Source organism: Spermophilus citellus (genome assembly GCF_964194105.1).
Source record: "Spermophilus citellus genome assembly, chromosome: 10".
NCBI lineage: Eukaryota > Metazoa > Chordata > Mammalia > Rodentia > Sciuridae > Spermophilus > Spermophilus citellus.
In genome coordinates, this window is record NC_138197.1 from 70,774,757 (window position 1) to 71,052,580 (window position 277,824).

The window sequence follows — 277,824 nt, forward strand, 5'->3', positions numbered from 1 at the left end:
CCCCAGTAAACTCTGAAATGGATACAGGGGCAATATACTCAGCCCTTAAGGCCCCATTGGGCCCTCTATCAACTAAAAGGTCTCTAGTTCAAGGGGCTAGCGGCAGTAAATATCGGGTTTGGACAACTAAGAGGACCATGGACCCCATGGACCTGGGGAAAGGAAAAGTCCATCACTCCTTCCTAGTGATCCCAGAATGCCCAGCCCCATTGATGGGCAGAGATCTGCTCACCAAACTCCGGGCCAGAATAACTTTTAACCCTGAAGGCCCCCAAATGAAATTTCTAAATCCTTCAGTAAAAACTCCTATAGTCATGGCTTTAACTATGTCAGTAGAAGATAAACATCAACTCTTCACACACATCCCCCCCCAAGACTGATCAAACAGGCAAGCTATCCCAGAAATGGATAACAGATTACCCAGATGCCTGAGCAGAAACTGCTGGGTTAGGCCTAGCCGTAAAACAACCTCCAATAACAGTGGAGTTAAAAACCTCAGCCTCCCCAATTAATATAAAACAATATCCTCTGAACAACAACAACAAAAAAAAAACTAAAGATGGGATAAGGCCCCATATTCAGAAATATCTGGCCTTAGGGGTCCTAAGGCCCTGTCAATCGGCCTGGAACATTCCCCTGCTACCAGTAAAAAAGCCAGGAACCGGGGACTATCGCCCCATTCAAGACCTAAGAGAGACCAACAACAAAGTGCAGGACATTCACCCCACAGTACCTAATCCGTACAATCTGCTTAGCACCCTTAACCCTGAGCGAAAATGGTATACTGTTCTGGACTTAAAAGATGCTTTCTTTTGCTTGCCTCTGCACAAAGATAGTCAGTTGCTGTTTGCTTTCAAATGGGTAAACCCAAAAACCGGAACGTCTGGTCAACTAACTTGGACCAGACTCCCACAGGGGTTCAAAAACTCCCCTACTCTCTTTGATAAAGCCCTCCACAGAGATCTCAACAACTTCAGAACTACACACCCTGAAGTCACCCTGCTTCAATATGTGGATGACCTGCTACTGGCAGCCGGTACCAAGGAAAACTGTGAGTCTGAGACCCAAGCACTATTATCTGAGCTTGCTCAACTCGGGTATAGAGCTTCTGCCAAAAAGGCCCAAATTTGCCAGCAAGAAGTAATCTTCCTGGACTATTCCCTTAGGGACGGTAAATGATGGCTCACTGAGCCCAGAAAACAAACTGTTGTGCAGACACCACCCCCATCGAATAAGAGGGCAAATAAAAAAACTAAATTGGCAGCCCTAAACGGAGTAACCATGTTAACACTTTCCACACCGGGGGAACGTAAGGACACAGACACTGAACTCCTCAACTTTACTGAGCCCAGCCTGCAATTTCAGAAAGCCTTACACTACATTAAAAATGTATATCAACTCACTCACCTTGGTTCAAAGAAATTGCAGGCATTCCTGAAGGATCAAGAACAGAGTTTTCCACTAACCAGTTCACAGCGAAAGGAAATAGCTGAACGGGTAACAAAAGCCTGTCGGGTCTATCGATTGGTTAATGCTTACCCTTCCAAGCTTCCTGCAGGAAGGCGCCTTCAAGGAACCAGACCAGGACAATTTTGAGAAGTGGACTTTACTAAAATTAAGCCAGCAAGGTATGGACTTAAATATCTCCTAATCTTTGTAGATACATTTTCAGGATGGATTGAAGCCTTCCCTGCAAAAAAAGAAATGGCGCAAATGGTGGTCAAAAAGATCCTGGAAGATATTTTTTCCAAGATATGGCCTACCTAAGGTAATAAGGTCTGATAATGGACCGGCATTCGTGGCCCAGGTAAGTCAGGGGTTAGCCAGGACCCTGGGGATTAATTAAAAGTTACATTGTGCTTATAGACCCCAGAGCTCAGGACAGATAAAAAATAAATAAATAGAACCATTAAAGAGACCTTAACGAAATTAAGCTTAGAGACCGACATAAAAGATTGGACTATGCTCCTGCCTTATACACTGTTTCATACAAGAAATACTCCCTCTGTTTCTTTGTGTAACCTCACCCCCTATGAAATTCTCTGTGGTGCCCCTCCTCCAGTAAGGGACCTAACCCCAACTCTAAGACCTAACAATTCCTTCCACACCCCCTTGCTTGACAGACTTAAAGCTTTAAAAAAAAACAACTCAGTGATACCTGTGGAAACAGCTGGCCACTGCCTACCAACATGGGGACAAAGGAACTCCACACCGATATCAAGTGGGAAACTTCATCTACGTACGTAAGACGACATCAGGTGTCATCCCTAGAACCCCGCTGGAAAGGACCATACCAGGTGCTACTTATAACACCTACAGTGGTAAAGGTAAATGGAATCACTTCCTGGATCCATGCCTCTCATCTCAAGCCTGCGCCCTGTCCAGACTCTGGCTGGAAATTAAAAAAGACTGGTAACCCTCTCAAATTGCATATTTGCCGTGTGGATAAGGCTATGGACTCTCCCCTTGACCACCAGTAGTCCTAACCCTCATCAGCCCGTACAACAACGATGGCTAATCACAAATCCTACTGGACAAAAAGTATGATCTATCTCACATACAGCCCCCTTAGGGACCTGGTGGCCATCTCTCCACCCAGACATTTGTCAGCTGGCTATAGGTCTTTTCTATTGGGTATCCCTGATAAAAAAGATCCCACTAAAATTCCATTAAATCCCTTCCGTACCATAGATAATAAAAACAAACATTATGGATGTAGGGACACGCGAGCCAGATGTAGGTTGGCTAACCTAGACTATTATGTTTGCCCGGCGGACTATCAAAGCCACAAACAGTCATGGCTGTGTGGGGGAAAAACTGACTTCTCCTGTAAGTCATAAGGATGTAAACATACAGGGGCTACCTGATGAAACCCAAACCTCCGCCGGTTCTCAGACCATGGCCCCCTTGCTGAAGTAAGAGATACTGAGGTATCTCTCCACCCATTCACTCCTCTCTTCTCCTGTCAGTGTCCACACCCGGTCCCACCAGGTCCTCTTACCAGCTAACCCAAAGCTCAAACCAGCTGAGGAGAGCCCTCAGACCCCTATCCAAGATGTAATAAAAATGGCCTTTAAAGTTGCTTTGTCATCACTAAAAACAGGTTACTAAAAATTTAAAGTCCCTCACAGGCTTTTTGGGATACTCACTCCAGTCTTCCCCTCTACTCTACCTGTTCTACCACTCAAGTTTTTGTTGCTAAGAAAATCCCAAACCCATTTCCCATTATTCTTTTACATCTATCCTTCCTCATTCTCAAATCCACGGAGCAGCACCCCCTTCCCCGTCCTCCCCCTCTGTACCAGGCCCACAGAAAAGTCTTAACTGACCTTCTCCAGAAGTCTTCACCATGGCTGACTTTAGGACTTTCAGCAAAAGAGTCCCTATGAAAGAGTTCAGTATAGATAAACTTCCTCTTTTCATGTTGCCCTGTTCTACTTGGCCACTGGCTAAAAAAGTCAGCACTCCTAAGCTAGACACCCCCTTACTAGTTTTTCACAAAATATGTGAACAGGGCCTCTGGCCTTGAGCTGGGGCTTCACAGAGATGGCTACATTTCTAAGATAAAAAAGTTATCAACTGGGCTCCATGGTAACAGCTGACAAAAAATAAATAAATAAATAAATAAAAGTTCTCCCCCTCCCAGGTGTCCTTAAAAAGTTAACTTGCCCAGAACAGAAAAAAACAAAAACAAAAACTGCTTTTTGTGAACCTCTGCAGACTGTAAACTTCTGAGCCCCTTCCCTTACATGTTGAGTACAAAATTCTAAAACTACCTAAACTTGGGGTTCAGGGGATTCATTGATTATAACAAAAAAAAATGCCTTCTGAATCCAGTTGCAACCAAATAGGACTGTTTCCCTGTCTTCAGTGCTATCTTAGGTGCCTTGCCTTGTCCGTCCCTACAACAGTATAATTCTATATACTTAAACATTATTTATGTTTTCATAAAATGGTCAACAGATGTAATCAATTGTATAATAGTGCAGATATTTCCCAGAGTGCTCTATCATGACGCAGGTTCATTTAAAGATCAAATAAGGGGACATACAACCCGGTTCCGCCGGGAACCTGTATCCCTCACTTTAGCCATCTTATTAGGAATGGGAATTGCTGCAGGGGTGGGCACAGGGACCACTGCCCTGATCCATGGGACACAACAAATGACCCAATTAGAAACAGCAATGGACCAAAACTTAAAGATATTAGAAACCTCCATCACAGCTTTGCAGAAATCTTTAACCTCTCTCTCTGAAGTTGTTTTACAGAACAGGCGAGGGTTAGACCTCCTCTTCATGAGAGAAGAGGGCCTTTGTGCTACATTGAGGGAAAAATGTTGTTTTTATACCGACCATACTGGAGTTATAAAAAAATCTATGAGTAAACTAAGAAGACGCCTTGAAGAGCATCAGAGAGAAAGAGAAACCCAAAAAGGGTGGTATGAGTCTTGGTTCACACAGTCCCCCTGGTTAACTACGCTTTTATCAGCCCTGGCCGGTCCTCTAATAATTCTTATATTGTTGCTAACTCTAGGACCCTGTTTGCTCAACCGTGTAGTTTCCTTTCTCCAAGCCCAAAATTAGACAAATCAAACTTATGGTAATCAGACAACAATATACCCCACTAACAGACATAAAATGTGACACCCCCCAATGATCACTTTTATGATTAAAAGTAACCAGAAAAAAAAGTGGGAAATAAAAAGTTAATAAAATAGGTACTTGTCACTCCGTTTTTCTATATGCTTAACAAAACACTGTTTGCTAATCTTGTTCCCAGGATGTGCAACTGTGAACTGTTTGCTAATCTTGTTCCCAGAATGAGCTGTCCCCAACTGCCAAACTACAAAATGTAACTTCTCTCCCTGCCCTCTCCAAAAAAAAATATATAAGCTCTGCTTAAGCTGTTCTCAGGGCTCTATCTCTCTTTGTTATAGAGAGCTCTGGGCCCTAGCATGCTGGTCTCCAAATAAACCCTCCCTTCTGCTGTTGCATAAGACAGTCTCTTGTGGTCTCTTCCTCCGACGTTTCGCCGGACCCTTACAATAAAAAGAATGGTGTGGGGCACACTTGTATTCTCAGTTATTTGGAAGGCTGAGGAAGGAGGATTTCTTCAGTCCATAAGTTCAAGAACAACATGGGCAACATAGTGAGACCCCCATCTTAAAAAAAAAAAAGAATAAATGGCATTATGTTAAGTCAACAAGAGTCTAGATCTTCTCACTCCTTATATTCTGCCCATCAAATGCCTTAGCTTTTTTTCCCAAAATATTTTATTCAAACCACAGATTCAGAAAGATGGTAATAATGACAATACTAGACAGCAGCGTTCCCTTTCTGCCTCAAACACACTCTAAGACATCACTCCTTTGTTTCCTTATTCCAAGCACAAGCAGATTTCAAAAGCACTGTCTTCCGCTCTCACCAGGCTAACATCTAATTTTCAATTCTAAAAAAGCATTAAAATGTCTTAGTCCAAAGCTAAAGAGCTAACTTTCTCACTCTCTCTTTCTTTCTCTACTGGGCATTGAACTCAGGGGCACTTAACCACTGAGCCACATTCCTAGTTCCCCCTTCTCAGGATTTTTTTTTTTTTTTAATTTGAGACAGGGTCTTACTAAGTAGGTGAGGTTGGCTTTGAACTTGTTTTTGAGCAAAACAGTCTAATTTGAGTTCAAATTTTTATTTGAACTCCTGACTCAGGCTTCTGAGTCATCATTTTAAATTTTGTGACAGGCCCCAGCTAAATTGCCCAGGGCAGTCTCGGATTCGCAATCCTCCTGCTTCCACCTTTCAAACAGTCGGTATTACAGGCATGCACCACCATGCCTTGCTTGAATAAATAAATTTATATACTGTCTGTACTTCAGCCAAATCTGGCCAGCATGTAAGCTGCAGTAAGTGGTGCTCCTTTTCATATTTAAAGTGTTTCATTTCGTGATTAGTTTCTAATAATGCTACATGTATAATAAATATCAGCTTTTTTGTAAAAGGAAAATTAGAAGACAAAACAATATTCCACTGGAGTCTCCCAGATAGCACCAAGACAGGATAAGAGTGATTTTAAAGCCCATACAAAGGGCATACATCTGTTCACAGACGTTTGGATATAAGTGCATGGTAAGGAGGCAATAAAGAAAGATGTCTCATTCAACAGCACCTACCCAACCTCTTAGCGCCGAATGTCAAACAGAAAGGATCCTATTTTGTGGATCCCATTCTCTAACCTTCGCTTCACTGAGTCAAAACTGAACCAATGCGGTTTAGTAGCTCTGTAGAAATAATTCCAAGTGACGACTGCTGATTTCCTAACAGAATGAGAGTCACATCGAGATGCCCTATTCCTTAAATCACAAGCACGTAACATCGCGCTAGGCAAGAATTTTATCTGTCCTCAGGCTTGCATCTGGCTGAGAGCTCCCAAATTCACGTGCGTTGTGGGTAGGAGCCGCGCGAACAGCAGCTGGGTGGGATGCGGCTCCCGCAAGGAGGAGAACCCAGGCTCAGCACTGCCTCCTCCCTCCCGCGCAGGCCCTGCCCCGGCCGGCGCTCTGGACGAGATCCGGGTGGACAGATCTTTGGCACTCGCTCTGCTGGCCAGCGGCACTGACAGCGGAGATTCGGCCAATAGGAATGTGCGAATGTCTTCCTGTCGGCCAATCGCGGTAGGGTAGGGGGTTGGCCCGCCTGGTGCTCTTTGGCCGGAGCCGGAGCCGCTGTGCTAGGGCTGTCAGGTGCTTGTGGGCTCCGGAGGCTAGAGGCGGGAGACCACCAGGCGCCCGGCTTTCCGCAGACGGGCGGGGGATGTGGAGCCTCGAGGGCCAGCTGGGGAAGGCTCAGGGGCCTTAACTGGTTAACTGTCTGGGTCTCCCGCAGCCCCACATCAGCAAAAACTCAAATTTGAGTCCCGCTGGCACCCATGGAGTGGGCTTGTGCAGGTCGCTGGTATTTGTGTGTTGATTGATTCTAGAACTTAGTGAAGCTCCCAGCGCCTCTCTGGACTCCAGTCTAAAGGAGAAGTGTATTTGTGTAGGGACATATTGCACATGATATCTAAGTGAGGTGGATGTTCTCCGATCCTTCGGATTCATGTGTCCCTACTTTTAAAGCTGTCGCTTACTTTTTTTTTTTTTTAATTTTAACACCTTTATTTTATGTATTTGTATGTGGTGCTAAGGATCGAACTCAGCACCTCGCACATGCTAGGCGAGCGCTCTACTGCTGAGCCACAATCTCAGTCTCTGTCACTTACTTTTTTAAAATATTTTTTTAGATGTTGATGGACCTTTGTTTTATTCATTTATTTACATGCAGAGCTTAGAATTAAACCCAGTGCCTCACACATGCTAGGCAAGCACTCTACCACTGAGCCACAACCCTTGCCCAGTGACTTACTTTTTGATATCCTTCTTTGAATTCCTTTTTCCTTTTGGCTCACCTGAATTCCCTGCCTCACATGTCAGATTATTTTGAAAAGCATCATTAGAGGAGAAGTTGAAGAATCCACACTTTTACTCCTCTGTGTAAAAATGAAATTCTCTCGTCCATTGGTTTCAGAGGAGTATTGTGGGCGAAAGAATGAGACATCTCTTAGAGGTGGAAAGCAAAAGCACACATATAGAAGCTGTGTTTACCTTGATTTCTGTGGACTGAAGCCTGACCAGTTTGTATCACTTCCTGACTGTAAATTTTGAGGAGTTGCTTAACTTCTTGTTTCTTTTGTTCCACGTACTTAAAAATGGGGATAAATGGGGGCTGGATTTGTAGCTCAGTGGTGGAGCTCTTGCCTCTCACATGTAAGGCCCTATGTTTGATCCTTAGCACCACATAAAAATGAAGGTATTGTATCCATCTACAATTAAAAAAAAACTTAAAAAGAATGGGGATAAATGATTTCAATATTGTAGGGTTGTTAGTGAGTATAAAATTAGTTAATAGATATATAAAGTGCTTGGAATAGTAACTTGCATGAAAGAGTTTTTGTTAATATTATTACCTACCTACATGTGCCTTCTTTCCCTGTGCAGATTCTAAAGCAAAGCATTCTGATCTTATTACTGCTTCACCAGGGCACCCCTTGCCTGGGAGGAATTGAAAACACCAGCCAGTGGACCAGTTCCACTGTCTCAGGTGTCCTCCTTCTAAGCCTAGTTTTCCTGCATCTCTCCTAGTTCTGCCTCACTTCTCCCCACACTTTATCCCTACCTACTCCAAAGCAATACCCTTCCATCCCCAAACTTTATTTCATACCCCAGAATCTTTCACTGAAGATGATTGTCCTACTGGTGAAGAGGAGAGAATAAATGGCCTGACAAATCACTCTGATTTTCTACAATGTCTTTTAGAACTACCAAAAAACATTCTGTTTACAGTATTAAAGATAACCAAGCTTAAAGAATAAAAATTTTTAAAAAGATAATCAAGCTTCTTTCTTTGTGTAAAAACTGGTAGGAGAAAACTAACTAATTATTAGTTAGTCAAAGAGTCCATGATATGAGAAAACTAACTAATTATTAGTTAGTCAAAGAGTCCATGATATGAGGAAAGGGAAGTGAACTGCAAAAAGAAAAACTCAAAGTGCAAAGTACAGAAAAACTCAAGGAACAAAAGAAAAAAAAATGTGGGCCAAGCACCATGTGCTTTCAGGCACAGGTTGGTTTCCATACAGAATTTCTCCTGGAGAAAAGAGAAAATGCACAAATTATTTCTGACAATCTTCCATGAATCTGTGAAGTTTGATTTGTTTGTTTGTTTGTTGGGTACTGGGAATTGAACCCAACATTGCTTTATCACAGAACTACATTCCCATCTCATTTAATTTTTTAATTTTGAGAAAGGGTCATGCCAAATTGCTCAGACTGGCCTCAGATTTGCAATCCTGTAGACTCAGCCTGTCGAATATCATCACAGGTGTGCACCACCAGGCCTACCAATGTGTGGAGTTTGAGAAAGGCTGACAGAGTCCCTCCGGATCAGAATCTCTCCTTTAGGAACCTCTGCTGCATCTAGAATGTAAAGGACTGGAGCTGTTCTTGTCACCCTTCCCTGGCTGCTCAGCTGGGCAGCTTCCCTGGGCTGCTGCAGACTTGCTGGCTACTTACTCAGCTCTCAGGCTGGAGCTGCTTCCTCCTTAAACTGCTTTTCTCCCCATGTTTCAGCAGTAGTTTGATTTTAGAGTACTCTGCCTTTGAACATGCAGACACTGACTTTGCTCCCCTTCCTATGTCACTAAGGACATTTGAGTCTTGAAGTTGCTCCAAGCAACATAGCATTGGTAAAGACTGGCAGGGAATTTCATGAAGCAAACCATCCCCTTGAAAGCAGGATTAATTTTTGGCTATTAGGATGCTTATTTCCCTTTTCAGTTATTTTTTTTTTCCTATTTTAGGCCATGTTGTATTTGTGATTTCTATAATTATAATCTTTTTTCTGGATATATAATATATATTTTGTGTCAGATGCAAAAGATGAAAGAAAATTACAACCCAGATCATGGGGGTGGAAACATTGAGATAACCAGGTATTACTTCCTTTTAAAAAATGCATTTTTCCCCAAAATTCATCTCCTAACCTCTGCTGGACCATATAACAGATCCCAGAAATTAGCTTTTCCAGCTGTGTGGGATTTTTTGGCCATTGGCACTTTTTTATGCTGCTTGGTCAACAAGGTAGGCTGTGAAGTTAAATATTCCTGAAGAAATTGCAATACTTTTTTTCAAGCATACACCAGATAGATAACTTCTCTTCTCACAAAGAGTTACAAACACAGGCAGCAGCCTTTTGGGGCCTGTAAGACAAGACATTGGTGCCTTGCCTTATAAAAGGGCTATTTTGGACTTTAGAAAACAAGCCATTATTCCCAACTTTGGTTAGGACAAATTCCATAATGTAAGTTGTCCTCTGGGGAAAGCCTCCAAGCCTTTCACTAATGATTCTTAAATTTGGAAGGAGCTTTTCAAGAATGGACACCAGCAGAAGTCAGGTCATCCTGTCAAAAATGCCACAGGCTCAAAAATTCCCCAGGCAGAACATAACTCCCCCAAATAAATGTGCCTATTCTTATTCAACCAATAAACAGCTTTCCCCCTCTCTCTTTCTATAAACTGTCCACCACCAGTTGATTGAGGAAGCAGTTTTGAACTACTAGCTCCTGAGTTTCTTGCTCATGAACTCTTCAATAAAGTGTTTTCTTTTTTTGCAAATACCAGGTGCCATAAATAAAACAAAACAAAACAAAAAAACAGGTTCCATAATATTGGCTCTTGTGCATGTCAGGAAGCTAGCCCTTGCTAGATAGCATGAACACCCTTAAAATAATTAAACTGCAATCATAAGGGTTTTATCTCAATATTTCTCTCTTCTGCCAACTTTTTGCTTATATTAAAGTAATTTTGTTATTCCAGGTAGCTTGAACATTTTATTTCAGCCATCCTAGCTAGACTACAAACATCTAAGAGTTAGACCCAAAAAAGTGAGGGAAAGATGAGAGGAGTAGGTAAAAGAAGCTTTTTAAAAATCCAGACTGCATGCAGGGCATGGGAGCACATACCTGTAATTTCTGTAATTTTAGCAACTCAGAATAATGAAGCAAGAGGATGGTAAATTCAAGGCCTACCTGTGCAATTTAGGGAGATCCTTTCTCAAAATAAAAAATAAAGGGCTGGGGTGGGGGTTGTGGTAGAGTATGCACTTAACACATGCAGGGCATTGGGTTCGATCCTCAGCAGCACATAAAAATAAAATAAACGTATGGTGTCCAACTACAACTAAAATATAATATTAAAAAATAAATAAATAAATAATAGGTAGGGCACCCCTGGGGTTTATCCTCTAGCACCAGCAAAATAATAAAGCAAAACAAACAAAAACTGCTCTGTAAACTGCTTCACCTAAAAAAAAATGTGGTCCACAGCCTACATAATTTTCACAAATGAAATTTTTCAAATTTAGCTATATTAGTAAGGGAACTTAATTTGATCCATTTGCCATTAATATAATTTAGATTATCTATATTGCTGCATTCCTATGTATCCTAAGTTTGTTAATAAAAATAAAGATAGTTCTTAAAAAATTAAGATTCTCCTGCCACCGCATTCACTGCAGCTCTCTGGTTGTCTAGCTGTCAGGACCTACCGCAGTCCAAGTTCAGTTCAGGTCAAGGAACCATGACAATCTTTGGCGACTCAAATAGAAAGCTGCAAATCCCCCTTGTTTCCTCCTTTTAATCTTTTCCCTTTTAACCTTTAACCTCCTATAGGGGTGCTCTGAGGATTCACAGGAGGTCTTTTCTCCTAATGCCTTTGGAGAAATTGAAATGTTTATTACTGGAGAACAAACTCTCTTAACAATCGGTGACTGGGAGCACTTTTTCTGATCTCAGCCTCATCAGTTTAGATCATCCTCTCCCTTGGAGTATTAAAACTGATAGATAGCAAATAGACATGAGTGGTTGGAACATTAACTGAAGGGGCAAATTCTGTAGACTGGGACTACGTGCTGGTCTGCCACATGCTTTCTCTTAAAAGCAATTATGGCCATTCTTACCCTGCTCTGGATGAAATCATTAGGATATGTCTCATTCCTCTGCAAACAACCTGTTATCTGTAAAGCTGTTATCTGTAGGGCCATAAAATCTGCAAAAACAAGTTCCAATTAGAACTGGTCAGCGTAAACCAAGGTGACCCAGAGTTGCTTCTGGATCTTTAACACATGAGTTTAATCTCATTATAAATAGCAAAATTATCCCCCCCAACACACAACCATGGGACTTAAAATCTGATGTAGACCTACAGCCAATCAAAAGCTGAGAGGTGGTACCCAGGCAAGACATTTAGAAACTACCCAAAGACCCCCAATAAAAATAGGGAACAAAGGCGTGCCTGACTTTCTGACAACCTACTCCTTCCCACCCTCTTGAGAATGCTTTCTTTTCTAATAAACTTTGCTCTACTTTTACCACCTTTCCTGTCTTGCCTGAAATTTTCTCCTGCAAGAACAGCTGAGAAACAATGCAACCACCATACCACTGCTGCTGACAAAACCCAGAAACTGTTTTATTTTATTTATTTATTTTTTTTAAAGAGAGAGTGAGAGAGAATTTTAATATTTATTTTTTTAGTTTTCAGCAGACACAACATCTTTGTTTGTATGTGGTGCTGAGGATCGAACCTGGGCTGTACACATGCCAGGTGAGCGTGCTACTACTTGAGCCACATCCCCAGCCCTTGGCAAATGTTTTAAATTAGGACTCTTCTACTCTCACTGCTTTGTGCTTGTCCCATCTACAATGATATATTTTTTCTTTTCTTTTTGGGTTTGTTTTCTCACAAACTCAATGCACACATTTCCTTCTCTCAACAGCCAGGAAATGTTTTGAATCTAGAACAGACTCTTCCTAACATGACTGAAACCCTGTGGTAAATTAAAACAGGAAAGAAAACCTTGAGAGTGCTCCAAAGAGGCATTCCCAGGTATTCTCTTGGGTTCGATGAGCAGAGAAAATGCCCCTTTGCTCTACTGGTTCGTTAAAGTGCTATATTTGATTAGAAAACTGGCTAGAAGGACTTATCAACTAGCTAGGTCTCCTGAGTGTGACTTTACACTTTACTTGGCAGTTTAAAAACTCTTTGTAAAAGAACCAAATGCAATTGTGCACGTCTGTAATCCCAGCTACTAGAGAGGCTGAGGCAGGAAGATTCCAAGTTGTAGGGCAACCTGGGCAACTTAGTGAGACCTTAAAAAAAATTGGTACCAGGGATTGAGCCTAGGGGCACTTAACCACTGAGTCACATCCCAGCCCTTTTCATTTTTTATTTAGAGACAGGTCTCACTAAGTTTCTAAGGACCTGGCTAAATTGCTGAGTCTGGCTTTGAGGTAGAGTGCTTGCCTAGTATGTGTGAGACCTTAGGTTTAATCCTCAGTGTATGGGGGGATTCTAATCCAAATCATGACTCCTGGTTATGTGGATGAGATCCAAGGCTTTCTTCCTTTAAAAGCCTCAAGTGCCTTTTCCCCCCAAATACATCCTAGCTCCATGGAAACTATAAAGTGATCTTTTGGCCCTGAACTTTGAATACTACTTGACAGTATATACAGGATGAAATTAAACATCCCTGAAGAAACTACTGTGAGAGACTTTCTTCAAGAAAGCACTACATAGACAACTTTTTCCTCCCATAGGAGGTAGAAACTCAGGTAAGCTTACTGGGGGCCTGAAAGACACCCCAAAATTAGCCATTACTCCTGACTTGTATCTGACCAAACATTCTCAGAATTAGGTAAATTTTCTGGAATGTATGCTCCACCTGGTTAACTCTCCGTAGCTTGACAAAGCATTGGCTTGACCAATCTTCTAAGAATGCAGTAACATACCATCTCAGTCCAATGGTCAACATTTCCCCACTTTGCCTTCACCTGCCTATGTAATACCCCGTAATATATTCAATTAACTATTAATTTACAATTTCCTTTGTTCCTTATCTACAGAAGCTTACAACTCCCTCCTTCTTTGGAAACACTTTTTCAAAGCAAGTTGAATAAGTGTTCCCAGGCCTACATCACGCATATTTGATTCAGAATAAATGACTTTCTTGTTTTCCTCTAGTGTCATTTTGCCAACACATTCCACGTGACAGACATATAGACCCATTTCTACACAGATGTTAATAGGTATGGGTATCAGGTGTTAACATGTATCTTCACCATAGCTATCTTTTATTTAAATAAGAGACTCTTCCTTCCATCCTGATCCTCTATCCACTCTCAAAGGGTTTTCTTTCATGCTATTGTTTTTTCTCAAACAACTAAGTGCCAGAAATTAACTCCTCCCACTCTTCCCCTTCTTTCCCTGGAAAACTCTCTTTAAAAATACCCACCTCTGGGTTGGGGTTGTGGCTCAATGGTAGAGCACATTTCTCACATGTGTGAGGCCCTGGGTTCAATCCTCAGCACCACATAAAAAATAAATAAATAGGGGGCTGGGGATGTGGCTCAAGCGGTAGCACGCTCGCCTGGCATGCGTGCGGCCCGGGTTCGATCCTCAGCACCACATACCAACAAAGATGTTGTGTCCGCCGAGAACTAAAAAATAAATATTAAAAATTCTCTCTCTCTCTCTCTCTCTCTCTCTCTCTCTCTCTCTCTCTCTCTCTCTCCCTCTCTCACTCTCTCTTTAAAAAATAAAAATAAATAAATAAATAAATAAATAAATAAATAAATAAATAAATAAATAAATTTTCAAAATACCCATCTCTGCAATCATTCCCTCACTCCCCCAGGCAATATTAATTCATCCTACATTCTGTCTGCTGCCCAAGCACTACTTCTCACTCTGCTCAAGCACTTCAACCCATTCTGTATATATTTACTGAGAACCTACTGTGTACCCAGCACAGGCTGGGGGCTGCAGATACAAACATAAATAAGATAAGCACAGATCCTATTGTTTTTGTGCTTTCTTTTTCTACTTAATTGTGAACTTCTCAATAGAGGAGAGTATCTTTTTCTTTGTATACTTGGTATTACCAAAGGCCAAGTATATAATGGTGTCCCCCAAAATGTATTATCTCATCTTTTTTTTTTGCATGTTAGGACTGTAAGGCAATAAAGTATGATAATTAGGACATTTCTGTCTAGGTATGTTTTTCCAAAGTTGTATCTTATCTTTGCCAAAAATATTCCTCTCTGACTCTGCTGGAAGTAAACAATTCCTGAGATGGACATTGGAATGCACTGCCCAGGTCCCCTCTGAGGATGCAGGACCTGTTTACCCCAGCTGTTTGGAGTAGGAGTGCTGCTGGCACATGGCCCTGGGCTCCATTCCCAGGCAGCCCTCATCCAGTGACTGATGTATGTGGGAGGGTAAGATTCATCCCTCAAACATCCCTCAACCTTCAGAGATCCCTCTGAAGGTTGGCTGAGCCTTTGTTGTGCATCATGGCTCAACTTCCCCTGCCTAGTCTTGCTTCCTTCCCTGCACTCAGTGTTGACCCCAAGATCACTTCCTAATAAACTTCCTGCCTGTCTCAGCATTAGCTTCCCTTCTTACTTGAGATAACCTGAAATCAAAGTTGCTAGAAAGTGATCTGCACTCACTCTATCTCCTCACCACCCATTTACTTCTCTACTTTTTTGGTCCATTCTGGAAATTACTTTGTCATTGGCTAAACTGTGATCATCACTGGCCACGGACAGTGAGAGCCAACTCTTCCCCTGTCTCCATATTGGAAATGCTGAAAGACTCCTCTTACAACTCTCTGGCTTTGCTGTTGGGTAGTTCTCTTCTTTGAATTGTTCCTTCTCTTTGGCCTTCATTTGCTATTTTTCTTCCTTCTCCTCCTTAAATGAAGGCATTCCTTAGCTTTAACCCTTAGCTCTTCTAATTCTTTATAATCTCTCTGCAGTTTCAGTATAGTAATAACTGGGGAGCCACCCAGCATTAGAGACAGTGATACTGCTGGTAATGGGTGATGAGTCCTGCTTCCCCACATGCTGAAGTTTGAACATTAGCGAAGCACGCCGAGGCAAGCATATAAAGCAGGGTTTATTTTAAAAAAGGGTAACATAGACTTCCATAGATTTCTCCTGGGAGGAAGAAGGGGACCATAGCTGGTATCCTGGTATCCCAAGAAGTGAGGTGTTCTGCCCTTTTTATATGTCCTAGGCTTCCTTTATTCTCCTGCCTTTCCCCCCTTATCTTTCTCCCTCCTGTGTACTTGACTAGGCCTAGGAATGCTCGGTGGAAAGACCCTAAGGTGAGAAATAGGTGGGCTGAAGGGGGAAAGGCAGGATGGAGCAGCCAAGGACACATTAACCACCTCATAGCTCCCTGTAGGGAGGGCAATTCCTGGGTTACCTTGGCAACAGGTTGGAGCAGGGGCAGGTTCTTGATAAGGATGGAGGAAGGGCTCTGAAGGAATTAACATTTCAATCCCTCAGGAGACAGTCTCCAACTTCCCAGACTCATCAGAATTGGCCTCCTTGATCCAACCTGACTTGATTTACCTCTCTAGACTGACTGCCTGTCTGATGCTAGCTTCAACAGGATGGAACAGTGGCAAGACAACCTCTCCCCGGCCACACGCACCAGGAATTGAACCCAGTGTTGCTTAACCACTGAGCACATTCCTAGCCCTATTTTTTTAAAAAAAAAAAATATTTATTTTTTTAGTTTTAGGTGGACACAATATATTTTTTTTTATTTTTATGTGGTATTGAGGATCGAACCCAACACCATGCCAGGCGAGCGCGATACCACTTGAGCCATATCCCCAACCTCCTAGCCCTATTTTTTAAAATATTTTTTTTAGTTGTAGATGGACACAATATCTTTATTTTTATTTTCTTATTTTTAAGTGGTGCTGAGGATCAAACTCAGGGCCTCATGCGTGCGAGGCAAGAACTCTACCTCTGAACTACAACACCAGCCTCCCAGCCCTATTTTCTTTTATATTAGAGACAGGATCTTGCTGAGATGCTTAGGGCCTCAGTATGTTGCTGAGGCTGACTTTGAACTCTCCATCCTCCTGCCTCAGCTCCTGAGCTGCTGGGATTACAGGCATGTCCACCATACCTGGCTAAGAACAACCACTTAATGTAAAATTGACCTGAACTTCAGGTCAATCCAGCTGGGAAAGAGGGCAAGCTTTAAATCCTATTTCATTTCTTCATGGTAAGTGAGCATGATAACAGAATCATGGGGATGTTTTTAGGTCCCCAAATGCAACAGTGTCCTCTTTTGACTCCTTGTCTTTTTATAGGTTGTACCTATGCCAGAATGATCTTGCTTTGGTCATTCTTCACCTGGCTCACTCCTCCTCAGACTTGTGAGGCTCTGTGGAAGAAGGAACATCTAAGTGGTCTTACTTTAGATGTTCCTTCTGTCAAAGAGCTCCCCTGACCCCAATGTTCTGACATTTCCCATAGCATCTGGCAGAGGGGCTGCTTGCCTCCTGCCTTAGCCTTCTGAGTAGCAAATTTATTGAGGATCTACTATGTGCCAGGTATTGTTCCAGGCTCTCATATATAGTAAAAATCAAGACATATAACATTTCTACTCTCAGAGAACTTACATTATTTGGAGGAGATAGATAATAAATAAGTCAATAAGTACATGTTAGGAAATGATAAATTCCATTTAAAAAACAAATTTAAAGCCAGGTAAGTGGTGCACACCTGTAATTCCAGCTAATCAAGAAGTGGAGGCAGGAGGATCTCAAAATAGAGGCCAGCCTTGGCAACTTATTGAGACTGTCTTAATATTTAAAAGGGGGGAGGGGTTGTAGATGTAGTTCATTGGTAGATTGTTCCTGGGCTCAATCCCGAATACAGAAAATAAAAAGGAGAAAAGTGAAAGAGTGGGAGGTGGGAGAGAAGGAGTTAGGAAGGAAGGAAGGAAGGAAAGAAGGAAGGAAGGAAGGAAGGAAGGAACTGGGGATACAGCAGTGATAAAGCACCCCTGGATTCAATCCTAATACTAAATAAAATTAAAAAATAAAATAAATTTAAAAAGCAAAATGAGGACCGGGCATAATGGTGCACGCCTGTAATCCCAGCTACTCAGAAGACTGAGGCAGGAGAATTGCAAGTTCAAGGCCAGACTAGTTAACTTAATAACCTATTTTAAAGAGGGCTGGGAATGTAGCTCAGTGGTAGAGTGCTTGCTTACCCTGTGTAAGGCTCCCAGTATCCACCCACCCACTCCAATAAAAAGAACAAGGAGCAGCAAGAACTAGAAGTGCAAGATAAGGACTATTTCAGAAGAAATGGTTAGGGGAGATCTTGTTCAATGATCATGAAGCACAAATCTGACTGCAAAAAAAAAATCACTAAAATAACAATCACAACACTTGAGGTCTTTCTAATATTAATTGAGCTAGGTAAGACACTCAGGAATCTTGCTGATTGCAAAGGCACCTAGCTTGGGAATACTTCAAGCAGCAGCTTCCTTTCTCCTGTAGGAACTGAAGTCAGGGGTAGCTCAATATACGGTGTTAGTAGAATAATGGGCCACGCACCACAGTGAATATCAGTATCAGATGACTAGCTAAATAGCACATGGGTCTGGAGAGGCTCCGATCTCTCCCTTCTCCCTTCTCCCTTCTCTCTTCTCTTCTCTTCTCCTCTTCTTCCTCTTCTTCTTCTTCTTCTTCTTCTTCTCTCTCTCTCTCTTTCTCTCTCTCTCTCTCTCTCTCTCTCTCTCTCTCTCTCTCTCTCCAGATTGAACCCAGAGGCACCCTACCAATAAGTCATATCCCTAGCCCTTTTTATTTTTTAGTTTGTGACAATGACTCACTAGGTTGCCCAGGCTTGCCTCAAACTTGGGATCCTCCTGTCTCAGCCTCCTGCTATAGCCCAGCTAGTTCCTATTTTCTGAGGCAGTCTGGTGACCCCTTATCACTTTTTTTTGTTGTTGTTGTCATTGTTGTTGTTGATAATGGGGATTGAACCCAGTGGCACTTTACCACTAAACTATCCCCAGCCCTTTTTAATTTTAAGATAGGTTCTCACTAAATTGCTGAGCCTGGCCTCAAACTTGCAATCCTTCTGCCTCAGCCTCCTGAGTCACTGGGATTACCGGTGTGTGCCATCATGCCCAGCTCCTTATCACTTTTTGGTCCAGATCCTTACAATGGTACCCTTAATCTGTTTTTTTTTGGTGGTGCTGGGGATTGAACCCAGGGCCTTGTGCATGTGAGGCAAGCACTCTACCAACTGAGCCATATCCCCAGCCCCTTAATCTGGTATCCTTAATCTCCACTTTCTTCCCACTCTAACCCATCCTGAACCTCACTTTAGACTAACTGTGTAAAACATCACTTTTATCTTATCATTCCCTTGAGCAAAATGCATTATGATTTCCTAATACCTAAAATCAAATCCAAAAATCCTTAATCTGCATACATATGACCCTCAAGCATCCTGCCTCACAAACATCATCTCTCAACCTTTTTGTCCCCCACCCCCTCTCTTCTTTATTTTATTTTGTTTTGTTTTGTTTGGTGTTAAGGATTGAACCCAAGGCTTTTTGAATGCTATACATGACCTCTAAGGCTGAGCTACAACCCCAGCCTTCTCAATCATTTCATAATGTAGTCTATGCTAGGTGTTCTGGAACAACTCAGTCCTAGTCTGTGAGTATTTGCCCCAAGGTATCTGGCCAAAAGGCAGACAGATCTAAGATTACATAGACTGCAATTTACTGGGGACTTATTGACAATGTGGTCATGGGAAGCAGCAAGACCAGCTGGATTCCTGAATTGGGTCAAAAGAGGGATGTACTCATGAGTTAGGACAAAAGTGACTTCATTCTGACTTGAAGATAGTATCAAACAGGTGCATCCCTGGAGCCAGGATCTGATTGTGAAGCCCCAGGCATGACTATAATGGTTTTATCTATTTATTGGAAACTATGCAGGAAAAAACAGCTGGGTTTACTCAAGGGCAATCATGAGGCTATGGCTCAAGATGACTGCAGTCATGTTGTTACCAAGGGAAAAAGAGCCACATTTGTTTGTCCCCAAACTAACAACCATATTCTTTTCCTGTATGCATAGTGCTTACTCATATATATTTTTTTCAGTAGTGGGGATTGAGCCCAGAGGAACTCTACTATTGAGCTACATCCTAAGTGCTTTTTTGAAACAGGGTCTAGGTAAGTTGCACAGGCAGGCCTTGAACTTGTAGTGTTCCTGACTCAACCTCCTAAGTTGCTGGGATCACGGGCATGCACTGCCCCATGGGCTCTAGCCATACTTTTTATATAAGAGAAACTTGCACAAGTGTGCTAACCACGCTTTTTGCCTCTAGAAATAAGGAAGTTGGCCAACTACCTACTCAGCCCCCAGGAATAGCACAGAAAAAAATGGAGCAGCCCTGCTTTAGCTGGAATGAAAGCCATGCAGGCCAATCCTTCACTTTTAGGTTCATCTTCTTAGTAAAATTCCTGCTCTCTCAATCACCATGAATTGATCAGAAGAGACGAAGAAGTAAAAAAAGGCTTTGTCCAATTTATTAAAAAATCTCCACCCATTCCTAAAAATGATACGAATATTCCTCCCTTCCTCAACCTATCCCTCCCCTTCATTTTGTTTAACTTATATTTACAGCATTCTGGACTTCCATAGAAAACCTATAACTATGACATTCTAGCTTCTCCTATTCTTTGGTTCAGAATAAAACTTTCCTTCAATGTTTGTTTGGGTACCGGGGATTGAACTCAGGGGCACTCAACCACGGAGCTACAACCCTATTTTGTATTTTATTTAGAGGCAGGGTCTCACTGAGTTGCTTAGTGCCCCACTTTTGCTGAGGCTGGCTTTGAACTCTCCATCTCCTGCCTCAGCCTCTGGAGCTGCTGTGCCTGGCTAGTTCTTAGTTTTTGTTTGTGGCCCTATGACTCCAAGAGGAAAAAGGACTCCGTTTGGGTCAAAACTGGTAATAATGTCAAAGGGTACCTATACATCCCACTCCTCACTTTTACAATCTTATGTGTCCTGCCCCTTCCACAACTGTGCCCTGAGGCTGTGAGAGGTTTTAGCTTTGTATAGGCAACACGGAGCAAGGCCATTTGTCTGACTTGTAAGCATAGTCCACAGCAATCAGAGACACAAGCATGAAAAGAGACAGATTTTCAAATGATAATAACAATAAACTTACCTGCTTAAGGTAAAGAAGTGACTTAGCATGTCTTCTATAGAAGGGCTAGGAACAGACAAAGTTATCAACTTGGGTCTGATAATAGCACAGGTTCCAGTGGAAATAATTTTAAAAAAGAAAGATAGGAAAAAATGTCTACTAGGGACTTATAAAAGTGTACTATCCAATAAATAAGACAATCCTGGGGGTATTATCTCTGTTAAACAGTAGGGTGACAGCAGCTGGAGGTAGTATGAAGGAACCTACCTCACATGCTAGCAGGCCAGCATGATGAGTGATTTGTAAAACTAACAGCAAAATGGCATACCAGACCAGGAAGCCAACTGCAGCACCGTGTGATATTTTCATCCTATTTTTGCAGATTTTTTATTTGTTCTTTTTAGTTATACATGACAGCAGAATGTATTTTGACATACCACACATACATGGAGTATAACTTCCCATTTTTGTGGTGGTACATGATGTAGAGTTAGACTGGTCATGTATTCATATAGGAACATAGGATTATGTCCAATTCATTCTACTGTCTTTCTGATTCCCATCCCCACTCCCCCTGTCCAATCCCATGAACCTCCACTCCTTCTTTCCCTCCCCATTGTGAGTCAGCATCCACATATCAGAGAGAACATTCAGCCTTTGTTTTTTAAAGATTGGCTTACTTCACTTAATGTGATAGTCTCCATTTCAAGCAAATGCCATTATTTCATTCTTCTTCATGGCTGAGTCATATTCCATTGTGTATATGTACTACATTTTCTTTATCCATTCATCTGTTGAAGAGTAACTAGGATGGTTCCATAGCTTAGCTATTGTGAATTGAGCTGTTATACACATTGATATGCCCATGTCACTATAGGATGCTTATTTTAAGTCCTTTGGGTATGTGCCAAGGAGTGGGATAAATGGGTCAAAGGGTAGTTCCATTCTGCAAGAGGGATAAAGATAAGGGGAAAAGGGCAGGAGAACAAAGAAAGCCTCGGACATATAAAAAGGGCAGAACACCTCACTTCTTGGGATACCAGGATACCAGCTATGCCCCCTTCTCCCTCCTGGGAGAAATCTAGGAACTCTATGTTACCCTTTTTAAAGTAAACCCTGCTTTATATGCTTGCCTCGGCATGCTTCTCTAATGTTCAAACTTCAACAAGTGAGGAAGCAGAACTTGTCACAGATACCCAGCAGTATCATTAGGGTAGACAGACCATTACTTTATGCATAGATGAGTGCAAGGTTGTTCTACTATGTCCTATAACAAAGTATAATCACGATATACCAGAACCAGAAAATATCAGTGGGAAATGTCCATTGCCTTACCTCCCACGTGAAGGTGAACTGGTCTTGCTGAGTCTAGTTTTAAATAAATGCTGAAAAAAGGCATTAGCCAAGTCCAGAAGAGCATGTACAGAGCAAAAGGAGGATGGGACTGACCTTCTCCAGTAGCTGTGTAATATCAGCATGGCAGCATAGATAGGAAGTATCACCTCATTTAACTTCCTACAGTCAATATCATTCTCCAAGTCCTAGTTGGCTTTTTCACTGGCCCGATAGGGCCATCTAAGGCACTGTGGGAAGGTCATAAAGTCCCAACCTGCTCTAATTCAACCTCTCAAGTAGCTGGGATTACAGGTGTGGGCCTCCGCTCCTGGTTTGCAATTTTAAAAGCCCTTTCCTACTCAGGAGGCTGAGGCAGGAATATCACAAGTTCAAGGCCAGCTAGGGCAATTTAGCTAGATCTTGACTCCAAATTAAAAAAATAAAATAAAAAGGCTGGGGATGTAGCTCTGTGGGAGAGTACCCCTGAGTTCAATATCCAGTGTCTCTGTGTGTGAGTGGGTGGGGGTTCTCTCTGGCTACATACAGCATGGAGAACTGGTTAGAGCAGGACAAAGCAAATGGCAATGAAATCTGCACAAGTGATTCCAACAAAGTGAGCAGAGACCCTCAGTGGTTTATTAAGACACCCTGGGAAGCAGGACTCTGTAGAAAATTGACATGTGTCACTGCTTGGTGTTTTCTTGTGGCAGTTACTAACTTTCAGATCTTCTAAATCAAAAGTGATCTAGGTAACGGTAAAGAAAGGACTAAAATTTACAGATGTTCTAAACAAAACAAAACAAAATAAAAAAAAACAAATAGCAATGAAACCAGCCAGGAGGCTGGTGCAGTAATCTGGACCAGAGGCTGGGAGCTTGGACTAGGGCAAAGGAAGAGAAGATAGAAGGAAGCTGACTGGTAGTTTCAAGGAAGAATCAACAAGGCTTGTGTGCATGTGTGTCAGTTTGAGATAGCATGAAGGGAGAAGCACTAAACACCAAATATTTAAGGAATGAATGAATTCCTGTGCTCCTGCCATATCTTTTTTTTTCTTTAAGTATTTTTTAGGTATAGATGAAGACAACACAATGCCTTCATTTTCATGTGGTGCTGAGGATTGAACCCGGGTCCTGCCGGTGCTAGGCGAGCACTCTCCTGCTGAGCCACAATCCCAGCCCTCCTGCCGTATTCTTTTACTGCATGAAATGTCTTCCCTCTACTTGATACTTCCTAGGATAGTTCCTTCCCATTTCTTCCACAACACTGCCTCTGATTTTGTCCCCCGTTTCCACTTCATGCCTTAGTCAAGTTTCTAATCCATTTACCTCTTTCACCCAACTTGTAGAGTATGGCCCACTCCAGGACCATGTTTTTATACTGCCTGAGTAGTATAATCATGAACAGCTGTGCCAACATAAACCTCTGTGACCAAGAAAACACTATATAGATGCTGGAGCTCTCAAAACCATTTTCTCACTCACAGAACTCTTGTTAAGATAGGTACTACTGTGGAGGAAATAAACTCAGAGCTAAAGTGACATGTATAAGGTTACACACTTTAAAGGAAATGGCAGTACTAACATTAATTTAGGTACCATGGTTTTATTAATTATTTGATACTGGGGATTGAACCCAGAGGTGCTGGTGCTGAGCAACATGCCAGTCTTTTTGTTTGTTTAAATTTGAGACAGCATCTTGCTAAGTTGCTGAAACTGGATTTGAACTTACCATCCTCCTGACTCAGTGTCACTAGTCACTAGAATTACAGACATACTTGATTCCATGGTTTTAAGTGGAATGCTCTCTTTACTACCCCTCATGGAGATTAAATACTCCTATGTACCCAAGAGAACTGTTAATGCTGGGAGTCAGTTAAATGCCACTTCTAGAAATCCTTTCAAGTATTAATTTATTCTAAAATATGTACTTGGCATATACAATATATACCAAATATGTCATTTAATGTTGAAGGTGCAGCAGCGAACAGGACAAATGGGTCTCCCTTCGACCTCCCAAGTAGCTGGGATTAGAATGCGTTACTGTGCCCTGCTAGACCACTTTTTCTTTTGGGCCATGCCAAGGGATAAATCACAGTTCAGGTTCACAAAGCTGATGAAACGAGGTTAATAAATATATAAACAACATAAATAAAGACTAAAGAGTGACATGGAGGAGAGTGTGTATCCTTTTTGTGGGCACTATTTCAAAGAGGGTTGTCAGAGAAAGCCTTTCAGAGAAGTAACATTTGAGATCGAGCTTGGACTTCTGCTGTACACACATAACGAATGACAATTTTCCACGAACCTAGTTCTGGAAATACTTAAAAAAAAAAAAAAAACACCAAGTGTCCTGAATGACTGACTGCAAGTGGACAGTTACGGCCTATTAGGCCGCCACCAGGAGAGGGCGCCGCGGGTCCTCTCACACCCAGGAGGCGCCGAGTTCCCCGGCACTGCCAAACTGACTTCTGACACCTAACCATCAAGGCCCCCGTCGCCCCGAGCGGAGGTCAAGGGCAGCGCGGGGAACCCCTAAGGCTCTAGGGAATTGCAGAGGGCACCAGGGCCCTCAAGGAGACGGCGACCTCTGGATCGCAAACCCCTCCAGAAGCAGCAGCCCTTGCTCCCTCGGGGAGAGACGGTTTCCGGCGTCACTACACCAGAGAAGAATGCTTGTCCAATCCGGGCTCCTCCTTCCGCTCTTGCCTTTTGAGACCTTCCTCAGACACACACGTGCTGGAGCCAAGCAGGCTGCGGCTACCAATCAGCATTCAGGAAAGGCGCGTGCGTAAAGGGTAGTGAACTTTGACTTGGAGTCGACCTCCTCTCTTTCCCCCCTCCCTCGCTGTGAAAATGGCGCTGTCCAGGGTGTGCTGGGCACGGACTGCGCTTTGGGGTTCGGTCGTCACCCCTGGACCCTTTGTCACTCGGAGACTGCAACTTGGTCGCTCTGGCTTTGCTTGGGGAGCCCCTTGGTGAGGGATCTGGAGAGAGAAAAGCACTTTTGACAGGCCTTTCCAGCGGCTCAAACTTGCTTTCTTATTCTCAGGGTTCTACTCCTTGGCCCCAGGATTTTTATTCTTCTTTGCAGGATTCGAACTCTGATCCCGGCCAGAGACCTGATTTCTGACCCTCTCGACTCTCAGTGTTTCATATTGGTTGATCCCCACAACCCGGGCTCATCTTTCAGCCTCTCTTTTTTGGCTTAGGTTTTACCGCCGCTATCTCCATCCACCCTCTCTCTGTCCTTAGCTTGCAGTTCAGATTGCCCCATAGCCCTGCACTCTGTCCAGGCTCATACCACTTCCAGACTTCTCTTCCCGCTTGACTTCTGCCTGATGTGTCCTTCTCAATCTGATTGCTTCTCTCTCCTTGACCCCAAGATCAAGTTTCTTGAACTTCAGGTTTCAAGTCTTTGACATACATTCTCTGAGACTTGTTTTTACATTAGGAATCCCAGGTGTGAGGGGTTTCTAGGACTGGTTCCCAGATAGTCTCTTTGATCTTCCTTGTAGGTCGTCAAAGCTTCACCTTTCTCCAAAGGCAGATGTGAAGAGTTTGATCTCTTATGTTGTGACCAAGACAAAAGCGATTAATGGGAAATACCATCGTTTCTTGAATCGTCATTTCCCCCGCTTCTATATCCTGTACACAATCTTCATGAAAGGTAAAAACAAAGCTAAAATAGAAATAACCGAATCAACTCTTGGGCAATGTCAGAGAGTTGGAGTAAGTAAAATCATTTACAAGTTCTGCTAAGGGGGTGTGAGCCGGGATATCTTCTGTTTCATAAATGTTTGAGCATTAAACTAATTCTTATAAATTAGCACTTCTTAAGAATATTTCTAGAGGGGCTAGGGTTTTGGCTCAATGGTAGAGCGCTCTCCTAGTGTGTGCCAGGCGCTGGGTTCAATCTTCAGCACCACATAAAAATAAATAAAATATATTGTGTCCAACTATAACTTAAAAAATATTTTTAAAAAAGAATGTTTCTAGAAAGATGTTTTGAGAGACAACCTCTGACAACACAGGAGGTAGAAGAATTAAAGTATATTCTTGTGCTTTTCTTAACCACAGTTTTTGCTATAGTAGAAATTCCTTGTCTCTCATAAGGACAGGGATTTATGGCTGTACAGACTTGCCCAATGATTTATCCCTTGTCATGGCCCATAAGAAAATGTGGCCTAACTGGGCATGGTATAGGATGCCTGTAATCCCGCTACTGGGGAGGCTGAGGTAGGAGCATCACAAGCTCAAGGCCAGCCTGGGAAATTTAGCAAGGCCCTATCTCAAAATAAAAAGGGCTGGGGATGTAATTCAGTGATAGAGCTCTTCTTGGTTTGATCCCCAAATTTCTTTCAAAATACTGCAAAAGTATGAAAGAAAAGAAAAAAGAAATTGTGATCTAATTCTTGTTAAATCTATAGGTAGCATGTTGCCTAGAAAAGGCACTATGTATACTTGGTTTCATCTTTTTTCCCCTTTATTTATTTATTTAATATTTTTGAGATGCAGTCTTGTGGTGTTGACCTGACTGGGCTTGAATTTGTGATCCTCTAGCTTCAGCCTCCCCAGGAGCTGGGATTACCATAGCCAGCCTTTACTTTTTTTTTTTTTTGGTGGTACTGGGGATTGAACCCAAGGGTATTTTACTACTGAGCTACATCCCTAGTCCTTTTTACTTTGTATTTTGAGACAGGGTCTTACTAAGTTGCTGGGCTGGGAGGTCTTGCTAAATTGTTGAAGCTCACCTTGAACTTGGATCTAGACATTCATCACTGTGCTTGTCTGATTTTTTTAATGCTAGTTACTAAGAAATTATATGTATGCATATATGCATACATATGCATATGTATATGTATGCATATGTATATAATTTCATATATATGTGTTTGTGTGTGTGTGTATGCTGAGTACACTGGCTCATGCGTGTAATCTCAGTGACTCAGGAGGCTGAGGTAGGATTGCAAGTTCAAGACCAATCTGGGATATATATATATTCAAAAGTCCAATCTTGAGCCAAATTGCCTTACTTAAATCCCTTGTCACTACTGGCCATAAGAGTAGACTAGTGATAGACTAGTGATTCAACTTCTCTGTCCCTTCTCATCTATAAAATGAGAATAATAGGACCTACTTATTGCCCATATAGTTGTGAAGATTAACTAAATCAACACAAATAAAGTACTTAGAACAGTTCTTAATCTCTAGAAAGAGCCCAGTATTAGCTATTAATATTATACTCTCTACTTTTATCATAATACCAATTATAAACTACCACATTGTTAGAACTGAATATTATCATAATTATTGCAGCTTCACAGACCTGAAAAATCACCTATCATTAGCTGGGTGTGATGGTTCACACCTGTAATTCCAGCTACTTGGGAGACTGAGGCATGAGGATTGCAAGTTCAAAGGCCAACTTGGGCAATTTAATGAGACCCTGTCTCAAAATAAAATTGTAAAAAAGGTTGGGAATATATCTTAGCTTGCCCACCATGTTCAAGGCCCTGGGTTCAATTCCCTAGTACTTGGGGGGGGGGGAGAAAAATGACCTATCCTTAACTATAAAGTGGAGATAAAAATGGCTGCCTTGTCTGATTGAAAAAAAGAGTCCGAGAGTATTTTGATTTGTTTTAAAACCTTCTATTATGGAAATCTTATGACATACTCAGAAGTAGAGAGAATAATATAATTAACTTCCCTGTACTCAACCTCACTTCGGCAATTACCTACTCATGGCTTGGTTGATAGTTGGTAATAAGATTTCTTATTGCTTTCTATATTATTTTGTAGCTAATAGAGATTTCATTTCAATTGTAAATATGAAACCATTTAAAAAAATTAGTCATATATAAATGTAAGAATTTTCATAGATTGAAGATATAAAATACAACCATAGAAATATGTTGAATTACATAACTTATCAAAGTGTTCCAGAGGGGCTGGGGTTGTGGCTCAATGGAAGAGCGCTCGCCTGGAATGTGTGGGGCCCTGGGTTCGATCCTCAGCACCACATAAAAATAAATAAACGAAATAGAGGTATTGGGTCCAACTACAACTAAAAAATAATAAAATATTTTTAAAAAAGTGTTCCAGAAAGGAGATAATAACTGGCAGGGAATACATAGGGTTAATTGAGGAAGACTTCCTGAGATAACTGAGCTAGATTTTTAAAAAGGAGCAAGTAATGAACCTAAAGAGGGAGAGCATTCCATAGCAGATCACATTAACCCAACCAACTTAGCTGGATGAGAGGTGGTGTACTGGGAGAAAAATGATGGGTTGGCCTCAAAAGAGTTTCAAGTTACCTAGTTTAAAGCTTTTATATAGAGTAGTGTTGGGTGGGCAATTGTATGTGCATGTGTGAATGAAAGTAGAGGGGGATGTGGTGGAAGATTCAATCTTGGATAACATCACACTTTGTCCTCTACTTTAATGAGGCAGGATTTCAGATGTTATGGGCTGATGCCAAAAAGGCTAGAAGAATAAAGACAAATATGTGGAAGCACAATATAAAGTTTCATCAACTTTCATACCGCGAGATGGAGCATTTGAGACAGGTATGGGCCAAGGGCAGATACCCAGAAATTCATGGTGAGGAAATTACAATTAACCAAGATCTCAAGTATTTTTTTTTTCTTTCCTTGTTCACCACTGATCAAGCCTCTCCCCTTTGCTGTGAAATCAGTATTCAACTCAATGAGAGTATCTGATGTTTCACCAGAATTGGGTTCTTTCAGAATTACACCTCTCCTTAACAGAGCTCCATAGAATGTCTGTCACACTTTTGAATAAAGTTTGTAGGCAATAAAATCCAGCTTGTTTCTAAATATATGAGAATCTTCAAGGATCCATAGGGAAGCAAGAAAGTATAAGTAGTAACTTGATGGGCAGTGTTGAAGCTGAGAGTAAGAATCTAGGACCCATTATGCAGATCAGGAAACATTCACTGAGGGATTTGATATAATGTACTAGATATTATTTGGTAAGCAGAAGTGAACAAATTAGAGGCTTTGTGCTCAAGGAATTTACCATCTAGAAGTAGATAAAAATAAACTTGGTAATTTTACTGGGCTGTAATAAAAGTTTATTGCACAAAAGGATGGAAGGGATTGTCCATTATATTAAAAACTTACTTGGGTTAAAACTACATCTGTTTATTTCTGTCTAGTTCCGCCGAGACATCGCCAAGTGTCTTTTCCTAGGTATCATTTCCATTCCACCCTTTGCCAACTACCTGGTCTTCTTGCTAATGTGAGTACATGCTTGTATATCCCCAGCATCTTGAAGATATATAGATTTTTTTAATTAAAAATTATTTTAGGAAGAACTTCATTTCAGAAGTTAGGCAGAGGTTATCCAGCTTTCTGCTCCAATCTTCTCATTATCCCAGGGTTCTTAAAAGTCACTTAGTAATACATTGGTTATCAGGATGCATCACAGTGGGTATAGGTGACTTAGCTGCCTTTCATCATGTGAAGTAAGATCATGATCTTCTCCATTATCCCTAAGAACAGTATCCCACTCCCTGAGAAGCATGTAAACTGGGCAAATTTTTTTTCTTCAGGAAAATAATGCATTTCATATTCTGATATCATTCTTTATTACTTTGTATCCTAAGATGATACTTCTAAACTGTTACCTTTCGTGTTGTTCTAATTACTGTTTCTGAATAGTAAACAACCTCAGAGCTTAATAGCTTAAAACCACCCCATTTTCATGATTTTGTGGGTCAAGAATTTGGGAAGGACTCGGGTAGGTGATTGACTTTTCCCATGCATGTGGTGTTGACATCATCTCCTCAGTGATTTTTAGCTACTGAATGTACTAGTTTGGAGGATCCAGGGTTATTCTTTTTTTAATGTGTGGGGAGGGAGGGGGTACCAGGGATTGAACCCAGTAGTGTTTAACCATCGAGCCATATCTTCAGCCCTTTTTATTTTTTATTTTGAGATGGGGTCTTGCTAAGTTGCTTAGGGCCTCACTAAGTTGCTGAGTCAGGCTTTGAACTCTGTATCCTCCTGGCTCAGCTTCCCGAACTGCTGGGATTATAGGTGTACACCACCATACTCGGTGGCTGCATGACGACCTTTAATAACCTGGTCTTGGAGTTCATAGACTCTTGCTCTATTTTGTTGGCTGAATCAGTTACCCAGATTGAATAAAGGCGACATAAACTTTACTTCTCCATAGAGAAATGCCAGAGAATTTGTGGCTATGTTTTAAAACTACCACACAGCTGGACATGGTGCCACATATCTGTAATCCCAGTGATTGTAGCTGCTGAGGCAGGAGGATAGCAAGTTCAAGGCCAGCCTCAGCAAGTTAGTGAGATCCTGCCTCAAAATAAAATTTTAAAAAGGGCTGGGGCTGTAACTCAGAGATAGGACACTCCTAGGTTTGATCCCTACTACTGCAAAATAAACAAATAAATAAAATTTTAAATACATAAATAAATCTACCACACATGTGGAAAAGTGAACTTATCCATAAATTTATTACCTTTTTCCATGTGATTAGTAGGTTGTCAACATTACATACAGTGTCCAGCTCTGTCTACAACTCTGTCCAAAACATGTTTGTTACATGTTTAGTTCAAAAGGAGTCATTTTATCTGATTGCTGCATGCTGGGCTATTCTACTACTGCTTCCTTTCATATCATATTTCAGTAATGTTGCTTGAAATTGTGCTTCAGTATATCTTTAAACTTTGAGCTTGAGACTCACTTAAGAACATTGAGGTAGATAGTGTCTCCAGTCTTCTTGTTAGCATCCATGTCTGACAAATGCTTTCTTAGCTTTCTTTGAAAGATGTTAGTGTCAGCAAGTAACTTTGTGATTCTTTTTCTTTTCAGGTACCTATTTCCAAGGCAACTACTGATTAAACATTTCTGGACCCCAAAACAACAAACTGATTTCTTAGATATCTATCATGGTCTCCGGAAGCAGTCCCACTCAGAAATCCTTAGTAATTTAGAGAGGGTCATTCCTCTCATTTCTGATCCAGGACTTCGGTGGCATTTGACAGACCTGTGCACCAAGGTATTCTTCCAATTAACCCTTCCTGCAAACTAGGAGTCTTGTTAGAGCCAGTGTACACTAAAATTAGGTATGGGCACTACTCAGGACCCTCTTAACATCTCCCAATCTTACCTCTCCCAAGATACAGAATGGTACCCACCCAGCCGTACATGAAATCCTGGCTCTCAGAGAGTGTTTCTGTAACCATCCTCTGGGCATGAACCAGCTCCAGACTTTGCAGATGGTAAGCACTTTAAAGACTTCTTTTTTCCCCTAGCCTCATGTCATTTCAGGTTTTTGAGTGATACTATTTGATTTTTTCCTCCTATCCTGCCGTATCACAGAAAGCCTTGAGCCGGGCCATGCTTCTCACACCTCACCTGCCTCCTCCCTTTTTGAAGCATCGTTTGAAGACTCATACCACTGTTATTCACCAGCTGGACAGGGCTTTGGCAAAGCTGGGGATTGGCCAGCTGACTGCTCAGGAAGTAAAATCGGTAAGGGCTTGATTGCAACATCAAGCAATATCCCATAGAAGGCTGGAAGCTTACAAGGACTCCTTGTCTTGCTAAGTCTTTATTCTCTCACCTTATTTCTGTGTCATTTTTCTCAATATACATAGCTATTAGGAAGGAACCACCCATAGTAGTTGTACTTCTGGTTCTTCAAACACCAAAGACACTATACTTTAGACCTTCTGTTTTAGATTATAGTTAATCACCTTTCTGTTACTGTAATATACCTGAAATAACTAGTTTAAAAATGAGGAAGGGTTTATTTTGGCTCATGGTTTGGGAGGTTTCAGTCCACACAGTCGGCCCATTGCTTTTGGGTCTGTGGTGAGGCTGCACATCAGGGCTGGGAGTGGATAGTGGAGCAAAGCTGCTCACCTCGTGGAATTGAAAGAGGTAGGAAGATGAAGGGGGGTAGTGTCCCACAATGCCAGTAGGCCCTACTTTTTGAAGTTTCACCACCTCCCCTTAGCACCAAATAGGGAACTAATCCTTTAATAGATGGGCCTTTGCAAGACATTTCAAATCCATACTACAGAATCGGCCTCTTTGCTTGTCCTCTATCACTAGTTCAATCTGCCATGGTGAAAGGTCTCTTATGGAATGAGGTTGTAACTTATTTAAAGAAGATTTAGGATTATTATTATTATTTTAAAAAATATTTATTTTTTAGTTGTAGTCGGACACAATACCTTTATTTATTTTTATGTGGTGCTGAGGATTGAACCCAGGGCCTCGCACATGCTAAGCGAGTGCTCTAACGTTGAGCCACAACCCCAGCCCCAGATTTAGGATTATTTGTGGATTTCATTTCCTTGGCATACTCATTGTGTGATTATTAAGGATGATTTCTCTTCTGAGTGGAATAGGCTTGTTATCTTCGTGGCCTGAATTCTACCCATATTGCAGAAGACAGGTGTCGAACTTGGCTGGGAGAATGGCTACAAATTTCCTGCAGCTTGAAAGGTAAAACAGCTTCCATGCTTATACCATTGAAATCCAAGTCATTTTTGTATTTAATTCTGAGATAATTTTGGATTTAATTATTAAATAATCTTAAGATCTTTATCCAACATTTATATCTAATTGAAAGGGCAGAAACTCACATGCCTACCCCATGCTTAGGCAGGTAACTAGACTGATGAGAGGGAGTGGTAGGACAAGAGGGAGTGCATGCTAATCTGAAGCAGAATTTATCAGCCTTGGCACTATTGATTTTTGAGGGGGTCTATGTGCATTAAAGGATGTTTACCAATATTGCTGACCTTTGTCCAGTAGATGCCAGTAGTACCCTTCATCACCAATTGTGACAACCAAAAATATCTCCAGACATTGCCAAATGTTTCTGGAGTTGGGGGTCCAGCAGAAAGGGGCAGAGTTGTCCCAGTTAAGAAGCACTGATCTAAAGGCATTGAATTGAAAACAATAGAAAAGTACTCTACTAGCTAAACAGAAAGTATCTGAGGGTGAGTATCAGGCGTATCAGTCTTCTGTTCAGAACTTTTGCACAGGTTTTGATGTTTTCTAGGCCTTTGCATGTCAGGGTAGGTATACTAATCTTGAAGCTGAGAAATGCCCTAGAGTGCCCATTTCTACCAGGAGAATCCCAAGGTAACAGTAGTGCTGAGTACCATTGCCACTTCTGAATTTTCTACTGTCATCACATGAATCAAGACATAGAAGATGAGTTAACATGAATATATAGTGGAAGCGAAGGAAAGCATTTGTACAGGGGCTGGAATGAAGCAAGAGAACTTTTGAGAACCATCACCTCTGATTCCCCTTACTTGGCTTCCTGCCTCCAGTTTCAAGTCCTATAAACTGAGGCAAGAAGGTAGATAGTCCTCTAGCCAAACCACTAACGTTGATGGTATTTCCAGAAGCTGAGCTGTCCCTCTTGCTGCACAACGTGGTCCTGCTTTCCACCAACTACCTTGGGACAAGGCGCTGAGAGAACTGTGGCGTGGATGGCAATGTCCTGCAGTCGCGTAGCATAGCAGTGTGGGACCAAACAACACTTGTCAGCAGAGTCTGTGCACTTCTCAGGTGTGTGGGAGGCAGAGGAGTGGGTGCAATGGGCTACACAGCACACTACCCATGAGGGAACTGCAGACATTCCCCTTACAGCTTGAACTAAAACAAACCCTCTTTTCAGGGATGGCCCATGTGAAGTGTCCTCCCATCTTCACAGTAAGCTGGAGCTGGCAGCAACCTCTTAACTAGTCTTTTCCTGTGTGTGTTATGGTCAGGTCCTATAAAGTCAGTTATTGCCCCCCGGTGGGAATCATTTGGCCTAAGATTCATCAACTGCCATGTTCTCTACAGTTGTATTCTAAAGAATTTCTGATTGGCACTTGGTGTGGTGGCATGCGCCTCCCCGTGGCTTGGGAGCTGAGGTAGGAGGATCACAAGTTCAAGGCCAGCCTCAACAAGTTAGCAAGAACTTGTCTCAAAAAATGAAAAGGGATGGGAATTTGGCTCAGTGGGTAAATGCCCCTGGGTTCAATCCCTGGTACCAAAAAAAAAAAAAAAAAAATTTCTGGCTGGCAAGAACAATACTGCTTAATCTGGAGCATTTACATAAATGTATATCCTTCAATGTGCTCTTCCATCCTGATATGACCCAAAAGAGGGATTTTTGTTTTTCTTTCTCACTGGCATGAGCTAACCACTTCCTTTCCTTTTAAAATCCTTTGAATACCTTAAAATTTTTTTTTCAAGTATTAACTTATGGGAACATTGTAAAGGAAAAGATTAAAAGGAAGTACCATCTAATCCCTTCCCTAGTGTTTACAGCCTTCATCCCCCGTTGTCTTAATTTCTGGGCTGTCATACAGCCCATAAAGATCTTAAATTCTTTGCTACCTCCACTGTGTTGCAGCAATCCAACTGTAACCAACAGTGGCTGCCTTCTTTGGGCCATGGGTCAAAACCCATAAGGTACTAATTACTGCCCAGCCCTGGGAGACCAGGAAGATCTGCATCAAGATAGTAAGTTGGGTTTAGCTTTTGTGTGTACATTCTTGACCTATAGTTCTGTAATAACTTATTGTAAATGCATGGAGCACTGTTTTAAACCCAAGTAAAGACTGCCTGAAATCAGTTGATGGAAATTACTTATGCACACTCTAATCATTTTGCTAAGGCTCCTTTTCCAAGACTGACATAACCTAACTAATGGGCATTTAATTGGTTGATATAGATCCTTCTGACAGAAGTTTTAAAGGAACTGATTTTAAGTTGATCTTTGGGTGGATACTTTAAGGTGGTAACCAGGAAAAGAGAAAATGGGAATACAGTCAGCGTGAAGGTCTAACAAGGCAGAAGCAAAGCCTGCTTCAGCTGAAGAGGTGCGTAAGAGCACCTGAGGCAAGACAGGCTGAAGAGAACATTCTACATTTCTATCACAAAGTGTTTCTTTTGTTAACCTTAATTCCTAACTGACCTAATTAGTTTCATATACAAAGCTGGAGAAGCATCTTTTTCTAACAAGTAACTAAATTGTGGCTGGCCAAGATAAAGAATAACACACCATTCTTTTGAATATTTCTTTAATATTACATTTAAATATTCTCTTTAAATACAGCATTATCACAATGTAAAGAACCTAAAGGGGGAAAATTGTTTTCAGAGAACCAGACGAGCTTTGGATTCACATTGAAAATACTACCTGTATACAGTATGTGAGAAAGGAAACTGGAAAATAAGAATTATGTTAATAAGAATATATTTTTTTTTAAATCAAGGCCAAGACTGTGGGATTGAAGCAATCTGCTTCTATGATCAGAGGCCTAGCTCTCCTAGCAACCATGAGCTATAATTTTGTCCAACTCGGGTAGCACCAGAAGTGAGATGGACTAGGCTGTAGAAAAGGCCCTTTGCTTGACAACGGTTAATGCTAAATGTTAATATTTAGCATTCAGAAGTTTGGGGTCAGCATAAATCAGAATTGTAGAGTTAATGAAGGGATGGACTTAGATTAAGAAACTAGAGTTTTGTAGAAATATCATGTATCTTACCTTATGGATTGGCAATGAGTTTAATAATAACAAATTTAAATTCATTTGATCCCAAAGGCTAATGTATTTCTTAGCGAGCTATTGGAATCCACTTCCTAAATTAAGCGGGAGGCTTCCTACGGAGGGAGTGTATAGAGCTCTCCCTCTCCTAACAAACTTGAGAAAATATTTTTTTCCATAGAACTAAAATCCCAAGTAAGCTTCAGTCTTGTGTTCCATGGTTCCAGTCTAAGGTGGGGGAGTGCAGCTCAGTTTGGAAAAGCATCTATTTCATATAGATTGAAGGTACTTAAGACTCAATTATTTTGTGAAGCTGGGTGATGGGGAGAGATATGGACCTATGTAACTTAAGACCTTCCCTCCAAACATAAAACCAAGCAAAAACAGGAATGAACAGGAAAGGCGGAATGGGTTAAAATATTTATCTGTATTAAATAAACAAGGCCTTCAGGCTTAGATTTTATAAGTGAAATGCTGCTGCCACATACCTGAAGGCTGCTTTAACGTACCAGGGCCTGGCTATCCCCCAAGAAAAGGCTTTATGAGCAAGATAAGTAAGAATAATTATCTCCTCCACTCTCCCTGCCCACCAGAAGTGTTTAACTGGTTAATAAATCATACCAGATGTGAAGTATGGTGTTAAAGATGCTAAAGAATAGTGTTTTGCTCCCTACCATTTTCATTTTAAAACAGAGGCAAAGGTCACTTTGCCTATAAAATAAATCAGTGTTGTTCATGGAGCAGATCTTGATTGAAACATAAACATAAAAGGAACAGGAACCATTGACAGAGGTAAGAACTGAATTTGAGTCCCATTTTATACATTTCAAAGGTTACAATCAGATCTTAATCCTTTGGAACCTGGAAATTCTACGTGGCATCTAAGAATTGGTAGATTCCAATTTTATATCTCATCAAGCAGCAATAAACATTTGCAATTCTTGGGATTGAACTGGAGTAGTATAAGAACTGTGTAACCCTGTATATCAAAGAAGGACCATGAGTGTGCATACACAAAAAAAGAACAAAAACTAGTCGGTGACCTTAAATTGCCACGTCTTACATTATACATTTAAAGCTCAGATCTCCCAAAGAGGGGGGAAAAAAACCTGTGTGAAAAAGTAAGCATGACACAAATAAAGTCATCTTTCCAGACAGCAGGTTGTTCCTGCAGCCTCCTTTGGATATAGTTAATGCTCCATATAGGCTTCCTAGGGGATGGGTGAGCCCAGCCAGAAGCTGCCCAACAGAGCTCATGTTAAGACGATGGCAGAAGCCTCAGGCTCTTTATACCACATCCCCAGCCAATCTCACTTTTTCTTCAAAGGAAAAAGGATGGAGGAAAAAAAGACAAGTTTAACTCTAGTATCTAAGAACATGTGAAAGAAACAATTCAAGTTACAGACCAAGAATCCCCAGTATGGGGAGCAGGTCAGGGAACACCAAACATGTCAAATATTAACTTATTTATCAAATAGGGGATCGGGGGAAGGTATGGTAAATTTTTAGAAATCCTGGAGGTTTTGTACAGAAACAGAGACCTTTCTGCCTCTCCTCACTAGATCCAACCAGGTGGCCTTTCCAATAGTATGATTGGATATACCAAAATGGGTATCAGAGCAACCACTGAGAAATAAGCTTTCACTTTGCCTGGAGCCCAGGAGAGCAGAGACTTTTTGCCCTGTGTACAGATTCTCGTGTTCTGGTCCCTACATAAATAGCTGCTTGAATTACCCAGATCCTCCTGTGAGGTCCTACGGCTTTGTTCCAATGGCCCAGAAAGCTCAGTGTTTAGCACTGTGCAGCTTCCTCTAACCTATCCCCACATCAAGCTGGGGCTGGTTTCCTTGGTACTGTTTCCCTTTCAAAAAATACTTGTACAAACAATCCTTTCCCACCCATTTCCCATAGACCCCAATAAAATAACATGGGAGCAGCAGCTGCTTCTACAGTTTTGTTTTGAAATGGCATTAGATAAAATAAGGGAATAAATAGAGAATGGGTGGGAGGCAGTATCTCCACCCCCACATCACACTGCTAGAGGGAGTTCTAGGGCAGACTCTTCAGGGGGTCGGTCCTCATTCTGCTGGGAGGTCTTCTCCACCCCACAGCCTTCTTCAGTGTCTGTGTGAAAAGGGAGGCTTGAGGGGGACCAAGAGGAGCGGAAGTCTTCATTCTCGGGCTCCTCAGAGTTACAATCTTCGGGCAATAGCGCTTCTAGAGTAGGTGTTTTCCCCACCTCTGATTTACAGAGGGCATCTGGGTCTGCGGGGCTGCAAGCCACCAGTGAGGTAACAGGGAGAGAGAAGACATTCAGATCCTTCTCCTTGGGGAAAGAAGCTGTGCCTTCTTCTGTACCAGGCTCTCCTTTCACTCCCAAGACTGGCCTCTGCTCCACCTGGTAGTAGACCAGGGGCCCGCTGTTCAAGTAGGATGGGCTGTTCACCGTGGAAGCAGACGGGTGGTCTGAATTCTCAGCAAAACACAGGACAGAGGAGCCTGGGGGCAGCTGAGCCTGAATGAGAATGGGGGCTGAGAGACCTGGGCACAGCTCTTCAGGAACGGCCAGGGGCTCCTCCAGGATGCACACACCCAGGCTCTCAATGCTCGAGTCCAGGCTGGCGCTGGAGCCGCTAGAGTCTTCCTCGGCCTTGAGCCGCTCCAGTTCCTCTGCGCTCTGCAGGTGCATCACTGCTGTTTCATTCTCCGCGATGAACTCTTGGAAGTCCTGTGTCTCAGAGCCCTGGGCTCCTGTCAGGCTGCAACTGGCAGTGGGTGAAGGCTCCTCCTCTGGGGCTGCCGGGCGGCTCACCTGCCGCTTGCTCTCTAGCTCCAGCTTCATGATGGTATGGAGGTAATGAGTCCGGACTCGGATTGGATTAAATTCAATGCGCCCAGCCATGTTCCCACAGCCATCCCTGGAGCAGCCACACGGAAAGGACATGCGATCCACCTGAGGGGGACACAAGGAGGGTGAGGCAAGAATCTAACAGTGAAGATAGGAGACATTAGCTGGCAAACACAGACAGTTGGGATTTGAGGTCTTCCTACGAGAAGCAAGCAATTCAAAACCTGCAGCACAAGCTGACAGCACTAGATGGCGGTTACCAGACCACTTGTGCTTGCATTCCAGCTCAGTTATTAATTAGTGGTATGACCTGAACTCATGTATCTCCCCCTAGGGCTTTGTTTCCTCTTCTGAATAAAAAGTGACAAAAATCATATCAAAGGCTCCTTTTGGTTAGAGAATGCAGAAATACCCGAGTGCTGACTGGTCTCAGTAGAAATTTATGTATCTAGGGACTTCCAGAATTTACCTGGTCTTCTGCAATGACAAGCATGGGAAAGTGAGTGGAAGATCTTACTAAAACAAAGTAATACCTTCTGGGAAACTAAACAAAGGTGCCTTAGTTTGCTAAGGTGCTAGAATGAAGGTTCAAGCAATGGCCAGCTGTTTATTATCATTTCACTCATTTTTCCTGGGGATTGACCAGTTTAGTTCTGAAGCATTAACCAAGATAATTTACTTACAGACTAGGGCTATCTGGAAAAGAGATGCTTTCTATTTCCAAATTTTTCCTTCATATCCAAAAAGAAAAAACAAAGACAAAAAATTGCCAAAAAAACAAAACTAGAAACATGAGTAAACAAATATTCAATGTCTTCCTAATGGTATCAACTTAAAGAAATCTGCATACCAGGTCTGTCATCAGGTGTGTAACAGACTGATTCATTATGGGACTTTAGTCTGAAAAACAATTTATTGGCCAGATCTGCTACAACTATTTGTTACCTAGTTAAAAATCAGAAAGAAAAGGTTGGTTGGGAAAACACAACCAAAACCACTCAGCATCCATATGCTCAGAATACAACTTCCAGACAAATTTTTTTCTCTGGGCTATTTCTGCTATTTTTCCATTGAAATATATCTTTGCAACTGTTCCTTGTCACTTAGCTGATGTTACTTTTTAAATTTTTTTTTTTTTGTTTTAGTTGTAGTTAGACACAATACCTTTATTTTATTTATTTTTATGCAGTGCTGAGGATCGAACCCAGCCCTTGCACGTGCTAGGCAAGTGCTCTACCACTAAGCCACAACCCCAGCCCGGCTGATGTTACTTTCTTACAGAAAACTAAGGATTTAAGCTCTACCAGCCTAGGCTTGATCCTGAATTAAAGGATCTCAAAGCCATTTTGGTTTTTACAAAATTGGAGTAGAGGTTCTACAAGTGTTTGCAGATAGCATCTCTAGGCCCATCTCATTTCTCTGCTTCCTTTTATCTCAAGGAATCAGTCAGGAACAGTTATTAAATGGTAACCATACTAACCTCTGTTCTTTCCTTTGCTAACAACTGCTTCTTATCACCTCTGAGGTATGAAACACAAAGATAATAGATACCTCCACAGCCTAAGAATCCTGTCATGCTTGTTTCCTTTGTTGGTGGAGGAGGGTTGTGGACTTGGAGTGTGTTCACAGCTAGGGGCTTCTATCCCTGGATGGGCAGCCACCCATCTTCCCTAGTACCCGCACCATACCCCATGACCTTGATAGATGCACTATCTCAGGCCAACTTTGACTGACCTGGCATTTAATCCCAGCCTGGCTACAGGCACATGCTTCTGGGTCACAATATAGTCGACAGTCACAACCACATTCTTCCCGAGATAGGCGGATGGCTCGAAGTTCTTGCTTCTCTTCAGCATCAATGCGGTGAACCCCAGAAGCCCTAAGCAGGGCCCGTCGCCTTTTGGTGGGAAGAGGCTGCAGGAAGAAGTAATCATCCACCTCCACATTTTCCACATCAATGTCTTCATCTGAAACATCATCCAGTGTCAAGCCATCAGCCTCTACAGACTCCACGGTCCCATTCTTGGTCAGCTGCAAGAGACAGGAAAGGTTAGCCTCTGAAGTATTAGCGACATAAGCCTCCTCACAGTAATCAGGATAGCAGTGTTCCCCTGAATTTCTGCACTGGGGGAAGATCTGTGTTATTCCACACAGCAGTCACTCTACAGGTGGCCTCTGAGCACTAGAAAAGTGGCAACTGACAAATCAAGTTTTTAATTTCAGTTAATTTTAAATTTAAATAGCCATATGTGGCTAGTAGGTACCATATTGAAAAGCAAAGGACAAGAGAATAAAACCAGAGCAGAAAGGCAGGAAATCTTTTGTGGCTCTAATATCACCCTGTCAACAAAAGGGACATCATCTTTCTGGGTTCAAGCTTCTCAAAAAACCACTGTCTCATCCTCCCTCCTAGAAGAAAATTTATTCCCAGAAACATTCCCTTCATTTCCATAATTCAGCTCACTTGCTTTTTTTTTTTTTTTTTTGGTATGGGGAATTAAAGCCAGAGGTGTTACCACTGAGCTCTATCCCCAGTCCTTTTTATTTTTTGAGACAGGGTATTGCTAAGTTGCTGAGGCTAGCCTTGAGTTTCCAATCTTCCTGCCTCAGCCTCCTGAGTCTCTGGGATTAGTGGTGTGTGTCACCACTTCCAGCTCAGCCCATTTGCCTTTTGACATGGGGAAAAAGGTATATCAATAGCTGGTTATTCCTGAGATTAACAAATAACCTTGTAAAACACCCTTCAATGTGCACCTCATAGAACCTAAGACCACCTTCATAGGAAAAGGGTACCTTAAAGTATTAAAGTGTAATAGCAGCTAAAAGGTGTTTGCCAATAAACCTGAATCCTCACAGCGTGAACCATTATTTGTGCATGCTCAAAAAAGCTTCATTTTATTGGTGGAAAATGAGCAAATTATCAACAGCTATCAAAGAAAGCCCTCCCAGCCCAGGGTGTAAAAGAAATGTATTCTTTTTCCTTTATAATCCTTTTTTATTTGACTTCAAAGAAGAATTCCATGTCAGGTAGGGTGGTATAAATAAAACCAAGTGTGCTATCTAAGGGCAGAAATCTGAGTTTTCTGGGCTAAGAGGATAGAAGCCAGGAAATGGAATCTGTGGAAGGACAGATTGAAGACAATCTGTGGCTGAATGAGTTCTGCAAACTCACTAGAGAATCCAAGTAAAGAAAATGAGGCCCCACAGTTCCTGGGGCTCTGGAAGCTGCTGGCAGAATGAAAGCTGAGTGACTGGAGTCTTTGGTTTATTTCATCAGACAACCAGAGAGAGTGCTGGGAAAGTATCAGCTCCTGGGAGAGATGTGATGCAACAAACCTGAGCAGTAAGCTACACAGTTTGTTTGCTTGTTTGGGGGAAAGGGGAAGTTGTCAGGAATGAGGAAAGTAAAGTGCAGGATCTTGGAGTTCCCAGCCTTATTTCTGAACCAGGCAGGCAACTACAAGGTGCCCTACTATAGACATTAGGATTGCTTTTTTCTGGATCACCCGTGTGGGCTTCCCTTCTACTATCCTCTCAAAGGAAAGAGATTAGAGATGCAGAGAAAGAAACCCATGTAGAATGTAGATAGGAGAGTTTATTCCGACAGAAGTGGCATTTCAAATCAGTGAAGAGTCTTCTAGTTATTAAGCGATATTGGGACACCTGAATATTCTTTGGGAAAGAAGGGCTATACTCCTGATCATACCATTCATGATAATGAATTCCATATGGACATAACAAAATACGAACTAAAATATTAGAAAAATTGTAGGTAACTAAAGCTGCAGAGCTCCAAAGAGTGACAGGAAAAACAGCTGAAAAGGAAAACAAATATTAGATGGCAAACATATTTTTGAGACCAACTGCATCCCTTATAGGATGCTAAAGACAGGAAAACTTTCTAAGAAAAAAGTAAACTAGACCTGAGAAAGGTCAAGCAAGGATTTTTCTTTGGACATTTAAAGACATATTAATGCCACATCTGCTGGTGCTCACTAAATAAATATCCTGCTAATAAGGAGGAATCTAGTATCTCAGTCCTGGATTTACCTGGCTTTGTCCTTGGAATTCCTATTGGGGGATGGGGCATAGAACTGGATTGGACGGTGTCCTGCTTTGATAGATTATTCCACTACCAGATTTAGAAGAAAGGCGTTTTCTTCTAGGGCAAAGGAAGAGCGCCTTCACTGCAATTAATGAGAAGAGTGTTTACTTGCCCAGCTGTTGCTATAGTAGCAGGAAGATGATAGGGCCAGTGATGGAATTCCTCAGACAGAAGAAAGGGACGCCTGGGTGTCATTCTAGTTAGAAAAACAGGTGTAAGGCTTTTAGGAGTAGGCTGAGGGAGGCAGACATAAAGCTTTCAAGGAGAGATAGGAATAAGATCTGGTCAGCCTATATCCCCTGTCACTAGTTTCCAATTCTACCACATTCTAGTGAGTCTACAACCTTGGAAAAATGCAACCACCTATTTTAACATGGGTCACCATGCTTTAGGCCCAAAAGAAACCTAGGGGAAATTTATTTTCTTTTGTGGTGCTGGGGATTGAACCCAGGGCCTTGTGAATAGTAGGCAAGTGCTCTACCCCTAAGCCACACATACAGCCATGGAAATTTTTGAGACCTGTGAAAACTACAGCCATAGAGTGCCAAAACAGTACTAAAGATAGCAAATGGGGGGCTATAAAGAGCCATCTGGGATGGGTCTTTTCCCAGCCCCTTTCTCCACCTAACCTAAAGAGCTGGTGCATATCAGATGATAAGATACAATAGTATATGACTCTTAAGTACCTTTGTGATAATGTAATGAGGTCATAGAAAGAGCAGAGAATATGAAAAGACCCCAAATCTGTACCACATATCTGGGCAAGGGAAAATCATTTGGTAAGAAATTGAACATTGTGTTCTCTTTGAGTTCTAGGGGGTGACAGACCTGAAAGCATTCAGGTATGCACATTTTAAATTAAAAAAAAAAAATTATTGGGTGGTTGGGGGTGAGGAAAGGGAATTCCAGAGAAGGGTTTTTGCTATTCTGGAAGATACCTCCAGAAACAAAAAGAAGGGAGGCTCAGAAAGATTTTTTTTTTAATATTTTTTAGTTGTTGATGTACTTTTATTTTTTATTTATTTATATGTGGAGCTGAGGATCAAACCCAGTGCCTCACACATGCTAGGCAAGTGCTCTGCCACTGAGCCACAACCCCAGCCCCTCAGAAAGATCTGATTGCAAAAATTGAGACTTCTTTTTAGAAAGCTCTGGAATCTCTATATGACAAGGACAACCATCAAATTTAAAAAAAATCAATGGAACTTCATGTCCCTATTCAGGCCAATAAAGAGAGAAACTTGACAATAATCCTAAAATCAACAGACCTAGATTGGTTCCCACATTTTCTTGGCATATGGGAAGTACCAGACCCCGGACCCCTTAGACACCTTCATTTTCTTGGCATGGAGTTTCTCTTCCTTCAGATGCTCACGAAGAATCTCTCGATGGTTCACCTCCTGCTCTTGTGCAAACTCACAGAGTGTATAGCTGCGTACAGAGTTGTGGCGCTGGGCCATGCCCAGAGAGCTACCACCCTGGCTGGGCACACTGGTGAAACCCTGGCGCCTGGCAAAGTAGTATACCGTCACCTGGTCAAAGCGGACATTCTTCCTCCGTAGCTGCTTCTGCCGCTTCAGGATGGATGTGGCTGAGAAGAGAGCACAGAAAGAGATTATTAACCCAGAGATGGCCTGTTTTGGGACCTTGCTCTTTCCCATTCATCTAGGCTCTTAACTTCTCTCCTCTAAATGCTCTCCTTGCATCTACAGAACTTTCTAAAATTTTCAAATCATAAATGCATAGTTAGAAAGGACCTTGAACCTCACTGGTTCATACTACTGCCTCTAGACTGACATCACCTAAACAGATTACCACAAAAATCTATTTTTAGACAGCAGCTGGGTAGAGGACTGCTAGGTGATCATTTTAAGATATAACAATCTATAACTTAACTGACCACATGTGGCAATTCAAGTTAGTTAAAATTTTAAAAATTTAAAGTCATAGCCTCAGTTACACTAATCACATTTCAAGTGCTCATGAGTCTTATGTGGCTAATGGCTACCACGGGACAATGCAAATATAGAACATTTCTATCATAATAGAAAATTCTTTTGGACAGAATTTACCTATAGCAGGGGGGAGGGCAAGACTTTTCCCCTAAAAGGCCAGTTAGTAAATATTTTAGGCTCTAAAGCCATGGTATCTGTTGCAACTATTCAACTCTTATCGTCATAGCATGAAAGCAATCACAGATATAAGTGTGTTCCAATAAAACTTTATTTACAAAATCAGGCAATGGGCTAGATGTGGCCCTTGATTTAGATGATCAGAAGTTCTTTCCAAGAACTAATTGAGCCATAAGAATTAAGAACTCTGGAGGGGTCCCAGTTGTCTAGGCAGCAAGCATGTATTATATCCTGGTACAGCTCTTAATTTCTTGAACCTCTGGGGGGATTCTGCTTGGGGAAGGATAGAGTCCTGAACTACTTCTTCGATCTAATTCAGGCCACTCTGGGGACCACAAACCACAACACAAATAAAATCTGTAAGAATAATTCAGATTTCATTCTACACTAACAGAGCAACAAGGTCCTCTGCAAAGCAAGGAAAAACTGTGATAAGGGCAAATCCTGAAATTGGACAGATGCTATCTGGAAAGCTGCAGTAGGCTCTATGCTTGGGGAATTTGGGCGCAGGCAGGCAGGGAGTGGCTTACTCACGTGTGAAGCTGGCAGTTGTAGGAGGATTGAGGCTGTCACAGCTGTCAGCACTGTCACTGCTGGAGATCTCATCATCTGAGTTGGAAACTGATGAGCCCACATCCACATCATCAAACTTCCTTTTGAGACTTGAGCCCGTGAATGCATCCATTGGTTTCAAAGGGTTTCCTTGGGGAGCCTACCAGGTTGGCCCCAAGCTTCTGCTCACCACCAGCTAACCCGCTGCATTAGGATTCTGCCCAGGGGAAAAGAGGAATCAGCATTCCTAAGACAGACCCCTCCTAAGTCTACATACACAGCTCTCTAACTGAAGAAAGAAAGTGCCTGACCTAGCACTAATGTCTGGTTCTCAAGATTAGGTCATTTCTCAACTGATTCTGGCCAGTTTGCGCCTACTTTTATTTTCTATCTGCTCCTCCAGGATCAGTCACTCTTAGAATAGTGAGAAGAGTTGCAGCAGCACCCTTCCCAATGGAGGGAATGCCTCTGATTCCAATCCAGCTGGGCTTAGGCTTCATTAGCCCAAGATAACAGTCACTGTTCTGATCACATAGGAGCGGTTCTCCAAGGAACCAGTGGGAGGGACTGGAGATCAGAGGTGGAATTAAGCTTTGCCTAAACCAAGACTAGACCCAATTATTTTTCCTAGTAATAACATAACAGCCTGGCACTTCTCAAAGTGTGTATCTTAAATATATTAATTTCATGGATATTAATAGTTTTTACATGGAAATAGCACTACTGTGTCAAAATTGTTTAGAAAACTGCTTATGGCAGAACCTCTTAGAGGCTTTTAATATATTAATATACACGGCAAAGGCCAGGAGTAAACAGAATGCAGTGTTTCACAAACCTGATTATGGAACCCAATGTTTCCAAAGTATGTTAGGGAACAGATAATCCTCAGAACACACCTTTGGAAATACTGCTCCAGGCTCTCAATTTTGAAGGATACTGGCAGTCATGAATACCCTTGACCCAGATCTTCACAAGTATAAAATGTCTCACCAACTTTTAAAAAGGTCAAATTTAATACTAAAGGTCCCAAGATTACAATCTGTACTGGCTTCAAAACCCAGAATCTGGGGCTGCAGATGTAGGTAAGTGGTAGAGAGCTTGCCTATCATACACAAAGCTCTGAGTTCAATCCCTATCACCACAACACAAAACAAAAGCAAAAACAACCAGAATCTTTCATAATCTCATACTGGTCTATCATCATCCTCTGTGCAAGGAGAATGTAGCTTTACAATCTTTGACCTCTAAAAAGAAATCAGCAAGGGGAAAACAAATAGCAAAAGAAGTGACAATTTTAATTCTGGTTACATCAATATGGCAGGCAGTGTTTTCAATATGCTGTCACACAACCAAGGAGTCCTAAAGTTCACTTCCCAGGTACAAATCTTTCTCCTTATCTGTCTTTGGACTTAAGTTCCAGAAGGACATGAATTTGTTCAGGAGAAATGCCGTCAGAGCCAAAGCCATGTGTGATGAGAAGCCTCTCTTGCTTTGCCTCTGTAATGCCAGAATCTCCCCAGACTATGATCTCACTAGTTGCTAATTATGCAGCAGGAATAACAACACTGCCCAGAACGACAAAGCTGCATTACTGCAGAGTAGCTACCCAGAATATATACCATGGAGGAAAAAGGTGCCTGTACAGAGCTATTTTTCTGGCCTGTGTCTCTTGGAAGTAATTTGGATCAGCTCTAGAAAATCACCAGACCTAATAAGTACTTTAGGAAATATATTTTTAGGAAATATCTTCTATTTCCTAATCTATTCAGATCATATCAAAAGTCTTAATTCAAGTTATAAGATGTACCTAAAAACCCTCAGCTGTCATAGGTCTCAGACAAACAGATTTTCAAATAAATTTGGGCAGGAAGGAAAAAAATAATTAAGTACTTCATAAGAATTGTAATTAAAAGTGAGCCCAAATTATCTTCTGTTCTTTAGGTTACTAATCAGAGGCTATATTCTTAGGACATGATGAGAATGGAGAACACTGAGGACTTTAGGGGTTAAGATTTTTGCTAGGCCAGGTGCGGTGGCACACGCCTGAGGTAGGAGGATTGTGAACCTCTGGAGCCTGAGGTAGGAGGATTGTGAGTTCAAAGCCAGCCTCAGAAACTTAGCGAGGACCTAAGCAACTCAGTGAGACTCTGTCTCTAAATAAAAAATCAAAGGGGTTGGGGATGTGGCTCAGTGGTTAAGTGCCCCTGAATTCAATCCCAGGTTCCAAAAAAAAAAGATTTTCTCTGGATGTAAAGATACCTAACAACTAACAAATTTCTCATTCCACTCTATTATTGGTCACAAGGGCATGAGGGGGACACCTTTATAATTGAATACTTATGTGAGTGTAAAAAAATAAATAATAATAATGCTGACTACTGAACTTAATTTTTCCTACTTAATAAATACCTTATTGCCCACATGAGATATCAGACTGAGCTGAAAAATCTGCTTTCTCAGAAAGGGCTCAAGTCCACTTTCAGTTTTAACTAGCTCCAGTTAATGCTAGTACTAGAGAAAAATGGTATTTTCCTTGGCCTGGAAACACTCAGGATTTATGATCAGAAGCAAATGTGCACTCCCGTTTTTTCCTCAGGTGTACCTTTGCTTCAAGTAGTTTGAGTGTCCTTTGAATATTTCTCTTTAAATCCCACACTAGTTTAGATCTGGTCCAAAATCATCTTTGTTACTAAAATTCTCCACTGTCTTAACTCAGTTGCCCTCTAGAGTATAATTTCCCTTAGGGTTACCTTTTGTACACTCAAGTGCAGCAAGGATTGCTGGCTGCTTTATCTAGTCCCTTCCTCCTTTTTTTCTATGTCTTCCCCACTTCTACTTCTGGAATAGTGGTTTCTGGGTAACAATGGAGGAAGGTAAGAAAGAAAAGGAGAAAAGAGAAAGAGAGACAGGAGGGGGGAAAGAGGTGTATGTGTGTATGTGAAATCTAAGAGAATCCTTCAGTTATCTGAGAATAACCAAAATCTATATGTATAAATAATGAGCCATGATCTAACTATCCCATTAATAAGATCTGGGAATGCAGTTCAGTGGTAGAACGCTTGCTTGAGGCCCTATGTTCAATCCCCAGCACCAGAAAAAACAATAAAATGACAACAAGCAACAAAACAAATAAAATTGCATCACTTGGATGGAACTCCAGAAAATCCTCAAGGAGACTGCATTGTTCTAGCTCTATTCACCTTTCCCAAGATTTATGAGCATCACTTTTTCTGTCATTAACTTCATTATTTAAATTTTTAAAATTCCAACTATCATGGCCTAATAATAAAAGTTTACATTTCAACACAACTCTCCTTGCTCAACTCTCTGATGTGAACTTGACAGATAAAGATGCTCATGAGCACCAAGAACAAACTTCCCAACCATGTTCACTGGGACCTGAAGAGATCTTTCTTTGCAAGGGAAACAACTAGAACAGGTTCTATACTTGCCTATTCACGAAACTAATCTTTCATACCAGAACTAAAAATGAGTCATTCCCACTTCTCTTAAATATCCACTGGTATAGAGGATCAATGCTTGTGTTCAAGAGATAATCTTATAAGTTACACTCCAAGCACTTAAACCTATATGGAAATAATCAAGGTGAGACTGGAAATGCAGTCATAACTGACAGTTAACTGTCAAAATGACCAACTCAAACAACAAATACTTTTGGACAAATAATGTATCCCTCTATAAAAGCTTTTAAATGCCGGTGAAATGAAGGTCAGCTGACACTTTTTGGCTATATGCCTTATGGTCTTTTCTCAAGTGTTGGTAGATGAACATTTCCAAAAGGAATATGAAATTGTTCAGATCTACAGTACGTAAAAGACTTTAGACTGGCACCAAATAAAACCAGAAGATGTATTTCAGTACTAAGATCTAAGTTTTTTCAGGCCCATAAGGTGTCCTATAAGCACCAAAACAAACCCAAAGTCCCTGCATATGTGAAACTAGCAAGAGGGTCAACCCAGTAAAAAGTTTTGTGGAAGAATATATATGCAAAGTTTAGATAATATCAGCCTCTTTCTTAAATGAATCCAAAATAATAAAACAGGGTATATCTTTCAGAAGAACATCTCCCCACTCAACTGGAACCCAATCTTCTGCTAAAGGTCAAGAGACCAAAATCTGTAGTAAGATCCTATGGTCTACCCATAACTGAGTTAAAGGAAGTAAGGCTTACTGCTAAAGTGTCAGGATAAACTTGACTGAGATAGTCTACCATGCTCCCCCTTTTATGAGATACTGTGATTGATTCTCAAATACTATGAATTTCATGAATCCATGTGTCCTTGTGATCACCAGGTTCACAAATTTAAAAAAGCACTCAAGTAAAAACCTCCTGTTTAAACAAGGTGTTTAGAGAAAGCTCCCTTCCCATACCCACTCGGGTTTTTACCCATTCACTAATACAAGGTTAGAACTGAACTTTCCATGTCTGAACTACCATCACAGGGAGGACACAAGATCTTTGTGGTAGAAATGGAACATGATGCTGCATTAGCTCTCAAGGATATCCCGTCATTTATAACTCTGGCACACACCAACATCCTGGCTTTGGATATTTGCAAGATGGAAAGCCAGTAAAGAAAAGGAAAATCTGAATTAACTACGGATTTACCATGAACTGAAAACTGCAGGACAAGGGTACAATGTTGTCTCTTGGGGATAACTTCTAACCTTTCATAATGAAGAATGGTTTGTGTGTCACATTGCCACTCTAAACCCCTTTAAAAGGCTGAATCAAGACTAAAAGGGATGGATGGCAGTCGGCTGCGTGTTTGGGCCTGTAAAAAAAAAAGATTAAGCTAGCAACCAGGGTAAGTGATGCTTTCATTTTCATACACAACGCCAGAAAAATGGGGGATATCAGGAACCAAGGCTTAAGGGTCATGTCAAGTCACCAGTTCCCTTTAATAAGCACCCCTGAGGAATCTTTCAGCTCTCGACCCATTTCTGATTCCTGCTAACCTTCCCGCTCAATCCAATCATTTGCAGCCCGTACTCAGCCTTCCTCATCCCTTCCTGCCTGCTACTCACAAATTCCCAACCACTCCTCCCACATTTTCCTCTACCGACACCCCCCCCGCCCCGCGCCTTCCCTCCATCCTACATCATTCTCCACTCCTTTCCGAACTCAACCTCATCCGCAATCCTGCCGGCTTCCAAGGCGCCCATCCGTCTCCCTCAAGCTACCCCCGCAGTCCGGGCCCGCATCCTCGGTGCCCCTCGCTCCCACGCCTCTCCCCGACTCCGTTCCTTCCCAGCGGCGCCCCAGCTCCCCGCCCCCCGACCGCTCCCGTCCGAGCTTCCCTCATTTCTGACCCCTCCATCCGCACGGCTCTGGGTTTGACCACTCCTCCACAGCCGCCCGAGGGCCGATCCCGAAAAAGGACGAGGCGGCACCCTCCGCCCCGCACCCCCAGGCCCATTACCAGCCCCGCCGCAGCTGCCTCCTCCCGTGATGGTCTCTGCCGCCCCCGCTGCCGCCGCCGCCGCCCTAGCCCGGGTGGGAAGGAGGGAGGAGTGAGCGAGTCCCGGGCCCCGCGGCGACGGTCGGGGAGCTCCTAGGGCGGCAGGGCGGGTGGGCAGGCCGGCCGGCCGGCAGGCAGGCGGCGGGGGGCGGGCGGCTCCGACAACTCAGGCACCCCTGGCAGCAGAAGCACAGAACCGCCCCGGCTCCGGCTAACAATAGGCTCCGGCCGCAGCGCTCCGGCTCTTATAGGCGCCGGCACGTCCTAGCCGAGCCCCGAGGCAGGCTGGGAAATGGAGTCTACGTACCGGCCCCATGCCCAGCTGCATGCTGGGAGTCGGAGGCGACGAGTGCTGCAAACCAGAAGCCGGCCGGCTAACAGGCTAAGGAGACGACGTCCGCTGCTGACCCTGGGAAGGCGGGTTTGGTGCCGCTGCAGTCTTTTGAAACGGAAGGCAGGAGCCCCCTCAGCTATACATCTTCAATGACTAAACGAATTCTCCCTTTTCTCTTTATCCAGTACCACACTCCCATGCCTAAGGAACATAATCCTCCTCACTCATGGGTCTTAGTCTTCAGCAATATGACTTGCTGCAGCCCGCCCAAGTTAGAAGAAAATACAAGCATTATTTTGAGTTATCTACATATATGATGGGCTGATTTAGGTGTTTTCTTTCAAAAAAATTTGACCATTGTCTTTGATATTCACAACTTTGCAACCCATCTTTAGGATGGGGAAAACAAAGACTAAGAAATCCAAAGTAACTTGAGACTTGCCAAGGACACAGAGCTTTTTTTCTTTTTCCCCCTAAATCTTGTTTCTCCCTTGACTTGTAAGGCTTTGCTGGATCTAGATACATCCTGTAGTGCTCCATCCTTAATCCATCATACTGTTGTGCTCCACCCCCAACCTGTCATCCAGTTTCCTTTTACTTTCACTGTCCCATACTTTGCTTCAATACAATAACAGTCCACTGGTATCCTTGGGCAATTATGCTTTTCTTATCTCAGGACCTTTTGTCTAGAACCTTTTCCACCAGCTGACCATAAGCTTACTCCTTCACTTAGTATCTGTTCAAATGTCCTCATATCAGAGTTTCCTTAGCCATATTCCTAGAAGTGCTTCTCCTTAGTCTCTATCCTTTTGCCATACATTTCTCCTAGCATTACCATCTGACATATTTATTGTTTTTCAGTCTTCTTTCACTTGACTGAATTCCACGAGTCACTGTATTCTTAGCACAAAACCTGATATTTGACATTTGGAAGCACAGTAGATATTTATTGGAGGGACTTTTTTTTTTCTGGGGGGGGGATTACTAGGATTTAACCCAGGGGCACTCTACCCAGTCTTTTAAAATTCTTTTAATTTTGAGACAGGGTCTCCCTAAATTGCCAGGGCTGGCCTTTAAGTGTAATCCTCCTGAGTCTCTGGGATTACAGGTATGGGTCACTGTGCTGGTGAATAGCAGGATTTTAACTCAAGTTAGGCTAGTTCCAAATGCTAGTGTATTTTTCACTGCAACCAAGAAATTAGGAAGCCAAATCTACTGGCTATCAAGCCATCTCACCTTTAGAATTGAGAGGATGAATGGCTTAGAAAATTGCCAACTATTTTCCAGATTTCTCCCTTAGGGAATGTCAGAAACTTTAAGCAGCTAGGACACCATAATGCAAAATGAAAAAACAACAGGATATCATTATAAAAAAAAAAAAGTCAATTTGGGAGGTACCAGGCACTAATCATCTACCTGTTGGAATTTAGAATGAATGACATGTGATCAAGAGCATGGATCCTAGAGCCAGACTGCTCCTATTCCTCCACTCACCTGTGTGGTGTGACCCTGGGCAAATTATATAACTTCTGTGCCTTAGCTTCTTCATCTGAAAAATGGGGATAACAGTATATATCTCACAGGATTTTATGAAGGTTGAACAGTTACTATATTACTAAATGTTTACAACACACTCAGTGCTATGTAAATATTATTTTAAATTATAAGTTATCTACTCTTTCTGGGCAAAGACAAAAAAGAAAAGGCCCCAGATCATTATGTGAATCAGTGGGCTAAGTAACCAAAAACAAAACAACAACAACAACAACAAAAAAAAACAGCCTAAAGGGGATGTTGAGCAGGCTAAAAAGGTATCTCATAGGCCTACACATCCAGAGTTCCAACAGTCATAGAAATTTGTGAACCCCAATGTCCAGGTTTATTGATTAATGCCATCAAACTAGAAAGTAGCAAAGGCTGGGTGCAGTGGAAAATGCCTGTAATATCATTACTGAGGAGGCTGAAGCAGGTAGATCACAAGTTCAAAGCCAGCCTGGCCAATTTAGTGAGATCCCGTCTCAAAACAAAAATTTTTAAAAAGGTAGCTCAGGGCTGGGGATGTGGCTCAAGCGGTAGCGCGCTCGCCTGGCATGCGTGCGGCCCGGGTTCGATCCTCAGCACCACATACCAACAAAGATGTTGTGTCCGCCAAGAACTAAAAAATAAATATTAAAAATTCTCTCTCTCTCTCTCTCTCTCCTCTCTCACTTTAAAAAAAAAAAAAAAGGTAGCTCAATGGTAGTACTCTTGCTTAGTATGCAGAAGGCCCTAGGTTCAATCCCAGTACTATAAAAACAAGAGGCCAGGCATGGTGGTGCAAGCCTGTTATGTTAGTGGCTCAGGAGGCTGAGACAGGATTGCAAGTTCTAAGCCAGCCTCAGCAACTTAGGTCCTAAGCAACTCATCAAGACCCCATCTCAAGTTAAAAATAAAAAGGGCTGGGGATCTGGCTCAGTGGTTAAGTGCCCCTGGGTTCAATCCCTAGTACAAAAAGAAAGAGGGGCTGGGGTTGTGCTCAGTGGTAGAGTGCTTGCCTGGCATGTGTGAGGCACTGGGTTCGATCCTCAGCACCACATAAAAATAAAGATATTGTGTCCACCTAAAAGAAAGAAAGAAAGAAAGAAAAACAAAACAAAAAACTAGAAGATAGTCAAATCATGAGTAGCACATTCTTTGAAAAAATAGCAGAATTCAATTTTGCAAGAAGCTCTAGATCGGTTAAAAGATCATCTGGACTTCTAGCAAATATCACAACTACTCATCATGAAGTTACTTATTCACTCTATTTAGCCCTTATGATACAATCACTAGGTTAAGTTACTACAGTTGTGCCAGTTAACCCATAATAACTGCATAATTACTGCTCCAGTAAGCAGGGCCTTTGGAAGGCAAAGGTCTGATGGCAGCTGCTAAGGAAGCTCAAGTGCATAAGAATAGGAAAAGAATTTCTATGTCTTTGAAATAGAATTACAAAGAAAAGTGAGAAAAATGCTAATATTATTATGTTAAGAATAACACTGGATGTGCCATTCTAAATATTACTGCTTTGTCCAGACCATGCTGGGGCTTATGTATGGACAGCTGGGAATGCACACAAATTACTAATAGCTAGTTTGTTTTAGGGGTTAAAAAAAAAATCAGAAGACCAAAAACAAGCACTGCAAACAGAAGCCACAAAACCCAGGCAAGGTAATGCATGCCTGTAATTAACAGCTACTCAGGAGGCTGAGGTGGGAGGATCGAAAGTTCAAGGCCAGCCTGAGCAACTAAGCAACTAACCCTGTCTCAAGATAAAAAATAAAAAGAGCTGGGAATGTAACTTAGTGGTAGAACATGGCTGGGTTCAATCCCCAGTACAGCAAATAAATGAATGAATTAATTAATTAATTAAAAACAGCAGCTGTGGATAAAATCCCCAAAGTCAGATTTCGTGTTCTAGGCAGTATTTATATATCCATCTTGCAGTTATATCTACATAGGAAGGCGATCTTATACTCAGGAGTATCTTTAGTTTACTGAGCAACTAAATAGATATATAAAGTACAAAATAAAATTGTTTTATACTCATTTTCCATTTGAATCTCTGAACAACCCCTATTATTAAACCCCTACTGTATGAATTATTATCTCCTTTCTTCTTCTTCTTCTTTTTTTTTTTTTGTAGTGCTAAGGATTGAATCCAGGGCCTTATGCATACTAGGCAAGTACTCTACCACTGAACTACAACCCTAGCACTAGAGAGTAAGCTTAATAAATTCAAGTAAGTGAATGAAAATCTGAAGCAAGATTATAAAGATGTCTAGGGAAAGATATTAACTAATCCTTTAAATGGAAAATTAGACAGAACTCAAAAATAAAACAGGAATCTGCAGTGATTAAAATGAGAAACATATACCTCATCTTAAAAAAAAAAAAAAACTAAGGAAAAAAAATACCTAAAAAACTTAGTTTTTTTTTAAGATGAGGTATATGTTCCTCATTTTAATAAACTAGTTATTATTCATGTCCCAAAAGATCACATACTCAGTACAAAATAATATAATTACAATATGATAGTATTATTTTAAAAAGCAAGTTTCCTTATAATTGAAATTAGTCATTGAAAAAAATTACATACAACTTTTAAATTTTTGAATTTGAGAATGCAAATACTTGTCTTACTTGCAGTTTCTCAGGTAACATTTTAGAATAGGTCTGTGTTCATAAGGAACAACATAAAATAAATGTGAAAATAAAGAGGGAAGATGTAGAAAGATTAAGGAAGTGGTTCAAGGTTGAAGGTAAAATACAAAGTCATTGAAAGAAGCAAGGAATCCGCAGAATAAAAGCAGTTGCTGGTAGCATTACTGTCATGTCACATAGGACATCTTTCCCAGATCATTCCATTTTGCAGTGGTAGTATATTCTTCCTCATTTAAGTCTTGGAATTAGTATAATGAAGGAAAAATGTAATCATAAACTAAAAATAAATATTCTAGCAGAAAAAGCTTTACCCCACAACTAAGAAAATAAGAGCATTTATGTGAAAAACAGTGCTCTTTTCACAGAGAGCTATTCTCTATGATACAGAATATAAATGATTCAGCTATGTGGGACATTTGTGCCATTCCTGTTAAGACTGGAGTTCTTGTGACAAACCAGTAGGGGCCATAACAAATCGGATACCTGTAGAAGAACCATCCATGGCCAAGGAAGCAGACTAATGATTTAGTAAAATAATAAAATGGTTCTACTTTAGCTTTCAGTGCCAAACTATCCAAAATTGTTGGTTCTGGCCAGGGAAAAAAGTTACAATGAGGGAGAAGTCAGTCCTGGCTTCAAATATTTACACTCTAAGTAGGTTACTTTCAAGACTGAATGATGAAGTTTCAGTCAGCCTTTCATGGTGATTTGCAAAACAGTTCAAATCTCTGCAGCAACCCTATACAAAAGACTATCTCAGAATATTTTGGTATATAAAGGGTTTTGAGAGCAGTCTTCCATTACACATAAATAAAAAATGGCTGGCTCCATTATCCCACAAACTTCCCATCCTTACTTACCAAACTTCCCATGTACCTCCAGCTCAGTGGTGAGATTATGCTGTGACTCTTGCAAGCAACCCAGTACCTCAAAGTGACTGACTTCCAGGAATGAGAACACTTGCCTCTCAAGTAGACCTTGCCTTTTTGGGTCGTTAGCTATTTCTATTTGTTATATTATAATCACTTTCCAGCCAATAAGACCATTTCAATTTCTCTTCCTTTTAAAGGACTTCTTAAATAAATCATTTATGTGGGCAAACATTCTTATTGGGCCATAATATTGGACAAAAAATCCTATTAGTTAATAGCACAATTCATTTAGTGACTAATAATCCTTAAGAGTCCTGCTACAACTCCTCCCCCTTTTATTTCCCAATTGAATTATCAAGTCTTTATACAGATTTTCCTACATGGAACCTACTGTTCTTCAAGGGATAGACAATAGTAAGTCAAATAGAATGCTTATTCCACTTCTCAGAAGGGTCTAAAATACAACCATTCTTCTTCTTATATGCCTTCAATATAATGGAAACACAAAACCATTTACTTTAAAATTTACTATCACAAAAAGATAAAATCCAGCAAATTTTGCTTCTAGAAATATATTTTAGAGATACGTGCAAAAAAAAAAACTCATAAAAATGAATGTTCAAATATATTTAACCTGAATGGCATCCATAGAGAATAGTTATTTTAAAAAATGAATACAACTATAAATTCTAATATAGAAAGATGTTCAATGTATGTTAAATACAAAAATGAAGTTGCAGATTATTAGTACAACATGAACCCTTCTGAGAGTATGTGTGTGTGTGTGTGTGTGTGTGTGTGTGAGTGTATGTGTGTGTTTGTGTGTGTATACTGGAAGGGGAAAATGCAATGATTACCTCTTTAGTGTGGAACTAAAAGATAAGGAGAAAGTTATGCCCTTCTTTATTGTTTTAATTTATAATTTTGTGTATTACTTTTAAAATGAAAAAGGTAGTTTAAAATTTACATTTAATTAAAAGGATCAATAGTGAACATATGCAATTTTGTAAAGCAAATAAAATAATTACAATGTTCTATTACTATACCAATTATTACCAATTATATCACACTGGCACAATAAATGTGTTGGTGGAGAGCTAAAGAAAGCCCAAGATATTTTCTGGTAAAATTAAAGATCTGTAATTACAATGCTGTATAAATTCATTTTCATAAATACTGTTCTAATAAAACCCTGACTTCAAGTAAAAATTAGTAATTATAATTTATAGTCAATATATTAATAGAATTCTATGCATCATTTGCAATACATAAGAATCATAGATTCACAGATTTGGAAGGAACCTTAAAAGTCACCTAGTCCAACCCTGCTATCCTAACATCAAAATAGGGGGGAAAAATCATAACCAATAGTAACCTGTTAAGGAAAGGAGAGCCAACTTCACTGAAGCAGAGAACCAATCATAGGAACACAAAACAACTAAAAATTTCTCCTCAAAATGGGGCATCAAGTAATCACTCTTTAAAAAAGCATTTTGGCTTAACATGTTGAGTTGCCCAAGTCAGTTTTAAAGAAGTCACTGACTTGGGGATGGGGGTTGTGGCTCAGCGGTAGAGCCCTTGCCTAGCACATGTGAGACCCTGGGTTCGATTATCAGCACCACATAAACATAAATTTAAAAATAAAAAGTCACTGACTTAATTTTCTGGTTTCAAGATTCTCATGTTGTTTCAAACCAAAAGAAATTAGACTGCATTGCAGGTTGATTTTTTTTTTAATATTTATTTTTTAGTTTTAGGTGGACACAATATCTTTATTTTACATTCACGTGGTGCTGAGGATCGAACCCAGTGCCTCGTGCATGTTAGGTGAGCGCTCTACCACTGAGCCACAACCCCAGCCCACAGGTTGATTTTAATAAACAAAAATATCTGTTTAAAAAAAGTTAAAACTCTGTCAAATACTTTAAACACACACACACACACACACACACACACACACACACACATCCAATACAGAATCTTAACATTGTCTTTGTTCACCTCAATATAAACTGTGGAGAGATTTCTAAAACTACAAGAGAAAAAAGAAGATCCATGATGATACACACACACACACAAACACACACACACATACACACTCTCTCTCTCACTCTCTCATTCTTAAGGAAGAACAAAAACTTATGGTAAGAGTGCAAATAGGACAGGAATGAATACCTTCTTTTTCTTTTTGATACTGGGGACTGAACCCAGAAGAGCTCTACCATTGAGCTACCTCCACAGCCCTTTTTACCTCCTGTCTCTGCCTCACAAGTCAGTGGACTTATGTATGTGTCACCATGTCCAACAGGAATTAATTTCTTGTAAAGTTTATATAAAATAATACTACATGAGTAAAAGTATTTCCTATACCAAGAGAAGATTCAGAGGTGAAAGCAGTAATGGCCTAACTCATATATAAATGGTTTAAGAATGTCGTTCAAGAACAATGAATTTTAGGAGTTACAGATAATCCTGAGTTTTTACCACCTCTAATTATGATTCTGATAGCAGATGTCACTTTAAAAGTATCTTTTGTAGGTCTTGATTTGTTCATTATTATTTAGGTGTGGTTTGTCTTTTTCAGTGGTTAATTCCTTAGTTCCTCAGAAAAGCCATGGTAAGAAACAATGGTGAGCATAGGCTATAAAGAAGGGTGGCACTGGTGGTACTGGATGGAAAATAATACCAGTTAGCCTAGGTTTGGATTTCAGCATCACTACTTGCTAGTTGCCTGTTATTTAGCAAGCTACTTAGCTACTATGTGTCTCCATTTCCCCATCTTTAGTTAGGGATCACTGTAGTGCCTACTTCATACAGGAAGTAAACAAGATAATCCATTTAGAAAATTTTCTGCCTGGCTCAATAAAAGTGAACCAGAAGAAATTCTTCGTGTATTTCCCCTCATTGATGAAGTTTTCAGGAACCAATTGTGGCAACAAAACAAAACAAAACAAAACAAAAACCTAAAACAAAACAAAAAATAGAGATGACAATATGGTTGATGCAAAAGTGATTGAGGACCTAGTCTTATGAATATAGATGTTCATTTTTATATTAGAAAAAAATTACATGACTCCATATCACAAAATTTAACATCTTTCCATTAAACATCACACAATTCCCATCATCACTATGCCCTACATGTAACCTAAATGATGTGGAGTTCCTACTGATATTCAATAACAGGGGCCAAAAGTTTAACTAAAAAAAAAATCTCTGCAGAACTGCATGTTGGGCAGTGATCTGTGTGTGACACAGAGCTTAGGCCAACACAGAGGGCTGGGATTCTGCCTCCAGGGTCTAGATTCCCCCCCACACACAGTCAGATGAGCCAGATTCCTGCAGACCTTCAAATCTCCATTCACATGCCAAGAGGGCAGTTTTCAAGAGGTGAGGAAAGCAGCAGCCACTGAGCATGGGATGCTCCACTCCTACTTCAGTATAATATGATAGCTATCATTGGTTTCTGCTGCAAAAAAAAGAGAGAGAGAAAGGGAGAATTTTTAGTCACCTTTAAAACAGTAGGAGAAAAAAAGTATGGTAAGGTTCTTGTGAGAGGGAATAAATCCAGCACAAGATAAGGGCTGCATACTAACTGGGCATGGTGACTCACACCTGTAATCCCCCAGTTTGGGGGGCTGAGGCAGGAGGACAGTTCAAACCCAGCCTCAGCAATTTAGTGAGACCTTGTCTTAAAATAAAAAACTGGCTGGGGATGCAGCTCAGTGGTTAACCACCACCACTGTGTTAAATCCCTGGTTTAAAAAAAAAAAAAAAAAAAAACATCATTTAGCATAGAATGCTTTGTACAGATGGAGCCTGACTTATGATAATTCCATTTATTATACTTAGGCTAACAAAAGGTGCAAAAGTGATATGCATTCAGTAGAAAATGTAATTTGAATTTTGATCTTTTCCTGGGCTAGGAATAAGTGGTATGAAACTCTATCATGATGCTTGGCAGTGGCAATGAGGCACAATTTGGGGTAAGCAGCAAGATCACCTGGGAAAACAACTTAGAATTCTACAATGTGCTGGGTTGTCAAGCTATAAGGTTGGATGGGTTAGGTGCATTAAATGCATTTTCAACTTTTGACATTTTCAGCTTAGGATGGGTTTATCAGGATGTGACCCTATCATAAGTCAAGGAGCATCCATAATAAATAGGTATTATAGGGGCTGAGGTTGTGGCTCAGAGGTAGAGTGCTCGCCTAGCACGGGCGGGATCCGGGTTCGATCCTCAGCACCACAAAATAAAGGCATTGTGTTGTGTCCATCTACACCTAAAAAATAAATGTTTAAAAAAAATAGGTATTATAAAAATAATGTGTCGTGATTTCCTCATTTGTCAGATGGAAGAGAATAGGGGCTGGGGCTGGGGCTCACTGGTAGAGCACCTGCTTTGCATGTGTGAGGCACTGGGTTCGATCCTCAGTACCACATAAAAATAAATAAATAAAGATTTCCTAATTAAAAAAAAAAAGATGGAAGAGAATGGTAGAGAGTTGTCAGTGTTCTTTCTTTGTTGATAATGGTAAAAAGGCCAACTCACACAAAGAAACAATCTCTGGTAATACCACTTTTTTATTGCATATATGATTTCTTCCATATTTCTCTTTAAAGAAGTCAAGTATGAAAAAAGCTTTATTTTCCTTTGGTTCTGGGGATTGAACCCAGGACCCACTGCATGCTAAGCACGTGCTCTACCACTGAACTGCACTCACAGCCTGAAAAGAGGTTTTGAAAGACTTAGAAACTAAAAGTTATTTCTCTTACAATTTTATTACCTTTCATTGTGTCCAGAATAAAACAGGCTTCTTCCTGAAAGTTCTGTATCATCTGAAAAAAGGCAAGAAAATTTTCTGATTATTAAAAACTTTGGTTTGCTATATTATTTTGACAATGTGGCTTTTCATAATGTTAGATTTAAGTAAAAAAACAAAAAAAAAGACCCTATTTCTGTGTTCCTAAGGTGGGGTTTATATGACAGGATTTATAGGTCACAAATAGAGTATACCTGAATTTCTATAGAATCATGTAAGTGTTTTCCTCCCAATTTTCAAAAGCCTGTTTCATGAGTCTGTTTGTTTTTAGGGGGGTCCTCCCCATGTTTGATTTTGAAATTTTAAAACAGAGGGGTTGGGGTTGTGGCTCAGTGGTAGAGCGCTCGCCTGCCATGCATGAGTCACTGGGTTTGATTCTCAGCGCCACATAAAAATAAAATAAAACGTATTGTTTCCACCTACATTAAAAAAGAAATAAATAAAACAGAGGCATCTAGAACAGTCATCTTAAAAGTGGAGTATGCATTTCTCTTGGTTAACCCCCAAATTTTCCAAGGGGAACAAAGACACTAATTGGCCCTTATGTGAGAACTAACATCCAGGTCTTCAACTTTCTTAAATCCTTTTTAGTTTTTCTTCCCCATTTCCCCATCTCAAATTCCCATCTCCCTTTTAACAAAATAATAGAATACTACTGAGAATACTAGAGTACTACAAAGGTGCTCTGGCCTTGGGTGTAAAAGCATCACGGTGCCAAAGCGGAACTACAAAAGTGAATTCTAGGGCTGGGGATGTGGCTCAAGCGGTAGTGCGCTCGCCTGGCATGCGTGCGGCCCGGGTTCGATCCTCAGCACCACATACCAACAAAGATGTTGTGTCCGCCGAGAACTAAAAAATAAATACTAAAAATTAAAAAAAAAAAAAAAAAAAGTGAATTCTAAAGACTGGGTAACACTCTTGTATGAGTCACATGGTTTCTAATTCTTTCCTTTCGTTAGAATTGAAGAGTGACCTAATCTCAAACTGTCAAATGATACATGACTCAAAATAATTTGTGATAACATCACTATATAATTTTTACTACATAACAAAAAAACCCAGTGTTGAGGTTGTAACAAAACTCTATCAGTTCCTATTTATTAATTTAGGTAAATTAGGCTCCACAGCACCTATATCTAGGGGGAAAATCAGGATAGAATTGATGCTGAATGCTGAGTCATTTTAGCAATTAATAGGCAGTATTCTTCAGAAACATTAATTGTGTGCTAGGGTGAGGGTAGGGAATGGAACTATTCCATTGACCTCATTAATAGATGCATGTATAATAAACTTATTTCTTTTTCTGGTGCTGGGGATTGAACCCACTAAGTATGTGCTCTATCATGGAGTTACATCTCTAGCACTTTTTCATGTTTAATTACTTATTAAACATGTAATATTTTTGTTATTTTTAAAAAGTTACATAATCGTGATAATTCTATTCAGAAGAAATAATTTTTGAACTTCTAATGAAAACAAAAGATTTCCTAAAACCTTTTTAGTTTTGGTTGAAACAAATTTTTGTTTCAGGAGCTGGGACTGTGGGTCAGCAATACAGCGCTCGCCTAGCATGTGCAGGGCCCTGGGTTCAATCCTCAGTACCACACAGATAAATAAAATGAAGATATTGTGTCCAACTACAACTAAAAAAATAAATATTTAATTTTTTTTTGTTTCAAAGGAATATGGCAGGATAATCAATAAAAGACATTTAAGTATTAAAATGTTATGGTCAGATACAAGTCTATGGGGATGTTGAGTGCAGTGGCTATAATCCCAGCTACTCAAGAGGGTCAGGCAGGAAGATCACTGAATTTGAGACCAGCCTGAGAAAATTAGAGAGACCCTGCCTCAAAGTAAAAAAAAAAAGGCGGGGGGCAGGCACAATACTGCAAGCCTGTAATCCCAGCAGCTCAGGAAGCTGAGGCAGGAGGATTCCAAGTTCAAAGCCAGCCTCAGCAACTTAATGAGTCTCTATCTCAAAATAAAAAATAAAAATATGTCTGGGGTTATAACTCAGCGGCAGAGCACTTGCCTTGCACGTATGAGGCATTGAGTTTGATCCTCAGCACCACATAAAAATAAATACATAAAATAAAGGTCCATCTACAATTAAAAATAATATTTAAAAAAAAGGACTGAGAACGTGGCTCAGTAGTTAAATGGTTCAATCCCCAGTACCAATCGATAGATAGATAGATAGATAGATAGATCAATTTAAAAAATGGGCTGGGGCACCCCTGGGTTCAATCCCTAGTATTATAGGAAAAAAAAATAAAAATGAAGTCTATGGGAGAGGCAAATGGAAATATGGGTTAAAGGAAACATAGGAATAATATAAAAATTCTAACTCATAAAGAAAATCATGGTTATGTATTTTTTTAAATGGTTGGTGTCTGTATTTAATCACTCTTATAATTCTGATCCTCTGTATGGGGGGTGGTGGATCACTGTTGTACTTAAATTACATGGAATGCAATTAGAATAGTAATGAAACCATTTCATTCTTTTTGGGGGGACAGCAGGGATTGAACACCAGGGGTGCTTACCCACTGAGCCACATCCTCAGCCCCCTCCCCTTTAAAAAAATATATTTTTATGACTTTAATTTATTTCCTTTTTATGTGGTGCTGAGGATCGAACCTAGTGCCTCACCCATGCTAGGCAAGTGCTCTACCAATCAGCTACAGCCCCAGCTTCCTGCCCCAGCCCTTTTATTTTTTATTTTGAGACAGGGTCTTACTATGTTGCTGAGGCTGTCTTTGAACCTGCAATCTTCCCCGAGTCTCTGGGATTATAGGCATGCACCCGCACCTGGCTAACCATTTCATTCTTAAATATCATGATGTGCCCAGGAATGACATCTTTTACAACTTCTTTTCTCCCAAATGGTAAATCTTTTACAACTATTTTAAAATTTTCAAATTAGGCTGAGTTTGGTGGGGCATGTTTGTAATCCTAGTGACTTGAGAGGTTGAGACAGGATGGTTACGAACTTGATATCAGCCTTGGCAACTTTTGAGACTCTGTCTGAAAATAAAAATATTAAAAGAAGGTTGGGGATGTAGCTCAGTGGTAAAGCATCCCTGGGTTCAATTCCCAGTACCAAAAAAAAAAAAAAGAAAAGAAAAGAAATTATGTTAGGAAGGAAGGAAGAAAGCAAAAACAGTCTTAGCCACAGACATAGTGGAACACAGTCCCAGTTCCTTAGGAGGCTGAGGTAGGAGGATTACTTGAGCTCAGAAGTTCATGGCCAAAACTTACATTACTAAAATTTGTGGTGAAAAAGAAAATATAACAACAGACACTACTGAAATACAGACAATAATTAGAAGCTATTTTGAAAATTTAGACTCTAATAAAATAGAAAATCTAGAAGACAATGACAAATTTCTAGAGACATTTAAACTACCCAAATGGAATCAGGAGGACATAGAAAATTTAAACAGATCAATTTTAAGCAAGGAAATTGAAGACACCATCAAAAGCCTACCAACAAAGAAAAGCCCAGGACCAGACAGATTCTCAGCCAAGTTCTACCAGACCTTCAAAGAAAAACTAACACCAATCCTCTTCAAATTATTCCATGAAATAGATAAGGAGGAACTCTTCCAAACTCATTCTATGAAGATAGTATCACCCTGATACCAAAACCAGATGAAGACACATTGAGGAAAGAAAACTTCAGACCAATATCCCTGATGAACATAGATACAAAAATTCTTAATAAAAAACTGGAAAATCACATACAAAAACATGCTAGGCAGTGCACCATGATCAAATGGAGTTCATTCCAGGGATGCAAAGTTGGTTCAACATACAGAAATCAATAAATATAATTCATCACACCAATAGACTTAAAGAAAAGAATCACATGATTGGGCTGGAGTTGTAGCTCAATGGTAGAGCATTTTCCTAGCATGTGTGACACTGGGTTCAATTCTCAACACTGCATATAAATAAGTACATTAATTAATTAATTAATTAATTAAAGGTACATCAACAACTAAAAAAAAACATGATTATCTCAATAGAAGCAGAAAAAGCATTTGACAAAATACAGCATCCATTCATGTTCAAAACACTAGAAAACCAGGCATAGTAGGAACATACCTCAACATTGTAAAACCAAAGCCAACATCATTCTATACAGAAAAATTGAAAGCATTCCCTGTATAAACCAGAGCAAGACAAGGATGCCCCTTTTACCACTTCTATTCAACATAGTCCTTGAAATTCCATCCAGAGCAATTAGAAGAAAGAAATTAAGGGATAAGAACAGGAAAAGAAGAACTCAAACTATCCTTATTTGCTGAGGACATGATTCTATATTTAGAAGAACCAAAAAACTTTTAGAAATCAGCCTGGCATGGTGGCATATGCCTGTAATCCCAGCAGTTCAGGAGGCTGAGACAAGAAGATCACAAGTTCAAAGCCAGCTTCAGTAAAAGTGAGGCACTAAGCAACTCAGTGAGACCCTGTCTCTAAATAAAATACAAAACAGGGTTTGGGATATGACTCAGTGGTCGAGTGCCCCTCAGTTCAATCCCCCGTACTAAAAAAAAAAATCTTTTAGAACTCATAAATGAATTCAGCAAAGTAGCAGGATATAAATTAACACCCATAAATCAATTGTGTTCCTATACATCAGTAATAAATCAATTGAAAGAAAAATTAGGAAAACTATCCCATTCATAATAGCCTTGAAAAAAATGAAATATTTGGGCATCAATCTAACAAAAGAGGTGAACAACCTCTACAATGAAAATTATAAAATACCAAAGAAAGAAATTAAAGACGACCTTGGAAGATGGAAAGAGCTCCCCTGTTCTTGGATAGGCAGAATTAACATTGTCAAAATGGCCACACTGCCAAAAATGCTATACAGATTTAATGCAATTCCTAGTAAAATGCCAATGACATTCTTTCTAGAAATAGAAAAAGCAATCATGAAATTCATTTGGAAAAATAAGGGCCCCAGAATTGCCAAAGCAATGCTCAGCAAGAAAAGTTAAAGCAGGAGGCATCCCAATATCAGACCTTAAATTTTATTACAGAGCTATAGTAACAAAAACGACATGATATTGGCACCAAAACAGACATGAAAACCAATGTCACAGAATAGAAGACACAAAGACAAACCCACATAAATACAGTTATCTCATACTAGACAAAGGCACCATAAACATATCTTGGAGAAAAGATAGCCCCTTCAACACATGGTGCTGGTAAACTGGAAATCCATATGTAGCAAAATGAAATTAAACCCCATCTCTCACCCTGCACAAAACTCAACTCAAAGTAGAACAAGGACCAAGGCATTAGACTAGAGACCCTACATCTACTAGGAGAAAAAGTAGGCCCCAAACTCCATAATGTTGGCTTAGGAACTGAATTCCTCAATAAGACTCCTAAAGCACAAGAAGTAAAATCAAGAAACAATAAATGGGATGGTACATAAAAAAAAATTCTTCACAGCTAAGGAGACAATCAAGAACATGAGCAGAAAGCCTTAGCAATGGGAGAAAATCTTTGCCACCTCAGAGCATTAATCTCCAAAATATATAAAGAACTCAAAAAACTTACCACCACAAAAACATATAACCCAATCAATAAATGGGCAAAGGAACTGAACAGATACTTCACAGAAGAAATATATTCAAGCAATAAATATATGAAAAAATGTTCAACATCTCTAGCAATAAGAGAAATGCAAATTGAAACTACACTGAGATTTCATCTCACTCTAGTCAGAATGGCAATTATCAAGACTATAAGGAATGATAGGGGTTGGGATTGTGGCTTAGTGGTAGAGTGCTTGCCAAGCACATGTGAGGCACTGGGTCCGATCCTCAACACCACATAAATAAATAAATAAACAGACCGATAGGTAAATAAATAAATAAAGGCATTGTGTCTATCTACAACTAAAAAAAAATATTTAAAAAAGAATATAAGTAATGATAAATGTTGGCAAGGATGTGGGGGAACAATTACACTCATACATTGCTGGTGGGACTGCAAATTGGTGCAACCATTTTGGAAAGCAGTATGGAGATTCCTCAGAAAACTTGGAATAGAAATACCACTTGACCCATTATCCCACTCCTCAATATATACCCAAAGGATTCAAAATCAGCATACTATAGTGATGTAGTCACATCAATGTTCACAGCAGTTCAATTCATAATAGATAAGCTATGGAACCAATCTAGGTGCCTTTCAACAGATGAATGGATAAAGAAATGTGTATATATATACAATGGAATATTACTCAGCCATAAAGAAGAATGGAATTGGGGCTGGGGCTGTAGCTCAGTGGCAAAGTGTTTGCCTAGCACATGTGAGGCACTGGGTTCAATCCTTAGCACCACATAAAAATAAATAAATAAAATAAAGTCATGCTGTCCATCTGCAAAAAAAAAAAAAAAAAAAAGAATAAGAATAGAATTATGGCATTTGCAGGCAAATGAATGGAACTGGAAATTATCATGCTCAGTGAAATAAGCCAATCCCAAAACACCAAAGGCTGAATGTTTTCTCGGACATGCATACTAACACACAATTGGGGATGGGGGGCAGAGAATAGAAGGTCATTGGATTAGACAAAGGGGAATGAAAGGAAGGGAGGAAGTTTGGGAATAGGAAAGACAGTAGAATGAATTGAACATAACTTTCCTATGTTCATATATGAATACCTGACCAGTGTAACTCCACATTATTTACAACCATAAGAATGGGAAGTTATGCTCCATGTATGTATAGTATGTCAAAATACATTCTACTGTCATGTATAACTAAAAAGAACAATTAAAAAAATTTTAAATAAAAAAGAAAGTTTAGAAAACTCCTGTCTAGAAAAACTGAACTCCTCTCCAGTGGAACTAATCTTGCTATTGTTACATGATGCCCTGACAAACTAATTATCATCTATACGAAATTCAACTGTACTAAAAAACCTACCTCATCACTGATGAGCACATGGATTCCTGTTGGCCCCTGCTTATAAATCTGGCTGATCTGGCGAGGAGAAATGCTGAAAAGCTGAGCAATTTTTTCTGTCAATTCAACAGCTGTCAGTTCTTCTAGATAGATGGCATGGTATACTGCAAAGGAGAAATAGCAACAGTAGTCAATACAAAGGTTCTCTGATTTTGCAGGTAATCTAATCATTAAGAATGCTCACTTTTCAGAAGGACTCACAAATCAATCCTAGTTGGTACTTGCTAGCTGTGTGACTTAGGGCAAGTTATTTAATATCCCTAGGCCTTATTTTCCTCATTTAAATGTTGGAGATAACAATAAAATTCACAACAAAGAGGAGATTATTAGTTGTAAAAATTAAAGTGTGTAAAAAGTGTTGGGAATAGTACCTGACATATGTTAGGAGCTCAATAAATGTGAGCAATTACCAACATGGTCATAAATCATCTCTTCACCTTTCTTCATCTATCCTGGTCTGCCCAGAACAACCTACCGAAGAAAGTACCATTTGAGTCTCCATCCTCATGCTTCTGTTGTGGTTGCTGCTGCTGTTGCTGCTGCTGTTCCCTCAACTGTAATGATTCCTGACAGACGTAAATGGTTAACCTTGGACGCACCATCCTAATCGGTAAAGAAAAGGGTTGTTAATCTTGCATATTTTATGGTAAGTTCATTTTAAAGAAAAACTTGTATTTCTACATTAATAGTATAGAGCAGGGATTGAAAACAGGCAAATCATGGGCTAAATACAACTCATTTGCCAGCTTTATTAGTTCACCTGTGGTGGCTTTTGTTTGTTTAAACTGAACTAGTTCCAACAGGAAGCATCAGATAAACCTGTGAATTTTGACTTTTCTTGAAAATTCACATCTAGCAGTCCAGGAACCCCAATCTCGCATGAAAGCAATCATGTTATCCTTACATGGTGTGTGCATTCTTTACTAAACCCTAAACTTTGACTGTCATTCCTTTACAATATCTATGTGGTCCCTGTAGTCATTTAAGTTTGTGATCTTTGGTGAAAAGATAAGAAATGTCCAAAATGTATGAATCACTGCTTTATGGATAAGGCTCAAGATAAACATTTCACTAAAAAATGCTAATATAGTAAACTGAAGAATCTTACCTTCTCCTAAGTATCCTAAGCCCTCTCTGGCCTCTTACTTCTTACTCTAAGGTATACATTTACCTCTTGATCTGATCATCTCATTCCTTTCTATTTCTAAACATTCTTTAGATAATACACTTAAAATGAAAGAGCCATTCTTTTTCCCCTAAGTTGCTGACAATTGAATTTCATCTCTTTCCTTAATATTTTCCAAGATTATAGCCAATCTGATTCAATATCCCTTGTGATATTATAAATATAAATTCTCCAAAATTTATTAGTTATTTGGGTCTATTGTCATTGACCTCTGTTTTTTCCATCAATATTACTACTATGTATTTAAAACTATTTTAAATCTCAAAAAAGAACTTCAAATTAGTCTTTATTACAAGTATAATTTGTAAACATACACTTAAATAATTCCAACCCAGGGCTGGGGGCAGGGGGTATAGTTCAGTGGTAGAGCACTTGCCTAGCATGCCTAAGACCCTACATTTGTTCTTCAGTACCACATTAAAAATAGATAAATCCTCCCCCAAAACTTTGGAATGATCTGTTCTCCAGTTAAAACTGATTCAGGGCTTTAGTACCTGCTGTTTCTTCTGCCTAGAATGTTCTTCCCTCATGACTCCATTGCTCCTTCATCTTTCTCATAACAGTTTAAATATCCCCTCCTAATAGACCTCTTTCCTGACCATCTTCTCTGTACTCTGTAGCCCATTCTCTTGTTTTTGCACATTTGTTTTATTTGCCTTTAAAGCCCTCACTATCCAAAAAATTTATTATTTATATATAGTTTTCTCCCTACTAGAAAGTAAACTCACCAGTTAAAAAAAAAAAAAGAGTAAACTCTGTAACAATGGGTACATGTCTGTTTTGTTCATGAATATGTCTCCAGAGCCTATAATAGTAACTGGCTCATGATAAAAGACAATACATATTTATTGGATGAAAAAAACTACCTGGAAATTGGGCTAGGGAAGTAGCTCAGTGGAACAGCACTTGCTTAGCATGTACAAGGCACTGGGTAAGCTCCCCACTACTGCAAAAAAATGGGGTATTATGGGGAATCAATTTTAAGTTTAAGAAAGGATTTTTTTATCTGTGTTTACTTGGTACATAGCTAGTATTTTCTTTTAAAAAAAGTTTTGACACAATGCATTTAATTGTGCAAAATATTGTGAAGAAACCCTGAATCCAAATTCACCTGAAATTCAACTTCATTGATATATATATATATATATATATATATATATATATATTTTTTAGTTGTAGATGGACATAATACCTTTTTTATTTTTATGTGGTACTAAGGATTGAACCCAGTGCCTAACAGCACAAGTCCTGCGCTCTACTACTGAGCCACAACCCCAGCCCCTTCATTGATATTTTAACACTAATTACATACCGGCCTTTTAATGCATTAAAAAGTCTGATTCCATCTGCAGGGCCACAAATTTGGATCACATCATCTCTAGTTAGTTTCAATAAATCTGCCCCTGGAATAAATGTAAGAAAATGGGTGATAAAGGCAAAGATTCTCTTTGTTAATACCTATTAAGATGGACTCTATTACAAGTATACCTCATCACCGGTAATGTTATAACCCATGATCTTTTGCATGGTACATAGGCTCTTTATTACCTGGTCCCTGCCTCATCTCCTAAGTCTCATCCAATCAATTTCTTCACTTAACCCTATGCTTTCATCATGCTGGTGGTGCTGAATGAGCAAGCTGTTCTTCCTGCCTGAAATATCCTTGACTGTCTGACCAATAGGTTCCTCTTCTCATCCCTCAAGATTCACTTCACATGTCACATATGCTCCTTAATATATCAGACTCTCCCTTGAACATCTCACTTCCTACAAATGTGTGTTGGAACATTATCTACTGGGATTTTATTTTGATTTGAGCTTTTTATATACTAGATGATGAATGAAGTCTTTGATCAGGAAGTATGCCTTATCAATTTGTGTATTCCTACTATAGAAGATGGTACATAGAAGATGCTAAATACTACAGTGACAGAGCCACATCTATGTTTAATGTTTATAACAGTTCAATTCATAATATCTAAACTTTGGAACCCACATAGATGTCCTTCAGTAGATAAATGGATAAAGAAAATGTAGTATATATATTCAATGGAATATTACTCAGCTTTAAGAAGAATGGAATTATGGCATTTGCCAGTAAATGGATGGAGTTGAAGAATATCATGCTAAGCAAAATAAGTCAATCCCCCAAAACCAAAGGTGGAATGTTTTTTCTAATATGTGGGTGCTAGTTCACAATGGTGGGGGCACTAGGGAAGAATAGAGTTAGGTAGTGAAGGGAGGGGAGGGGACGGGATATGAGAATAGGATGGACAGTAGAATGAAATATACATTATTACTTTTTATCTATATCTATATTTATATCTGTCTCTGTGTGTGTGTGTGTGTGTGTGTGTGTGTGTGTGTGTGTGTATATATATATATATATATATATATATATATATATATATATGACTAATGTAATTCTACAACATGTACAATCAGAAAAATGAAGGGGCTGGGATCAGAGCTCAGTGGTAGAATGCTTGCCTAGCCCGTGTAAAGCTCAGGGTTTGATTCTCAGCACCACATATAAATAAATTGATCACAATGGTATATAACCTTAGAAAAAAATTCTCATTTAAAAAAAAAAATGAGGGGCTGTGGCTGTGGCTCAGCAGTACAGCTCTTGCCTTGCACGTGCGAGACCCTGGGTTAGATCCTCAGCACCACATAAAAATAAATAAAAAATGATAAATCATACCCCATCTATGTATGATATATAAATGCATTTTATTGTGATGTATAACTAATTAAAACAAAAATTTAAAAAGAAGATACTAAATAAAAGCAGGCTATATAAATAAAATACAATATAGTGATATCAAACAGAAAATTTTTACCTACAAATGCCCCTTGATAAAATTATGTATGGAATATACATTTTTAGAAGTACTGCATGGAATAAGTATTTTAAAATTAAAGTGAATTCAAACCAAGAAGTGTTTCTTTTTAAGTCTCTCACAGCACAGCTCCAGATGGTGACAAAGTCTGAAAGATTTATGAAATTCATTTCAACAAAAAAATGCACTAAGCTGGGCACGGTGGCACATGCCTGAAATTCCAACAACTTGGGAGGCTAAGGCAGGAGAATTGCAAGTTCAAGACCTACCTCAGCTAATTAGTGAGGCTCTAAGCAGTTTAATAAGACCCTGTCTCAAAATAAAAAAAATAAAATGGCCTAGGATGTGGCTCAATGGTAAAGTGCCCCTGTGCTCAATCCCTAGTACAAATAATAATAATAATAATGATGAAAAAATACACTAATGAAATGCATATAGGGGGACTTGGAACCCACATAGGTGTCCTTCAGTAAATAAATGGATAAAGAAAATGTAGTATATATATTCAATGGAATATTACTCAGCTTTAAGAAGAATGGAATTATGGCATTTGCTAATATTAGAAACATGTCTATCAGGATAACAGAAGACCCTTGAATGATTTGCTCATATCAAAAGAAAAGCAAATTTAACCTGAGAAGTTGGTAAAAAGCCTGGTGAATGTAGAAAAACGGTTTCGATGCAACCACTGCTGCGCTTCCTGAGGTGTGGTTGTTGGCAGGAGGTTCTGAAAGGAAGAAAGCATGTTTTTAGTAATTAAATAGATTCACTGGTGTATTACATAGCCAGACATCACCCACCCACCCACACACCTACTCAGACAGGCCTTGCTTGTTTGGAAGTTGTTTATACTACATCAATCTCTTTCTCTATCCAAGAAGCTCTATCCTTATCTTTCCCACTAAACTATAAACTCCTCAAATTGAAGGGTTCCTGTAGTCCCACTCAGGAGGCTGACGTAGAGAGATCACTGAAACTTACAAACTGAGACCAGGCTGAACAACATAGTGAGACCCCTGTCTCAAAAAATCAAAACAAAAAAAATCCCCAAGGGTCCTCCATTACTTGTTCATATTTCTAGTTCCTACAGAAAAAATTCAATGAATGCTTGCTTCATGAATGAATAATATTCTTTAAAAGTTGGGCATATCATAATTGCAGAGTCATCAAAATATTATTAGACATTGCAAATAATTGACATTTAAATTTAGACTTACATCAGTGACTGGAGGGGGAGGATCTGGCTGGTGGTTTGGTGAACCATTTCTAAAGAAACATTTAAAATGAAAGCATCAGTCTATGACTCATAGTAGGGTCCATTATCTCATTCTTCATCTTCACGGTAACTCCTAAGCCAGAGACTTAAAAAATCTCTGTATTCTCATAAAGCATTCTTATTCTTTGATCTAAAACTTTTAAGTTATATGTTAATTAACCTGAAAACTTCAGGAGAAAGAGAAGAAACTGTCATTTGCAACACTTTTATTACTGAGGAAATTAAGAAAACTATCAAAATTTTAAAAAGTGAAACTGATGAGAAAATAATAACATAACATAAGGGATTAGAAATATAGCTCAATGGTAAAACACTTGCCTAGAAAGCACAAGGCCCAGGGTTCAATTACCAGCACTCATGAATAAATAAATGCTATCAACAGAAATGGATTAGAATGAAAAATATGGGGATATAAAAAGTACTAGTATTTTACTACTATTACTACTATATTAAGTAGGTAAACATATATACATAAAGGAAAAAAACTGAAAGAAAATTTATGAACTGCATATTTTTCTAATGAAAAACAATTACTTTTAAAACAGCTTAAAAATTAGTGCTGTCTAATTTGTGATCCAAGAGTTATCTCCACACCCTTGTTTTTTCTTTATGCTTTCTTTTGTCTACGGATCATCTTTTTTCCCTAACGCTTATCTTTTTTATGGAAAAAAATTATCCTAATAATGAAGTACAGGACAAAGAAAAGAGAAAAATTTAAAACACAAACTTTAAACCATATATAAATATTTAAAGTTCCTATAAGAAGACTGCACCATCCTTGTGGATGGCAAGAAATTTTTGTTTCCAAAAGGTCTTTTTTTTTTAGCTTTACAGAGTGGTGTGCACGTATAGTCCCAGGTACTTCAGAGGCTGAGACAAGAAGATCAAAAGACCCTGTCCCTTAAAATAAACAACAAAAAATGTTTTTTCTCTTTTTAGCCTTAGCTAAAATTTGGTATTAAAACTTAATATAATTTTAAAACACAGTAATTAATTTATCTCAGGGCCCTGGTTATATATAGACCTTCTACAAATAAATGCCTCTTTTATGCTTAATTGCTTCATTTTAAATATTTAAGCTACCTTAATTAAATACTTTAAGAAGTAGGTCAAACATAGAGCCTAAATAAATCCAAAAAACAAACATTACAAACAAACAATATGCTCACACTTTTTAGTAGCCTATTTCCAAGTTACAATATGGCTATGTAGAATACATGTTAAATGCTAGGACTGTAAGACTTTTAGAGACTTTTAAAAATTGGGGCAGGGTTCTACACCAACTTTCAATTATCTCTGATAGTGAAATGTAATATGCCAAGATTAAATGCAATCCCACAGATAATTCTAAAACTTTATTTTAACCATCATCTTCAAACTACTTTCCCCAATGATTGCAGATCCACAATAGCTAGGTGTTAGGAACATTCTTAACAAGTAATAAAACAAATTTTAGTGTCTATACAATTGTTTTTCCAGTTGCCAATGACCACTTCCTGGTGCAAGTCTGACCACGATGTGACATAACTACAACACGAGCAAAAATAGGGTAAATCAAGAAGCCTAAATAAGCAAGACAGGTGCTGGTGCACACCTGTATCCCAGCGGCAACAGAGGCTGAGGCAGGAGGATCACAAGTTCAAAGCCAGCCTCAGCAAAAGAGAGGTGCTAAGCAACTCAGTGAGACCCTGTTTCTAAATAAAATACAAAATAGGAGTGGGGATGTGGCTCAGTGGTTGAGTGCCCCTGATTTCAATCCCTGGTATCCCCCAGCCTTCCAAAAATCACTAAAAGCTGACCATTAATGCTCTAATAGTTAACGCCATTTCAAGAATGAGGAGAAACAGAGGGGAGGGAAAAGGGCTATAAATTGTTTCAATCTCTTTTGAAGATAATCCAAATCTCTGATACTGCAAAACTTCATCAAGACTGACCAAACAGAACTACTTATTGATTTGGAAAGTTAATAGAAACTAATGAAAGAATACATATTTAGTACAAACAAAAGCCAATTTCATTTCCCAGACTTACCCTTCCCCAAGAGAAAAACTGCTATGGGAACTGTTAAAGCCAGGTGATGGGGAATTATTGACATAGGTGATCTCAGGCCAAGGAGAACACTAAAAACAAAGGATAACTTAGATAATGAAAAAGCACATTTAATTCTAGTGTTCCATTAAAATATTATTCCTTGAATAGAACATCTTGATTAGTAAATCTTAATTCCTCAGAGGTCTCCATAAGCAAAAAAGAATATGCTCAGAAGTAAATTTAGACAGGCTAGAAATGACAGATTTTTCTTTAAGAGAGTAAAAATTAAGGGGTCATAGGTATAGCTCAGTGGTAGAACGCTTGCCTAGCCATACAAGGCCCTGGGTTCGAGTCCCAGCACCACACATACACAAAAGAGTTAAAATTATGGACTGAAATTGTCACCAAAAGAAATCCTTTTTACCTCTGTGAGTATGGTTGTCTCATAGGAAGGCTGATATTTCTCCTTTTCATGAGGTGTTCGTTTCTCCATTTTCTCTCTATCTGTTTTTTGTTTTCTGTCTGCACCTTTGGGCTGAAATGAGAAATGTTCTATTTTAACCTCAAGTACTCACTCTTTAACCCAACAATATAACTTTTTTTCTTTTTTGGCAATGGAGATGGAACCCAGGCCTTGTGTCAGATACCACTGAGCTACATCCCTAACCCTTTTTATTTTTTATTTTGAGACAGGGTCTCCTTCAATTGCCCAGGATGGCCTTGAAATTGAAATCCTCTTGCCTTAGCTTCACAAATAGCTAGGATTAAGGTGTGCACCACCATACCTGGTTAACAATATTAATTTTAAAAACTTAAATATTCACATCTGAAACAAACAGGTATGTACAATGATGTATGATGAAATGCATCACCCTATCTAAGTCTGAAAACAGGAAATTTAAATGTTTGATACAATTGGAAAAGAATAAGACAGATGGGAAGATCTCTAAAGTACATAGTTAACTGAAAAAAAATCAAGTCTCAAAATTATTTATATAGTATAATTCTATTTATGTTTCAAATAAAGAAAAATATGTGAATACCTAGGCATGCATGTATATAAAAGCATAAAAGGGAAGAAGTGTATACCATGTTATATCAGTGGCTATCTCTGGGAAGAAGTTGGGGAGTAAGAGTGATTAAGGGAAATTTCAGTGTTGTGCTTTGAATACGTTTATATTAATGAGTCACTTGCAATAAGAATGTATTTATCCATGTGATAAAAAGAAAGATCAAAATAAAGAAGATCAGGTGTCAATAAAACTAAATTAGTCAACTCTCCACAATTTTTGTGAGCTTTAAAAGAGCTTGTAACTTCAACAGGCTTTAAGAGTTTTTAATGAGAATTCGTTTTCTTTCTTTTTTGCATATAGCCCCCTTTTTCAAGTTCCCATTATTCCATGCCTATAAAATGCACATAAAGTAACATGCACATAAAGTAACATGCATCTCAGCAGTCATTTCAATGACTCTAACTTAGACTGACTTTGCAGTTTTTGCAAAATGACAAGTTGACTTTCTTAGTAACTAATGTTAAAATAGAAAGATAAGAAAAAAGTATCCAAGATCCAGCCCACTGCCCAGGAATACCTTGAAGACTTTGATCTGGCAACTGGCTGAGTGTAAGTGCTCAGTATATTCCCCGTTCTCATTCTCCTTGAAGGTATCAATTTGTACTCGGAATGGCACCCCCTTTTCTCCTCCATGTTTCCTCATTGTGAACTCTGTGCTAATACAGTGTACCTGAAAGGAATACAACATCAAGGCTTCAGTACTACTAGCTAGCCAACCAGTCAACAATATTTTTTGAGAAATTACAAACAGCAAAACCTTTAACAAACATTTATGAATACCTACAAAAGACTTTTCCTCCATTTTGTATTCTGAAGAACATACAGTCTAATGTAGGAATTGAGAAAAATGTAAGTGATTTATGAATGTAAACAAAGTAGATATACAGATCTCATGCTATCAAAAGCTATTGTGAGGAACTAAATTTATTAACTGCTTCAGAGAATACAGAGTTCATATAAAAGAGAAATTATTTAAGTTAGTACTGTTTCATCTTTAAACTGGACTTTAGAAAGAGGAGGCAAACTTCATGCTGTGAAAATAGCAAATATTGAAGCTCACAGTAATAGGTGAAAAATATTTGCTTGGCTACTGCATAAAGTCTAAAACTGGTGAATCTTAACAATAGAACCTTGTCTGATTGACCACCTACTAGCTTGAGTAAATTACTTAATCTTGGGGCTGTGGTTGTAGCTCAGTAGTAGAGCACTTGCCTAGTATGTGTGAGGCATTGGGTTCAATCCTCAGCACTACATAAAAATAAATAAATAAAATAAAAGGTATTGTGTGCATCCCCAACTTAAAATTTTTTTTAATTTAAAAACTTAAATTACTCAATCTTTCTAAGCCTCAAAGACTGTTCTTACTCCACAGTATTATAAACCTTAAAGTTATATATACAAAGTGTTCATTTAACACAGTAACTATCTCAATGTTAAGTACTAAACAAACTAGTAGCTATCATTAAAATAAAGATTTTTGAGGAAACTACCCAAAGGATAAATGAGATATGCAAATTCAATTTTAAGTATACAGATATTCAAAATATCCTTATAGATAACCGGGAGAATCAGAACAATTTAGACACTAAATAACTGTTAGGTGAGTTAATGGTACAACCAAAGAATGATATATTATGCAGCCATTAATAGGAATTTTAGGAAGATATAAATAAATAAATTTGGGTAATTAGAAGAGCAATTAAAAAACTCCTCCGTGCTTAGGCACATGTTGAGGAATTTGTATATGACAGGTTAAAACCCTGAACAGAATTCAAATTTAGGGGCTAGGGGTGTAGCTCAGTAGTGAGGTCCTGGGTTCAAACACCAGCACTCAAAAAAATTTCATATTTAACACATATCATCCATTAAGAAACAAACTGGTAGAAAGAGATGTTCTTCATAACTGGAAATACATTTGCAAGGCCTTACCTGAATAAACACAGATGTCCTCTTTGCAGGGTCCCACAGAAACTCCACTGTATTTAATTGTGTTGGATTAGCCCTAGGATCGATTATACCCACAGACATTGGGATATCTAAGAAACAAAATGGTAATCATTGAATGGTTATGAGGGCTCCTTGTTTTACTTTGTTTTGTTTTGAGACAGAGTTGTGCTGTGTTATTCAGGCTGGCTTCAAACTGTTGGGCTCAAGTGATCTTCGGTTTAAGCCTCCCAGGTAGCTGGAATAAGTCATGTGCCATCACACCCAAGAATGCTCAGATTTATGTAAGAAAGCACTCATTCTTACATCACTCATCCCTAGTTACTAAAATTTGGGGGATATAAAATCCATAATCTCTTTATTGCCAATGTAAAATTTGATTAATGTTAAAACTGGGAGCTAGGGGTATAGCTTAGTGGTAGAACATTTCCCTAACATACACAAGGCCCTGGATACAATCCCCAACACTGAAGAAAATAAAAGTTAACATTGACTGAAGTATTCTCCTTTTGAGTACCTTTCTTCCATTTGACCAAGTCTTTGAAATCAGGCAATTTTAAGACAGTTTTTTTTTTTAATTTGCTAAAATTCTATTTGAAAATAAGTTAGGTCTATATACCAGCTCTACTATCACAAAAATTGTAATTTATGATGAGTTTTATTTATAGACTGAAGATTTGTGTTACTGCTAGAAGCACATTGAGAGGATTACTAGACAGGTGCAGCAATGCCTGTACAAAGGCAGAAAGTATTATATCACATACGAAGCATGAAAAGTTTAACAAAGATTGATGCTGACTTACCAAATCACCAGGTAATCTGATAACACAGTGACAAATATGCTCAAGAAAAAAAAATTGGGGGCTGGGGTTGCGGCTCAGTGGTAGAATGCTAACACAGCATGTGCAAGGCGCTGGGTTTGATCCTCAGCACTACATAAAAATAAATAAATAAAATAAAGGCATTGTGTCCAACTACATTTAAAAAATAAATTAAAATAAAGTTAAAAAAAAGAGGGAAAAATTTAATGGATTTTAGTAAAACCTTACTTTATATTCCACTTGGTGTATATTCAAATATCATTCCCTGACTTTTCCTATTAATATTCAAACTAGAGAGATAAGGTTAGGTGATATTACTTATTATCAACCCCATGCTATAACTAAACTCCTGTTTTGGCATCAATGATTCAAACAAGAAAGCATCAAATAGATCCCATTCCACAATATTAGTTGTGTTGGATTCATCTGAGGTCAATTTCTCATACAAATCTTAGGATAACTGTATGAGAACCACTGATTTCTCAGGTAAAATCAGTAGTTCTTAAGCTTGCTTAACAACTACATCTACCAATAGAAAATATTAACCAACTGCTGGGGGCAATGGTGCATGCCTATAATCCCAGAAACTCAGGGGGCTAAGGCAAAAAGATTGCAAATTCAAGGCCAGCCTCGGCAACTTAGAGCCTATCTCAAAATAAAAAAATTAAAAAGGGCTGAGGGTATAGCTCATGATAGAGTGCCCCAATGTTCAATTCCCAGTAGCACCCACACCACACACAATGCTATTCAAAGGGCCAGTAAGCATATGAAAAGATGCTCAACATCACTAATTATTAAGGAAAAATTAATCAAAACCACAATGAGATATCACTTTACACCCATTACAATAGCTATTTAAAAAAAAAAAATGAGGCCTGGGGATGTGGCTCAAGCAGTAACATGATCGCCTGGCATGCGCAGGGCACTGGGTTCGATCCTCAGCACCACATAAAAATAAAGATGTTGTGTCCACTGAAAACTAAAAAATAAATATTAAAAAATTCTCTCTCTCTCTCTCTCTCAAAAAAAATATATATATATATTTCATAGGTTGGGGCTGTAGCTCAATGGTATAGCGCTTGCCTAACATTTATATGGCCCTGGGTTTGATTTCTAATAACACATAGACACAGATACACATACACACACAAACACACATTAAATATTGGAACCTTTGAGCGCTACCGGTGGGAATGTAAAATGTGCAGCCACTGTAGAAAATAGTTCTTCCTCAAAAAAATTAGAATTTAATTCTGTGATCCAGCAATCCCACTTCTGGGTATATACCCCAAAGAAATGAAACCTGAGACTCAAATATTTGTATATCCAGGTACACAGTAGCATTATTCACAATAGCTAAAAAGTATTCATCAACAGATGAATAGATAAACAAAATGTAGTATATATGTAGTATATACATATAATGAGATATTACTTAGCCTTAAAAAGGAAAGAAATTCTAAATGTACAAGGCCCTGGGTTTGATCCCCAATACATACACATATACGCATGTACACACACAACACAAAAAAAAAAGGAAAGAAATTCTAACATGGAGGAAACACTCTGCTAATAAGTAAAAGAACTCAGTCACAAAAGGATAAATATTATATGATTTTATTTACATGAGGTATCTACAGTAATCCATTCATAGATTCATAGAGACAGCAAAATAGAGGACACAGGGGCTAGGAAGGAGAAGGGTGATTATTGTTTAATGAGTACAGAATTTCAGTTTTGCAAGATGAAAAAAGTCCTGGAGATGATGGATGGTGGTGATGGTGGCACAATAAAGTAAATGTACTTAATTGCTGAGGGCCATTACCAAGTAGAAATGACGCATCGAAATTGCCTTGCCAGCGTACCCCATGTTAATTTCGCTGTTGACCTTGCATGTGTGTTTGAGAAAGGTGACCCTGCTCAAAGACCAGGGTGGATCCAGGATTAGGGTGTATCCTGCAGTTTGAGGAAGTATAGTATCCCGGTCCTTGGGTTTAGGGCGTTCCCAGTTTAAGACCTTGGGTTTTAGGGAAGTTCATGTTGAGGATTATTGCTGCTGGAAATAGGGCGTTCCTGCACCTGAGCTCCCTTGGAGTTCTCGTGAGATTCAGAGAGCATTTTGGGAAAAAAGCCTCGTGGAGGAGGTGAATTGGGTGGCAGCAGAACTGGGATTGCCCCAGTACGTGTGTGGAGGCCGGTGTGAGTTTGGGAATAAAGATTTGCTGTTTGAATCTACAAAGCTGTGTGGTGGCTCGTGATTCTGTGCCCAGCCAAGACTGCGGCATTTGGTGGCCCGTGCGGAGCGTCTGAAACTTGGAGGTAAGTGAAATTCCTCGCCCCTGAGGGAAGACGAGAGAATGGGTGACTATTTTAAAAAGCAATGTGTTCTTGTTTTGATTTATTTCGTTTTTGTTTCAAGCTGCCTGTCCCTAGAAATTTCTCAGGCAAACTGGGAAAAATGGATGGCTCAAGGTTTGAAGTTTGTCAGCCCAGAGAAAGAGAAAATTGATACAGCGAATTTTTATTCAGTTTTTGTTTCATTCAGTTGCGGTTTTGTTTTGTGTTATCTTATTGGGTTGCGTTATCTTTATAGAAGATTAGAAATTAGTAAAAAAGAAACTGAAAAGGTGTTAAGTAAATTGTTAGAGATTCAGACCATGGAGAAAGGCATTTTTGATCAAGCAAAAGAGAAGATCTCTCGAGCTAGTCAGAGAGAGGAAGAAAATTTAAAGGAAAAGGGGTTATTAGGAAAAAGGCCACAACAAGAGGCTGTTACTAACTCCGTTTTATTACCAGAGGGTGTAATTCAACCAACAGCCCCACCGATGGAAACAGCTGAGTGGCCCTCAAACCCCGTAGTTGATAAGTGGGATCCTGAGACAGGACCTCAAAGATTAGCATGCCCTGTACTTGAACAGGTAGGAGGGCAGCGAATTCACCGTGCTTTAGATTTTAAAACAGTGAAGCAGTTAAAGGAGGCTGTAACAACCTACGGTCCCCAAGCTCCCTTCACGGTAAGCATGGTCGAATCCATTACTAACTTGGACATGACGCCAGCAGATTGGGCTAGCATGTGTAAATCTGTGCTAAATGGAGGACAATATTTGTTATGGAAAGTTGCCAATGAGGAATTTTGCACGGAGACAGCTAGGCGAAATGCAGCAGCCGGTTACCCTCAAAGAAATCTAGATATGCTTTTAGGAAAAGGACCTTATGAGGGTCAACGGCAACAAATTGAATATGATCCTGCTATATATGCACAAATTGCTGCAGACGCACTTAGGGCATGGAAGACTTTACAAGGACATGGAGATTCACAAGGTCAGCTATCTAAGGTAATACAGAGACCTAATGAACCTTACGCTGACTTTGTAGATAGGCTTATTCAAACAGCCGCCAAAATTTTTGGGGATACAGATCAAGCAATGCCATTAATAAAACAACTTGCTTATGACCAAGCGAATCGTTGCTGCAGAGAGGTTATTAGACCATGGAGACATGAAGACTTAAATACATATATTAAACTATGTAGAGATATTAATGAACAAGGGCAAGTCTTGGCAGCTGCAGTACAACAGGCTTTAGATGCCAGGCCAGAAACATGCTATAATTGCGAACAAACAGGACATTTTAAAAGGAGTTGCCCTATAAGAGGAGGTTTTAACAAAACTAGAAATCAAAGGAATAGAATACCGGGTATTTGCCCACGATGCCGTAGAGGGAGACATTGGGCTAATGAATGCCGTTCTCAAACCACCATAGAAGGTACTCCGTTATCAAAAAACGGACAAGGATCAGGTATTTACCCACAATATCGTGGAGAAAGACATCAGGCTTCATTGCCAAAAAACGGAGTGAGGGGCCCAATGCTCCGGGGCCCAAAACCACAAATATATGGGGCAGTGGAGGAACCCAGCAACACCATCAGGGTGGTGCCCAGGACACATTGTCCATTAAATCCCTCAGACAAACCCGAGGGAGCGCAGGGTTGGACATCTGCGCCTCTGCCAGAGCAGTATTAACTCCAGAGATGGGAGTTCAAATCATTCCTACAGGAGTAAAAGGACCTCTTCCCCAAGGAACAGTAGGCTTATTATTGGGACGTAGTTCATCTACATTAAAAGGACTTATGATAAGTCCTGGGGTAATTGATCCCGATTATGTAGGTGAAATAAAAATTATAGCTAGTTCTCCAGGAGGTATATCAGTAATTTCACCTGGAGATAGAATAGCACAGTTGTTAATAATACCCATCCTACATAATAAGTTCTCTAGTCATAATGTAGAAAGAGGTTCTAAGGGATTAGGCTCCACAGGTGTAGATTGGGCTATGTTGTCTTTAAATTTAGATTCTCGCCCGATGCTAAAACTAAATATTCAAGGTCACGAGTTTAATGGGCTACTGGACACAGGTGCTGACCTTAGCATCATATCTCGTCGAGAATGGCCAAAACATTGGCCATTACAACAAGCCACTCAAACGCTTCGAGGCCTAGGAGTGGCGACTAATCCCCATAGAAGTTCTATGGTATTAGATTGGAAGGATCCTGAAGGATGTGAAGGAACTATACAACCATATGTTTTGGATCACCTTCCTATTAATCTATGGGGACGAGATGTCCTGGATCAACTAGGTTTGATGTTAACAAATAACATCAATTCTTATGCGCCCACTACTAGGGCTAGACAAGGTGTTAAGAAAGAAAAAAGATTAGGAAAACAAGAACAAGGTTTAGCAGCACCAGTCCAATTAGATCAAGGAACAGACAGACATGGGTCGGATTTTCAGAAAGGGCCACTGAGACAATCAAAATTACTTGGAAATCAGAAAGACCAGTGTGGGTTCCTCAGTGGCCCTTGACTAAAGAAAAGATACAAGTAGCCCATGATCTGGTCAAACAACAATTAGCGGAAGGACATTTACAACCTTCCGTATCTCCCCATAATACTCCCATTTTTGTCATCAAAAAGAAATTGGGTAAATGGAGATTATTGCAAGATTTAAGAGCCATTAATAATGAGATGGTTATTATGGGACCTGCTCAATCAGGGATTCCTCAATTGTCTGCTTTACCAAAAACGTGGCATGTCTTATCTATAGATATTAAAGATTTTTTTTTTCTATTCCAATTCATCCCGAGGATAGTCCACGTTTTGCATTTACTGTCCCTGCATTAAATCATGAAGGTCCTGATGAGAGATATGAGTGGAAAGTACTCCCTCAAGGTATGGCTAACAGTCCAACTATGTGTCAAATCTATGTAAATAAAGCAATCCAGCCACTTAGAAATCAAAATCCTGAACTAAAAATATTTCACTATATGGATGATGTATTATTAGCACATAAAGATAAAAACATATTGCTGGAATGTTATGCCACACTTACGAACTTATTAAAAAATTATAATCTAGAGATAGGAATAGATAAAGTACAATTAAATTTTCCAATTAATTATTTAGGGGTTCTATTATCCTCAACCATGGTCCGTCCGCCGAAAATTCAAATACGAGTAGATCAACTCAAATCACTCAACGATTTTCAAAAGTTATTGGGAGACATAAATTGGATAAGGCCTTATCTAGGCATACCAACAGGAGAGTTGGGACCTTTATTTGATATTCTAAAAGGTCCATCAGATCCAAATTCACCCCGAATGTTAACTCCTAAAGCTAGAAAGGCATTAAAAATTATTGAAGCATATATGGAAAATATGCATCTAGATAGAATTGATATGTTTGCCTTTATTATTTATTGTACTACCAACAAAAAATATTCCTACAGGAGTATTTTGCCAAAAAGGTCCATTATTGTGGATACATTTATCTTATTCTCCTAACACTATTCTTACTAGGTATCCTGAGGCTGTAGGACAATTAATACTCAAAGGAATAAGAGCAGCAAAGGGAGTGTTTGGAATTTCTCCCAATAAAATTATTACTCCATATACTATGGATCAAATTGATGAGTTAGCTAATGAGTTAAATACTTGGGCAATAATCATGTGTAAATCTAATGTTTCATTTGATAATCATTTGCCATCGAATCCTTTGTTGTCTTTTTGGTCTAAGCATCCTGTAGTTTTTCCTAAAATGACAAGGAAAACACCTATCATGAATGCTCCAAATATATTCACTGATGGGTCTAATAATGGTACAGCAGCTGTAGTTACCCCTGATCAAACTTTTACATTTTTAGTACCCAATCAGCTCAAAAGGTAGAGCTTAATGCAGTTTTACAAGCTTTTGTGATGTTCAAAGATTCTGTATTTAATTTATTTTCTGATAGTCAATATATAGTTAATGCTATTAATTCCCTTGAAGATGCTGGTAGGATTTCCCCTTCTTCTACTGTTTTTTCTTTGTTTTCCACTATACAAAGTCTAATATGGGACAGAAAAGATCCATTCTTTATAGGACATATTAGGGCACATACAGGATTGCCTGGAGCCCTTAGTTTGGGCAATGATTTAGCAGATAAAACTACACATGACGTACATATTTTCTCTACATTAGAAGAAGCTACAAATTTTCATAAAAGGTTTCATGTTAATGCTAATACTTTACAAAAGCGTTTTAAAATAACTAAGGAACAAGCCAGGCATATAATAAAACAATGTCAAAATTGTGTGACCTTTCTACCACAAGTTAATCTTGGAGTCAATCCTAGAGGACTGATACCTAACCATATTTGGCAGATGGACGTCACACACTTGCCAGAATTTGGAAAATTAAAATATTTACATGTTACAGTTGATACTTCTTCTGGATTTTTGATGGGCTCCCTTCATGCCAGAGAAAAAACTAAAGATGTTATAGCTCATTGCTTACAAAATTTTGCCACTGTGGGTGTTCCTAAACAGTTAAAAACTGATAACGGTCCTGGTTATACATCTGCCTCTTTTAAACAATTTTGCTCATCATTTGGTATTACTCATATAACAGGAATCCCATACAATCCACAGGGACAAGGCATAGTTGAAAGAGCTCATCAAACTATTAAAACGTACCTATTAAAGCAAAAAGAGGGAATTGGTAAGGGGTATATATCCCCCAAAGATAAACTTAAAATAACCCTTTTTACTCTAAACTTTTAAAATTTGGATTCATCAGGACTTAGTGCTGCGGAAAGACATATGTACCCGAAAAATGTACATAAGCCTAAGGTACTTTGGAAAGATATTCTAACAGGACAATGGAAAGGCCCGGATCCAGTTATTGTCTGGAATCGGGGTTCCCTTTGTGTGTTTCCACAGGGAGAACAGCAGCCGATTTGGATTCCAGAGAGATTAACTAAAGCAATTTCTACAGAAAAAGAAGATGATTTGACTCAAATCCATAACAGCTGATATCCAGAGCTCTAGCTTGGCTATTCTTACATCTGCGACAGTGATTAACCACGGTGCTTTTTTTCAATATCTATTTTATTATTGCATTTTTCCCACATCGTAAAGTTCTATTTTATTTTTTGAGCTCATACAAACCTAGGTTAATGTTTTTCTGATCAATTTTATTTTTTGACTGGGTTTTATTTTTTGACTAGAGTTTTTAAACATTGCAATGGAGATTTCACCTAGGTAAAACTACAAGGCCTTTATTGTCTTATGTGTTGTATGTTATGTGTGCACTGTTTTGTGTTGTATGTCTGTATGTGTGTATGTCCATATTTCATATATGAGGAGCGCTCATGAAAAAATGGATCCGAATTTTTTTTTTTTATTCACGTGATTTAAATGGTTTAATTTAAATTAGGTAAACAGCTGTTAAGGATTGTTTTTTAGGAGGTTAACAGATCTGTTTGTTTACTTTCACCTTTCCTTTTCATTATATTTAATAATTCTGTTCAGGATAATGTCTCTTTAGCATCATTGCCAGAATTCCCATCTCCATCCCAGTGCCGGTGAAGACTAAGATAAAACCAAACTACAGCTTCTATGATAGCCATCACAGTAACTGTATAAACTGATGCATCAATGAATATAACTCAACAAGTAATGCTCAATCAAGGACTCGATTTACTTTGGGAGGAAATGGACATATTGATAGACTCCTCCGATTTGAACTGCCTGCAGAACTTGCCTGGACTATATATCAGTTGCATGCATTGTGAAATATCATCTGATGCAGCGAATTGTGGTACTGCTGGCATATCTTTGCTGATGGTGTCACCAGTGATGCAATTTCCTTGCCAGCGCACCCCATGTTAATTGTGGTAATACTGGCATATCTTTGCTGATGGTGTCACCAGTGACGCAATTTTTCCAAAAGAGCCGTCAATTGCCTTGGTGTCGTGGCATTTCTGTATCTTCCTCCCTTCTACTAGTGATGGTCTAAAATTTGGGGGCCAACAGAGGTGAGGCAAAGTACCTCACCCCCCCACTGGCACCAAGGCTAAATTTGGGGGCCAACAGAGGTGAGGCAAGAACCTCACCCCCCCCACTGGTGCATAGGCCTATCCACAAGCATGGCTGAATGCTGGACCGGTAGTCAGTGACAGGTTGATCTGATTGCAGTGGATTCAACCTAAGACAGGAGGCTGACGCCTAAAGGTCAGTTTTCCCATGACGGGTAAGAACCATATGTTGAATTGGACAACCTACCAGGCACGGTCCTTAAGCCACATTGCTTGTTGTTTAATTAATCAGAAGGGGGGAGATGCTGAGGGCCATTACCAAGTAGAAATGACGCATCGAAATTGCCTTGCCAGCGTACCCCATGTTAATTTCGCTGTTGACCTTGCATGTGTATTTGAGAAAGGTGACCCTGCTCAAAGACCAGGGTGGATCCAGGATTAGGGTGTATCCTGCAGTTTGAGGAAGTATAGTATCCCGGTCCTTGGGTTTAGGGCGTTCCCAGTTTAAGACCTTGGGTTTTAGGGAAGTTCATGTTGAGGATTATTGCTGCTGGAAATAGGGCGTTCCTGCTACCTGAGCTCCCTTGGAGTTCTCGTGAGATTCAGAGAGCATTTTGGGAAAAAAGCCTCGTGGAGGAGGTGAATTGGGTGGCAGCAGAACTGGGATTGCCCCAGTACGTGTGTGGAGGCCGGTGTGAGTTTGGGAATAAAGATTTGCTGTTTGAATCTACAAAGCTGTGTGGTGGCTCGTGATTCTGTGCCCAGCCAAGACTGCGGCACTTAATACTGAACTGTACAGCTAAAAATAGCTAAAAAGATAAATTTTATATAATACATTATAATATTGCATGTTATCATATTTTCGCACAGTTTAAAAACAAAACGAAACCACCCTGAAGTCATGGATGCAATTGCTGTAGAAGTGAAATGTTTATACTTCCAACTTCAATTTTGATACCATCATACAAATAATTTTTTGTGTTTAGTAAATAACCACTTCAAGGCTCATGCTAACTGAGCCTCTGAAGCATATGAATTAATGTAAATATCAAGTAAAGAAAACAATTCTCAGTCCATCCTTAAAGGCATTTCTCTTAACTCACCTATATCAAGAATTCTATCACCAGGTCGGTTCCACCGCCAGCCCTCCAACTGCTGATGTTCAGTGTACTGTAGCCTTCTGTCATGGAACACTACACGGAATATACTCTAAAAGGAACAACAAAACCAGTTAACAGGCTATCTTGAAAATCAGCGCTGACAAAGGAAAACTAGTTGAGTCATTGCTAATTGGGTTTTTAGACAAAATCTAAAGTCTTCTTAACATTACTTCCCTCTAAAACCTGTGCCAGATACCAAGTTCTGTGTCAGGATAAATTTTATAATTTCTCACATATAATCTTTTTTAAGTATTTATTTTTTAGTCATAGTTGGACACAATACCTTTATTTTACTTACTTATTTTTATATGGTGCTGAGGATTGAGCCCAGGGCCTCCACATGTGCTAGGTAAGTTCTCTACTGCTGAGCCACAACCCCGGCCCACATATAGTCTTTGTAGTTAACTGTTAGGACTCCTATGTGAAGCATTTCTATATGCTTCTACTCTTACACTACATAATATCTGGCTCAGTTCTTCAGGTATATATGAAAAACTCATCACATTCCCTGCTTGCTAACCAGATAAACCTGAAAACACTTAGGGTTGGTACAGCCCATTTCCATCAACTTTTCTTTTGTTACACTTCCCTTGTTGAGGTGCCTTTTAGTCCCTACCACCACTTTTACAGCTGCTCATAAAACTCCTTTGTCCCAATTGTGTTATGATTTCTCAAAATCTTTACTGTCAGTCTAGACAAAAAGAACTACTATTCATAAATAGCAGTTTCTGTTTTCCTTGCTACAAGGACCAAGTATCCAAAGAGCCACTGAAGTTTATCTAAAGATCACAAGGAGAAACCAGAAGAGGTAGTGCAGGCCTGTAATCCCAGTAACTTGAGAGGCTGAAGCAGGAGGATCACAAGTTTGAGGCCAATTGATCACAACTTAGCAAGACCTTGTAGCTCAGTGGTAAAGTACCCTGGGTTCAATCCCTAGCAGCACACGCAAGCAGCACACGCGCGCGCGCGCGCACACACACACACACACACACACACACAGTCAAGGAGGTTACTTTACTCCACCCAAAAGAACTTCACTGAGCCACGGGACTACCCTGGACATGAACTAGTAAGCCTTCTGCATCTCTGAAAAAAAACATGTGAAGAGGAGGAGATTAATCTGACTCCAAAGAAAAAATACACTAGCTTCACACTCCTCCAGCCAATTGTAACCATTAAACTCTTAATGAAAACAAAAGAATATTAGACCAAAAAAAAAAAAAAAAAAAGAAAAAAATCAATCAAAAAGGGTCAGTAAAAGCATATTGTACAGAAGAATGATTTACTCCTTTTCTTTTACCTTCACCAACTTGCCATTAATTTCTGGAAGTTCTCCAAGTTTCCTATTGTCTAGCATTCGAATTTCATAAGACTGCCCTAGAAAAAAAAATAATTACATAGGGTACTTTTCACAAATAAACTTATCTAGGTTCAGAAAGGATAAAATTCAGTTGGCTGTATACACAGGTAATGTAAGAATCAGTGACAATCTAAGGCTTTACTATATGCTAGGCACTGTGGTAAGCACTTTCACATAATTTTTCATGTAATTTATATAACTTTCTAAGGCATTATCAATCTCACTTTTACAGATATGGAAATTAAAACTGGAAGAGTTTAAGCAACTCGTCCAAGGCCACATAACTGGCAAATAGTAGAGTTGGATAGGATAATACTTCTCAGATAGTAACCAGTGGGGAGATGGATTAGAACATGGATTAGAAAGAGAGAGCTGGGAACTAAAAACAGACAGGTAGACAAAAGGAGCCAGTCATATATATCAAATGTGACATTAAAACTCAAATATCTTAAGCAAAGCTTCTAATATGACAGGACACTCTAGAAATATCTAAATTTTACATTAAAAATGTTTCTAATAAAATAACATGTATTCAGCAGGTCTGCGCTAATATGAATGGTTGAGGAAGCATCTAACCTTGATTGAGATAGGTCAGAGTTTCATCATGAAGTTTCACTGCTGGAGAGGTGGCAGCACAAAGCACATATTGAAAAGGTAGGATTTCATTCTCGTTATCAGGAGGCAAACTTGACTCTTCTTGCTTAAAAATGGGCAATGCGAGGACATCACTAAAATAAAACAAACAACACACTAATAATATCAGACAATGAGGCAAAAGCAGATTTACAGTCCAAAAAATTTAACTCCAATTTGCTTTGGAAAAGTCATAAACATTCCTTACTTTGGTACAGTTTCATCCAAACCATTCAGTTCAGATTACCTGCTGTAATAGCCCTTGACCACAACAATGTAAGTGATGACAGACATCTGCTGCTAAAACCACCCAAAGACAGAATTTCTAGGAATTATTGTCACGGGGTCCTAAGGGCTCTGAAAATTATATGCAGAATTCCAAAATGTAAATCTAGGACACTCAGGGATGTGCTTTGGGTATGGTTTTAGTATGTCCCTAAAGGTTTTGAGCTGGAAGCTTGGTCCTCAGTGTGGCAATGCTGAGGTAGTAAAACCTTTAAGAGGTGAGGCCTACTGGAAGGTAATTAGGTAATGGGGCACCCCTCTCAAAAGGGATGAATGCAGGTCTCTTGGGACTGCATTAGTACCTGAGAGAATGGGTTGTTATAAGGGTGCTTGGCATCTCCCTTGAATCTCTTTATTAGATGCATTTCTCACCAGGCATAGCTGCAAACACCTGTAATTCCAGTTCTCTGGAGGCCAAGGCTGAAGGCTCACTAAAGCCCAGGAGTTCAGGGCAGGCCTGGGCAATATAGAGGAACCCTGTCTCTTAAAAAACAACAAATCTAAGTGTATTTCTATCACTGTGACACATTCTGATGTCATCTGCCAAGTGGCCCTCACCAAAGCCATATATCAGTGCCATGCTCTTGAATCTCTAGAAGTGTGTGCTACATAAACCTCATTTCTTTATTCTTCACCCAGCATTAGGTATTTTGTTAAAGCAACTCAAAATGGACTAATATACTCAGTACTGTATTTGCTTTCAGAAAGGCAACTACAGTAACTTTATAACCACATTAGCTGATCTACTATAAGGACTAAAATAATTTTTATAATTCTTTAGAAGCCACATAAAAAGAGCAAATCAATTACTAGTACATATTTCAAAGTGATCTAACTTTATGTGGAATAAAACTAATATTGAGATGTCCCTACTAGCTATCTCCACCAGGAAAAAGCTTCTTATATCTATCAGTTTTCCTAAACTTGCAAACAAAAGATATACCAAAGAAATTCAATGAACTCTAGTATGCTAGGCATTCTCAGGTGCTGGGATAAGAGTATTGGATTAGGTCAGAAGCTGTAAATTTCAGTCCCGGAAAACTTAGGCAAATCATAAGCCAGCTTCCTTGAATCTTCATTCCTTCATCTACAAAGCGGGAACTGCATTTTATGTCAAGAACAAATAGAACTGTGTGCTAAATAAACCTCTTTTCTTTAATATTATTTTTTTTAGTTGTAGGTGAACACAATGTCTTTATTTTATATATTTTATTTTTATGTGGTGCTGAGGATTGAACCCAAGGCCTCACACATTCGAAGTGAGTGCTTTACCACTGAGCTATAACCACAGCTCCTCTTTTCTTTATTCTTTATTCCAGTAACCTCAGTGATTTAGGAGGCCATGGCAGGAGGATCACAAGTTCAAGGAAAGCCTCAGTAATCTAGCAAGACTCTGTCTCAAAAAAACAAAAAGGATTGGGGATGTAGCTCAGTGGTAGAACACTACTGGGTTCCATCCTGGTACTGTAAACAAACAAACACAGAGAAATGGATATAAAATGGGATCATCACATTGCTCTGGTGACTTTGTATATTTTTTAAATTTTTCTATAATTAGAAGTTTAAAAAAAAAGGAAAGAAAGAAAATATTGATAGGCCACAGAGTACTTCTGGTACTTCTGGATACAAAAGACAGGGAACAGGATACATGAAATAAAATAAACAATTAAGATTCCTCCAAAACCCTCATCATTATACGAAATACATGTATGAAGATGTGAATTTGGTGTCAACATACCTTATATACAATCAGAGATATGATAAATTGTGGTATAAAGGTGTGTTAAGAATTGTAATGCAAAAAATAATAATAAAAAAATTAAAAAGATTCCTCCAAAAGGTTAAAAGTTAGAAATCTAGTAATTCTTGTTAACATTCTCCACATTCACAAGGAAATAAACACAAACCTTATCTATAAACATTATATTATAAAGAAAGTAAAAATCAATTTTTTACATGAACAGAGGAAAAAACAATTCCTTTTATGTACTTATATCCCTCAGCAGTATACACCAATTCCCTAGTACATTAGATTATAGTGTGATTGTAGGCAGGCAAAAAACACTATTGACAGAAAGCTGACCATATTCAAGGCTATGGGTGTAGCTCCTTGGTAGCCTGCTTACCTAGAAAGTGAACTATACTTGTGAATCTTTTTTTTTTTTTTTTTTTGGTACTAGGGATTAAAAACAGGGATGCTTAACCACTGAGCCACATCTCCACCCCTTTTTATATTCTATTTTGAGACAGGGTCTTGCTCTGTTGTTTAAGGCCTCACTAAGTTGCAGAGGCTGGCTTTTAATTCATGATCCTCCTGCCTCCCAAGTTGCTGAGGTTACAGGTGTGTGCCACCAGGCCTGGCATGAATCTTAAAGACAACATTAAAATTCTCATTGGAAAACAAAACAAGCAGCCAATGTTCTTATTACTGGCCTAGTGTACACATGCATGATTGTACAAATTTAATGGCATGAACTCTAAAAATTTCTTTCCGATGATGTTTAAATAGCAAGGATATGTTATTAGTTGAATCCAGGTAGCCTAAATACAAATCAGACTTTATGAAATAGTTTCTAGTTGCTAAAAATTATTATTATTATTATTATTATTATTATTAAGACCATAAACACAAAAGGTGCTTTCCTCTTCTTAGGCCTGAACATGTATGTGTTTTGCTCATGTGGGTAGAGTTAAGAGCGGAGAAAGTGGGGAATCCTTCTTCCTATCCAAATTAATTTGTTATGTAAATAGATGTTCCCTGGAGAGTATGTAGAAGTACAGAAGCATAGAGTTTTCTAGAACTCTGTCCTAGTTCTCTAAAAATCAGGAATCTACCATGGTTCCCACAAAAAATAGTATAGAAAATAAAGCAAAACATCACAAATCTTGAGAAAGACAGTACCAGTCTTTGGGAGACTTGACTGATATTATTCTCAAATTCATCACCTTTGATGATTCCTTGAAAGATTAGTGAAAATTACCAGGAATGAAGGGAAGCAGCATTTTTGCAACAGAAACAGCTCAACTCTGATTATACAGGGTTTTGGTTTTTTGTTTTGTTTTGTTTTGGTTTTTCATCTCAAATGTCACTGGTAAGCAAGGTTAACATAGAGCAACAGTTCCTAGTTTCTGCATCATGGGGTTACACTGAGCCCTCTTATGGCTAAACAAAGGATGTCACTTGGGGCTAAAATTCTTTTCTTAAATATTTTATTCCATTCTAAGACAGGGTCTCACTAAATTGCCAAGGCTGGTCTCAAACTTGCCATCTGCCTGCTTCAGCCTCCTGAGTAGCTGGGATTATAGTCTTGTGCCACTGTGTCCCACTTAGGGCTAGAATTCTAAAATGACCTCTAAAAGTTATCCCTAAACTTAACTCAAAATAGTACAGCCAAATCAAATATGTAAGATTACATTTCCTCATCAGAGATTTCAAGAATCTATAAACCCCAAGTATATTTGAATTATTCATGTTCTTGCTATATTGCATTTCTTTTACTCTATTGGGGGTACAAAAGAATAACATTTGATTCCACATTCCTAGAGATGGAGCCCAAAGATAGCTAGTACAGTTCTAGGCCCTTGCTTATTCCCAAACAAAAATACATTCAACAAGAACCAATTCTGAAAATCTGCTCTTAGAGATTAATTGAGTACAGATTAGGAAAATTCCCTCTGGTAACACTCTAAGTAGTTGCTGCCACTGTATAATTTAGAATTTTATCATATTCTCTGATTGCTTCATATACTTAATTCATTTCAATGAGGCATATGCTATTTGAAGGGATGAGTTCTCTTTTATGTGCTGAGCAAATTTGTTGATATGATTTATACTTCATTTATTTGCATTCCCCAGAATACTCAGTGCTATATACATTGTGATCATTTTGGCATTCTTGACAACTTACCAAATCTCTTCTGAACAAATAAAAAGTTATAAAAAGCTTACTTGTTAAAGGGATAAGTTGATTTGGCTGTACTGTGTTGAGTATATGTTAAAAATGTATACTCCCGGTGGAAATTCACACCTGACAGTGAAGGCATGTCAGAAAGCATTTGAGTGGAAGTAAAAGAGGAACAGAAGCAATATGAGGAGTGAGTTTTCCTAAACATAACTAGGATTCCGTGAAGAACTGCTATTGCCCAGTTAATAGGGCAGCCCCTGAACAATCTCAACGAAATCATAAGTATGGCCTACCTTTCTCCCTTCAGGCCTACCAGCTGCTAAGATGCTCTCCTCCAGAAAGAGCCTGGGAAAGGGAAAGGGACAGGACAAGCAGCAGGTAAGCATCTAAGTAGGTTAGAAACTAACTTGGGAAGATGTTATGAACTTCAACTACCCTATATGTAACTTTCATTTACTCTCCAAAATGATGAAAATAAAGCATTTGAAACAAAAACATTCTAATATACCTAAGTCGGCTACTGCATGAAGTGGCAAGAACTTAAGAGACTAAGGACAGCCTCAAAAGAAAAAAAAATCCAGTAAATTATTTGTAGTAACAACCTTAAAGATGAGAGGTATTAAATAAAATTATAGAAGGCCATTGTTTTGGACTAAGCTCCTTTACTAAGCCCCAACAGTCTAAACTAAAAATCAACATGGAGTCACTTATGCTATGGTATACTCTCACAAGTTGAAACTAAGCTCTTTATCTTTCCTTCTGATAAATCAGAATTATTAATGAAATTCCCTCTGCCTTAGCTCTTTCACAGAAAAAGATAACCTGATGGTAAAGTACCCAGGTAGTAACCAGTTATTTTCCTATTGTTTTGCCTCCCTTCCTGTTGGTGCTGCCTTACCAATCCACTTTAGTTTCTTTTCTTTTTTAGTAGTTGGACACAATACCTTTATTTAATTTATTTATTATTATTATTATTTATTATTTATTATTTATTTATTTATTTTTATATGGTGCTAGACGAGAGCTCTTCTGCTGAGCCACAACCCCAGCCTATTTAGTTTCTTGTTTCTGCTTTCTTCAGCATTTTTCTGCCTATAAAACCAACCTCTTCTGCTCAGCTCATCAGAGAACACTTATTCTACCTTATGGAATTAAGTGTTTCCTGATGTTAGAATCAAAATTGAAGCCAATAAAGATCTTTAAAGCCAAATGCCGTGACATATACCTGGAGCCCTAGCTAACTGGAAGCCTAGGAAAGGAAGGTTGCTTTAGCCCAAGAGTTTGAGGTTAGCTTGGGCAACACAGTGAAAGCACCTCTCTCAAGAAAATAAATAAGTAAAGGATCTTTAAACTAAATTGTAATTTTATTTGACAGAGGAAAGTAGACCGATTTCCTAAAATTTATGGGAAGGATATAAGGCTAGATCAAGGAGGAAATCTGGTAAGGAGTATGGTCAGAGTTTTAACATAAAGCCAGTGAGATTTCCTGACTACCTAATAAAGGCAAAAATTAGCTTATCTTCTTGGCAGAAATCCTCTATCACAAATAATGATAAAAGATTGCTACTACTGAAAACTCTCATTCAACTAAAAGTCAAAATATATGGCATTAAAATTTTGCCTTGCTCTATCACAAAGTAGAATTATAATTCTGAACTTAATTGGAATAAGAAGAAACTGATCAGGAAAGGAAAAAAAAAAAAACACGTGGTGGGAGGCGCCAAAGAAAGTAACAGGTCCAACAGGCAGGGAAAACATGGGGCATGGCCAGTTGTGGTCCCTGGACCCTTAGAGTATAGGATTCAAATAGCTCAAGAGATAGAAACCCAGCCCAAGGTCTGAGATAATAAAAGGAAAGCCAATAAGATAGAAGTTCTAAAAAATGAAATTCTGGCACTCTCACATTATCTGAGATAGAAAGAAAACAGAAGGGAGGTAAAGAAACAAAGATTATCAAGTCAGAATTAGATGAACCTATAGTGTGTATGTGCATGTGTATGTGTGTGAGATAGAGAGAGAGAGAGAGAATCAACTTTTTTAAAGGAAATGGTATAGCCACGTGCAGTGGTGCACATCTGGAGGCTGAGGCAGGAGGATTGGAAGTTCAAAGACAGCCCTAGCAACTTAGCAAGGCCCTAGGAAACTTAGACCCTGTCTCAAAATAAAAAATAAAAAGGTATATAATATATGAAGGAAGATTGAGCTTAAGCCCAAAATGTGCTGAGACTTGCAAAAAAGGTAAGGTAAACACAGACCCATTCTTAGATGTAATTACTAATTAACATGAAGCTAAGACAGAAGAACAACTTAATTCCTGTTTTTCTTCTTTTTTATCAAGAAAAATAATCTTAAGAGTAGAAAAAAAAAACAAATATAAGGAAAAGTAAATTAATGACCAAAATAAATAAGGAGCATGTCAAAGAATGTCTATATGTTTAAATGAATGAAAATCTCCTGGATGAATCATATGCCAGGAGAATTTGCAGATAAGATCTATGAGTGACATTTTGTAAACTCAAACAAACCTCATGATTCTAATGAAGCCAAATACCACTTTAGCTTTTTTGGTTCTCTCTTTTGTTTTCTTTCTTTCTTTCTTTTTTTTTTTTTTTTTTTTTTTTTTTTTGTACTGGGGATTGAACCCAGAGGTGCTTTACTACTAGACTATATCCCCACTCCATTTTATTTTTTATTTTGAGGCAAGGTCTTATTTACCCTCAGCCTCTGGAGCAGCTAGGATTACAGGCACATGACACCATGTCTGACACTAATTTCTTTTTACTTATGCCTAATTTGCAGCTGAATAGTTGCTGAATTGTTCCTGTTTAACTGCAACAGAACAAATACTGAAACAAAGGTATGTGTATTGGGTGAGGGGAGGGGGTTGAAAATAAATAAAATCTAGACAGGTGCAGTGGCACATGCCTGTTATCCCAGCTACTCTAGAGGCTGAGGCATGAGGATTCCAAGTTAGAGGCCAGCCTAGCTAGCCTAGGCAATTTAGGGAGACCATGTCTCAAAATAAAAAATAAGAAAGTAAAAAGGACTGGGGATGTAGTTCAGTGGTAAACTGCCTCTGGGTTTAATCCCCAGGACCAAATAAATCAATAAAATCTAGGCAATTCAAATGTAACCTTATATTTCATATACCACAAAACTGCATAATATTTCATGATTAGATTGTTACATGTGCCTTTGAGAGCTAATCTCCAAAAATGCCATCTGATGATTTAATATCCTTCCAACACCCTTTCAGGACTGGGGTGTAACTCAGTGGTAGAGACCTTGCCTAGCATGCTCAAGGCCCTGGCTTCCATTCCCAGCACTGCAAAAACAACAAATAGACCCTTGTATAGTCATCTTTTCATACTGAATCTGGTGAGTTGCTTTAACAGAATGTGGAAAAATAACTGTGCTAGTCCTGGCCTAGGGACTAATCTTTGCAGATTGTTAGCAATCTTTTCACCTTTGCACTTTTGGGAACCCTGAACTGCTAGGTAAAAAGTCTGGCTACTCTGTTGGAGCAACTATACAAAGCAGTTACAAAGAGAGAAGGACCCTGAGACTACCTAGAAGGAGTGGCCAAGCCAAACCAGTGTCCAAGCAGAGTCTAGGACTAGACCTGTGAGTGTTCCATCTTGGATGCTCCAGCCTAGGTTCCCAGATGACTGTAGCCTTAGGTGACACCAATGAAGCAGAACTGTATAATCAACTCACAGATTCTTAAGAAATCACAAAGTGTTGGGTTAAGCCACTAAGTTTTGGGGGCAGTTTGTTACACAATAAGATAGCAGAACAGTCTCCAATTTCAAAGTTTCTGAAGAATTCTTTGCTCTACAACAAACTTAACAGTGGTGGTGAGTATGCAAAGCAAGGTACTAAGTCAACTTGACTTAGAGTAGATCCATTAAAAACAAAAACACAGAAAAAAAGAGGAGTACATTCTAAAAGCTAGTGTAGGAAAAACATGCAACAAAGCAAATAACCATCTCAGAATACAGTATGACAACCCAGCTTTACTTATATTACCTTTCATCTTTTTACCTTAATTTTTTGCAGTACTGGGGTTTAAACTTGAGGTGCTCTATAATCCCCAGCCCTTTTTATCTTATTTTGAGACAGGGTCTCATTAAATTGTCCAGGATGTCCATGAACTTGCAATCCTTCTGCCTCAATCTTCTAAATTGCTGGGATTACATGCATGAGTCACTGCACCCACTCCTTATACTACCTTTTGTTTATTTTTTTCCAAGTAAGACAAGCTCTGGGCTCTAGCAAATAAGCCAAATGAGTTCCAAGTATCTGAGGATCCAGATAATTATGTCCCTAATAACTATTTTCTGTCCACTAAGGGTCACTGTATTGTAAATTTTATGCAATGATATTCTGGTAAATGTTTAACAAATGTTTCCCCAGAAAAAAAAAAAAAACAGCAATTCAGATTTGTGGTGTTTTCTGATTTCCACATTAGAAATTTTCCTGATAGGGCTGGGGATGTGGCTCAAGCGGTAACGCGCTCGCCTGGCGTGCGCAGGGCACTGGGTTTGATCCTCAGCACCACATAAAAATAAAATAAAGATGTTGTGTCCACCGAAAACTGAAAAAAATATTTTAAAAATTCTCTCTGGGGCTGGGGATGTGGCTCAAGTGGTAGCGCGCTTGCCTGGCATGCGTGCGGCCCGGGTTCGATCCTCAGCACCACATACCAACAAAGATGTTGTGTCCGCCAAAAACTAAAATAAATAAATAAATATTTTTTAAAAAATTCTCTCTTATATTACCTTTTAAAGAACAAGTCAATGCTATAAAACCTTGGACTATATTTTATGTTACCAATAAAATATATCCATTTTTACTCTTTAGATAGAGAAACAATATTAAAGAATTTGAATATGCCAGAGAAAAAGGTACACTCATATACTGCCGGTGGGACTGCAAATTGGTGCAGCCAATAAAAAAAACAACAGTATGGAGATTTCTTGGAAAATTGGGAATGGAACCACCATTTGATCCAGCTATCCCTTTCCTTGGTCTATACCCAAAGGACTTAAAAACAGCGTACTACAGGGATGCACCACATCAATGTTTATAGCAGCACAACTTACAATAGCTAAACTGTGGAACCAACTTCAATAGATGAATGGATTAAAAATGTGGCATATATACACAATGGAATATTAAACAGCAATAAAAGAGAACAAAAATCACGGCATTTGCAGGTAAATGGATGGAATTAGAGAAGATAATGCTAAGTGAAGTGAGCCAATCCCAAAAAACAAATGCCGAATGTTTTCTTTGATATAAGGAGGCTGATTCACAGTGGGATAGAAAGCAGGAGCATGGGAGGAATAGATGAACTCTAGATAGGGCAGAGGAGTTGGAGGGGAAGGGAGGAGGCATGGGGTTATTAATGAGGGTGGAATGTGGTGTTCATTATTATCCAAAGTACAGATATAAAGACACGAATTGGTGTGAATATACTATGTATACAACCAGAGATATGAAAAATTGTGCTCTATATGTGTAATAAGAATTGTAATGCATTCTGCTGTCATATATAAATAAAAAATAAATTTAAAAAAGAATATCAGCTATTAAAAAAATAATTTGAATATGCTAAGATCCAAATAGATAAGCAACTGAGTAAAAAACAAAAGTGTGAGAAAAAATGAGGAAATAACTGTGTATAATAATCAGTCTGGCCCCATTAAGGGAATGACAAGACAATCACCTCTTGCCCTCCAAAATCTCATGCTGTAGTTTTGCAGCTTTCAAACCTCCTTGAAAAGTCATTTGGTAAGCCATTTTATATTAAGACCCAGTACATAAATACAAGTTTGTGGGGGAGAAGAGGGAGGACTGTGGGGAGAAAACAAACAGGGACATTATCTACTTAAATTGATAATTAAACAAATACAAAAACTCATGCAGACTTATAAAGATAGTACTTAATAGAAAAGTGACTCTCAAGGGAGAGGGGATGGGAACAACAAAGACAGCAGAATGAATCAGACATAACTTTCCTATGTTCATATATGAATACACAACCAGTATAACACCACATCATGCGCAACCGTAAGAATGGGAAGTTATACTACATGTAGGTATAATATGTCAAAATACACTTTACTCTCATGTATATCTAAAAAGAACAAATAAAAAAAATTAAAAAGTGACTCTTCCCCTGGAGCTGGGGTTGTAGCTCAGTGGTAGAGTGCTTGCCTAGCATGTGTGAGGCACTGGGTTTGATTCTCAGCACTGCACATAAATTAATAAATAAAATAAAGGTCTGTCAACAACTAAAAAATATATATATTTTGAAAAAAAGTGACTCTTCCTCACCCTCTCATTTATAAGCTCAGATAACATAACTCTCCATTACAAAGCAAGAAAGAATGCTATTAAATCTACTATCCACAATATTTGTACTAAAAACCATCTTAAAAATTGTAATCCGGGGCTGGAGATGTGACTCAAGTGGTAGTGCGGTTGCCTGGCATGCATGCGGCCCGGGTTCGATCCTCAGCACCACATACAACAAAGATGTTGTGTCCGTCGAAAACTAAAAAATAAATATTAAAAAATTCTCTCTCAGTAACAAAAACAGCATGGTACTGGTACCAAAACAGGCGGGTGGACCAATGGTACAGAATAGAGGACACAGAAACCAACCCACAAAACTACAACTTTCTTATATTTGATAAAGGGGCTAAAAGCATGCAATGGAGGAAGGATAGCATCTTCAACAAATGGTGCTGGGAAAACTGGAAATCCATATGCAACAAAATGAAACTGAATCCCTTTCTCTCGCCATGCACAAAAGTTAACTCAAAATGGATCAAGGAGCTTGATATCAAACCAGAGACAAGGCATCTGATAGAAGAAAAAGTTGGCTACAACCTACACACTGTGGGGTCGGGCTCCAAATTCCTTAATAGGACACCCATAGCACAAGAATTAATATCTAGAATCAACAAATGGGACTTGCTCAAACTAAAAAGTTTTTTCTCAGCAAAAGAAACAATAAGAGAGGTAAATAGGGAGCCAACATCATGGGAACAAATTTTTACTCCTCACACTTCAGATAGAGCCCTAATATCCAGAGTATACAAAGAACTCAAAAAATTAGACAATAAGATAACAAATAACCCAATCAACAAATGGGCCAAGGACCTAAACAGACACTTCTCAGAGGAGGACATATAATCAATCAACAAGTACATGAAAAAATGCTCACCATCGCTAACAGTCAGAGAAATGCAAATCAAAACCACCCTAAGATATCATCTCACTCCAGTAAGATTGGCAGCCATTAAGAAGTCAAACAACAACAAGTGCTGGTGAGGATGTGGGGAAAAGGGTACACTTGTACATTGTTGGTGGGACTGCAAATTGGTGCAACCAATTTGGAAAGCAGTATGGAGATTTCTTGGAAAGCTGGGAATGGAACCACCATTTGATCCAGCTATTCCCCTTCTGGGTCTATTCCCTAAAGACCTAAAAACAGCATGCTACAGGGACACTGCTACATCAATGTTCATAGCAGTACAATTCACAATAGCAAGACTGTGGAAGCAACCTAGATGCCCTTCAATAGACGAATGGATAAAAAAAAATGTGGCATTTATACACAATGGAGTATTACTCTGCATTAAAAAATGACAAAATTATAGAATTTGGAGGGAAATGGATGGCATTAGAGCAGATTATGCTAAGTGAAGCTAGCCAATCCCTAAAAAACAAATGCCAAATGTCCTCTTTGATATAAGGAGAGTAACTAAGAACAGAGTAGGGAAGAAGAGCATGAGAAGATGACTAACATTAAACAGGGATGAGAGGTGGGAGGGACAGGGAGAGAGAAGGGAAATTGCTTGGAAATGGAAGGAGACCCTCAGGGTTATACAAAATTATATACAAGAGGAAGTGAGGGGAAAGGGAAAAATAATACAAGGGGGAGAAATGAATTACAGTAGAGGGGGTAGAGAGAGAAGAGGGAAGGGGAGGGGAGGGGAGGGGGGATAGTAGAGGATAGGAAAGGCAGCAGAATACAACAGACACTAGTATGGCAATATGTAAATCAGTGGAAGTGTAACTGATGTGACTCTGCAATCTGTATACGGGGTAAAAATGGGAGTTCATAACCCACTTGAATCAAAGTGTGAAATATGATATATCAAGAACTATGTAATGTTTTGAACAACCAATAAAAAAATTAAAAAAAATAAATAAAACTTATTGGAGAAATGTAAAAAAAAAAATTCTCCCTCTCTCTCTCTCTCTCTCTCTCTCTCTCTGTCAAAAAAAAAAAATTGTAATCCAAATCCTGCTCTATAAGAAAATATTTGGAAATAAATGTTTTCATGTCATCTTCTGCTGTATTTGTATACTGCATTACTAAATTCAAAGTCAAGTGTGTATAGAAGACATAAATATCAATGGCTTTCAATCTTGGCTGCACATTAATGTCACCTGGGGAGCTTTTAAAAATCCCTTCCAGTCCATATCCAACATCAATCAAATTAGAATGTAGGGAAGGGGTTGGTGAGCTTAATTACTCAGTGCTGCCTTAATAAGCCAAGGTAACAGGTTTGATCTCTGTGTCATCTAGGAGGAACAACTTTTTATACCAAGACCTGATTTTACAGAGGTCCTCAGTGAGTCTTCTGAAACACCACATAGGGTGAGGAAGTTTGTTCAGTTCTATGTATATGTATCACTGAGACTGAGGTACACTTAACTTGACACTGGATCAGTACATCTCTTCAAAACTTATTTTTTAAAAAATAAGTCAGCAAATAGTCTTTGAGCAACTATTATGTTCTGGGTCCTATTTTAGGTGGTTGAAGTATAGCAAAAACAAATGAAAGATAAGGTTCCAGGCTAGAGTTGTGGCTCAGTGGTAGAGCACTTGCCTAGCACAAGTGAGGTCCTGCCTAGGTTTGATCTTCAGCACCACATAAAAATAATAATAATGGTATTGTGTCCATTTACAACAAAAAAATTACAAAAAATAAAAATAAAAAGATAAGGTTCCCTTACAAAGCCTGGCATCATTGTCAAATAAGTTTCTTTTTGTCCAGCAACAAATCATACTAAACTATTCTGCAAATACCTATTGTTTTCTTCCTATCCAGTCACTGTCTTTATGGTTCTACTAAGATTCAAGAGAGCATAAATGAACTATTTAAAAATATATAGTAAAAACGATGTAACTCAAAAGGGTCTAGCAGGTTTCTAGTGCATATTTTCCATAACTCTGCCTTGGATATAGTTCAACTATATCCCCTCCAACTTCAAGCCTAAAAAATGGACTGTTGAGTGTGGTGCTAAAACACAGTGAGAAGTAGATAAAAACTATACCATAGCTGAATTTTATGCTGCCCTGATAGAGATGCTGGTCATCTGACTGTCTTTCTCTGGGAATACTGTTTCTGGAAATTTTTTCTATATCTCAAACTGGGATTAATGTTATTAAACACTTTCAGAAGAGCTTCAAGAGCATAAATTAGGGCTGGGGAAGTGGCTCAAGCTCTAGCGTGCTCGCCTGGCATGCGTGCGGCCTGGGTTCGATCCTCAGCACCACATACAAAACAAAGATGTTGTATCCGCTGATAACTAAAAAATAAATATTAAAAAAAAATCTCTCTCTCTCTCTCCCTCTCTCTCTCTTTAAAAAAACAGAGCATAAATTATTCTGCTTCCTCAGGAGAGTTATAAGATCAGTTGATATCAGTTGCAAAATACCAGATGTATATTCATTATGAACATCTCAAAGTTTATCAAAAAATGAAGTTGATTTACCCTTTTTCCTCCTCAAGTCATTGAGTCCCTCACATTTCTACCCTGCCAAATTATTTACCAATTACCACTTATTTACTTCTATAAGCAAAGTCACTAAAAACTTGTAATTTGAATCTATCTGCTATCTTAGTTTTGGAAGCTGAAAAGGGTTGGGGATATGACGCAGTAGTAGGGTACTTGTCTAGCATGTGCGTGTCACTGGGTTCAACCCCCAGTACTACAACAAGAAACAAATTTACTTCTGGAGAGCTTATAGAACATTAAGATTTAATCAAAGAAATACGAATTAGCAAAGCCCTACTTCAGGAAATGTGCCAGATATAGGTTTCCTTTCTCAGTTTTTTTCCATACATTATAGGATTAGTTCTCACCAGCCTACCAGTCTCATTAAATCACTGCTAATTGAAAATATCACCTGTGGCATCATTAGGTCTAGGTTCTTTTATTAACTTTCTAAAATCACTGACTTCCCAGTTAGGGGGAAAAAAAGGCAATTTGCAACAATATTCATGAGCTATATCTTCCAGGGAATTTGACAATTTTGATATACAAAGTAGAATACAATTTTGATATACAAAGTAGAATACATTTCTGTATTCAAAGATATGATATCATTGTAATATGACAGACATAATTGGGAAATCAGCAACAAGAACTGTTTTTGTTCTCCTGTGATTTAGGGAAACCATTCTTGTTCCTTTATGATGGTGTGCCCCACTCCCCCCCCCCCCCCGAAAAAAATCCTATTTTTTCTTCTTCTTTTTCTTTCTTTCTTTTCTTTTTTTTTTTTTTTTTTTTTTTTTTTTTTTGTACTGGAGATTGAACCCAGGGGTGCTTTACCACTGAGCCACACCCCTATCCCTTTTTTGTATTTTTCAAAGACAGAGTCTCCCTAATTTACAGTGGCTGGCCTTGAACTTGCAATACTCCTGCCTCAGTCTCCTGAGTTGAAGGGATTATAGGTGTATGCCAAAACTTTTTAGGTCTAAAATGTCTACCAGTGTTTGTAAGGTAGAACTTAAAAAAGGAAAAGAGAGGGAAATACAGTGATAAATAAGATTAAAAACACAACTTTATGAGCATTATGTGCCTTATGTTTTAGGCCATGGGAACACAGTAAAAAAATGAGAAAATTTTAACCAAGTTTTATCATTCAATGCCTGGCAAAAACAGTACCTGTTTAAAATAATCCTGGGAGGGAAAATATGATGATAACTAGAACTAGATTTAAGGGTTTGAATTTTGGCTTCACCAGGATTGAGCAAGTTACTGAGTCTGTGTTTCTCTTTAAAATGGAGATAATAGTAAAAGTACTTTACTTCATGAAGTTGCCACCTCTTAGAAAACAAACTGAAGATAGGGAGATCAGGTGAAGGCTAATGCAACAGTCTAGGTAAAATCAATGCCAAAGTTCCCATTCAATGCTCTAGATATTTGTACTCTATACACTAATGGAATGAGTATCAATCAACTATCACTTAACTAATTACATTACAACTAAACCTGAAAAAGATGGTAAGCTGATTCCCCTACCCAGAAGGCTGAATTTCTAGATTTCTACATGGTTCTTGTTCATCATTTAGGTCTGTACTAAAGTGTCATCTATGTAGAGACACCTTTACTGGCCACCCTACCTTAAGTAGACCACATATATTTTTATTTCAAAATTTTCTTATGGAAAGTGGTGGTTATGGTCACCAATGACTTCCACACAGAATAACTCTCTGATGGTTTCTCAGGGCTAATCTTACTTTTGCTTTGAAGAGACAGGTCTCTTCAACACAGCTATCTCCTAAATTCACCTGTCTCCTCCATGGCCTGAATAGACTTTCCTAATTTTCTTCTTTCTCTACAGCCTTCTCAACTCTCTGTGTCAGCCCCTTCTCCTCCACAAAACCTCACAACTTGATTTTGGCTATTTTATTTCTATACTCCCAAATGATCTCATTAATTCTCATACATTTAAGTGCCACTGTATTCTCATGACTCTCAAATGTGTTTAGTAGGTAAAGACTTCTGTATTGTATAGAATTCTAGATTTACCTATTTAAATACCTTTTTTAAAAAAATGTCTTTCAGGGACATCAAATGGACCAGATCCAATATAGAACTCTGGATCTTCCTCCACACATGCCCAGGCTACCCCCATCCTCACTAAAAGACAACAATGTCCATCAAAATGCTCTAACTGGAATTCTTGAAGGCATCCGAGATTGATCATTTTTTCTTGTCCTCATGTCCATTAGCAAGTCCCAAATGTATCCTAGGTTCACCTTTTCTTCAATAAAGAATAAAAATGGTAGGAGGAACAGAGCAACTGCATACATACAGTAGGAGCTGGGTCATCTACCAACATGTAGGGTGGCTTTCCTGGCTGGCTTCCATCTAGTGACAACAGCCAGTACCTACAAGACCATCATCCAGGATTCTGCAGGCAAGGTACTGGTAACCTGCAGGGACATTACAAGATTTAAGGTAGAAACTGTAATACCTTGAATCCACACTGCCAGAGAGCAAGACACACAGACAATATGAAGAAACAAGGGAAGAAAGTGCCGGAAACAAACCAAGCTGATACAATAACAGATAGCACAGTAGATGAAATGTCAGAGGAGAAGTTCAGAATGTACATAATTAAAATGATCTGTGAAGCAAAGAATAAATTAAGAGAGCAAATACAGGCAACAATTGACTGCTCCAACAAAGAAATGAGAGGAAATACAGGTAGCGAAAGATTACTTCAAGAAAGAGATTGAAACTCTGAAATAAAACCAAACAGAACTCCTTAAAATGAAGGAAACAATAAACCAAGTAAAAAATTCAATAGACAGTATCAACAACAGACTAGCTCACTTGGAAGACAGAACCTCAGGGAATAAAAACAAAATATATACTCTTGAAAATAAAATTGACCACATAGTAAAGACTGTGAGAAACCATGAACAGAAACTCCAAGAATTATAAGACAACATAAAAAGACCAAATCTAAGAATTATCAGGCTAGAGGAAGGCACAGAAATACAAACCAAAAGAATGCAAATTCTCTTCAATGAAATAATATCAGAAAATTTATCAAACATGAAATCAATTGGAAAATCAAATACAAGAGGCTTACAGGACGCCAAATGTACAAAATTAAAACAGATCCACACCAAGGCACATTACAATGAAAATGCCTAGCATACAGAATAAGGGTAGAATTTTAAAAGCCACAAGAGAAACATTTCATATTACATATGGGGAAAACCAATTCAGATCTCAAATTTCTCAACCCAGACCATCAAAGCTAGGAGATCCTCAAACAACACATACCAAGCTCTGAAGGAAAATGAATGCCAACCAAGAATCTTATATCCAACAAAATTAAGCTTTGTATTTGATGATGAAATAAAAACCTTCAAAGATAAACAAAAATTAAAAGATTTACAATGAGAAAGCCTGCACTACAGAATATTCTCAGCAAAATATCCCATGAGGAGGAAATGAAAAAATAACAATGAAAATCAGCAGAGGGAGTAACTACACTAAAGGAAAATGAAATCAAAGGAGAAACCAACTCAACTTAAAAACCAAAAACAAACCCAAATGACAAGAAATGTAGACCATGTCTCAATAATAATCCTAAATGTCAATGGCCTAAACTCATCAATTAAAAGATATAGACTAGAGGATTGGATTAAAAAAAAGACCCAACAATATGCTGCCTTCAACAGACTCATCTCACAGGAAAAGACATATACAGACTGAAGGTGAAATTATGGGAAAAAACATATCACTCACATAGGCCACATAAATAAGCAGGGGTTTCCATCCTAATATCAGATAAAGTGGACTTCAAACTAAAGTTAGTTAGAAGAGAGAAAGAAGAACATTTCATACTGCTTAAGGAAACTATACATCAAGAAGACATAACAATCATAAATATATATGCCCCAAACAATGGAGCATCTATGTATGTAAAATAAATCCTTCTCAATTTCAAGAAGCAAATAGATCACAACACAACAATACTGGGTAACTTTAACATACCTCTCTCACCACTAGATAGATCTTCCAAACAAAAACTAAACAAGAAATTACAGAACTCAATAATATAATAAATGATTTAAACTTAACAGACATATTATAGAGTATTTCATCCACCAACGAGCGAATATACCTTCTTCTCTGCAGCACATGGATTCTTCTCTAAAATAGACCATGTATGGGTTGGGGTTGTGGCTCAGCAGTAAAGCACTCACCTGGCACATGTGAGGCACTGGGTTTGATCCTCAGCACCACATAAAATTAAATAAATAAAATAAAGGTATTGTATCCATTAAAAAAAAATAGACCATATATTATGCCACAAACAATTCTTGGCAAATACAAAAAAATAGAGACACTATGCTGTATTCTATCAGATCATAATGAAATAAAACTAGAAATCAATGATTAAATAAAAAATAGAAGCTACTCCAACATCTGGAGATTAATATAATACTGAATGAGCAATGGATAGCAGAAGACATCAGGGAGGAGATAAAAAAAATTCTTAGAGGTAAATGAGAATACTGATACAATGTATCAAAATCTCTGGGACACAATGAAGGCAATGCTAAGAGGAAAGGTCTTGCATTAAGCTCATTCATTAAAAGAATAAAAAGTCAACAAATAAATGACCTAACATTACATCTCAAAGACCTAGAAAAAGAAGAACAAATCAACACAAAAGTAGTAGAAGACAAGAAATAATTAAAATCAGAGCTGAAATCAATGAAATTGAAACAATAGAAAATTGACAAAATGAAAAGTTAGTTCTTTGAAAAAATAAATAAAATTGAAAACCCTTAATCATGCTAATGAAAAGAAGGAGAGAGAAAACTCAAATTACTAAAATTCATAATGAAAAAGAAAATATCACAATGAACATTATTGAAATACAGAAGATAATCAGAAACTATTTTGAAAATTTATACTCCAATAAAATAGAAAATATTGAAGACATCGACAAATTTCTAGAGACATATGACCTACCCAGACTGAATCAGGAAGACACACACAATTAAACTGTTCAATTTTAAACAAGGAACTAGAAGATGCCATCAAAAGCTTATCAACCAAGAAAAGCCCAGGACCAGACAGATTCTCAGCCGAGTTCTGTAAGACCTTCCTAAAAGAACCAGTACCAATACTCCTCAAAGTACTCCATGAAATAGAAAAGGAGGGAACCCTTCCAAACTCATTCTATGAGGCTAGCATCACTCTGATACCAAAACCAGACAAAGACACAAGGAAAGAAAACTTTAGACCAATATCCCTGATGAACATAGATGCAAAAATTCTCAATAAAATCCTGGAAAATTACATACAAAACCTATTAAAAAGATAGTGTACCATGATCAAGTGGGGTTCATTCCAGGGATGCAAGTTTCATTCAACATACAGAAATCAATAAATGTAATATATCACATCAATAGACTTTAAGACAAGAATCATGATTATCTCAATAGATGCTGAAAAAGCATTCAATAAAATACAGCACCTCTTCATGTTCAAAACACTAAAACAACTAAGAATAGTACAATCACACCTCAACACTGTAAAAGTTATCTATGCTAAGCCCAAGGCCAACATCATTCTAAATAGAGAAAAATTGGAAGCATTCCCCCTAAAAACTAGAACAAGACAGGGATGCCTTCTTTTACTTCTATTCAACATAGTCCTTGAAATTCTAGCCAGAGCAATCAGACACACAAAGAAATTAAAGAGCTACATGTAGGAAAAGAAGAACTCAAACTATCACTATTTGCCAATGACATGATTCTATATTTTGAAGATCCAAAAAATTCCATCAGAAAACTTCTAGAACTAATAAATGAATTCAGCAAAGTAGCAGGATATAAAATCAATACCCATAAATCAAATGCATTTCTATACGTAAGTGATGAACCCACTGAAAGAGAAATTAGGAAAACTACCCCATTCAAAATAACCTCCAAAATATAAAATACTTGGGAATCAATCTAACAAAAGAGGTGAAAGACCTCTACAATGAAAACTACAGAACTCTAAAGAAGGAAATTGAAGAATACCTTAGAAGATGGAAAGATCTCCCATGCTCTTGGATAGGCAGAGTTAATACTGTCAAAATGGCCATACTACCAAAAGTGTTATACAGATTTAATGCAATTCCTATTAAAATCCCAATGACATTCTTCATAGATGTCAAAAAAGTAATCATGAAATTCATTTGAAAAATAAGAGACCCAGAATAAGCCAAAGCGATCCTTAGCACAAAAAAAAAAAAAAAAAAGTGAAGCAGGAGGCATCACTATAGTAACTAAAACAACATGGTATTGGCTCCAAAATAGACATGTAGAGTAATGGTACAGAATAGAAGACACAAAGACCAACCCACATGAATACAGTTATCTCATACTAGACAAAGGCGCTAAAAACATACATTGGAGAAAGGATAGCCTCTTCAACAACTCGTACTGGGAAAACCAAAAATTCATATGTAGCAAAATGAAATTAAACCTCTATCTCTCAACATGCACAAAATTCAACTCAAAGTGGATCAAGGAATTATATATTCGATTCTCAGCACCACATAAAAATAAAATAAAGATATTATGTCCTCCTAAAACTAAAAAATAAATATTTTTTTAAAAAGTGTAATAATACACAGTGTAGAGACACACCATTTATGCAATCATACATGTACCTGGGGTAATGATGTCCATCTCATTCTGCCATATTTTCTACCCTCATAATCCCTCCCCACCCTTCCCTTTGCCCAATCCAATGTTCCTCTGTTCTTCCCATGCCCCTCCCCAATCATACATCAGCATCCACAAATCAGATAAAACATTTGGCCTTTAGTTTTTTGGTTTTGGCTTACTTTGATTGGCATAATATTCTCCAACTCCATCCATTTACCTGCAAATGTCATAATTTTATTGTTTTAATGCTGAGTAAAGGTTCTGGAGTTGAACTACTAGAATTTAAATCATAATAATAATTGTTAGCTAGTATTTACGGTATGCTTGATATGGTCCTGATTATTTTACATATATTAACTCATTTACTCTTGATAACAACTTCAGGAGGTAATTTTACCTCCATTTTAAAGAGAAGCTCAGACAGATTCAGTAACTTACCCAATCCTGGTGAAGCCAAAATTCAAACCCTTAAGTCTAGTTCCAATTATCACCATGCACAACTAATTCTTGGAAAACAAACTAAAGATAGGAAGATCAGTTGAAAGCTAATGCAGCAGTCTAAGTAAGAAATAATGAGAATTTGAACCTGCAATGAAAGTACAGAAACAAAGGAGACAAATTCAAGAAATATTCAGATAAAATCAGGCATGGTAGCACATATGTCCTAGCAACTCAGGAAGCTGAGATTAGGAGGATCACATGTTAGAGTCTGGCAATTTAGCAAGACCCTGTCTCAAATAATAAAACAGACTGGGAATATAGCTCAGTGGTAAAGCACTGCTGGGTTTAATCCCCAGTACCAAAAAAAGAAAAAAAAAGAAAATTAGATAAGACCTAATAATTATATCATATTCAGTGATTGAAAAGATGAATATCATAAAGATGTCAATTTTTCCCAAATTGATTCAATATATAAATTTAATTCCAATCAGTATCCCAATAGATTCAATTTGACAAGTTGATTCTAAAATTCTGATCAATTAACAAAGCCACCAATAGCAAAAGGACTTCTGAAAGAAGAACAAGATGGGGGATATGCCCTGCTAGATATCAGGAATTATTTGAAGTTTTAGTAACTAGGATAGTGTGAAGCCAGGTACATGTAGTTGTACATGACAGCAGATTGCATTTCAATTCATTCATTCTCAGTCTCCCCAGTGCCTATAGGCCAAGCTACTGAGGAGGTGGAGATAGGAGGATTGCTTCAGACCAGAAGTTTGGGGCCAGTCTGGGTAACACAGTAAGACACTATCCCATTAAAAAAAATAAAATAAAAGGCAGCAAGTCAGGCAAACTAACTTACAGAAGAGAATGCAAAACCTACAAACAGACCCCACATATGAAGAAAGTTGACTAAAAACACCTGGTTGATCTTTTCAATAATCAATTTTGACTTTTCAATATCAATTTTCTATTTTGTATATGAAAAATATAAGTGAATGGCTGAGGGTATAGCTCAGAGGTACACTTCTTGGCTAGCATGCACAAACTGGTTTAACTCCTAGAAGCACACAAACAAAAATTTTTTAACTTACCCACACCTGATACAAAAACCAACTCTTGCCTGGTGCATGCCTGTAATCCCAGTAACTTGGAGACTGAGACAAGATGATCCCAAGATCAAAGCCAGCCTCAGCAATTTCTCAAGACTCTAAGTAACTCAGTAAGACCCTGTCTCAAAAAGAAAAGTAAAAAGGGCTGGGAATATAGTTCAGTGGTGAAGCACTTGTGGGTTCAATCCCTGGTACCAAAAAAAAAAAAAAAAATCAACTATTTAAAAAATTGATCTAGCTGAGCATAGTGGCATAAACGGGTAATCCCAGAGATTCAAAGGCTAAGAAAGGAGGATTGCTACTTCAAAGCCAGCCTCAACTTAGATCCTGTCTCAAACTAAAAAGTAAAAAGAGGAATGGGGTATAGCTCAGTGGTAAAAAGCAACCCTGGGGGTGCTGGGGATATAGCTCAGTTGGTAGAGTGCTTGCCTTGCACACACAAGGCCCTGGGTTCAATTCCCAGCACCACAAGGAAAAAAAAAAAAAAAAGCAACCCTGGGTTCAAGCCCCAGTACTAATAAATAAATAAATAAATTCTAACTGGATGAAAGGTGTGTGAAGAGCAAAACTATAAAACTTTTAGAAGACAATATAGGAAGTCAGGCATGGTGGTACACACCTGTAATCCCAGCAACTCAGGAGGCTGAGGCAGGAGGGTCATAAATTCAAGGCAAGCCTTAGCAATTTAGCAAGGCTGTAAGCAACTTATCGAGACTGTCTCAAAATAAAACATTTTTAAAAAGCTTGGGATGTAGTTTAGGGTTCAATCGCCAGTATAGCATTAAAAAAAATGTAGGTAACAAACTAGAAGGAAGGAATGGCAATGTTGTTGGTTTGTAGATCATCTTCCATAATATACCCTTATGAAAGCAAAGACAAATCTATGGACCTTCAGTAAAACAATAAATAGCCCCGAGTTCAATCCTCAGTAGCATACACACAAAAAAAGGACAATAAATAACATAAAAAAGATGAAGTCAGCCAGAAATTATGCGGTAAATACTTTTTCTTATAAATGTATTATGCTGTATTTTAGACATTAAGAAAAGGCAAAGCAGTACAACAAATGCCTGTGTACACTCTGCCCAGCTTAAGAACTCAAGCTCTAACAGTTGAAGCCCTCCCATTAGAGCTCCCTCCAAATCCCAGAAGCAACAATATCCTAAATTTGGCCTTAATTATAACTACATATTTCTTTGTATTTTCACAGCAGTGCAATCTTCGGTAGCAGCAATTAAATAGTGGCAATGGGAGGATCTTATCTAAATACACTGTCCATCCTAAGAGAATGAAAGGGAAGTCAAGGGATAGTAACAATGATCAAAATAAAGAGGAAGATATGAAAAATGCAGAGGTGATCACTGAATGAAAAAGAGTGAAGGAAAAGGTACAGAAAAAACTGCACAGCGAAAAGCAAAAAGAGCAAAACTTCACACATAATGAAGAAACTAAAGCCTCAATGAAGAGTTGCCTCAGGAATTGCTCATATTACTTGCCTTTTAAACAAAATGGAGACAGAGTGAGTTCACTACCCAGTATTATAAAATGAAAAAATAAACACATTCATATAATTTATCATGGAAATAGGAGCATTTTATTGAGTGAAGAAAGGTGATGTTGATAGTTACCTCAAGCAATAGGCATCAACAGGAATTTAGGATTTGGGGTTTTGTCCTTTTTTTCCACAGGGGGGTGGGGGAGGACTGATGGGGATTGAGTCCAGGGCCATTTAACCACTCAGCCACATCCCCAGTCCTTTTTATTTTGATAATAAAATGAAAAAACAAAGATTTTGAGATAGGGTCTCACTAAGTTGTCAAGACTGGGCTAAAACTTGTGATCCTCTTGCCTCAGCCTCCTGAACAGCTGGGTGCCTAGCTCTAGGTCTTAGTTTTAAAAGGCTTCCGAGTGGGGGGTGCTGTGGCTGTGGCTCAGCAGTAGCGCACTTGTCTGGCATGTGTGAGGCACTGGGTTCAATTCTCAGCACCACATATAAATAAATAAAATAAAGGTCTATCAACAACTAAAAAAAATATTTAAAATAAAAATTTAAAAAGAGGCTTCTGTATGGGAGTGATCTTTAAGAGGTTCCCCTTGGGCTGGGATTGTGGCTCAGCAGTGGAGCACTTGCCCAGCATGAGTTCGATCCTCAGCACCACATAAAAATAAAGGCATTGTGTTGTGTCCGTCTACACCTAAAAAATAAAAATAAAAAAAAATTTTAAAAGTATTAAAAAAAAAAGAGGTTCCCATGGCCAATCCTCTTTATGCAAGAGAATTCCTTTTTTCTTTTTGATACATAAGTACTTAGATAGGAGGAGAATCACATCTGCAACTAACTTATTTATTTATTTATTTATTTGCTTACTTACTTACTTATTTTAATACCAGGGACTGAACCAATAAGCCATATCCCCAGCTCTTTTTGTATTTTATTTAGAGACAGGGTCTCACTGAGTTGCTTAGGATCTCGCCAATTGCTGAGGCTGGTTTTGAACTGGCAATTCTCCTGCCTCAGCCTCCTAAACCAGTGGGATTAGCCTGTGCTAATTTACTCTTAAATGATTGCAATTTACTCTTAAATGATTCAGAAAAAAAAAAATTCTGGGTATGTGATTTTAAAAAAAAAGAAAAATCTGAGAGAGAAGAACAATGCAAATATATAGTAAACTGTTATCTTAGAGAAGGGTAATCATAAATTCTAGTATTAATATAAATCTTCTCTAAGTCTCAAAATTACTTTTCCCCAATTTCTTTTCTTTCTTGTTCCTGTTGTTGTTGCTACATTACTGGGGATTGAAACCCTTGCCCATGCTAGGCAAGGTTCTACCACTGAATTATTTCCCTATTCCTGTTTTGAGATGCTAAATACTCAGGCTGGTCTTAAACTCACAATCCTCCTGCCTCATCTTTCCAAGCCCATTTCTTTTTTTTTTTTTTTTTTTGTTTTTTTTGTTTAAATACATTTTATTTATTTATTTATTTTATGTGGTGCTGAGGATCAAACCCAGTGCCTTACACATACTAGGCAAGTACTCTACCATTCAGCCATAACCTCAGCCCCCAATTTCTTTTTATGTGGTAAAATACACATAACATTTACAATCTTATGTTTTGGGTTTTGATACTACGTTGCCCAGGCTGGTCTTGAACTGTGGACTCAAGCAATCCCCCTGCCTCAGTCTCCCGAGTGGGACTACAAGCAGGTACCATCATGCCCAGCCTAATATTTTGGTTTTTTTGGTAGATAGACACAATATCTTTATTTATTCTTATGTGGTGCTGAGGATTGAACCCAATGCCTCACACGTGTGAGGCAAGTGCTCTACCACTGAGTCCCAGCCCCAGCCCAACCATTTTTACAAGAACACTAGTGGTATTAAGTCCATTCATACTGATATTCAACCATCACTACTATCCAACTCTAGAACTCTTTATCTAGCAAAACTGAGTGTTGCACTCATCAGACAATAACTAGCCTCTAGCAATCATGATTGATGGTGATACTCTAGCATCTAGCTGAAGGATTAGGACTTGGGCAAAGGGAAAATATGTATGGCAAAATATATGAAATATAAAATGCTACCATTTAAAATTTTTCTTTTGTGTATGTGTGTGGGGGAGGGGATACTAGGGATCAAATCCAGGGTATTGCACAGGCTAGGTAAGCACTCTACCACTGAGCTACATCCCCAGCCGAATATTAACCATTTAAGTATACAGTTCTGCGGTATTAAGTACACTTACACTTTTGTGGAACTATTAACACTATTCACTTCCAGAAGCTTTTCATCATTCATTCTGAAATTCTGTACCCATTAAACAATATACTCAACTTCCCCCTTTCTCCCAGCCTCTAGTAACCCCTGTTCTACATCCTATGAATTTGACTCCAGATATCTCAGGTAGTGGAATGATACAACATTGTTCCTTTTGTCTTATGTTTTTCACATAGTATAACGTCCTCAAGGTTTATCCATGTTGTAGTACATGGCAGAATTTCCTTCCTCTTTAAAAATGTATATACCATGTTTTGCTTATTCATCCCCCGATGGTACTTGTTTTTCTATTGTGTTAATGCTATGATCACTGGGTGTACGAATATCTCTTCAAAAATCTGCTTTCAATTCTTTTGAGTATATGCCCAGAAGTGGAATTGCTGAATCATACAGGGTGATAGTTAATTTACAGTGTCAACATGACAGGATTGAGATACCTAGAAATCATTATTCTAGATACCTAGAAAGCGTTATTTCTGAGTATTTGTACAGGTGTCATGGAGACTGGCATGTGACTTAGTGAACTGAATCAGGAAAGATCTGCCCTCAATGATGGACCACCCAATCAGCATGGAGTCCAGATAAAACAAAAAGACTAAGAAAAAGGTGAATTAATTCTCCCTCCTGGAGCTGGCACACCCTTCTTCCCTTGGATGTCAGAATTCTAGGGTCTCTAATCTTGGATTCCAGCACTAGTAGTTGTTTCTTGTGGTAACTTTGTGGGATTTTGGTATCAGAGCAATGTAGACCTCATTATATTAGGGAATATTCCTTCCTTTTCATCTTTTTTGAAATTTTAAGGACGTATGTTAGTTCACTAAATGTTGACAGAAGCTGGACATGGGGGTGCACACCTGTAATTCCAGCAACTCAGGAGGCTGAGATAAGAGGGTTGCAACTTAACGAGAACCTCAATAACTTCAAAAGACCCTAAGAGGGTCTTACTCAGTGGTAAGATACCTCTGGGCTCAATCCCCAGTACAAAAAAAAAAAAAGGAAAAACATGGACCTCTGTGTTGGGAAACTTTTTATTATTAATGTGATCTTCTTATAGTTACAAGTTTATTTAGATTTTCCATTTCTTAGTGGTTTAGTTTGGGTGGGTTTGTTTATAGGTATTTAGGTTACCCAATTCATTACTATACAATTGTTTACTCTATTATAATTCTTTTTTATTCTGTAGAACCAGTAGTAAAATCCCCACTTTTATGTCTTAGTATTTTATTTTATTTCCTTATTTTACTAAAGGTTTGCCAATTTTTGTGATCTTTTCAAAGAACCAACTTTTGGTTTCCTTGATTTGCTATATTATATTTCTATTCTGCAATTTATCTCTGCTCTAATCTTTTTATTGTTGATTGTTTTGTTATTGTTGGTCACAGACAATGGGCCACCACACCTGTTCTTCTGTGCTAATCTTTATTATTTCTGTCCTCCTTCTAGTTTTGCTTTTGAGTTTGTACTTTTTTCTTTTCAGTTCCTTAAATCATAAATTAGGTTGTTAACTAGAGATCTTATCTTTTATAAATTTCTCTTTAAGCACTGCTTTCTCAGTGTCCCAGAAGTTTTGATAAGCTGTGTTGTTTTCTCTAAGTATTTTCTAATTTCCCTTATGATTTCTCCCTTGATCCCTTGTTTAATTTCCACAAACCTGTGAATTTTCCAGTTCGCCTTTATTTCTAACTTCATCATATTGTGACCAAAGAATATGTTTTGTATGTTACCTTTTAAAATCTACTGATTTAGCTTATAGCCAAATATATAGTCTATACTCTAAAATCTTTCATGTACCCTTGAGAAGGATGAATAGTTTGTTGGTGAGTGGAGTAGAATATTCTGCAGGGCTGTTAGATTAGTTGCTTTATTCTTCTGTTCCAAGTATTCTATTTCCTTACTTTTGTCTGGTTGTTCTATTCATTATTGAAAGTAGGGTACTAAAATCTCCAACTATTAATACAGAACTAGTTCTTTTCAATTCTGCAACTTTTACTTCAAGATTTGATGATGTTATTAGGTATGCAAATATTTATAATTGGTATATCATTTTGCTGTGTTGAACAACTTACTAATATATACTGTCCTTCTTTGTCACTTGTAACCTTTTTTATTTTGGCCTGTCATGATAGTGCACACTATAATTCCAGCAGCTCAGGAATCTGAGGCAGGAGGATTGCAAGTTCAAAGCCAGCCTTAGCAACTTAGCAAAACCCTGTCTCAAAATAAAAAAAAAATAAATAAATAAAAATTGAAGGACACCTGGGGTACGTAGCTCAATGATTAAGTGCCCTAGGGTTCAATTCTTGGTACCAAAAAAAATAAATATATATATATATATATATATATTTTTTTTTTTAAAGTCTGTTTTGTCTGCTATTAGTATAGCCACTCCTGGTTTCTTCTGGTTACTATTTGCATTGGATACTTTTTCCATCCTTTCACACACACATATATATATATATACCTTTATTTTGTTTATTTATTTTTATGTGGTGCTGAGTGAGGATCAACCAGTGCCTGATGTGTGCTAGGGAAATGCTCTACCACTGAGCTACAACCCCAGCCCAAAACTGGACTTTTAAAAACACCAATTTTAGCAGGGCACAGTGGCACCTAACTGTAACCCTAGCACCTAGGAGGCAGAGGCAGGAAGACTGCAAGTTCAAGGCCAGCCTGAGCAATTTAATGAGACTATCTCAAAATAAAGGACTGGGGAAGAAGCTCAGTGGTGGAGCACCCATGGGTTCAATTCTAAGTAACATAAAACAACAATAACAAAAAATCCATTCTGCCAATCTCTGCTTTTTAATTGGAGAGTTTAATCCACTTACATTTAAAGTGATTACTGATAAAGAGGCACTTAATTCTGTCATTTTGCTATTTGTTTTTTATGTATCTTAATATCCTAAATTTATAACACTAATTTGAATTTATACAAGTTTAACTTCAATAACATACAGAAACTTTGCTCCATTAACAGCTTTGTCTCCATACCTTTGTTGTCATAAAATTACATCTTTTAACACTATGCATAAACTAATACTTTTTTTTAAAAGAGAGAGTGAGAGAGGAGAGAGAGTGAGAGAGAGAGAGAATTTTTAATATATTTTTTTTTTTTTTAGTTCTCGGCGGACACAATATCTTTGTTGGTATGTGGTGCTGAGGATCGAACCCGGGCTGCACGCATGCGAGGCGAGCGCGCTACTGCTTGAGCCACATCCCCAGCCCAAAACTAACACTTTTTAATGCATTAGTCTCAAAAAATGTAGAAAACAAGTGTGGAGTTACAAACCAAAGTTAGAATCATATTACCTTTAAGACTAACAATTCTTTTTTATTTAAATGAAATAATTACAATACTAGCTTTTATAATTACTCCTGCACTTGCCTTTACTGAGATCTTATTTCTTCATACAGTTTCAAGTTACTGTGTAGTATCCTTTCATTGCAGCCTGCAAGAGTCCCTTTAACATTTCTTGTAGGGCAGGTATATGGTAACAATCCCTACCTCCACCCCAGCTTCTGTTTATTTGGGAATGTATTAACTGCTTCCTCACTTAAGGACATTTTTGCTAGATACTTGGTTGACGTGGTTGCTTTCTGCTGTTTTTAACACTTTGGATCTATCAGCTCACTGCCTCTGGCATCCAGAGTTTCTTCCTGAAAAATCTTACTGAGGGTTATGGGCATAAACTGGATTAAATTCTTAGCAGCCCCCCCCCCAAAAAAATCTTACAGAGGATTTCATGTACATGACAAGTCATTCCATTCTCTTGCTGCTTTCAAAATTATTTTTCATCTCTGCATGATGGTAGACACCAGTAATCCCAGTGACTTGGAAGGCTGAAGCAGGAGGACTGCAAATTCATGGCCAGCCTCCACAGTTTAGCAAGACACCATCTCAAATTTTTTAAAAAAAATTTTGTAAAGGACTGGGGATATAGCTTTGTGGTACAGTGCCCTTGGGTTTAATCCCAATACCACAAAACAAACAAACAAACAAAAAGGTTTTCAATAGTAACATGCCTCAGTGTGAATCTCTTTTCAGTTCTTCCTTGTTAGAGTTCAGTAAACCTCATTTATATTCATATCTTTCAATACATTTGGACAGGGCTTTTTTGTTTTGTTTTGTACCAGGGATTAAACCCAGGGGCACTCAACCACTGAACCACATCTCCAACCCTTTTTTGTATTTTATTTAGAGACTGTGTCTCACTGAGTTGCTTAGTGCCTTGATTTTGCTGAGCCTGGCTTTGAATTTACGTCCTCCTGCCTCAGCCTCCTGAGCCACTGGGATTACAGTAGTGGGCCACCGCATCTGGCAAATTTGGACAGTTTGGGCTACTATCTCTTCAAATATTCTCTTTGCCCATTTTTCTCTCTTTTTTCTAGGTATTCCCTCTGAATGGGTCATACTTTTCTGTTTTTCATATGCCTTGTGATTATTTTGTTCAAAATTGGATATATGAATCTAATAATGTGGTAACTCTGGAAGTTAAATTCTTCCCCTTCCTTGGGGTTTGCTATTTTTGTTTTTTGCTCCTGTTTTGATTGCAGAAGGCTGTCTCTACATTAAGGATCAGGCTGAAGTGTAAACTTAATATCTTTTCAGGTCTTTTCTGAGCCTGTGACTTCTCCTGGACATGCAAAACAACTTCTTAATTTCTCCCATATATTTGGTTGCTTTTTGATATCATGGTCTTCTATGTCTGGCTCTCAATGAGGAAAAAGAGAAAATAAAATGGGATGCAGCTGGGGATATAGCTCAATCGTGGATTGCTTGCCTAGTATGTGTGAGGTCCTGGGTTCAATCTCCAGTACCACAAAAAGGAAAAAAAGGTGGGATGGTAAATATAAAAGCATAAGGAAAAAATGGGCTAGGGGTGTAGCTTAGTTGTAGAATACATATCTAGCGTGTATTAGCGGCCTGGGGTACAATCCCCACCCCTGGGGGAAAAAAATACAAAACCAAAAAATAATGCAGTGGGTGGAAATGAAGTACCAGTCCTTTAAATTCCCCAGACATTGCTAGTGGGGGGCTTGCAAGAGAAGGAGGGAGAAAGACAACAGTAATGGCCACTACCTCTGTGCACCTCTGCGATCAGAAGCAGAAGTCATGACCAGAGCACTAATTCCCTGATACTTGGAAGACAGGGCTCTTTTGGCCTGCCCTTAGTCCTGAAAGCTATGTATAAGCTTCTGCATGTTTGTGAGCACTGTGAGTCTTAAAAGATTATTCCAGTTTTCAGTGATTTCTCAGAATATAAGTCAATCAGCATTGTTATTTATCATTTAGGTATTGAACACTGGATTGCATGGTTGAATGTGTCTGTAGTCCACTACAAAACATGCTTGTTATTGATAGGATCATGTTGTTAAATTGTATATTTTCAAAATTAATTGGTGTGTTTTTAAAATGTTGGGACCAAAGTAGTATAGAAGAATTATGGACTTAATTTAATTGTAAAATTATTAGAGGTATTTGTTGTAGAGCTTTATATATTAAAGAGAAGTATTGGTGCATATAAAAACATTAATGTTATTGTTATGCTTGTATTCTTGCATTACAGGGTTAATAAGCCCTTCAGAAATCTTGTTTTAATATAGCTACAGCTGTAGTAGCTTTTAGGATATATCAACATTTCCTTATAAATTATAGCTTCCTGGTTCAATGTCTCAGCTGTATCCAAACTTTCAGCCAAGTTAAATCTTTTTTGGTGTTGAATCTCAGTAAATTAAGTAAGCTGGGTTGTTTTTTTTTTCTTTCGCAGTAATCCACAATCTGTCTTTGTGTGGGTTGGCACCTATTTATAATTCTTAAAATAAAGATAGCTTAACGAGCCAAAAAAAATAAATAAATAAATAAATAAAAATTAAAAAAAAAAAAAACATGCACTGCTGAGGGGAGCGGGATGGACAGCTGCTACTGTACTTAGAGCTGAAACCTCGAAATTAACTAATTGTTCGGTAAACAGTGGTTAATTCTATTGACAGCTACAAGACTTCAATAAACTCCAGAGTTCCAAAATAGTTGCATAATATAGATTCTCCCAAGGCAAATACTGTCTAAGTGGGGAGACAGATTTCTGGTGTTTCCTATTTACCATCTTCCCAAATTTCTTTCTGAAATGATAATAATTATTATTATCATTATTAATAATAATATTTTGATACTAGAGATTGAACCAAGGTCTTGCACATGCTAAGCATGTGCAACATCCCCAACCTCAAAATTTTTATTTATTTATTTTTATTTATTTTTTATTATTTCTATATTTTTTTAAGTTTTCTTAATGATGTTTTCATTTTTTTATACCTTTATTCCATTCATTTATTTTTTATGTGGTGCTGAGGATTGAACCCAGGGCCCCGTGCATGCTAGGCGAGTGTTCTACCGTTGAGCCGCAATCCCAGCCCCATCAAAATTATTTTTTAAATGAACAAAATGTACAGGCACTTACAAAAGTTTCTGTATACAGATAAAATAGGATTGATGGGGAGTGTGTGTGTGTATGCTGAGTTGAAAGCAGGGATCAACTAGTTAAAAGACACTAAAAATTAGCTGCAGAGATCATAGAAGATGATGGAGTAAGAATTTGTCCCTTAACCAAAACAACTACTGAGATGACAAGAACTGCTTGAAGCAATTATTTAGATCTAAACACACATCTGCAGCATCTAAGAAAATGCCTGATAAAGAAAAAGGCTGCTGGCTGGGGTTATGGCTCAGTGGTAGAGCGCTTGCCTAGCATGTGAGGCACTGGGTTCAATTCTCAGCACCACATATAAATAAATAAAATAAAGGTCCGTCAACAACTGAAAAAAGAAAAGGGCTACTAAATTTTAGTGAATTTCAGCATTTGGCATAACTTCTCTCATTTTCCAGCTCCTAGCCCCATGGCAGGGAGCTCTGAGGAAAGTGGTCCAAGTTCCTGCTGCAGCTTGCTGGTTCTTGGGTGGACAACAGAGGTCTTCTCCTCCAAAAATCAAGATTATATGTTTTGGGGCTTTTTGTTTGATTTTTAAATGAAGACTGAACAAAGGTTATGTGTTTTGATTACTTCTTTTGACTGCTGAGAAGCTGCAGCTAGACATAGTAGCACATGCCTATGTAGTAAACCCATTGACTCAGGAAGCCGAGGCTGGAGGATCACAAGTCAGCATAGACAATTTAGTGAAACTTTGTTTCAAAATAAAAAGTAAAAAAGGGCTGAGGATGTAGTTCAGTGTTAGAGCACCCCTGGACTCAATCCCCTGTTCTGCAAAAATATGAAAGAATTAATACCAATTCTACTCAATCCCCTGTACTGCAAAAATATGAAAGAATTAACACCAATTCTACTTCCAAAAAACAGAAAAGAGGCCGACCATGGTAATTCACATCTGTAATTCTAGTGAATGAGGAGGCTGAAGCAGGAGGATTGTAAGTTTGAGGTTGGCTTTAGCAATTTGGTGAGACCCTGTATCAAAATAAAAATTTCAAAAAAGGGCTAGGGGTATAACTCAGTGGTAGAGACCGACATGCCACAAAAACAAAATACAAAAACAGAAGAGAGGGAAAACTTTCTAATATTCTATGAGGCCAGCATTAGCCTAATATACCAAAAGCAAGAGCAACAGAAGAAAAATTAGATAAAATAGATTTCATAAAAACTAAACCCTTTTGGCTGGTGCTCATCTATAATCCCAGGTACTTGGGAGGTAGAGGCAAGAGGATCATTAGTTTAAGGTGAGTATGGGCAATTTAGTAAGACTCTGTTTCAAAATATACAAAGGCTGGGGTGGGGCTGGGGAGGTAGCTCAGTGGTAGAGCATTTGCCTACTGTACATGAGCCCCTGGATTCACTCCAAAACACTCCCCTCCCAAACCAAAAACTAAACACTTTTGCATCAAATGACATTTCCAAGAATGTGCAAGACAACCTAAAGGAAGGGAGAAAATAATAGCAAATCATACATCTGATAAGGGTCTAATAGCCAGAATGCATAAGAACTCTAACAACTCACCAGCATAAGTACAACCCAGACTGAAGCATAATTCAGTGGCAGAGCATATGTTTACCATGCACAAAGCCCTAGATTTGATCCCAGCACCAGAAGGAGAAAAAAAAAAAAAAAAAAAAAAAAGACTGATAACTCCATTAAAAACTGGGCAAAGGACTTGAAGAGATTCTTTTCCACATGATATATACAAATGCTTAATAGGCACATGAAAAGATATTCAACATCATTGGTCACTAAGAAAATGCAAATCAAAGCTGTGCCCAGTGGCCCAGTCCAGTAATTCCAACTATTCAGAAGGGTGAGGCAGGAGGATTACAAATTCAATGCCTGCCTGGGCAACTTATTTTGAGACCCTGTCTCAAAAGAAAATAAAAAGGGTTGGTGATAAGAGTGCTTACCTGGCATGCATGAGCACCTGGGTTCAATCTCCAGCACCACAAAAAATAAGAATTATTATTTGTGTGTGTATGTGGGGGGGGGGGCGGGGCGGGGAGTGGTGCTGGGGATTGAACCCAGGGCCTTGTGCATGTGAAGCAAGCACTCTACCAACTGAGCTATATCCCTCACGCAAGAATTATTTTTTTTAAATGCAAATCAAGGGCTGAGTGGGTTGTGGCTCAGTGGTAGAGCGGTTGCCTAGCACTCGAGAGGCACTGGGTTCAATCCTCAGCACCACATAAAAATAAAGGTATTGTGTTCACCTACAATTAAAAATATATATATTAAAAAAATGCAAATCAAAACCACAATAAAGGGACTGGGGTTGTGGCTCAGTGGTAGAGCGCTCGCCTAGCATGTGCAAGGCCCTGGGTTCAATCCTCAGCACCACATACAAATAAATAAATAAATAAATAAAGGTATTGATAGCTACAACTAAAAAATATTTTTAAAAAATAAGATACTAAACACTGCTTAAGATAGTTTTAATAAAAAATTTTAGTGAAAAATAATAAGTGTTGATAAAGATGTGAAGAAATAAAAATCCTAAAGAACATTGTTCATTATGTAAAATGGTTCAGCTTCTATATAAAACATTTGAGTGATTCTTCAAAAAGTTAAACACAGGCCAGGAGCCAGTAGCACATGCCTGTAACCCCAGGAACTCAGGAGGCTAGAACAGGAGGACTGAAGTTCAAAGCCAGCCTCAGCAACTTAAAAAGCCCTAAGCAACTTAGTGAGACTCTGTTTCAAACTAAAAAATAAAAAAGGGGCTGGGGAGGGCTGGGGCTGTGGCTCAGTGGTAGAGCACTTGCCTAGCATTTGTGAGGCACTGGGTTTGATTCTCAGCACCACATATAAACAAATAAATAAATAAAGGTCCATCAATAACTAATAAAAATATTTTTTAAAACAGTGGGAGCTGGGAAGTTTGCTCAATGGTAAATGCTCCTGGGTTCAACCCCTGATACAAAAAAAAGAAAATTAAACATAAAATTACCATATGATCCAGTATTTCCAATTCTAGATATATACCCAAGAGAAATGAAAACATAACTCCAGACAGAAACTTGTGTATAAACATTTACAATTATTTTGTGGTCTTCTATTTCATAAACATGTTTTAATTTGGATTGGGAATACCCTCATGTGTTAAAGGCTTAGTCCCCAGTTTGGCACTATTGGGAGTAAGAGGTGGGACTTAGTGGAAGGTCATTGGAAGCATGCCTTTAAAGGAGATGGTGGGTCCCCAGTCCCTTCCTCTCTCTCTCTTTCATGGCAAAATAAGCCTGGCCATGATGTGTTGCCTTACCATGGGCCGAAAGCAACGGGGCCATTTGATCATGGACCAAAACTTTCAAAACTGTAAGCCAAAGTCAATCACCTCAGGCTATTTGTTACAGTGACTACCATAAAACATAAGGCCATATCATCATTATTCATAATCATCAAAAGGTAGAAACAACTCTAATGTCTATCAATGGATGCACAGATATGGAAATTGTGTTATACCCAAATAATGGTATATCCTTCTGCAATGAAAAGGAATGAAATACTGAAGTAGTGATAACACTACAACATGGATGAATCCTGAAAACATTATGCTAAGTCAAAGAAGCCAGACACAAAAGGTAACATACCATATGATTCCATTTATATGAAATATCCAAAATAGTAAATCCATGGAAATAGAACAAAGACTGGTGGTTACCAGGGGAACAGGGGAGAGGAGATGCAGAGCAACTGCTTAAAGGGCATAAAGTTTGCTTTTATGGTGATAAAAATGTTTTAGAACTGAATCAAGGTGGTGATTGCACAACATTTTCATCATACTAAATAGCACTGACTTGTTCATTTTTTGGTTAATTTTCTGTTACTTTAATTTCACCTGAACTTTAAAAAAAGGAAAAATCTCAGATACAAAGCAATAAATCTGAAGAACCCACTATAAGATACAGCAGAAAATAAGCAAACTAGAGTAAAACAAATACATTAAGGAACATATTTTTATATAATAAATTGCTTGCCATGGCAAGCATGGATATACACGCCTATAAACCCAGTGATCCCAGAGCTGAGGCAGGAGGATCACAGGTTTGAGGCCAGCCTCAGCAACTTAATAAGACCCTCAGCAATTTAGCAAGATTCTCATCTCAAAATGAAAAATAAAAAGGGCTGGAGCCAGGTGCACTTGCCCACAGGAGGATCGAGAGTTCAAAGACAGCAAAAGCAAAAATGAGGTGCTAAGCAACGTAGTGAGACCCTGTCTCTAAATAAAATCCAAAAAAGGCTGGGGATGTGGCTCAGTGGTAAAGTGCCCGTGAGTTCAATCCCCAATACAAAATAGATAGACAGATAAATAATTTTTTAAAATGTCCTGTTTCACCACTTCAACTCAACATCACCCTTCAAATTTTAGGAAGAGCAATTAGGAGAACAAAATTAAAGGGATATGAATAAGAAAAGAAGAACTCAAGCTATCACTATTTGCCAGTGACATGATTGTGTATTTAGAAGATCCAAAAAATTCCATCAGAAAACTTCTAGAATTAATAAATGAATTCAGTAAACTAGCAGGATATAAAATCAACATGAATGAATCAAATGCATTCCTATATATCAGTGATGAATCTACTGAGAGAGAAATTAGAAAAACTACCCCATTCACAATAACCTCAAAAAAACCCAAAAACTTGGGAATCAATCTAATAAAAGAGGTGAAAGACCTCTACGATGAAAACTACAGAACACTAAAGAAAGAAACTGAGGAAAACTTCAGAAGATGGAAACACCACCCATGCTCCTAAATAGGCAGAATTAATATTGTCAAAACAGCCACACTACCAAAAACTGATTTAAACTGATTTAATGCAATTCCTATTAAAATCCCAATGACATTCTTCATAGAACTAGAAAAAGCAATCACAAAATTCATTTAGAAAAATAAGAGACCCAGGGGCTGGGGCTAAGGCTCAGTGGTAGAACGTTTGCCTAGTACACTGGGTTTGATCCTCAGCACCACATAAAAATGTATATATAAAAATAAAAGGTATTGGGCTGGGGTTGTGGCTCAGCAGTAGAGCACTCGTCTAGCACGTGCAAGACCCTGAGTTCAATCCTCAGCACCACATAAAAATAAATAAATAAAATAAAGGTATTGTGTCCAACTACAACTAAAAAAAAAAAATATTTTAAAATAAATAAATAAAAGGTATTGTGTACATCTAAAACTAAAAATATAAAAAATTAAAAAATTAGATGCCAATTTCATGTTAATTACTAAATGTAGTTATTGAAAAAAGAAAAAATAAAAAGAAGAGACCCAGAATAGCCAAAGCAATCCTTAACAAGAAGAGTGAAGCAGGAATCATCACAATATTAGACCTTAAACTATACTACAGAGCCACAGTAACAAAAATGGCATGGTATTGGCACCAAAATAGATGTGAAAACCAATGGTACAGAATAGAAGACACAGAGACAAACCACATAAATACAGTTATCTCATACTAGACAAAGACGCCAAAAACATTCACTGGAGAAAAGATGATCTATTCAACAAATGGTGCTGGAAAAATTGGAAATCCATATATAACAAAATGAAATTAAACCCCTATCTCTCACCATGAACAAAACTCAATTCAAAGTGGATCAAAAACTTGGACACTAGAACAGAGACCCTGCGCCTAATAGAAGAAAGAGTAGGCCTAAATCTTCATAACGTCAGCTTAGGATCTGACTTATTAACAAAACTCCTAAAGCACAAGAAGTAAAATCAAGAATCAATAAATGGGATGGATTCAAACTAAAAAGCTTTCTCTCAGCAAAGGAAACAATAATGTTAAGAGAGAGCCAACAGAATGGGAGAAAATCTTTACCATACATACCTCAGACAGAGCATTAATCTCCAGGATACATATAGAACTCAAAAAAACAACACCACACCAAACAAAACAAAACAAACAAATAAACAAAAAACCCCAAATAACCCAATCAATAAATGGGCTAAGGAACTGAACATTTATTTCACAGAAAAATACAATCAATCAACAAGTATATGAAAAAAATGTTCAACATCTCTGCAATTAGAGAAATGTAAACCAAAACTACTCTAAGATTTCATCTCACTCCAGTTAGCATGGCAATTATCACAAATACAAGCAACAATAAATGTTGGCAAGGATGGGGGGAAACGGTACATTCATACATTGCTGGTGGGACTGCAAATTGATACAACCATTATGGAAAGCGATATGGAAATTTCTCAGAAAACTTGGAATGGAACCACCATTTGACCCAGCTGTCCCACTCCTCAGTATATACCCAAAGAACTTAAAATCAGCATACTACAGTGACGTAGCCACATCAATGTTATAACAGCTCAACTCACAATAGCTAAACTATGGAATCAACCTAGGTGTCCTTCAACAGATGAATAGATAAAGAAAATGTAGTATATATACACAATGGAATAGAACTCAGCCTTAAAGAAGAATGAAATAATAGCATGTACCAGTAAATGAATAGAACTGGAGAACATCATGCTAAGTGAAATAAGCCAATCCCCAAAACCAAAGGCTAATTGTTTTCTCTGATATATGGATGCTAATTTACAATAAAGGGGAGTGGGGCTAGGGAAGAACAGAGTACTTTGGATTAGGCAGAAGGGAATGAAGGGAGGGGAGGAGGCATGGGGGTAGGAAAGATAACAAAATGAATCTGAAGCCAGACCACAGGGTGCCATGGCATACACCTGTAATCCCAGCAGCTTGGGAGGCTGAGGCAGGAGGATCACAAGTTCAAAGCCAGCCTCAGCAAAAGCGAGGCACTAAGTAACTCAGTGAGACCCTATCTCTAAATAAAATACAAAAAAGTGCTGGGGATGTGGCTCAATAGTTGAGTGCCCTGTAGTTCAATCCCCAGTACCCCCCACCAAAAAAAAAAAAAAAGAATCTGACATTGATTCTACATCATGTACAACCAGAAGAATGAGAATTATACTCCATTTATGTATATGTGTTAAAGTGCATTCTACTGTCATGTAACTAAAACAAAAAAAATTTCTTGTCAAAGAGAACATTTTCTTTAATAAGGTTCAGGAAGACTTTATTATAATAAGAACAACAGATAACTTATGAATACTAAAATTTGAGAATCAATATCTAACAAATTAATGCAAAATACTGAATATATGTAAGAGTCAAGAGAATAATGACAAGTACATAATACATGAAAAAGAAAAAGGTGAGTAAAGCAAAGAATAAAGTACTTAAAACTCTGGTATGCTGTACTCTTAAGAAAAATAAAGTGATGTTTGAAAATAGTTTGGAAGGCAGTTGATGTTGGAAAAAAGTTCTTAATATGTAATCATGCAAACCATCCTACTAACTGTGAAGACCACACAGAGGATGATTTGGAAAGCACTCTTAAATGTAAGGTCACGAGCTGGGGTTGTAGCTTAGTGGTAGAGCACTTGCCTAGCATGTGTGAGGGACTGAATATAAATAAATAAAAATATATGTAGGCTTTTCTAACTGAACAGATACTTCTCAGAAGATGATATACAAATTATTCAATAAATATATGAAAAAATGTTCAACATCTCTAGCAATTAGAGAAAGGCAAATCAAAAGTACTCTAAGATTTCACCTCACTCCAGTCAGAATGGCAGCTATTAAGAATACAAACAACAATAAGTGTTGGTGAGGATGTGGGGAAAAAGACACACTCATACACTGCTGGTGGGACTGCAAATTGGTGCAGTCAATAAGGAAAACAGTATGGAGATTCCTTGGAAAACCAGGAATGAAACCACCATTTGACCCAGCTATCCCACTCCTTGGTTTATACTCAAAGGACTTAAAAACAGCATACTACAAGGACACAGCCACATAAATGTTTATAGCAGCACAATTCACAATGAAACCAACCTAGATGTCCTTCAGTAGATAAATGAATAAAGAAATTGTGGTATATATACACAATGGAATATTACTTAGCATATTTTTTTAAATATTTTTTTAGTTGTTGACTTTTATTTATTTATTTATTTTTATGTGGTGCTAAGGATTGAACCCAGTGCCTCACACATGCCAGGCAAGCACTCTACCACTGAGCCACAACCCCAGCCCAATTACTCAGCATTAAGAGAGAATAAAATCATGGCATTTGCAGGTAAATGGATGGAGATAGAGAATAAATATAATGTTAAGTGAAGTAAACCAATTCCAAAATACCAAATACTGAATGTTTTCTCTGATACAAGGATGCTGATTCATAAGTAGGATGGTGGGGGGAAGCATGGGAGGAATAGACCAACTTTAGATAAGGCAAAGGGGAGGGAATAAAAGGAAGGGGGTATCAGGGTAGGAAAAACGGTGGAATGAGATGGACATCATTACCCTAAGTACATGTACGAAGACACGAATGGTGTGACTCTCTCTACTTGTGGTTCAGAGACATGAAAAATTGTGCTCTATATGTGTAATATGAACTGAATCACATTCTGATATCCTATATAACAAGTTAGATAAATAAATAATAAGTTAATAAAAATCAACTAAAAATATTTTTAAAAATAAGGTCACATGTCATGCACAGCATGTAGTAGTTGTACACATTTATATTAAATTATATCCATTCTAAACTTTAGTAATCAAAACATAATTAACCTTTCTGCTGTGGTAATCTTTATATAAACAGCAATAATTGTCAAATATTATATCTCATTCTGATGTGCAAATTCAGGGCACTTGCTGTCAGACCAAGTTAATTTCTATTTTTGTAATCAAAATCACCTAAACAAGGACAGGCTAAAGTTAAAACTAAAGATAACTTTTTCAAGACTAATAGCATTGTATAACAAAACTTAAATCCCTGAAAAATCACTAACATATTCATATAAAGACAGACCATTATTTTGTGAGCAAAGATTCCTGAAGATGGTGAAATATTAAGTTCTAACTCATAATTTACTTCAGTTGTGGAAAATCACTTTGAACTAGCAGAGATAAAGAAAGGAGCTTTACATAACTCTCAAAGGATCTCACTACCAGAATAAAACATGTGTCCATCTTACCTATAAAAAGCAACTTTTCCCTCTAAACTCATAAAACCAATGAAATGTTCAGTTCTAAAGTATCAAATAATGCTCTAGAAAATCCAATTATAGTCCATATAACTCTAAGATACAGCTATTTCAGCATTTCCACACATGATTCTTTCACACTTATAAAGAAACCATATGGGGGAATGTAGTAGCCAATGCATGAGAACAGGTTACATAGGAAGCAATCCTGCTTTCAAAGGCTTTGAATCTATTATTAACAATTAGTTTGATACATGCAGGTCCAGAACCATCCATAAGTTCTTTTTGCAACTTTTTCATTTTGAAGCTTGTTTTGAAAGACAGGAATCCCTCAAAGTAAAGAAAGCCTTCTAAGGAGGTTAGTGATAAGATTACAGCTATTTTCCAACAAGCAGTCAATCAAAATTCATCATTAAACCCCAGGTCCCAAATCCCTAATTCCTTAGCCATCCCTCACATGCTCACCATAACCCTTATTTCACACAAATCCAGACCTATCCACACATACATATATACCATTGGTCGCCAAGTCTCCCACATTGGCACAACGACCTCTCAACGTTCATTTAATAGCTAATTAGGAGTCATTCTTCCTTCTGCTACTGCCCATGCAGACTTCATACTGCCTACGATTTCTTCTTCCATTTCTTCCTCAACAATCACAACTCAAAACAATAAAAAAAAAAAAAAAAAAAGTCTCTTTTCCCCAATGGCAGACAGCTTTTTAAACTCTATGGCCCAGCCCCGCCTTTCTTACTCCCTATCCTGCCTTTGTTATTCAAAAGGTAGGGTCTAGGAAAATCTCACTCACCTCATGCTATAGGCACCAGCACCCAGTTCCTGACCGATCCCGGACAGGCTAGCATCAAAGTCCTGCACCAGCCCGGATTCAATCACTTCATCGGCCAGAGGCAGCTTCAGAGCCCAAGCCATCCTGGCTCCTTCCGTGCCCCAGGTGACACCGTTTCTTTTACAAATGCGCGGAGCGTAATTCTACCCCACAGGGGTTAAGACAGTAGAAAACTCCAAACCAAGATCACACACACTGCCCACCAGCCACCCGCAAGCGTGAGCAGCAGTGGCTGCACAACTAATCTCCCGTACCCTTAGCTACTCGCTCTTGGCCACCGCGGCTTCCAAAATCCCTCCCGCCCCGTTCTCAGGAGTGTAAGGCTCCCTTTGCTCAACTATTTCAGACTTCCCATAGACAGCCCTGGACTCCTGCACTCCCACTCCTTGGACTAGCCTCTGGAGCTCGCTGGCGGTCGCTCACTGCCTTCCACACAGACCAGTAGCAGCGACTGGCAACATGCACCACGCTCTTACGCCGCTTCTGCACCTTTTCCCCCGCCCCCTTCTGATGGAAACCCCCTCCCTCCCTCCGGGGACCCGCTATCTTTCCCCTCCAGGCCTCGCTTCCGGTCAGTACCAAGATCACTTCCGGTCAACCTTTCTCAACCCCACGGCTCATAGAATCAAATCCAGGTTTCTGCTGAACCTACTCCCCGCCCTCTGCAGCCCCCTACGGCCTGGAAACATGGAAGAAGAAAGTCCAGCACAGGCTTGAAACCCAGACTCGCCAGGCCCCTCCACCACCCGCCGCCCCTGCGCCAACCAATCATGGCACCCTCTTCCTCCGCCAGCCCGGCGAGCATGACGTCACCCTGCCACTGGCCAATGAAGAAGACACCTCGTTGGCCTCGCAGCGCGGATAGGCTATCTGCACTCCCCCCGCCCCGCCCCGGGAGATGGGTTGGGCGGTCTCTGAAAGGACTTGGCATGAGTTGAGTGTCCGGATTTAAGATGTGTCTGGGGACGGCGGAGTTCTGATGTCTTCTGCCTACCAAATTGGCGCCTAAGTCTTAGCGGGAGCCCTCCTTCTAGCCTTTTCTAAACCGTCTCCAACTCCTGGCGAGACTCTTGTTTCTCAAAAGTTCCCTGTGTGCGCGCGTTTGCTTCTATTTATCCTCCCAGCTCCTTAAACTCTCCTCTGCGGAGATCAAGACCCTCTTAAACTGCATTTCCCTTAATACACATCACATCTTCCGCCTTCTTCCTGATGCATTTGAACTGTACGAAATGGGCAAAAGTATTGTTTTTTAAAAGGTTGTGGTGGAGAAATGTTAGAATTTAAAAGATTTGAAGATAAAGTTTGGGCTGGTGTCTTCTCTTACTAGTTTAATGTCTTCCGAATAGTCAATCTATGGAGGAGATTTAGCTTCCTGGATTGTAAATAAAGGTAACCATGCCTTCTCCCTCTTTCTCTTTTGAGGATTAAGGAACAACAATGGTCACTTTTTATTAAGCATCATCTATATGCTAGGAACATTATTACATTATTGGTAGTCCTCAAGACAAATCTTGTAATTAGAATTATATATATGTATGTATTTATGTTTCTAATTATATATAATTATATTTATGAATATATAATATATATGTATAATTTTTTTGGTACTGGGGATTGAACCCAGGGGCACTTGACCACTGAGCCATATCACCAGCTCTTCTTATTTTGAGACGTGATCTGGTTAAGTTGCTTAGGGCCTCACTAAATTGCTGAGGCTAGCTTTGAACTTGAGATCCTCCTGCCTCAGCCTCCCAGATCACTGCGATTACAGGTGTGTGCCATAGCTCCTGATTTCTAAAGGTAAATATTATATCTAAAGGTAAATATTATATTTACCTTTAGATTTCACCAATAATGAGAATAGTTAAAGGGTTTAAATTGGCCACATCTAAATTAGCATCCTAATTTGAGAGCCAACTCTAAAGACTGGCATTCCCCCCCCCCCCCGCGCCCTATATGTAAAGGTATTAGTTCATTGTTGTATTCTGTTACTGACTTTTTTAAACAATCATTTTAATTATAATATTTTTATATATCCGCCTCTCTCACTAGAAGTGATTTTAAGAATAGAGAATAGATTTTTTTCAGACTTGTACTCTAAATATCTCCTACTATAGTTCCTGCATCGAATAGGACTTTTTTATGGCGGGGGAGGGGGGGTTGCTATGGATCAAACCCTGGCCTCATGCATGCTTATCACATGCTCTAATCACTGAGCTACACCCCCATCCCCTCCGAAGGACTTTTAAAAAATACTTATTGACTTAACAAAGGAATTGAGACTTAAGAGAAGGGAAAGAGGTTGACATGAAGGTGATGATATGCCCCTGGTTTCAGCCATAGGTTTCTCTCTAGGAGCTCTAGGCTTATACACACCTTCTTACCTTGATAAGCCCCAAGATCCAAGTCTTATTTCATTCATGGACCATCCAATATCTCTTTAATTCACTTTCCTTTCCTTGAGCCAATTTAATCCCAAAATGTGTATCTGTGGGTAAAGGAATGAATGGGTCCTCATCTCAGAGACCAGAAGAGGGAGATCACATGGAGACCTGAAGATTCAAAATTCCTTGAATCCAGAATTGTAATCCAGAGTATAGTAAAATACTTATTAGATAGAATCATCCTTTGTTTGAACAAGAGCTCTACTACTAGCTGCATAATCTTGGGCAAATAACTTTATATCTCTGAGCCTCTGTATTTAATCTAAAAATTAGTAATAATTATACCTCTTCCTAAAATTGTTGTAAGGATTAAATGAGGTACCAAAGTAGCCCCCCAAAAGTAATGATTCAATTAATATTAGCTCCTGTCTTTCACCAGTCCATTTCTGCTTTTCTGTTAAGATTGGGTTAATATTATCCTATTTGAATTACATTAATTTACATTGCATGATATGTTAAGGTTTTAGTAGCATTTTCATATACATTATCTCAATCTCTTTTAAATATTTACTTTTTACTTGTAGTTGGACACCATACCTTTATTTTATTTATTTTTATGTGGTGCTGAGGATCAAACCCAGGGCCTCGCATGTGCTAGGTGAGCACTCTACTGCTGAGCCCACAACCCCAACCCCCCCAAGACTAAATTCTGAACCAACATAAAGATTTTTACAAAGGCCCACCTTTCCATTTATTAATTCCAAAATAAACTGAGGTGAAACAAGAGGCAATTCCTTAGCCCTGGCCCATCCCAGATGGAATGCGGATCAGCCTGAGACACATACCCTTGATCCCAGTTCCCCCTCAGGAAAGACCTTACAGACTATTTACCCTTGGAATTATAACTGGAGAAATAACTTTTCCTTTCCTTTCCCTTCCTCACTAAATTAAGAGTGGAATCAGAATTCTAGGATTGGAAATAGGCAGCAACCCCTAAAAATTCAGCAACATCTATCAATAGATCAGATTTTGTACCCATAAATTCATCCTACAATGAAAAATCATAGCTCCGATTAAACATAATAAATGAAACTAATTAACCAGAGCACCTGTGGTACAGAGCTCGGAATTCAGTATTTTGGTCGTTGGATGAAGTTAGTCTCATTGTGAAGGGTTCATTTACCTAGATTAAGTCCTGGAACTTAACATTATTTAGATGAGACACAGCAGGGTCTACCCTGGTGGGTGGAAACTCTGCTGCAAAGATCAGGAAGATAGCAACCCCCAGGTCCCACCTACCTCTCAGAGTCTATATAGGACAAGGTTAAACACAAAACTTTAAAGACAGCCCACCTGGGTTCAAATCCTGTCTCTGCTGCTCATAATGCAACCTTGAGCAGATTCCTCATTTTCCCTGAATCTAAAACCCTATCTGTAAAATCAATATGAGAGTCTTACTTTGTAGAATTATTGTAAGAACTGACTGGGATAATGAATGTTAAGTGCTTAGAACAGTGCCTAGCATGTAGTAATGGGTAAAATTTAGCCATTATTATGGTTGACAAAAAGAGAATACTCCAGCACTTATCTACCTCTTGAGAGAAATCAGGCTGGAGGACTCAGGATCCCTTCCCTAATGTGATTCCATCCCCCCCCCGCCCCCCCCTCCCCTTCCCTTCACACTCAGTTACTCAGGTCCTGCAGGTCAATCAGTATTGCTGAATTCCTAAGTCAATCCCTGAGCATTTTCCTTCAGGTAAAGGAAGAAACTAAAACCAAGGAAGCTTTTTTGAGGACTGACCACCTAGCCTTAACTTTTCCTGTATTTCTGCACCCCACCCAAGGAGCCTGTGAAGTCGAGTCTGTCTTCTCTGAAAGACCCTTTAGTTGAAAGGAAATGAAATCATCAGTTTTCACAGTTACACAGTTCAAAGCAATCTCAGGTTCTTCTCCTCTCCTGTCTGTAGTTCAGAAACCAGCCCACATCTTCTCCAGACTATAAAAGGTCAGTTCCCCCTTTATAACCATCCAGAGTACAATGAAATTCCCAGGCCTGGGAGGAAAAGAACTGCAGTTCTTCCACAAACCCACCTGCTTCTAGGACAGCCTTCCTGGGCCAACTGCCAGCAATCATTCTCAACTGGTCTGAGCCAGAGAGATCAGTTCCCAGGACTCTCCTGGTGGGAGCTGCTGGCACTGTCTCTATCTGGTGAGATTCCATTCACTCCCACGGTTCACAGTCCAAACCCTGCATGGTAAGCAGAATCCCCCCCTGTCCCTGCTCTGTCCCTGTTGCCTGAAGTCTCAGCTCTCATTATTTTCTTGAAAGAAACAGTAGAAAATGCATTCAGTTATCTATTTGACAATTATTGAGCATTTACAATGTGCTCTGGCCTATGTATTGAGGAGTCACAGCCCAGTGTGTGAGGTCTATGCTGGGGTAAGTGTTGGCTTCTTTTTGTTATATTTCCCCAGTATTTCAGAGTTCTGTAAAGTGCCTCTGATTTGTAAGCCTGTGTCAGAGTCTTAGACATCTATTACCACTGTGAGTGGGGGCCAGGTGGTGGTCGTCTAGAACCAATCCCTCTTCACCTCATCTGAGGTGTAGTAATGGTGGTTGGGCAGAGTCATGGCCTTGCCCTTGCCAGCTTAGATTATGCAGCTCAGACATCATCAATACCAGGTGGGGGAAGAGAAGACTGTGAAGGAGATGGCCTAAATCCTAGTCCTCAGAGTTAGACAAGCCAAGAAAGAGACACTCATGACAGCTGGGCTCTCTCAGCTGTATGCTCAGGTGGCAGGCCTGGGAAGAGTGAAAAATGAAGCCCCACTTAATCATACATCCCATTTTTATAAAGAACTGTATAAATCGCTAACTAGTAATGTTCTAGCCTTCTAAATATCTTCTAAATATACCTTCATAATTCAAGCCCTGTTTGAATTTAGATGTCCAGGACTCCTTGAAGTTCCATGGTAGAATGTTCCCCAGTCCAGACTCCCAGTCTAGAGACTGCCTTATCTCCCCTCTCTCTAACTGGAGAGGCAAAGGGCTTTGTGTACACATGTAGACCTCAGCCTGTATATACAAGCTCTGTCATGCAAGTCTCTGACAAACAGCTATCCCTTGGTCACTGCTGGCCTGAATATCTGTGTCCCTCCAAAATTGAAACATAATTCCCAATAAGATAGTATTAAGAAGTGAGACCTTTGGGAAGATTGATTAGGTCATGAGGGTTGACCAGAACAAGGCCCTTAAAAGAGGCCTTAGGGAGCATGTTTGCCTTTGTACCATGTGAGGTTACAGTGAAAAGACTTCCATCTATGGGGAAGAGGATGCTCATTCAAAACCAGATCTGTCAGTTCCTTGATCTTTGACTTCCCAGTCTCCATAACCATAAGCAGTAAATTTATGTTGTTTATAAACTACCAGTCCAAAGTGTTTCATTATAGTGGCCCCAATGGACTAAGACAGCTGCCTCTTGGACACACAAGTGTATATACCAACATCATAGGCTGTTCTTGGGACTCCAAGAAGAGAGATCCAGGAAATAGGCTTGGCAGAGAATTCTGGGTTCTAGGTACCAAGAGGATAGTCTAGAAGGAGAAAGGGCCCTGCAGACCCTCAGCCCAATAAGGAGGGTCTAAATTGGGAATCTAGTGTGTTCTCTCTCTCTTTCCACCATGTGAGCAGCTCTGCTCTACCACATGTTCCTCATCATAATGTAATTTTCAAAACAAATCATAGATTATCTAATAAAAATAATAATAAAGTGGGAATCGATGGGCTGGGGTTGTGGCTCAGTGGTAGAGTGCTTGCCTAGCATGTGTGAGGCACTGGATTCAATTCTCGGTACCACATATAAACAAACAAATAAACAAAGGTCCATCAATAAGTAATACAAATATTTTTAAAAAAAAATAGTAAGGGGGGAATTGAGGGGACTGACTCTGACCTTCTTGCAATGGGATTTTCAATGGTGCAAGCTGACAGCTAGCTCCCTGCCACTTGCCTGGCCTCTGACATTGCTTCCTTTATATTTCCACTTTAGGAGGTCACCAAGAAACAGGCAGACCAGTACAAAAGAAAAAATACTGTTTATTCCACACAACTACACCAAGTGTTTCTCTCCAATTCTCCCCTCCCGACCCTCCCTCCAGCCCTCAGTAGGCATTGCCCTGTGCTGGGTCACAGTCAGAATCTCAATGTCAGAATCTGGCCTAAGAGGCAGGAAAGAAAATCTGGGCACAGGAAGATGACTGGATTTCTGAGAAGACAAAAACATCACGGTTGCTCAGTCTAAACTCAAGTGTGTTCCTCAGTTTATTTGACTGAATTCTTTCCCTGGACTTTGCCTGGATAAAATGCCACGGTTAGTGCAGGGTCAAAGGCCCCCAGCTGATTCAGCCCACAGAAAGTTTTTGGTCTTTCTTTCATTTAAAACAAAACTATACAGTTAAATCATTTCTGCCGTTCCATAGCAAAGGAGCCACTGAGCTCTGACTTAATTTTTAACACCCTTCAGAGCATGATGCTACCAAAACCAAAGAAAACAAAACCCAAACAAACAAAAAACAAAAACTGCCTCATAGGTGAATGGCCCAGGCACCATCTGCTTCCTGGGGGATCCTCTGATGGAGGAGCACGGACAGAGGTCATAGGCCAATGAGCTCTGCTTGGAATATATTTCAGGCACATCCTGCACCCCCAGTCTGGAGAATTCAGCTGCAAACATTCAGGTCCCGGTATTCTTCTGAAAGACTGACCCATCTTTCCAGTAGAGGAGAAAATGATTTAGTTCTCGCCCAGCCTTGGGAGGACAGATTTAGACAAGGGAGGGGCTAAGAAATCATGACCAGGCCTAATTTAGACCAGTGGTTCACGATTTTTTTCCTGTCAAGCCACAGGACAGATGGTGTCCTCCTGCACATTCACAGCATGGACACACCCTATATTATATGCTACTTCCAGGGCACCAGCTGTGACCCACTTTTTTTTTCCCAAAAAAAGAAAGCACCTCTGAATGAAAGTGTTTGAGCAAAAAAACCTGCATCTTTCTAACTCATTGTAGTCTGAGTCACTGAATCCTTGAAAGATTTCCATATGGAAAATGATTCCTACTGAAAACTTGTTCACAATACCCCTCCCAAGTGAGTTTGTCATCTCAAAGAGGCAGGTTTATAACCATGGCCTGAAGTGTGGAGCTTCTCCTTTGAAGACGTACTCTCTCCTGGGGGGCTGGCTCAAGTAAGCTGCCCACCCGCTCCTCACCCCCACCACACTCTGGCAGGTTGGTTGTAGCACACTCACACTGTCTTCCTCTCACTGGCAGGGTTACCAAGAGGATGGCCATAATGGCATTGCAGAACCTAGGAGGGACCAGTAGTGGGCAGGAAAGGAAGCTAGGTATAGTAGGTCTACACCAGTGACCAACAGAAGTAGTAACGTGCCCTTACTTGACAGTCACCCACTTGGGGTAGATCATGTGAGGTACAGTGAAGGACAGCTGCTAGAGACCAGGCATTGTAAAGATAACAATAATGAAAGGAGAGGATATTTGACTCCAGGGACTTGTGGATCTTTAGGGACAGTGTATATAGCAAGTCTGGGATCATCCAAGCCAACCTCTTAGTCTCTCCTGACCTAAAGTCACATATTGCATTTTAAGGGGTGTCCAGTCACAGTGAGGCTGGAAACTCACTTCACAGCTTGGATAAGATGCTAACCCCCAAGGTACCATAGCTACCCACTCTACAGGCAAAATTCATCCTGAACTGGATAGTCCTGACTCAGAGCAGCACTGGGAGAATTGCCTGCAACAGATATGGTCTACAACTCTGGACAAAGTGAGATTTCTCCAATATCCAAGGTTTACAGTTATAAAGAAAATTAGAATTAAGTCTTTAACTTCCCCAAAAGATCTTTCTGGGCTGCCATCAGCTCTTTCTGGATATTGTCCTTTCCCTCAGGGCCTTCCTGTCTCATTTATTGTTTAATTTGCTCCTTTGAGAAGGTTCCAATACTGGACTGGGTGGGGGGCTATGGGGGCAAAAGAGGGAGAGAGAAAAATCAGCATTCTTTTCCTCATTTCTTTCCAGAGCTGCCTGCTTGCTGGGCAGTGGGATTTACTAGGGTGCAAGTCCTTGCTCTCTCTTTTTTCCTTTGAGACAGGATCTCATTATGCTGCCTAGGCTAGTCTCAAACTCATTATCCTCCTGCCTCAACCTCCTGAATAGCTGGGATTACAGGCGGGCGCTGCAGGCCCAGCTGCAAATTCTCTTAACCCACATTTTTTGGGGGGAGGGGATGGCCAAGGGCAGAAATTAGATTAAAACCCAGGAGAATGGACTTATTTACTAAATTCCAGACCCACAGCTGGCCCAGGGCAACTCCAGGACAGGTAAAGTTTACTGTTGCTCTTTCAATACAGATTGTAACAGAAAAGTTTCTGATTTAATGCAAACCCTACTCCCAAACCCCAAAGAACCAGGGAGAGGAGTTCATATGTTCTGGCACAGGACTTCAGGAACCTTCTGACCTTGAGGTCAAGGCAGACATTGGGTCTGACCTTTGGAGCAGCACAGAAACTTCTGGATTTTTGGGGGGTGGGGTGGGGTACTGGGGTTGAACTCAGGGGCACTCAACCCCTGAACCACATCCTCAGCCCGATTTTGTGTTTTAATTAGACACAGGGTCTCACTGAATTGCTTAGCGCCTTGCTATTGCTGAGACTGGCCTTGAACTCTCAATCCTCCTAAAACTGCTGGGATTACAGGTGCACCACTGCACCCGGCAACTTTTCTGAATTTTATATCCTAAGTCCTTTCAGGGGTTTAGTTTGTCTGTAGGTGAAGTGAGGGAAGGTAATGTGAGGCTGTGGTTCCACAGTAAAGGAGATGTAAAGGAGAAAGGAAAGTGGAGAGAGAATGTTATCAAAAGCAAGAGCTAATGATCCTCAGGAGTTTCTGGTTCCCAGCCAGAATTTGCCCTTCAGAAACCATGTTAGCAAAGTGCTTCCCTAAGCACCACCACAAATCTTTTCCTTTGTCATGCTCAGCCCAGAACCTGGGGCTCTCTCATGGGTCCCCTCTGGCCTCCCCAGGATATGAGATATGTGGGAAAGAGGAGGGAGGCATCGACACATGCACACAGTGGAGTCTCATGATGTGGCAAAATGACAGGTTCTGTCATGGCAGTGGAGACAGTCAGGTGTCAAGGGAAGAGTACAAAGTGCTGGAACACAGGGCTGGGGGCCAAGCCCTAGGGGATCTGAAAGACATTCAGCTTGCTGGTGTTCTTGAGTGTCTGGCGACGATTGCAAAACCAGACTCGCACTACCTCCCGGTCATAGTTGAGCTCTTTAGCAATCTCGGTGATCTCCTGACCTGTGGGTAACGGGTTCTTCTCAAAGTAGGCGTTAAGGGCCTCTATGGCCTGGGGGGTGAAGGAGGTGCGGCGTTTGCGTTTCTTGGAGGGCTCACCTCCCACAAACTCCATCAGGTTCTGCTGGCCTTCCTGGTTCCGGAGTTCAGCCTCATTTAGCCACTTCTCCAGCACTGGTTTCAGCTTCTGGGCACTCTTGGGCGTGATGTCCAGCTTCTCAAACCTGCAGACAACACATGCCCAGGAAGAAACAGAGTGTGTTGGTCTCAGTGCACTACCTTCAAGGGGCTGCTCCTCGTGGAGCTGGTAAGGCCCTTCCCAGTGTCCTCTCACTGCCTCCACCATGACCCCTTTGGCTTGTCCAAGACCAGACTCCTCAGACTCTCCAGAATCCCAGGTCTTAACAGTGAGATTATTTCTACAGCCTCAGGTCAATAGGATGATGACAATACTGCCCTAAACAACCATTCCAAAACTTTTACACCCAAATGAGTGAAGTCCTTTGAGAAGTCATCTTGAGCAGCCTCCAGAGGACATGAGTGCTGTCCTCCTCCAACTGCACTCTCATAGGAACATGGCTAACATGACAGGCTACTTTTCTGGCTGAGCCAACACGGCACGGTTGTCACTCTAATAGTCACTCTAGTTTTAGCTACAGAGTTGGCAGGCAGATGAAATCATTGGGTTATCCACTGAGCCCAATGAGTTTCTTCTTTGAAACTCTCTGCTACCCTTTCTCTGATATTGACATCAAAACCAGTTTATAAGGTACACACAGAAAAATCAGCTCTCATACTTTATAGTCAGGCCTTATAGGAGGGGGAGATGACAGTATGACAGGGTGTGGCCTGGTTGAGGGCCACAAGGGAACTGAAGTTCCTACTTGTGTGACTAAGTTTATAACTCCTTTTCTGCTAGGATTCCTGAATGGATTTGGGTCTTAGATTGCCCCCAAAAGACCACATAAATGCTCAGGATCAGAGAATAAATTTCAGAGAGTTTAGTCAGTCTTTGGCTACTCCAGGTGTTCATATCCAGATAAATACATCTTATCTGGTAGAAGTCAGGAGCAAGGGGGATATGGTAAGGGGCTAGATGCCTGGTAGGCACTGAACAGACCCTGACCTTGTCCAGGGCAGCATTACTTACCGGCAGATGGCTGACTGGCTATAGGCTGGACCTTCTGTTGCAGTCAGAGCCTGGCCCACCTGGGTCTGTGTAAGGCCCAGGGAGAGCCGACGGATCTTAAAGTTCTTGGCAAACTCCCGGATCTCTTCTAAGTTGATCCCATCCTCATCCAGATTTGGAGTATGTGGCTCTAGGCCAAAGGAAAGATCAGAGATGAGTGTGTAAGATGGGAATCATCACTAATTATCTGGTCCATTGGTCTGGACGAGTGCATGGTGAGGAAAGGGGACACTAGGCTTGTGCACCTACCTTCAATACCCCTTCCCAAGGCAAGCAGACTTGTGGGAAAGGGGCTGGACCACCCTCTCAGGGATAAGGCTTATTTTCAAGTTCTTTTCACCCTAACTACTGACCTTTCCCTCACCCCACAGTCCCTCGTCCTGCCCCAAGCACGCTTGTTGGCTGTCCACGTTCCTCAGTGCTGGATGAGAGCCCACAACAGACAGCCAATGGCTTGGCCTCTCAGAGAAGCAGTCAGCCAACCAACTGAGCAGTCTCTACCATCCTGTCCAGAATCTGTCTAGCTCAACAGCAACAGGAATAAGAAAGCTAGCTCCTCGAATTGGGCTTCTGCCCTTTGTGACTTTTGGAATCCAGTAATTTGATTGATTTCAGATGGGATTGCCCAGGCTGGCTTTGATTGCCCACACTCAAGCGATCTGCCTGCCTCAATCTCCTGAGTAGCTGGGACTCCAGGACCATGCCATAGCATATGTCTCCAGGAAATATATAATAAAAGTAGTATGTGAGCAAGTTAAAATGCCCAAATAAATGCCCCCCACCTTCTCTCTTCCAGGAGCCACTTACTGGATACCAACTGGCTGACCGTGGGGGTCTCTGAGCAGGTGATTGGGATGGGAGCAGAGGCAGATGGCTTGACTGCTGGGGCTGGGCTGGCAATGACCACAGCAGGCTGGGGCACAGCTGGTGTGGGCTGGATGGGCTGCACCTGGAAGAGAGATAAGCCCCTGTTGTTCCTTGGGTAACTTAGGGGGTCAGAATCCCTGGATGGACCAGTGCAGGAGAGTATGAAATTCTCACTTACCAGTATCCTCCCACCTGTATCCTCTCACAAAACAAGATTAAAGCTGCTGATTACTAATACCCATTTCACAATAGTGACCTCTGAAATAAGTAGAGCAACATGCCCAGTGAAGCTGAAGCCACCTATGCAGATGAGAGGCTCAGAATGTCTCAGTACTTTTGGTGAAAGCCCCAACAAGTTTCTACCTTTGGGATAACTGATCTCACATCTCTGTCCTCAAAGGAAAAGCTTATGCTAGATTCTAATCAGGAGTAAGTTCTTCTCATTCTAGAGTTGCCCAGGCTTCAAATATCCATGAGTAGGGAACAGATAGATAACTCCTTGATCTCACAACAATGAGAGATTATGCATATATTAAAAGAATAAAGTACATCTCTTAACTGCACTGAGTCTAGAGGCTAAATGAAAAAACCTAAGGTGAAATATAGTTTTTAGCTGGGTGCAGTGGCTCACACTTATTATAATCTTAGCAATGTAGGAGGCTGAAGCAGAGGATTGCAAGTTCAAAGCCAGCCTATAATCTTAGCAATGTAGGAGGCTGAAGCAGGAGGATTGCAAGTTCAAAGCCAGCCTCTGCAATTTAGCAAGACCCTGTCTCAAAATGAAAAAAAATAAAAAGGGCTGGAATGTAGCTCAGCAATAGAACACCCCTGGGTTTAATTCCCAATACCGCAAAAAGAAAAAAAAAAGGTTTTATGGAGAAATACCTTTAAAAAAATACCTATGAGGGGCTGGGGTTGTGGCTCAGTGGTAGAGTGCTTGAATGGCATGTGTGAGGCACTGGGTTTGATCCTCAGCACCACATAGAAATAAATAAATGTACTGTCTATCTATAACTAAAAAAATAATTTTTTAAAATGTACCTATGAATTTCTAGGAAAAAAATCTTGAGTCATATGAAGCAAGCTAACAACAGAAGTAATTTCTGGTGGTAGAATTAGAAGGAATTTTTATGGTGTGTGTGTGTGTGTGTGTGTGTGTGTGTGTGTGTGGTGTGTGTGTGTGTGTGTGTGTGTGCAGTGCTGAGATGAAACCCAAGGCTTCAGGTGTGCTAGGCACATATTCTACCACTGAGCTACCCTGCCAGCCCATGGGATTTTTACTTTTTACTGATACATACTGAAATTTCAATAAAAATCATGTCATATTTGTAATGAGAAGAAACTATAAATATATGAAATTAGTGTTTTAAGTTTCTTTTTTTAATAAAGCTTTCTAGGAAATGCATGTTTCTCCAGAACGGTCCTGTTCCCTGGGTTCTACCTCCTGGCAGCTTTCAATAGCTTTCAGCTATTTATTTTTTTTTAATATTTATTTTTTAGTTGTAGTTAGACACAATACCTTTATTTATTTATTTATTTTTATGTGGTGCTAAGGATCGAACCCAGGGCCTCGAACATGCTAGGCAAGCACTCTACCGCTGAGCCACAGCCCCAGCCCTCAAGTCTATTTCTTCTTCATCCCTAAAACCTCTACCTTTGTTCAAAGCTCTTTGTCTCTTGCTGGAACTGCTTAAATTGCCTCCTAACAGGTGACAAGGATTCAAGTCTCACAACAGTCTAGTTCTTAGATTTATCTGGATAACAGAAAATTTTTAAAAATGCATCAGTGTTTGTTGCTGCAGCATGACATTCATAACCCTCTGAGGTAGGTCCTCTTACAACCCTTATTTTACAGATGAGGCTAAGCGGTTATTTACAAAGTTGAAGCAGCCTACCACATTTGAGAACCCCTGACCTCAATGTCACCTAGGAATTTAGAAAACATATTATTAGGCCCCACTTTAGACATACTGAAAAAGAAACTCTTCATTCCCACAAGCCCTTCAGGTAATTCTGATGCATGAGTTTGAGAATTGCTGCTCTAGCAAAGGATACTCCCTGTAGTTCCCCAGATACAGAACACCCTCACAGCCAACTCATCCTTTCATATTAGTTCAAAGCTCCTTCTCTAGGTTGACTTGCCTGACTCCCTCTCCTGTCAGAACTCCCTTCTCTGGTGTCTCAAATTGCTTTATTCACGCCTCTATCATAGTCTTTATCATGTTGACTTTTTCCTCCCTTCATTTCATTTCATTTTCTTCCAATGTGACAGTATTTTGAATGGAAAAAATATTTTAAAAATAAATTAGGGCACAGGAGCTGAGGCACAGTGGTAGAGTACATGTGAGGCACTGGGTTCAATAAATAAATAGATAAAATAAACTAAAAATGTTTTTTGAAAAAGAATAAATTAGGGGACTGGGGTTGTAGCTCAGTTGTAGAGCACTTGCTTAGTATGTGTGAGGCACTGGGTTCTATTCTCAGCACCACTTAAAAATAAACAAATAAATGTCCATTGACAATGAAAAAAATTTATTTGAAAAAGAATAAATTAGGGGCTGGGAGTGTAGGCAGGGGTAGAGAGCTTGCCTAGCACATGTGAGGCACTGGGTTCGATCCTTAGCACCACATAAAAATAAATAAAATAAAATATTGTGTTCATCTACTACAACAACAAAAAGAAGAAATTAATAATATATGATGACTTAACAACCTAATAATTAATAAATCTGTATAAATACGAAATTATCCACATAATCCCATTACATTGAATATATCCTTGTTTGAGGATATAATATATCTAATGTATTGTTCTATAATGTTGACTTTAAAAAATGTTTTTTTCTTCATTTTTGGTACTGGGCACTAACTATACTGGGCTACATCCCCAGCCCTTTTTATTTTGAAACAGGGTCTCACTAAGTTACAAAGACTGGCCTCAAACTTGGGATCCTCCTGCCTCAGCCTCCTGAACTGATGGGATTATGGGTATGTGCCACTGTACTGGGTTTATGATATTGATTTGTAGTTATTTTTAATGCTGAGCTACCTAAGGCCAGCAAGGGCATCTCAGTCATCTTTGTATCTTCAGTACTTAGGATATACTAGACACTCAAAAAATGCTTCTGAAATGAACAATGAAATGAATAATCAAAATCAAGGAGCAGAGTGGAGAGGTGAAGGAGGAGGGGGTACAGAACGAACCTCCTGGATCTTTTCCAGCAGTTTGACCACCCCACACATTTCAGACCCACCCTCCACCTGCCTTCTTAGAATGATATTGACTTCTGAGGGCACAGACACATGTTTTGGTATGATTGGGTAGGGGACCAAAGGATGCTATGTCCTGGGTAGGGTTGGGGTGAACTCATGTAGTCCTTCTACTCAGGGCTCTCCCTTCACTTTCAGTGGGTGCTCTTTTTCAGGAGTCACAACCTGGAGGTAAGCAGCCCATGGAGACAGTATTGCCTGTCACCCCACCCATACCCCCAACCCTAGTACCTCACTCTTAGCAGGGGACTCAGGCGTGCTTGGCTTCCGGACAGTCACAGGCGGAGGCAGGGGGCTGCTGGCCAGGGTCGCAATCACCTGGCCCTGAGCATTCAACAACAGTTGGGGGGTCACAGCCTGGACTTGCAGGCTTTGGGCTGGTGCTGGGGCTGCCACACTAGCTGAGTTCACCACCCATGGAAGTGTTCCAATAACCTGGGAGGAAATAAGGCAGGGACCCCAGGCATGAGGGCAGTGCCCAGCTCCTCCCCAACCCAGATCCCCACACTGGTAGATGAAGATGCTAATTTGGACAAATCACTTAACCCCTCTGGCCTCCGTTTCCTCATCATCAAAGTTAAGGATTCACACTAGAGGGGCTCCTTTCTTTATTCTATCCAGAGCTGCAGCATGACAGCAATAGGTCTGTTTATGAATCAGGGACCTGGATGCCAATCCTGGCTCTGCAACATTTCAGTTATGTGGCTTAGTTTATCTCAACTTCAGTCTTCTTTCCCACCAAATGGGAATAAAAATCTCTACCTAATAGATTTGTACCAAAAATGAGAAAATGTATAAGAAAGCACCTAGCCCAAAGCGTAGCCACAAAGTAGGTGCTCTTTAAATGAAACCCCCCAACTAGAATGAGCACCTGTAGGACAGGTTAGTACTACCCCTGCCTGGCCTCAGCATCATCAGAGAGCCACCATAAGGAGCTATGAACAGCAATTTGACACCCTATTTGAGTTTCTATGACTGTTAGCCCAATTCCTGGCCCACTCCTGGCCAGCTTCTCCATAGCCCCCACCCCCCAGACTTGGCTTTGACCACTTGCCTGTCCCTGAGCATTGGTGAGGATCTGACTGCTGATCCCTGGCATGCTGGGAATGGCGTTGGTAATGACTGGAGTTGTAGTGAGGGAGCCCAGGATCTGGGTCTGTCCCCCGAGGGAAGCAGCACTGATCTGTGGGTGGAGGAAGAGTCCTGCTCAGAGGCCAAGGGGTGAGAAAGAGACTCTGATAGAGGGAAAAGGGCTGGGGGCATGGGGATGGGCATTTGTGAACATGGCCAGGACTGCAGGCCCATGTCCACAGCTGAATAGTATCCAGCACTATGTAGGGGCTTCAGGGGGCAGTAGGGTAGGGCAGAGACCACAGTCAAGAAGGTAACTGGTTAATCTTTTGGGCCAGGCCTGGGAGGGTAGAAGGGCCTGACTGGAGGGGCTGATGTGTTCCTAGTCACATCTGACAGCTCCACTGCCAAGTCGGGAGCCACACGGAATAGACACCAGCACAGAGTAGTGAGCCTCTAACTGCACTTCATGGCAGCTCACAGATTCGCAATCCCTAGACATCATCCCACCCTCCAAGGCTGGTCCAGTGGTTCAGGTTCTGGAGAATTTGCCCAGCCCTCTTGGCAGAGGCTGTATGCTTTTGCCTGAGCTGGACAGGCTGACAGCTGCAAGAAGACCTCAGAGGGAGCTCATCTCGGCTGATATGTTGGAAAAGGGCTGTAATCAAGGGGCAGGTCCTCCACTGCGGGAAGGGTCAGTTCTACCCTTTGCCCAAGATTTGATCCATCCCTGGTCATCCTTGGGTGAGGGCAGCAGCTTACGATTCCTGGACTAAACGCGAAGCCTGCAGGCTGCACGGTGATCTGTGGGGTGGTGTCCACTGGCTTGGGGGTGGGGGCAGCAGCGGTGGCAGCAGTGGGCTGTGGTAGGATGGCAGGCGTGGTCTGCAGCAGCGGCTGGGTCTGGAACAGTGTCTGGGGCTGGGCTGGTGGCCGGGGCTGGGCCGGTGAAGAGGCCTGGACTGGTGGGGTAGCTTGTACGGGTGCCGGGAGAGCGGTGTTCAGCACGGCAGCTGCTATGGAGCAAGGCAGAGACAGAAGTGCTCAAACGCCTAGCCATGGCCCAGAGTGGCTCCAATCCCAAGGGATCTGGCACAAGAATAACATGGGGTTGGGGCAATGGGCATAGGGGGCACGCAGCTGCTTTGATCCTTGAAGGGCTGGCACATGCCAGCATCTCTCATCCCCCCTCCCTTGGGCCAGGAGATGTGTAGGTTCAAGAACCAGATGTTGAATCTTCTTGCAGTCCTTCTCAGGAAGCTGGCATGGGGGGAGGGGCAGTCTCAGGCAGTTGGTTGAAAGAAGAAAGGCCTGCTGGGCTGACATGATGTCCTGGCCTAGAGTTCCAAGATGGTGCAGCAGCTCTGTGGCTGGGAGCCTGGGACACTGATGCAGACTCCAGGGCTGTTGCCCTGAGTGGGCCGTGGGTTCTGAGTCCGACATGGCAAGCACGTGTGCAGGAGTGGTAGTGTAGGGTGGTGGGGGGCCTGGTGCAGTCCTGGGGAGAGTTGCCGTTACCTTGCAGACCAGCTAAAGGTGGCTTGAATAGTGCCCCCGTGGGAGAAGCAGCAGTCAGTCCTGGGAGGGCGGCCACAGTTGCTGTAGGAATTGTCCACACGGCCAGCCCCTGCTGCCCAGCCACTTGACCTGCAATACTGATGGGGATAAGAAGAGGTTGAGTAACTGCCCCTGCTGGAACCATAACTCCTGTCAGAACTGTGGCTAAGTTTTCCTGAGTCAAGACCTGCAAAAGCAAACAAGATTTCAAAAAGAAAAGAAAAAATAAAAAATCAACATTGATAGCGCAAACACTGGGTCTCTTAGACCCAGTTGAGCACAAACAAAACATTTTAAGGGCAGTGGGGAGAGGCCACAGGAGGCAGGGAAGAGCCATGCCCTAGCTGGAGGCTGGACCTGAGCGGGTGCCTGAGCCATACTATCTTGCCTACAGAGAAGTGGCCCAAATCAAGGCAGGGCCCAGCCCTGCCCACTGGACAGGTAGGGCTGCACAGACCTTCTCTGCGGTCTGCTGTCTCTTAAGCCTCCCCCAAGTTTCCCCCAGGCTCTGGTGGAGGATGCCCTCTGACTGGATGCCTCAGAGAGTAGTGCATGGAACAAAGGTCACCAGGGCTGTGCTTGCCTGCAGGATCCTACAGGCAGCTTCTCACTGGCTGGGACTGCTCCCTGTCTCTAAATGAGGACTCTGAACACTCTATTAACTCTTCCAAGCATCTGCTAAAGGAGCTGACAAAGCTATTCACTTATTTCATTATTAAGATAAGCAGAAACTCTGCAGCATGAAAGAGTTAATGGAATTTCTATAGTTCTTTCTGGACCCAAAGAAACTGCCCAGCAAATGCAGATCTTTTCCAATGGGCCTGATTTGGGGAAGGGAGAGGCCAGGGGTCCCAGTAAGAGATTCCCTCCCTCAACCCATACCCTTTCTCTGTCCTGCCTCATGCAGTTCCCAGACCCTGGCCACCCCACACCTCATTCCTACCCACTGCCCTCAGTCCAGCTCCCTGGGGTGGCCCTTACCTGGGGGGCAGTTTGTACAGCCAGTGGTGTCAGGGTCTGCGATGCCTGAGGCTGGCTTGGGGCTTGGCTGAAGGTGGCAATAGCGGGGGCAGGGTTCGGAGGAATCCCGGGAAGTGACTTCACTTCATATGGCATTGAGAGAAAGAAGGACATGGAGTGAGCCTGATGTGAGTGGAGGGAGTCACTGGGGTAGAACATCTTGTCTGCCACCTGAAGTGGCAACTTTCAGCCCCATTTTGTATTTCTGCATAACTGAAAACTATTTGTTGGCCTTCCCTGGCCCACAAGGCAGCTTCCCCAACACTACTTATAGTGAGAGTAGGAGGCTGGTAGTTCTGTGCCAGATCTGGAAGATAGCCACTCTCTTCCTGAGTTAGGCACAGGGAAATTAGGTGCTGGCAGGCACCTCTGCAAGCAACCTGTGGGCTGCTCCTGCTTAACCACAGGCATCCTGCTAGCATCTGATTAGAGAAAACATTTTGCCTTAACCATGAGGTAGGCCGCACTCCAGAGCCAGCTGTAACTGGTTTCTTGCACAAACTCACCAGAATGATTCCTGACCTTACCTTTACCTTTTGCTCATTAAGGTTGATTACTATATATACTCACATACCCTTTAGCTACCTAATTAAAACTGAGCAATTTTCCCTAAAAGGTCCTCCCAATTCAGAGAATCTCTTCCATTTTCAGCCTCCTCCGATTAATTTTCCTGAACAATATAAACCACAACCCATATATCTGTGAGTCTCTCAAACTTTGGGCACGCCTGCACTTAGTCCTTGAGTATGTACTTTCACTTTGCAATAAACTCCCTTTGCCACTGAAACTCTGATGTGTCCTTAAATTGTTTTCTGTAATGTGGTCAACAACCTGGAAGGGTCAGGAGCAGTGGTGCATGCCTGTAATTCCAGCAAAGCAGGAGGCTGAGGCAGGAGGATCACACAGTAAGATCATATCTCAAATTAAAAAAAAAAATTTTGTTGGACAAAATGTAATGAAACACAAAAAGGTAGACTTTTATAATTTATGTTTGCCACATAACTTATAAAACCTACCTTATATGTGGGCTTTTCTTTTTATCTAAAAAAATGAAACATTCATTTTATTAGGTCCTATTTCCTTGGACCCTGGTGTCCAAGGGTTTATGTATATTTAGGATTTTTCCACTTCCTTCCATACTGCTTTACAGAAAGACTAAACTAACTCTCAGAATCACCAAAAATGTACCTGCTTCTCCACAGCACCACCTAAGTTAGGTTTTAGCACTTTTTTTTTTTTTTTTTTTTTTTTTTTTGCTTAATAGTCATGTGCTACCTTCCCTGTCTGCCCTGCCCACCCACCATGGCAGTACTGGGGAGTAAACCCCAGTAGAAGACCCCTCTGCAAGGTGTTGAGGAGAAAAGTCATTGTGCTTTGAGCCATATCCCCAGCCTGTTTTATATTTTATTTTGAGATAGGGTCTTGCTAAGCTGCTTAGAGACTCACTAAATTGCTGAGGCTGGCTTTGAACTTGTAATCCTTCTGCCTCAGCCTCCCAAGAAGCTGGGATTACAGGTGTGTGCCACTGCACCTGGATCCCCAGCCTTTTTATATTTTTTATTTATTTAAAAATTTTTTTTTAGCTGTCAGTGGACCATTATTTATTTATTTATGTATTGTACGTGGTGCTAAGGATTGAACCCAGCACCTCACAATGCTAGGCAAGCTCTCTATCACTGAGCCACAGCCACGGCTCCTTATTTTTTATTTGAGACAGGGTCTTTCTAAGTCATTGAAGCTGACCTTGGACTTGCCATTCTCCTGCCTCAACCTCCTGAGTTGCTGTGATTACAGGCATGTGCCACCAGCATCTGTGATACTTCAAAGTCAACTACTTTTCTTCTCATTGATAGCAAATTTAAAATTTTTTCCATATGATGACTTCCTTTTATGTCAATATTTAATTTGTCTTTGACAGGATTTTTAGTGGACTATACCACAAAGAAGACATTTTTTAAATTTTTTTTTTTTTTTAGTTTTAGGTAGACACAATATCTTTATTTCACACTTACGTGGTGCTGAAGATCGAACCCAGTGCCTTGTGCATGCTAGGTGAGCACTGTACCACTGAGCCACAACCCCAGCCTCCAAAGAAGACATTTTTTAATTAAAAAATTATTATTATTATTTTTAAAAAATTTGAGACAGCGTCTTGCTAAATTGCCCAGGTTGCCATCCTTCCTGATACCTAATTCTGTTCCTTTTCAAACCTGCTCTGAGAAATGAATTCTCAGTAGCTGGGAAGGGGAAAAATAATTAAAGAAACAATAGCAAAGATGTTCAAGGCAGAACTGTTAATGAAAATAAAAAGACAAACAATTTCACATGAAGTAGGTTATGAATCTATGTCACTAATAGAAATGGGCATATGAAATAATATGGTGCAGAGTGTTATACTCCATGTCTACTCTCGGTGGCTGCACATACAAAAATATGTGTGTGGCAAGGACTGGACACAAGAGAGACACAAATTACTAGATTATTTTTAATCCTGAAAAGATCCTCTATTACTTTGTTTTGTTTTAATATGAGAGACCCCTTCTTAGTATTGCATACCAAGAAAGGTCCCATCAATCTAAGCTGGCAGCTTATTAGGTAGTACCATCAAACTACCCTGACAATGGGACCAGGGTTGTGGCTCAGTGGTAGAGCACTTGCCTAGCATGTGTGAGGCACTGGGTTTAATCCTCAGCACCACATAAAAATAAATAAATAAAATAAAGGTATTATATGTGTACACACACACACACACACACACACACACACACACACACTTGCGCCCTGACAATGACTAAAATCCTTTCACTGAGACGAAGACTTTGGTGAAAGGCTTAAATATACAGACCTCTGGAAGAAGATGCACACTACATAAGCACTCATGCTGAAGTGTAAATAATTGATTTAGAATCCATTTCTCAGAGCAGTTTTGGAAAAGAAGCAGAATTAGGTGCCAGAAAATGAGTTATGGAAGACAAGAAACCTCCTCAGGGTTTTCTGAAAAGGAGCCCCATCTCCACAGTGGCTCTGCTGAGAGGAACAAGTGGGATAAGAGTCCTTGTCTGTCCTGCCCATTCTCCAGGGAATTGCACCTTAAAAAAAAGTAGGTGGAATCCCTTGTCATTCCTATATTCAAAAGGAGAATTAAGATACTGAGGTCACTAGGGTCCCAAGAACCTGCATACTGATTTGCAAGTAGATCAAGGATGGTGAAGTTATGCCATTTTCTTGTTAAGAAGCTGTTGTTTCTCTGAAGTTTGTTAGTTCTAATTTGCTCTTTTTTGGCTCCTCCCCTTATCCCCTCCCCCTGTCCGAATCTCCAGTCTAGGGAAGGGGTGAAGAACAGTAGAAGGCCAGAGGAAATGAATCATGGTGTTCTGAGGGAACTGGTAAAGGAGGCCTAAGGCTTCCTGCAAAAGAAGACCACTCTGCAAGGTGTTGAGGAGGAAAGTCAATAAAAGGTCCCTCAAGGCTGGAAAGCAGCACCAGGGCCACCCAGGGCAGCCCTGTTTCTCTCACAGCTGTCTTGCAGGTGAATGCAGCTTACTCTGTAAGGTTGGCTTTGCAGAGGGGCAGCACCTATAAAACTGCAGAGAGGAAGGAGCAGGGATTTTTCAGGAGTTCTACCTAGTCTCCTTTCTTTGAGGAAAGTAGGATGCCCTCCCATTCTCAGTTCCTGGGACATCTCAGTTCTACCACAAAAAGGACAGGGTTAGAAAGGCCAGAAGGATACTGAAGGCCCAGTTCTCTTTGCATTGGGTCTGACCATTTGGTTTGGACCTAGGAGCTCTCTGAGGTTGATTCAAACTAAGCTGAAACATGCCAATCACCTCCCATCATTCCCAGTTTAGGCCTAGAAGTGGCTGTAAGAGGAACTAAAGCTCCAGGAAAAAAGAATGCAGAGTAGCCCTACATGCTGACTAAAAGTGGACTGTGGTCACAGGCTGCCCAGCGGATGGGAAGACAAAATCCTAATGCCACCTGGGCCCCTGGGACACATGCTGGCTCCCCAGAGAATCACAATGGACTCAGAGGTAGTGATACCAGATTGGAGCAATGGTCTCATACCAGCCTCTGCAGAGGGGTCTGGGTTGTCTGGTCCTGGGTTGCTGGCTTCGGCAGGGCCTCCACTCTGAGAGCTGTCAGCAGCCACACTCTCCAGTCCTTTGCCCTCATCTTCAGCAGGGATCTGGGCATCCACTCCAACTTCTAGCACTCGGATGGTCTCGTGGCTTGACATCACGATGACCTGTAGGCAGACGACAAGGAACACCGCTGAGAGGAGGAGTCAGCATAGCCCCTGGTATGGCTGGAGGAGAGAGAGGGTACTTCAGATGTAGACCTCCCAAGCAGCAAACAGTGTGCTCTGTGAGAACACCAGATTCTGGGGGCAGGCTACTACTCTCCTACTCCATGGAAAGAGCTGCTAGAAGAAGACAGGTCCTAGTGTCAGGGAGAAGGGTCTGACACAGTTGGGAAAAGTCCCAGAAGTTTACCACTTGAGAGATAGTTCTATTTGCTCCCCCTCTTGGGCTAAGTTCAGGGAATAGGAAATGGCCTATCCCACAAACTTGCAAGGATGTCCTCTTGGCTGCTAGGACATGGTAGTGTGGCTATGAGGGATCCTAACACAGTACACATGACTTAAGTTGGACCAGGAAACAAATCCATCTTTGATTCTCTTGAATCTGTCTGGAAGTTCCCCAAAGGTAAAGGGATGGAAAATAAATGCTCCCTATGCTGAGTAGCTTTTAAGCTCACAATGCCTTTATTTCCAAAACTCTGGAGTAAATCACCAGGATTCCCCTGCAAGTTAACTTTCTGAAAGAAGGGTGAGGAATCCTAAAGATGTTCTGATCTTCCTCACCCAGCCCAGCTATGGCTCCAGTGGAGCTGGGTATCCTAACAGCCTGTGGTTTCTATCATGCTATCCATCAGTGGGCATGCTCAGAGTACAAGGGTGATCCTCTATGTGTATGATGCAGGCAGACCCTAAGTCACCTTAGAACACTTGGTGGTCTTCTGCTCAAATGCCCTGTTTCAAGCACTGAAGTACTGCCACTTGGGCCCTTCAAGAATCAGAGACAAAATCTGTACATTAAAGTGCTTTGTGTCAGTCCTCCCGTGCACTTGGCCTGGGCCATAAACCACTGCCACACATGCTTCTGAAGCCTGAAAACTGAATCCAGCCAGAAACTTCTGTAAAAAGTGACAAAATGATATTTTCCCAACAGGAAACTAAAAGTGAAATAAATCCCCCAAAGCATTCCCTTTTACTGACTCAAACTCGATCTATGAGGGGCTTCACTGCACTTACATTTTAAAAGACATTCATTTTTTTTCTCCTTTTAAAAAATGACACAAGAACTAAACAGTCATTGCAGAAATTTTTTTAAAATTAGAAAAAATTAAAAGTAAATTACTTGGTGTCCAAACCTTTCCTTGTTTAAATTATATGTATTTGTGCATTTTAATTCCAATTTTAAAAGTCACAGCTAAATCCCCCAACTCAGAATCTGAGAAGTCCTAGTTGGCAACTCCCCGTGATGAAATAACCATGAACTTTGGTAGGAAACAAAGACGGGTGCTGTGGAGCCTTCCTCCCCTACCCACACCCTTTTGTCCATTGCCCTTACCACCCCATCCCTTCTTATCCCAGAAGATACCTGCTCATTGACAGTCAGAGAGGACTCGGACCCGGCTCCAGGATCCATGGTCAGTTGTCAGGGTGGGGTGGGGGCTGGCCCACACCTAGTGCATCCTGGGTAAGATGGGATTGGAAAAGCAAAGGCTGATATGATACAGCAATATAATTTCCAGACCATCTAGAAAAGTCAGAAATAGAATGATAGGAAGACAGAAAAGTTAGGTTCTCCCAAGTATCTGGAGAAGTAAGGAAGCAGGATTCTAAGAGTCTCACTTCCTACAGAATCCCAGGAGAACCAGGAACATCTGTGCTTAGAATGACAAGAGAAAAGGGAGGACCAGGCATTTCTCCCTGGGAGTTCCCTGATCCAGTGGGAGACAGCACACCCAGAAGAACCCAAAACAAATATGACAGTTAATCAGACCCTTAGACAAAGATGAGGAGCACTCTGGTTATCAGATAATTACTCAGAGGAGAAATCTGGGTGAACTTCCTGGAAAAGATGGTAAAGACATAAATTAGCAAAGTGGTCTCAAACTTTAATATGCACCTTTAATATCACCACCTGGAGCATTTACTAAAAATGCATATCCCAGAACCTTTCCCTCCAACAACTCTCAGAGTCTGATTCAGAGGGTGAATCCCAGATTTTGCTCTCAGGTGAGTTTGTGGCAGTGGCCTAAGGACCACAGTGGCCTGCCGGCACATAGCAGATAGAACATCTCAGATGGTGGAACAGCCTGCCAAATCCAATAAGGAGTGGGAAAACCCATGTCTGGCTGGAGCCACAAACCACAGAGTTGAAAGAAATAAAAGAAATAACCAGGTACAGTGGTGCACACCTGTACACCCAGCTACTCCAGAGGCTGGGGCAGGAGAATGGTAAATTCAAGGCCAAACTGGGCAACTTAGTGAGACCCTGTCTCAAAGTAAAATAAAAAGATAAAAAGAGTGGTGATGTAACACTGTGGTAGAGTGCCCTTAGGTTCAATTTCTAGTGATGCAAAAAAAAAAAAAAAGAAAGAAAATAAAAAGTAAATAAAAGAGGTAAATAGATTTATGTTTAGACGTTTATATAGACATGAGGGCATTAAAATTGAGTTGAAAGCCTACTGTAGGCTACTGTGGGCTATGTACTTTATGTAATACTCACTGTATTAACTGATGTATTATTACTCATGCCCACTCTGGGTGAGGAGTGGGAGTGGTGACATTAGTATCACCACATTACAGTGAGGAAACTAAACTCAGGAAGGTATTCTGAATTCTTCACTTTTCCCTTCCTTTTTCTCTTTCTCATATCACCCCCATTTTTCTTTTCTTTTCTTCTGTTTTTGTTTGTTTTGTTTTGTTTTACAGTGCTAAGAATAGAAGCCAGGGCTTGTGCATATTAGGCAAGTGTTCTACCTGAGCCATACCCGCATCTCTCACCCTGTTTGAAATTTGGGGTAAAATTCTGCTATGGTCTGGATGTTTCTGTCCCCTCCAAATTCATGCTGAAATCCTACTTCCCAAAGTCATGATATTAAGAGGTGGGGTCTTTGGTAGGTGATGAGGTTTCATGAATAGATTTAGAGCCTTTTAAAAGAGACCACAGAGCATATATGATTACATGAAAACAGAGCAAGAAGGAACTGGGAGGACACACGTCCTCACCAGACACTGACACCTTAATCTTAGACTTCCCAGCCTCCAGGGTTGTAAGGAATAAACTTCTGTTGTATCTAAATTATCTGATTTATGATATTTTGTCATAGCAGCCCAAACAGACTAAGACAAAGTCATGTAACATAAAATTCACCATTTTAACAATTTAATTATTTAATTTTTCACTGCTGAGACTCCAACTCAGAGCCTTGGGCATAGCTAGGCAAGCACTTTACCACTGAGCAACATTCCTAGTCCCCTTTTTAATTATCTTTAAGTGCATGATTTAGTGGAATTTAGTACATTCATAATGTTGTGCAACTGTTACCAACTAGAACTTACCAGTTCTAGAACATTTTCATCAACCAAAAGGAAATTCTGCCAGTTAATACTTCCCCCCCGACTACCACCTCCCAGGAGGTAACAATCTGCTTTCTCTCTATATATGAATTTGTCTATTTTGGATATTTCATATAAATGGAATAATACAATATATGACATTTTACTTAGCATATGTTTTCAAGGTTTATCCATATAGTAGCACATATGAGGACTTCATTTCTTTTCATGGCTGAATAATATTTTGTTATATGGATCTACTACTTTTTTTTTTTTTTTTTTTTTTTTTGTGTGTGTGTGTGTGTGTGATGCTGGGGATTGAACCAAAGCCTAAGCAAAGACTCTACAAACTGAGCTATATCCCCAGCCCCAGATCTACTACTTTTTTTTTTTTTTTTGAGATATTGGGGATTTAACCGAGGGGCACTTTATCACTGAGCTACATACCTAGTCCTTTTTAGTTTTTATTTTGAGACAAGGTCTTGCTAAGTTGCTTTAGGGCCTCACCTCACTAAGGTGCTGAGGCTAGCCTTGAACTTGTGATCTTCCTTCCTCAGCCTCCCGAGTTGCTGGGATCCCAGGTATGCACCACCCAGCCTACATTTTGTTTATCCATTCACTAGATTTGATGGATATTTGGGTTATTTCTATCTTTTGGTTATTGTGCACAGTGTGTCTATAAATATTTGTGCATAATTTGTTTAAATGTCTGTTTTCAATTCTTTTGAATATGCATCTATTGCTGGGGTTTTAGCATCTTTCCCCCTTGACAAAATGCCTCCTGGTCAACCAGGCAAGGCGAACCTTGAGGTTTCATCCCTCCTCTTCCTTCCTCAACATTCTTAGAGTGGGAGTCAAGGGAAAGATAAGCAATTCAAGATAGCTGTCCATTTCAAAAAAGAAAAAAGCTTTCCCTTTCCAGGCAGGACAGGGGATGCAGGAGAGACAGAAGAATTTTCTGGAAGAACTAGTGAGCCTCTGCCTACCTTCCTGGGATATTAGCCTCATTCTTGGGTGATGTCCTCCCACCATATTTTGTACATGGGAGTCTTCCATGAAATTTTCTAGGGACTTGGCAATTTACTACCACTGCTGAATGAAAACTGAGATGAGCCAATGAAAGTTGTTCATGTAGAAGTAATCAGTAAGTCATTTGCAAATTCAATTAAAAGGCAGAGATAAAATTGAAAGAAAAGGTGTGCAAGGTGAATTTAGGTCTATTATAGCTTGACAATATACATTCCAAAGGAAGAAGAAATTTCCATTTCCAAAGAAGGCCATCATGAGGAAGGCAGCAGTAGCCAGTCTTTGAGACATCTGCTCAGAGAAGTAAAAGCTTGCTCAGAATCTTATAGTGGCCGAGGCCATTCATAAGGAGTGGTTAAGCATAGACTGGTATTCACTTTGTGACTGTGTTATGAGGGCTGAGCTGAAGGGTACAGTCAATCAACCCTTGGGTCCCTCTCTAGGTAATCTCAATCCGTTTGACAACTACCAAATCAAAATCTCTATCTTAGATTTCATCCAAGAACTTTAGACTCATATCAAACTCCCTATTGAATGCTCACATCATTTAATCTGATATAAGAAAAACTAAGGCTTGGTGATTCACCTTTGAGATTCTATGAGTTTTGAGAACCTGGGTCCTCGGTGTCTAGTCCTTTGTGTTCAGGACAGTAGGCCTGAGTCAGCCGCTGGCCATACCTAGGCTCATCCTAACCCACTAATCAGACTTTAGTCCAACAGAAATCTGCATACAGCAGAGGCAAAAGACTCCCCTTGTTCCAGACTTTAGGCCTCCCTTCTATCTTAGTCTCCTATCATAGTCACATATGTGATATAAATGTCTCTCTAATGAGTAGGCACTCAGCATTTTAACTCTGAGCTATGTGCCATGGATTCCCTTGCTTGCTTACTTGTGCACTTTACTCTGGACCTGCTCTAACCCCTCATCACTTTCCACATTTTCTCAAGCTTCAGGCTGTGACTTGGTTTCACTGATTAGGCGGTTATCTTGTTTGCTTTCAGACCATTTCCCCAGTGATGTGAAAATAGCACATTTGGAGAATCCCCTTTGAGCCCCGGATGCCATTCATTGTCTACAGCCTGATAGACAGGGAGGAAAAAGGATCAGCTGTCATGTTTAAGAGAAGGAGCTCCTTTCCCCACCCCAGCAAAGCAGAACTGATCTGGTTAAAGCTGGGGAGGGAATCAGAGCCCATCCAGAACCTTCTCCTTTGCCTTCTCTCTACAATGACTCAAGTTTGAAAAACACCTGAATCAAGATACCTATGTAGGGGCTGGGGTTGTGGCTCAGTGGCAGAGCACTTGCCTCGCACCTGTGAGGCACTGGGTTCGATACTCAGCACCACATAACAATAAAGATATTGTATCCATGTATAACTAAAAAAATTTAAAAGACACCTATGTAATTCATGTATCCTTTGCTTTTCTGTGCTAGAGTCTAAAATCCAAGCAATCTCAGAACAGAATGAACTGTGGGTGCTGAGGCATTTGTCCACAACCTAAGAACCCAGAAAGGTCCAAGGCCATCTAGGAGTTTCAATGGAGAGGAAGAGCTGGTTCTACTTGTCATTCTCCTTTGGAACTGTTCTGGACTTCAGGTAATATTCCAAGACACCCAGGAGGAGAATTGAGAAATCCCAAACAAGTCAGAACTTCCTAGAACAGTCTGAGATTCTAGTAGAAGAAATCCTGAAATGTCTTGTCCTGGTCAACACATATTTCCATGGCTACTATGTGTTGGATATAGTGGGAGGAAAAAATACATTTCCCACCTTTGTCAAGAAGTCTACAGTCCAATAGGGAAGACAAGGAAATAAAAAGGTAAGTATAATACAGCATTTCTAAGTATCCTGGTGGATGAAGAGAAGTCAGTGGAGGATCCACAGGAGGGACATACAATGCAGTTTTGTGTGATCCTTGTTCTCACAAAGGTATGTATTTCAGACATGAATCTTGATATAAGAAAAATCTTGTCCTTTGTAGGAAAGTGAAACTTGTGTGGGATTTAGATTTTTTTTATATTTATTTTTTAATTTTAGGTGGGCACAATATCTTTATTTTACATTTATGTGGTGCTGAAGATCGAACCCAGTGCCTCGTGCATGCTAGGCAAGCACTCTACCACTAAGCCACAACCCCAGCCCCAGACTTTGTGTGTGTGGTGCTGGGGACTGACCCAGAGAACTACTTCCCAGCCCTTTTCATTGTTTATTTCATTTTTTTTTTTAATTGAGACAGTAGGGCTGGGGATATAGCTCAGTTGATAGAGTGCTTGCCTCCCATGCACAAGGCTCTAGGTTCAATCCCCAGAAACACATACACACACCAAAGAGAGAGAGAGAGAGAGAGAGAGAGAGAGAGAGAGAGAGAGAGAGAGAGAGATGGGGTCTTATGAGGTTGCCCAGGCTGACCTAGAATTTGCAAACATCCTGCATGGGCCTCCCCGGTAGCTGGTATTACAGGTGTCACTGTGCTCAGCTAGATTCAGCCTTTTAACTCGGACCCATTTCTGTTTTTTAAATCAGCCCCTTAACACTCAGTATGGTCAAAGTTTGCAATGTGTTAAATATCTTCCCATTATATACTCATTTTTTTAGGGTAGAGAATACTCTGTGTGAAGTTAGCAGAGTCCAAAGAAAGCCTGGGTAAGCTGAATTTAGTTTTATCTGTATTCAATTGAAAGAAAGTCACATTTGTTGTAAATTCATCTTTCAGAATTTTAACATTATAATGCTCTCTGGTTAGGTTGTTTTTTTGACATTAGTGCTAAACCACTTTTACATTTAAATTCACACCTGCTTACTTCTTGCAGAGCTGACACTCAGACTGGCTGCCAGAAGAGGGCAGGAGATTGGGACATAGAGGTAGCTGGGGCTGCAGAGAATGGTACAGCCAATTCACTCTTCACTGCTTCCCTGGGTGTTCTCACACAGTCTGGGAACTTACTTGCTTATTATTTTTGCAGTACTGGGGATTGAACTTTGGGACACTCTGTCACTGAGCTACATCCTCATTCCCCCATTCCTCTCATTCCTGAGGAACAAAAGTCATGATAACTTATGAAACCCAGGCCTTTAATACACAGCATTAAGAGCATGGTCCAGAGACATCTCAGTTTTGATGTTTACGAGGTAGAGTACTTTGGACAAATGATTTAATTTCTGTGCCTCAGTTTCTCCATCTACAAAATGGAAATAATGATAGCACCTATTTCCTAGGGCTATTGTAAAGAACGAATAATTCTAATATAATAATTATATTCTAATAATTCATTGTATATGAATGCCTGACATATACTAAGTGATCAGAAAGTGGAAGATAGTATAATTAATTTGCATACATTATCTCAATTATGTTTTTCAACTTAGTGTAATAGTTAAGAACTTTGGTTTGTCTCTCAGTTTCACTATTTCTTAATTGTGAGAACTTGGGCAAGGGCCCATGTTCTATGCCTCAGTCACCATATTTGTAATAAATTGTGTAAAAATCCAATAAAGCCAGGCATGGTGGTGTTCACCTGTAATCCTAGCAGCTTAGAAGGCTGAGGCAGGAGGATCTCAAGTTCAAAGCTAGCCTCAGCAACTTAGCAAGACTCTGTCTCAAAATTTTTAAAAAAAGTTTTAAAAAGGGATGGGGGGCTGAGATTGTGGCTGGCCTAGCACAGGCAGGACCGGGTTCGATCCTCAGCAAATAAAAAATAAAGGCATTGTGTTGTGTCCATCTTAAAAAAAAAAAAAAGGGATGGGGATGTAGCTCAGTAGTTCAGCATTCCTGGGTTTAATCCCTGGCACCAAAAAAAAAAAAAAAAAAGTACAATAAGTGTTACCTATTATTATTATAATTTGACACCAGCCCCATGAGGCCACAGAGCTTAATGGTTACATAGAGAATACCATAGCTTGACCAACTGTGTGACTGTCTGGGGGTTGATAGATTACCTCTCTGTTTTCTCACTGAAAAGATCCTAATAAGAGGGCTTACTTTGGAATTATTGTACAAAACACCAAGAACAATGCATTAACTAGTGGCTATGGTCTGAATCTGAAATGTCCCCCCAAAGCTCAGATGTTGAAGGCTTGGTCCCTAGGAATGTCCAGAGGAGCAGTCTTTGGAAGGTGGTTGGCGACAAGGGCTCTCATCTCACCCATAAGTTAACCCATTGATGGAGTCATAGCTTAACAGACCACTGGGTACTAGTGTGGAAACTTTAGGAGGCAGGGCCAAGTTGAAGGAATTAGGTCACTGAGGGTCTTTCCTTAATGGGCATATTTTGTCCCTGGCCTCTTCCCTCTCCCACCTTCTCTTTACTAGCTGCCAAGAGGTGAGCAGCTTTGTTCAACCACATCTTCCCCACCGTGATCATCTGCCTTGCCACAGGCCTAAAAGTAGTGAAGCCAGCTGACCGTGGACTGAAACATCTGAAATCATGAGCCAAATAAACCTTTCCTCCTTTAACTTGATTTATCTCAGGTATTTTATCACAGTGACAGAAAGCTGACTAACATACTAATACTACTTCCATTTTACAGATGAGAAGGCTAAAGATCAAAGAAAGATAAAGGGGGACTGGGGTCATAGAGTGCTTGCCTACCACATGTGAGGCACTGGGTTTGATCCTCAGCACTACAGAAAAATAAATGAATAAAATAAAAATATTGTGTCCATCTACAACTAAAAATATTTTTTAAAAATAAAGAAAGAGGGGCTGGGGTTGTGGCTCAGCCGTAAAGTACTCGCCTAGCACATGTGAGGCCCTGGGTTCGATCCTCAACACCACATAAAAATAAATAAATAAAATAAAGGTATTATGTACAACTAAAAAAATATATATATAAAAAAAAATAAAGAAAGAGAGGGGCTGGGATTGTGGCTCAAAGGTAAAGCGCTCATCTGGTGTGCGTGAGGCACTGGGTTTGATCCTCAGCACCACATAAAAAAAATAAAGATATCATGTCCACCTATAACTAAAAAATAATTTAAAAAAATAAAAAATAAAGAAAGAGAGATAAGGGAATGGGCTTCCAAGCAAACCTAGGTTCGAATATTAGCCTTGCCATAAAAGAGTTGTGTGGTTTTTTTGTTTGCTTTTTGCACTGTGGGTTAAACCCAAGGAAATTCTACCACTGAGCTACAACCCTTTTATTTTTTTACAACTTTTTATTTATACAACCTTTTTTATTTTTTAATTTGAGACAGAGTCTCATTAAGTTGCTGAGACTGGCCTTAAACTTGGGATCCTTCTGCCTCAGTCACCCTGGTTGCTGGGATTACAGGGGTGCCCCACTGCACCCGGCAGTCAGTTGTGTGATTTTTGAGCAACTTATTTAACCTCTCAGAATCTTAATTTCCTTATCTTTAAAATGGCAACTAAATAGCCTTACACAATAATATAGAATCATGTAAGTAAAATACTTAGCATGGTGCACATAACATGACCCTCACTTTTATCTGTAGAGAAATGGAAGTAGAGAGAGGCCAGGTGATTTCATCAAGGGAATAGCAGATTCAAACTTTCAGGCCAAGTCCACCTGCTTCAGATCTCTATCCTTCCAAAAACACAAAAAGCTTCCTATCAGGAAATAGGAGGAATTCTTATGGGGACTATTCTGGCCCCCAAAATAATATTATCATTAATGTTTATGAAGTGTTCATGCTCTGCTCAATGGTGACCCTCCTGTCACTTGCCCACCCACAAGACTATAAAAATGTTTTAAGCCAGGCACAGTGACTATATATATACCTATAATTCCAGCCACTCATGAGACTGAGGCAGGAGGATCACAGGTTCAAGGCCAGCTTCAACAACATATCAATACTCTGTTTCAAAGAATAAAAAAAGCTGGCGATGTAGCTCAGTGGTAGAGTGCTTACTTAGAATGATCAAGGTCCTGGGTTCAGACTCCAGTACTGAAAAAAAAAGTTTTAAATTGTAAAGCATCATAAAAAATTAAAAAGATTACTGTTATAATTAGTTAATTATTTTTATTTATGGTACTGGGGGTGATGGTTAAACTCAGATCCTTGCAATGCTAACTAAGCATATGCTTCATCACTAAGCCACATCCCTATTACAACTATTATAATTTTTTTAAAGAGAGAGAGAATATATATATATATATATATATATATATATATATATATATGGTTTTTGGTGGACACAACATCTTTATTTTATTTGTATGTGGTGCTGAGGATCGAGCGCGCTACTGCTTGAGCCACATCCCCAGCCCTATTATAATTTTTTAATAATTTTTTTTAAATTTTTTTTAAAGAGAGAGTGAGAGAGAGGGGGACAGAGAGAGAGAATTTTAACATTTATTTATTTTTTCTTAGTTCTCGGCGGACACAACATCTTCGTTTGTATGTGGTGCTGAGGATGGAACCTGGGCAGCACGCACGCTAGGCGAGCGCGCTACCGCTTGAGCCACATCGCCAGCCCCATAATTTTTTTTAGTTGTAGATGGACATTTAACTTTATTTATTTTTACGTGGTGCTAAGGATTGAACCCAATATCTCATATGTGCTAGGCAAGCACTTTACCACTGAGCTACAACCCCCCCCTCACCCGCAATTATAATTTTATTGTGATTAAATCTTATTATCTTATCCCAGATTTTTTCTTACAGAGCATCCTTGGAAAAGCAATATTTTTCTGGCTCACTTTCTTACACACACACACACATACACACACACACACATATATATAATATATACATACATATACACACACACACATGGGGGGACAGATATATAGATAGATAGATAGATAGATAGATAGATAGATAATTTGTTTTGTTTGGGTTTTGGTTGTGCTGGGGATTGAACTCAGGACTTTGCACATGCTATATGCTTTAACACTAAAGTACATCCCCAATCCTATTTTCTTAATTGCCAGGCAGTACCCCCAGGAAGAAAAGCGAATAGCCTCCCCCAACCCTCTGTCTCTTTCTCCAGTATTATCTTGTTTTAATGTTTACGATCTACTGGTCATCCCAGAAGGAAAAACTACGCAGAAGAAGCTTTATCTGAATTGACCTTAGTACCGCCCTTGGTGAATATTTTGTTGAACCAATGGAAGAATGAGCGAAGTTCTACAGCAGATATGCAAAGAAGTTCCAGGTCACAGAAGCATCATCTTGAGCACCAGGACTTCAATCAAAATGGAATAGGTGGAATTTTTCCTCAGAGGGCCTAGGCCAGTCAATATTTGCTGCTTTAAATTACCAAGATAAGTGGAGGAGGGATAAATGTGTGTGAGCAACTGAAGACCAGCCTTCTACTTTGGGAACAAGGTATTGGGAGGAGCAGATGAGGATAAAATCTCTGCAAAGAGCCGGTTGTCTTTGGCCCAGGAAAGCTTCTTGACCCCTTTTTATTTCCCCCTTTCCAGGTTATTCTGTGAATGTTTTAGGTTTACAATCACAGTCCAGAGTGTAATCTCAATGTTCAAAGTGGCGGTTAGAAAGCACGTAGAGCTCCCTTGGCCTTGTCAGATGCGAATGCCTAGGGAGCACATATTGGGCCTATTATTATGACTATTATTAATAATAATATTGTGATTAAATATTTATGAAGTGCTCATGCTGTGCTCGATGGTGACCCTCCTACCACATCCCCACCTTCCAGCAACACCCAGGTCTCTAGCCCCGAGTCCCACAAGTCCTCTCGTAGGTTCGTGCGGGTGAATTGTGACAGGTCGCCCTGGCCGCCTCAGCTGGCCCCAGTAACCAGGAACCCAGGCACCCGGGTTCTCCTGTGGGGCGGAATCGGTGGTTCATTCCCGACCAGGGCTTCGGGGACAGAAACCCGGAGCGGCCAGGGCCAGGTTTCCCACCGGGTCCACCTGGCGGCCGCCCCTCCCCGCTGGGTCCAAGTCTGCCCACCGGCGGCCGAGGGCGCGGCCCAGGGTCTGCGGCCCCAGGTGGGCAGCCGCGCGCTGTCCCACTCCCAGAGCTCCCCGCAGCCCTGGCCCGCCATCCCGCCGCCCCGGCCCCGCGGCTTTTTCTCTCTTTATCATAAATATATAAATTATGCTAATTACGGGCATTGCATATTAACCAAACCCGAAACCTCCCCTGCCCGGCCCCCTCCCCCTCCGTGCAAACCCCTCCCCGCCCCGGACCCCGCTACTTACCGGAGCCCGAGCCGCCTTCGCCCCGGGTGCCCGGCGGCCACCGATTAGAGATTCATCTCACAGCCCGGGCCAGGGGACCCGGGCCGGGGCCGGGGCGGCCGCCGCCCGCAGACAAAGAAGCCAGTGCGGCTTGGCTGGGCTCAGCTCGGCCCGGGAGCCGGTCGGGACCCGCCGCCGCCCCCGGGCCCCCAAGCCGGGGCTGGGCAGAGCCGGAGGGGGCTCTGTGGGCTGCGCTGGGAGGAGGGGGACGGCCGGGAAGCGGGAAGGGGAAGGGGGGGCGGTCAGGTATATATTTTTCTTCTTTCCCCCTTTGTAACGGCCCCCCCTTTTCCCTCCCCCCCTTTTTTTCCCTCCTTCTGCTACTTGGATTTTTTTAGCTGCTGCGTCATGAGCATAATTTATGCAAAGAGCTTTGCCGCATGCTGCACCGCCCCCGCCAACCGCCGGGGGCGGCGGTCAGAGAAGGGAGGGGATCTGGGGACCCGGGATCGAGGGACCGTATTGGGGAGCGAATCCTCCGCCCCGACCAGGTTAGGAGATCCCAGAGGTTCTCTCCTGGGACAAGAATAGGGGGTCGGTAGGACTAGTTAGTCAGCCGCCTCCGAGTGCAGCTTGAGGTCGTTTCATTTTGGAACATGGGAGTGGGAGCAGGGAAGTTCTGACTGGGGACCCTATGCCACCTTCCCTTCAAATGAGGGTTGGGGTGGTGAAGGCGGTGACTTTCAGCCGCTTCCTTTCCTTTCTAGGTAGTCAGCCACCCTTAACGGGGAAAGTCAAGTTTATGTCTATTCCCCAACCCCAGAAGAGAGAGAGAACTCAAACACAGCCACGCCATCGTGGAACCACCAAAGCAGCTGTGCCCCCAGCTCCAAATCAAGGAGGGGACCCAGGTCCCTCCACCCTCCTACCTTTACCCCAGGAGCGGTAGTGAGCTGTGTTGTCTAAAGATAACTTCCGGGCCTTCTTGTTCAAGTAGACAAGAAAATGTGAAAAGAAAGACGAAAGTTTAGTGGAATAGAAAAAAAAAAAAAAAAAAAAAAAAACTTCTGCTCTGGTGGCTGTGGGGGTGAGAAGGGTTTGATTTACTTATTGGTTTTTGAAGGTAGGTTTGGGCTAAGAACAGACAGATTTAGGGGTCAAGGGAAAGCAGGTTGGAGTAATACTGGGCAAATGGAAGAGGAAAACCAAGGAAAAGAAAAAGAATGAGAGAAGCTTTGGGGCAGAGGGAGGTTCTGTAGTTTCAGTGAATGGATTTCATAGAGGCAGCCAGCTGTCAGTCTACTCTGCTGGCCTCTTACCTTCCAGCTCCAGCTCAACATTTGGTAGTGTCTGATGAGCTTGAGGTAGATGAATTATAGGTAAAGAGACAGGAAGTGGAGACTGCTTCCCTCCTGAGATTGTTCCTTAAGTCCCCACTACCAAGTGGCTGTAGACCAGGGTGCACACTTTTTCAAGAGGTTACTTGGAACTTGCTCACACCTGGAGGCGCTGCTCACACCTGGAGGCACTGCTCACAGAATCTTGCTTTTTGGGACCTGGCATTATCATTTGCCTGGCCAGCAGAGCTCCCATTGTATCAGCTTGCCCATGGGTTAGGAGTCAGAATGCTTGGGTCTTAATCCCAGCTCTTTCGCCAACAGTCTGGGCAAGCAATTTAACTTCATTTCTTATAAAAGGAAGATAGAGCCCTGAGACCTCACTTTAGTGCCAGCTACTAGGAAGTCTGAGGCAGGAAGATTGCTTGAGCCTTAGGAATTCCAGGACAGCCTGGGCCACACAGCAAGATCCTGTCTCAAAAAAGAAAAAAAAAATTATAATAACTACTTAATAGGGTTAAGTTTAATTGTGAGCTTGTATGTAAAAAGAAAAAAAACTTTGAAAACTGTAACGTCTATACAATTATAAAGCATCATTATCTGTACAATAGTTTGAACCCATTTTATTGGTCCTCTAAAACACTACATGGCATGGTATGACAGCTCTTGGGCTTGTTTGGTCTACAGTCTAGTCTGTCCCTTTGGACTGTAAATTCTTTGAGCACACCAGTTGTGACTTACTCATCTGTATTTCCTACTGCTCTTTATGTGAACAAGGGACACAGTATTGCTACTGAACTTTGTCACATGAAGACAGAAACTCTTAAGTCTATGTGACTTGGTTGGTGTTGCACCTAAATAGATTAAAGACTCTGCATGACATGGATATCTGGGATAGTTTAAAAGAACATATATGATCAGAGAAGCTCAGGGAGACACAGAGTTAATGGGAATCCAAGTTTTCTATGGGAAAAGGAAAACTTACATTGTATACACTTCTTCATTGCTTAAATAGCTCAAGAACCTATGTTACTTTTGTTTCATTTTTCATTGGGATATAATACACTTATCATTGTTTGACTTTTTGTGTGTATGTGTGGTGGTGTTGGGGATTGAACCCAGGGCCTCACACATTTTATGCAAGTGCTCTACCACTGAGCTACAACCCAGCTCATCATTTGACTTATTTTAAACACACACACACACACACACATACACACGTATAGATATATATTTTTGGGGCTTGGGATGGAAGCCAGGATCTTGCACATACTACAAAAGCACTTTACCACTAAGCTATACCCTTGCCCCCCAAACTTTTTAAAAATTTTTAATTCACATATAGTAATTGTACATATTTATTTATTTATTTATTCTTCGTAGTTGTAGATGGACAGAATACCTTTATTTATTTTTGTATAGAGTGCTAAGGATCAAACTCAGTGCTTCACACATGTTTGGCAAGCACTCTGCCATTGAGCCACAGCCACAGCCCCTAATTGTACATATTTATGAGTTGTGACATTTCAACATACGTATATAGAATGTGTGATGATCAATCAGGTAATTGAACCCAGGTATGCTTTACCACTAAGCTACATCACCAGCCCTTTTTATTTTTTTATTTTTGGGCAGGGTCTTATTAAATTATACAGGATGTATTTAAACTTGTAACCCTCCTGCTTCAGCCTCTGAAGTTGCTGGATTATAGGTGTGCTACCATGCCCAGCTCTTTTTTTTCCTCCCTTAAGGGCTGGGAGCAAATCTAGGGCCTCATGCACACCAGGCAACTGCTCTACCACAGAGCTACATCCCAGCACCAGCACTAAAGTACAAAAATCTTTTTTTTTTTTTTTTGGTTGTAGATGAATACAATCACTTTACTTATTTATTTTTATTTGGTGCTGAGGATCAAACCTAGTGCCTTACATGTGCTAGGTGAGCACTCTATTACTGAGCCACAATCCCAGCCCAAGTGCACACCTTGACAAATTTTTACATATAGATCTATGCAATCACCACTCAAAACAAGACAGAGAGGAGCTGGAGTTGTAGCTCAGTGGTAGAGCACTTGCCTAGCATGTGTGAAGCACTGGGTTTGATCCTCAGCACCACACAAAAATAAATAAAATGAAGGTACTCTGTCCATCTACAACTTAAAAAAATATATAAATAAGACAGAGACACTTTCCAATACCTAAGAAAATTCCCTGGTGTTACTCTAGAGAAATTTCCAAAGTAACCATAATTCTGATTTCTATAACATAAATTAGTTTTTCTGGTTCTTGAACTTCATCATATAATTTTTAAATTTGTTCTTTTTAGATATACATGAAAGTAGAATGTATTTTGACATTTCATACATACATGGAGTATAAATTTCCATTCTTGTACAAGATGTGGAGTTACACAGGTTGTGTATTCATATATGAACAAAGGAAAGTTATGTCCAATTCATTCTACTGTCTACATCATATAAATTGAATAAAATAATATGTACTCTTTTGTGTCTGGCTCCTGATGTTTTTGAGATTCGTTCATGTCATCAAGTGTAGTGATTTTATTTATTTATTTTTATTGTTGTGTTGTATTTCATTGCATAATTATACCACAGTTTATCCATTCTGCTATTTTTTGAGTGTTTTGTTTGGCTGGTTCTGATTTTGGATTCTTATGTATAAAGTTGCCATGAACATTCTTAGACAAGTCTTTTGGTGAACATGTGCACTTATTTCTTTGGGGTAAATACTGAAAAGTGGAATTTCTAAGTTTAGGGTACATGTTCAGCATTTGTAGATAATGCTAAATGGTTTTCTAAAGCGTTGGAACCAATTTGTATCCTTACCAGTAATATACAAGAATTCTAGTCCAGTAACATATGAGTCCTAGTTGTTCAACATCCTTATCAATACTTGGTAGCAATACTTAGTAATGGCAATCTTCTTGCAATGAATATATATTATTTTTATATTTAAAAACCCAACAATTGGGCTGGAGGTGTAGTTCAGTGGTGGAGTGCTTGCCCACCATATGCTAGGCCCTGAATTCACTCCCTAGCGCTATAATAAAATACAAAAATAAATAAGCAAACAAGCCAGGCATGTTGGCACACACCTGTAATCCCAGCAATTCAGTAGACTGAGGCAGGAAGATTGCAAGTTTGAGAGGCCAGTTCTGGCAATTTAGCAAGACTCTGTCTATAAATAAATGTATAGATAAATAGTTAGGGTAGGGATGTAGCTCAGTGGTATAGTGCTTGCTTATCACTTGTGAGGCCTCGAGTTCAATTCCCAGCACTGTAAAAACAAAACAAACAAAAAGACCAGTGTAAATATTTCCATGGATAGGTGAGGAGATGTTGCTAGTAGCTTCCTTTTGCTTCTCATACTAAATAAAACTCTTTAACAAGATCCTCCACCCAGCCTATTTTCTTTTTTTCCTTCACTCTGATTTCCCATGCTTTCTGAGATTTCATTAATTCAACAAATACTTATTATCTACTATATGTCAAACACTGGTTTGAGTGCCTTTTAGCAAAAGACAAAACAGACATGTTTCTTAGAATTACAGTAGACTTGGGCTGGGATTGTGGCTCAATGGTAAAGCACTTGCCTAGCATGTGTGAGTAACTGGGTTTAATCCCCAGCACCACATAAAAAAAAAAAAAAAAAAAAAAAAAAAAAAAAAAAAAAAAAAAAAAAACCCTAAATAAACAGTTCATCTACAACTAAAAATATTTGTAGATTTAAAAACTACTGATTTAAAAACAGACATTAAACAAAAAAATATGAATATACCACTATGCACAGGGACTAAGACCACAAGAAGATGATATGAGAGAGCAGGGAAGACTTCTCTGAAGAAGTCACCTATAAGGGAAGGCCTGAAAGATGGGATAAGGAGGAGGGAGAAAGAACAGCATAGGCAGCAGTGATGAGGGAGGAAAGAGCTCAGGAAATGGTTTGGGAAACTGAAAGTGGTTTAGTGTGACCATGTCTTAGTCTGTTTGCCTGCTATTTAAAAATTATAGACTGACTGTCTTATAACCAAGAAATTTATTTATCCCCATTCCAGAGACTGGGGGGACCTTGAGATCAAGGTGTTGGCTAATTTGATATCTTGTGATGACCCATTTCCAACTTCACAGGTAGCCATCCTCATGTGGTAGAAGGGAGGCTGGGAAGCTCTCTGGGTCCCTCCCACTTTTTTTTTTTTTTTTTTTTTTTTTTTTTGCTACCAGGGATTGAATTCAGGGGCACTTAACTACTGAGTCACACCCCAAGATCTTTTTTATATTTAATTTAGATATAGGGTCTCTAAGATACTTAGGGCCTTGATAAATTGCTGAGGCTGGCTTTGAATTCGAGATCCTCCTGCCTCAGCCTCTGGAGCTGCTGGGATTACAGGCATGTGCCACCACACCCAGCTCTGGTTCCCTTTTATAAGGGCATTAATCTCACGCCCTCATGACCTAATCACCTCCCAGAGGCCCCATCTCCAAATTGGAGCTTAGGATTTCAACATATAAATTTGGAAAAATACAAACATTTAGTCTAAAGCAAGCAGGAATACGGCAGCAATAGAAAGGATCACACAAAACCATTCTTTCATTTTGGGTAGAGAAAGCCCAAGTCAGGCAGATTTGGCCATATATTCCTCTATTCTCTCAAATTAATCGGTCTCTTTTTGCTTTACAAACTCCACTGAAGATTTTACCTCCTATAAAAAGCCTTCTTGAATAATACCACATTGTTCCAATTAATGTTATTACTTTAATTACATTATTGTTCTAATAACTTCATCATAAAATTTGTAATTTTTAGGCCCTTTACTGTTTCTCGAGAGTGTTTACATGGTTTACCTAACACATGAATGACCTTGTGTTTCCTTATGAAGGGCCTTATGTCTCCTCTTTCTTCTGAAGTCCTCCAAGCACCCAACAGGAGAGATGCTTTGTTAACATTGTCTTCCTTGGCACTGTGTTCAGAAAGCTCCTGGAATTTAAGTAGAAAAGCCGTGGGTTCCCATCTAACCTGACTTGTGAACAGACCCAGTTTCAGGTCTTCTAAAACTTGTCATAAATCAACCAAGTTCTTTTTTTTGTGTGTGTGTGGCAGGTGCTGGAAATTGAACCCAGGGCTTCATGCATGCTAGGCAAGCACTTTTCTACTGAGCTATATCCCCAGCCCAAAGCAACCAAGTTCTCCCAGGATCCACGTGTATTTTCCCACATGCTTGCCTCCCCTCCACAGGCCAAGTTTGCCCCTCCCCCACTCTAACCATCAGATTAGAGGTCCCTACTGCCTAGGGAATAAGACTAGGGCAGGTGGGACTGAGTGGAAGGTAGGTCTGCAGGAAAACAAACAAAAACCCTCTCATTTTTTTTTAAGAGAGAGAGAGGTAAATTTTTTTTTTAAATATTTTTATTTTTTAGTTCTCGGCGGACACAACATCTTTGTTGGCATGTGGTGCTGAGGATCAAACCCGGGCCGCACGCATGCCAGGCGAGAGCGCTACCGCTTGAGCCACATCCCCAGCCCAGCCCTCTCATTTTTGAGGAGAGGAAAAGCAGCAGTGCCTTTCCAAGGGCTTCTAGGTCAGTTTGCATAAAAGAAAGAGGCAGTTATCAGTCATGGCTTGCCTTATTGAAATCCTGTCAGGATAAGGGGCCATGGAGGAGAAGGTCCCTGAAAGCTATTAACAATGAATGCAAGAATATCTTAAGATGAGAAGCCAGAGTTTGGGGAAAATTGTGTATGACAAGGAATATGGCTTATGCATGCTCTGGTTTTTGTAGACTTCCACCTCCTGTCCTGAAATGCATACAGCATCTTATTCTATTTAATTTCAGCAATGATGTAAAACTGTATTGCTGGGCTGCTGTCACTGTCTCTGACAGATTGCCCTACCAGCTGAAAGGGTAAATATGGTTTTCTGTTTTTTTTTTTTTAACTTTCTGTACTGTAAAAAGGTGAGGAACATTTTAGCTCATAAATTATTTACCAAACCTCACAGGCATAATAGGCTGTGTGCATATTCATCAGTCTATCATCCATTATTCATAAGAAGTTCACTTCAACTGTTAGAAGAAAATGAGGTTGTTGATTGAAATGCTGAAGAAATGTGGGCTTTTGTCCTCCTCCCTCCTTTCTCCCCTCTAAGTCTGGAAGTTTCCATCAAAAATTATATTATAGGGGAAAAATTATTCCTGACATATAGAAGTATTGATATAGGAAAAGAAAGCTTAGAGTAGGAAATAAATTGGCAGAATCAACCACCATTCATTTAACATGGTCAGATAAAGACCTCTGACTCTTGCTTTCCCAGTCACTGTGCCCAGAAAATAGCCAAACTGGTCCTGTTTCTTGAAACAAAAGGGCAGCTTCAGCAAATCTGATAGAGTTATTGTCTATATAAACTAGATACTGGTTGCACTCTATAGCCTAAGAAATATTTATTATCTTCTTTTTAAATATTTTTGTTTTAGTTTTAGGTGGATACAATATCTTTATTTTACATTTATGTGGTGCTGAGGATCGAACCCAGTGCCTCATGCATGCTAGGCGAGCACTCTACCACTGAACCAAAACCCCAGCCCCTTTATTATTATCTTCTTACTTGACCCTCACACTAGGTCTTGAAGGTAGAAATAATTTTCAGAATGAAAAAAATACTTAAAAAACTGAGAAAAAGAGAAAATGGAAACTCACAAGTTAAGTGACATGTCCAAGGCCACATACAGAAAGAGCAAAAGTATGAGTGAACTTGAACCTAAATTTCCTTCCATATCCCATATTCGTTATACTTCCGAAGTACTTTGAATATTAAAGCCACTGTTTCCAAAATATAGATATTTCACAGTTTTCATTGACTTTATTATTTTTCTTTCCTTCCCCTGCCCCCAGCACTGGGGATTGAAATAGGGGTGCTGTACCACTGAGCTACATCTACATCTCCAGTCCCTATTATTTCAAGACAGATTCTCACAAGGTTGCTGAGATTAGCATTGAACTTGTGCCTCAGCCTCCTGAGAAGCTGAAATTAAATGAGGGTTCCACTACACCTAGCCAGCAATTACATTCTTTAAGCCATAGTTTTCCTATTTGAAAAAAGGAGATACTATATTTTTTAAAATTATTTTTTTTAATTTATATATGACAACGGAATACATTACAATTCTTATTTGGAGATATTATCTTAAACAGGATAATGTATATAAGATCCAGGGGTCTAAATTTTCCTCCATCTTGAGTCACCTCTTTTTATTGACCCTCTCTCCCATTCCGCCCTGGACCACTCACTTAGTATCTGGTCTCAGCCTGGAATTCCTGGTTTGGTTCCTTTGGATGAAATGCAACTACAGTCATAGTGGGACACAGGTGTGAATTCTCCCCAACATGACTATACAAGGTTGTTTTTTTAATTTTTGTTTTTTCAGTGCTGGGGACTGAACACAAGACCTTGCACATATTAGGCATGCTCAACTACTGAGCTGCATATCTAGCCCCACAAAGTTGTTAAAGTTGTTCTTTACTGCAGAGGTAAGGGATAACTGAAGAGAATTACAATAATGGAAAGTATTTAAACTTTGGTTTTGAGTTTTAATTTTCCCAACATTTCAAATGTAAAACAGCCAAGAAATTCAATTTTTCTTTTCTTTTTTTTTTTGTACAGAGATTGAACCCAGGGGTGCTTAACCATGGAGCCACATCCCTACCACCCCACCTTTAAATATTTTTATTTTGAGACAAGGTCTTATTAGGTTGCTTACAATCTTGCTAAGTTGCTGATGCTAGCTTTGAACCTGCTATCCTTATGCCTCAGCCTCCTGAGCTGCTGGGCTTACAGATGTGTGCAACTGCATCTGGCAAGAAGTTGAGTCTTAATTAGGGGGTGTAAGGACCCTACATGAATGGATCCCAGACCATAACTTGGCTTCCTGTCCTCAGGTCTACTTCTGTCCCCAGGAAATTCTCCTTCAAACTTCCATTCATTTCTAGGAAGCCCCAGATGCTTCTTCCCTCTGGTCCCTCAGCTATCCCCAGAAGGACATTTCTCCAAATCTGACAGTTTAGCTTAGATTCTGGACAACACCTCAGAGGGTGAGAAGGGTGTGTGTGTGTGTGTGTGTGTGTGTGTGTGTGTGTGTGTGTGTGTATGTGTGTGAAGGAAGAGGTTCCATAGTGGCCTTGTAGGAATAAGCTTTGGGCACAGTCTATCCATCAGAATTGTCTATGGAAGACTGGTATCCCTTTGAGTATCCTGGCCATATTGAGACACAAATGAGGCTCTGCTCTTCTGCTCTTCTGAGTGCCCTGGGTAACTTTTGGAACACACACACACACACCTCTCAAAGAAAAAAATGAATTCTAAACCCCCAAACCAGAACATTTTGGTATGCATTGATATCAGACCATTGCATTTTTAATAAGCCAAATAATACAAATGAGTTGGGATTTCACAGGGAGAAAATTGACCACAACCAAAAAAGAAGAGACCCCTGAGACTTCCTAGGCTGCCCCAGCCATGGTGGAGTTAGTGTTTTACATTCATTATGCAGAGCAGTATCTGCGCCTTTCCTATAGTGGCTTGCCAGGAATAAGAAAGCAGGGTCCACTTCTGAGCCATATATCTTATAATAACTGTTCCCTTTGTGACACAAAAACCAGCTAAGACTTTGAAAAGGTTATTTCAAAAAGCCTGACTGGATTCTTAAACAAAGCTCCAACCTTCCTCTTTGGGCTGGGAAATAGGAGGTTATTCTGTTCTTCTAGTTACATAAGTAAAGAACATAATACATTGTAAGTGTTCAATAAATATATACTAAAAAATTCTAATCAGTCCAACTGAGACCAGGGGGCTTAGCAGGAAAAGTCACTGTCTTAGATCCTGTCTCAAAATAAAACTCTAAAAATATGAGAGACTGGGTAATTTTTTTTTTTTCTTGGTATCAGGGATTGAACCCAGAGGCACTTAACTACTGAGCCACATCCAAGCCCATTTTTTATTTTGAGACAGGGTCTTGCTAAGTTACTCAGGGCCTTGCTAAATTGCTGAGGCTGGCTTTGAACTTATAATCCTCCTGCCTAAGCCTCCAGAGTTACTGGGATTACAGGTGTGTGCCATTGTGTCCAGCGAGACTGGATAATTTGGAAAGTAGTTTATTTGGCTCATGATTCTGGTGATTGGGGTGCCAATGTTCTGGGAAGGCTGTGTCACATGATGAAGCCTAAAGGGAACTGGTAGTGTTCAGAAAGGGACAAGTACTAGGGATAGTTTGGGTTTATAATATCCCACTCTCAAAAGAGCTAGTTGGGGGCTGGGGATCAATTGATAGAGTGCTTGCCTCGCATGCACAAGGCCCTCGGTTCACCCTGGATTCAATCCCCAGCACCACACACACACACACACATAAAAGAGCTAGTCTGGTCACATAAGATCTGACCTATTGCCACAAGAACAGCATGGGCGATGCCTTATCCTAATCACCTTCTACTAGGTCCCACCTCTGAAAGGTCCTATAACAACTGATATACTAGAGACTGAGCTTCTAGCACATAAATCTTTGGGGGACAAACCATATCAAAATCACAGCAGTCATCATTGTTTCCTGAATTTCTTACCACAGCTTACTCATATCCAATATGGCATTTACTGAGTTCTGTTGTAATTTTCCATATGCTGTAATTTTCCATCTAGCATTTATCTTGACCAAGGAACATTCTGTGTGTGTGTGGGTATCAGGGATTGAACTCAGGGGCACTCAACCACTGAGCCACATCCCCAGCCCTTTTTTTTTGTGTTTTACTTAGAGACAGGGTCTCACTGAGTTGCTTACACCTTGCTTTTGCTGAGGCTGGCTTTGAACTTGTGATCTTCATGCCTTAGCCTCTGAGCTGCTGGGATTACAGGCATGCACCACGGTGCCTGGCCCAAGGCATACTAAGAGTTCATTAGCCATCATCTTTGATTTTTTTTTCCTCTTCTTCATCCTATTATTATTGTTATTATTGTTATTATTATTATTATTGTTATTATTACAGCAGCAGCAGCACTAGGGATTGAATCCAAGGGTGTTTTACCACTGAACCACCTCCCCAGACCTTTTTATTTTTTATTTTGAGACAGGGCCTTGCTAAGTTGCCCAGGTTGGCCTTGAACTTGGGATCCTTCTGCTTTCGACTACTGAAATGTGCCACCACTGGCTTTCCTTTCTTATTTAAAAAATATCTTGGAGAACTTTCTCATTCTTTGCTACAGCCACATGGTATTTCATTATCTGTATATACTAAGAGTTATTTTACCAGTTTCCAATTCATGGACACATAGGTTATTTCTAATCTTTTGCTATTAAAAAAAAAATCCTGCAACAAACAACTCTATACATACCGGTGTTTCTCCTGAGTACAAATAAATCTTTAGGAATCATTTCCAGAAGTGGAAATGGTATGTTTACAATTTTGATAGATATTGGCAAATTCACCCTATAGGTATCATACCAATTTACACTCCCACCATAAATAAATTAGAATGTCTGTTTATCCACAGCCCTGAAAATAATGTTAGCAAACATTTGGATTTTTGCCCATCTGATAATGGTATCTGTGTGGTTTTAATTTGCTGCTTTCTTATGATGACTGAGGCTAAACATTATTTCATATGTTAGGAGGCTATTTGTTTTTCCTCTTCTGTGAACTCTCTGTAAATATTATTTGCTATTATTTGTTGATTATATGCCTACTGATTTCTAGGAGTTCCTGATATGCAGGGATATTATATGAATTGCAAATATCTTTTTCTGGTTTGTCATTTGTCTTTTGACTTTATGGAGTTTTCAACCCTGCCATTACTCCTGTTAATTAATGCTGAACATTAATCCTGATAGTCCAGTTGTTTCTATCTCCTAATCAATCTGGAATTCCCCCACTTCTCTCTACTGCCACTTCACTAGGCCAGTCTGCCATGATCCCTTACCTAAAAGACGTTTCTTGGAATCTAATGGGGATTAGATTCCACCTCTTGCTCCCCTTTTCTTTCTTTTTGGTGGTACTGGGGCACTCTACCACTGAGTTACACCCCCAGCCCTTATTATTTTTAATTATTTATTTTTAATTTTGACACAGGGTTTTTGCTATGTTGCTTAGTGCCTCACTAAGTTGCTGAGGTTGGCTTTGAATTTGTGATCCTCCTGCTCCTGAGTTGCTGGGACTATAGGAATGTGGTAACATGCCCAGTTTACCCCTATTAATACCTCTTCTGCATTCTATAACTAGAGAGGTTTTTTTTTCCTGAGTCATCTTCTTATTTGTGTGTGTGAATGTATGTGTGTTGCTAGAAATCAGATCCAGGGTGGGCTGGGGTTGTGGCTCAGCAGTAGAATGCTCACCTAGCATGTGCGAGGCCCTAGGTTCAATCCTCAGCACCAAATAAAAAAAATAAAATAAAACAAAGGTATTGTGTCCAACTACAACTATTACAAATAATCCTGCAATAAACAACTGAAAAAATAAATATTTGAAAAAGAAAAGAAATCAGACCTAGGTGCTAGTTAGGTGCTCTACGTTTGAGCTACATTTTCGGCTCCTTATTTTTTATTATTTTAAATTGGTGCATTAAAATTTTAATTTTGAGACAGGGTCTCACTAAGTTGTTTAGGCCTCACTGAGGTTACTGAGGCTGGCTTTGAACCTGCAATCCTCTTGACTCAGCCTCCCAAGCTGCTGGGATTACAGATGTGTGATGCTGTGCCCAGCTGCCTGATAAGACTTTTTAAAAAATAAAAATATAGCCAGCATACCTGTAATCCCAGCAACTTGGGGAGACTGAGGCAGGAGGATAGCAAGTTCAAGGCCAACCTGGGCAACTTAATATGAACCTGTCTCAAAATAAAATTTAAAAAGGCTAGGAATGTAGCTCTGTGGTAAAGTGCCCCTGATTTCAATCCCCAGTATTACAAAAAGAAAAAGACATGATCCTGGATCACCATGGCACACACGTATCATCCCAGACACTCAGGAAATTGAGGCAGGAGGATTACAAGGCCAGCCTGGACAACCTAATGAGACCCTTTCTCAAAAAAAGGCTGGGGATGTAGCCCAGTTTGCAAGGCCCTGGTTTTGATCCCCAGTATCCTCCTCTTGCCTGCTCTACACAAACAGCATGATCATGCCGCTCTCCTGTTTAAAACTCTTCAGTGGCTTGTCAGTGCCTAGGATAGAATCCAGTGTCTTCATATAGGCTTTTACATGGGCTCTAGAGTGTTCATGCAGGTTCTGTCTCCTATCTACCTCTTCAGCTTTATTTCTTGCCAATCCCCACCAGTCCTTACCAGTTGTATTCCGGCCATACTGACCTATTTTCATGCCCTTTTTCTCTATAAGCTCTCTCTCTTCTCTAGGACTTTGCAAATGTTATCCCCTCTTCTATCCACTCACCCTTCAAATTTTTTTAAAAATATTTTTAGTTGTTGATGAACATAATATCTTTATTTATTTATCTATTTCCATGTAGTGCTGAAGACTGAATCCAGTGCCTCACATGTGCTAGACAAGCACTCCATCACTGAGCTACAACCCCAGCCCTCACCCTTCAGATTTCAACTCAGACATCATTTCTACCAGGAAAACTTCCCTGAGCACAGTCGAAGAGATTGGGTGTCTCTATATATGATTTCATAGGCTTTTTCAATGCCCAAGTCTCAAAATGATAAACAAAATACCCAAACACCTTGTAGAAGACACTGACCAATCTAAGGGCAACCTGAAGGAATGTTAGCTAGGTCCAAGGGGGTTCCTGGGTACCAAGGGTTAACCTATTAGTCACTGGACCATGGAGAGGTCCTGGGAAGGACCATCCCATAGGAATATCTAAAATTATTTTTTTCTTTTTTTGAAGTATTGGGGATTGAACCCAGGCATGTTTTATCCTGAGACACATCCCCAATGTCTTTTTATTTGGGGACAGGGTCTTACTAAGTTGCCATGGCTAGCCTCTAACTTCTGATCCTGCTGACCCAGACTCCTGGGTAGCTTGAATTACAGGAGTACACAACCATGCCTGGTTGAATTATTTAATTTTTAGCATTAATAGGGCCTGACCAGAATTTTCAAGCTTATTATCAAATCTGTCCATTTCTCCTTCCTCTCCCTTTTGTTCTTTTTCTCCCCTAAAACAGAATCTAGATTTGAGCTGGAGGTGAAACAAGGACTGTGTGATCTCTTTGGCAAATGATGAAACTGAGACCCTTGGGAGGCAACAGATTAAAAACAATGATTGGCTTGTGAAGTCAAGTAGACCTGAATTTAGATTTTGCCTATGCAGTTGTGTATTTAGTTCAGATACTAACATGTCTGAAATATAGCTCTTTTACCTGCACATTCCTCAGAGACTGCTATGAACATTAAATGAACGCACCTGTTACAGTGTCTGACTCATACATAGTAGGGAATAAGTGGGAGCTGATTAGATGAGGATCAAGGTCAGTTAATTAGTAGCAGAGTCTGTTTTTTCTGCCCTGAGATGGGGGCTCATTATGTTGTCCAGGCTGGCATTAAGCTGGATTTAAATAATCCTCCCACCTCGGTACCCCAAGTAGCTAGAACTACAGATGTGTACTACTGTGCCTGGAAGAATTAGTATCTTGATACTGAGTCTACCTCCTGAACTCTTATTGACATGGACTACTACAGTGAACACAATATCAGGGGTCCTGAGGTCTCAGAAGGAGACATAGGGAAGTTTCCTTTCCTGTACTCATTCCTTTTTTTTTTTCCCCCTAGTTCCTGATCACTGAGTAGGAGTGAAGGCAGATTAGTGACCTCTTCCATTTTCAAGCTTTGAATTGAGATCACTTAGGATCTGGCTTGGAAAAGTTAGGATACAGAGAAGATTTGCCTGGTCTGACCTCCAAGGAATTATTTATTAGTTTATTCACCAATTACTGATTGCAAACATCATGTAAAGAAAAAATGCTAGGCCTTGGGGATGACAGTCCACTAAAAAGAGTGCTTTTCAAACTGTAGGTCCTGACTTGTTAGTGGGATGTGAAACAATCAGAACTGAGGAGACAAAATAGGAGAAAATAGAAAATATCACAGTGTACTGTACATAGAAGGGTAAGTACTAATGTTGCTTTAGTTAGTTATAAACGTGTACTGCGTCATGATTTAAAGTGTATTACTATGGATTTCATCAAAAAATGTTTGCAAGTCCCTGAATTAGAAAGCTTAATGTCTGGCCTTTGTAAGTGACCTACAAATAAATTATTGAATAAGTGAATGTCTTAAATTACCATTTAGTGGGCTTTTGTTTTTGTACTGGGATTAAATTCAGGGGTGCTTTACCACTAAGCTATATCCCCAGCCTTTTTATTTCTATTTTGAGACAGGTTGTCCAGGTTGGCCTTAAACTTGAGATCCTCCTGCCTCAGTTTCCTAAGTCACTGGGATTACAGGTGCCTAACTTACTTTTCAAGTATCTTAGTCATACCAAGTAGTGTGTGTTGATTAAACATAAAAACAAAACCAAAGCAAAACAACAAAAACACTGACCTGGGAACCTGGGAGCTCTGACAAAAAACATGACTCTGTAAATAGCTTGTTAATGTGTGAAGGTGGGGAAAATGTCTTTTGATCAATTCTCTAATTTTAAAACCAGGAATGCTCAAACAAGCTCTGCTTGCCACATAGGACTGTTGTGAAAACTGTGAAGACCAGATGAGATTGTTTCAGAGTATTCTGCAAACTGTGATGCAATACTGGTCAAAAGCAAGGGTTTAGGGACTGGGGTTGTGGTTCAGTGGTTGTGGTTCAGTGGTGGAGCACTTGCCTGTATTCTGAGGCTCTGGGTTCGATCCTCAGCGCCATATAAAAATAAATGAATGAAAATAAAGATGTTGCACCTAATACAACTAAAAAATATTTTTAAAAAACCAAGGTTTTACCCAGTTGAAGTAAGTATGGCTCTTTTTATTGGTTTAATTAACTAACCAGAAAATATTCATCAGGATTCTAATGTTATTGAGGGCTATTCTCTCCAAAGCCCTCCTGTCTTAGATGTTTTTCTACCTATTCTAATAAGAATAATATAGAATGTAAACTCCACAAGATTATAGTGTTGGGCTGTTTTGTTTAGCTCCATCTCCTTACTTGTGCAAAACAGGTGCTCAGCAGATATTTTTGAATGAAGAAAGGGAAAAAAATTAATCGCTGTCCTTCAAGACAATTAAATTTGAGGTGAAACAACATACAAATATCCACAAGGCACCCAGGCAGGTCACCTGCAACAGGTGCCAAAGAAAGGGTAGGGCCTCAGAACACAGCTAGCTCTTGCGGAGCACCACAAAACACAACTCCCTCCTTTAAGCGAAAAAGTCAGGAACACACAGAAGTAACCATCCACAGCTAGTAGTTGGTACAAAACAGCAAAGAGTCCTGGGAGGGTCTACTTCAAGAAAGGACAGTGTGAACTGTACTAGCAAAATAAATATTTCCGGAGCTGAAGCTGACACTGGGCTTGGTGGAAAAGTAATGCAAAACAGACCAAGACTTGGGGAAAATATTTTAAGCAGTTTGGAAAATGCGTAGTAACCTATGCCTCTTGTGGAAAGATTGCCAAGGTGAGGCGACCTTGAGTTAGTGAGCGTAGGCAGAAAAAGGTTTCGGGGAATGGTTTCACCGTCCAGCCTCCGAGCGTCAGACCGAGAGAACAGACCCTGTTTCGATACTATACCTGTATATATTTGGTTTTCCTCCAGTAGAGGGATAGGGGTGGGGGTAGAAGTCTAGGGCGTCTGGGAGGGGCCACGCGGGCCCTGCCCTCAAGGACTGGAGGCCGGGCGAAGGGGCGGGGCTTCCGGCGGCAACGGCACTTGGGCGTCGGGTGACGCCGGGCGGGCGGATCGTCACGTGACACGGAAGTGACTCCGAACAGGAAGAGGACGAAAAAAATAACCGTCCGCGACGCCGAGTCAAACCGGACCCGCAGCCACCATGAACAGCAAAGGCAAGGACTAGGGGCGACTGGGGCCGTCGCAGGGGTAGTGCGGGTCGGGAGCGAGCAGATTCGGAGCCCAGGGTCAATAAACGCCAGGTCTGGGACGGGCTGCGCCGCGCCCCTCGGCCGGCCGCAGTCCTGGGGGCTGCAGCTGACGCCTTCGTCATTGCTTAACTACCGCTGCTCGCTTCGTCCCAGTCCTTTAGCTCTTAAACTCTGTGGCGCAGTTTGGAGCTGCGGGCTCCGATGTGTGGGGGGGCCTTGTCATGATGGACATCTTCAGGAGCAAATGGGGAGCTAGAGCAGGGATTAGGGTGGGCCAATGGAGAGCTGGCAGAGGCGGGGCGCCCCGCTTAAGAACAACAGGCAGGGCACCGGACTTAACTAGTCAAGTGCCGGTTGGTGGGCGGCCGGGGCCTACAAGGACCCTTTCCCCCTTTCTTGCGCATTCTTTGCCCTTCACTGGCGAGGCTAGATTTTACCCCTGCCCCTGTGATTGTACCAATGTATTTTCCAGAACATCCCTTTCACTTTTTCCCGGTCTAGGGTTCACTTCCATTCACGTACTCTCTTTATTTGGAAGTCGACCTTGAATAAGAATCTGCGAGGCAAATAATTAGAACCACCGTTACTCATAAAGTCTGGGGTGGTTACAGCTGGGCCTGTGAAGACTACTCAAGAGCAGAAGCACCGTAGATACATCAACAGTCCAGAACCTCAGGAACGGGTCCCCAGATTTGTCCTGCATTCCGGAGGGGGCCCGTTTAGATTTTTCCTTTACATCAGTATGCTAGTGGGAACAGCGCCTTTCCTGTCCAGTCAGAACCCAGCACCTTCCATTTATAAAGATACAAAGACAATGCTTATTTTCTTGGCTTCAGAAGTCAAGCCCTCTGGAGTAGTCTATAAATCTTCTGCTTGCTTCCACTAAGTTAGCTGTAGGGTATGTCTTGCTTAATTTTGGTAGCTCTGTATAGTAGGCAACCTATATTTTTTCTTGTCCTCCAGGTCAGTATCCAACGCAGCCAACCTACCCAGTGCAGCCTCCTGGGAATCCGGTATACCCTCAGACCTTGCATCTTCCTCAGGCTCCACCCTATACTGATGCTCCACCTGCTTACTCAGAGGTACTTTGAGTTTATCAAACTTGAACTGGTTGAGAATACTGTTGGACCATATTTTCAGTCCTTAAGTCTGCTCTTAGAAACAGAAGTGTCCACATGAGCAATTTAAAACAAAATCCAGCAATTTGTTGGAGTTGAGACTGCATTATCTGACTATTTTATGTTATTCAGCAAGTTATTCTGTACAGGTTGCTGTTAAGAAGATGAGTTTGTGGGCTTTTAGCCTAACACTGGCTATAGCAGGAAATGATCCAGAATATTGAATGCCAGTGGAAAAACAACTTGTATAACATAAAAAGTGTAATCTGCATATGGAGAGTTAAGAATTGACTTGATAAAGAGATTTCAAGTAGATATGTCACAGAGTAACATTTTGCTTTCTCTTCTGCCCCTTTTAGCTCTATCGTCCGAGCTTTGTGCACCCAGGGGCTGCCACAGTCCCTACCATGTCAGCTGCATTTCCTGGCGCCTCTCTGTATCTTCCCATGGCCCAGTCTGTGGCTGTTGGGCCTTTAGGTTCCACAATCCCTATGGCTTATTATCCAGTTGGTCCCATCTATCCACCTGGTTCAACAGTGCTGGTGGAAGGAGGGTATGACGCAGGTGCCAGATTTGGAGCTGGGGCTACTGCTGGCAACATTCCTGTGAGTATGACCTTATCAGAAGAAACTCAGCCCATATATTTTAACATTTTGCAGTGACTTCATTCTCTTATTATCCTGGAAAATCATTGCCAGTATTAGTGCAACTATTGCTATCCGATAGGCAGAAAGTGGTCAGGGGGCAGTAGAACTGTGGCAAGTGATGAGCATCTGGCACATTCACTGGGGTCTGAGTTAACCAGATTGCTTTGTTTTCTTGCCTCATGAGTCCTGCTTGCTGCTTTTCCAGTTCATTTTGGTACTGCAAACTAGTCGAGTAATGCTCTTCATTCATTCCATAAGCATTCACCTGATATTTGCTATCAGCATGATATTGTATTAGGAACTGGATGATTAAAAAAGTAGAATGCATAATCCCTAGAAAGTAGCTTTTAGAAAGACAGGGATTTTAATTTTCAGTGTCTCCTGCTTAGTTCCCCAGTGCATGGGATTTAGAGCCCACATGGTCTTTGCTAAGGCCATCTACTCAGGAACCATATGCTAGAGATGAAGTGGAAATAGTGTCATTAGCAAACCTTTAGTTAGTATAGTGGTCTGATTAAAAACTAGAGGGCTAGGATGTAGCTCATTGGTAGAATGTAGGTTTAGGTGTGCAAAGCCCCTCAGCACCCCCAAAACACAACTACCTAGGGATCCTGCGAGATCTGTCCCTGTTTTGGGAAAATGAATAGGAGTGATTTTCTACCCTGAAAATTATTTTGGGGCTGGTATCCATAGGCTTAATCTTGGAGCTAGAACTCTTTGAATGAGTGATAGACTCCCTTTCCTGTTTGCATCTTGGGTTCACAGAGAAAATACACCAGCTTTAGAACTCAATGTGGTGGCAGCACTAGCTCCTTAAATGCTATTGGTTAGCACTCTGCCATCTTCTTAAGGTACTCTGCTTCACCCATGTCTTCTTCCCTTTGCCCATTCTACCTGTCCTTTCCTTTCAGCCTCCGCCTCCTGGATGCCCTCCCAATGCTGCTCAGCTTGCAGTCATGCAGGGAGCCAACGTCCTCGTAACTCAGCGGAAGGGAAACTTCTTCATGGGTGGCTCAGATGGTGGCTACACCATCTGGTGAGGAACCAAGGCCGCTTCTGTGCCGGGAAAGACATCACATACCTTCAGCACTTCTCACAATGTAACTGCTTTAGTCATATTAACCTGAAGTTGCAGTTTAGACACATGTTGTTGGGGTGTCTTTCTGGTGCCCAAACTTTCAGGCACTTTTCAAATTTAATAAGGAACCATGTAATGGTAGCAGTACCTCCCTAAAGCATTTTAAGGTAGGGGAGGTGTCCATTCATAAAATGAATGTGGGTGAAGCAGCCCTAAGGATCTTCCTTTAATTCCTCTGGAGTAATACTGTACCATACTGGTCTTTGCTTTTAGTAATAAAACATCAAATTAGGTTTGGAGGGAACTTTGATCTTCCTAAGAATTAAAGTTGCCAAATTATTCTGATTGGTCTTTAATCTCCTTTAAGTCTTTGATTTATATTTCTTGTTAAATGAAATGCATTAGTTGTCTGCCTCTTCCTTTCCATCCATCCTCTGCCTCATGTGCCATCTCCAACCCTAGTCTTCCATTCCTCCCACCAATCTCCATTAAATCATTAAATCAGTGGTGCAGGACAGAAAGCCAGTCAGACTTGTTTCCTTCTCTCCTTGCACTTCTCCCCACTTGCCATCTTTTAACTCGTCTTTCACAAGGATCCTCTGAAACCCCCTCTGTGCCCCAAGCGCATTGCTTCTGCTTTGGCATCTCCTCAGGCAAAACTAGAGGGTGCCTTTTGGACCCTCCTCATAAGTTGTCTCTGCATACATGAACCTGACCCAGTTTGCTTTGGTGCCAGAAACAGCTTTTGTTTTAACAAAGGATATCAGTGCAAACTGTCCCATTAAAAAGTTTGTTTAAAATATGAGGGGCAAGGAGGAGGATGCATTTCAAAGGCTTGACTTTAGAGCCAAATTAAAGGGAGTTTTCAGATCAAAAATTGGTTACCATTTTTGTCAGTGTCTGATGCCACCACTCACAGCTCCCAAGAATTCCTAAACTGGTTAATAGGGTCATATTGTGAATGCTTCACTATAAAATGACTTTGAGTCCAGTGAATCTCATTAGGGTTAAGAATGTTTCAGGGATCCTTAATATTTTGATTTTTGTTTTCTGAAATTGGATTTTATTTTATCTTATAATTTCAGTTCATCTAAATTTTGTGTTCTGTACATGTGATGTTTGACTGTACCATTGACTGTTATGGAAGTTCAGCGTTGTATGTCTCTCTCTACACTGTGGTGCACTTAACTTGTGGATTTTTTATACTAAAAATGTAGAATAAAGACTATTTTGAAGATTTGAATAAAGTGATGAAGTTGCATTACACCTCACTCCAAGGATTCTTTACTCAGCTTGTTTTTAGATCTATTCTGCATATAACTTCTTTTATATCTCAGCTAGGTGCTGCTGCTGTTCTGTTTTCTTTTAAATAAATGCAGGAGTACAAGGCCAAGATTTGACTATTTTCATGAATTTCACTTTAGATGTTACACCTATTTTCACTTTATTACCTAAACAACTTTCATATTCTGGGATTCTGAACCTAAACTTACTAAGGGAACAAAATTGGTTTCTCCTTACTTGCTCTACAGTTCAAATTGAGGAAAATGTCTTAGTATTGCAATCCTTCTATACATTCCGGGTGACCTTCAGTTAGTTTTCCCAAAGCTCTGTGTGGGGAAATACTGGAATCTAGGCTGCCAAGATTGATTGCTCAGCCTTTGGATCTTGGGTTGCTTGAGCTTGGACAATGAAGTTAATACATAAAGACCTTGAAGGAGGGCTAGCTTAATTCCAAAGTAAACAATATCTGAGGAGCAATAATTTATACCAAAATATTGTACCTTTTAAACACCTCATTTTGAAACTAAATTTAAGAAGCTTCTTAGATCGATTGTGAGGAAGCTGGTGGAAAAGGAGGTGGGTAGATTTTTCCTTGTTCCCTCTGTGTATACATATGAGATTTGGGACCCGCTGACCCTTGCCAGCATGGAGACAACCAACTCATCTCCCATGGTATGTTTCTGATGATGCTCTTCTGGGACAAGCTTCCTGGACCATCACTGTCTCAAACTGCTGATACAGTTCTAGGGTCCTTATTGTTTAGAACATATGCAAATGGGTTAAACAGCAAAACAAAATGATGTCAAAAAAAATTTAAGCAAAGATAAGTCAGAATGTAGTTACTCCTTGCACATGAAAACCTGATTTTTATATCAAAAAATTTAATTTGGCTAAAAATAGCATAAGGTTGTTGGGGAACATGGAAAAGGGGGCTCAAACCAAGGGATGCAGCACATTTATCAGGAGGTAAGATCCTCTGAGTCTCCTATCCCTCCTAGCAGGCTTTTCCTATAATATTGAGCCTCTCGGAAGAAATTCTGTGGATATCTCCACTAGGGCTATAGCTAGGTGACCAGGTGAGGGAACAGAGTATAGCCAGTTACACTCTTTTTCCTCCCTTCAACCTGTTAAGGCACATACTCAAATGTTCCCTAGTATAGCCCCACCTTGTTGGCAAGTCACAAACACCAACTCCATTACATGGCCTGGTTAAAAACATAAGCAGTTTTCTCCATGTCCCTGGTCATGGACTGGGAGCTCAGTCCTGTTGGCATTTAGGCCTGTGCCCTGGAAGGAGCTTGGAATTACCCACATCAGTGTCACTCACTGGCTTCAGATAAAAAGTTTCCCCTAATAAATTAAATAGTTGATGTGTTAGCACTGGAGCTGGGAATTAGCTCCTTGGGGCTGAGAATCATTAGATGAAATACTCTTCCTTCTCTCTGCCCTTGGCTGAGTCACTCTCCATCTGGAGGATGGTGCTGGGCTCGCCTTCTGCAGGTTCGTAGGTGACGTAGCTGCCTTTGTTCTTGTACAGGTAAAAGAAGATCAAGATCACGACCGAGAGCAGGGTGAGGAAGACCACGGTGATAACAACTTGGAAAGGAGAGGGAAAATGGAGATGTTTCAGGATTGAGGACCTCTCAGGGGTTTACTGGGTCACCTGAATTAGATGAGTTCCTCACTCGTCCTAAGAGTTCTCTTTTTTAGTTAATGTCCACTTTCAAATTTACATTCCCCCACCAAGTCCAACTTCCACGGTACATGGTACCCATGGTATCCAGGATCTCCTATTTCTTAAGGAAGCAAAGCTTTTTTTTGGAGGTGGGGCAGTATTAGGGATTGAACCCAGGGACACTATATCACTGAGCTACATTCCCAACCCTTTTTATTTTGAGACAGGGTCTCACTAAGTTATTGGGGGTCTTGTTAAGTTGTTGAGGCTGGCCATGAGACTGCATTCCTCCTGCCTCAGTGTTCTGAGTCAGCTGTACCACCTTGCTCAGCAATGACACAATGCTTTTTGTTTTTGACAAAATTGAATGCCCCTCCCAAACCAGTTCCTGATGATTATGATGAAAATGGGAAGGAAGGAAGTAAACATGTTATCCCAACAGGAAGGGTGTTTTTAAATCCGTAGCTTCCGGCAGAGTTTCTCTGATCTTTCCCTCTTCTTCACTCACTTAACAAACCATATATATCCTCATTCCTACCCACATACTTGAGTGTAGTGTCCATATGCACCAATGCCTATTTGTGGTCACCTCCCAGCCTACCATTTACCAGCAGTGCTTCTGACAGAAGTTTTTTATAGCCGTGTGAGTGCAAGAACCTATATGCCAGAATGAGCCCATTAATGGATTTGGTCCCTGATGTTGTGGTGTTTTTTCCTAGTTCTTTGTTCATCCCACCAGGTTACAGGCTGCTCTGGAGCAAGAGGGCACTTGATCCCAGTGGTCCTTTGGATTTGGTTCAGAGCCTTTGTTACCTGCAATAAGTGCTGTGCTGGCTTCTTCAGCTTCTGGGGACAGGGCCTCGGTGGCCTGCAGAAGCGGGGTGGTCAGTTCTGGAAAGTTCAGAAAGTGGAAAAGAAAATGGTGTAAATTCTTTTGTTCTGAAGCATATTTGTCCCTCAAATTTCATTACCTCACCTTTTCCCCTATTCAAAAGGTATCATTCAGCTCTTATAGGAAATCTGAATAGAAAAACCTGGAGAACAGAGGAAATAATAAACTGCTTCCCAAAGACAATGAATCTTTGCCTAGGTCAGTGGTTAAGAGAATGAGCTTTTGAGCCTGACTCACTGGGTTTCAAATGTGAGCTCTGTTCTTTACTAGCTGTATGACCTTGGAAAAATTACTTAACCTCTCTATGCATCAGTCATTTCATATGCAAAAGGCAGGTAATAATACTTTATAGGGTTATTGTGACATAGTAACAGTAAGGATAAGTCATTATTAAGAATGTGTGTGTGTGTGTGTGTGTGTGTTTTGGCAGTTACTGGAAAATGAACTGGGGGTGCTTTGCAACTGAACTATATCCCCAACCCACCCTACCCCCAACTCAGACAAGGTCTGAGTTGTTCAGGCTGGCCTCAAACTTTCAATTCTCCTGCCTCAGCCTCCCAAGTGGCTAGAATTATAGGCATATGCCAATTTTACATGTTGGCAAGAATACATATTTTTACATCAGTGAAATCAAATGATGAGCATATGTACCTGTATAGCTATTTATATTATAGTATTATAGTATGTACATTCTTTTCAAGGTTCTCTTTACAATCATTTTTTTTTTAAAGAGAGAGTGAGAGAGGAGAGTGAGAGAGAATTTTTAATATTTATTTTTTAGTTCTCGGCGGACACAACATCTTTGTTGGTATGTGGTGCTGAGGATCGAACACGGGCCGCACGCATGCCAGGCGAGCGCGCTACTGCTTGAGCCACATCCCCAGCCCCTCTTTATAATCATTTTTTTAAAAAAAATTTTTAGTTGTCAATGGACCTTTATTTTATTCATTTATTTATATGTGGTGATGAGAATTGAACCCAGTGCCTCACACATGCTAGGCAAGTGCTCTTTATAATCATTTTTAATTAATAAAATAATGACCCCCACCCTCATTGAAAACCCTTTTCTGTATTTCCAGGATAGGCTGTATACTTTAAAAGGCTCTGAAACAGGCCTCTCCTGTCCTAAAATCTATCCTGCACCCTCTTCTGTAGTGTCCATTTATCCTTCAGAGCCTGAAAACCCCAGCTAAGTCATTACCAGAATTGGGGCATAATAAAACTGTAGCCTCCAGAAGTCCCTTTAAAATGTTTCCACGGGAAGTCAAGAAGCCCTTCAATTCTTCCTTAATTAGTATTTTAATGTAACGGCTTGAAAAGGTAAAATTAAGTAGAGGTTACTACAGGTTAGAGTTTATCCAGCAAAGGCACGTGGCTGACCCTGGAATCACCCTGGTGTTCATTCAATAAATAACCACAGCAGCACTCTGGACCGTCCACACTTGGCCAGGCGGAGGAAAGCAGACAGGGAGAGCTTCACAGAGCCTACCCTCCACCACACCCACAGTTTCCACAGTTCTGAACCACAAAAAGCATAACAAAGGAAATCCCACATTTTAAAAAGCATTTGGTAGAGGGACCTAATGCAGTCTTCCAGCCAGGGGTGACTTCCCAAGGAAGTAATATTTGAACTGAGAGTTGAAGTAGGGGTAGGAGTTCGCTGGATATCCAGGATAGGGCACATTGTAAGCAGAGAGAATAGCCCGGATTAGAGCTCTGAGACTCAAAGGCCAGAATGGCTGGCACAGAATATGAGCATGTTCCTGCCCAGTGCCTGACACCTTCAGGTTTCCATCCAGGGCAAATGAAATTATGTCAACAATAGTGACTTGTAAGCCTGTGCTAAGAGGGGTCAAGAGTCTTGAGGGTTCTTTTCACACAGGCCAAGGGGAGCTTCATGAACAGTTCTGGTCCTGTAACAGAGAAAGCAAAGGTAGGCTCCCTAGGGTGCTTCCTCTTCCTCTTCCAAAGACCAGGCCAAACCCTGGCCAGGTCATACCATTAGGAATGGTAGTGTCCTCGGTACCTTTTGACTTTGATTTGTTCATTTACATCTATTATCCACGGAAACTATACCAACCAACTTTGCAAGGCTATTATGTGGACTAAATGAGAAAACATGTAAGTATCATTATAATAGGTACTACTTAAAGTATCATTTAAGGTAACTATATGCTTAGTGATTAAAAGGAAAAGCTGTTTTGGGCTTGAATCCTGGCCAGCCAATTACAGGATGACCTCAAGGAAGTATGTGCAAGAATCTATATGACAGAATGAGCCCACTAATGGAGTTGGTCCCTGATTTTGTGAACCTCAGAGGTTTCTTCATTTGTGAAATGGGAATGGGGTGGGCAGTTTCTAGGATGGGTCCTGAAGATCCTCACCTCCTAATACTGACACCATGTGTATCCTCTAGTGTGTGGGATGGATCCAGTGACTTGCTTCTAATGAACAGACTGTGGTGAAAGTGATGGGATGTCATTTCTGAGACTAGGTTTCACAATCCTGAGTTCTACCAAAAAGATGTCCTGAAGATTTTCTACTTGGTCATTACCTCAGACTGCCTCCTCTCAACAGGTACTTTTGGGAGGATCCCTAAAAATCTCCCAGGCCCACACTCCATATTCCCACCATTGATTCAAAGGCTGCTTCTAGTTTTGCCTTCCTTAAACATATAAGAATTTAAGATACACAAACACTGAGAATGTTAATGTATGTTTGAGGTCTAAATATAAAGATGAGTCATTTCACTTCAATTAATCAACAATATACTCTGCACCTACCATGTGCCAGAGACATTGACATAGAAGCTGAGAATGTACCTGTGATGAGGTCAACCAGAGACTAACCATGGAGCTGAATTTTAGTATGTTTTAGATAACAGATACAGAAGAATCCCTGGAAAGAGAATCTGAGAGGGAAGGTAATTCCTGTTTGGGAAATTCTGCAAATGAACCCAATTATAACAACTGCCAGTTACTAAGACCCTAATTTGTGCTAGGTACTTCATATACATTATTATTAATTAACACCATCACTTCAAAGTGGGAGTTTCTGTTTGCTGATGTGAACCCTGAGGCCCAAGGAGAGTTAAGAGGCATGACTCATATTCCACATGAAGTAACAGAGATGGACCAAGATCTGAATCTAGGACTACTTATCTCAAAGCCCAAGCAAAATATTCATGCCAAATGCTTCTACTACTGTCCTTTTCTTTCCCAATAGTGAAACGTAACTATAAGGCAACACAAACTTTCCAAAATGTTTAAGGGTTTAAAAGGGATACAGGTGGGCTGGGGATGTAGCTCAGTGGCAGAGCACTTGCCTAGCATGTACAAGGTCCTAGGTTTGATTCTGAGTGCTGCCAGGAAAGAGAGAGTGAGTGAGAAAGAGAGAGTTGGGAGAAGTATGGATACCTATAAGAAAAGCCAGATTACAATCAAATACAGATTTAAAGTGAACTTGATCACAGGTGATTGGTCAGGAGAAGATAATGTGCATACCAGTGTAATGTGGACAGCATGTTCATTCATATACAACTTTTCTAGCTTTAGTTCTTGACCTGACCAGAGGCAAGCTTTCTCACAACTAGAAAACCTTATGTGTGGTGGGGAGGCAGGGGAGAGGTGGTACCGGGGATCAAACCCAGGGTGCTCTACCACTGAGCTACATCCCAGCTCTTTTATTTTAGAGACAGGGCCTCACACTAAATGTCCATATTGGCCTAAAACTTGTGATCCTTCTGCCTCAGGAGAACATTTTATCAATATAGGAAGACCTTGAGAGAAAAAAAATTCAATAGAATGCCTTCTTTGGATATAGTTGGTTTCCACTTCTATTATGCCATCTGTAGAAGCAGTAAACATAGATGAGGGAAGTGAAAAGCAATTTACCTTGAAACTAAAATAATGAGTTAATGAAGAAGACATACCTTTCTCAGATATTTTATTTTTAAAATTTTTTTAGTTGTAAATGGACATGATACCTTTTTTTGTTTATTTATGTTTTTATGTGGTGCTGAGGATTGCATGTGCTGTACCACTGAGCTACAACCCCAGCCCTCAGATTTTCATTTTTAATGAAAATGGTCAGTACTAGAAGCGAAGTCTCTCTGGAATCTACATCTAGAAGAAGGAAGCACCCAGCCCTGGCTGCAAACGACTGACTGGGACTCAAGGTTCAAATGCTAGTGGGGACTGAATTCTGCCAATATTTTTATTGGGGTTGTTATATTTGATCAGAGCGCTGGTTGCAATGTTCTGTAAGAATTGTGCTGTCTGCCCCACTGCTATTTTTTCCTGAAGTCCTTGTTCAATAATGTAATTTCAGAATGAATCTTTTAAAAAATATACGTAACGTTTTCTAGCAGAAATGCCTACATTAGAGGCTGCCAGAGACTTAGAAGAATAGTGTCAGGAAGCTATATGTAGTTCAAAGTTGCAAACAAATTTGAAGGACAATTTCAAAAACATTGTATTTGGAATCAGAACATGGAAAGAGCTAGACTTGATGTTTGGGACTGAAGATGTCAGGTTGGAGGTAGGAGAAAGCAGAATTCCCCCAGCACTTTTTTGCCTCTGTTTCCTATCAAAGAGAATGATTTTTACACTATGGAGCAATAGGAGCCTTGGGGAATGGAGAAGTGAGATGGAGAAAAAGGAAGCTTCCGAGAAAGTGCCAGGCCAATCTAAAAGGGGTCCAGAGACATGATAGTCAAGGGATCTGACAGCTTGTAAATAGCATCTCTGTTGGAAACATAGGAGCTTCTGAGGAAGAGAAAGGGGCCAGGAACCTGAAGGACTGAGGATTGAACCCAGAGGTGCTATACCACTGAGCTACATCTTCACCCCTCTTGATTTTAAGACAAGATCTCATTAAGTTGCCCAGATTGGCCTTAAACTTGTGATTCTCCTGCCTCAGCTTCCCAAGTTGCTGAAAATACAGGTGTGCACCACTGTACTTGGCTAGAAGGTGGATTCTGTAAATAACTAGTGAGCTTGACGGGCTTCCCCAGCAACACTCTGGAACAAGTTATTAGGGCCTGCTTCAGGGGCCTTGAACTCAGAAGAGCAATCATTAAGAGTAAGTATGGGACCACCAAGAGCAGGCTGGGGCAGGCAAGCTGTGTAGCCTTCTTAGACTGAGATTCTAGGATTGTAGACAGAAATTAAAAAGTTAATTCAATAAGCATTTAATGAGTGTGAACCCTGTGCTAGGCTCTGGGCACAGATCAGTGAATGAACCAGGAAAGAACTTCTACCATTACTGTTCCTCCAAAAACTAAATAAAAGTATCATAGATCCAGTAATCCCATTTCTGAATATATATACCTAAAAGAAATGAATGGGACTCAATGATATGTATACCAGTGTTCATAGTAGCATTATTTACAATAGTCATAGGTGAGACAATCTAAATGTCCATCTACAAATGAATGGATAAACAAAATGTGTGTGTCTGTGTGTTCACAAACTCTGTGAAATATTATTCAGCCTTAAAAAGGAAGGAAATTCTGACATGTTACAACATGGAAGAATCTGGGGGCTGGGTTATGGCTCAGTGGCAGAGCACTCGTCTAGCACATGTGAGGCACTGGGTTTGATTCTCAGCACCACATAAAAATAAATAAATAAAATAAAGGCATTGTGTTCATGTATAACTAAAAATATATTTTTTAAAAAAAGCATCTGGAAGATATTTTGCTAAGTAAAACAAACCAGGCACAAAAGGACAAATATCTGATTCTACTTATTCTACTTATCTGATTCTACTTATATTGATTATCTAGAATAATCAAAATGCATAGAGACAGAAAATAGAATGGAGGTTGTCAGAAGCTTGGAGAATATGGAATGAATGTTTAATGGGTGTAGTGTTTCAGTTTGAGATGATGAAAAAGTTCTGGAATGGATAATGACAACAGTAAATGTCTGCCAATGTGAATATATGTAATGCACAGGGCTGCACACTTAAAAATGGTTAAACTGAGCTAGGCATGATGGCTCAAGCCTGTAATTCCAGCAACTCAGGAGGCTGACACAGAAAGATGGCAAGTTGGAGGCCAGTCTGGGCAACTTTGCAAGACCCTGTTTCAAAATAAAACTGGAAAAAAAAAAAAAAAAAAAAAAAAAACAGGGATGGGGGCAGTGCTGGGGACATAGGTCAGTGGTAATGTGCTCTGGGTTCAATCCTCAGCACATCTCCCCCCCAAAAAAGATTAAAATGGTAAATTTTATGTTATGTATAATTTTACCACACACAAACAAAAACCCTTCTCTTCATACAATTTGCATTGTTATAGGGAGAAGATGGTAAACAATAAACAAAATGCATAAGTAAAAATAAATACAAGCAGGAAAGGGATAGGGAGTAGGGATGTGGAGTGGGTTACAATTTTAAGTATGGAATCCGGGAAAGCTTTACTGATGAGGCAATTTGGGTAAAGACCTAAAGAAGATGAGGGAGGCAGTCATACAAAGATCTGGGGGACGAATATTCCTGGCAGAGAAAACAGAAAGTTCAAGTTAAAAGTACTTGGGCTGGAGCATGCTGGGCATGTTAAAGGCATAGGATAGAACAAGAGGAAGAGGAGATGAAGTCAAGGAGATAACTGAATGTGGGCCTAGTAGGCCACTAAAAGGACCTCAGTTGTTTTTGGTACCATGGATTGAACTCAGGGGCACTCAGCCACTAAGCCACATACCCAGCCCTATTTTGTATTTTATTTAGAGACAGGGTCTCAAAGAGTTGCTTAGAGCCTCACTTTTGCTGAGGCTGGCTTTGAACTCGTGATCCTCCTGTCTCAGTCTCTAGCCACTGGGATTACAGATATGCGCCATCGCACCCAGCAGGACCTGAGTTTTATTTTTGTTTTGATACTGAGGATTGAATCCACTTCACCCCTGAGCTATATCCCCAGCCATTTTTATTTTTTATTTTGAGACAGGGCTCACTAAGTTGCCAAGAGTCTTGCTAAGTTGCTGAGGCAGCCTTGAACTTTCGATCCTCCTGCCTCAGTCTTCTGAGATGCTGGGATTTCAGGCACGCTACCTTGCATCTGGCAGGGCCTCAGTTCCTCTGTGATGAGAAGCTTTTATAGGTTTCTGAACAGAAACAGATTAAATTTCCATTTTAAAGTAATGCTTTTTAAGCTTTGTTGTTCAAAACAATCTCTTAAGGTTCTTGTTAAAATGCAAACTCTGATTCTGTAGGTCTGGGATAGGGCCTGGAATTCCAAAGACTACTTCTGAAACCCTGAGACCACCATGTTGTGAGGAAGTCCAATTAGTCCAAAGGGGAATAAGAGGTCATGGGAAGGGAAACCAAACACTCATGGCTCAGATGGCATCAACTGTCAGATGTGTAAGGAAGGCCACTTTGGACCTTGCAGCTATACAACTGAGCACAGGTGAAGTCACCAGAGGTATGTCCAACCAACCCAATGAACTGTCAAAAATCATAAATTGATTTTGATTTGTTGTGTTGTGAGCACTGAAGACAACTTTATACCTTTATACATACTAGACAAGTGCTCCAACACTGACCTACACTCTCAGGCAAGTTGTTATTTTAAGCTATCAAGTTTTGGGGTGGTTTGTTAGGCAGCAACACATAACTGAAGCAGAGATTTATTTTTGATTTTTTGTAGTGCTGGGGATAGAACCCAGGGCCTCCCTCATTCATGCCAGGCAAGTGCTCTACTACTGAGTCACAGCCCCACCCAGGAATTGATCTTAAAAGATTCCTGTGACTACTGTGTGAACAACAGGTTGTGGAAAGGTGGGGGCAAGGGTAAAAGCAGGTTGTACTCTACAAAACTAAAGGGGGAGACTTTTTCCAGTTTACACAAAAGACTTGATTGGACTTAGCAGCAGCCCAGTAAGAAAGTGATGAGGTTCCATTCTATTGTGAAGCAAGGACTGACACATTGGATGTGGAGTAGAATCAAGAATGACACCAATGTTTTGGGCCTGAGTAACTGAAAGGAGGTAAGGCATGCTTTTATCCAAGATAAAGAAGCCTGAAGGAGAAACAGACTTGGAAGGGACATGACTGTTTATCAGATACACAAGTGCAGATAGACTAGAATTTTGAGAAGAGATTGGGATAGAAGATTAAAACAAAAAACAAACAAAAAATCCCAACCCATCAGTATACTGAAGACCAATAGGGTGGGTAAGACATAGGCAGGAAGTACACATAAAGAGGGCCAAGGACTAAGCCTAGGGAGACTGAATAGCAGGTAAACAGATCAAGTATGAGGACTGTCCACTGAATTTCACCACACAGAGGTCACAAATGACCTTTGCAAGTGCTGGTGAAGTGCTGAATATAAAACTGTGGTTTAGGGTGGGTTCAAAAAGAAATGGAAGAAGCACTGGAGGCAAAATATAAATAAACTCTTACAAGAAGTTTTTCTGTAAAGGTGAGCAGAGAAACAGGGCTGTGACTAGAGGGGAAAGGGAGTTTGGTTGTTTTGTTTTTAGGATGGGAGAAATGCCAGCATGTTTATGTATGGACAGGAATGACTCATATGAGAGGGAACAATTGATGCATGTCAGGGGAGAGTGGCTAGAACCATGTCCTTGAAAGAAAGGGACCTCATGCACAAATAGAGGGGTTGACTGCAGACAGGAGCAAAGTGGATCCATTTTAATAGCAGGAAATGCAGAGTAGGTGACACAGACACAGGTAGGAGGGAGATAGGGGTGGGGCTTTGGCAGTTCTCTTCTGAGAACTTGAATTTGCTCAAGAAAATAGGATGCAATGTCATCTGTTAAAAGTGAGGAGAGGATCAGGCATGGTGGCACATGCCTGTAATTCCAGCTACTCAGGAGGTGAAGGCAGGAGGATTACAAATTTGAGGCTAGCCCGAGCAACTTAGAAAGATCCTGTCTCAAAATAAAAAATAAAAAGGGGTGGGGATATGGCTCAGTAGTAGAGCACCCCTGGTTCAATCCCCAGTATCAGTGAATGAATGAATAAGAATGAGAATAGGGAGGGGGCTTAAGGAGAGACGAAGGTGCTGCATGAGTTGATAGAGGTCCCCCAAATGTGATAAAATTGTTTATAATATCCTTGTGAGAAGGGGAAACTAATTTAGTCTGACTTTAAGGACTAAGTAAGTGGGGCAGTAAAACTTGTCTGAATAAAATGATGCCAGTATAGAGAGAAGTTCTTCCCTGAGATTTGACCTTAGTTGTTTTGGATTGATATTGTTATGCCAAATCACACCTGGGTCAAGTTAAGACCTTCATGTAATCAAAAATAAAATTATTAAGTCAAAAAACAAGAAAGTCCAATATATTAGGGCAATAATAATGATTATAGCATACACACACACACACACACACACACACACACAATATGGCATATATATATATATATAGTATATATATCTAGATCTATACATATCTCCAGAGTTTTTGCAAGGTCTTTGGTTTTGGTGTGCACTTCATTGATACCTTCTACCTGGATTTAGCATGCAGCGGTTTAGTGCAGCCCTACTTTGTCCCACTCCTAGACTGCTGAGCTCATTTGCTGTCACAATTTTTAGGTGTCCAGGCAAACCATGTCAGATAAGGAAAGTTTGCAAGAGAAAATTCAGGGAGAGCTAGGCTTGAATTCTGCCTTCTAGTAGGCCAAGGGGTGACGATTCAAGAAGACTAAGCACAGAAAATAGAGGGAAAAGACAGATGTCTCCTGGACAGAGAGAAGAGAAAAAATGAACACAGGTTCATGGGCTACTGGAGAGAAAATCTGAACACAGAATAAGAGTTGAAACAACTGACCCTCAGGACCTCTCTCAGATTTAATTTCAAAAAATTTTATAAATTCAAAGTGTTCTATAAGAGTTATCTTCAAATACAATTTTTTTTTTAAAGACAGAGAAGAGAGAAAGAGAGAGAATTTTTTTAATATTTATTTTTCAGTTTTTGGTGGACACAACATCTTTATTTTATTTTATGTGGTGCTGAGGATTGAACCCAGTGCCCCGCACATGCCAGGCAAGCGCGTTACTGCTTGAGCCACATCCCCAGCCCCCAAATCCAATTTTTGAACTGGTAAAATTTCAGCAAAGTCTACAGTTTAATTATAGACTAATCATATTGTACCAATGTTAATTTCTTGGTTTTCACAAATATATGTGCATAGAAGATAATGTCGTTAGAGAAAACTGACAGTTTCTAAAAATCTAAAATTCTTCAAAAATAAAATATTTAAGGATGAAGCCCAGTGATAGAGCATCTGCCTAGTTTGCATGAGGCCCTGGGTTCAACCTCCAGAAGAAATCAAAACTTTGAACCCCTCACACAGTGTCCTGGGAGCTTATGAGCAAGGCCTTCAGGTTCAAGTATCAGAATTATAATCAATATTTATGATCTGCAGTTTATAAAACACACATCATTTTATCTCCACCCCAAGAATGTGCAGATGAGCAAGCTGAATCATGTAGCCATGGATTGCTCAGCAGTTAGCTGAGCGGTGTTTCAAGCCTCTCTCCTCAGTCCACAGGACACTACCAACTCTCCAAGTTCTCTTCTTTGTCTTCAGTTGGGCATTTTATTTACACATCCATTGGATAGTGTTCTCTGTGTTTTATGGCAGAATGGAAAGGGTGTTCACTGTGGCACTGTTTGCAAGAGTGACACATTTCCCAATGTCTGTCAGTAGAGAAATGCTGAAATAATTACAGGCCATCCATTCTGGAAACACCATACAGTTGTTAAAGAGAATATGATAGGGGCTGGGCTGTGGCTCAGTGGCAGAGCACTTGCCTAGCATGTGTGAGGCACTGGGTTTGATCCTTAGTATCACATAAAAGTAAACAAATAAAATAAAGGCATTATGTTCATCTACAATTGCAAAAAACAAAACAAAACAAAAAACCCTGCCCCCCCCCCCCAGTCCCTCCATAAAAAAGAATGTGGTAGGTCTACAACATTACCAGGACAGAGTATGTATACTGCTTGACAAAAAAGCAAATTGCCATGTAATATGCATAATATGAATAAATCTTTGTAAAAAAAAGAAAATTTAAAAAATCTTTATAAACATGCACACCCATGTCTGTATGTACACAGGAAAGGAAAGGTCTAGAAGGCTTTCACTAAGGGGCTTTTTTTTTTTTTTTTTTTTTTTTTTTGGTACTGGGGCTTGAACCCATGGGTGCTTTACCTCAATCCTTTTTATTTCTTATTTTGAGGCAGGGTCTCACTAAGTTGCTAATTGGCTTACCAAATTACTGAGGCTGGCCTTGAACTTGCAATCCTCTGGCTTCAGCCTCCTGAGTCTCTGGGATTACAGGTGTGCATCACCACACCCAGCCAACATGTATTAATTTTTTTTCCTTTTTTTTATTGGTTGTTCAAAACATTACAAAGCTCTTGACATATCATATTTCATACATTAGATTCAAGTTGGTTATGAACTCCCAATTTTACCCCAAATACAGATTGCAGAATCACATCAGTTACACATCCACTTTTTTACATAATGCCCTATTAGTAACTGTTGCATTCTGCTACCTTTCCTATCCTCTACTATAGACAACAACAACAAAGTAAACTCAGTTCAGGAAGCCTGGCATGAAAAGGGAAGCAACATGCTTGGGTGAGCTCAGTGGCCAAGCGCTGGCTTAGCATGAGCAAGGCCCTGAGTTCCATCCCCAGCACCTAAAAAAAGGGAGTTGGGGGCGCTGGGGTTGGGCTCAGTGGTAGAGCGCTTGCCTAGCATATGTGAGGCCCTAGATTCAATCCTCAGCATCACATAAAAATAAATAAAATAAAGGTATTGAAAAAAAGGGAGGGGGAATGGATTAAAACCTTCCCCCCATTATCTCCTGTTCCTTTCCAGTTTTTTCCTGTCAACTTGTCCAAACAAAGAAATAATAATGCTATTCTCTACCTTCCTTTCTTAGGTTTGGGAAGACTGCAGGAATTTTTTTTTAATATTTATTTTTTAGTTGTAGTTGGACATGATACCTTTATTTTATTTATTTTTATGTGGTGCTGAGGATCGAACCCAGGGCATCACATGTGCTAGGCAAGCACTTTACCACTGAGCCACAACCCCAGCCCCCCAAGGACCATTTTTATTATAGGTGGGAGGCCAGGGCAGAGGACCACAAGATTAAAGGCTCCACCCAAGTCCCAACCAACAGCAAATGACCTTTAAGATCTATTCTGTTCATTCAGTCTTCTTGTTGACACAGATACTGGCTGGTTTCTTTGTGGTCCTTGTTCCCAGGTGGAACTAAAGCTCTTATCACCGAGGCATCAGATCTGTTGCCTCCTGAGACTGCCAACCTACTTATTTGCTCTAGACCTGCCCAGCAAAAAGGTGACTCCCCCAGTTCTTACCGTGGGAATCCACCCTGGAATTTTTGTCCCTTTCTCCTTCCTTCTCTTTCATGTGTGCCAAGTGGTCAGTGGGGTGGAGTGAGACCTTGGGAGCAGTAGACCATGACGGAAAGAACACAGGCTTGGGAGTGAGACAGATTTGGCATAAAATCCTGCCTGTCATGATTAACTGCAACATGTTGGGAAATTCTCTCCCTCTCTCTCTCTTTCTCTTTTTTGGTGGTCCCAGGGATTGAACCCAGGGCCTTGTGCATGTGAGGCAAGCACTCTACCAACCGAGCTACATTCCCAGCCCAGGAAATTCTCTTAATCACTGAAAATTTCTTAACTTTCTTGAACCTTGGCTTTTGCTTCAGTAAAATGAGAATAAAACCTGCCTCACAGGGTTGTGACAAGGAATATGCACGATGAAAAATGCTTAGTGGAGACGAATGCCTGTAATCCCAGTGATTTGGAAGGCTGAGGCAGGAGGATTACAAATTGGAGGCCAGACTCAGCAACTTAGTGAGGCCCTGGCTCAAAATAAATTAAAAAATAAAAGGCTGAGGTGTAGTTCAGTGATAAAGTACCCTTAGGTTCAATTCAAGAAAGAAAAGAAGGGAAAAGGGAGGAAAGAAGGAAGGAGAAAAATGCTAAGTATCTTAAAATGGTGAGGCTGACTTGGGGGGTAGCTAATATGATTATTAGGTGGCAAGAGATGGGCTTTCCCCGGTGGGGTGGGCAGAGCCCACCAAGGCAAAGCTTCAGTTGTCCTGTTTCTAACAGGGCTGACTTCTGCACTGGGCAAGGTGCCTACGGTACACAGAACTTCTGAGGGCCCGTGAAAATGCTTTTTAATGATTTTAATTTTAATTTCCTTTAAAATTTAAGAAGAAACAACAAATTTTAGGTTAAATAATATTAATGTTGCTATATTGATTATTAACTATAGGTAGATAATATTATTATATCTTCCTTATGCCAAAGCAATTATAAAATACAACTTTTAACTTTTTTTTTTTTTTTTTTTTTTTATGAAGAAGCACACAAAGGCAAATGTGCCAAGGGCCAGAAAGGTTATACATCAGCCTCACTTTCCACCCCTGAAGGATATCTCCTTTAGGATATCTCTACAGTTTGGGCAGAGGGATATGGAGGAGGCATTGGCAAGAAGGGTGGAGTGAAGAGCTGGACCCTTGATCTCATTCTTCAAAGAATAAGCTGTCTTCCTGTCCGTGATTGCTATTTTTCTTCTCCTTCTCCTTCTTCTTTTTAATACCTTTATTTATCTATGTGGTGCTAAGAATCAAACCCAGTGCCTCACACATGCTAGGCAAGTGCTCTACTACTGAGCCACCACCCCAGCCCCTGTGATTGCTTCTTTTCTCCATTTCTGTTCCTGAACTTACATTTGCTTGGACCCTGTGGGTAGGTATTTATATGTCCTAAAATATCACTCATTGGGTCAAAAATGTAAATATCAACAAAACAACAATATAACAACTCAATTAAAAGATGGGTAAAGACTTGAACAGACACTTTCCCAACGATATCCAGATAGCCAATAAGTACACAAAAAGATGCTCAGCATCACTAATCATTAGGGAAGTGTGAATCAAAACCACAGTGAGATACTACTTTACACCCCGTATGACTACTCCAAAAACCCTAGAAAATAATAAGTGTTGATAAGATATGAAGAAATTGGAACCTTTGTACATTGCTGGTAGGAATGTCAAATGGAATAGCCACAAGGAAAAATGGCATGGTGGTTCTTAAAAAAAAATTAAACATAGAATTACCACATAATACTGCAATTTCACTTCCAGTTATATATCCAAAAGAACTGAAAGCAGAGACTTAGACAGATATTTGGATACCCATGTTCAAAGTGGCATTATTCACAATAGCCAAAAGGTAGAAGCAACCCAAGGGTCCAACAGAAAAATGGATAAACCAAATGTAGCATATACATATGATGGACTAGTACTCAGATTTAAAAAGGAAGGAAATTCTGACAGATTCTACAACATGGATGAAGCTTTAAGGCATTATGCCAAGTGAAATAAGCCAGACGTAAAAGGACTAAAATTATATTACTCTATTTATATAAGGTACACAGAAGAGTCAAATTCATAGAAATAGAAAGTAGAATGGTGGTTGCCAGGGGTCAGGGGAGAAGAGAATGGGGAGTCAATGTTTAAACCGGGATGGAGTTTCATTTGGGAAGATGAATGGATGGTGGTGATGGTGGCACAACAATGTTTATACTTAATACCACTAAAGTATACACACAAAAATGGCTAAATGTTAACACTTGTAGTATTTATATTTTACCACATATTTTTGAAAAGGAAGAAAGAAAAAAATGTAAATAGTTCCCCTTTGCTCAGCTCTTAACCAGCCATGCCAACTGCCCAAGTATCACCTCTTTTCCCCCATGGGCAGTTCATTCTGGAAGTCCCCTGTCCTCTCCTGCTGAACACTCTCCTGGATAAGCCCCAGTCTCTATAGCTTCACACATGGCACTACCATCATCTAAATGATGTATTTAGATGCATCCCTTTTTGCCTGGACAAATACTCACATCCTGCCAAGGATGCTTAGATCCCTTTCTCACTGAGGGGTCTCAGTGGATTGAGCTAGACTTTTGCTCATTTTTCCTTTTTCTTAGCCTTCTCACCAGACAACTACAAGTCTGAACTGTATTCATCACCATTCATAGGAGATACTGTCTTGGACTTCCCTGGGGGTTATCATTTGCCCATTTTCATATCAATAAACAGGAATGTTGGTTCTAATGACAAATGAGACTGTGCATATGAAAATGAAGGAATATAGGCCAAGCAATTCTTCCTCTCTCACCCTGTCTAGCAAAAAGCAATTAACAGCGGGGTGCAGTGGTGCACGCCTGTAATCCCAATGGCTTGGGAGACTGAGACAGTTGCCAGACTTGGCAACTGCAAGGTGCTACGCAACTCAGTGAGACCCTGTCTCTAAATAAAATACAAAATAGGGCTGGGGATGTGGCTCAGTGGTTGAGTGCCCCTGAGTTCCATCCCCAGTACCAAAACAACAACAAAAAAAAAAAACAAAACGTAAATATCTCATAGTTTGTTTGACCCAGCCTGATTATAAAACGGAAGCTGAGAATCCATTTTCAGTGTCATGAGGTAGATCTCTGCCAGAGCATACTTCCAGGGAACAATGGGGTTTTGATACTGGGTCTGTGTAAGTGGAGTGGAATTAGAAGATAGAATCCCTTTCCAGGGAAAGGTGGGTTTCTAACTCAATGTTACTAGAGCTTTCTAGATACTAGGCATTGTTCTAGGTGTTTTATATGGACTATCTCATTTAACTGGACAAAGAGCCTCATAAATTTTCCTTATTTTACAAACCAGGAAACTGGAACTTAAAGGTTAGCTATACTATCTTTTGCCTCCCTATCTTTGAAAGGTTCCTTTTCCGTGTTTAATTATGGGGGTTGCTGCCACACTCTTTGCCACACCTATGAATGATTAGAGGAGTGAATGTAAAGCTGCTCCTTTAGGCTTATAAAGAACTTCATAAAGTCAAGGTTATAAAGCTTTAAGTAGTAGGGCCAGAACTCTCCTGGTCCAGGAGGCTTCAGAATAAAACTGCCCTAAGGGGCACACGCTGTAGCCTCCTGCTTTCCAGGATGTTTTCTTGTGTGAGGCAAACAGGGAGGGCTGAGGCCTCTGAGAATTCCAGGCCTAGTCTAAGGGTAGGAGAGGTAGAACAATTCTCTTGCTACTGGGTTAGGCAAGGCCTTCACCTACCTCCAGGAGAAGGCGTAGTCGGGAGGTCAGTCATTGCTGCCAAGGGTTAAGTACCTTGCAGGAGAGGCAGATCTGTAGGAAGAAGGAAAAAGTCAGTAATGAGGTGGGTGGGCCTGGAGATTCCTTTGGTGCCAGGTTTTCTGGAGTTCCTTCCCCACTTCCTTTTTCCCCTTACAGCTCACTTGTCTTCAACCCTTCTCTTTGGGTCTCTCTGATTATCTCCTCGGGCTCCAGGTAACAATCTCTCTCCAAGAGCAGATCCGGGGTCCCCCGTATCTGGGGTGTGCCACCTTTGCGACCCGTTCACAGGGCCCCCAACTTTTACCTAAGAAACCTCTTAAGAGCCGAAAAAGTTAGGCAAAGTGTTGCAAATGCCAAAACGCGACTACCGGTACCTGGACTGCTACAGCCTGGAGTTTGGGCGGAGCCATCCACTAGGTGTCAGAAGAAGGCCGACAAGGTCAGGCCCCGCGGGGTGGGGGCAGGGGGACCATCTGACACCGAGACAGGATGCAGGGGGCCCCCAGATGCCTTTCGGCTGGTCTCAAACCCCGGCTTCTCCGTGCTTGGCCCGCTTCCCCACAGTCCTGCCTTCGTTGTCCAGTGCGCCGTCCGCGCACAGCCCACCGAACTCACTGGCGCGCCCTTGCCGAACCCCAACCTGTGACTCCCTCATCCAGGGACCCCCCGCAAACTCCGCGGACCTCGAGGGTCGTGCGTGGACCGTGAGAGTTGGGTGCTCGCCCCGGAGGGCCGCCGCGCCCCACCCTGCAGCCCTCCTGAGTTACCGGCATTCGGAAGAGCTCCGCGCGCAGAGGGGCGCCGGTGCGCGCCGGGCGGCGGGCCGTGCGTCCCGGTACGCCGAGCTCCGGCCGCTCTCGGTTTCAGTTCCTGCCGCGGCCGAGGTGACTGCCGAGTGAGTGTGGGCGACCGCGCTCGCCTAGCCCTCCCGCCTCCCCAGGTCCCCTCCTCCGCGTGCTCACCTTACCAGTCGGACAGGCTGCCGGGCAGGGCCCGACGCCGCTCCGCGGGTCCTTTTGAACTCGACGGGGGCGGGAATCGCAGAGATTCGCGGCGGCTCGGAGAGGCCGAGCGAGAGGGACGGGCGGAGGACCCCGCGCGGGAGGAAGCCGAGGACAGACGCGCAGAGTTAGCGACGGAGGCCGGCCGGAGTGGGGGTGGGAGCCAGGCCGCCTGGGTGGGACAGGAAAAGAGGACAGAAACCGCCCTCTGCAGGTTCCCTCTGCCGGCCGGACCGCCTCTGCTCCCTAGGGAGGAAAGGCTGCCTTCCTTTCTCCAATTGTCACTGTGCTCTCCGTCGGGAGCTGCTTCCTCTCTCGCCCAGAGGCTCCAGAGCAGATGGGATCTGGACCCCCTGCTAACTGATGTCCGTCGGGTCTCCCCGGGGTTGACGTAATTTGAATTTTCTGCAAGTGTGGAAAATTACATATACCTGGTTTGCGTATCATTTATGCAAATTGTCTGGTGTCCCGAAACTTGGACTGTAAGCTAACTTAGGAGGCACACACGCGGATGGTGAGACATTGCAAATGAGGTAGTGTAGTGTGGAGGGTAAGAGTGTCGTGGACTTTGGATTCAAACAGATCCAGTTCCGCTGCTTGCTAGCTGTGTGACTCTGGACAAGTTAACACCTCCAAATTCTGTTTCCTAGCAGAATTTAGGAGATTTGAAAGTGATCATTGCCTTTAAAGCCATTTCACAACCACAGTTCTAGCATATGGTAAGCACCTTAATATAAATGTTAACTAGCACCATACTTTTAGCTCCCTTTTGACTCACTTCTTTGTGGCAGGAAATGTTCCCACATTAATCAGAGTACCTCAATGAGTAAGAGGATGTAATAGTATACAACACAGGCTGTGGAATTGGCTCTGCTGTGTAATTTTGGACAAGTTGCTTCTGTTTCATTTCTTTTTCCTGAGGGAATACCTGTCTCACCATAACATTACTGTGGGGATAGAATAAGTTAATTCATACAAAGCATTAGAGCCTTACCTGGCACATAGTAAGTGCTCAATTAACATTAGCTATTGTTATCCTGGCCATCCACTTAGAGTTGGACTTCTTGTAGTTACTCTACCTTCCATCCCAGTGATATAGACTACTGTGCTTATTCCTTATTCCTTTAAGTTCTACAGATTTGAGAATCAATATTTATATAGATGATTAGAAAGACTGGTGCCATCAGGTTGTGGGTATTCATCTGGGGAATAAAGACTGAAAGTCTGAGAAAAAGGCATGAAGTGAGAAAAAAAATAGTAAAGCAAGAGTAATTGCTTTCATTCCTAAAGTGTTAGTTGATTAAAAAAAAAAAAAACAGGAGCAAAAAGAAGAAAAGGGGCAACAAGAAAAAGTTGACGAAATTCACTTCATATTTTTAAAAGGCAAGGCAATATCAGCTAGGAAGAAGTTCATGTGTAGGAAATGGTCAGTTCAACCAAGAACGACAACAATGTGTCATGTAGGCAAGTTGTACATTAGTTAATAAAAAGAAGTTCACCCTAGCTACCTCAGATAAGAAAATATCCAAGAGAAAAGGAAATTCAAACCCTAAGGGCTACATTCCAAAGGAAGACAATTGCTTGCATTTATTCTGGCTAATCAGTTGACCATGAATTATAGGAAACGTTGGGATCTTTCTTGTATCTGGGTTTGTGTCTCCTACAGCATTCTCTGTTAGTGGCCCAACTGACTCCCTACTGATTTTCTGTCACTTTCACAATTTTATTGATGGTTGCTAATGATCTCTCATAAGTAGGGTTTTTTTTCTCTTTAAAATATAACCTTAAGGGGCTGGGGATGTGGCTCAAGCGGTAGCGCGCACCAGGCGAGTGGCCCGGGTTCCATCCTCAGTACCGCATATAAACAAAGATGTTGTGTCCGCCGAAAACTAAAAAATAAATATTAAAAAATAATTCTCTCTCTCTCTCTCCCTCTCTCTCTCTCTTTAAAAAAATAAAATATAACCTTAAAAGTTTTGCTCATACATGATTTTTTTTATTGCAGGCACATAATTCATTCTAAAAGTGTAAACATGCAGAAAAATAAGACCCCATATGCACCCAATTCTGTTGTATTAAAAAAATTTATAGGGCTGGGGTTATGGCTCAGCGATAGAGTGCTCACCTAGCACGTGTGGGGCGCTGGGTTTGATCCTCAGCACCACATAAAAATAAAAGGTATTGTTTTGTGTCCTTCTACACCTAAAAAATAAATGTTAAAAAAATAAATAAAATAAAGGTATGGTATCCAACCGTAATGAAAAAAGATTTTTTTAAAAATTTGTAAGTGGTATTATGCTCTTTGATATATCTTATTAAGCCGGAATATGGCATATTTCTAGGGTTCTCAGTATGACCTAGCCTATCAATATTTTCCTTTAGATTGCTAGAGGGCAGGGACTGGATGGTGAACCTGCAAGTAATTCTATATAAAGATGCTTACAGTGGCTGATGAATGAAGTTTCATGTGTTGGTGAGTTTCCAATGTTCTCTGAGGATTAAATACTAAGCCTGAGAAACTACAGCAGCTATCCTTTTATCAACAGATTTCCAGGGACCTCAGAATGGAGGACAAGAAGACACTCATTTCCACCTAGTTCTTTTTTTTTGAGAGAGAGAGAGAGAGTTTTTTTAATAGTTTTTAGTTTTCAGCAGACACAATATTTTTGCTTGTATGTGGTGCTGAGGATTGAACCTGGGCCGCATGCATGCCAGGCGAGCGCACTACCATTTGAGCCACATCCCCAGCCCACCACCTAGTTTTTATTTCATTTATTTATTTATTTATTTATTATAATGGGGATTGAACCCAGGGGTGCCTAGCCACTGAGCCACATCCCCAGTCCTTTTTAGTATTTAAGAAGTAGGGTGTTGCTGAGTTGTATGGGGCCTCACTAAATTGCTGAGGCTGGCTCTGAACTCTCAATCCTCCTGCCTCAGCCTCCTGAGCCGTTGGGATTACAGGAGTGTGCTGTTGTGCCTGGCTCCACCTAATTTTTATACTCATCTCCACCTAATTTTATTGGCTTTCAGCCCATCTTGTGCTGCTGCCAGGATGGCAGTATTCTAAGCTGCAGCCTTTCCCCTGGACAACATTAACATTTTGTAAATCAAGGGAAATCATTTGGTACCCAACCAAACTGTTTACCTTACACAAGCATACGGGCTATTTCCCTGCCTCCTAAGAGCCTTCAATAGGGTTATTTTCAAATGAAGTATCAATCTCAGAATTTAGTGAAAATTTCCACTTCATTTGCACCTCTGTTGTAGCAGTTACTGCTTCCTTCCCCACTGGGCGGTAAATCAGTCCCTAGAAGTCTGCTCTGGAACATTCCCCAAAGAAGATCCATTTCCTGGGGAGATGAGGACCAGCAAAGCCCTGGAGACAAAAGACTTGAGTTGGATTTTGCCAGATGAACCTGTGAGGGGCTTGCCCAGGGAGAATCCTGTATTCGTAGCTTTCCCTCTACCCTTCCATTTCCCTGAGTGTCACTCACAGCAGTGAGTCTGAATCCCAAGGGAGGGGCTGTTTTCTAGTAGGCAGTAGGGCTTTTACATTTTTAAAAACCCTCCTCTCCACAGGGCCATACAACCTCTTCCCATTTACTGCTGTACATGGCAGAAATCCTTTGAATGGTTACTTTTTAAAGAATACAATATCAGATTTTAGAAAAATGACTACTCAGGGTTTTGATTCACTTAGGCCATGGAGATGTGGTTCAAGGTTCTTCCTAAACTCACCATCATGGGTGTGAGTTTGCTTATCTGGGAGTGGCCACTGCATACATCCACAAGTTCCCAGAAAGGGGCAAGGAAAAGGGGCTGCTCGTTACCCAGATCAGTGAAATCTGAAGGAAAGAGATAGGCACATCTCTGGAGTTAATTGTTGCTCAAAGCGTTTGGAAGCTTTTTCCTGACTAATGAAAAATAACTCAGTTACAGTCATCTACACTTGTTAGAAAGCTATGTAGCATATTATGTAGTATGCAGTCAGTATGTTATGTAATGCTTGATAAAAATAAAGTGGAAAAATTACTCCTAAATAGAAACATGTATTACCACCTCCCTTACAGTCACATCTACTGGAAAATTCTACAAGTATTTCAAACTGCAGTTCTTTTTTTTATATATATATATTTATTTAGTTGTAGATGAACATAATATCTTTATTTATTTATTTTTATGTGGTGTTGAGGATAGAACCCAGTGCCTCACTTGTGCTAGGCAAGTGCTCTACCACTAAGCCACAACCCCAACCCTCAAATTCCAAATCTCTTTAGGGCACACATAGGATTTTTTTTTTTTTTTTGTACCAGGGATTGAACCCAGGGGCACTTAACCACTGAGCCATATCCCCAGCCACCTTTTATATTTTATTTAGAGACAGGGTCTCCCTGAGTTATTTAAGACCACTAAATTGCTGGGGCTGAATCCATGATCCTCCTGTCTTAACCTCCCAAGCCACTGTACCCAGCAATGGTTTGTTTTTATAGCTTATCCAACGCATAATTGATACATAATAAATTGCACAAAGAATACACAATTTGATAAGCTCCAACACATGTATATATCCATTACCATATCACCAAAATAAAAATTAAGACCATTTCTATCATCCCTAAAAGTTGCTTGTGCTCTTTTATAATCTACCATCCTCATCACCACTTGTCTTGTTCCCAGCATTATGGACTATACCAACTGGTCATGTTGTGCCCTGCACCTCCCCATCCTATAATAGAGTTAACAGTTCCCCATTTCCCTAGCCATAGGATGGGCTCATAATACCAGTTGGGCCACACAGATTTTTTTCTTTGGGGAATGTGGATCTGAAGAAGACATGGGGCCAGGAGGTAGCTGGAGCTGAGTCTTCAAGTGGCAATCCTCACATTCCTGCTGCAGGCACCCCTAAGCTGGCTCTTGTCCTTCCTCCAGTCCGACTGTTCTTTGTTCTAAGAGCTGCCTACTCTTCTGCCAACATATCCTTTATTGCTTAATTTTGTCAGTTTATTGCTTGCAACTGGAGGGCCCAGATAAATATGCTTCCTTCTTCAGTCATTGTTTCAGGAAACGACACCACATTCTAGTCTCTCAAATTTAACCCAGAATAATTCTTTAAAACCTCAGTGTCTATAACATGTCTAACCCATCATTAAATCCTGACTATTCCTTTCTCTGCTCAATGTTCTCACTGCTTTTTTATTTTTTGCAGTACTGGGGATTGAAACCAGGGATGTCTACCACTAAGCTACACCCCCAATCCTTTTTATTTATTTTTCTTATTCCTCTATGTGGGATGACCGATGAGCCCTCGAGGAGCAAGCTGGCTGCAGACTTCTCCAAATCCACATTTCTTTTCCTCCATTCCTATGTGTCCAGTTTATTTTGAGAAGAGTCTCACTAAACGGCCCAGGCTGTGGCCTTATATTTGTGATCTTCCTGTCTCAGCCTCTTGAACTGCTGGGATTATAGGTATGAGTTACCATACCCAGCTTCTTACTGCTTCTTTAAAGATCACATTTCCTTCCTCATCAATGTTTCTCTATTACTTAGTACTGGTACTCAGTGCTTGGCACAGAGTAGCTGCTCAATACACACTTGCTGAATGATTGAACAGATAGTGACATCATCACCCTTGAAAACAAGAACAAGGATGGAAGGGCATTGACATGTGAACATGTATTTATCAAGGTGGCAGGACTTCAGAGTTACTTATTTTTCACAAATATTTTCATAGAAAGCAAATGGTAGGACTTGAATCTAGTACTTCTGGCTCTAAATTTAATCCTATTTCCACTATATTATATTTGTATCCTTCCCCTTCCTATGGAGTTTCATATCTTCTTCCATCTTGCTCAGATTCTTATTTGAACCAAGTACTTAATTGCAAATCCCAGATACAGTTCTAAAATACAACCCCAGTATATGCAGTAATGTATCTGGATTGAAGAGAGGCACCATTAAAAAGAGGTACAGCCAGGAGGCAGAGTGAACTGGGGGTAAGGGATATGACTAAATTTGTCTGAGGCAAATCAACACCTGTACCTAAGGGCAAAATCAACACCCATACCTAAGTGGAAAACAGTGTGCATTGTCAAACAAAGAATCCATATATAGTCAAAATCACACTTTATTTAGCAATCTGAAAACCTGTCTTTGGTTTTAAGTCCTGCAAAATGAGTGGTAAGTCAGACACAAATTTGTCCACTATCCTCTGAGTATGTGTGGTTATTTATCTCTCTGTGGACAAGTATGTGTCTACAGATACTTTTGCTGTTTATAGTCACAATAGCCCCATTGAAACACATAAAATCTTATTCTTTTAAGAATAAAACCAGAGTCTGAGATTCTCCTCTCCCAAGCCTGCCTTCCTCCCATTCCCCACCCCCTCCCTTCCTCCCACCCTCCTCTAAGGCTGCTCCTCAGCACCCATTAATGCCAGGTCTTGGAGATGACCAGCATCCACACTGCCTGAGCACCTAGAAGTGAATGCGGGCGTTATACCCCTTGACCTATCCCCTTTGGTTAAGGAGTTCCTCTGGGGAGACATGTATAGAGGAGGTCTTGGCAGTTTCTCTTCAGAGTTGTGCAGTTTGACTTATAGATATCTGGAAAAAAAATATGTTTGCATTATATGCTGATCCGCCCTCCCCTTCAACCTCTTGATTTCTTTATCTTGAATTGTATTTTCTTCCACACTTTTTATTGGTGCATTTTAGTTGTGCATAATGGTGGGATTTGTCGTTACATATTCATACATGCACACAATACAGAAATATAATTTGTCTAATATCCCTCCCCAGCACTTCCCCCTCCCTCCCCTCTTCCCCCACCCCAGTCCCCTTTCCTCTATTCTACTGATTTCCCTTTACTTTTCATGGGATCAGTCTTCCTCCTCCTCCTCCACCACCACCACCACCACCATCACCTCTCTTCCTTTTTCCTCTATAGTTTCCACATATGATAGAAAACATATAACCCTTGACCTTCTGAGTTTGGCTTATTTCATTTAACATAATGGTCTCAAGTTCCATTCATTTTCCTGCAAATGACATAATTTCATTTTTATTTATCGTTGACTAGAACTCCATTGTGTATATATACCACATTTTCTTTATCTAATCATCCACTGATGGACATCTAGGTTGGTTCCATAGTTTGATTATTGTGAATTGTGGTGCTATCAATATGGATTTGCATTATCATTATAGTATGAGGACGTTGATTCTTTAGAATAAATATTGAGGAGTGGCATAACTGGGTCATATGGTGGTTCCATGACTAATCTTTTAAGGAACCTCCATAATGATTTCCATAGTGGTTGTACTAATTTACAATCCCATCAACCGTGTAAAAGATTCCCTTTTCTCCACATCCTCTCCAGCATTTATTAGTGTTTGTACTTTTTTTAAATATTTTTTTTTAGTTGTAGTTGGATACAATATCTTTAATTAATTTACTTATTTTTACGTGGTGCTGAGGATTGAACCCAGGGCCTCACCCGAGCTAGGCAAGCGCTCTCCCGCTAAGCCACAACCTCAGCCCCTGTTTTGTACTCTTGATGACTGCTCTTCTGACTGCTGTGAGATGAAATCTCAGTGTAGTGGTGACGGGGGGGTTTACCAGGGATTGAACTCAGGGGTACTTGGCCACTAAGCCACATCCCCAGCCCTATTTTGTATTTTATTTAGAGACAGGGTCTCACTGAGTTTCTTAGCACCTTACTTTTGCTGAGGCTGACTTTGAACTCGAGACTCTCTTGCCTCAGCCTCCCAATCAGTATAGTTTTAATTTACATTTCCCTAATTGCCAATGATATTGAACATTTTTTCATATATTGTTGCCATTTGTGTGTGTGTGTGTGTGTGTGTTTATTTATTTTTTGGTCCTGAGGTTTAAACTCAGGGGCACTTGATCAGTGAGCCACATCCCCAGCCCTATTTTGTATATATATATTTTTAGAGACAGGGTCTTGCTGAGTAGCTTAGCACCTTGTTTTTGCTGAGAGTGGTTTTGAACTCACAATCCTCCTGTCTCAGGCTCCTGAGCCACTGGGATTACAGGCTTGCACCACATGCCATTTGTATTTTTTCTTTTGATAACTGTCTGTTTAATTCATTTGTCCATTTATTAATTGGGTTTTTTCCCCTGGTGTTGTTTATTTTTTAAAGTTTTTTATATATTCTAAATATTAATCCTCTATCAGTAAAGTAGCTAGCAAAGATTTTCTCCCATTCTGTAGGTCCTCTCTTCAAATTTTTTGTTTTGTTTTTGTTTGGTGGTGCTTGGGATTGAACCCAGGGCCTTGTACATGCAAGGCTGGCAGTCTACCAACTGAGCTGAATCTCTAGCCCCCTCTCTTCATCCTCTTAATTGTTTCCCTTGCTATACAGAAGGGAAATAATTTGATTCCATCCCATTTATTAACTCTTGGCATTATTTCCTGAGCTTTAGGGGTCCTACTGAGAAAGTCGTTGCTGGTGTCTATATGCTGGAGTGTTAATCCTACATTTTCTTCTAAGAGTTGCATAGTTTCTAGTCTAACTCCGAGGTCTTTGGTCCATTTTGAGTTGATTTTTGTACAGAGTCAGAGATAAAGGTCTAGTCTCATTCTTCTACATCTTTCTAACCAGTTTTCCCAGCACCAATTGTTTAAAAGGCTATCTTTTCTCTAATATAGATTTTTAGCACTTTTTTCAAGGATCAGATGACTATAAATATTTGTCTTTGTATGTTTTATTTTGTACCATTTGTCTATGTGTCTGTTTTTATGCCAGTAGCATGCAGTTTATGTTACTATAGCTCTGTAACATAAATTGAAGTCAGATATTGTGATGTCTCCAAAACTGTCTTTTGTGGCTTAGGATTGCTTTGGCTTTGGCTATTCTGGGTCTTTTATTCTTCCAAGTAAATTTTAGAATTGTTTTTTCTAGTTCTGTGAAGAATGTCAGTGATATTTGGATGGGGATTACACTTCATATTTCTTTGGTAGTATGGCCATTTTAACTATATTAATTCTGCCTATCCATGAACATGGGAGGTCTTTCCATCTTCTAAGTCTTTTTAAATTACTTTCTTCAATGTTCTATAGTTTTCATTGTAGATGTCTTTTACATCTTTGGTTAGATTTTGTTGTTGTTGTTGTTAGATTTATTCTTAGGCATTTTTTGAGGCTATTGTGAATGGAATTTCTTGAATTATATTTCATCTAATGCTACTGGCCTCTACTGAGAAAGATGATATGAAACTGGTTGTTAGGATTACTGTTAGGATTTCTTGCAGACATTGGTCATTGTACCGCTTGCCTTTTTATGAGGATTCACAGGAAAAAATTTTTTCTTAGTAGTAGCAACTGTTGTCTCCAAAGGAACAGGCAACATGAATTAGGTGAACTGATCAGGTGTTTCTTTTTCTGTCGGATGTTAGAAAACCTGGGACCAATTTTGTGGCCCATCCTTAATAATATTAATTTAGAGAATGCATTTTCTGTACTTGCTTAGTTCATGACTCCATTTTATACCACTATTCTGTGTCTCATACTTCGGAATTTTGCCACATTATGATTGTGTGATTATAAATATATTACAATATATATGATGTTTTTGTATTACTAAACTCCTTTTTGAAATAAGTACAGATATAATTAAGTAAATACTTAGGAGATAGGATTGGGTTAAGGCCAAGTTTTGGGCAGTGGTTCACACCTGCTTGACCCTGCCCTAAGAATATTACTGCTCGATTCCCCTTATGCTTGTAGCCTATGGTGAGAATTGCAGCTTGTAGCCAAATCCTGTCCATCCAGTGTCCAATCTCACCATCTACACTGATTTCCTTACCTCTTATTTCTTTTTTAATACTTAAAAAAATTTAGTTGTAGATGGACACAATACTTTTATTTTATTTATGTGGTGCTGAGAATCAAACCCAGTGCCCCACACATGCAAGACAAGCACTCTACACTGAGCCACAGCCACAGCCCCCTTCTTACCTCTTCTTGAGGCTCAGGTGCTGTGATATTTTCTCCTGGAATTGCAGAGACATGGAGTTGAGGGCCTTGGGCCTACAAAAAGAAGAGTTCTGCCAGTAAGAGGTGGCTCAACTTCCCCAGCCTCTCAGCTTAGCAGGGTTTTCTGTGCCTCACATTTTTCAAGGGTCTATACAACACAAAGGGCAAACACACTCTGTTGTTTCAAAGAGCCCAAAGCATCAGGGACGACTTTCCTCCATGCTCTTTTAAAGATAAAGAAACCAAGAATGAAAGGGTGAAATAACTTGCTGGGACAGGAAAGAAGGTCTTTGGATTCTAGAGTTGCTTCCATGATCAGACACCATGTGATCTGTATCTCTCTCTCTCTCTCTCTCTCTCTCTTTCTCTCTCTCTCTCTCTCACACACACACACACACATACACACACATACACGTATATACATACACATACCTGTGGGAGTGTGAGGTCTTAAAACCACTACCTGCCACTTTTAGACTAACCCTCCTTAAAAATGCACTGTAGCTCTCTCACTTGCAAGTTATCCTAAACCATTATGAGCAGTTAGGAGAGGACAGTGGTATAATGGTTTCTTTGGGAAAAGTTCTAGGTTCTGAGATGGGAATCCAAGGTGCAGAAAGCCCTATCTAAGAATTGCTATGCCTGGGAAGATCCCAGCACACTAAGGTTTAAAACAAAGTTATTTTTAAAAAATTGACATTTAATTCACACTACAAAATTCATCCTTTTAAAATAGAATCAATTATTAACAATGTGACAGCTACTTGAAATTCTGTGATTTAAGAAAAATTTCCTTCTTCTCTCTCCTTCTTTTCCAGGCCATAAATTAGCTCAAAAGCAATATCAGCTTCCAAAAAGTTATCAAAGCCACCTTTCTCAAATATTTCAGATGCTGAACAATCCCCACCCCATTACATATGTATAAGAGTTGCTTAACCACTGGGATATATTCCCACCCCTTTTTTTCCTTATGTTTTATTTTGAGACAGTATCTCACTAAGTCCTTAGGGCCTCACTAAATTGCTGAGGTTGGTCTAGAACTTATGAGTGATCCTCCTGCCTCAGCTTCCCCAGTTGCTGGGATTACAGGTGTGCTCCATAATACCCAGCTCATTTTTATTTATGCATTTTACATGTGATATGTCCATAATTTTAAAAATGGAATGTACTACCTTGAAAAATAGTTCTCATTCCTTGATGTTAGGCACTAAGGATATATGATCTCTGATCAGGGGCATGGTAGAGAGGATTATGGTGAAGTGTCTGATTAGATGGCACCAATATTCATTCATTCAGTCTACAATTGTTTTTTGACCCTTTCAGTAGCCAGGCCCTCTTCTAGGAGGTGGGTTATGACAGTGAACAAAACAAAATTCTTTGCTTTCCTAGAGCTTATGTTGTAGTGGAGGAAGACAGATGAGAAAATAAATAAATAAATAAAATTATAACCTAGTGATGATAAGCAATATGAAAAAAATTAAGTGGGAAATTGGGGGCTAAATTGCAATTTTAAGCGGTCTGGTCAGAGAAGGTGACATCTGGGCAGTGAAAAATGCCAGGGCATGAGCCATGTGGATGTCTGGAAGAAGAGTATGAAATTTGTAGTCTGAAATAAGAGTATGAAATCATTTCATTTATGATTAGGATGCATCTGCAAGGAAAGGGAGCATATATTGTAGGACATAGCTTCAGAGGCTTGTTGACACTGATAGACTCTAAGATGCTCTAGTCCCTTAATACTTCAGGAACAGGATGTCTTCTCAGCTGGAAACAATCCTACCACAAAGGCTGGAAGTAAGGAAACACCATAGATCTCAAACACAAGGACATAACCTCAGGGGAAAGAAGCTTGTGTGCTGTACTTCTCAGGGAAGAGAGTGTACCTCAAAATGGTCAAACAGCTTCTTGGTGCTCATCATCTCCCTTTCAATAAGATTACTCCAAGGATGTAAACTTTCTTTATTATTTATCAGAGTCAAACAGAAGGTCATTCTATTACTGTCTTCATACTAAAATCATGTAATAATTACAAAATCAAATTGAAATCAATTTTTTATTTTCCATACCATTAAGTTGCTCTTTTCATTGCAACAAACAAAACAAAACAAAACAAAAACCTGCTAGGGGTGTAGTTCAACACCCTGTGTTGACCCTATACTTTTTCACCATCCACATCCTGCATCTCACAATTAGCATTGTTGCCTCCAACTAGAAACCAGCCAAGGGAAAGTTTTGTATCTTGTTCTGCTAAGGCCTTCAGTGCTTTATGTGAATCAAGACTGAAGCTATAATAATGTCAATGACTTAGATTTTAGTACCTCAAGAGAGCTGGCTGAGATAAGTTCATTGTCCTCTTCTTTGTCTTCCATCTTCCCCACCTCTCCAGGCCCTGAAAAAACCTGTGGATCAAAGGGAACAATGTAGGAGAAAGTCCCATACCTTCCCGTCCTGAATGCCACCCTGGTACCCTTTGTCCATGTTGCTCTTCTCAGGTAGCAGATATGATCTGAGGGGTACTGCAAATTTCATATTCTTCTTCCAGACATCCACATGGCTCATGCCCTGGCATTTTTCACTGCCCAGATGTCACCTTCTCTGACCAGACCGCTTAAAATTGCAATTTAGCCCCCAATTTCCTGTGTCATCTCCCACTTAATTTTTTTCATATCGCATATCATCACTAGGTTATAATTTTATTTATTTATTTATTTATTTATTTATTTTCTCATCTGTCTTCCTCCACTACAATATAAGCTCTAGGAAAGCAGAGAATTTTGTTTTGTTCACTGTCGTATCCCATCTCCTAGAAGAGGGCCTGGCATACTGAAAGGGTCAAAAAACAATTGTAGACTGAATGAATGAATATTGGTTCCATCTAATCAGACACTTCACCATAATCCTCTCTACCATGCCCCTGATCAGAGATCATATATCCTTAGTGCCTAACATCAAGGAATGAGAACTGTTTTTCAAGGTAGTCCATTCCATTTTTAAATTTCCACTTTTTATTTTTTATAGTGCTGGAGATTGAACTCAGAGCTGTGTGTTAGGCATGCACATTATCACTGAGCTATACTCCCAGACCACACTTGGGTTTTTGTCATGCCCTTGTGCCTCCTTCTTTCTTCCATATTTTTGCTTTTTTTCTATCCCACTTTTTATTCAGAGCTAATTGTTGAAAATGTCTCTTATATTGGTTTAAAATGTACCCTTAAAAAAAATCATCTTTTTACACAGGGCCTACTTCTGCCCTCTGGTGTCTCAAAGAACAAGTCAAATCTTTCTTCTATATGATGGCTCTTCCATATAATTTGAATAGAGTATGACTTGATTTCCAGATCCTTCACAAAACACTTAGTCTCTCTCTAGTGGGTCAGCATCTCTCAATTTGTTCTCATCTTTATTCTCACCTTTCAAAAAGCTATCCCTTTTGTTTTATCTTCCTGTGTTCCTGCTTCTAGGTCCTTCTCATCAAAGAAGGTACATACTGGGAATTTGCTGCCACTTTCCTCAGGTTCTACTTGCCATAGTCATAGGTATGAAACACTGTAGTTTCCCTTCTCCGCTCCTCCCCCCCCAATTAAAAAAAGTAAGGCTCTGGGAGCCAGTTATAGGTTCTTTATATGGGAACTTCTATAACTTGGAGCAAAAAAGACAGAAAGGAGTAAAAATCTGCTCATAATATTAGTGAAAGCCTTTACAGAAGTCAATTACCCTAAGATTAGATTATTAAATTAATTGCTATGAAGATATGAAACAATCTGTAGAACAACAAAAAAGTGTCAAAGAGTATTCTTGAGACTGTAATAAATGACATCTTATCATCTACATGGAGGTTATAAAAGGGAGTAAGACCCAACCAGACCACTGTTACCTGGGAGGTGTGCAAGGTGGGGGAAGTACAAAGTTCTTCTGGGTCCAGATTGTGGAAGTTTTCCTTTTCTCTGGCTTCAGGAGTTCTTAATGGCTTCTCTGGTGGTTCTGGATCAGGAGAGGCTGCTAAGGAGGCCCTAGGACTTGGAGTCCCAGTCCCCAAGAGGGCCCTGGGGCTGGAAGGTGAACCCCCTCCAAAGGCTGGAGGACTAGAGGGTATGTTCCCTGAGGCGGGCCTGGGGCTTGGAGAGGCTCTGGGTGGGGGAGGCCTACAAGGAGGTGCTGAGGTCCTATGGATAGAGGCTCTTTTCTTTGGTTGTTCAGATTCTTCACTTAAGGTGCGGGTTCGTAGGACTACTTCTGGAAGAGAGGATGGCTGCTTTGAAGGGTTCAGGGATTTCTCTGATGCTGGAGCTGGGACACTAGGGAGAACTTCCTCCTGGCACTTGTCACTGTCAATGGTGGGTGTGGGCTGGGCCTGGATTGGGCCATTACAGGCTGGTAGAGGCTCTTCCTTCTCAGGGGAGCTTGGTTCAGACTCTCCCTCCTCTATTTCCTTGTCTTTTAAGGATTCTTCTTTGATCTTATAATCATCTTCTCCTTGGGCTGCATCAGGTGTCAACTCTTCTTCAGTTGCTGAGATAGATTCAGTCTCACTTGTCAAGGAATGTGCAGAGGGGCTGGTGGGTGAGGTAAGAGGGCTGGAGACTGTAGATGTTCGAACTGGGGGAGAGATGACTAAAGAGCGCCTGCCGCTGCTAAAAAAGGAAGGGCATTTGGATTCAGAAGAGGCGGACTGGAAGTAAATGCTGCCAAATAATTATGCTTACTATAATAATAAAATAGAATAAAGCAATTTATACTCATGTTAGAAATTCTGTATAATTGAAAATTATGCTAATGTCATAAAGTGAAATAAAAAGGGGCTACAAATTTTTACCTACATTAGCTCAATTATATAAAAACCCATGTAAAAAATACATTGCTTAAGAACTATGTAATGTTTTGAACAACCAACAATAAAATAAAAAAAAATACATTGCAAAATATTAACTAATATTTCCTCCAGTTAAAAGATTTTCTTTTTTTAATTTGCAAATTCACCTACTTATTTGTAACCCCAAAATCAATACTTCTGGCACTTTCCCAGTCATTGGTGGACATGTATAAGTGGTGAAAAATAATTCCTCTGACATGTACTTTCTCAGCTGAGGCCTAATAAGGCAATGATCTACCTTTTTGTTTTAGCTCTCATACTGTAAACAAGTTTCTATTCACCATGTTTTTGCTTTTTTATGTTGGTGGTGTGTGGGAGACCAACCTTGCACATGACTGAGTCACATTCCCCGGTTGGGTGCTGAGGTGCTCAGTCACAGAAATGTGGCAGAGCTTTCCCCACCCTTCTTGGGTTTGAGGGACGGTGTCTCATGCATGGGTGTGTCTTGCTACAGCCCCATGGGTGAAGCTATGCTCACCTGTTCCTTTGTAAAATAAACCCTTGCCCTATTTAAGATAGAATCTTCCATGGAAGTGCCTTGTGTGTGTCCCTTTCTCTTACTGTGCCTTTGGGTGTGGCCTACCCAGGTGTCAGTCAACCTGTAGACAGTGGACATCATGAAGATAGACTCAGCCCCTTGAAACTTGTGCGCATGCGCACGCGTGTGTGTGTGTGTGTGTGTGTGTGTGTGTGTGTGTTTGTGTGTGCGCGCCCGCGTGCTCTCGCTCTCTCTCTTTCTGGGACCCCCAAAGAAGGTATTTGTGTTTCTTGTGTGGTTATTTTGCACAGCCCAGTTAGCCCAGTTTACCTGGAGTGACCCCTGAGCCTTTTAGTCGTAAGAACAAAAACCTGGCAGTGATGATTTTTTTTTTTTTTTTTTGGTACCTGGGATTGAACTCAGGTGCCCTTGGCCACTGAGTCCCATTCCCAGTCCCATTTTGTATTTTATTTAGAGACAGAGTCTCACTAAGTTGCTTAGCACCTCGCTTTTTGCTGAGGTTAGCTTTACACTCATAGTCCTCCTATCTAAACCTCCCGACGGCTGGGATTATAGGTGTTTGCCACCCCACCCAGCTGTTGGTGGAGATTTTGCTATTCAGATGGGCCCCAAGCTGAATTGATGTGCCTTACAGAGAAAATACATGTGAGACAAACTTCATTCAGGCATGAGTTACAGTGCTATTGATTGTAAGTTCAATATTAATGAAGCAACAGTATTATTAAATAAGTGCCTTAAGCAGAAACTTACATAAAACAAGATTATATATTGGTTGATTGATAAAAATATTGTTGACAAGAGACTTGTAGGAACCTAACCCTGTGTTTTCCTAATGAGCAATGGCTCTGTCTTCAGTGTTTATGGCAACTTTATAGAACATAACAACTATGAATAAAACAAATGCACTATAACATTTATCCAGTGCCTACTGGATATTGTACCAAGTACTTATTTTACAGGCAACATGAGCTTGACTCCTACTTTACCCCCTTGTGCCTCTTACGTACTATCCACCAAATGATTGAGCAGACCACAAATATGTACTTGACAATTAAGAACCATGTGCTGTGTTCTGGGCACTATCCCCAGCCCTGAAAAAAAAGAAAAAGAAAAAAAGAGTTCTTGCCTGGTGGGAATTCCTGATGTGGGATAAGCTGTGGGACATAAGGTTCTTTTTAGTACTAGCATTCTAAGAGTCAGTAAATTTTGAAGGCTCAGGACATAAGAAAAAAACCTGATTTCTACTTGAGGTTCTGGGATGCCTTAGTATAAATAATAATAAGTTTGCAAAGAATGAATAATTACAAATTCTGGCTTTCAATGCTGGAAAGAGGAAAAATGCAGCTTTTGGAGCAAACAGAAATTTGTCTAGGAAACCTACACTGGCCCTTTAGGGATTTTTTAAATAGCTAAGTGAAAAGTACAAACAACAAATGTGAGCCTTATTCTTCCTTTAAGTCCCAAGCCCAGTTTCACCACCTCCTTAAAGTCTTCCTTAACTGTCCACACATTGGCAACTACTTACCTCTGCAGTTCCTATTGGTCTCATTAGGCACTTGTATGTGCATGCTCATATCCTTCATTCCTTGTCTCTTTAGGTACACTTTCTATACGTTCAATTTTTTATAAATCACATTAGGAAAAGACCAACTTTCCTATGTCACTGGATCCCTAACACCTGACATAAAACCTTTTACACAGAAAGAGCTTAATAAAACTAAGACTTTGGAATGAACACGTAAACACATTCCAAGAGACCACTGAATTACTTACACTTACCAGTAGAAAAAAAATGTATGAAGACAAACACACACGCACACACACACACACACACACACAGAAGAAAAAGCAAGCCATAACATATTGGCAAATGATATTTGCTATGTATATAATCAAAAGATTAGTATCAGAATATAACAACAAAAATTTCATATAAATTAATTTAGAAAAAGGGTTAACAACCAAATTGAAAAATGTGAAAAGGATAAATAGGAAAGTCACAGAATAGGAACCTTAAATGCCAATAACATGAAAAGATGGCAACAGATAACTGTGAGGCTGTGACTTGAAAACCACATAAGATTCCATTTCTTACCCATGAGCTTAGGAGAATTAAAAGATCTGTCAATTTCACATGCAGCAAGAATGAGGAACCATGGAGGTTTGTATTCATTGCTGGTGAGTTGCAAACTAGAATAATCACTTTTGACAGCAATTTGGCACTGTCTAGTTAGGCTAAAGAAGTACCAGTGACAGACCCTCTAACTCAGCAATTCTGCCCCATGTATATAGACCCTAAAGAAACTCTTGATAAATATTCATGAGGAGAAATGTAAAACATGGTTATTGCAACATTACTTGTAATAGCAAAAAATGGGAAAAAAACCCAAATGCCAATTAGCAGGAGGATAGATATATAAGTCATGAAGTAGGCATGCAATAGTAATAATAACAATTATGGAAAGAAACTGCTACCACATGGAGCACCAAGGCTAAATCTTAAATAATACTAAGAGAACAAAAGAAGTTGCATAAGAATATATACAGTAAAAGTCCATTTATATAAGGTTAAAAATATGCCAAGCAATATTTTATAGTGTATGTATGTGTGATGTAAAAGGAAAAAGATATACATGAAAATGATAAATGCTAACTTTAATGTAATAGTTACCTTTGGAGGGGGCAGGAAGGGAAAGAGTGGGGAAGGGACATTAGGAGTTTTCACTATATTTGTAATAATCAATTTTCTTTCTTTTTCCTTTTTTGCAGGCCTGGGGATAAAACCCAGAGCCTCATGAATACTAGGTAAATGCTCAACCACTGAGCTACATTCCCCAGCCCCAGTAGTTGATTTCTTAAATTTGGTGGTACATATATGGTTATTTGTTGTATTATTCTTTATACCTTCAATTATGTCTAAAATATTTAATGAAAAGAAACACAACCAAATGAAGCACAACCAACATCATGACCATGAACATAAAGGGAAGACCAGAATTTTGGACTGGAGATGAGGATTTTGAACATGTTCACACACAGTATAAGTGATCCAGAAGAGAGTCAGAAGTTGCTCACCTTGATAGTCCCTTCACCACAAAGACTTTGTTGGAATGTTGCTTCTCCAGTTTGCTCATCACCTCGTAGAGATTGTAGTTCAACTATAGCCACCAAGAAAGAAGGGGATGCTAGCCAAATGCACAGACCCCAAGACTGTCCTTTCCTTCAAACTGGATCCCAAAATAAAACCTCCTCACCCTTCTAACTCTGATCTCATGTTTCTAGCACTAGCCTTTAGGGGTTTGTCCCATCACCTTTTCTTTGTTTCTCTGTGTCCTAAGGTCTACCTTTTCCATTAGTCTGGCAGCTCTCTTATGGCAGGATCCATAACTGTTTTGATTTGAGGTTTTAGCTCCTCTCAATTGATTCAGGGAATGAAAATTCATCTTAATATTAATCAGGCAAATCATAATCTAGCCAAAGAAACAGTGGAGAAGAATATACGTAGCTGTATGTGAAATAATGTTGTAGCAGCAAAGTACTGTAGAATTCCAGACTAGAAAAGACCTCATGAAGTCATGTTTTATGGCTGCCTGTTACTGATAGGATTGGTCCTATTCAAGACCAACCACTGAGAAAGTGCTTAAACAATACTCTCACCACTCCCCAACAACAGATATACTTCAAAACTTGGTTCCCCATTTCAATTCTTCCTTCCATTAGTCTTCTATATGTATGTTGAAACTCTAGTTTAGCTGCTCTTAGTTGTTAAGGGTGTTGGAGAGGGCCCTCTGATAGTGTATACATGTGCTTTAACATGTTCAACACAGCAAATCAAGTGTTATTATTTCATCAGGGATGGAAGTCAAAATTGGTGGTACCAATCTAGATGTTCAAAGAAATTAGGTAAATCAGTGCTACTTTATATTGACTAGAAATATCCACCTAGGAATCGCAACTGGCCAGATGTTTCTCACCTTGCTCATCTCCCTGTAGAAGACATCCCTCAGGTTGGAAATGTTTTGGAAGATGGTCACATAACAGCCAATACGACTATTAGGAAGCAAAACAACAAATATGTACAAGTTAGGGACAGGAAAGGAGGTCTTTGAAATACAAAGTAGGAACTTAAGCCCAAACTAGCCATCACCAAGGCTGTTCAGAAAAAGGAACCCCTCATCCTAGACTTGGATGTTGTGTGGGCTAGATTCATCAACTACACACATATGACTTTGGGAGCAAGAAGACCAAGGAGACAATATCAGCCAGGCTGACACCAATGTCCAGGCTCAAGAAGTTATCAGATTCAAGTTTTTGAGGTATTAAAGTAGATATGAAAGTGCTTCGAAGAATTTTTTAAGGGATGTATAAATAGAAGACCATATGATTATGATTATTATAATAAGTAGTTATCCTTTCTCTTTGTATGATACAGGATTTCTATACCTGTATATACCTTAATGGAATTCTATAAATGAATTGGGGAAGTTTACATTTAAAGAAACTATCAAATCTCAATTTGATAGTTTTGATTTTAGGTTTTAGCTGCTCCTCTCAATTGATCCTGGGAATGAAAACTCATCTTAATATTAATCAGGCAAATCATAATCTAGCCAAAGAAATTAAATTCCATTTAAATTAGGAGTTACATAATTATTATTTTAGAATAGATGTATCATTAAAAGGCTCCATAGACCAATGTTTTTTTAATTCAATCCTCAATACCTCTTATGCAGACTAAGTTACAATACACAATACTCTTTACTACAATTGTATTAAAGCATATCTTTACAATGAAAACAATATACAAGTGGAATTTCTGCTCAGATTTCTCTTCCAATTAGGAAAATTTAAATCTAAAACACTTTACTATGAAGCAATGACACCTCCATTAAGACAAATAGTCATCCTATGGCTAATCTATGTAGATCTGGTATTATATAAACCAAGCTTGTTTAAAACAATACATACTTGAGCATGAAAGCAGATCCTGGCAGTGTGCATGTTGACAGCACTTTACTTGCCAAGATTTCTCCTAACCAAGAAATATCCTGTAGTCAAACCCAGAAAAGCTGGCAGAGCAAGGATGGCTATCATTGAATTATAGGTAAAGAAACCAGGGTGTAGAGATAAGGTGGCTTGCCTAATATCACATAGCAAGTTAGATCCTAATTTGGACCAGGCCCTCCCCACCCCTCATTTTTTATCTTTTTTTTTTGTGTGTGGTGCTGGGAATTGAACTCCATATGCACTCCACCACTGAGCTATACCCCCAGTCCTTTTTAAATTTTTATTTTGAGACAGGGTCTCTTTAAATTGCCCAAGCTGGCCTCAAACTTGCAATCCTCCTGCCTCAGCCTTCTGAGTTGCTGAGATTACAGGCATGCTCCACAACATCTGGAGGATCAGGCCTCTTTTCATGAGATGATGGATTTGGGCTGTAAGGTGGCTTTGTCTTCCACTTGCCCAGGAAGTAAACCTTTTTCTAAATCTCAATAATTACCTATTATAAAGAATAGGCAGCTCCTCCAGTAGTTCCTGGTTTAGGTCTTCAAACACACTCTGGGCTTTGTTGAACTCTTCCTCAGCCTGTGTGGTAAAAGAAACAAGACAATCCCCCTCAATCCTGAACCCAAGGCTAGATAAAATCTCCTTCATCCTCTGCATTTTTTCAGGAACTAGGCTTATTTGGAATAATGCCTTTCCTCTTCTTTCCCAGACACATACCCTCCCCAGCTTCAAGACTCAGTATCAGTGTCAGAAGAAATAGGATTTCCTTCAGAGCACTGGATGCCAAATTTATCACTTCCTATGCCCACCTTGGTCCGGCTACCTGCTACCACTTTGGGAAGAGGAACAGCAGGGAGGGCAGGAAAGTTTTACCAGATCTTTGTTTTCTTTACCTTGGCAGTCTTGGCCTCATCTCTCTTCTTAGCATTCTGTATGGCCTCTAGGTGGTGACGGGCACTATCATAGTCCACAAGTTTTCGACCCCTCTTGGCAATTCTTTCCTAAACCAGAGTGATAGGGTACGGATACTTGCTTTTCTGTAGCCACGACGGAGGTAACATACTACCAAGCAGAGAAACAAAATTCTTGGTCTTATCACAAAATTTTACCTTCTAACAGGATTTGGTGCCCCAGAAATTTCCCTCACTCTGTTAGAAGAATGGGAATTCTCAGGGGAGAGAGAGTAAGGGACAATCCTACAAAGCATGTAGAAGCCATATTAACTTTTAGTATTTTCTATGAATCCATTATAAACTGGCTCAGCCTCCAAGATAAATAAAATTGAGAATGCCACTAAATTGAAAATCAGGAGTTTCAGTTCCTAGTCCCAACACAGTCATTCATTAGTCCTGTGGCCTGAGCAAGGCCTATCTATTTTGGCATCTCAGAAGCCTCCATCTTCCCCACACAAGTATTATTTTAAAGACCAAATGCTGATTATAAAATGCTCTAAAACCTCTAAAGCCCAATAAAAATAGTAAATTACTATGAGCAGTAAGAGAAAATCTACTCAATCTCATCCAAACTACAAATGATACCAGGGAGAAGCAAAGTGTCACTGGCCATTTCACTTCTCTGAATCACAGAAATTGAAAAGTTCTTAATAACTGTCTTGTCCAACTTCCTGTATGATATAATGCTCCTCTACAATAACCCAGATATATTCAACTTCAGGTTGAATTCAGAACAGACAACTCACTGTCTGAGAGCATATTTCATTTCATTTTGGAGAGTTCTAACTTAAAAGTTAAACTTATTATTTAATATAAATTTTTAAGTCTGTCTCCCTCTAATTTCATCCTCTAAATCTAAAACTGTCACAGTGGCCAACAAAGTAGGTGTTCAATAAATTTAATTAAATGAATAAATGAATTTTGAAAATTCTGCTTTCTGGAACCATTTAAAACAGGCTGAGTTCTTCTAAAGCATAATTTCAAATATTTGAAAATAACTATTATGACCCTCCCCCAAGTTTATTCTTCTATACAATAAGTACCTTTATTCCCATCAGCTATATCTCACACCTAAAAGATGTTCTGACCAAGATCTGATTCACTGAGCTCAAATCTAGATACTGAAATCTAAGTTTAAGTATAACCTCATGCTATCTCTAGCTCTCCATCCTAACCTCCCGTCTAACCCTCAGCCTTAATCTGTCTCCTTACCTACCCAACTTCACCCTTAACTATGGGCTTTAATGTGAGACTGGGGTGTGGCTCAGTGGTAGAGTACTTGCCTAGCATGCATGAGGCCCTGGATTAATTGCCAGCATGCCAAGTAAATAAATAAATCTAAATCTTAGCCTGTTTTTTTAAATGAATGTGGCCCACCCAAAACCTAGCTTCAATTCTGTATATCAAGTACCTTTTTTTTAAAAAAATATTTATTTAGTTGTAGATGAATATACAGTATCTTTATTTATTTATTTTTAGAGAATTTTTTTAATATTTATTTTTCAGTTTTTGGTGGACACAACATCTTTATTTTATTTTTACGTGGTGCTGAGGATCGAACGCAGCACCTCGCGCATGCCAGGTGAGCACGTTACGGCTTGAGCCACATCCCCAGCCCCCTTTATTTATTTTTAATGTGGTGCTGAGGATTGTACCCAGTGCCTCACACATGCGAGGCAAGCTGCATGAGCTACAGCCCCAGCCCCTATCAAGTACCTTAATCTCGTTGAACTGGGCTACATAGTTTTCCATGGTCCTCAAAGCCTGGTCAGCCAGTTTCTCTTCATAGTCTTCCCAAAGGAGATCATTATTCTGTGGGATGGAGTCAGAGGCTGGTGAGGGCCCCTTTCATGCATCTCAACAATTGCCTACCCAAATACCCAAATTCTCCTGCAAGTACTTCTTTGTAGTCCTGTATTTAGAAAATCATGTTGGAGTCTAGGGAAGATTCAAAGGGAGAAGAGACAATCTCTGCCCCCAAGGAAGTGCCCTATAGCAAACCTGGAATAAAGAATGATCATATGATCAGGGCCAGGGACTCTTCAGCTTAGGGTCCAGGGATATTTGAGAGTAATTAACTGATAAAGTTAGGTTTTTAAAACAACCCATTTTCAGGAGGTAAAACTTCTGTAAAGTTTTAAAGAGGGAAAGAGGGTCAAAATCAAAGGAGGCCACTGATTAGGGGAAGCTTCTTTTTACCTTGACATTGCAGCTTATTCCTACCACCCAGAGACTGAGGCTACACAAATGGACAATGTGACTGGCTCCTTTGTTTTCCTATTTCCTTGGAAGGAGAAGTTCAGCTGAGATTGAGATGAAAATTGGAGTGTATGGTGAAGAATGGTGAAATCCACATTGCCCTTACCCCTACAATGTCCTTCAGCTCCTCATGACCATCCCATTCACTGCTGTAGATTTCTTGCAGGGTTTCTGACACTCTTTTTGAACTTTCATGCATCACTGAAAGGAGAGAATTCAGTTCTACCACCAAATTTCCCAAAAAGCATTTTGACATAATCATATGGGTGACAAATCAGTGGGTCCAACTCAGAAGGACAAACTCAGAAGGTTGGCTTGTGAGTGAAGGAAGCTAGGTGAGGCTGTGAAAGGAAAAGTGACTCCCCATAGGCCCACAGAATTTCAGAAATCAAGGATAGAAAAGTGGTAAACAGCTGGGGTCTGGGAGCTGGGGTTGTGTCTCAATGGTAGAGCACTTGCCTAGCATGTGCAAGGTACTGAGTTTGATTCTCAGCACTACATATAAATAAATTAAATAAATAAAGGTCCATTAATGACTAAAAACTATTAAAAAAAGATTGGATTTGGTTGTTTTACCATCCCCAGAAGTTTTAGCATCTATACAAAGGCCTTCTGGATTTTTCTGAGCTTTAATACCCACCTTTGACTGCACTAAGGAAGTTCTTCAGGTCCTTGTAGAGCTTGTAGCCTTCTGCCTGAAAGGGCAAAGTAGTTTTGGTGACTAAAGAGGTATATTTTTAAAGATGCTCCAGACATCAAAGTTGAAAAGTAGATTAAATGCAGAATTCACTCCTAGAATTTCTTCAAATATTCACAATTGTCATAAACCAGACTTTCTCTAAGTTGTAGGCTGTCTCCTCTGGGTCAGTTTTTAAGTTGGGAGGTTGCTAGAGTGTCCACTGCATTGATATCCTTTCTTCTTTCTTCTGCTTATTCCTTCCAGTGAACAAAAACCTATAGCCAAGCTCTTCTGTTGAAATTTAAGTGTCCTCTATGTGATCCTATCTATGTGATCCTCCAGCTCACATCCTCCTCTCTGGGTAGATAAACTACTGCCATCTTCTGCAGATTCCAGGCTTTCTTCTTCTCTGACTACTCTCACAGATACTTCTCTTCACCCTGCTATCCTTTACCCTGCCTCACCTTACCCAGCTAGCAGTCTCCTGCTTTATATTTCTCTAAAGGGCCTTGTCATTAATACCTCCATTTATAATCCCCAAATCTTCATCTATAGTTCATTCTCATTCTCTCTCTTCCCACCCACCCCCCATCTATCTATCTATCTATCTATCTATCTATCTATCTATCTATCTATCTCATTCTATCTTTGCTCCTATGTCTGAATTCTCTTTTTTGGCTAGAATTCCCAAGTGCAGAAATGGTCTCCTCCTGTTTCTAAACAACAAGGGGAGCTGGGTTTGTAATACACAACTGTAGTCCCAGCTACTCATGAAATTGAGGCAGGAGGATCACTTGAGCCCAGGAGACTGAGGCCAGACTGGGCAGCATAATGAGACCCTGTCTCTAAATAAATGAATAAATAAAAAGAAGGGGAAAAGGACAGGAAAGTATCATCTAGAGTTCAAAGTTCAAATTTCAATCTTTTTTTTTTTCTGGGTATTGGGGATTAAACCCAAGAGTGCTTAGCCACTGAGCCACATCCCCAGCCCTTTTTATATTTTATTTAGAGACAGGGTCTCACTAAGGTTCTAAGTTTCTGAGGGTAGTTTTGAATTCAAGATCCTCCTGGTTCAGCTCCTAAATGTGATTACAGGCATGTACCCAGCAATGAACTGTTTTTTAATTTTTATTTTTCAGCACTAGAGATTGAACCCAGTGGCACTCTACCACTGAGCCACATCCCAGCCCTTTTCTATTTTTTATTTTGAGACAGGGTCTTGCTAAATTACCAAGATGGCCTTGAATTTGGGATTCTCCTGCCTCAGTCTCCAGAATCACTGGGATTATAGGCATGCGCCACCGTGCCTGGCCAGCCCAAATATCTGATCGTGCTTCATACTGAAAGTCCCTCTCAATGGCTGAATGCCCAGGGCTATAAGGACACATCTCAAAGGAGTTGAAGGCACTGTCAGAAAGCTGGGCGAAGAAGTAAGGTTATATAAATGTAGTAAATGAGGATCAAGAGAACATCAGATAAATGATCAAGAAAGAGTCAAATGCCACAAAGAGATCAGAATGCAGGAAGAGTCAGTAAAAATCACTAGAGCTGGTAATTGGAAGTCACTGGTGACCTTGAGAAAACATTTTCAGTAGTACAATGAAGACAGACTCAGTCAGTTAACAAAATTTAGGAACACTCAGCACTCACCAGGAAGGATATCTAACTTCCTTCTTGTGTTTTCATTTACAGAAAAAGTTTAGATAGTTTGTTAAATGAACACAATGTCTTTTAAATATGGATATAAGTCTGCAAACTTTGAATATGATGATCAAGGTTTTAGAGAGATTTGAAAGTGTCTTATGGATTATAAAATTAACAAGAATTTCAAGTTCTTTTTTGAAAGAAAACAATGCTTACTTAACTTTTTATTTCAGTATGAAAACTTGACTTCAAAAATAGATTACTAACAAAACCAGTCAAATTATTTTGCATGATTTCTACAAATTACACTTTTAGTTTTTTTCTCAGTATATATCATATGGCCTAAAATATTACTTATCAAAGCTTTTATGTATGGTGCTGCACTGTTTAAAACTAATGGGTGCTATTTTATATCATAGTCCAGAAAATGTGAGTGCCTCCTGCCTCCATAGTACCTCACAAAGCCCATTTCCATTTCTGTTTTAGAATCAAGCCTCTTAATTACAAAGTTTTTCCTCCATGCTCTTGTTCATTCCTTTGAGGAGATGAAGTCTGGGAATATACGTGAAGGTGGTAATGGTGGCAGGGGTGGAATGGAGGGAAGATGGGACAGCACTGGGTGTCATTTTATTTCTCTGACCTATCTATCTTCCCCTAAAACATCTCCAAGTAGTCATTCCCAGAATCTACTCCTTTTTTGACTTTTACAGTTTTGGCTCTTACGTGTCTGGGAGTCAAGTATCTTGACTCTACTCCCAACTAGCAAGTTAGTCCACTTCTCAGGCTTTAGTTTCCTCATTTATAAATGCAGTGTAAGGCCATTTAGTTCTTATGATTTTATCACTTCTACTTTCTGAAATCTTGCCAAACCCTGGTATTGCCATAAAAATTCTGAGTCAGTCTTTCCCACCCCTTATACAAACAAGTTCAGCACTCAGTTATTGAGCCACTAGTGCCCTGTGGAAGTCTGTCCTAAGCTAGGCACAATCTAGGTTCTAAGATACTGGGGTACTGAACATGGAGAAGAAGGTCCTTGTCCTGGAGTTCCCTATTTCCTAGAGAAAAAATGGACTCAGAGAAACCCAAACACTTAGTAAAACAAGTATAAATAGCAGAATCAAACCCTGAGCAAGTGCTCAAAGTGCTTAATCTAAAGGAGATCTAGGAGGGAAAGATGAAGCTGGATTGTTAGATCTGATTTTAAAGACAAGAAAGTGGAAGCAGCTATTAATATTAGAAGAGATTAAAGTGCTGCTTTAAGAAACTAACTCTATGTAATTAAAAAAAACACACCATTTGTGGTCAGCATTATTATTATTTTTTAGTTGTTGATGGGCCCTTATTTATTTATATGCAGTGATGATTCAAACCCAGTGCCTCACACATACTAGGCAACACTCTCCCACTGAGCCACAATCCCAGCTCCGTAACATGTTTTTGAAAAGAGAGTAATGGGGGCTGGGGTTGTGACTCGGTGGTAGAATGCTTGCTTAGCACTGGCAAGGTCTTGGGTTCGATCCTCCCACACAAACAACAACAATAAAATGAAAGTTAAATTCTTTAAAAAAAAAAAAAGAGGGTAAGGGGAAAGCAAGCACAGCTTCAAAGAAAAATTACCTATGGAAATTTGGTAAGGAACCTAGGCAAGTGGCAAGGCTTTGACACAAGCTGGGAAGTTGGGAGGGATAGGACATGCTATTAATAAAAAGCTGATTCCATAGTCAATGATCACCTATGGCTGTTATGTTACACAAACAAGGAGACAACCAGGGCTGGGGATATAGCTCAATTGGTAAAGTGCCTGCCTTGCAGGCACAAGGCCCTTGATTCAATCCCCAGCACCACACACACAAAGAGAGACAACCAGACATTACAGGTGCTTCCTGAGAGAAGAATATACAAACACCTATGAAATATTCTTGACATCAAAACAAAGACCAAAAAACTAAGTCTCATCAAGTCTGTAAATCAATCAATTTGCCAGGACATAGGAACTCCTCAAATAATAAGACAGAGATCAATCAGCAAAATATAGGCTGCAGGGAACTGCAGGACAAATAATCTGATATCAACAACAAATCAAAGAGAGGAATCAGAAATCTATAGATTAAGAGATTTAAATCTGAGAGGTTTAAGCATGTCATTGAATTGCTGATTTCAACAAACTGTTAAAAAAAAAAAAAGATTCAATCACGGAAACTTGAACATTGACTGGAATATTTTTTCCCCCTTTTTTAGGTGCTGGGGATAGAACCCAGAGCCTTGCACATGCTAGGCAAGCATTCTACCACTGAGTTGCAACCCCTTAACAGTATATTTCAGTATTAAGGAATGGTGCTAAATTTTTTAGATAGCACTTAAAACTTGCATTTTAGTGGGATATTTAATCTGAAATATCTTAAATATTTAATATAAAATAAATAGTATGTAGTTAAATTGGGGAAAAAAGCAAGTTGCAAAACCACATGCATGGAATAATCTTACTTTTGTAAACCTCACATTTATTATGGATACATTCAGATACCACACACAAACACAGCAAGATAGTTGTAAGGATGTAAAACCACAGAGGTCATAGTTTAAGAGTGTGAAATTCTTACTGTTTTTACATTCATTTTATTTTTTCTTAAGTACTTTCTGATTTTTTATAATGAGTAATGAAATTAAAATTTTTATGGATGAAATGATTACTGGAATTTGCTTCATAAAAATCAAGGATAGAAGAAAAGTATAGACATAGATAAGATTGCCCATGAGATGATAAATTATTGGGTAATAGGTATATGATGGTTTATCATACAACTTTCTCTTCCTTTGTATATATTTGAAATTTTCCATTTAAAAAGTTTAAAAGTAAAAGTAAGATTCCTAGGTCCTACTCCCAGAGACCTTGCATTTTTAAATACTTCCCAAGTGATTCTAATTTATAGTCAATTACTTTGATAATAGTTAATATCCTTTCACTATCATTTAAAATATTTTTCCATATAATTCAACTAACTGATATTGTATATGTAGAATTTGGCTGATCTTTGTCCCTGGTTCCTGGGAGATAATCTTCAAATATTGTGTCTCTGTTATTCATTGTGGTCCCCTCAGACCACACCTGAGTTTATACTAAATTCAAGATGGTGGCTGTCCATGCTGGAAAGATCAACCTTGTCATTAGTAGATTCAGGCTTTGAGACAGGTAAGAGGAAGGGAAGGAAGCTAGAGATTTGAGTTCAAGCACATAGCCCATGATTCAACATGTAAAGAAACTGCAATAAGGGGATGGGATTGTGGCTCAGCGGTAGAACGCTCGTCTAATACGTGCAAGGCCCTGGGTTCGATCCTCAGCACCACATAAAAATAAATTAAAAAACAAAAATAAAGGTATTATTGGGGCTGGGGATGTGGCTCAAGTGGTAGCGCGCTCGCCTGGCATGCGTGTGGCCCAGGTTCGATCCTCAGCACCACATACAAACAAAGATGCTGTATCTGCCGAAAACAAAAAAATAAATAGTAAAATATTCTCTCTCTCTCTCTCTCTCTCTCTCTCTTTTTAAAAAAAAATAAAGGTATTATGTTTAACTACTTATAAAAAATTTTTTAAAAAAAGAAAGAAACTGTAATAAGAACTCTGGACACCTAAAGCACCTGATATGCCAAGCATGACATGTCCTAAAGACATAGAAGCTTTGTGTTTGGAACCCTCTCCCACCTCACCTTATATGTGTCTTCATTTGGCTGGTCCTGATTCGTATCCTTTGTAATAAAATCATAATATGTGTAGAAACTTTATGAGTTCTGAGAGTCATTCTAATGAATTATCAAACCTGAACAGGTTAACACTCTTATTATAAAGAGGGGACAGTAATCTTCAGGTTTAATGTAAAAATTAAATGATATAATGTATGTAAAATACTGAGCACAAACCTTGCTCATGGTAGATAGGAAGTAAAAAATCCCATGGAGCTTAAACCTGTTAACCACTTCATAGTGTAAATTTTCTACATAAAATTATTCATAATACCCTGCTAAAATAGAAGAAACAGTGATAAAAGGAGGTTTGTTGGTGGAAATGACAAGTAAAAGATGGAGGTATTATTTTGGAATAAAGGACTTAGGTAGAAAAGATGTAGTAAACAACAATAGGAGAACAGGGGCCACTGAGTCGAGAGGAGACCTAGGATAGGAATGGTACCCTGGGAGGTATATAAGCCCAAAACTAAGGTGGCAGGGGCTCACTTTAATGTTGTCTAAAGATCTGGTGATGCCACAGTACCTTGGCAATCCTCAGGAGGAACCAATTAAGAGAAAAGAACACTCCTCTATCTCCCACAAATCCCTAGATGAGTGGTTAACTGCCCCTGAGTTCAATCCAGGAACAGAAAGGTAAATTTCTCTGGTTCCAGAGGAAGGATAAGCAGCAGGTCACCCTGTGGCCCTGAGCCCTTGGGGGAGGCTGGGTTGGTAAGGATGCTTGCAGAACCTGTGTTCTTCTGCCACACATCCCACATGTCTTCTTTCTTTCTCCAAGCTTCCCTTCCCCCAGTTACCTGTTGTTGATAGAAGTTGCTGGCACTTTGTTCAAATCGCTCATCTTTGGTTTCTACAGTTTTCCCCAATTTTTGTAGGACCTGGGAGATATAAGACAGAAAAGGCCATAGTTATAGTCAAGTATCTCTCATATGTTGGTCTTATATGACTGTGGCTTCTCTCATAGTCTTGGAAGCAACTAAGGGTCTTACTCTTATTACCCCAGCAGAATTAGGAATATATTATGTTGCTGACAAACCAATCATATTTTGTGATTCTTTTCAAATAAGTGTAACTGGAGGTATGCAGCAGTGTGATAGAGGATATATCTATTTCCAAATAAATAAGATTTACCTTCCTAGAATCTCATTGCTATTTAAAGTCCTTTTTAAAAAATACTTTTTAATTGTAGTTGGACACATTGTCTTTCTTTCTTTCTTTCTTTCTTTCTTTCTTTCTTTCTTTATTTATTTATTTATTTATTTATTTATATCGTGGTGCTGAGAATAAAACCCAGTGCCTAACACGTGCAAGGCAAGTCCTCTACCACTGGGTCACAACCTCAGCCCCTAAAGTCCTTTTTTTTTAAGGCTGGGGATGTGGCTCAATGATAGACACATTTGCCTAGCATGTGCAAGGCTCTGGGTTCAATCTTGAGTACTGCAAAAATAAAGATTTTTAGGATGTTAGGGATTGAACCCAGGGCCTTACACAAGCTAAGCACATGATGTACCACTGAACTACCTTCTGGCCCTAAAGTGTTTTTCTTAAGGAGGAAGAAGGAAGACATGTTGTTTATTTTTGGTACTGAGGACTGAACCCAGGGGTGCACTATCACTTAGCTACCTCCTCAGTCTTTTTTACTTTGAGACAGGGTCTTACTAAGTTGCCTAGTCTGGCCTTGAACTTGCAATCCTCCTGCATCAGCCTCCCAAGTTGCTGGGAATACAGGTGTGTACCACTGTGCCTGGTGAGGGCATTATATTAAAACAAAGATTAACAAAAAGAGCATAAAATATGCATAGCTCTTAAAGATAAATATGAGCCTTAAAGATATTTTTAAAATTAAAAAAAATAGTTGTAGATGGACATAATACCTTTATTTCCTTCTTTTTATATGGTGCTGAGGATCAAACCCAGTGCCTCACACATGCGAGGCAAGGGCTCTTCCACTAGCTACAACCCCATCTCCCTTGAAGACATTTCTCTTAAAAGACCCTTGTCTAGCCATAGACACAGATTCTTCTCAATAGATGAGGTTAGAGATATGAGCAGGAAACTCTTCTTTCATGAGGGCCTTTGTGGAAAACTTTGAGAAGCCCTGATAAAATACATTTGAAATTCAGCTAGAAATGAATGCTATCCAGGTCTGTCTTCTCTCAACTAGAAAACCTGAGAGACATCCATTATACAGTCTCAGTGCCAAGGCAAAAGACAAGGTACTAAAAAAGACCCAGTCTCTATTGTCAAAGGGGACACTGCCTTTCTGGAATGCCCTTCCTCACCTTGTCTGCCAGGCACATATCTTAAAACAAACCAAACCAGTTCCATGTCCTTTGTGATGCTTAACCACATAAGTTTCATCTCATTAATCAAGCTAACCACTCCCTGTTCAGTGGTTGCAACATCTGTAAGTTGTATATGCTTCTATTACTGTTTTGTTATTTGAATTTATCTGTCTTTTCAAACTGGGACTCCTTAAGGACTGAGTACTTTCTTTATTTATTTAGATCTCTCAGTATCCAGCAAATAGATATTAGTAATTTTAACAGGGAAGGAGAGTGAGACTGGTATAAAAGAAGACCCTTGGCTGGATCTTGAAGTAGGATTTTGACTGATTGGAGTAGAGTATAAAGAGCCAGGCATGGTGCATGCCTATAATCCCAACGATTTGGGAGGCTGAAGAAGGGGGATTGCAAGTTCCAGGCCAGCCTAGGGAATTTAGCAAGACCTTGTCTTTAAAAAAAAAAAAAAAGGCTGGGGATGTAGCTTATTGGTAGAGTGCTTGACTAACACGTGCAAGGTCCTGGGTTCAATCCCCAGCACTGCTAAAAAAGGAGAGAGAAAGGAAGAAAGGGACAGGGAGAAGAAAGAGGATTCAAGGCAGACAGCAGCATCAGCAAAGTCATGGGAGGATGTGACTTCACAGCAGCTTCCTAAGATGTTTTGGCACAGCTCATTTAGGGTGTGTTATGGGGAGTGATGGGGAATTAAGTTAGAGAGATTGGAGTTTCTTTATGAAGGGTTTTGAATCACATGCGTAAGTGCTGAGGTCTTGGGAGTAAGGAAGGCTCTATGTAGAGACAGACCCAAGTGTCTCCAATCTTACCCCAGGGGGTTAATGTCTCTCACTTATGGAGCTCTGTAGTGGTTAAGCTCAAGGGCTCTTAGAAAGTCAGATATTAATTAACTCTCATCTCGGTCTTTCCACTTACTGGCTATAAGCCTTTGGGCAAGTCACTTAAATCTCCTGAGCCTCAGTGTATAGAACTTCCTTTCCTCCATTAGGATAATATTTCTCTCCTGAAGTTGTTGAGAGGATTAAATGAGGTTATGTATGTGAACTGCCTTTCTCTGTGCTGCCCTACAGTGAGCAATCAATACATATCTATTATCATATGTCTAGTTTTTCTTCCTTGTCTATAAATGCCTGTATTTCCTTTTCAGTTTAGCCACGTCTATTTGTCTGTGTGTGTCTCTAACTTCACCTCTGTTGCCATGCCTGCACAGTGCCATCCTCTCTGGCTCCACCCTCTTCCCCCAGCAAAACATTGTCCTCTACCATAAAGTTGCAAAACTACCTTGTTTAGTGGTAAGTGCAGCTCTTACTTCCTTTTTTGCTACCCCTCCCTTCCTTTGCCCTCGGTTGGCTCTTCCTAGGTGGAGGGGGTGAGAAAGAGAGAAAAAGTAGGGTATGATGGAGCCCTCTGCCCAGTTTCCAAAGGAAGACCAAAAGGCTTTCAATTCTGAAAGGGAAAAGGCAACTGTTATCACCCTGGAAATGTACCTCAGGGTCCTGGGCCCAGAGTTGTCTGTTGTCATAAGCAATAAGTCCATGCGTCCTGTGTCAGGGCACTTATACTCTCAAGGAGAAACCCTAGAGGGAACAGGATATACAGATGCTCAGTAGATTTTTTTCCCTAGTATTGGGAATTAAACCAGGGCCTTGCACATGCTAGGCAACACTCTATCACTGAGCTACAACCCCAGCCCTTTTTATTTTATTTTGAGACAGGATCTTGCTAAGTTGCCCAGGCTTGCCTCAACTTTATGATTGTCCTGCCTCAGTCTCCCAAATAACTGGAGTACAGGCGTGTGCCATTGAGCTGAGCTCAACAGTTGTTTGTTAAAAAAAATTCTATTTTTGGATCACTTCCTAATGATAATCTACAATATAACATCAGTCCCTAAAGTCCTGTCCTGAGAATTCTGCCCCAAATTTGCCTGGCCTGGCAGCTGAAAAGTTAGAATACAGACATTTGGTGGTGGTGGGGGGGGGGGGTCAAAGAGTAAATGTGACAAAATGTTAACACTTGATGAATATGGATGAATAATATTTCAGTGTTCACTGACCTATTCCTATTCTACTAACTCTTTCATAAACTGGGGTGGAGTGATAAAGCTTAAAAAAATCACTGCATAAATATTTGGTGGCTACCAAATACATGATCCTTCACCATAAGTGATTATTAATTACATTTCAGCTAATTCTCTCAATTGGGGTAATTTGAACAGGGTCTGGATGTTAGATATTATGAAGCATTATTTTTCTCTAGGTGCAATAATTTTGTTGTGTTGATGTGAGAAATCTTTAGGATATATGCTGAAGTGAGCTTTCCTTAATATGGCCTCAATATACTTTTTCCACCCCTTTCTTCTACCACTCCCTGTGCTCGGGCTCAGCTGCATTTCTCACTACTTTGCCTAAAAGGATTTGCAGACTCCTGCTGGATTATGCTGGCATTCCTTGGCTGGAATGCTCTCTCACCCACTTGCCCGAGGAACTAGGAATCATCCACAATTCCTGTTTCAAATTCAGCCTCCAGAATTAAGCCTCCCTCCATTCTCCCCACTCTTTCTGAATTCCCATAGATGTGTGTATCTCTCAGCTCTCTTACTTTTATTTTATTTTTTTTTTTACTAGATTGTAAGCTTCTGACAGGCAAGAAAAGATTGCCTCTTATTCTGGATCCAGCCAAGTCCCCTGAACAAAGAAATTTTCCACAAATATTTGATGAATTAAATCCTCTGGGATAGAAGTTGAGTAAAAGTCAACAGAGAAAAAGACCAACAAAGGAGTATTAAAAAATGCTCTTGCTTAGGGGAGATCTGAGAGGTCTGCCACAGAGAAATCACAAACAGATGGTGAATGCAGTAGTCTGAAATGTGAAGATGTGACAAACTGTAAAAATACAATGAAGCCAGCCTGAACCCAGTCTCATGTTGTGTTTGGGTGGGAACTGGAAAACAGAACAAGAAGAATGTTTCATCTCTATTGTGTTTAACAGTCACTTGACCGTTACTCCCAGCTTTCCAGGGGAAGATGAGCCTGTTTCCACTGCTACCCCTGATCCTTCTGAGAAAGGATCAGCAGGAAGTGGGGAGGCACAGATGTCAGAGTAGTTTATCAGAAACCCTGCAGAGGCAGCAGCCTGAGGTTATTCAAAGGCAGAACACCTGGGTTTCAGTAATTTTTCTGCCATTTGCCAATCTCTTTCGAAACTTGTTTCCTTATTTCTAAAATTGGGATCCTGGGGCTGAGAGTGTAGCTTAGTGGTAAAGCACTTGCCTAATATATGCAAACCCCTGGGTTCAAACCCCAGGACCAAAAAAAAAAAAAAAAAAAAAAAAAAAGGAATACAAACATCTTATTTAAAGTGTGTTGAAGAGATGAAGTAAGATCATGTTGCTAGAATGTTGGTTCCATAAGGGAGAGATCATGCCTTCTTATTTCCTGTGCCTGCTCCATCACAGGCGCATGATATTTGACACATTAACCATTATTATACATTACTCAAAAGATTATATCCTTTCTCTTTACTGAAATTGTCTCCCTCTTTACCTTATTGTCAGTTACCTCCCAAGACACAACGACTCTGGTTAGGAGCTGAATGAACTGAACCAGCTCCATCTTCCCATACCATTCTCTCCCTTGTCCACACAGTACCTCTGGCTACCACTTCAAGTTCCATGTCTGTCTCTTCCTATATTTGAGTATGTGTTCAGAGTATGCTGTTTTCTGCATCAACCTGGAAGTTTCCCAGGGCAGACTCATGTTTGCTCTTCTTTCCCCACCTCGTAAGGGTTCAGGGCAGGAAGAAGAGGGTGCTAGCTGGGTGGCTGGTTTTCCTTTTGGGAAATATTTGACTCTGAGGTTCAAGTCCCCTCTCCTTTTCAATTTGGATTGCCACTCTGAATTTCATAAAGAATATCAACTCTCTTATTTTATAGACGTAAGATTTAAAGTCTAAAGCAGGCATTACTTGAGATTTTGGAGTCCATGCTTAAAAAGGAGAGAAAGCCCAAAGTAAGGGCACAGTGTTGATGACAGACTAGGTCAAGACAGAGTGAAAGAGGGAAGCAAGCTGGTCATGGTGGTGCACACCTGTAATCCCAGCAACTCAGGAGGCTGAGGCAAGAGGATTGCAAGTTCAAAGCCAGCGTAAGCAATTTAGTGAGGCCCTAAGCAATTTGATGAGACCCTGTCTCAAAATAAAAAATAAAAAGGGCTGTGGATGTGGCTTAGTGGTAAAGCACATCTGGGTTCAATTCCTGGTTTAAAAAAAAAATCAATTAGTGTATCTTTTTTTTTTTAAACCAGGTTTTGAACCCCAAGGGTGCTTAACTACCGACCATCTCCAGCCCTTTTTTCTATTTTTTTGAGACAGGGTCTTATTAAGTTGCTTAGGGTGTCACTAAGTTGCTGAGGCTGGCCTTGAACTTTCGGTCTTTCTGCCTCAGCTTTCTGAGCTTCTGGGATTACAGATGTGCACCATCACGCCCAGCTAATTACTATGTCTTTTTAAAAATTTTGTTTTGTGGTGCCCAGGATTTTGGTTATGCTAAGCAAGCACTCTTCCACTGAGTTCCATCCCTCGCCGTTGGTATTTCTTTAAAAAAAAATGCTATTATTTGTGAGATTGTTTTTCCTTCCTTTTTTCTTTTCCTTTGGGGTTTTTGTTCTTTCTTTCAACCACAATGTGGCTTTCTCTGGGGTACCTCCTGCTCCCCCATACTGTTTCTAACCCAACCTTCTCATAAGCAGTCACTCTCTCTGATCTATCAGATTTGTAATCAGCCTTTAGAAAGGCTGAAACAACCACCAAGGTTAGAGTAAGTGAAGTAACTTAAGTTCAACACATAAAATCTTGCCCTTTTCCTCTTCTGTTTCACAGGACTTCAAAAGACAGAAAAAGTATATAGATCCTCTCCCTTCCATTGTGATCTTTGTTTTTGTTTTTGGCACTCGAGATTGAACCCAGGGGCACTTTACCACTGAGTCACTTCCCCAGCCCTTTTTATTTTTATTTATTTATTTATTTGAGAGAGAGTCTAAGTTGCTTAGCGCCTCTCTAAATTGCTGAAGCTGGTCTTGAATTTGTGATCTTCCTGTCTCAACCTCACGAATTGCTGGGATTACAGGCCTGCACCACCACATCTGGCTCCATTGTGGTCTCTTTTTTTTTAGTTGTTGATGGACCTTTATTTTTTATTTATTTCTATGTGATGCTGAAAATCGGACCCAGTGCCTCACACATGCTAGGCAAAGGCTCTACCACTGAGCCACAACCCCAGCCCTCCATGTGGTCTCTTAAAATCAGGAATGACATCTATATTCCATTACTGCTCAATTGATAACCTACTTGAGAGAGAGTTGGTTGCCCTTTATCCTTCCAAAGCCGCTTCTCCACCTTTACAATACAAATATTTCAGTTGTTAAGCCTGTGCTGTTCATCTATATGCTTCTAAGACTGTAACTCTTAGAAAACCAAGACTGTATCTGAAGTCCTTCTTGTATCTCCATCCCCCTTTTTCTTCTGGCTTACCTGTTTTCCCGTACCACCTTGTCTACTAGGTTGTTGGTAGGTGGAAGTTAGAAGCAAAAAAAAAAAAAAATACATTGGACAGTTACAAAAATGCCATTAAAATGTACAGTGTGTCCACCTGATCTGGACAGGCAGGTTAAGTTGTAATGGGCAGCCCACCCAATGCTGGAGTAGGCTACCCAGATAAGAAGGGCACAATTGAAGAGATGCTCCATCATCCTGGGCAGTGTGGTCTCCAACGCCAAAGGGAGGGTACAGGAAGCAGATATGGGTCATTAAACCACCACCAGAGGCCAGGAAGGGGTAGGTACAGAAAGAATTATGTAGATTCTTGAGTCCTCAGGGGATGTCAAAAGCCAAGTTTTAGTGTCGGTGTCGGCATCACAGCTGGTTGTCACCGTCTTTGCCTTTAGGGAAATTACCCTCCAATTTCATCATCTGTAAAAAGGCCACCATCCTGGCCTTATTACTAGGACGAACCCTGCTGCGTGGATGGCCGCCAACGCTGGCTCCTTTCTGTCACATTTTCTGGGTCAGCCTGAGGGTTGTTCCTGACAGAAACCGTTGTCTCCTGGGCTTCGCCCAGCCTTGCTCAAGATGGCCTGGTGTTCTCCGTTCTCTCCCATCTGCCAGTTTTCATGGACACCCACTCCCCACCCCACTTCCCGGGGGGTCAGCGGGGACCCTCCTCCTCGGCCCAGGCCCCACCGCCTACCTTCTCCTGGGCCCTGCTGAACTTCTTCTGCACCTGCTTGGCGAAGAGGCCGGCGGCGCCGCCCGCCTTGCCCTCGGCCATCCTGCCGCTCAGGGGCGGCTGGCCCAGCTCGCTGTGGTTTCCAGAGGCCCCCGGGAGGAAGTGCTGCGGCTCCCAGCGTGCCTCGCGCCAGCCAGCAAGGAGGCGGCCTCGGCCTCCCTGCCCCCAGGGCTGCCCTCCTGCCCCCAGGGCTGCCCTCCTGCCCTGCACTGGCCAGGCTCTACAGGCCACCCCAGCCCCACACCAAAGACACCCACAGCCTCGAAGCCTGGACCGCAGACGCCAAGGCCCATCCACAGCCCCAAACAGCCCAGCTCAGGGTACAGCCCAGAGCAGCAGGCTGGGGGCCCCGTGGGGACATCCCCAGGCTGGGTCAGTTGGTCCTCACTTTGCCTGTGGCAGGGGAGCATCGACCCCATTGAACAGGATCTTCAAAGTGAGCCTAGACTCATTCCTTCCAGAAAACAAATTAGCCAGCACATCAACATTGGAAAATAACAAACAACCTGGCAGAAAATGTTGAGTTCAACTCACTGTGACTATTTATTGTATCAGAAAACGTCTCTCAATTCTAGGAGTATTCGTGTGGCGTGGGCAAGTCAACTGTATTTCTTGCCCCAGGTTGCGGTTTAGCTACTGCCTGAGAGGTTGGCTCTAAGTCTGGAATTGCTAGTGGGAGAGTGCCGAAAGGAGCCAGGGCTCCAGATCTGGATGTGAAAGGGAGCAACAACTGCAGAGAGAAAAGACGTCTTTAGGAAATGAGGCGATCTTATTTAAAAAAGGACTGAGTATGGGAGCCTGTGCAGGGGACCGGGAGCAAGTTTTTCTAGTTGGAGTGCAATATACTAGGTAGAAGCCGAATGTGAACTCAGACATAGATTGTGCAAATTAGGATGGGGCTACTGAGATTACTAATAACTGTTGTCTCTTTAGAGATGTGGATGTGGAAGTTACTCCCTGACCTGTTTGAGGGGTTAGCTGGAAATTAGGATATTACATTTGGAGGAACCATTTATTCAAGGATTCTACAGTGTGAGATGTGACTCAAGCAGTAGCCCGCTGGCCGGGGTTTAATCCTCAGCACCACATACAAACAAAGATGTTGTGTCTGCTGAAAACTGAAAAATAAATATTAAATTCTCTCTCTCTCTTTAAAAAAAAAGGATTCTACAGTGCATATTAAATTCTTTCAAGGAAGGAAAAGAGATCAAAATATACTTCCCAAGAAGTTGGAGGCCTGCCACAAAATTCCTGCTGTTGTTTTGCACTTCTTTTCCCCCCAGTAGACACAGTGTACTCAAACTAAACTGTGTGCCAGGCATTGATGGTGCTGGGAAGCCAAGGATGAATACAATGCAGCCCCTGACCTCAAGATGTTCACAGTCTGGTGGAGCTAGGTTGGTAATCAGATGATTCCACTGTAGTCTGCTTAGTTCATTTACAGAAATGGACACAAAAATTTCAGGCAATAAGTGATTAGTGTTTATTCTGATTTTCGCTTTTGTGATCATCTGTGAGAGCCATAATGGTAAAGATGGAAGGACTTGATGTTGGATGGAGAGGAGAGGAAAGAAATGCAGAGGATGGTGATGCTGCTGGGACACTAAGAGAAGATAACAATGACAACAGGTGCATCACTAGCAGAAGGAAGCTGATACTTAGGGTCATTCCCAAGACTCCACAGCACTCTTAGCAATGCATCGCAGCTACTACCTTCTAGTAAACTCTCTTTAGTGCCAGTATCTTGGGAACTGAATTTGATGGTCACCCAGTTATTTAGTATTAAAGCAGGAACAATACTTAGAAGTTGATTAGATGGGTAAATCAAGTTATAGAAAAGGATTAATTTGCCCAAGCTACCCCCTCTAATTCAGTGGACAGGAACTCAGGTGTCCTGACACCAGCCCAGCTCTTATAGTATATACCACATTCTGGAAGCCTCTGTTGATATAATAGGACCAATTTCAGGACCTGTTTTAGCTAATTTCCCCTGCTGTAATGTTTACTACCCTAGTCCCTCCTCTCTGGCCTTTAGTGATGGTTATGAAAAGCAGCTTCTCATCTGCTTAGACTTCTTCTTTCATTTCCCCCTTTGCTTTCTCCTAGGCTACTCTTAATAGACTGAGCCTTTGCTAGGACAGAGCAAAATTATCAGCTTCCCAGTTCTCTGTGGTTTATAGAACCCTGGATCCAGTTGCTTATTTTAGTACCAGCCTTAAAGTGCTGATTCACACTTAGCTTGAGGCCCCATCCTGTTGTTGCCTCTTCCTTTCTGTTCTGCATCTTCCCCTCAACCTTTTCCTTTGTTTGTTTAGTATCTTCTTTCTCTTTATTTAAAATCTGATTTGTTTTTAATTCTTTGTTCCCCAGTCCCCTAACTTGCCACTTCCTTAGTGTTCTGGCATCTGTCCTACCAACCTAATCCTATATTCCTATCTCTAGTGTATCTTTTTTTTTTTTTTTTTGGAACTGGGGATTGAACCCAGGGGCACTTAACCACTGAGCCATGCCCCTAGCCCTTTTAAAATATTTTATTTAGAGTCAGGGTCTGACTGAATTGCTTAGGGCTTCATTAAGTTGCTGAGGCTGGTTTGAACTCATGATCCTCCTGCCACAGCCTCCTGAGCTGCTGGGATTACAGGTGTGCACCACCATGCCCAGCTCTAGTATATTCTTGTAGTTCCTGTTGCCCAGAAGCTTAGGGTAAGCATTTGTTCTAGGCACTGGAGGGGGAAACATAAGGAGGATGAGCCCAAAGTTTACCTTGAGGAGTTAGGGCACATTTGGTCACTAAGGAACTTTTAAAAGAACTTTCAATATAGCAAATATGCATAGGAGGGGGGCATATGAATAAATTAATGGATAAGGAGTTCCTAAAATAGCCTAAAATGGATAATGTAAAACCGCTCCTTCTGGGATTAGTTTTGTGAACTAATAAAGATAAAGATAAAGATAGAAGCAAAAAGGAAGAAGCAGCCCACAGATATGGTGAAATCCAAAGTGGGTCCTATAACTTCATTTCCTCTAGAGGGCTTAATTACAAATAGACATAGTATGATAGTGTACATTCATTTTTATTTGCTTTTTTTTATCTCTCATTCAATAGTCTCTTAGATTGTGCCCCCACCCCACCCCATTGGGAATCAAACCCAGGGCTTTGGTCATGCTAGGTAAGCAATCTACACTGAGCTATACCCCCAATCCTGTTTTTTCCTTGTTGATCTCAAGTCCTATTGCAGATCTAAGAACCATCTTTGGAAGACCAATGGACTCAAGATAGTGTTCAGTTGTTTTCAAAAACCTAAAGGAAAAAAAAAAACAGTTATGTCCACAGTCAGTCAGTGACTTCTTTTTTTTTTTTTTTTTTTTTTTTTTTGGTGGTACAAGAATTGAACTCAGAGATGCTCTACCACCTCTACCACTTCTACCTCTCAGCTACAGCCCAAGCCTTTTTTTTTTTTTTTTTTTTTAATCTGAGACAAGGTCTCACCAAGTTGGCTGGCTTTGAACTTGAATTTTCCTACCTCAGCTGGGATTACAGGTGTGTGTCATAGCACCTAACCCACAGTCAGTAACTTCTGTCTACCTTCTTTCTTAGTTTTTTAAGACTCCCAATTAAGTATGGCCCCACTTAATTAAGTATGGCCCTTATAAGGATGGGGTTTAAGGTTTATAAGGATGGGGGTAAAGAGATTAAGTCTTAGATATGTCAGTATTATAGGTATATGCTCAGGACATAGCAGCAAGGACAGACTTTGAAATTGCTGTGAGCCAAGATTCATGTCACAAGACTCCAGGATGCATTACAAGTACACAGTGAGATGTATTATGTGGCTCTACTACCACATCAGTGTAGGCAGAGTCTCACTTAACTCTCAAGCATTGCTTAAGGTGGTAAAATTTCTTTCAAAAGTTAAAGCAAAATCTCAAAATGCCCTTAGAAAGAAATTGTGGGAAAGGAGCATGCCTGAGGGCTCCACAGGCGTTTCTGAGTTTCATTTTCCCTTGACTTTGAATTAGGATATGTGCCTGGTTCAGATCTATGGTTGCCCCAATCTTAGCCTAAGCTAAGCAATACAGTGAAGTCTGCTCAATGGGAAAGGGAACTCAGTAATATGGAGGGAAAGTATACTTCCCCTCTAGGGGAAGGGAAGGGACTTTACATAAGGAAAACAATTATTGTCCCAGCCCACCTTTTGCTCCCTAACCCAGCCAGTATATGGATCTCAAGGTAACCTGTTTCATCCCATTATTTGAGAGGACTCACCCTATTTATCCAAAAGATGTAAGCAGAGACCCGGGTGAAGACTGTGGGCTTCATGGAGACATTACAGCCCAGGCTGGACACAAAGCTGGTCACTCCATAGACAGAATACTTGCCTCTCACCGAGCAGTGGAGGGGACCTCCAGAATCACCCTGCAAGGAAGAGAAGCAGAGTCCTAAAACTAGATCTTTTGATCTTTCTGCCTTGGCTTATGGTCTGCTCATCACCCCCACCCCCCTGTGTGTGTGTGTGTGTGTGTGTGTGTGTGTGTGTGTGTGTATTTAGTTGTAAATGGACACAATACCTTTATTTCACTTATTCACCTTTTTTTATATGGTGCTGAGGATCGAACCCAGTGCTCCACATGTTCGAGGCAAACACTCTACCACTGAGCTACAATCCCAGCCCCTGCTTACCCCTTTCTTTTTGTGAGATCTTGTATAGTTTTAAAACTGCAGTTCAATTATCTACTTCCATCATATCTTCACAATCAAAATGAATCTCTTCTTCCTTTCTAAACAACCAAAGCACTTCTTCCTCTCTTTGCAGCAGTTGCCTTGTATTTTGGTTTCATAATTTGCTTCTGCCTCCCACACATATCTATGAACTTCTAAGTCAGGAACTATGTCTTACTGGTATCATTCCTCTTCACAGTGCTAGCATAGAACGCTTTTGTTGTTTGTTTTTGTGGTGCTGGGGATGGAAACCAGGGCTTTGCCCATGCTAAGCACATACTTTTGACACTGAGCTACATCCTTAGCCCAAGCACAAAATTTTGAACTCTTTTTTTTTTTTTTTTTTTTGGCAGTACTGTGGATTGAACCTAGGGATCTCTACTACTAAACTATACCCACAGCCATTTTATTTTATTTCATTTTATTTGTTTATTTTTGTAGTACTGAGAATTGAATCCATGGCCTTGCACATGCTGGGCAAGAGCTCTATTACCAAGTTACATTCCAGCCCCTTTTATTTTTTATTTTTTCCCATGCTGGCCTTAAACTTGTGATCCTCCTGCCTCAGTGTCCCAAGTCATTGGGATTATAGGGGTGTGCCACTGTACCCAAATTGAATTTTGAACATCATAAATTCAATAGTTGACTTAAATTGAACCTGGGATAGGAGAAGTATATAGTTCTAATAATTCCTTTATCCCCAGTATTTAGATCAATGGGTCTAATTATACCAAAATGTTCAGAGAGTAGGTAATCAACACATGTTAAACTAAGTGTGGTAAAGAGAAGAGAAAGTGATGAATAAGGTAATGGTTATGTGCTCAGGCTTAGCAGTACAATGACCCAGAGGTTTATAGACTAGGATCTCGACACCATTCTTACTCAGCTTTTAGAATGCCAGGTGTATAATGCCAGACATAAAATTAGAAGACCCCTAGGTTCAATCCCAAATTCTGAACAAAATAAAAAATAAGGGGTTGGGGATTTGGCTCAGTTGCTTCACATGCACAAGGCCCTGGGTTCAATCCCCAGCACCACAAAATATAAATAAATACATACATACATACATACATACTAAGAGAGAGGGGTAAAGGAATAATAAGTGAAGGCAAACTCTATGCAGGGAGAAGAAAGAAAATAAGCAATAAAACTATAGTTAAGGGCTGGGGATGTGGCTCAAGCGGTAGCACACTCGCCTGGCATGCGTGTGGCCCAGGTTCGATCCTCAGCACCACATACAAACAAAGATGCTGTGTCCCCGAAAACTAAAAAAAATAAATATTTAAAAAAATCTCTCTCTCTCTCTCTTTAAAAAAAAAACCATAGTTAATATTGCATCCATGATACAAGAGAAGCATGTCATTAAACAGTATGTTTAGAGAACAAAAATTTACAAATCTGATAGTAGAAATGAAAGTTTGGGAGTGTTGGAACATAGAGTGAACAAACAAAATATATAGGAGAGGACCAGGAGATAAACATATGAACAACAAAAATTCTAGAAAGAGAAAACTAAGAATGTAGGGGAAAAAACTATTAAGAACAAACATTTTTCAGAACAAAAGATTTGGAGTTTCTACAAAGAAAAAAACCCACTAAGTATCCCTCATAATAAATATAAATAGACCTTCACCAAGACACAGACCAATAGTGGTAAGAGTAGCTGAAACAGGTAGGTTAAAAATTAGTGGAGAAGCTGGTCATGGTGGCTCAGCCCTGAAATCTTAGTTACTCCAGAGGCAGGAGGATCTCAAGTTCAAGGCCAACCTTGGCAAATTTAGCAAAATCCTGTTTCAAATTTTAAAATAATAATAATATTAAGGCTGGGAAAAGAGAATAAAATCATGGCACTTGCAGGTAAATGGATGCAGTTAGAGAAGATAATTCTAAGTGAAGTTAGCCAAACCCAAAAAAACAAATGCCGAATGTTTTCTCTGATATAAGGTGACTGACTTATAGTGGGGTAGAGAGAGGGAGCGTGGGAGGAATAGAAGAACTCCAGATAGGGCAGAGAGGTGGGAGGGAAAGGGAGGGGCAGGGGGTTAGCAATGAAGGTGGAATGTGATGGACATCATTATCCAAAGTACATGAGTTGGTATGAACATACTTTAAATACAAACAGACATATGAAAAATTGTGCTCTATACGTGTAATAAGAATTATAATACATTCAACTGTCATTTTTTTAATATTTATTTTTTAGTTATAATTGGACACAATACCTTTATTTATTTATTTTTATGTGGTGCTGAGGAGCGAACCCAGGCCTTCACACATGTGAGGTGAGTGCTCTACCGCTGAGCCACAACCCCAGCCCCTCACTGTCATGTATTTAAAAAATAAATTCAATTTAAAAAAAAAACTGTTACCAGCAAAAAAAAAAAAAAAAAATAGAGGAGAATGTAGAGTTGAATTAGTGATGAATTGACTATGTATTCAGCAAATGAAAAAGTTACTGACTCCAGGGAAAACAAAATTAACATGAGAAAGAAAAAGTAATCATAGAATAGTACATGATTTACTTGTGAATAGCATTTTACATAATCATAATAAACATTGATTGTTAATCTAATCAAAAATATTTGGGGGTGGTAGAGAGTTTGAGGAGGTGATGGGAAAAGCTCATGGTTGGCAGAAGGAGACAATGTGTGGGCATAAGAGAGATCCACATATTCCATAATACCTGAACTGAAAAGTTAAGTAGTAATATTAAATATATATTTTAGGGGCTGGTGTTGTAGCTCAGTGGTAGAGCGCTTGCTTGATATGTCTGAGGCACTGAGTTTGATTCTGAGCAGCATATATAAATAAATAAATAAAGATCCACCGATAACTTAAAAATATTAAAAAATTAATTAAATAAATAAAGTTATTGTGTCCATCTATATCTATCTATATCTATATCTATATATTCTTTTTTTCCCACAGATGGAGGTAGACTGCAAAACAATCAGTGGAAAGAGTTAAAAGTGGACCCCTCTTTTATTATTCTTTTATTTATACTGATTATTCTTTTTCACTATGGAGTCTCTTGGTCTTATTTGCCAGTTTAAGCAATTTGATAGGTATAGCTTCAATAAAACTTAACCTTAAAAATAAAAACAAAACAGGAAAAGAAAGAAAACACCAAAAGTTCAAATTGGAGAGAATTCTTTTAGAGAGGAACTAGCCGTACCCCACCCCAACTGCTTAGGAGAATTTTTTCTTTTTAGACTACTATAATCAAAACAAAACAACTTGAATCTCTTCTACCTATATCCTACCAGGGATTTGAGAGTTTTTCAGAGTTAGAGGAACAGAAGATAATTAAATTGTATGAAATACCATTGTCTGATGCTAATTGACCAGAGAAGGGGTTCTGAAGGGTGGAGAGTGTGGCTGATGATTTTAGGGCAGAAGGAAGAGCTGAAAAAGAATTTACTGGAAATGGGTCCATTGAATCAGGAGCGGCCCTGTGAATTCACTCTGAGGAGAAGGGAACTCAGAATTCTGAAAGGCCACAAGACACTATTTGGGAAACTCCAGTGGGAAAACACCTAGAAACACAATTGTCTCAGAGAATTAACAACTTGGTGGCAGCTGGAAGAGAATTACCCTGGTTTTTCAGAGTTCTAGGCCTTGAGAAAGCAGAAAGGTGTGAAATTTACTCAGAAAGATATAAATCTTAAGAGGTTATAGACTGGGCTGGGGCTGTAGCTCAGTGGCAAAGCACTTGCCTAGCATGTGTGAGGCACCGGGTTTGATCCTCAGCACAACATAAAAATAAATGAATAAAATAAAGGTATTGTGTCTATCTACAACTAAAAAACAAGGAACAGTTATAGACTGATGAGGACTTAGAAAAGGTTACATATGCATTAGTCTGTTTCTCTTGGCATTTAAGTTTTAACACTGTGAAAGTCATAGAAAAACTGGGGTAAGTTGGTCACCTTATTTCCATAATTCTTTGGGTGTGTGTGTCACAAAAATCCCTTTAATTCTGTCATTCTACTATTTCAGCCATCCAACCAGCTTCCTGCTAGTGACATCTCTTCCTCCTCCATGTAGCTTGTACCTTGTAGTTGATCTGCAGTTCTGTTCAATTTCCAGACTCATGCAAGAAACCCAGGTCTGGATTAATCCATTCCCTCCATCTGGGTCTGTGAGTAAGATGGAGTGTACATCCAGGGGGTCACTACCTGGTCTCCAACTTCAACACATTGGAGGACAATCTTCCTTCCCTTCACCTCTTTATTCCAAATGCATATAACCTTTGCACCTTCATTTTTAGCAGTCAAGTGGACTCTTCCTAGTTCATGAGTAACCAGAAGCAATAATACAGAACACCTGACAACTTGCAGCTACCCACCCTACAAACTCTTTCACATTCATGTGTATGTCTGGTGTCCCTCCTCCTCGCCAAAGTCAGTTCCCTCTGTGCTCTTGGTTCCATCTCTCCCTTCTCTTCTGGGATCTTGTGCCATCCATTATTCCCTTTCTAACTTTGCACTCAGTTTCTTTCCCTTTTAAAAGATACATCCCCTCCATGATTTGCTGTCATTAAAAGTACCAGAATTTTTCTGTTCCTCCCATTCATCCAAGCTTCTTGGGAGAGTTATTTACATCCTCTGCAATTTTTCTTATTGCTTCTTTACTCCTTACCCTTTTTAAAAAATTTTTTTTTTAGTTGTACACGGACATAATACGTTTATTTTATTTATTTTTATGAGGTGCTGAGGACTGAACCCAGTGCCTCACACATGCTAGGCAAATGTTCTACCACTGAGCTATAACCCTAGCCCACATTCCTTACCCTTTGATTGAGCTTCTGCCATCACCACTGAAACTGCTCTTGCTGTGATTAACAGTGATTGGCCAGTTGCCAAAGTAGCCACACTGTGTGATGACCTTCAGTATTTCCTGAGATTCTGTAAATCCCTGCTACACATTTTTCTCATAACTCTACTCTTCCTCTCTTACTTAGAACTCTAGTGAGTTCTTTGTTCTTCACCTGGCCCTAAAGCATGCAAGCATTTATATTCTTGTAGTTTTTCCCTAACTCACTGCTTCTCATACTACAACTTTTCCCTGGGGCGGGAGATAGAATATCAGTTACTCTCAAGTGTCTCCAACCCCACTTTCTGCCCCCAGTTCCTCTTTCTTATATCTAATTTTTTATCAGTTAGCTTAATATCCAAATCATGCAAATCATGGAGGCCATACAATCTCTGTTGGAACCTTTATATTGTAGTACAAAGGCAGCCCTAAAACACTATGTAAATCAGCTGAGGCCATGTCCCCTCCCCAAAAAATGTCATTTAGAACACTGCAAATTTATATATTTTTCATGTCATGAAATATTATTCTTTTAAAAAATATATATATTTTTTAGTTGTAGGTGGACACAATGCCTTTATTTTTATGTAGTGCTGAGGATCGAACCCAGCGCCTCACCTGCGCTAGGTGAACACTGTACCACTGAGCCACAACTCCAGCCCCTAAAATATTATTCTTTTGATTTTTTTTCCCCTAACCATATCAAAATGGACCATATCAAATCAGGCAGCAGGCTGGATTTGGCATGTGGCCCTTAAACCTCTGCTCTGCTGTAGCTGTAGGGAACGCCCAGTAATTCTTCATGTGTTCTAAGATTCAACTAATGTCTTTATTCATGCTGTTCCCTTTTCTAAATGTCTTCCCACCCCCACCCCACCCCACCCCACCCCCCCCCTTTTTTTTTTTTTTTGGTTTGGCTTCCTTCTATTTAACCTTTAGGACTCACAGCACATTTTACTTTCTTGGAGAAAATTCTTTTCTGACTCCATGAGTACTTGTCCTCAGGTCCCCATATCACTCTCTGAGTGTCTTTTTTTTAGCACTTAGTCACAATGTATTCTAATATCCTACTGGATTCTCCCCCACTTGACATTGTCTGATTCATTCATCTTTGTATCCCTAGCACCTAGCACAGTGCTTGGCATGTAGTAGATTACACACCAAACATTGTTGAACTGCATTAAGAAATCTGTAAAGTGGCTGGGCGTGGTGGCTCATGTTTATAATTCCAAGCAACTTGGAAGGCTGAGGCAGGGCCTCAGCAATTTAGCAAGACCCTCAGCAACTTAGTGAGCAATCCTGTCTTAAAATAGATATTAAAAAGGGTTGGGGATATAGCTTAGAGGTAAAGCACCCCTGGGTCAAATCCAATTTGGGCCCCCAAAAAAGAAAAAAATAAAGAAATCTATAATATGACTTATTGCTGACTGATCTTGTCTAACCAGAGTAAAATTCTATTATATAAAAACTATTATAAAATTATTTTGTGTACTTTCCCCTACCATATTCGCTTGTAATCTAGTGCTGTAAATACTACTGGGGTAAAGGGGTGGTAATGGAGGAAATACAGGAACAATTGGGATTGATAGGAGTGGGAGCTACCTTACACCCAATTACAACCATCTTTCCAGCCTCAGCCCCATTCCTGTCATAAAAAATATAGGTCACAAGTTCTGAAGAACATATATATATACACCAATATACAAATATTAGGCCATATACAAGCTTCTGAGGTGGGGACATCAAGTAAAACAAAACTTTTGGGGGATGGGTACTAAGGATTAAACTCAGGGGTGCCTTACCACTAGATTATATCCCCAGGCTTTTTTATTTTTTGAGACAGGGTCTTGTTAAATTGCCTAGGCTGCTTTTAAACTTGCGATTCTTCTGCTTCAGCCTCTCACATAGCTGAGATTATAGGTGTGGCAAGCAAGACAAAATTTTTTTTCTTTCAATATTTTTTTAGTTATCAATAGACCTTTATTTTATTTATTTATATGCAGTGCTGAGAATTAAACCCAGGGCCTCACACATGCTAGGCAAGTGCTCTACAACTGAACTACAACCCCGGCCCAAGAAAGATAAATTTTAAGGCTCCTTTCAACTTTGAGATTCTGTGAGGATAAAGTTACTAACACAGAACCATTCTCATTCTGATACCAGAATAGGAAGTGGAGACTGTATGTGGATACCAGAGTAGGTGTGGAGTGAGCCAAAGGTGGAGGGAAGTGGGGAGAGCAGAGGAGAAAGCAATGAAGTGGGACTCCTGATGCTTGTAACTTTTACCTGGCATCCAGCGCTAACTCCATCTCCACCAGCACACATCATGGTGGTCTTCACGGCGGAACCCCAGTAGGAAGGGTGAGAGCAGGTGGCATGGTCCACGGTGGGCATGGGCGCCTGATGAAGGGTCTGGGCTAGCTGTCCTTCGGCTAAACACGGCATACAACACTGGAAGTCAGCCCCTGATGCTGACTAGGGAAAAATCCTTCCACACCCTGCTAAACTGTCCCAAGCTTTGGTGTACCATGGAGTCAGGGTGAGCTCCTTCTCTCTGCTTGTCATAGGTCATGAATCCTCCTCTCTTTTCTCTCATGTGCTAGGCAAGGGCTCTACCACTGAGCAATACCCCAGCCCTTTTAATTTTATTTTGGGACAGTGTCTTGCTAAGTTGCCCAGGCTGGCCTCTCTCCTCCTTATATGGCAGCTACCGGCTTCTTCCTTTGGGGAGGTATCCTTGCTTATTGTTCCCAGTCTCTAAACCAAGAATCCTATTCCTGCTTTCTATCACTCATGGATAACTGTGTTAAGGAATTAGAAAGGCCTTATTTGTTGACAACTCATCTGTCTGTCCTACTCCTTACAATACAAGTAGAACAGTGATCACGCACACCTGTTTTTCTTTCTTAAGAGCCTGGTACAGCTTTTTTTACTCGACTCTTGTGGCTTTTCAAAGTCTTCAAGAAAGACAAATTTTAAGGCTCCTTTCAACTTTGAGATTCTGTGAGGATAAAGTTACTAACACAGAACCATTCTCATTCTGATGCCATGTGCTATTTCTTTGGATCATTGCAACAATGCTTAATGTTATGGATCAAGAAATTGAACCACAGTGACATTCAGTGAACTGACAGGAGGGCAGAGCTGGATTAGAAGCATATCTCTTTCAGCTCTAGGTTTTCCCAATGGACTGGCTGGTCACAGTGTGACTTGCCTGTCCCTCAGTAAAGAAAGTATCACCTTGTGGCTGACAGTCTTTTGCATCAAGATTAATGTTCTTTCCTATTTCTCTTCATAGCCTTCCTACCTTTCCATATTTTCTGAATAATATTCCCTACTTGAAATCTTCTCATAATGATCAGAAGAGGGCTGAGACTTCCTCTGCCCTGACTCATGGGGATCTATAGCTACTCCTGGTTCATTTACTCCAACTCAGCCCAGTACCTGTCTATGGAGGTAGCATGATGGTATAATTACCAATAAAGTGAGACCCAGGATGCCTGGCTTCTGAATCCAGATTTGTACTAATAGTCATGTGATTAAGGTCCTTAATTTCATTGGGCCTTAGTTTCTTCGTGTAAGAAGTCTTATCTATCTATCTATCTGTTTATTTATTTATTTTATACTGGGAATTGAACTCAGGGACAATTAACCACTGAGTCACATCCCCAGTCCTTTTATTTATTTATTTTTTTCTTTTGAGACAGGGTCTCGCTAAAGTTGCTTAGGGTCCTCACTAAATTGCTGAGGCTGGCCTTTAACTTGCAATCCTACTGCCTCAGTTTCCTGAGTGGCTGGGATTACAGGCATGAGTCACTGCACCCAGGTGAAGTCTTTTTTAGTTCTTAGGGTCTATGAATCGATGATTTGACTATTCCACCGCCTGTTTTTAGCTTAGTTTCATGTATCAGTTATTTTATCTATGGTCTTTAGGTTGTTGGTCTCTGACTATAAACACCTAGAACCACAGAAAGATATACTCCAGACGCTTAGCTGCATTATCAAGATCCCAGTGGTAGATGGTGCCAATGTAGATAACTTACTCCTGGTCCTGCCCCAGCCTGTGATGGAGCAAGGATATTTGTTTCTCAGAATGATTCCTTTCAGGGGCAGAGCAGACAGCTGGACATAGCTATTGAGGGTAACGCTCTGGGTTAGGCGCAGCAGGGCGATGTCATGGCTGCAGGAGGAAAGGAGACAGTTCACTGGTGGAATCAGGTCTTCCCTCTGATCAGCATTGGCACTGGTCAGTACTAAGCTTTTGTCACTCCATCCAGCTGGAAACCAACACTCACAAGAAGGAAGCTAACTTGCTAAGCATTTGAGTTTACAGTAGGACATTATATGTTTAAAGCACCATCTGCTGGAGAAATTTTTGTATTGCAGCCTGGCTCTGATCTGTGCATCCCTGGGAAGTGGAGAATGGGTAATCAGAATGGAGCAGATGGCATGATATTGGGGGCAGCTTTTAAAGAAAGATGTGAAAGACTGCATGGCTCTGAAAGCTCTGCAGAAGTGTCCTTATACTTGTACCCATCCCCACCTCCACACTCTACAGAATTATCACCTTTTTTCCTTTATTCTTTCTTTTTAACTTTTTCTTTCCTTTCTCTCTCTCTCTCTCTCTCTCTCTCTCTCTCTCTCTCTCTCTCTCTCTTTTCTTTCTTCTTTCTTTTGGTGTTGGGGATGAAACCTGGGTCTTCATTCATGATAGGCAAGTGCTCTACCACTGAGGTAAATCCAAAGCCTTGAAAAAAAATCACTTTAATAATTTCTTCCCCAGGGCTGGGGTTGTGGCTCAGTGGTAGAGCACTTGCCTTGCATGTGTAAGGCACTGGGTTCAATTCTCAGCACCGCATATAAATAAATGAATAAAATAAAGATCTGTCAACAACTAAAAAAAATTAAAAATAATTTCTTCCCCAAAAGTTTACAACTTGGTCTTATGTAAGGTTCATTTTAAGAAATTTCCTTTTGACACTGGGTCTTAGCCCAGTGGGAGAGCTCGTGCTTAACATGCCTGAGGCCCTGAGTTTCTTCTCCAGCACCAAAAGAAAAAAAAAATCTCCCTTTACTTATAGAGTGTATTCCATAAAGTGAATAATAAATAATAACAAACAAATAAAGCTTAGAGACATTAAAATAGAGAGAAGGGCTTTCACTTAATCAAATCACGCAAACCCACCTATATCAAACAAATCCTAAAGATCTTCAGAAATTCTCAAGCCCTCCCCAATCTAAATTCTCAAAGTTCTTCTGGATGAATGAGCCAGTTTATTACTCCCTGTAGGACATAGTGCCCAGAGATTCTCCAGACTCCTCATCAAAGGCCCCATAAGCCACCAAGTTTCAGGCAATGCAGGCCCCTCTAGCCTCTGGGAGAACACGTGAAGGGAACCAAGACCCAACTAGATCAAGCAGCTGGCTCACCAGCTCTCCACCCCCCAGTTCCGCCTTGTCCCTACCCGGCAGCCACGTCCTTGCTGTCCCAGTACGGGTGTATCACGATCTTATCCACTTCCATGTACTGCTCCGTCCCTTCTTCCTTTCCGAGGTTGTGGTCCCCAGCCACCACACGGAAGACCATTGGGCTGGAGTGAGAGGGGAAAGCCCTGAGTGATTCAGGAGGCTCCCTTTCCTCCTGAGAGGAAAGTTGAAAAGCCCTCTTTTATCTTTAGGATAGGAACCCATCTTAGTTGGCCCACAGACGAGGATGGAAGACCCTCCAAGAGGGGGAAGTAACAAGCTCTCTCATTCCTTAATTTACTACTGACTTGTGGAAGTGGAAAAACTTACTATCAACTTCATGTTCACGGTTTATTAAACTAAACATCTTCACCTGGGACAGCTGTAGTAAGCACAGTAAAATCATGGCTCTTAGCCACAGAAGGACTTTAAAGGAAGAACAAACTTCTCGGCTAGTAATTGTGGTCCTGGAACCAGCCTCACTCAGGACTAACCAAATCAGAAACTTTGCTGAGTGGAGCCTTGTGCTTTCCAGGTGACCCCCACACAAACACACCACACACACACACACACACACACACACACACACACACCCCACACGGGATTGAACCCAGGGGTGCTTTACCACTGAGCTACATCCCCAGTCCTTTGTATTTTTTTTTATTTTGAGATGGAGTCTCATTAAGTTGCTGAGACTGGCCTCAAACTTGTGATCCTCCTGCCTCAGCTTCCTCCCAAGTTGCTGGGATTAGAGGTGCACCAGGTGATTCATGCTCAAATATGAGAACTTCTGCTCATGACAAATATGAACAAACTTTAGTCCTATGTTGACTAGGCACTTAGATATTTACTCACTCCTCATAACGGCTCTACAAAATAGGTATTATTACCTAGTTTTAGAGATAAGAGAATGGGAGACTAGAGGAGCTAAGCAAGTTGCCCAAGGCTACATGGGTAGGAGATAGTGCAACAAAATTTGGAAGGGATCCTTCCTGACTCCAAAACTTGTACTTTTCTCTCATACCCTTGCTCCACTGACTCCTAAACACAGATGGGCTGGGCAATAGCCCACTGCCCACACCCATATTATACTGCCCCGGTATAAGTCAAAGTTGCATATTTCTCCAAAAAGGTAACTTTTTCCCTCCCAGAGGCTCAGAAATGTTAGTCTTTGTTTTTTCTCACTGGTCCACGCAGTGAGCCGCTGTCAACACCCAGTTCTCTTTGACAAGGGTCCCTCCACAAGTGTGAAACCAGGAACTTCCAGACTGGTACTGGAGGGAAACCTAGACGGGGAGGAAAGAAAAGAAGAATAGGCTGGTGTTTGCCCAAAGTCTTTGCCCCCAAACATGTCACCTTAAATTCCTGACTTCCCTCAGAACATTCTCTTAACTTTCTGGACTAGGGAGAGCAAGCAGGTTTCCTTTGACCAGTCAATTGCTATTGTTTGTTTGGTAATGGCTACTCAGGGGGTGTTGTTGAGAAGGGGTGCATAGATGTTTCTGGGGTCATCTGGAAAGAGTGCTTCATTGTTTGGTGATGTTTGCTGTGCACATGGATAGGGAAATAAAGGCACAATACTGTATTTGGCATTTATAGGCTAGTGTTGCAATGGGCCTAGAGCCCAGGTCCTTTTACCTCTGTACCCTGTTGGAAAGGAAATGTATCCAGTTGTAACTCCTTCATCTAAGCCCTATACCATTTAGTTCTCAAGAGTTCTCCCTTCAATGTTTTCAAGAAGTATCCTGTACCCCCAACCCAGGGAATACTTAGAAATGCTAATGGAATGCTTTTTTTAAAAAAATTCATGCTTCCTTGTATCACACAGCGAATCTCCTGAAGATTGGGGCTCAAACTGTCATAAATTGAATCTAGTTTAATTTCCAGGTGTGGCTATTCACCAATTAATATGCCAGTTTTTGCTTTTTTGGTACCAGGGATTTAACTTAGGGGTGTTTAACCACTGAGCTACATCCCTATCCCTTTTTATTTTATTTTATTTTTTGAGACAGAGTACTGCTAAATTGCTTAGAGTATTGCTAAGTCACTTAGAGCTTCACTAAGTTGCTGAGGCTGATTTTGAACTTGTGATCCTCCCGCTTCAGCCTCCCAAACTACTGGGATTACAGGCATGTCCCACTGCACCCAGGCTGCCAGTTTTATATATTTACATTTGCTTGGATCAGGGGCCAGCTCCTGCATGAAGCAAGTGGTAACTCTAGCCAAATAAGCACAGCGCTCAATGCGTGTGGTACTGTGTGGTGCGTGTACATGTGTACTTCATGTGCTGGTGAGGGCATGCGTGCTTGAAGGTATGTGGAGCCCAGTGTGGGGGTCTAGCACATAGTCCTGCAGGTGTGTCACAGTAGTGTCTCTGAGGTATAAAAGTCATTGTGTTTGGGTGCATGTCTGGGAGAGTATGGCTGATATTCAAACCCCTTCTTGCAAGGCTTTTGCATTTAGAAATCCACACAAGCCTGGTCTCATCCATCTTTAAAATAGACAATTGGAGAGCTGCCTGTTGATCAGGATGCACACAGACAAGCACAACACTTTTTGTGAGTGTGCCGCAACTCTTATTTGGGTAAAAGTTTGGGCTGAGAAGGAACACCCACCTGAGAGGGCCAGGAATTCTTCTGGGCCTCAGTCCCTCCAACCACCCGAGCATTAGTTTCTGGAAAGTTCGGGATGCTGTTTCCTTTGTGGGACAGAAGAAAAGTGAGTGATAACTAAGCATGGGGTCAACCCTGGGTGGAAGTGGGAGTGGGGGTGGGGAGTGGTGGTTGTGTTTGAGGAATGTTAGCTTTGTCTGCAAATTCTCAGCTCTTTCCTAACAAATGAGGGGCCCAGCTCTGAGTTCTCTGAGTTCTCTGAGCCTTTTTTTGAAAGTAAGGGAGTCTGCAGTACCAGAAGTCCCAGGAGTCCTGAAATTCTGTCTTGCTGTGAAGGACCTATCCAAAATCACCAGGCTAGGGACTAGAGGACCCTGTGATCTTAGCTCACCCAAGGTCACCCCTGGGCTGGAGAAGAATCCTCTCCCATACTTTAGCAGGATTCTCCAGGGGACAGGGACAGACATGCACATCCCAGGTGGGCACTGGCTGAGGATGTCCTCTGGTGAAGGAGGCTGGTGAAGAAGCCCAGGTACCCCTAGAAGGGGCTTCTTTCTACTTCATGATTCAGAGAACTGCCACCCAGAAGGGTCTTACCATGGCTCTCATCTTTCCTATCATGTGCTCCAGAAAAGTAAAACTTTTGCTGGATTCACAGGCAGAGCGTCCCACTCTCCTCTGGGATAGGCAGCTGGCTCCAGCATAGGGAAGGCTTTCCCACCCTCCAGATCAAACCCCCTTACTGTGGAACTCAGGTCAAATGATCCACTTACCATAAAGGACCAGGGTGGCGAACACCAGGAAGCACAGCATGTTGCCAGCAGAGTAGACCACTGTCCCTTGCCTTGAGCCAACCTCTTTATACACCTCTTATCAGCAGCTTTGCTGACCTTCTTCCTGCCAGCTGGCAGGGCTGTGGGTGGAAGGCAGGGAAAAGCACAGGTGACATGGAAGTACAAATGAAAAGATTTCTTTTCAAGTAAACTAATTAATCTGTTCTTCAAAGACAGAATAAAGTTGGAGCTCAATTAATCATCTGCTTTTAGTTGAAAAACATCCAACAAAATTTCAGAAATAAAATGGAGAACCAGGATGGCTTTCCCCTGGGGTGCACCCCTCATCATCCTACCTTGTCATCCGTCACTGCTCCCACAGTCCTCCGAAGCACCACAAATGCAAAGACCTGCCTGGTGCACTAGTTGATGAAGGCAAGGAGGGGGGAGTGGTCAGTAAAAGGAAGGAGGAGTTAGTCATGGTGGTGCACACCTGTAATCTCAGCTACTTGGGAGCTGAGGCAGTGAAGCAAGAACAGAGATCAGGCAGTTAGTGTAAATAGATGATCAGGTCAGGAAGATAGAAGCTGAATGGGGTCTGGAAGATGGAGGCTGATTCAAAGGAAATGGAATGTTAATATCTTCAGGACACATTCCCTTCACTCATGGCCAAGTCACTTGCCACTGGAGTACTGAAATGCAAATACCTTCAGAGTCCTCTCCCCTGCTGCAACCTGTTGTCAAGGTGATCTCCTTCCAGGGAATTGTTCCTCCCAACAAGGGGCTGTTAATGAATGCCTCCTGGGCTGCTCCCTTCCTTCCTGGACCACTGGGCATTTTCATTCCCACTCTTGGCCCACCTTTTGATCATGAGTCACTTTGGTCATGGGTCATGTAAGCAGGATGGGGAGTGTGTGAGAACAAAGAAATTCTAAAATATATAAAAGGGGCAGGACACCCCCACTTCTTCAGGTACCAGTTATGGACCCCTTCTTTCTCCTGGGAGAAGTCTGTTTCCATCCTTTAAATAAAACTTGCTTTCTATGCTTTCTTCAGTGTTTCTAGGGTGTTGGATCTTCACATCTGGGGAAACGGAACTTGGCTGTGATTGATTCTCATCACCAGCCGGATCTCATTTGGAGGTCCCACCAAGATCATCACCGAGGTATGCTCCTTCACATGCACCCCATATCTTTTCTTTCTTTCTGGAGTACTCCCCTTCCCTCACAGATCAGATTCTAGTTATTCCGACTCTAGGGTTTTGAGAGAGGGACGTGGAATTGTTCTTAGGGAAGTGCCTGGGTTCCCTTTGTTCACAGCATTTGCAGGCTAGTCGAGATTCTCCCCATTGTTGTTCCAATGTGCTTTGCTGCCTTCTTTGACTACAAAAATGGAGATTTATACTCACAGCCTTCTAACCATTCTTTTGATCCACAGTGAACATAAACTCTTTTTTTTTTTTAGTATTTATTTATTTTTTTTAGTTTTCAGCAGACACAACATCTTTGTTGGTATGTGGTGCTGAGGATCGAACCCGGGTCGCACGCATGCCAGGTGAGCGCGCTACCGCTTGAGCCACATCCCCATCCCAGAGCATAAACTCTTTATCCCAGCCTTACCCCCTAGTGTTCTGCTGCTGCCAAATGTGATCTCAATACCAACCGTCTATGGAATAGAGAATCATGGCCATTAGAGGGAAATATAAATTTTAATACCATTCTACAGCTCAGCTTGTTCTGTAAAAAGGAAGGAGATAGTCTGAGGTTCCGACCTTGTTTAAGATACCCAAATTTTGCCAAAAATGTAAATTAGACTCAGCTATGATCCCCATTCTAAGTGAGGCCAAATTTCCCTTCCCAAAAGTTTATTAACCAATGGGAGGTTCAACATAGATCAAGGTTCATTTCAAAAACAGGCTGTATGTTCTCCCAGGGAATTACAAGTCATACTGTAAGCACAAATAACCGAGGCAGAAGAAGACCTCAACGTATTTAGCAATGCCATTTATTAAGCACTGGAGGGGCTCATTTTGAGGTAGAAAATGGCTGCTGGTTACAGAAAGAGTCTGTGTTTTATAGTTTACAATGAGGGTGGCTTAATCACTGGAGACTGAAGCAGAACCTGTTGGTTTAGGCAGTCGGAAAAAGGTTGTGAAAAGTCTGAAACTGATTGTTACTGGGAAGGGATGAAAGCTCAGAGCCCAGTTCTCATTGGTTATCTTCTTCCTCCAGGATCCATTGTACCCAGAGCTTCATTATTTGCTTTTCTCCTTCCAGGACTCATCAGCAATGAGAACAGTGAAAGTCCAGGGTCCAGGGCCCAGCGCTCAGTATCTGCCTCCTCCCTTCAAGTCCCATTGTCACTGGAAAGGGATGAATGTTTGCCTTTTTCTTCTCTCCTTCATCCAGGGCCACACAGTCCTCCTTTCTTCCTGGGCTGTCTTGGGGAATGTTACTTTCATATCCTTCACATTCAGTAAAGGTGGATAGTCCTGAGGCTTGCATCTTTTTCATGGCCACCCATGAAAAAGCACAGGGTTCATGACCAAACTGGTAAGGCAGCAGTTAAATCCAGAGGTCACACATGGAAGGATGGGTAAAGAGGCTCCAGGAATACAGGCTCTGATATCACAGAGACATCCCCTAGCCAAAGAGACAGTTGCTCAGCCAAAGAGACTGTTGCTCAGTGTAGGCACTTATGGGATCTGTTCTCTTTCCCTGCGTTTTTTGTTTTCATGTGTTCAGAGGGAAGTCTCATCCTCAAAAGTAATGGGAGAGGATGTCTCATGATTTTCTGCTTTCAAACTTGGCTTGATTACCAACTGAGGAAATAAAAATAGTTTAAAAATGCCCTCAAAACAACAGTTTCCTTTACTTAGTTTATGCCAGATCTATCTCACCAAGTCTTGCATTAAAATGTAAATTGTGGAGCCCTGGGAAGCTTGCAAATTTCCACAGGAGTCTGGTTTAGGATGGAGAGAAAAAAATGTGGCTTTTAAATCCTAGCAGCTTGAGAGACATAAATGGCTGGCTGCAGCACAGGGAGGAAAAATAAAATAAATGGTCAAGTCTTCTTTACCTTTAGAATATTTACCCAAGGATTTTAGGGTTCTCTCTCTTTCATCTGAACTCACTTTAATCTGAGCCAGAAGTAAACTCTGATCTGATAAAAATGTTCTGCATGCTTCTTTACTAGAGTAATTAACCAACACGTCATTTCCCCCCCCCTAGAACTCTTGTTTTTTAAAAATTCTATATATTTTTGAGCTCCTGGTTTTATGGTGAATTCTCATTTTGATTCTGCATGCCTAAATTAATATGTTTTCTTGGTCAGTCATATTTTATCTAATTATAGAGGTTTTTACACTGTTTTGTTCAGAGGCCAAATATTTCAAGGACTAGCTCTCAATCTAATAGAGGCTTTAGTAAACATCCGTAGCATTGCAGTGGAGCTCTACCCACAATGGTCTTTGTTTCTTGTTCATTTTGTGTAAGTGTGCACATCTGTGTGTTGTCATGTCTACATGTGCCTGTGTCCATATATCATGTACATGGTATCAAAATTGGCATATAGATAAATGGGTGCTCATAAATTAAAATTTAAAAGTAAAATGAATCCAAATACCCCTAGTTCATGTGATTTTAAAAGTTCAATTTAAATTAGATAAACAAATGAGAATAAAGATGTCTTTAAAATTACTAACTCACAAGTTTTTCTAGGTGGTCAGAAAATGAATAGAATGTTAATTTCTACAAAATGTCTAGAATGTAATGTCCATTGTTTCTAGGATTTTTCTTCAACAAGGAAGAGATGGCTAATACTGTTCATTTCACTTGTCTGATATCTTGGCTTTTACACTTAGAAATAAGTAAATTAGGAGATAGGGATGTGGCTCAGTGGTAAAGTACTTGCCTAGCATGTGTGAGGCCCTGAGTTCAATCCCCAGCACTGCCAAAAAAAAAAAAAAAAAAAAAAAAAAAGAAAGAAAGAAAGAAGTAAATTAGATTTAATATCAATAGCTAATTCACAATGGAGGCAGGGGAGAAAAGTGGTATTTTGGACTAAACAGAGGATAGTGAAGGGAGGGGAGGGGACATGGGGGTGGGAATAATATTAGAATGAATTGGACTTTATTACCCTATGTGCATATATGATTACATGACCTATGTAACTCTACATTGTGTACAACAAGACAAATGAGAATTTATACTCCATTTACATATAATGTGTCAAAATGCATTCTACTGTCATGTATAACTAATTAGAACAAGTAAGTAAATAAATAAATTAATTAAAAATATTTAACACAATGGGATTAATCTTCATAAATGTGTTTGTTAAGGAGACACCTGGTTAACTTAAAAAGTCACAGTGCTAACTGATAAATATAAAATGAAAACACTTGATATCTTAAATTCCATAAGGTAATTTATTTAAATATTATGTGGGTTTTCATAAAATGGGTAAAGGAAAAAGGTTTAAGATTGTCTTATGTCAATATGTATACGGGTAAAAATGGGAGTTCATAATCTGCTTGAATCGAATGTATGAAATATGATATGTCAAGAGCTTTGTAATGTTTTGAACAACTAATAATAATAAAAAAGAATAAAAAAAAGATTGTCTTATGTCTAGGCCTTCACTAAAGCAAGGTTACTAAGAGTTAAAGTTCTAACAGGTGTAATTCTATATGCTAAGGGTCCAAAAAGTTTCAACTGTGTTACCATTAAAGCACTGTAAATAGTATAAAGTATTTCATCTTATTAAAGTAATTTGTCTAAATTCAGAAATTTCATAAGTGTTGTTTCAGAGTATGAATTAAGAGAAAGGATCAACAGCTAGGAAAGAAACATCAGAAAGTTCTAGGTATGGAAATATATTTTAATATAGAAAGTAGATGGAAAAAGAAATGTTTCTGGATAAGAAAGTCTTTTATGTGGTAAAATAAAATGCCTAAGCAAAGTTGCAAAGGGTTCATGAAGGGTAAATTTTAAAAAGTTAGTTTGTGTATAACTAAGTTGGTTATATGAATATCAGTAGTATAAAGAGTTAAAGCTATTCAAGTTTTCCCCCTAAGGTCAAAATGTTAATGTACTGATATAATATAAACCAAAGTTTAATCCTCTATAGGTTGAAATAACAAAGATTTCTTATCTCTCAAGATAATCTGTTATGTTTTATTCTTTAGAGAAACTAGTTTTAAAGGAATTAGGGTTTGTACAACTCTGGTTAAACAGCAACTGTTATTTTAGAGTATTACACTATATTACAACATCAAGATTTTTCTTTAAAAGCTAAACTTGGTTAATATAAAAACGTTAGTGTAATTGTGGTGCTATTACTAGATTCTTTGTATACTAAATGTATTCATATCTTTCAGATACACGAGTCTTTAAAGTATGAGGTTTAAAAGAGCATTTTATCAAGTTAGTGTTCTCCAAACTAAAGTTATCTATAATGGTAATTTTAAACTTAAAAATATAGCAAATTTAATTGTGGATTTATATCATTTAATTTCTGTAACTGGATCTGTTATCAATAAGACATATATAAAATCTTGTTACTTTTTATACTGGGGTGGAAATTTAAATGTATTTTTAAAAGATAATGAGAGCCAGCTCTTTTAGCTTTTGTTTGATTCATGTATCAGATGTAATGTTATGTTATGGTACAAACACCCATAATAGACACAGGAAATGGTATATAAAAACTTTGTAATATGATATATAAAAAAGAGGCAAAAATCAGCTTCAGAATAAAACACTTTACCTAAGATTTGTCAAGAGTCCCACCTCACCTGAATTAAGACTCTACCTCTCACCTTACTTTATGTTAAGATAATTTCGAAGTAGGCTAGACTTAATTAAGCTCATTTAAAGTTATGTTCAAAGGATAAATTTCTGCTGTAAGGATTACTGTGATCTCAAAACAAATAGGAGATATAATATATAATTAAGATTTAAAGTAAAGGTTTGGGATTATAGAAATTATGTTTCTTGGTTTATAGCTATTATATAAAGTCAATATGTTTTTATTCTTGTTAATTTCATTTTGTATTTTCCATGTAAACTTTAACTGTTGTCTGTTAGTGCCTTATAGAAATACAAATTTCAATATGACAACCTGAGTTAATTGAGATAGTAGGCCATCATAAATAGACAGGATATAAGGCTAATTTTCAGTACTATTACTGACCCCAATTAAATATAAGGGGTAAATGACTGTAAAGTTATAGACATTAGAGTTAAAACCTAGTACTCTTTAAAACTTGTGAAACTGGCTTGCTGGATGTTTAAGACCAAAACTTGGAGACTAAAGTTAAAAAAAATAAAAGGGACAAGAAAGAAAATAGCCAATATTTGGCTCTTGCACTCCGAGTTAGCTTGAATCCAGGGAATAAGAGGAATTCTCTAGGGGCTTTGCAACTCTGGGCCATCTGACCTCTCAACCAGGGAGATCACTGAGACCCTGGAGAGCAGAAAACTGATCAAAGCACATGCTGCAGACCAGCACACATGCTGCAAAGAGGAGGGTCATTGGAGAAGGGAGGCATCCCTGAATCTGCCAAGGGAAGCCACATGATCAGCAAAACTTTGACCTGTCCTGGAAGATGGCACTAAAGGAGTTAAGAAGGCTGCTCACAAGTTCTCTGAGAGTGACCCCCTGAGGGAACTCAGCCAACTCTTAACAACAGATAGGAACAAGGTCAATTTGACCAGCTCTTGAACATCTAAAATAACAGTTAAAACTAAAGCACAGCTATCCTCAGGCCTTTGAAAGGAAGACACTAGTTATTTTAATGTAACTGAAGATGTACTGTGTAAAACTGGAGGTTACAAAAGAAGGATTCTAGGTAGGAGTACCTGATAACTATCAAACGAGACTATCAGAGTCAGAAGTTTTTTTCCAATAGTCAAAAGACCTACCAATCTTCCTAATCTCCTACACACGTAGGCTTGATCAGAGTCTACCGGTATGATTATTTAGCCCTAAGTAACAGAAATAAAGGGATCTCTATTAAGCACAGAGGTTATGTCATTTTTTATAAAAATCAGATGACATTAAATAGCTTAACTACAACTTATGGGGGCATCTGTGACATTATAAAAATTAAGTAGTGTGTTTACATTCCTGATAACTCTGGCCATGTTAAATTTTACATTTCCAGATAAAGGCCTTATCCTCACCCAGCCTTGTCATGGGGACAACTACTCAGCTCTTGTATCTCCTGGTGAAAGATTACTGGTTTCTATTGTCTTCATGATATTCATTGACCTGTATCAGATGCTGCAACATTTATTTTGTATTAATCTCATTCCAGTACTCATGTATTTTTGCTTCTCTCATAGAAGCACTTACCCCAAGATGACTTTACAACCTGTTTTTTTCTGAACCAGGCTTTTGCCACAGACCCCTCAATGAACCTGATTTCTAAAAGGGAAATCTGAACTGCTTGCCCCATGCTGCCCCCTTTCAGCTTTAAGCAGCCAGAGCAGTCATCATCCATTTTCCTTATAACTAACAGTAAGGATTCACTAAAATTAGAGGGGGGAATGAAACAAGAACAAATATCAAGTAGTTAGTGAAGATAGATGATCAGTCAGGAAGATGGAAACTGATTCAAAGGGAATGGAATGTTAATATCCTCAGGACACATCCTCCTTACTCCTGGCCAAAGTCACCTGCCCTTGGGGTACTGAAATGCTAATGCCTCCAGAGCCCTTCCCTCTGTGTAACCTGTTGTCAAGGTGACCTGCTTCCAGGGAATTGTTCCTCCGTACAAGGGGCTGTTAATGAATGCATCTGGGTTGCTTCCTTCCTGCCTGGACCCTTGGGTGGCTTTGTTCCTGGCCTTGGCCCACCTTTTGATCACAAGTCACTTTGGTCATGAGTCACTTTGGTCATGGGTCATGTAAACAGGATGGGGGAAAGGTCATGAGAACAAAGGAAATCTAAAATGTATAAAAGAAGCAGGATACCCCCACTTCAGATTCCAGCTGTGGATCCCTTCTTCCTCCTGGGAGAAGTCTGTTTCCATCCTTTAAATAAAACTAGCTTTCTACGCTTTCTTCAGTGTTTCTCAGGTGTTCAATCTTCACATCTGGGGAAATGGAACTCAGCCCTGATTGATTCTCATCACTGGTGGTATCAGCAGGAGGATCACAAGTTGAAGCCCAGTCTGGACAACTTAGTGAGATCCTATCTCAAAATAAAATTATAAGGGCTGGAGGTGTAGCTCAGTGGAAGAGCACTTTTGGAGCATGTGAGAGGCCCTGGGTTCCATCTCCAGTACTGGGAGGGCGGGTTGGGAGGGAAAGTAGGGAGACTAACAGCGGGAGACTAAAAGCCAAGCAGGGGCTGTGGAGAGATCTCTGGTAGGGAGAGAGTTCCGTAGAGATGCTCAAGTGGAGATCCAAAAAAAGTGGGGAGAGTCTTGGAGTAGGAGAATATGGGGCAGTAGAGACAAGGGAAACCTCCGCAATAGGGAAACAGTCTGAGGGCTTGGGGGTAGAAAGCCCTGGGGGTAGAGGGCCATGAGGGTAGAGGGCCATGGGGGTAGAGGGCCATGAGGGTAGAGGGCCATGAGGGTAGGGGGCCCACAGGAGACTAGTGGGTGGGCCCTGCAGGAGATGCAAGAATCTGTCACCCAAGGCCAATAGCAGAGGAAGGAAGGAGAGCATGGAGGTGGAAAGCTGGAAAGTCACCTGGGGCTTTTGTTACCTTCACAACTCCAGATCTAGGCTTCAGGCCTGCAGGGGTGGGAGAGATCTGGGAAAGGTCTCAAGTAGTCAGACTGCCACCTTTAATGGTCCTTGAGCTGTTCAGTGGAGTTACACTTTGAGACTCAGGTGGGGGGGGGGGGCGGGGGGGCTCCCCAGTCCAACCTTTAGCATTCAGACACAAAGTGGACTGCAGGGAAGAGGGCTGAGCATTGAGCTAGGGGGCCCACCTCCTGGTCTCTCTGGAGAGTAAGGAAAATGTCAGCCCAGGACCCAGAGTCCAAGAGGAGGGGCGAGGGCCTCCTGGAGGTCATGCTTTGACATCAGCATCACATACTAGAAAGTGGTGAAACTTTAAGGCAGGGCCAATTTCACATCTGTCTCTGTACCCTTGGCCTGACGCACAGAAACTCAATCCATAATTGCTTAAAACCCAAATACTAGTTGGGCATGTTAAAACATAGCTGTAATCCCAGCAACTCAGGAGGCTGACGCAGAAGGATCACGAATTCAAAGCCAGTCTTAGCAATTTAGCAAGGATGTGTTTCAAAATAAAAAGGGCTGGGGATGTGGCTCAGTGGTAGAGTGATCCTGGGTTCAGTCCCAGTACTATAAACAAAATAAAACAAAAACAACAACAATAAAAAACCCAAACTCTAGGACTCAAGCCCTTCACAACAGATACTTAATCTTCCATGTGGTCAGACTATTTTATTCTTGCTCTTAGGGTTAGGCATACAGTGGCCTTGGCTTATATTCGAGGTTCTGCAATTCTAAGTGATTCCAATGCTAGGAATGCATTCTTTTGAAATAAACACAAGCACAAAAATAAATGAATGAGGTTGTAGGTTATAGTATAGTTTGTCACCATACTTTGTGTAGTATGGTTTGTCACAAAGTTTGTCACAAAAGTGGGAGATCTTAAGTATTCATCAACAGGGAATGGTTGAATAAATTGGATCTAACCCCACTAAGAAGTACTATGTGTCTTTTAAAAAGAATGAGCTAGACTTAAATAAACCAACATGAAAAGACATCCTTAGTATGTAAAGTGAATAAAGCAAGTTGCAAAAAATCTGGTACTATGTGTGTGTATATTTGTACTTTAAAAAAGGCATGGAGTAGAGAAGAGGAAAAGGATGGGGAATGGGGGAAATAATGGGAAATGATAATGGCCAAATTATATTGTTATATTGTGTGCATGTATGAATATGTAACAACAAATCCCAGCATTATGTACAATTATAATGTACCAATAAAAATATGGAAAAAATAAAGAAAAAGGCATGTAAAAGTCCATATAAAATTAATGTAAAAGTAGTTATTAGTTGTAGAGAATAAATAGATAGGTCTGAAACATTTTTCTATACTATTCAATTTTTCTCCATTATATTACTTTTGTTTGTTTGGGGTAAGGGGATAGAACTCAGGGGCACTCAACCACTGAGCCATATCCCCAATCCTATTTTGTTTTTTATTTAGAGACAGGATCTCACTGAGTTGCTTAGCACCTCACTTTTGCTGAGGCTAGCTTTGAGCTCGTGATCCTCATGCCTCAGCCTCCTGAGCCACTGGGATTATAGGCATGTGTCACTGCAGCTGGTTCTATTATATTACTTTTATAATTAAAAAAGAATAAATTTCCTGGGTATGGGGGCGCTTGCTTATAATTTCAGTGACTCAGGAGGCTGAAGGAGGATGATCACAAATTTGAGGCCAGATTCTGCAACTCAGTGAGACCCTGTCTCAAAACTAAAAAATAAATAGGGCTGGGCATGAAGCTTAGTGGTAAAGAATGCCTAGGTTCAATCCCCAGTATCAAAATAACTAAGTAATTACAAAATAAATAAATTCTGGGATATTAAGCTATCTTTAGCAAGGGTCCAACAGTCTTCAGGTCAGGTATAGATACCCAGAGGCTTCAATGATCTGTTGTTGGGAAATAGTTGGTATAGGGCTGGCAGCAGGTTTTAAGAGGCAGAGGCTCTAGGTTAACTCTCAGAATGGTCAGGGTATGGGTTTTAAGGAAAAGTGCAGGTGTTGAGTTAGGGCAAGGCCAGCCGTGGCTGGAAGGCAAGAAACTAATTTCTTAGCGTTCTTACAACTCCTTTTCCTCTTCTTTACCATTGCTCCTTTCTGTCTCCCCTTGCCCAAGTTGGCATATGTACTAGTAAGAGTTCTCTAGAGGAACAGAACAAACATATATATCCTAGACACTCTCATTGACACATCCAGAAGCCTCTTACTTTCAGGGCATCTTTTAATCCAATCAGTTGACAATTCAGATTAACCATTACAGCATGTGGTCCTTTCTTCCCCTTCTGTACCTCTCACTCCCTGTGAGATGCTCTTAGCTCACTCTTCCTGGGCAATGCTATGCTATTTTTTTTGGCAGGCTTGAAGAAGCTTCTTGGCACAACATAAGTTTGGTGGGCATGATATGATTTGGCTGGGGAGCTGTTGAGTGATGATATAGGTGCTGTGAGGCGAGCTGGAATAAGTGACAAAGAAAAGACTAATAAATGTTTGGATGTTTAATACAACCAAGAGTAGGGTCAGGAGCTGGGATTATGGGGCTGGGGCTGTAGCTCAGTGGTAGAGCACTTGCCTAGCACATGTTGAGGCACTGGGTTTGATCCTCAGCACCACATAAAAACAAATAAAGGTACTGTGTTTACAACTAAAAATATATTTAAAAAAGATCAGGCATTATATGAGTCTATGGCTAACTTGACTTATTAGCACAGATTTTCTCAATTGGGCCCTAATCCATTCTTCTATAGAGCAGATTTACCTGGTAG

General features: G+C 40.3%; 8 protein-coding genes across 29 annotated transcripts; 2 read left to right on the forward strand and 6 right to left on the reverse strand.

Moving 5' to 3' along the window:
- Window positions 1-24,785: 24,785 nt before the first annotated feature.
- Window positions 24,786-49,828, forward strand: LETMD1 (LETM1 domain containing 1). 8 transcript variants are annotated; one of them, XR_014024199.1, is made up of 10 exons: window positions 24,786-24,943; window positions 25,484-25,697; window positions 28,415-28,534; window positions 29,146-29,228; window positions 30,830-31,016; window positions 31,138-31,239; window positions 31,340-31,492; window positions 32,377-32,473; window positions 33,388-33,553; window positions 49,628-49,828. XR_014024199.1 is itself a non-coding variant. In XM_081311333.1 (9 exons), exons 1-9 carry the CDS (start codon window positions 24,822-24,824, stop codon window positions 33,456-33,458), a joined length of 1,149 nt encoding a protein of 382 aa, XP_081167459.1. In that variant the 5' UTR covers window positions 24,786-24,821; the 3' UTR covers window positions 33,459-34,609. The 8 variants fall into 8 exon arrangements, 5 of the variants coding, with proteins under 5 accessions (XP_081167459.1, XP_081167461.1, XP_081167460.1 ...); XR_014024200.1 differs by lacking the exon at window positions 49,628-49,828 and adding an exon at window positions 33,663-34,609; XR_014024201.1 differs by lacking the exon at window positions 49,628-49,828 and adding an exon at window positions 34,389-34,609.
- CSRNP2 (cysteine and serine rich nuclear protein 2) lies at window positions 33,945-51,170 on the reverse strand. 3 transcript variants are annotated; one of them, XM_081311332.1, is made up of 6 exons: window positions 50,608-51,170; window positions 49,853-49,959; window positions 45,146-45,380; window positions 43,811-44,070; window positions 40,109-40,405; window positions 33,945-38,479 (listed from the first exon to the last, which is right to left on the reverse strand). In XM_081311332.1, the coding sequence occupies exons 3-6, from the start codon at window positions 45,294-45,296 to the stop codon at window positions 37,556-37,558; spliced, it is 1,632 nt and encodes a 543-aa protein (XP_081167458.1). In that variant the 5' UTR covers window positions 45,297-45,380; window positions 49,853-49,959; window positions 50,608-51,170; the 3' UTR covers window positions 33,945-37,555. The 3 variants fall into 3 exon arrangements, with proteins under 3 accessions (XP_081167458.1, XP_081167457.1, XP_081167456.1); XM_081311331.1 differs by lacking the exon at window positions 49,853-49,959 and having other exon boundaries at window positions 50,498-51,170; XM_081311330.1 differs by lacking the exon at window positions 49,853-49,959 and having other exon boundaries at window positions 50,608-51,168.
- A 5,440-nt stretch (window positions 51,171-56,610) lies between these two features.
- On the reverse strand, window positions 56,611-133,700 carry TFCP2 (transcription factor CP2). Of its 4 annotated transcripts, none has more exons than XM_081309898.1 (16): window positions 132,904-133,700; window positions 90,480-90,631; window positions 89,844-89,920; window positions 88,487-88,592; window positions 78,198-78,304; window positions 77,053-77,094; window positions 76,786-76,938; window positions 75,620-75,730; window positions 75,196-75,284; window positions 73,106-73,154; window positions 72,522-72,615; window positions 70,358-70,448; window positions 68,335-68,462; window positions 67,821-67,963; window positions 60,822-60,873; window positions 56,611-59,500 (listed from the first exon to the last, which is right to left on the reverse strand). In XM_081309898.1, the coding sequence occupies exons 1-16, from the start codon at window positions 133,023-133,025 to the stop codon at window positions 59,466-59,468; spliced, it is 1,551 nt and encodes a 516-aa protein (XP_081166024.1). In that variant the 5' UTR covers window positions 133,026-133,700; the 3' UTR covers window positions 56,611-59,465. The 4 variants fall into 4 exon arrangements, with proteins under 4 accessions (XP_081166024.1, XP_081166023.1, XP_081166026.1 ...); XM_081309897.1 differs by having other exon boundaries at window positions 56,612-59,503; window positions 132,904-133,698; XM_081309900.1 differs by lacking the exon at window positions 77,053-77,094 and having other exon boundaries at window positions 56,612-59,500; window positions 132,904-133,698.
- A 5,760-nt stretch (window positions 133,701-139,460) lies between these two features.
- POU6F1 (POU class 6 homeobox 1) lies at window positions 139,461-169,029 on the reverse strand. Of its 6 annotated transcripts, none has more exons than XM_081312011.1 (11): window positions 168,472-169,023; window positions 157,344-157,502; window positions 155,746-155,926; window positions 151,642-151,763; window positions 150,622-150,847; window positions 149,866-150,119; window positions 149,087-149,215; window positions 148,264-148,467; window positions 144,703-144,844; window positions 143,857-144,025; window positions 139,461-142,930 (listed from the first exon to the last, which is right to left on the reverse strand). In XM_081312011.1, exons 2-11 carry the CDS (start codon window positions 157,389-157,391, stop codon window positions 142,585-142,587), a joined length of 1,821 nt encoding a protein of 606 aa, XP_081168137.1. In that variant the 5' UTR covers window positions 157,392-157,502; window positions 168,472-169,023; the 3' UTR covers window positions 139,461-142,584. The 6 variants fall into 6 exon arrangements, with proteins under 6 accessions (XP_081168137.1, XP_081168136.1, XP_081168138.1 ...); XM_081312010.1 differs by having other exon boundaries at window positions 157,344-157,438; window positions 168,472-169,019; XM_081312012.1 differs by having other exon boundaries at window positions 149,866-150,116; window positions 157,344-157,438; window positions 168,472-169,015.
- Window positions 169,030-185,642: 16,613 nt separating this feature from the next.
- Window positions 185,643-188,769, forward strand: DAZAP2 (DAZ associated protein 2). Its single transcript, XM_081310598.1, has 4 exons — window positions 185,643-185,789; window positions 186,789-186,907; window positions 187,303-187,548; window positions 188,502-188,769. Exons 1-4 carry the CDS (start codon window positions 185,777-185,779, stop codon window positions 188,628-188,630), a joined length of 507 nt encoding a protein of 168 aa, XP_081166724.1. The 5' UTR covers window positions 185,643-185,776; the 3' UTR covers window positions 188,631-188,769.
- Window positions 188,770-189,695: 926 nt separating this feature from the next.
- On the reverse strand, window positions 189,696-209,998 carry SMAGP (small cell adhesion glycoprotein). Of its 3 annotated transcripts, XM_081310600.1 has the most exons (5): window positions 209,644-209,992; window positions 208,836-208,996; window positions 208,661-208,732; window positions 192,441-192,518; window positions 189,696-191,548 (listed from the first exon to the last, which is right to left on the reverse strand). In XM_081310600.1, the coding sequence occupies exons 3-5, from the start codon at window positions 208,692-208,694 to the stop codon at window positions 191,370-191,372; spliced, it is 291 nt and encodes a 96-aa protein (XP_081166726.1). In that variant the 5' UTR covers window positions 208,695-208,732; window positions 208,836-208,996; window positions 209,644-209,992; the 3' UTR covers window positions 189,696-191,369. The 3 variants fall into 3 exon arrangements, with proteins under 3 accessions (XP_081166726.1, XP_081166727.1, XP_081166725.1); XM_081310601.1 differs by lacking the exon at window positions 208,836-208,996 and having other exon boundaries at window positions 209,644-209,998; XM_081310599.1 differs by lacking the exon at window positions 209,644-209,992 and having other exon boundaries at window positions 208,843-208,965.
- A 5,830-nt stretch (window positions 209,999-215,828) lies between these two features.
- Window positions 215,829-247,997, reverse strand: BIN2 (bridging integrator 2). Of its 3 annotated transcripts, none has more exons than XM_081311263.1 (13): window positions 247,879-247,997; window positions 240,138-240,218; window positions 233,914-233,968; window positions 233,380-233,474; window positions 232,731-232,826; window positions 230,955-231,062; window positions 230,555-230,640; window positions 229,029-229,104; window positions 228,130-228,212; window positions 223,560-224,316; window positions 222,004-222,084; window positions 219,668-219,739; window positions 215,829-216,287 (listed from the first exon to the last, which is right to left on the reverse strand). In XM_081311263.1, the coding sequence occupies exons 1-13, from the start codon at window positions 247,957-247,959 to the stop codon at window positions 216,258-216,260; spliced, it is 1,701 nt and encodes a 566-aa protein (XP_081167389.1). In that variant the 5' UTR covers window positions 247,960-247,997; the 3' UTR covers window positions 215,829-216,257. The 3 variants fall into 3 exon arrangements, with proteins under 3 accessions (XP_081167389.1, XP_081167388.1, XP_081167390.1); XM_081311262.1 differs by having other exon boundaries at window positions 223,554-224,316; XM_081311264.1 differs by lacking the exon at window positions 233,914-233,968 and having other exon boundaries at window positions 223,554-224,316; window positions 247,879-247,915.
- Window positions 247,998-251,200: 3,203 nt separating this feature from the next.
- Window positions 251,201-266,343, reverse strand: CELA1 (chymotrypsin like elastase 1; the record flags this gene model as incomplete). Its single annotated transcript, XM_081311443.1, has 8 exons — window positions 251,201-251,218; window positions 252,185-252,334; window positions 259,739-259,884; window positions 261,496-261,632; window positions 262,918-263,043; window positions 264,104-264,204; window positions 265,534-265,616; window positions 266,304-266,343. 8 exons carry the CDS (start codon window positions 266,341-266,343, stop codon window positions 251,201-251,203), a joined length of 801 nt encoding a protein of 266 aa, XP_081167569.1.
- Between the last annotated feature and the right edge of the window lie 11,481 nt (window positions 266,344-277,824).

Excerpts from the sequence above, each read along its gene's own strand:
- LETMD1 (XM_081311333.1), top strand. The coding sequence starts at position 24,822 with ATGGCGCTGTCCAGGGTGTGCTGGGCACGGACTGCGCTTTGGGGTTCG. Across the intron at positions 28,535-29,145 it reads AGATGGAGCATTTGAGACAG|TTCCGCCGAGACATCGCCAA; the intron begins GTATGGGCCAAG and ends ATTTCTGTCTAG. Across the intron at positions 31,240-31,339 it reads AGCTCCAGACTTTGCAGATG|AAAGCCTTGAGCCGGGCCAT; the intron begins GTAAGCACTTTA and ends GCCGTATCACAG.
- CSRNP2 (XM_081311332.1), bottom strand. The coding sequence starts at position 45,296 with ATGGATGCATTCACGGGCTCAAGTCTCAAAAGGAAGTTTGATGATGTG. Across the intron at positions 44,071-45,145 it reads TACAACTGCCAGCTTCACAC|CCACATCCATCCTGAAGCGG; the intron begins GTGAGTAAGCCA and ends CTCTCTTCTCAG. Across the intron at positions 40,406-43,810 it reads TCCATGCCAAGAAAATGAAG|CTGACCAAGAATGGGACCGT; the intron begins GTGTCTAAGGGG and ends TGTCTCTTGCAG.
- TFCP2 (XM_081309897.1), bottom strand. The coding sequence starts at position 133,025 with ATGGCTTGGGCTCTGAAGCTGCCTCTGGCCGATGAAGTGATTGAATCC. Across the intron at positions 77,095-78,197 it reads GGACATCTGTGTTTATTCAG|ACTGTATGTTCTTCAGAATA; the intron begins GTAAGGCCTTGC and ends TTCCTACATTAG. Across the intron at positions 72,616-73,105 it reads CTCCCCCTCCAGTCACTGAT|AACCTCCTGCCAACAACCAC; the intron begins GTAAGTCTAAAT and ends TCTTCCTTTCAG.
- POU6F1 (XM_081312011.1), bottom strand. The coding sequence starts at position 157,391 with ATGGATCCTGGAGCCGGGTCCGAGTCCTCTCTGACTGTCAATGAGCAG. Across the intron at positions 144,845-148,263 it reads AGTCCCCTGCTAAGAGTGAG|GTGCAGCCCATCCAGCCCAC; the intron begins GTACTAGGGTTG and ends TCTCTCTTCCAG. Across the intron at positions 142,931-143,856 it reads AGCCAGTCAGCCATCTGCCG|GTTTGAGAAGCTGGACATCA; the intron begins GTAAGTAATGCT and ends TGTTGTCTGCAG.
- DAZAP2 (XM_081310598.1), top strand. Across the intron at positions 186,908-187,302 it reads CTCCACCTGCTTACTCAGAG|CTCTATCGTCCGAGCTTTGT; the intron begins GTACTTTGAGTT and ends TGCCCCTTTTAG. Across the intron at positions 187,549-188,501 it reads CTACTGCTGGCAACATTCCT|CCTCCGCCTCCTGGATGCCC; the intron begins GTGAGTATGACC and ends CTTTCCTTTCAG.
- SMAGP (XM_081310601.1), bottom strand. The coding sequence starts at position 208,694 with ATGACTGACCTCCCGACTACGCCTTCTCCTGGAG. Across the intron at positions 192,519-208,660 it reads GACTACGCCTTCTCCTGGAG|AACTGACCACCCCGCTTCTG; the intron begins GTAGGTGAAGGC and ends TGAACTTTCCAG. Across the intron at positions 191,549-192,440 it reads CAGCACAGCACTTATTGCAG|TTGTTATCACCGTGGTCTTC; the intron begins GTAACAAAGGCT and ends CTCCTTTCCAAG.
- BIN2 (XM_081311262.1), bottom strand. The coding sequence starts at position 247,959 with ATGGCCGAGGGCAAGGCGGGCGGCGCCGCCGGCCTCTTCGCCAAGCAG. Across the intron at positions 233,475-233,913 it reads CTTCCTTAGTGCAGTCAAAG|TGATGCATGAAAGTTCAAAA; the intron begins GTGGGTATTAAA and ends CTCTCCTTTCAG. Across the intron at positions 230,641-230,954 it reads ATGAGGCCAAGACTGCCAAG|GCTGAGGAAGAGTTCAACAA; the intron begins GTAAAGAAAACA and ends TTTACCACACAG.